The sequence below is a fragment of the Vulpes vulpes genome, chromosome 9 (assembly GCF_048418805.1).
Source record: "Vulpes vulpes isolate BD-2025 chromosome 9, VulVul3, whole genome shotgun sequence".
In the NCBI taxonomy this organism is placed as follows: Eukaryota; Metazoa; Chordata; class Mammalia; order Carnivora; family Canidae; genus Vulpes; species Vulpes vulpes.
The window spans coordinates 107,218,200-107,438,046 of NC_132788.1; the positions used below are offsets into that span (position 1 = coordinate 107,218,200).

A 219,847-nucleotide genomic window follows, 5' to 3' on the forward strand; every position below is an offset into this window, starting at 1 on the left:
AATAAAATAAAATAACAGGACCTAATGCCTTAATAGCTGTGGCCTGCTCCGGGTTCCAGTTCAGCTCAGGAAACTGAAAAATTTCTGACATCAGCCCAGCTCAAAAGAACAAACACTTGCCAAAGTTTGTATTTGTTCCGCCAGCGTTGCTCAAATTGAGTAATGAACGCATGGACCCCTTTTAAGGGGAAAATATTTCTCCAGGATTCCCAACTGGAGAAACGCTGCTTTGAAAGTAAGATCCCATCCGTGAGCAGGCCGCCGGAAGCCCAGTTTCATCCTGATGCAGAACAGCACAGCTCACTTAGAACCTGGACATGCCGATGAGCTGCAGCATGTTTACTGTCACGTCCAGAGACTATTCGCGTACTCTCATGATGCATCTGCATTTTGAGAATCACAGGGTCCTTTGGGTTTTATCCACATCCTGATAAGCTGGCTTGTTACCGAGGGTGGCGGGAGACGGTCTTCGGGAAGTCGTCTGCGCCACCCACCGCACCCAGCGCCTTGGCACGAAGCGGAGTGCAAACTAGCATTTAGGGTGACGTCATGAAGTTGTAAAGATAAACATTTGAAGAGCTGAAACTAGAACACGAAGTACCATCCTCTGGCGTGGGCTGCGGGAGCTTGGAGCAGGGACTTCGGGGTCTTCCAGCCCTACCTGCCGTGGTCCTTCCTGGGCCACCAGTCCCTCAGGGACCCCACCTAAAAACCAGCACCCCCACACACACACCCCTCTCCCTGCTCAAAGCCCTCCCGAGACTCCCCAGCACCCACAGAACAGAAGCGCACCGCCTAGTTCAGATCCCAGCTCCACATTGCCTCATCTGGGCTGGGGCGGGGCGGGGGGGGCACTACTGTTTTTTAAACTGACTTTCCATCTCTGAGCCTCAGTTTCCCCATCTTTGCGGGCGATGGAGCATGATGGTGACTCTCAAAGGTCAGCCCAGCCTCGAGGCTTTTCAGTCTCCGACCTGGAGGCCGTCAGTCTCCCCGGTGAGCAGGCTGGACTCGAACCCACGACGTCGCAGCTTGCCCGCCTGCAGGGGCCCCGAGATCTCGCGGCCACGCCCCGAGGCCGCGCCTCCGCTTGGCCACGCCCCGAGGCCACGCCCCCTCCCGGGTCCGGCCTCCCCAGGCTCCGCCCCACTCGCTGTTCCGGGTTCGCTCTGGCTCCGCCCACGGCCCCCAGGCCCGCCCACCAAGGCACGAGGACCCACACGGAGCTGCCCCTAATAGTGCCTAAAGGGCGAGTCCTCCACCCTGGAGACGGAGGCCTGGCCGGAGGCCGTCACACGGGCCACATTTGAGGGCAGTGGAGAGGCGACGGGGCGCCGGAGTCCCGGCGGGACGGGACAGCGACGCAGGTTTCCTCCCCTCGGCTCAGGCGCGCGCGGGGCAGCCTGGCGCGCGCCGCAGGGGAGGAAGGCCCCCGGCGCAGGCCCCGGATGTTGTGTCAGCGCTGCCGCCGCCGTCTCAGCTGATGGGTCGGGACACACGCTCGCGCTCGCGGTCGGCTGGTCGCAGGCGCCGCAGGCAACGGAGCGGGAGTCGGAGCCGAAGTCGAAGCGGGAGCCATGGGCGGCGAAGCCGCCGGCGCCGGGACGACGAAGTTCGGCGCAGGCGGAGGCGGCAGAGCCGGGAGCGCAGGTGGGCTCGCTGCGCGGACGGCGCCGGGGAGCCGGGGATCCCGGAATGAGTCCGTGAGGGCTTCCTGGAGAAGGAGGCGTCCGGCCGCGGGTGTCGGTTAGGCAGCGACAGCAGAGCGAGCGGCGCCCCAGGCGTCCCGGGCGTCGGGGCGGACAGTGGGAGCGCCGCGAGCAGGCGGCGCGGTCCGGCCGAGGGCCGAGAGCCCACAGCCCACCCGGCGGTCTCTGCGCCCGCTGGAGGTTCGGTCGCTATTGGGAGGGGAGCACGAAGCCAGGGAGGGATTCCGAGCAAGAGAGCGACGTGGCCTGACTTACTTTGTGGAACTTTCCTCCGGTTTTCGCGTGGGAAAGGGACGGAGGAGGCTGGCAGGAGCGACAGCGGGGAGGAAGGTGGTTCGGTCGTCCAGGCAACGGATGGGGGTGGCTTTCAGGGAGGGAGGCGGGGGGAGGCACGGCGGAGATGGGCACATTCGAGAGGGATCTCCCAGGTGGAGGTGACAGCTCTTGCCGCGGGAGTGGGCGTTAGACAGAAGAACTGCTGGCGACAGGTGGCAGGCCTGGGCCGACTTCTAGGACCTGGGTCTCAGCCTCTCCGAGGCTCACAGTCCCGTCTTTTTGGAAAGGGGACACCTGGGGCGTCTGGGTGGCTCGCTTGGTTAAGTGCTCTGCCTCCGGCTCAGGTGATCGCCGGGTCCTGGGATGGAGCCTCACACCCGCTCCCTCTGCTTGTGCTCACTTTCTCTGCCAAATGAATAAATACGAGCTTTAAAAAGCGGGTTCAGGGGGGAATGGAACACCTCTCCACTCTCCAGGCTTGGCTTCAGTCTGCTCCCGCACAAAGGGACCCCGACGGTGCCGGGGACTGACTAACCGCCTGCCTGGCTGTGACTGTTGGGCCAGTCCCTGAGCCATTGTGGCCCACGCGTGCTCCTCTCCGTACTGAAGATGTCCATGGGGCCTCTCCCAGCACGCCTTGTCTCCCATCCCTCCGGCCTGTTCACACCGTGGCAGCCACAGTGGCTGAAGTCAGAAGTGGCTGATGGCCCTCCAGCTTCGAGAAAGTTTTTCTTTTCTGAGGCTCCTAAGATCATTGCAACCGCAGGCTGCCGAGAAGTTATAAGAAGCGGAACGGAAGTAGCGCAGACAGGGTTTCAAGCAGGGTGTGCAGCCTGCCGCTTGTGAAGCGAGAATGGTTTATACGTGTCTTTTTAAAGATTTCTTTCATTTATTAGAGAGCGCGTAGGTACGTGCATGAGCAGGGGGGAGTGGAGGAGGGAGAAGCAGACTCCCCGCTGAGCAGGGAGCCCGACACGGAGCCTGATCCCAGGACCCCAGGATCATGACCTGAAGCGCAGGCAGACGTTTAACCGACGGAGCCAGCCGGGTGCCCTTGGTTTTTACGTTATTAAATGGCGAGGGGGGGAAAGAAAAGTATTTCATGAGACGTGAAAATTTTATGGGGTACTTGAATGCGTTCAAGTTTTGGGGTGCAGAAGTAAAAACTTACTGGGACCCACCCATGCCCATTAGTTCCTGTCTGTCCGAGCTACTATTTCCCTACAACAGCAGAGCAGCAGACTGTGTCCTCGACCATCTGGCCGTTCACAGAGAGAGTTTGCTGGCTCTGGTGTGAGCCCCTGGGGTTGGTGTTTTCCGCACTGGTTCACGTACAGCAGTCAGTCTTCTGTGCACCTCTCCTATTTGCTGTTTCCTCAGGAGCATCAGCCATCCTGGATACCGAGTTCAAGTTGGGTTGTTTATGAAAATCTGATCAAGGGGGAATTCCTGGGTGGCTCTGCAGTTTAGCACCTGCCTTCGGCCCAGGGCGTGACCCCAGGGTCCTGGGATCGAGTCCCACATCGGGCTCCCTGCATGGAACCTGCTTCTCCTTCTGCCCCCCCCCCCCATTTCTGTGTCTTTCATTAGTAAATAAGTAAAATCTTAAAAAAAAATCTGATCAAGTGTGTAGTTTGCCTACAGGGACTCCAAAATAATTGGTTCCCGTGGCATAGATTTTTTTTTATGTGAGCCTAACAAGTGGAGCGTTTAACAAAATGAAGAGACATGGTTGTTCCTCTGCACACTCAAAGGCCCCTGACCATTAAGGAGCCTATCCCTGCAGTAGGGCTTGTGCATTCCGTTTCGTGTCCACAGTATTCTTTGCCTGGCGCTTGGGTCCTGCCAGTCTTACTCCAGTTCACTCTAGCCCATCCTGTGAGACCTGTTTAGCCACCACTTCTCCTGTAAGCTCCCTCTTGTTACCTGGACAGATCAGATCCTCTGGTTCCTATACTTACAGCTTCTGTACCATCAAGACCCCAGCCCGCCTCCCTGTCCTCACTCCCTCCTTCACTCCCCTTTGTTCACGTTGCTCCAGCCACACAGGCTTCCTGCTGCTTTTTGAACATGCCAAGTACATTTCTGCCGCAGGGCCTTTGCTCCTGCTGTACCCTCTTCATGGATGACTCTCTCCCTGTGGCATCTTCCCCCACTTTCTCCAGAATTGCCTCCTCAGATCTCTATCTCCTAATGCCTAGTCACTCTTCTTTGGGACTTCTAGCACTGTCTAGTGTCATGTGGCGTGTTTGTTGATGGGAGCCTTCCAAAGGCTGCGACCTTTGGTCGGTATCACTGCTGGTCACGGCCGTGTCCCCAGGATCTAGAACAGCACCTGGCACAGTAGGTGCTCGGTAAACATCTGTCAAACGAGACTGACCAGCAGGCAGTGAGCGCACCTCTGTGGATTCCCTCCACAGGTCAGATTCGGAGGAAGAAAGGTGGCAGCGGCGAAGGAGGCCGAGCCCGAGCCCACTGCCACCGCGATGGCGCTCACAGGACCGGTCCTCTCAGTCCGACTCGGATGAGGAACGGCAGGAGCAGCAGCGGCGCCGATGGGCCCGCCGGCGACGGACACGCTCTTGGTCCCCGGGCTCCTCGGCATCCAGCTCGGCCTCCCCAGACCGCTCCCAGAGCCCTCGGGAGGCGGCGGCAGCCCTGAGCCAGCAGCAGAGCTTGCAGGAGCGGCTGCGGCTGCGGGAGGAGCGGAAGCAGCAGGAGGAGCTCATGAAGGCCTTCGAGACTCCCGAGGAGAAGCGGGCCCGGCGGCTGGCCAAGAAGGAGGCCAAGGAGAGGAAGAAGCGGGAGAAGATGGGCTGGGGGGAGGAGTACATGGGCTACACCAACACCGACAACCCCTTCGGCGACAACAATCTCCTGGGCACCTTCATCTGGAACAAGGTGAGCCTCTTCCCGCCCTCGGCACGTGGCGCATCCTTTGCAGGTTCTTCCTGCCTTTCTCGTGGGTTTGCTTCATGTGCCTTTTACGGTTTCTGTTTCGAAAGACGTGGTTTAGCACACGCAGCACGTGTTCCCAGCTGGTACTTTGCCGTTAAGAGTTTATTTTATCTGTGCGCATGCGCCCTGGTTTCTGCCACCTTTTACTGTGTCAATTTTTTTGCCATGTAAAATTCAGACACTTTCTCCGAGACACCAGGCTAATCTCAGACGTGACCGGGAGCAGGTTCCCTGCGTCGTGTGCCCAAGATGGGATTCCAGTTACAGGTGCTCAGTCTTGTTGTTGACATCTCATTGTCAAGATGAAAGTCACATGCGGATCACTCACCCGTCAGTCCCGGCCTTGCGCACAGGACTTAAAGCCACAGGTTTTCTCTCCTAATTCTGGAGGTCAGAAGTCGGCTCATGGCTGCTTTCCCCAACCTCTGTCATCACGGTCACGTGGCCATCTTGTGTCTTCGTGTAAGGACACTGGTCGTTGGTTTAGAGCCCAGCCTAACACCACGTGACTTGGTCTTATTTCACTACATCTGCGGTCCCTCCTCTCTGCACGTTAGTGTATGTCCCACCCGTGCAGGAGGCTGCTCTGAACACTACCCTGTTTCCATGTAAGGTCCCCTTCACAGGTTCTGGGCTTGGGAAGTGGATGTGACTTTCTGGAGGGTGCAGTTAACCCTCACACGGCACCCATCTATGGCAGGATGGGGGCGGGTGGGGGGGCCCCTGGGGTGGCAAGAGCAGGCGGGCACAGTCAGATGCCATGATATCTGCCACTCACCACGTGCACTCCAGGCCTTTGTCTAGAACACACTGAGCCCATGCCACCATGGGCCCTGCTCCTCGCCGCGCCTCTGCCTAGAGCACTTCCCACCTCTTTCTGTGGCTGCTGCTTTCTTGTTCCTTCAGATTGCAGCTGACCTGGTCCCTGTTCTGGGGCCCGCTTGTCAGCCCCCTTGGTCCCACAGGTCCTAGTGTTGCCTCTCCTCTCCTCCTAGCGCTTCACTCATGAACCTGTGCCACTCAGCTGCTGGCACCAGGGACCGTGCAGGCCCAGCATGCATCCGTGAGCTGCAGAGACAGATGCCTGTGGAGCCGGCCATCTGGGGGAGACTGTAAATAAGTAGATTAGCAAAGCACAGAGGAGAGAAGGCAGGCAGGTGTTGGTGTGCTCTGGTTGTGGTTAGAATAAGCAGGTCCAGAAAGGTCTCGTTGCAAAGCAGACATCTAAACGCGGGTTCTGATTGATAACGTGCGTGTGATTCCTGCCAGACTGTGAGCCCCACCGGGCAAGCTCTGTCCCCAGAGCCTGGCGCACGCTCGGCCCTGGGTAGGTGTGGAATGAATGAGTTCCGGGTGATGTGCACACACATGTGCTCAGGCATTTCCCCAATGGTCTTTCTTGGGCCCCATGCTGGCTTAGGGGGATTTGCCCCACAAGAGGCCTTCATTGGCCCCTCCGGTGATAAGCACGTTGGGGGTCGACCCCAGCTCAGCCTCTGAGGCCGCTCTAGACAGGCCAACAATTTGGGCAGCATCATGCGTTTTGTCCCCTTGTCCCAGGACCGCTGGCTGGCAGCATGGGCAGTCACCATGTTGATCGTTGACACACACTCCATGCTGGGCGTTGTTCACAGTGCTCTCCGCGTGTTGGCTCTCCCTGACTTGGCCTTGTCAGCTCCAGGTCACTGAGTTGGTGGCCCATGGTCTCTATGCTTCTGAACGGCAGAGCTGTGATTGGAACCAGGGCTGCCCAGCTCCTCAGTTGCTGTTCTGTGTGGCCACAGAGGTGACAAGTATGGTCACTGCTAATAGGTGTGGCGGCTGGGGAGGCCAAGGAGCAGCACGGGTGTCGCCGGGTGGTCCCTCACTGAGCTCCGTGTCCTGCTGCGGGCATATTTTCCTGGGGACTGGGGGCCTCCTTGACAGCCCTCGGAGCCAGGGGAGTGCATGTCAGTAAGTGTGGGCTCAGCGCCCGGCTCAGGCAGTAATCATGGGGGGATGTCAGGGTCGAGGGGTCTCCAGCCCCTGTGCCCCAAGCACCCTCCATTGGGTGAGGGGGCAGATAGGAAAGAAGCATTGACCATGTTGCATGGCACCCCAGGGGTCTGTGAGCCCGGGGACTGCTGTTCCTCTCATAGTGAGCCCAGCAAGTGTGCTCTCTGAGTCCTTCCATCGCTGTCCTGCCTCTGCCCACATGCAGTGGGCCTCTGACCTGCTGGGGGCTTAAACGGACTTGGCACAGCTAGGCTCCTGTGTAAACCAGGGCAGTGGGGCTCATGTTGAGGTGCTTCTGAGAGCGACCTCCGGGAGTCCCTGGGGCAGGCGGCTGCCTCCCCTCTGCACGTTAGTGTATGTCCCACCCGTGCAGGAGGCTGCTCTGAGCATTGCATTCGGCCGTGTTGGGTCTGGGAGCACTGAGGGGGCCGCATCTTTAGTGGGACTCAGGGAGGTGTGGCCGTGGACAGGTCACTTCTCTGGGCCTCACCTGCAGAGACGCTACTCAGCCAGGTGGATCTCGATCTGGGTCTCACAGAGGAGGGCATGGAAGATCCTTGGCGGGTGGTGCCTGGGAGGGAGGCGTCTCTGCTCAGTGGGCGTGTGCTTGGCCCTTCCAGGCCCTGGAAAAGAAGGGGATCAGCCACCTGGAGGAGAAGGAGCTGAAGGAGCGCAACAAGAGAATCCAGGAGGATAATCGCCTAGAGCTGCAGAAGGTGGGGTTGCCCTGGGCCTGCCTACGCGCGTCAGGAGGCCTTCCCTTGTGAGGGCCTAAACGCTGGCTGACCCTGGCTTAAGTCAAGGGAGACCTGACTGGCTTATGCAGTAAGTCCAGGGGAGGTTGGCTTCAGGCAACATGGATGGACTGGATCAAGGGGTTCAGGCCGTGTCTCAGCACACTGTCTCCCTCCATCTCTCGGTTTTGATGGGCCCTGGGCTTTACTCTCAGAAACTTCCTTCAGTGAAAGGTCTGAAATGGTCCTGGCTGCTGCAGGCTGCTCTGTTTCCAGCAGAAAGAATGTGCATCTGCCCTAGTGTCTGTCTGAAGCAGGCTTTCCTGACTAGTCCACACCCGGGCTGGTGGGCTGGGGCCAGGCCTGGGTTAGAGTCCCACCCCTGACCTCAGGGTCCCCCATGGCCTTAGAGAGTACGTCCTCCCTGTGCACCCCCAGGTGAAGCAGCTGCGACTGGAGCGGGAGCGGGAGAAGGCCATGCGGGAGCAGGAGCTGGAGATGCTGCAGCGGGAGAAGGAGGCAGAACACTTCAAGACATGGGAGGAGCAGGAGGACAACTTCCACCTCCAGCAGGCCAAGCTGCGGTACGTGGGCAGGCCTGCACGGTGCTGCCTCCACCTCCCTCTGCCCACAGCCTCTTTCTGGGCCCAAACGCACAGAGCCCTGTCTGCCCCAGGGCCTTTGTATATGCTGTTTGCACTGCCTGGAGCCTTCTGCCCTGGCTGGTCCCCCTTGCCCTTCAGGTTTCCACCCATCGCCGCCTCAGGGGGTCCCTCCCTCACCCCCTTTCTGGTGCCAACCCCTGCTGTGTGTGCCACTTCCTGTTCACTTCCTTCCCTGAGCCTGTCACTGACGAGTCCCCTTGTGTCCCCCATTGAGTCGCATGCCAAGGAGACATCTGCGTGATCTTCGCTCCATGTAGTGGTGCCACGGGAGCTGAGCAGAGTGCTAGACCCCAAGCCAGAGTGGTCACCCCTCTCTACTCCAGCCCACAGCCTGGTCCACAGACAAGGACTGTGAGGCTCTAGGGCTCACGAGCACCCCAGGCCCGGTGTGTGTGCGCCAGGAACCCACTTCTGGCCCCTCTGTCCTGAGGCCTGCTGGCCATGCCAGCCCCAGGGGCTCAGACCTACCTGGTTCTGACTCCTGTCCCCATGGGTGCAGCAGTGAGGCTTCGGATCTTCCACCCCAGCAGCCCACCCCAGGTGGTCCTCCCTGCCCTGCTCCACTCCCACCTGCTGCTCCTCAGATGCCACACTTACTTACGTCTTCCAACTCCCTTGCTCCTGTGCCTGGCACCCCCTCTTCCCGAAGACTTCTGTGACCACCAGCCCCTACAGGCCAGGCTCTCCCCCTGGCTCCCACACAAGGCACCCCTCCAGAGTAGGGTCTTCAGGAGGGGCAGTGGGGGTCATGATGTCCTGGGCTCTGACACCACTTCCCTGCTCCTTGGCAGCTCCAAGATCCGCATCCGGGACGGGCGGGCCAAGCCCATTGACCTGCTGGCCAAGTACATCAGCGCCGAGGATGATGACCTGGCCGTGGAGATGCACGAGCCGTACACCTTCCTCAACGGCCTCACCGTAGCGGATATGGAGGACCTGCTGGAGGACATCCAGGTACTGCCCGGCCCTGCCCCTCACACCCGGGCCCTTGGGATAGCCCTCCGCCAACTCGCCCCTCTGCACGTCCACCTCCAGGTGTACATGGAGCTGGAGCAGGGCAAGAATGCAGACTTCTGGCGGGACATGACCACCATCACAGAGGATGAGATCGCCAAGCTGCGCAAGCTGGAGGCGTCGGGCAAGGGCCCAGGTAACCCAGCACGGGCGCCAGAGTCCCCAGAAAGCGCCCGGTGTGCTCTGAGGGACACATAGCTGGATCCGCCTTCGTCTGGGTGGCTCCCCAGGGAACCTTGGCCTCGCTGCTGCTTCAGTTTCCCCACATGGGGTCTCCATGTCCCTCTTGAGGCCTCTCTGGGAGCCACCAGGGGGCAGCAGCAGGTGCTCCTGACGCTGACTGGGTGGGGGCTCAGACCCCCCAGCGCACCCACCGGCCTCCTTGAAACACTCAGCCGCTCAGCTTCCCTGGGAGTGGCGCCAGCAGGGGCTTGTTTGTTTGGGTTTCAAGTTTTTGCCAGAGGCTTGGTGTGTTTGAACCAGAGTGGGACTCGGCTCCGCTTGTCTGGGAACCCCCTGGAGCCCTAGTCTGTTCAACCTGGTGATCTTTCTCCGTGTGCGTTCTTGCCCTGGAGGTGGCCACACACTCATGACCTCTGGGGAGTGACTCGAGCTCAGCACCACAGACGCTGGACCCTGACCCACTCGGTGTCAGAAACACTCCGTCCTGACAGCCACAGAGCTCCCTAAACATAACCTGGTGTCCCCTGGGGGCAGGATTGTCCAGGGTGAGAACCGCTGTTCTAGGAGCTTATAACCAACTGCATTCCACCCCTCGAGCCGCCCCTCAAACCGCGCCTGGCTCCTCTGCGCCTGTCCTGGGCACGTCCTCTGCTGCTGTTTCTCAGGCGTGGTGGCCTCCCCTCCCCCACGCCTGTGTTGCTCAGACAGGGCTGGGGCTGGTTTCCTCTGCTTAGGAGAAGGAGGCACGTCTTTCCTTGTCTTTGTAACTGGTGCCTTGTTTTCCTGCGTCCCCTCCGCACGTCCTGTAGTAACTTCAGGAGAAGGAAAAGGAAATGCTTTGCTGTTGGAGATGCTTGAGGAGGCATTTCCTTCGGGGGCAGTGGGGCTGGGTATAGAACTCTGGCCCGAAGGGCACTGATTGGGCAGGTGTGGCCCTGAGTGCGGATCCAGGCCACCAGGCCGCTCAGTGACCTGGGCCAGTCGGCTGCTCCTGGGAGCCTGGTTGTCCCTTTTGTCCCCTGGGGATGATAAGACATGTTTGGGAGCATCACGGGAGGAGAAATGAGTAGGTGGTTGTCACGTACCAGAAGCTGCACTGGCCAGTGTCACCGGGGGTCGTGGCATTCAGGCTCACCACTGGCCTTTGCCTCCCTCGCCCCCCACCTCCTGGGGTTCCCTTCACTCGCCCGTGTTGGAGCCCCACTGTGACCCCCCCCCACATCACCATTTTTGGCACTTTGCTCCCTCATCTTAGTGGGACGCATCCTCCAGTAATTTCTGGTGAGAATCAGGAAGTTCTGGGACGTCATGCACGTCCGGCTGGGGAAGAGTGGGGGCCGGCCCGCCCTGTGCCCCTGCGCACAGCTGCCCTGCGCCCAGTCCCCGCCCGCTCTCCCTCTCACCTGAGCCATCCTCTGAGGTGAGCTTTGCTTTTCCGTTTCTCCATTCAGCCTCATTTCCAAGCAGTGTCAGCCCCATCGTTCCTTGAGTCGAGCGCCACACGTTGTCTTTACAAGTTCAGTTGGGCTTCTTCTCTTGTTGTTCTCACGTTGGTAGCTGTGCGGTAGAAAGTGGGTGACCGCGACGGGTCCCCCACTACCGTTCCCTGTGGGTTCTCCCCGTGTGCTGCCCGCATAGTGCTCCAGTCAGCAGAGCACAGCTGCTCGGGCGCCCGCCTCCAGCCAGCCGGGCCCTGTAGCTGGGTGTTAGGGGGCATCTGGACCTGGGACCCGACTTTAACCCGTGACAAGGTGGAGCTTGGCTCGTGTGGGGCTGTGCCGGCGGACGCAGTCTGTGTGTGGTGTGAGTTCTGTGTGAGCGAGCGCGGGATGTGGCCCCAGGGGCAGCTGGGAGCTGTCTCTGAATTCACTTCTGATCCTGTAACGTTTCTGTGCCCGTCGCAGACTCAGCCGGTCAGACTAGGGTACCTGGGGCACCCAGCTGTGTGCAGAGGGGCCGAGTCTCGGTGCTGCTTCCCGGGTCCTGCGCTGGTTGGCTAGAGGAGCGTGCTTCCTTCGTGCCCCTCTCTGACCGGCTACGACTCCGACCAGCGGGAGGGTAGCAGAAGCCAGGTCTTGAGCAGGGACCACGTTCTGCTCATGTCCCTCTGCACCCAGCAGCAGCTGCACCCTAACTCCTGAGGGCCAGCACGGCGCCGCAGAAAAGCCCCACGAGGCCCCTGCCCCGGGGAAGCCACAAATCGGGCATCCGGGCCAAGGGGAGCGATCTGGGAGACAAACGGACAGGGAAGGTCACGTTGCTGGAGGAAAGGCCCTGCGACAGGGTGTGGTGTCTGTGCTGAGCAACAAGGAGGCGGGTGTGCCAGAGCGGGTGGGGCCCGCAGCACCCAACACCGCCCTCCGGGGCCGCCAGCTACCACGGATGCAGGACCGTGGGGGGGGGTGGTGAGCATGCTCCCCTCGGGGCAGCGCCAGGACTTCTTGCAAAGCCTGGGAGATGAGCAGCTCTCCTTCCTGGGGAACGGGGAGACCCAGAAGCGGCGAGCCCCCTACCCAGGATCACACGGCCGAGAGCGGGAGCAGGATCTGAGCTCCCGAGAGTTGGGCTGTCAGGCGATCCCTCCTTGTTCTTCAGATGTTTTTCGGGGTGACAGGCCAGACATGCCAGGCTGAGGTGCTCGGACGTGGCCCGGGGGTCAGACCCTCTGAAGGACCTGCCCGGCTCCCCAGGCCCACAGAGTCCGAACCATCCCAGCCAGGGTCTGTGGCCTGGTGTCCGCTTCATGTGTTAGCAGGATCCAGCCAGAGGCGGGGAGGAGGACCCCAGGAGCAGGGGAGGAGCGGGGCGGGCAGAGGGAAAGCTCAGACCCCGGCCCGTGCTGAGCGTCCCGTCCCCTGCAGGAGAGCGGCGAGAGGGGGTCAATGCCTCGGTCAGCTCTGACGTGCAGTCGGTCTTCAAGGGGAAGACGTACAGCCAGCTGCAGGTCATCTTCCAGGGCATCGAGGGCAAAATCCGGGCCGGGGGCCCCAACCTGGACATGGGCTACTGGGAGAGCCTCCTGCAGCAGCTCCGCGCCCACATGGCGCGCGCCAGGTCAGTGCTGCCCCCCGGCCTCTGTGGGGCCCAGGAGCCGGCCCCGGGGAGCGTCCGCTCACTGTCCCAGTTGGAAGGCTGTGCCCCTGGGGTCGGGGGTCGGGGTCGGGGTCCGGGGCGGCGGGCAGGGCCTCTGCGGGCCTGGCCTTCAGCCGCACCTGGCCTTCGTCTCGCCCGGGTCAGCAGGCATCTCGGCGGGCCCGGAGGCCGCCTGTCCCCCGTCTCCCGCCCACCCCACACCCTCTGTGTACAAATTCTCAGCATGTTTGGCCGCGTCGCATAAACACAGCGCCTGGCTGTCGCTAACTGCAGAGCTGCCTCTGAGTTCACTCGTCCCCTGCTGGCGTCTTGCGCCCTGTCCCGCCCGGCTCGGTGGCTGACATGCCGCATGAATCCCTTGAATGGGGACCCGCCCTTGCCAACCGCAGAATGCTGCTCCCGACAGGGTCTGTCACCCTGAGTCCCGGCCCCTGGCCCAGAGGTTCCCCCCCCCCGCAGCACCCCCACCCCGGCAGGCTCCCCCTGCCCCCCCGACCCTCTCCCCTCCACAGCCTGGAGCCTCAGGGCCTCGCCTGGGCAGGGACCCCTTGGTGCCCTCCCAGGCTCCAGGCCCTCGCCATCAAAGGGGGTCGGAAGAAAGGCCGTGGGGGAGGAGGGGGGCCCCTGTGCGGCCAGTGTCGGGGTGACCAGCAGCCTGCGTTCCAGGCTCCGAGAGCGCCACCAGGACGTGCTGCGTCAGAAGCTCTACAAGCTGAAGCAGGAGCAGGGCGTGGAGAGCGAGCCGCTGTTTCCCATTCTCAAGCAGGAGCCCCCGTCCCCTGGCCACAGGTAGGCCACCCCGTGGCCCCCACCCCACCCCTCAGCCAAGGACCTCTTGTGGGCCCCCGGGCAGCACCTTGCTTCTTGCTGCCTGGCCCAGCCCAGCCTCCTCCCTTGTGCAGCCTAGAGCCTGAGGACCCGGCACCAACCCCACCGGGGCCCTCCTCGGAGGGCGGCTCTGCGGAGCCCGAGACAGAAGGGGCGGCGCCCGTGGAGGGTGAGGCGGACGGGGAGGCCGTGCTCATGGAGGAGGACCTGATCCAGCAGAGCCTGGATGACTACGACGCCGGCAAGTACAGCCCCCGGCTGCTCACGGCGCACGAGCTGCCACTGGACGCCCACGTGCTGGAGCCTGACGAGGACCTGCAACGCCTGCAGCTGTCCCGCCAGCAGCTCCAGGTCACAGGTACGGGGGCGTGGGGACCTGCCCGGGGCTCACGTGCAGGGCTTTCACCAGCAGGCTCTCTGGCCGCACGCCTGGCCACAGGCTCTTCGGTGCCCACCCAGGAGGATGCGCAGAGATGACCCAGACCGGGCGTCGGGGGCAGGGGGCAGCGAGGGGGGGCTTTCTGTGCACCTCTGGGTGGAGCGGGGGCCCAGGGCTGCCGCATCCCCGCCAACGCGCACCCCTGCCTGCAGGCGACGCCAGCGAGAGCGCGGAGGACATCTTCTTCCGGCGGGCCAAGGAGGGCATGGGCCAGGACGAGGCGCAGTTCAGCGTGGAGATGCCGCTGACGGGCAAGGCCTACCTGTGGGCCGACAAGTACCGGCCCCGCAAGCCGCGCTTCTTCAACCGCGTGCACACGGGCTTCGAGTGGAACAAGTACAACCAGACGCACTACGACTTCGATAACCCGCCGCCCAAGATCGTGCAGGGCTACAAGTTCAACATCTTCTACCCCGACCTCATCGACAAGCGCTCCACGCCTGAGTACTTCCTGGAGGCGTGCCCCGACAACAAGGACTTCGCCACGCTGCGCTTCCACGCCGGGCCGCCCTACGAGGACATCGCCTTCAAGATCGTCAACCGCGAGTGGGAGTACTCCCACCGGCACGGCTTCCGCTGCCAGTTCGCCAACGGCATCTTCCAGCTCTGGTTCCACTTCAAGCGCTACCGCTACCGGCGGTGACGGCCAGGGCCTTCCTCCCACACCACCTGCGGCCCCCCTCGGGGTCTGGTGGAGCCAGCAGCCTCCCCGGGCCGGGCGAGGGGCCCCGGGAGCTCAGGCTGGGCCTGCCGCTCCACCAGACTCAATTTCCCCAGTGGGAAGGGGGTGCGGGGGGGCTCACCACAGAGCCTGCTGGGGACAGTCAATGGAACAGGGTGCGGAACAGGGAGCGGCGCTCTCGAGGGGCAGGAAACCAAGTCCAGGGCGGCTGCAGGACTCACACCCCTGGCCCCTTCCCTGGCTGGCCTGGCTGGGCCTGCAGCACAGGGACGTGGGCCCCCGCCGGGCACGGTCCAAGAGAGCCCGCTGAGGGGCGCCTGAGCTCTGGCTCCCCAGGTGGCCCCAGTGCTGGTGTGGGCCAGTGCCCCCCTGGTGGGCGAGGAAGACCCATCACCATCTGCCATCGGGTCCAGGAGTGGGGGGGGCGGGGCCTGAGATGTTCTGTGGCTGCAGGAGCCTGGTCTCTGTGTGCGGCTGTGGCACGCCACCTGGCCTGGGGGCCCCCCATGTTGGGACAGCTGTGTCCCTGGAGAGCACCTCCCAGCCGGCTCAAAACTGGCCTCGGCGTCCCTGTGTGTGGCCTGAGCCCGGCGGCGGGGCTGACAGGTGCAGTCACCACCCGGTCACACGCTGCCCCAGAAACGTTTCTTCTGACATTTGGTTCCAGAGACGGTTCCTTCTGGCCTTAAGGGGGATGACCCCCACCCCACCAAGGGCCACCTGAGGGCTCCTCCAACGGCCCCACCCACACGCCCTGTTCCGTCTGGAAACGTTTTAGGTTGTTTCTCTACGAAGACTTTTTTTAGGTGGGGGAAAGATCTTATTTTCATTTAATTGGTCGACTCATGAAGTTGCATGTTTTTTTAATAAACGCTTTATTTTAGAATACTTCCAGACTGTCAGAAATGCTGCAGAGTGCCCCGCCCTTACCATCTCCCTGAGCCCGGCATACACGTCCCAGCCAGGGCTCAGGGCTCGCACGTCCCAGCCAGGGCTCGGGCAAGACGACCTTTTACAAAGCTGCAGAACACAGAGGCGGCGGCCCCTCAGGAACCTCCCGCTCCAGGTTTCCCGTCTCTGCCCTCCCGCCCTCACCTCCCAGTGCGTCTGACCGGCTGGAGCCTGGGTGGGGAGGGTGCTCTGGTCAGCACCCCCCACGGTGCCCAGGCCGCCTCACGACAGAAGGGTCCAGCCCAGGGTGCACGGCCTAGACTGTCCCCGGGCCACGGGTGGCCCCCAAGCCCACCGTACGCTCCCAGGAGCGCCTGGCACAGCTCACATGTGCCCACCGCAGCCGGGAGCAGCAGGAAGGGGCCCCCTCACAACCCGCGACAGACATCGCTAATCAGTGGCGCCTGCTGGAGCGATCTTCCACTGTCCCGCACGTCCCAGCAGTTGGCAGCAGTGCATCCCGGACCTGCTCCCCTGTCCGGGTGCACGCAGGCCCCTGGGTGCAGGCCTGAGTCTGGGGCTCGCCCATGGGCCGCAGGCTGGGTCCGCTGCTGCCTGTGGTCCCAGCGCGGGCTCACGGAGAGAGGCCACGTGTGCGAGCCGGGGTTGGAGTCTCCGGCTGGGAGGATCCCACCTCCCAACCGCGCCCCAGCCTGTGTCCACCTGCTCCCTCACGGGGTGCGGACCCCAAGGGCAACCTAGGGGTCAGGCTGCGGCAAGGGGGGCTTGGGGTCTGTGGCCCCCAGAAGGAACGTGGAAGGCTCCCTGGAGAAGGGGAGAAGGGGCGCTGGGCAGGGCTGTGGCTCAGGGCTCGGGGCTGCGGGGAGAGGTTGAGGCAGCAGGTGCTGGAGGTGGGGTGGGGTGGGGAGCAGTGACTGCAGGCGGGGGGTGGCCCTGGGAGCCATAGAGGGCGAATGTCTGGCGGCCTGGAGCTGGGTGTCAGTGGAGACAGCGCAGCCGCCCCCGCCCCCCTGCCCTCCCCCAGGGTCCGCCCGGTGCCTTAAGCTGCCCCAGCCCCCACCCCGTCTTCCTGCCCTTGGCCTTGGAGGCTAAGAATAGACACTGCCTGCCGGGCCCCCACCGGAAGCCCGCCACGGGGGGCGCATCCTGAGCCTGGCCTCTGTTCCCACCATCTGGTCCTCCCCAGCAGATGAGCTGAGCCTGAGCCGGCGGGCGGGGCCGGGAGGGAGGCCCGGAGGAGGCGGACGCGGCCGCGAGCTGCGTGCCCGCACGAGGCCTCTGCTGCCTCCTTCCCTCCTGTGGGCCTCAGTTTCCCCCCCCTCTTTTTTAAGACTTTTTGAGTAATCTCCACACGTGACACAGGGCTGAGCTCACGACCCGGACGTCCTACCCTCCGCCAACAGGCTGGCCGGCGCCCCTCAGTCCCCTCCCCCGCCCCCACTGCCTCGGGCGCTGCCGGGTGGCGGCGCGCAGGTCTGGCCCCTTCTGACCCGCCGCGCTGTTCCCAGAAGGGGTGCTGTCCTTGTTATCTCGCGGCAGAGGAAGTGGGGAGCAGGGTCCTTCAAGTCCCCACATCTGTAGCCCCCGCTCCACATCCTCTCGCCACCACATCTGCCTTCCTTACAATTTCCCGAAGCCTCAGTGCCCCCCCCACCCCCGTCTCCTCCTCAACGTCTTGATCATGTCATTTCTGCCACGACCGTCTCTCAGACCCGGGGGACTCCTGTTCGTCCTACAAAGCCCCAGTTCTGTCAGGATGCCTTCCTGGCTCACCTCTGGGCACCCCTACGCCCCGTCACCTCCTCTGGCCCAGCCCTGGCTCCAGGGGGCCGGACTGTCCCTCTTGCTGGGACTTTCCCCCCGCAGGAGGCATCCTCGAGGGCAGATCCAGCGCAAAACTGTGCCGGCGCAGGGATAGGACACAGACTTGCCCCTGAGGGAGGCTGGGGGTAGCAAGACGGCCTGGGAGAGCCGGGCTTTACAAAGGAGGGGCCCTGGGAGCCAGGGCTGTGCCAGACGCCTAGGAGCTGGGGACCCCTTCCCAAGGAGGAGAAGTTAGAGTTAACGGCCTCGGGGAGGGGCCGTCTGGGAGGACGCTGGGTGTGAGCTAAGGCCTGGAGGCCGGAAGGACGGGGACTCACAGGGCAGAGGAGGGCAGAGCCGACCTCCAGGTCCTTCCCAGGCGGGGGGATGGGCGGGGCGGGGTTGAGGCCAAAGCGGCCAGGCGGTTCACTTGGGGCCAGTGAGGCCCGGGTCAGGCCTCCTGCCCCCCTCGCCTCGCCTCACTTACCTGCAGCGCAGGGCACCTCTGGGGCCTTTGCTCGGCCGCGTCCAGCCTGGCCGCCCTCTGCTCTTGGGGCTGGGGGGCGGGGTCTGGGGTCTCCAAGGAAGTGCACCCTGCCTGCGGCCCGCACCCAAGCCCCGGGCCTCACCCGCACTCTCGCCTGAGCTGAGCAGCCGGGCACCCTTGCCCACCCCACGCAGGGGTGAGGGGTGGAGGGGCAAGGGGGCCGGACCTCCTCTCCCCCGCTGGGCTCTAGGGCTGTGCTCTCTCCAGCCCCATGGCCTCTCCAAGCCTCTGCCCTGCAGGACACTCCCGCAGGGAGGCGGGGACCCCCAGCACGCACCGAGGGCTCCGCCCGGTGCCCACAGAGCCTCTTAGGTACCTCTGGGTGCCAGGCCCCAGCCCTCGGGGTCACCAGCTGAGAGCCCCGGGCCCTGGGCTCAGGTCTGGGCGCCTGGGGTGGGGGAGGTCCATGCCGCCCCTCCCGGCCTGTGATCCAGGGCTGCGGGGCTGGTGAACAATGCGGGGCCACGGGGCAGCTCCGGGGGGGCCCGGGGCGAGGCTCCAGAGTGGCGGCCCCGCATCCCCACCCCTGCCCAGCCCGCCGGGGGCGCCCACCGACCCCCACCGACCCCCAGCAGCCGGGAGGCCGGAGGGGTGTGGCCAGCACAGGGGCGGGGCCGCGGAGAGACGGATGGAGGGACGGACGGACACCCGGCAGAGAGGGCGCCGGCGGCGGAGCGAGAGCCCCCGGCCTGGCTGTTCCCAGCACCCCCGGACCCGCTCCAGCCCAGAGGGCTCGTGGCCCCCCCAGCCCGGGGGGACGCGCACCCCCGCCTGCTGCGCCGCCGCGCCCTCCCTCTGTGCCCTGTGAGGCTCCTCTGAGCTGCCCGCCCCCGGCTGTGACTCTGTTTCCCCAGGGGCCCGGGAGGCCCGGCTACCCCGCTCCCCGCTCCGCCCTCCGGGCCTGGGCCCGCTCCTGGCCGCGGCGACCCCAGCGCGTCCCACCGATCACCACCTCCAGGTGAGACCCGCGCCGTCAGGGGAGGGGCCTGGGTGGGTGTGTCCCCCCACCAGCCGGCCCAGGTGTGGGTGTTGGGGGTGGTGTTGAGACCAGGTGTGCCACTGCCCCGGGGTGGCTGAGGATGTGCTCATGCGTGTCCCGGGATCCACAAGCGTGGGGCCACTTGGGGCCTCTGGTGCCGCGGGAAGGGTGCAAGGGTCTGGGTGTGGCTGTGAGCAAGTGTGTGTGTGTGTGTGCGTGTGTGTGCGCGCCCGCATGCACAGGCAGCGAGCTCTCAGCGCCCATCTGCACCATCACTAACTGTGCAGCCCTAACCTCAGCCACAGGCCCCAGGGGCCCTCATCCCGCACCTGCCCCCCTGCACAGCCCCCCTGGCCGTGGGTGGTGAGCCCTCAAGGGCACACCCATTGTACAGATGAGGAAACTGAGGCTCCCAGGGGGCCCCTGAGTCAGACCCAGGCTGGGCTGAGACCTAGTGGGCTGACTGTGGAGGCCCCACTTTGCACCCTCTGAGGTGAGGGCTAGGTCGGTGTCACAAACAGGAAAAAGTTCCCAGAAACTGAGCCTTGTGATGTGGGAGGGTGGGCAGGGGCGGCCTGGGAACCGGCAGGTGTGTCTGGGTGGGTGTCTGTGGGGGCGCCGCGCCCGGGAGCCACAGGTCTGCATCAGGCCTGGGCTGGCCGGGTCCCTGTCGTGTCACACCAAAGGGCGGTGACGGTCACTGGACAGCACTCAGGACTTAGCAAATGTGCTGGGGCCGCCGCAGGGCTGCCCCACCACCACCCCACGCGTGCACACGGCCAACAGGATAAGCTGGGAGCACCCCAGGAGCAGGAGAGGCTCGGGGGGGGGGGCGGGAGCGGGTCAGGCCTGGGGAGACCAGCCAGGATGCCAGCGGGCCACTCGGTGTCCCCCTTCTCTGCATTTCAGGGAGGGGGGATGCTGAGGCTCAGGGGCAGCGCCCCCAACGTGGCAAGGGCAGGTCAGGGGCCCCAGAGCGTGGGCTGCAGCGCAGGAGAGGGACACATGGGGGGCTGGCCAGCTCCCCAAGGCGGGAGGAGGGGTGCTGGGCCGTTGGTGACCTCGGACAGAGGAGGGGCCCAGATCACATTCCACGGGGGCCTGGGCGCAGGAGGGGCAGGACGGCAGGACGGGCGGCCTCCCCAGGTGGGCTGACCACCCCGCAGCGTCGTCCCCCAGGAGGAACCGGGAGCTGAGGCCCATGCTCTGGAACCCAGGGCCCTGCCACATGCCCGGCGAAGTGCTGGCACCTCAGCCACTGGAATTTGAGGCCTCCGGGGGTTCCAGAACCAGCTCGGGGGTGGGGGGGGTGGGGGGGGGTGGATTCCAGGTCCCTGGTCCTTCGGAGCCCACACTTCCCTGCGCCTGGGTCCTGGAAGTCTGGGTCCTGCGCCTGGGTCCTGGAAGTCCAGCAAATCCAGCCTGGGAACTTGGGGTCCATGACTCCCGGGAGGGAGCTGGAGCTGGACTCCCCCAAGGGCCACGCGGTGCTGATTCAGGACCTTGCGTGGACGAGGACAGTCCCCTGCAGGGTGAGGGCCCCGCCATCCCTCCCAGACAACTTGGGAGGGGCAGGAGGCCGTGCCCGGTGCCCCTACTGGCCTGGCCTTGGGTGCCTGGGGAACCTGAGACAGCCGCTATCACCTGAACCTGCGGGGGGACTAGAAACCACCGGCGGTGGCCAGGGGGAGTCATGCCAGTTTCCAGCCTCCCCCCGGAGGCCTCGCCAAGGGCTCTAGGTCACAGGTTTGTTCTCAGACAAGGGAGGCCGTTGGCAGTCTCGGGGTGTGCGGCCCCCCACGAATGGCTGGTGCACGAGTCCCCACACCCGGTTGGGGCCGCGAGACCCAGGACACAGAGGCGCAGCCCGAGTCCCCGGGAATGTTCAGAAACGGTGCAGAGCAGCTCCCGAGGCAGAGGGTGCCCCGGCCCGAGAGGGCGCAAAGGAGGCCTCGCTGCAGGAGCAGAGGGCAAAGCCCTGCCCTGCGGGAGGCTAAGACCCCGTGGGTCTCAAGCCTCGGTTTCCCACCCCACCCCCCTCACCCCCCCACCCCCGCCCAGGAGGCCCTGCCCCGCCAGCGCCCCCGGCCTTGGCTCACGGCCTGGGAGGGAAGCTCAGGGCCTGGGTGATTTATGAGGAGCGATAAGGAGCCGCGCAGAGGGGCCCGACCAACGCAGCGATGAGCAGGGGAGCTGGGGGGCGAGGGCTGGCGGCCGCAGGGGCCCCCCCACCCCAGGGCCGGCGCCACGGCAGCACCCACGGGCGCCCGCAGGCCCTGCGCTCGCCTGGCTCCTTCCCACCGTCCCTGCTTACAGGAAGGGGAGCTGAAGCTCAGCAGGGCCGTGAGGGGGCTCATGGCCAAGCCTGGGTGCAGATCTGGTCGGATCCCGCTGTAGAAAATTCTACCCCTCAAAGAAGAATCCGACAATGGGGGGGCCCACATCCACGCCCCCAGACCCCCCAGGCCCAGGCCTGCGAATCATTCACACGGGCTGGGCTTACGCATAACAAGGCCTGAATTTACATCTCAGGTCAACTGGAGCCAGTGGGACAGAGGAGGCCTGACCCCTGTGTCTCCCCCTCCGGCTCTGCAAAGTGGGGATCCTCCAGGCGCTGCCTGGCTCTGCCCCCCGGGCGCCTGCGTGCTTAGCGCCCACGCCTGCCCACCCAAGCCTGGTGCATGGACCAGGGCAGGAGGCTGGGGACCCGCCAGCTGCCGCCAGGAGTCCCCGGAAGGCCCCCCCGGCCTGTCCTTCTCGGGCACCGGGAGCGGTTTCCAGAATGGTCCCTCGTTTTCTTTCTCCTGGACATCCCCCCTTCCCCTGCCACCCCGGCCGGTCCAGCCGTCCACACCCGTCCACACTCGCGGCGGGGCCCGGGCGTCTCCGCCTTGTCTCGCAGCCCCGGAGGGTGACAGGTCCCTCTCGCTGCCATTTATAGCTCGTCCCTGGGGAGTCTGTTGCTCCGAGTGAGCCAGGGTTTTTTGCTGCTGTTCCCAGAATGGAACTGGATTTCTGGGTTTATTTATTATAAAAACGGGGGCGGACGGGGGAAGAACCCACATGACCCCAACATGTGTGAGGCAGCGGCTTCCGAAGAGCCGGAGGGGTGGCCGCGAGCCGCGAGCCCGGACGGGGCCCAGGGCCGCCTGGAGCGCGTGAGAGCCGGCGACCTCCTCACCTCGGCCCAACGGCTCCGCTTGGCGGTGCACGGCGGCTCGGGTCCTGGGGTCACGTGGGGGGGGGGGGGCCGGGGCTGCGCTTCTAACCCAGACCATCAATGACGGCGGCGCTGCCAGGGGCGTCAGGGCCGGGGCGTCGCAGGCCGCGGCCGAGTTCCCGGGCCGCGGCCAGGTCACCCTCTCTGTGCCCCCAGGTGCGCCGCGCCCCATGGGGTGCTGACCCCGCGCCCGGCTCGGCGCCATGTGGCCCAACGGCAGCTCCGCGGGGCCGTGTTTCCGGCCGAGCAACCTGACGGCGGAGGAGCGGCGCCTCATCGCGTCGCCCTGGTTCGCGGCCTCCTTCTGCCTGGCGGGCCTGGCGTCCAACCTGCTGGCGCTGGGCGTGCTGGCGGGCGCCAGGCAGGGCGGCTCGCACGCGCGCTCCTCCTTCCTCACGCTCCTCTGCGGCCTGGTCCTCACCGACTTCATGGGGCTGCTGGTGACCGGCGCCATCGTGGTGGCCCAGCACGCCGCGCTGCTCGACTGGCGCGCCGCCGACCCCGGCTGCCGCCTGTGCCAGTTCATGGGCGTCGTCATGGTCTTCTTCGGCCTCTGCCCGCTGCTGCTGGGCGCCGCCATGGCCTCGGAGCGCCACCTGGGCATCACGCGGCCCTTCTCGCGGCCCGCGGCCTCCTCGCGCCGCCGGGCCTGGGCCACCGTGGCGCTGGTGTGGGCCGCGGCGCTGGCGCTGGGCCTGCTGCCGCTGCTGGGCGTGGGCCGCTACACCGTGCAGTACCCCGGCTCCTGGTGCTTCCTGACGCTCGGCGCCCAGCCCGGGGACGTGGCCTTCGGCCTCCTCTTCACGCTCCTCGGCAGCCTCTCGGTGGGGCTGTCCTTCCTGCTCAACACCATCAGCGTGGCCACCCTGTGCCACGTGTACCACGGGCAGGAGGCGGCCCAGCAGCGCCCGCGGGACTGCGAGGTGGAGATGATGGCCCAGCTCACGGGCATCATGGTGGTGGCCAGCATCTGCTGGATGCCGCTGCTGGTGAGTGCGCCCTCCCCGGGGCGGGGGCTCCATCCGCCGTGGATCTGTTGCCTTTTTGTTCAAGGTTTTATTTATTTCAGAGAGAGCGAGCCCGTGTGCGGGCACGAGCAGGGCAGGGGGCGGAGGGAGAAGCGCTGGGCAGGGAGCCCCACATGGGGCTCGACCCTAGAACCCCGGGGATCACGACCTGAGCCGAAGGCAGAGGCTCACTTAACCCACTGAGCACCCCAGGCGCCCCTCCACAGTGGATTTAGGTTCCCAGGTTCCCACCCACCCAGGAAAATTTGGCACAGACCCCCCGATGTTTGAGCATCCTTCCCAGAGGAGCTCATGGATAAGACACAGACAACCCCCCAACCGGTGGGGTCCAGGCCGGGATGCCGGGGGAGGGGCTCCAAGCTTCCATCTGGGTCATCAGAGGGCTCTCCAGAGGAGGGGCACTGGAGCTGGGGTTTTGAAGGATGCATAAGAGTTTATCTGCCAAACAAAACCAAGGAAAGCGTTCTGCGTAGTATCACCGACTCGTCAGACATTTCCTGAGGCCACTTTGTGTTGGGTTCTGGTCCGAGACCCAGCTCTGCCCCAATTTTCCCAGTCAGGGGAGCTTGGCCGACGTCCTTGGCCATTTGGGGTGGATATTTTTCCATTTCTGACTCGATCAGAATAAGTCTAAAGTCTGAAGTCAGACAGTCGGCTTCCAACCCGTGTCCTTCAAGGACTTGCTGTGTGACTCTGGCTCTGGGCTCCCCTCCTCCAGGCCTGATTACGGGGATTCAAAGGTTGCCTGCCCTTCCGAGCGCTGGTGAGGTTGAAACGAACTCGTGTATCCATCTGCTGCTTCCACAAATGTTTCACGAGTGACTGCTACGTCCCAGGCTGCGGTGTAGACACCGAGGACACAGCGGAGGATGAAAGCAACAGAGCCCCCTGGGAGCTCTTGCCAGTGGGGAGGGCCGGTCGTGCACGTGTGCGACGATGCGGGAGGCAGCAGATGGGAGTGAAAAGAGCTAGAGTGCAAACCAACCCCATGGGCGCCCGGCGGGCTCAGTCGGTCGAGCCTGCAACTCCTCATCTTGGGGTTCTGAGTTCGAGCCTCCCGTTGGGTGTAGAGAGGACTTAAAACCTTAAATGCATTTTTTAAAAAAATAATTTTATGTATTTATTTGACAGAGAGACTGCGTGCGCACAAGCAGGGGGAGCGGCAGGCAGAGGCAGAGGGAGAAGCAGGAGCCCCAGCCGGGCTCGATCCCAGGACTCTGGGATCGCGACCTGAGCCAAAGGCAGACGCTCAACCACTGAGCCACCCGGGCGCCCCCTAAAAATAAAATCTTAAAAAAAGAAAGCACTGCAAATGTAAAGATCATAATTTTTTTTTTTTTTGCTTTGTGTTTTGTTTTGCTAAGAATTTTTCACATACGTAAGTAGTCGGGGAAAAAGCACAAAGGAGCATCATATTTTGATGTTTTGTGACATGTGACAATGACATGGAATTCAAATTTCCGCATCCAGAAATAACGCTAGAGCGCAGCCACGCCCCTGTGCCTCCCTGTAGCTCCGAGGCTGCGGTGGCCCAGCTGCGACAGGGACTGCGTTTAGAATATTTATTCCATGGCCCTGTAAGAAGGAAGGTTGCCACCAAAGGGGCCCCGGGAACCGTTTCACGACTCCGTGAGATTCGATCTAGGACACCTACCTGGTTTTGATCCAGCTGTGAACCTCGCACCCATGCTCCAGAGCCCCAGAGCCCGTGGTCCTGAGCAGAGCGGGGCCCGTTCTGGGGGGTCCCGGGAGACTGCAGCAGATCCTGCTCAGGGACATCTCCGTGAAGGTGACATTTAAGCAAAGACGCGGTCCAGGGGAGGAAGCGGACTGTGTGGAGATCTGGGGGCGAAGGCATTCCAGGAAGGGGGCACAGCACGTGCAAAGGCTCTGGGGCAGGACGCTGCCTGGCATGTCGGAGGAGCAGAGTGGGCGAGACGGAGAGGGAGGGCCGGGGAGGACCGGGGAGAACCCGCCTCGGTCACCTCCCTGCCCCCTGGTCTCTCCTGGGGACACCCAGAATGGGTTCCTTGCTGCTCTGAACCATTGGAACCGGGGCTTTGAAGCATGAATAGGAGTTTCCTTGCTACACATAAGAGGGAAGCCGTCCTAGTAGGATCACTGAATCATGAGACACCCCCTGAGTCCCTTTGTGGGCAAACTGTTTCATAAAGGGCCGTGTGGTATTTTCTTTTTATTTTTTTATTTTTTTATTTTTTTATTTTTTTTTTTCCGTGTGGTATTTTCAACGCGGTCTGTCACAGGCTCAGCTGTGCTGTCCCCTCCCGGCGGGAACGCAGCCACAGGCAGCGGATGGGCCTGACTGTGCGCCAGGAGGACACGAGAATTTCATGTCATTCTCACATGTCACAAACGTGCTCCTTCCTATTTTTTTTCTCCCACTATTTGCACATGTAAAAACGTCCTTAACAAAACAATAAAATGAAACCACAAAAGCCCAAGCAAACCAAACAGGAAGAGGGGAAAAGCCCGACTTGGCCCTCGGGCCAGCTCATGCTCTAAACCCACCCTGGCTCCCCATGGGCCCAGAGGATAAGCCCCCACGCGGCCCTCAAGCTCACCTGGGGAACCCAGTTTGCCAACTGGCTCCCAGCCCCGGGTCAGCTCAGGCGCCCACGCTGGACTCCCGCAGGCCTCCCGCAGGCCTCCCACAGGCCTCCCACAGGCCTCCCGCAGGCCCCACGCATCCCCGGTCACAGCTCTGTCACCCCCGCCCCCACGCTGTGACTGCCTGGCTGCCTCCTGTTGGGGCCGCAAGCCTGTGCAGCGGGGACTGGTCCCTCGTGGCAGCGCAGTGTCCCCAGCACTGCCCAGCAGGTGCTCAGGAATCAACATTAATAAAATTTTCTTTTAAGATTTTATTTTTGGACGCCTGGGTGGCTCCGCGGTGGGCCGTCTGCCTTCAGCTCAGGGCGTGACCCCGGGGTCCCAGGATCGAGTCCCGCATCGGGGTCCCCACAGGGAGCCTGCTTCTCCCTCTGCCTGTGTCTCCGCCTCCCTCTGTGTGTCTCTCAGGAATACATAAATAAAAGCCTTTTAAAAATTAAATACTTAAGGTGCGATTGAATAGTATAGTTTTACATTATGAAACTTTTACGAATTTTCAGGTGTTTAGGAGGATAATAACGCTGGCGGTGCGGGGGATCCGCGTGCTCACACCGGCCTTGTTTTCCACCGTATTTAATTGTGGAGACAGGCAGGAAGATTGCATCGGGGCAGCTCAGAGAGGCTGGGCACCCCCCACCCAGGTCACCCAGCAAGGTGGCGACAGAAGCGGCACTGGATCGCAGGGTGGGGTGCGGGCGGCGGCTGGTCCCCCGCTAACGGCTCTGACCCCCCGCAGGTCTTCATCGCCCAGACGGTGCTGCGCAGCCCGCCCGCCATGAGCCCGACCGGACAGCTGTCCCGGGCCACCGAGCAGCAGCTGCTCATTTACCTGCGCGTGGCCACCTGGAACCAGATCCTGGACCCCTGGGTGTACATCCTGTTCCGCCGGGCGGTGATCCGTCGCCTGCACCCTCGCCTCAGCGCGCGGCCCAGGTCGCTGTCCCTGCAGCCCCAGCTCACCCAGAGGCGCCCGGTGCCGTAGGGCCCCAGCGGGACGGCCGCACACGGGGGGCCCCCCAGCCGGCCCGGAGCCCCGGGAGCCCGGAATGTCAGAAGGGCCAAGACTGTGCATGCCAGGATGGTGGGGCCCCCCCAGCAGCCCTGGGGACCCCCCAACTCCTCTCTGATCCCCTCCCCACCCAGGAAGGGTGGGCAGGCATGTTGGGGGGAGGGCGTCTGAGGAAATCGGACTTGGAAGCCTCCCCTTCCAGGAATCCCCTGAGAATGGGGGGACTCTGACCCCTGGATATGACCTGCTTCCTGGGGTACAGTTGATTCCCTTTGACTCCCCAACCCCAAGAAGGCTCTATTTAGAAAACACTGAGTGTGCACAGGCAAGACACCCGCTCTCTTGCCAAAATATATACTGGCCCCCCCAGCTTTACTTTCCTTTGGGTCCGGAAATCATCAATCTTTAAAGTTCGGGCGTCAGATTGCTGTTCCCCCGTGTTGGCCGCAGCCGGAGCCGCGCCGGGGCCGGGCAGGGCGGAGGGGGTGCGCTGGGTGCCCGCCGCTCTCCTCCGCGCCCTCGCCCTCGCCCTCGCCCTCGGCGGGCCTTCCATGGTCGCATCTCCTGGGAGCCTCCCCGCGGCCCCTGGGGTTCTGGGATTAACCCCCGGGAGGTGAGAAAGAGACAAGACACGGGATCCTGGAGGGAGCACCTGCCTCCCCCTCCATCAGGGCTCGTGCCTTTACCTGCTTGTTCGCTCAACACTTCAGACCCGCCGGGCCTGGAACACACAGCCCCTGGCCCACAGCAGGTGTGAACACGGCCCGACCGGCCGGACGACGAGCCTTACACAGCATCAGGCGCGCACAGGCACACGGGCACACGCGCACTTAGTAAAGGGCTGGGCACAGAGCCGCGTGTGGTCACATGAGCCCCCTGGACCTCACGCCTGCCCCTTCCCCCGCCTTCCCATGAACGTCCCCCAAAAACGACGCGCCCAGCTGCAGGGGTGGGAGATGCCTTTATTCCCCGCCAGCCCTCGAGGTACATGAGGACAAAACTGTCTCCTGCCCCCCACATCTCCACCTCCGGCCCACATGCCCCCCTCCGCCATACGCCTGGCTTTCCACTCCACAGACCTGGGATCTGCTTACACCTCTCAGAGCCAGGCTGAGTGAAACTAAAGCCCCTGTTTCCACTCTCCCCACTCCCCCCCTCCCCACCTGCTGGGGGAATGAGGTCACCTGCTGTCTCCAGGGGACCCAGGCTGGGAGGGAGGGGCAGGAGACAGGATGGGGGAACCATGGAAGCCAACATTATGTTACCCTCAAGCTACAGCTCCCCTTGGTGGGGCAGGGGCTCGGACCCCCAAGGAGCAGACCTCGACTCCTTGAGTGTAGGGGAGGGGACAAGTCTCTGGGCTAGAGGTTCAGGGGGCTGGGAATGCAGGACGGCTGCCCTGGGGGCAGAACTAGAGATGTCAGATATGGTGGGTGGGGTGGGCTTCTGGGGTCCTAGCTGGGTCTTGGGGAAGAGCGCCGGTTTCTGGGGTGCTGAGGGGCTCTGTGGCTGTGGGGCCAGGTGGGAAGTTGGTGGGCTTCTGGCCAGGCCGGTATTGGCCTGTGTTCCATGTACCAGATCATGGGGCTGCGGCTGAGGCTGAGAGACTGTGCTCGGGGCCAGAGTCAGGGCTCTGGGTTGTGGGCCTGAGGGCTGATTTTGGATGGGGGGAGTGAGATCAGCCTGGGTTCTAGGGTCAAGGCCAGGGGTCTGTAGGTGGCGTCTATTGCTAGAGCTGAGCTGGATCTTTGAGTTGGTCTGGGTTCTAGAGCTGAATTGGGTTCCAGAAACAGGCTGGGACCTGGAAGTAAGGTAAGTTCCAGAGCTGGGCTGAGTTCTTGAACTGCTCTGGGTTTCCGAGGTGGGATGGTTCTCAGGACTGAGCTGAATCCTGGAGCTGGGCTGGGTCTCTGAGGTAGGCTGGATTTCAGAGCTGAGCTGGGTTCCAGAACTGATCAGGGTTCTAGAGCTGGGCTGGGTTTCAGAGCTGAGCCAGGTCTCAGAGGTAAACTGGGTTCTAGGACTAAGCTGGGCTCCAGAGCTGGGTGGAATATTTATACTGCTCTGGGCCCCAGAGCTTGGTTGGGTTCCAGAAAGAGGCTGGATCCTGGAACTGACATGACTTCCAGAGCTGAGTTGAATTCTTACACTGTTCTTGGTCCCAGAGCTGGGCTGGGTCTTAGAGCTGAGCTGGGTTCCAAAACTGGTCTGGGTCCCAGAGCTGGACTGGGTTCCAGAAACAGTCTGGGTTCTAGAACTAAGGCAAGTTCCAGAGCTGGCCTGAGTTCTTGAACTGCTCTGGGTTCCAGAGTTGGGCTGAGTCTCAGGGCTGAGCTGAATCCTGGAACTGGTCTGGGTTCCGGAGCTGGACTGGGTTCCAGAAACAGTCTGGGTTCTAGAACTAAGGTAAGTTCCAGAGCTGGCCTGAGTTCTTGAACTGCTCTGGGTTCCAGAGTTGGGCTGAGTCTCAGGGCTGAGCTGAATCCTGGAACTGGTCTGGGTCCCGGAGCTGGACTGGGTTCCAGAAACAGTCTGGGTTCTAGAACTAAGGTAAGTTCCAGAGCTGGCCTGAGTTCTTGAACTGCTCTGGGTTCCAGAGTTGGGCTGAGTCTCAGGGCTGAGCTGAATCCTGGAACTGGTCTGGGTCCCGGAGCCGGACTGGGTTCCAGAAACAGTCTGGGTTCTAGAACTAAGGTAAGTTCCAGAGCTGGCCTGAGTTCTTGAACTGCTCTGGGATCCAGAGTTGGGCTGAGTCTCAGGGCTGAGCTGAATCCTGGAACTGGTCTGGGTCCCGGAGCTGGACTGGGTTCCAGAAACAGTCTGGGTTCTAGAACTAAGGTAAGTTCCAGAGCTGGCCTGAGTTCTTGAACTGCTCTGGGTTCCAGAGTTGGGCTGAGTCTCAGGGCTGAGCTGAATCCTGGAACTGGTCTGGGTCCCGGAGCTGGACTGGGTTCCAGAAACAGTCTGGGTTCTAGAACTAAGGTAAGTTCCAGAGCTGGCCTGAGTTCTTGAACTGCTCTGGGTTCCAGAGTTGGGCTGAGTCTCAGGGCTGAGCTGAATCCTGGAACTGGTCTGGGTCCTGGAGCTGGACTGGGTTCCAGAAACAGTCTGGGTTCTAGAACTAGGGTAACTTCCGGAGCTGGCCTGAGTTCTTGAACTGCTCTGGGATCCAGAGTTGGGCTGAGTCTCAGGGCTGAGCTGAATCCTGGAACTGGTCTGGGTCCCGGAGCCGGACTGGGTTCCAGAAACAGTCTGGGTTCTAGAACTAAGGTAAGTTCCAGAGCTGGCCTGCGTTCTTGAACTGCTCTGGGTTCCAGAGTTGGGCTGAGTCTCAGGGCTGAGCTGAATCCTGGAACTGAGCTGGGTTCCGGAGCTAAGTTGAGCTCCAGGGCTGGGCTGAATTCTTGCACTGGGCTGGGTCTCAGAGCTGAGCTGGGTTCCAGAACTGATCAGGGTTCTAGAGCTGGGTTGGGCTTCAGAAATAGTCTGGGTTCTGGAATTGCTCTGGGTTTCCAAGTTGGGCCAGGTCTCAGGGCCAAAGTGAATCCTGGGGCTGGGCTGGGTACTGGAACTGGGCTGAATTCTTGAACTTATCTGGGCCCCATAGCTCGGCTGGGCTCTAGAGATGAGCTGAGTTCCAGAGCTGGTCTGCTTCCCAAAGTCTGGCTCGACTCCAGAGCTGCCCTGGGCTGCAGCCTGGAGCTGGTATCTAGAAGTTGACAGGGTTTCCAAGATTATCTGACTTCCAGAAGTTGACTGAGTTCCTGGGCCAGTCTGGGTCCTGGAGCTGGGCCTGCCTTCAGAGTGAGGCAGATTTGTGGAGCATAAATCTGCTGCTGCATTGATCTGGGTCCCAGGGCTAGAGTGGATTCCAGAGTTTAACTGGATTCTGGAACTCAGTGAGGTCCCAACAACCGACTGTGTTTGGGAGCTGGAAGGGATTTCAGACCCAGTCTGTGCTTCAGAATTGAGCTGCGTTCTGGAGCTGGGTGGCATCCCTGGGCTGGACTGAGCTCTGGAAAGTGCCCAGGCCTTAACGTTGGTCTGGGTCCCAGAGTTAGCTGGTATTCTAGAGCGGGTCTGTGTTCTACAGTGAGAACCAGGCTCGGCATCAAGCTGAGCTCCGGAGGCCGGGCTGGCCTCAGAGGTGGATGGGGCTTCAGAGCTTGTCTGACTTCTGGTGATGGGCCCGGTAGTAGCACTAGGGTGGGGTCTAAAACCAGACTCATTCTCTGAGCTGGACTCATCGCTGGAACTGGACCAGGCACCAGGATGGGGGTGGGTAGTTGAGTGCAGTTGGGTTTTAGAGCAGGGCTGGGGTCTGGGTCTGGACTGAGCTGTAGCATGCATCTGGGCTCGTGAGCAGGGTTGGGTTTGGGAGCCATCTTCCAATCCTGAGCTGGTGTGGCTACTGTTGCTGGGCTGTTTCTTGAGTCTGACTTGGGCTCTAGAACTAATGGGAGGTCCTGAGCTAGACTGGATGTCTTCGTACGGCTGAGTCATGGGATTGTCTTGAGCTCCAGTGTCAGATTGAGTTGGGCGGCGGGTCTTGGTCATAGATCTGGGCTGGGTTCCAGAACTGGGATTGGTCTCAGAGCTGGGCTGTGTCTTAACACTTCTCTGGGATCCAGACCTTAACTTGATTTCAGAGCTTGGTTTAGCTTCAGAGCTGTCTTGGGTTCTAGGAAAGGGCTGGGTTTTGGAGCTGGGTTGGTTCTCGGAACCGAACTGCATTCTAGCAATGACCTCAGTCTCGGGGTTGGCCTGGGGTCTAGAACAGGGCTTGGTCTCAGAACTGAGCGTGGTTCTAGAGCAAGACTTGACCTCAGAGCTGGGCTTGGTCTGAGAATTGGAAGGGGTTCTAGAGACGAACTTGGTCTCGGAGCTGGCCTGGGCTCTGGAAGGGGGCTGAGTCTCTGAGCTGGGTTGGGTCTCAGGAGCGGTTTGGGTTCTAGAGATGAACTCGGCCTCAGGGCTGGCCTGGAGTCTGGAGCAGGGCTTGGCCTCAGAGCTGGGACTGGTGTCGACACTGTTGTGGGTTCTAGAGGTAAACTCAGCCCCAGGGCTGGCCTGGGCTCTGCAGCGGGGCTGGGTCTCAGATGGGGCCCGGGCTGTGGTGCAGAGCCGGGCTTCGGGAACCGGCCGGGAGGTGTGGGGCAGGGGGCTGGGCTCCGGGCTGGGGCCGCGCTCAGCGCCGGGGCAAACTAGCCACAGGCCTCCCTGGCCTCGCCGATGGCGGCCCACACCTCCACCACAAACTCGTCCGGGAAGGCGAACTCGCCCAAGACGGAGTCTAAACGGTGCGCAAACTCCTGGACGCTCACTGTCTTCTTGGAGGTGTCCACCATGGTGGACGCTGCAGGCCGAGCAGGAGGAAGGCCGGTGAGGGTGCTCCCCGGGCCCCGGCCTCCCCGTGGGCCTCGGCGCCCTCCCCGTGGGCTGTCCTCCCCCCAGGGTCCGCCCGGCTTACCCTGGCCCCTTACCCAGCTCTGGGTCCCGAATGCCCATGTAACTCTCCAGCAGGTCGTCCACCCTCCGGGACGCCTCCTCCTCAAATTCGCTGGGCTGGGGAAGGAGCACCGACCGCAGGGTCAGAAACTGGCTCCCTCCCGCTCCGCCACGCGGCCCCGCCCCACCGAGGCCCCGCCCCACCGAGGCCCCGCCCCCTACAAGGCCCCGCCCCTCCGCGGCCCGCCGCACGCCCCCCGCAGGTCCCGCCCGAGGCCCCGCCCCGCCGAGGCCCCGCCCCCTACAAGGCCCGCCGCACGCCCCCGCAGGTCCCGCCCCGCCCCGCCGAGGCCCCGCCCCGCCCCGCCGAGGCCCCGCCCCTTAGGTGTGAGCAGAGGCAGAGCTCAGAGCCCCCGCCGCTGCCCCGCCTCGCAAGGAGGACCCACTTGGCAGGGAGGGGAGCAGGCGGGAAGAAGGAGAAGGTCTTACCCGAGGTCCCACGGCCTCAGCCGAGTGCTCAGTGCAAGAGCCCCAGGAGACTCCCTCCCCCTTCACTCACCACTTCCTCCACGGTGGCAGCCCCCCCAGAACGAAGACGCAGGGTCTCCCTCCCACTGGTCACTTTTGCTTCCACGGGGCATTTGCTGCTCCTGCTCCTCTGGCCGATCATGTCTGCAGGGGACAGAGTGGGGAGGGGCGTGCGTTCTGGGCAGACCCGCATCTGTGTAAGCCCTCCAGCCTTTCTAGACCCTTCTAAGCCTTCAAAGCCCTCCTTAGGTCCACGGGTGAGTCTTCAGAGACCTCCCTTGAGAATCCTTTCTTCCCCTGAATCTCCCTCCTCTTCTTATTTTTTTACGTTTTTTAAGTAATCTCTAAGCCCAGCATGGGGCTCGAATTCACGACGGTGAGATCAAGAGGCACATGCTCCGGGGCGCCTGGTGGTTCAGCTGTTGAGTGTCTGCCTTTGGCTCAGGGCGTGACCCTGGGGTCCTGGGGTCCTGGGGTCCTGGGATCGAGTCCCCGCATCAGGCTCCCAGCAGGGAGCCTGCTTCTCCCTCTGCCTCTGTGTGTGTCTCATGAATAAATAAATAAAATCTTTTTTAAAAATCTAAAAAAAAAAAAAAAGAAAAGAAAAGCATCACATGCTCCACTCACTGAGCCAGACAGGCGCCCCATCCCTCCTCTTTTTAAAACAACTCTCTCAAAAAAAAAAAAAAAAAAAAAAAAAAAAAAAAACAAATAAATAAATAAAATAATAAAATAAATTAAATAAAATAAAACAACTCTCTCTAGAAGGAATGCTTGAGACCCTCCCATAGCCAGAGGGTCAACCTAGAGAAGACTTTGTGTAGAACTCAGTCCTCCTAATGTTGGGGCCTGTCTCTCAGGGTCCCCTGCTGTGCTACAGGGCAGGTCTGGAACCCCATCCTGTCCCATTCTCCCTGGGACCTCCCTCCAGATGCATCAGGGCGCTTCTAGAACCTCTTGCTGGAGAATGGTGCTACTCAAAGGCCAATCCGTAAAGAAATAGGAAAATGGGGCTGGAATGGGAAGCAACACGCTGGTTCCTTCCTTGAGAAAGTCTTGCTATTAAAAAAAAAAAAATTACCTGCTGGAGCGCCTGTGGGGGTACCCAGTCAAGTTAAGCATCTGCCTTCAGCTCAGGTCATGATCTCGGGGTCCCGGGAGTGAGCCTCACATAGGGCTCCCTGGCCCAATGGGAGCCTGCTTCTCCCTCTGCCCGCTGCTCCCCCTCCTTGTGCTCGCTTTCTCTCTTTCTCTCTCTCTCAAATAAATAATTAAAATCTTTAAAAAAAAAAAAAAAAAAGGCACCATTCTAGAACTCACTTGGGAAAACATTCTCAGGACCGTAGCCTGACCACAGTACTTTAAAACCTCCTCCCAGGTTACCAGACAGGTCCAGACACCTCCTCACCCGCCACCCGCATGCTGGACTGACCATAACAATCTAGAGACTGCCGACCTCTTCCTGACACGGTGCCAGAAGGCTCTCTGTCATGCCACCAGAGACAGCTAGAACCTTCCATCCTGTCCCGTCCCCCCATCGTCCACTGTGCTGGGCATCCAGAGAACCCGCTTCTGGAAGGGCTGGTGGCCAGCACCCCACCTGCCCCCTGGGCCCCAGGCGGCCCTCACCGAAGGCTCTCTTGGGCTGCACCAGGCGCAGGGTGAAGGGCTGGGACTTGGGCAGCTCCCGGAGCATCTTGGCCACCTCGTAGTGGCGGCAGCCGACGATGGAGTGATCGTTGATGGCCTCAATGCTGTCGCCCACGCACACAGCCTGGATCCGGTTGATAATGCTGCCCTCCTTGATCCTCTGCAGGGACCCAGAGTCACTCAGGGGGCCACCCCAGCCACCACCCCCGGGCTTCCCAGAGCCCAGGTAGTGGCTCATCCCAGGGCCCTGAGCCCCCAGGAAGAGGCCGCCCGCCCTCCGTGGGCACCTTGATGAAGGCGTAACCGGCCCCGTTGTCCGTGATGGTCAGTCCCAGGGCGTCCTCGGTCTTGGTGACCTCGACCTCCTTGGTCTCTCCGCGCACGTGCGCAAAGATGAAGTCCTCCAACCCGATCTGGCCGCCCAGGAGTTTCTGCATGTCCACTTTGTGGCTGTTTAGGGTACAGAATAAGATCTGTCCCAAGGGGAGGGGGAGCCCAGAGTTAATGACAGCGCTCTTCGCCCTCTGTCTGTGCAGAACAACCAGGGTGATGGGCTCAGGAGCCTGGGAGGGAAACTGAGGCAGAAAGGGGCATGAAACTGGCCTGGTCACCCAGCCCCTGGGGATCCCAGTCCAAGGTGGGGTGTGGGGCTCTCCGAATGTGGAGGGGCAAGAAGGAGTCTGAGACCTTGAGAATGGGGAGCAGGGTGATAAGGGGGCTGTGGGCAGGAAGAGAGCCCCCCCACCCCGTCACCCCTAGATTTTCAGTTTTGATACACTGGCGCCCTGACACCCCAGACCGACTTTTTGGGTCGATTCTGGATCTGCTGGCGCCCCCTGGGGGCCACGAGCCGCACCGCCCTGGAGCCGGGCCCCTACCCGGGCGACTTCGCACCTGGAACCCCGGCCCCCGCCGCGCCCTGGAACCGCAGAGGCGCCTCCCCGCCGGCGGGGTCCGCTCTTAGCTGGCCCAGCGCAGGGGGTCCGGGGAGGCTAGGGACCCGCTGACCCCGACGCAGGCCCTCTGCGCAGGGCGAGCCAAGAGGGGGTCTGGGGTACGGGGCCCCCAGGATGTGAGCGGCGCGTCTCTGAGACCCGCTGGTGGGAGCCCGTCCACCCGGGAGGGGAGGTCCGGGCCCCCAGCCCCGCGCCCCGGGCTCCACCCCTCTCCCCGCTCAGACGACGTGGGGGGGGGCTCTGGCGCGGGGAGGGGGGCCTCGGGGGTCCTCACCTCTGTGGGCGCGATCCCGAAGGCCTCGGCGATCTTGGCGTAGAGCTCGCGGACGTTGGTGAAGCCCTCGATCTTGCCCGTGGGGCTGCCGTGCGCCAGCTGCGTGCGGAAGACCAGGCGCGGACGCGCGCGGGGCGCGGCGGGGGGCTCCGCGGGCGCGGGCGAGGGCGCGGGCGCGGGCGAGGGCGGGGGCGCGGGCGGGCGCGGGGCCTCGGCGCCCCGGGGCTCGTGGGCCGCTGCGCTCTCCATGGCGGGAGGAGCTGGGCCACCGCGGCCACCGCCACCGCCGCCGCCGCCGCCGGATCCGCCGCTTCCTGCAGCCTCCCCTCCCCCGGCCCAGGGCGCGACAGCCGAGCCGCTGGGTAAGGGGATCCGGGAACCCGAGCCTCCCGGGAAGGCGACACCGCGGGCCGCGGAGGGGGGTCTGGCCCAGGTGCGCGGGCCCTGCTAGGCCAGCTGCGCGCTCCCGGGGGACGCTGGGCAGGCCGCGGGGCCTGAGCAGCACACGGGGCGGAAACGGGGGTCCCCAGTGAGGACCAGGGCGGTGAGCGTGCCCAGCGCACCCCGTGTGCGAGGCGCGCCCCTGTACTCCTTGCAAGGACCCTAGAAGGGGCAGGACCCTAGAAGAGGCAGGAGATCACCGCAGCTACGCCCTGTCCCTGCCCGCCACCCCCTTCGGGGGCTCCGTCCTCCCTGAGGCCCCCCAAGCTCTGCACGACCAGCCCGGCGCCCTCCCTGCCCTCCCTTCCTCCCCATCTCGCCCTGGCACACGCTGCTCCAGCCATACCGGCCTCCTTGCCTTTCCTCTAATGCCAGGTTGGGTCCTGCCCCAGGGCCTTTGCACGTGCTGTTCCTTCTGCCTGGAAGGCCATCTCCCAGTCATGCGCTGGGGTCCCTGCCTCACCTCAGCTACTTGCTCAAATGTTGTCCGCTCCTTCCACCTCTCAATCCCTTTTCCTAGGTTTTTCTCCCTGGTATTGAGCCCTACCTGATAGATATCAACTGTTCTACTTAATCGTCCTGTATCCCGGCTGTCCCCACAACCGCAGTGTCAGCCCCAGGAGGGCAGGGGCTCTGGCCTCTTCTCCCCACTGGCACATCCTGGGGCCTGGTGCCCAGAGACAGCAGGCACCCCGGCGATCTGCGGTGAGGAAAGGCATGGACACCCAGGTCACAGGAGGGAAGGAGGCGCTGGCCCCCGGGAGGCACCTGTCGGAATCCCCTGGGACGCAACACCGAGGCGTCCAACAATGAGAATCTTGGCTCTTACAGTCAGCGGCCCTGGAATGCCACGGGGTGGCCCGAAGAGGGGCCTCCCGCCCTGGGAGAATCTCAGAAACCAAGCGTTGATGGAAAAAGGCAAGTCCCAGAAGGCTTTGGACAATGTAAGAAAATGTAATGTCAAGTTTACAAGCCTGCAAAACACGCCGTGTGTTACCATGGACGAGCCTTGAAAACATGACGCTTGGCGGGGCCGAGGGCTGGGAGTGGGGGACCAGACACAGGAGGCCCCCCCCCCCCGGCGTGTGAGCCGACGCTTGTGACAGGTCCGGGCCAGGCTTGTCCAGGGACAGGCAGGGGGGCTCGTGTCCCCGAGGGGCTGATGGAGGTGGGGGTGGCGGTGGCTGAGAGGGGTACGGGCTTTCTCCTTGGGGCGACAGAAATGTTCTGGAATTCGATTGTGCCGATGATTGCACAACTTTGTAAATACGCTAGAAACCACAGACTTGTACACTTTCAAACCTTTGAAAACTGAATGAAAAAAACCAAACCCCATCAAAGCGGTACTCTCCGAGGAAGACATACTTGTGTGCTCACAGTATATAAAGAGCCGCCTGCTATATACTCCGAACTCGGGGGGGGGGGGGGGGGTACCTGTGCCGTTGGTGGGGCGGTGTGTGGGGCAGACAAGGGACCTCGGGTCGGGGAGGTGGCGACGTCTGCCTGTGTGAGTCTCTCCGGGCTGAGGGGGGCTTAAAACCACAGGGACTTGCTGTCTCTCGGTTCCAGGGGCCCGAAGTGTGACGTCAGCCTGTCAGCAAGGCCCCGCTCCCGCCGAGCCTAGAGCCCTCGGTAGAGCCCTCCCCAGCCTGTCGTAGCTGCCGGGGCGGCGGGCGCTCCTCGGCGCTCTCTGGCAGCTTGCGTTATTCCCATTTCTGCTCTCGGTCACGTGGCTGTCCACATCTTCATCTTCTTATAAGGACACCAGTTATATTGGATCAGGGGCCCACCCCACTGCAAGATGACCTCATCCTGACTAATTATATCTGCAATGACCCTATTTCCAAATAAGGTCACATTCTGAGAGCTGGGGTTTAGGGCTTCAGTGTCTTTTGAGGGGACATGATTCAACCGATGATACAGACGTTTGTCAAGTTGTTCTCCAAAAATTTTGGGATGTCTTCAATAGCGCAGCGAGGCTTCCTCAGTAAGTCAAGCACAGAATCCCACGCCTGGGAGAGAGCCTGCCGAATTGGAAGCAGGTGTTCAAGCGCCTGTCCACGCGTGTTCACACAGCCCGACTCGCGGCAGCCAAGAGGTGGAAACAACCAAAATGTTCATCAGCGAGTGAAGGGATCAACAGAATGTGGTCCATCCACGCGCTGGAATATTATTCAGCCACGAAAAAGAGCGAGGTGCCGACAGGTGCCGCCCTGGGGATGGACCCTGAGCCCATGGTGGAGGCCACACGTGTGTGAGTCCAACATCCAGGACAAGTTCATCCAGACAGAAAGGGGGTTAGTGGCTGCCAGGCACTAGGGGTGGGCAGGCCTGGGACACCCAGCAGGGGTGTCTTGGGAGCTCTTGGCACATCTTCTGGCCCACTTCCCCCCCCCCCCCCCGAAAAAAACATTCACAAGCTTGGAATTCAAATTCCACTTTTTTTATTTAAAAAGTCCAGATTGAGCAAAGGCAGAGGCTGCCTCCACAAAGGTCCCTCGGCTGAATGAGGGAGGGGTGGTCAGTACCAGCCCCCTCAATTCTGGGGTGCAGGAATCTGAGGTCACAAGCAGAGGGCCCCGCCCCGGGTACGAGAGCGTGTCCCTGCAGTGTGCCTGTTGTGTGGGGGCACCTGTGGTGAGCACCTGCTGGGGGTCCCAGCGTGTCAGGGGTGGGCTTTCTCTACCCTGTCCCTGGCCCGGTCCTGGAGATCCGGTGCAGTAGGTGTAACCCTCCCCACACTGGGCGAGCCAGCTGCCGCAGGTCCCCTTGTGTCCCGGGTTACACAGCCCTGTGGTGCTCCCCTGTCCCTGTAGTGTCATGTGCAAGGCGAGCAGGCCTTGCCGGGCCTCGGGGCTATGGGTTCTAGGTATATCGTGTACAGCAGGTGATTTTTCTGGGTTCAGGAGGCTGGGGAAATTGAAAGCTAGAGGGATGCTGTAGAAATTTAATCTTAGGGGGGCTGGAGCCCCCAAGGTGCAGGATTGGGCATGGCCCCAAAAGGTGGACCCCCAATCCTCCTCCATGGGGGTAGAGAAGGGGCCATGACCAAAGCTTGGTCTTCTCTGGATCTGTGGGGCTGCAGACACCCTCATAGATGCTCACTGTGACAGGAAAGAAGACAGGTGATGGGGAACCCCCATCATTTATCGCCCTGGGTCTCGGGCAGCTGGAAGCCACCCAGACAAACCCACGGAGCAGCTGTGGGGACGTTCTAGCCTCCCAGGGGATCCCACTGGCCAAGGGGGACTAGCACACCCCACGGGCAGCAGTAAAGTACCCGATCTGATCAGCGCCACCCAGGGGTCTGGCCTCCGGCCGCGGGCGTCAAACAGGCCCCACCTGGCAGGTCCCGGGTGGCGTCGGCCTCATGTCCGCGGGGCCCCAGGCAGCCCCCCACCGCCCGCACAGGGCGGCCCCACCGCCCCCGGCACACACCTGGCGACCTGGGCCAGGATCTCCTTGATGCGGACGATGAGCTTCTCGTGCTGGGCGGGGTCGCGCTCGATGGCGCCGTGCAGCCGAGCCATGTAGAAGTCCAGGGTGCCGAGAGTGGGCGTCTCGCCCGTGCCTGGAGAGGGCAGGGACCGGTCACCGGAGCCCAGCGGAGGAGGGGGGCCGACGCAGCCGGGTTCCACAGGAGCAGAGGTCAGGGGGTGGGGGTCTGCAGGGGTAGGGTCCCGGGGCCGGGGGCCAGAGGCGCGGCGCGTCGGTGGGGTCAGGTGGGAGATCAGGACGTCTAGACCCGGAAAAACCAAGGTCAGCTGTGCGGCAGGGGGCAGAGGGTGCTAAGTGGTGAGGGGCAGCCCCGGGGGGGGGGGTTCCGGGGGATCCAAACCCGGGAGGAGGAAGTAGCCGCTGTCAGCTGCGGCCTCAGCGCGGAAGGCCAGGGAGGGGGCGGGGCAGGGGTCAGCGAGGGCGGGCGCGTGCTCTGCTCTCGACGCGACGGTCCTTCGGAGCTGGAGTCGCACGGCCGGGGCGGGGGCCAGGAGGTGGAGCCGGCGGGGCCCGGGCGCGGAGGGGGCGGGGCGTGGGCGGGGCCCGGGCGCGGGGGGCGGGCGGGGCGGGGCCTCCGCACCCGGCACCGGCAGCGAGGCGAAGCTGGCGGTGAGCGCCTGGCGCACGGCCTGGAGCTGCTGCTGCAGCGCCAGCGTCCGCCGCTCCTCCAGCGCCAGCTCCTGCTCCAGGCGCTCCCGCGCGCTGCTCATGCTCTGCGTGTGCCTCTGCAGCACCGCGTTCTGCTCCTCGAAGGCCACGTTCATCTTGCGCAGGCGCCGCAGCTCTGCCTCCCGCGCTGCGGCGTGGGGGAGCCGGGTCAGAGCCTGCGCTTCCTCCCTGCCCTCCCTGCCCTCCGAGGGGCCTTTGCCTTGGCTGGGCCTCCCTGCCAGGCCGGCTGTCCTGCTCTGCCTGCAGCCCCACGCGGGGCGGGGGAGGTGGGCGCCGCAGCTTGTTGGGAGTGCTAAATGCTCCCCACCACCGCCACCCCCGCCCCCTGCGGCCTTGGCACCCTTTTGGCCCGCGCACCCTCCCCAAGAACCCCTGGTCAGCGCTCACCTTTGTTTTGGTCCAAGAACTCTTCAGTGAAGATGGGGACATCGAAGGTGGAGAAGCCATCACAGTCCCCACCCTGGGATGACAGGACAAGGTGATGATGGGGGCGTGGGGCAGCTACAACTGGGACGTGTCCCTCAAGCTTGAGAGGGATTCCTCTGGCCGTCTGCATCGACGTCCTTTTAACAACATTCCCACGATGTGGCTGCCCCACGTTGGCTGGCACACTTGGAGGCCCGGCACTGCTTCCTCCCATGAGAGCTGGCTCTGGCTCACCCAGGGGTCTAAAGGCCTCCAGACCTTTCTCGCCCAGGCATGGTCCTGGGAGGAGGGGTACTTACCTTGTGTCCATTCAAGAGCGTATTCATGAGCCCAGAGCCCGAGTCCTCTGGTGGGGGAGGGAGGAGGGCAGGATCAGCCTGGCAGGGGCCCACACATTGCTTTGCGATGCAAGTGCCGTCCCCCCTGCCTGGGACCCCCCCCCAGGTTAGCCCTACTTGTCCTGGGGCAGGCTCCTGTGAGGACCCCCAGTGTCTGTGTGCCCCCGCGTTGGCACTGCTCAGCCCTGTTCACCCAGAGCTGTCTTGTCTTCATGGGACTGAGTCCCATGGAGGAGGGCGGGTCGGCCTGCCTGGGTCACCTGTCTCAGAGCCCGCACCCAGCTGCCTGGGGGCTGGGGCCCTTCCCACCTTTCTTGATCTTCTTTTCCTGGATCTTCTCCGTGCACATCTTGTAGGCTTCCGACTGCTGGTAGGCGCGCAGCTCCTTCATGTACTGCTGCTTCTCCCGCTCGGCCTCATCCAGGTACCGCTGGTGGGGGCAGCGGAAGGCTTGTCCCAGCCCAGGGGCAGGGGCTGCCGGCCTCCAAGGCCAACACCGCACCTTCCCACAGCTCCCTCCTTGGAGGTGAACCCGGCTCCTCGGCTTGCTGTGCAGGGCACCTTCCTCCCCCACACTCTTGCCTTTAAAAGCCTCTCCCAGTTGTCTGAGGGCAGGCTCCCATCTCCAGGCTGGACTGGGCTCCCACACCCATTTTGCTTGGTGAAATCCCACTTAGAGGGTGCAAACTGGTGGTGTGTTTTGTTTCCTATATTTTTGCAACTTTAATTAGCAGGATTTGAAAACCAAGAGGTATCACATAAAAATCCGGCCCCCACTCCTACTTCTTTAGACCTCTCCGTGTTGGTTATCAAGCTTTCCGTGGATTCTTGCTTATTGCGACCCTCCCCTCCTTCCGCCTGCTGGGGAGGGCTCAAGGGTGGTCAGTGCTCCCCGCGGAAGCCCTTTGGGGGATGTGGCCGCAGGGCAGTGTCCGAGTGGGTGGGGCAAGGTCAGTGGTCCCCACCTGCTTCTCCGCCGGCTGCAGCTTGCTCCACTCGGCACCCAGCATCTTGGTGATCTCGGGAAAGGGCAGATCCGGGTGGCGCGTGCGAATCTGCTCGCGCCGCTCGTTCAGGAAGCGCACGTAGCCGGTGACCGGTGCCTTGGGCCCATTTGGCAGGATCTTCTTCCGCTTCTTGCCCTTGGGCCAGCCGCGCTTCTTCACGGGCTGCAGAACAGTACCCACTCCGCGCCGTTGGGAGGGGCCTGGAGGGTTGGGGCGGGGCTAGAGGGCTGGGCGGGGCCTATCCTGGAAACCTGCAGGTATGGCTTGATCAAGGGCCAGAACTGGGAGAGGGCGGGTTTCGGGGAACGCTGGCCGCGTGGGTGACGGATCGGAGGTCCGGATCTGAGGTCCCGGGCGCGGGGCATAAGGACCCCGGTTGGGCCCAGCGACGGCGAGTGGGCGTGGCATCTGGCGTGGGCGTGGCTTCCCGCCGCAGGAAAGCCCCGCGGGACGACGGGAAGGTGCCTCCCACCGGACCTTTGGCGGTGGGCGGGGCCTGGCCTCCGAGGCCGCGGACCTCCGGGGGCGTGGCGTGCGGCACGGGGCGGGGCCTCAGCGCCGGGAGGAAAATCAGGACTGCGGGCGGGGCCGCAGCTAATTCAAATCTAGCCCGGGGTGGAGCTTCCAGGCGAGGGGCGAGCCCCAGGGCTGCCCCCACCGCGGCGCAGGGACTCACCTCCTCCTCGTGGGACCCCTTCTCGCCGGCCCGGGGGCCCTCGCCGCGCTCCTGCTTGACGGCCACCACGAAGCCCCCGTGCGGTCCCGGAGCCTTGCCGCCCGCCGGCCTGGAGCCACGGGACGCCAGGGTCACCGCCGCCCTCACGTCCATCCCGACCGCGGAGCTGGCACAGAGGGGCCTGGGGCCCGGGAGCAGGGCTCTGCGGGGGTCACTATCCGCGGGCCGGGACGGAAGCGCGGGGGTGGGGGGGGCGGGAGAGACCCCCGGGAGGAACCGGGGCGGGGAGCTGGGGGCGTGCGGGAGGTCCTGCCCGGCAGTGGGGAGAGTCAAGACCCGGGGGCGAGGGGCGAGGGGCGACGAGCTCCGACAGGGAGGGCGGGGGCGGGGCTGCAGACCCGAGTGGGCTGGGGGAGGGGAGTCGCACTCACGCGGCGGCCGCGCCGGGCTGCTTGGAGCCGTGGGACATGGCCGCTCCCGGCCCCACCTGGAAGGCAGACGCGTGGCCGGGTGAGCGGCGCCCGAGCCGCCGACGGGCCGGGCCGGCGGGGATCCCGGAATGCCGGGCCCGGGGTGTTTGGGGGGGCCGGATCCAGGGGCGGGGAGGCCCTCGAGGGCGGGCGCCCCAGGGATCCTTTGTTGGGCGATCGCCCCCCGGAAGGGCCGGGCCCACTCTCCCCCGGTCCGGGAGGGGCCCCTCCCCGGTCCCGGGACCCCCGCGCCCCCGCCCCCTCGCAGGGCCCCGAGTTCCGCGGCTGTTTTCACCTCCAAAGAAACTTTCCCGGACCTCTCGGCTGCTGCGACGCTCCAACCAACCGCCCCGAGCCCGCCCCTGCCGCTCGCCCCGCCCCCGGCATGCTAATACGGCCTCCGCGAGCCGTCCGATTGGGTGCAGGCTTGCCCTGGGGCGTGGCCATGCAGATGAGGGGTGGCGCGCCGGCCGGCGATTGGCTGGGGCAGCCGCTGGGCCGCGTGGGAGGTGGACGGGGAAGGCCGCGGGCGGGTGCGTCAAGTTCGGCTGCGCTCGGCCGCTCTCGGGGCCAATCGGGGCGCCTTGGGGCCGCGCCGGGCGGAGCCCCTTAAAGGGCCAGTAGGCGCGGCGCGGACTCCTCCTCTCCGGGCGAAGGCGAGACTCCCCGCCCCAGCGGGATCCCGGGACCTGCGGGGCGAGATCGCGCCCCTCCCTGGTTGCCATGGAGACGGCGGCCGGTTGCTAGGGAAGGGGGTTAAGGTCCTTCCCCGCAGCGTGGCGGTCTCCCCCATCCCCCGCCCCAGGACGAGGTGGGACCTGTCTTCGGATCTCGCAAACCGGGCGGGGAAGTTACCCCACTAGTCCCTGAAGTTAGGGCCCCCGGCGTCCCGCTGTGCCCAGCCCCGCAGTGCGCGGGCGGGGGCTGCTGTTCCCCCGGAGGCTCCGCTTTCCCCCACCCCGTGCAATGGGGACCTTGCACGATGTGCGGGACCAGGAGGCTGGGATGCCCGAAGCTGAGGTCCGAGGCTGGGACCCCGTGGAGATGGAGGGGCCGGAGGCTCTGCTCTGGGATCTGGGGGAGCCCCAGGCGGCAGCGTGGTCCTGTGGCCTGGGCTGGGACTTCCCCGACTCCCAGGATGACAGCTGTGGCCGCTAGATGCTCACGATGTCCCGTTAGTCCCCAAACAACTCTCCCACATCACCGCCCTGCCCTCCTCTGCCTTCTCCACCCCCTGATGTCCCTCACATACAAATAGGTCCCTTTCTCTCACTCCCGCCTTCAGGCTTTTGCACCTGGTGTGCCCTTTCCTCCAGGTTATCCGCCTGGCTCATGGCTTGATCTCCTTCAGGTCTTTGCTGAAATGTCAACTTCTCAATGAGGTTTCCCCCATACACCTTGTCTTATTTGTTCCCCATGTGATTGTTTCCTCTGCTACATAACAGTTTTGTTTTCAGTTTTATTTTAAGTAAGCTCTCCCCCCAACGTGGGCCCACCCAGAAATCAAGAGTCACATGCTCTATGACTGAGCCGGCCAGGCGTCCCCCAAAGAACAAAATTTTAACGGAATAAATTTGAAAATCTAAGTGGCTTTGTTGAGGGATTCATGGGTGGAGCAGTATCCCACCTAGCAAGTAGAAGGGCGCTCCAAAGAGGTGAACAAAGTGGAAGGTTAGGGATGCCTGGGCTGCTCAGTCGTTGGCTCAGGTCATGATCCTGGGGTTCTGGGATCGAGTCCCGCATCCGGCTCCCTGCATGGAGCCTGCTTCCCCCTCTGCCTGTGTCCCGGTCTCTCTCTCTCTCTCTCTCTCTCTGTATCTTCATGAATGAATGAATGAATGAATGAATGAATAAATAAATAAATAAATAAATAAATAAATATAAATTTTAAAGGGAAGTTATAGAGAAAGGAAAAAGGGGAGAAGATGTTCTTAGCAAGAGAAAAGAATTGTTCCTCCTTGCAAGGTGACTTTCCCTTAGCAGGGCAAGAGCTGGCGGTCTTACTATGCTGATTCTCTCATTTTCCTTTGGGGTGAGGAGGGAAAGTTCCTGGCTGACCCAGTAAGACCTAACATTTCTGGGGGAGGCTGAAGCTGTAGTTGGCTTAGGCATTAAGCCCCACTTTGATGACTTGCCCCAAGAGGCTCTTTTATGGGCGAGTGGTTTTTAACACTTCCAGCACCTAGAACAGTGCCCCAGGAGCTGCTCAATCCGCATTTGCCGAATAAGCAAATGTGTGAAATACAGTAAATTTCTCAGAGGCAAGTGCTTTGGAAAACAGCCTAGCAGTTCCTCAAAACATTAAACATGAAGTTACCAGGTGATCCAGAAAACCCCTTCCTAGAGGTGAATTCAAGAGAATGGACAACACATGTCTACGCAGGAACTTGTCCACAAATGTTCACAGCAACATGATTCAGAATGGCCGAAAAGTAGAAATAACTCCAATGCCCATCAGTTGATTAACAAACAAAATGTGGTCCATTCATCTAATAGAATATCACTGGCCATAAAAAAGAAACAAATAAGGGGATAAGGGGCGCCTGGCTGGCTCAGTCAGAGGAGCCTGTGACTCTTGATCTCCGGGTCATGAGTTCAAGCCCCACGTTAGATGTAGAGATCACGAAGATAAACTTAAAAAAAAAAAAGGAATAAATTGCTGATTCATGCTACAACGGGGGGTGAACTTTGAAAACATGATGCTCAGTGAAAGACGCCAGTCACAAAAGACCACAAGTGTGTGGCTCCATTCATACAAAATGTCCAGAACAGGCAAATAAATCCGCAGAGATGGAAAGTTAGTGGATGCCTGGGGCTGGGGAATTCACGGGGACAGGCAATGGGGGAGAAGCTGCTAATGGGCATGGAGTTCCTTTTTGAGTGATCAAAATGTTCTAAAATTAGACCGCGGTGATGGTTGCATAACTCTAAATATACTAAAAACCTCAGAATGCCACACTTTAAATGGGTGCATTGTATGGTATGTGAATCAAAGCCCCGCACAACCTGCTTCCCTAAGAGGCAGCCCTGGGCCGAGTGGGATGAGCGTGCCCTGGAATTTTGACGGATCCAGATTCCAGACCCTGCTCTACTGCTTCTTGGGACACACCACCCTCGCCTCCCTCCCTCCGCTGCCTTAAACAAAAACCTAGGTGAGAAGTCCAGGCAGGAAGATGGGGAACCCCGCCTCTTTGGCTTGATTGACAAGGGGTTGCCTTAGAAACTGTCCTCCCCGCCCCCCAAGGTACCACCCAAGGAATTCAGGGTCATCCTGCAGGTCAGAAAGAAATGATATCTTTTGAGGTTGGTTTTCTTTTTTAAAGATTTTATTTATTTATTTGTTTGTTTATTTATTTATTTATTTATTTATTTATTTATTTATGAAAGACACAGAGAGAGAGGCAGAGGCACAGCAGAGGGAGAATCAGGCCCCATGCAGGGAGCCCTACGCGGGACTCGATCCTGGGACTCCAGGATCATGCCCTGGGCGGAAGGCAGGGGCTAAACCGCTGAGTCACCCAGGGATTCCCCCCCCCCCTTTTTTTTTAAGAATATTTATTTATTTTACAGAGAGAGCAAGCAGGGAGGGAGCAGAGGGAGAGGGAGATGATTTCCAGCGGACTCCGCGCAGAGCCTGCTGCCAGAAGAGGGGCTCTGTCCCGGCAGCCCGGGATCATGACCTGAGCCAAAACCAAGAGTCCCACGTCTAATGGACTGAGCCACCCAGGCGCCCCTGAGGTTGATTTTGAAAGCAATTTGCAGCTCCTGGGGATCAAGAAAAAGATCTTGCTGCATGGATATTCTCTAGAAAAAATAAGGGTTTCCAGTCCAAACTGCATTGGATTCCGTCCAATTCATGCAGCCCGTACACACCCACACCCCCAAACAAGCGACACACAAGCAGCAGTGTTCGTACTATAATTTGACTTTACATCCTTCGTGATTTATTTGACAGCAGGTCCTTTCTGCCCTGAAATTATAAATCATTTTTTCTTTCTTCTTTTTCAGTAGGCTTCACGCTCGAACTCATGACCCCAAGATCAAGAGTCGTGTGTCCAATAACTGAAGCAGCGAGGCACCCCTTATTTTTTCTTAGCTACAGAAAGGTCTCTCAGTACTTAGGCCTCGGTAGGGGCGCCGGGGTGGTTCAGCTGGGTCAACCACCCACTCTTGGTTTAGGTCAGGCCATGATCTCAGGTCATGATCTCAGGGTCACAAGACTGAGCCCCATGAAGGGCTGTGCAGTCAGCATCGAGTCACTTGGGATACTCTCTCTCCCCACTTGCGCTCTCTTTCTCTAAAATAAATAAATAAAGTCTTAAAAAAAAAACAGCCCACCTAGCTCTCCTTAAAAGCAGGAACCACAGCTGTCTAAAGTCATAAATTTCGTGTTAGTTTCTTTCTTTTCCTTTCTTTTTTTTTCAGATTTATTTATTCATGATAGAGAGGGAGAGAGAGGGATCCCTGGGTGGCGCAGTGGTTTAGCGCCTGCCTTTGGCCCAGGGCACAATCCTGGAGACCCAGGATCGAGTCCCACGTCGGGCTCCCGGTGCATGGAGCCTGCTTCTCCCTCTGCCTATGTCTCTGCCTCTCTCTCTCTGTGACTATCATAAATAAATAAAAATAAAAATAAAAGATTAAAAAAAAAAGAGAGAGAGAGGCAGAGACACAGGCAGAGGGAGGAGCAGGCTCCATGCAGGGAGCCCGACGCAGGACTCGATCCGGGGGGATCAGGCCCTGGGCCCAAGGCAGGTGCCCAACCGGTGAGCCATCCGGGCGTCCCAACCTGTTACACTTAATAGAGCATTTCCTACCCACACGCGTGCACACATGCGCACACACTGCTGGAGCCGCAGAAACAAAGCACCGCAAACCCGGGCCTTACACAACAGACAGGTACTGGGCCGGGGGCCAGGGCCTGGAGGTGCACCTGCAGGGCTTGGGCAGAGCTGGTCCCCGCTGCGGCCCCAGGGACACTGTCCCCGGCTCTTCCCGCTTCCCCGCGTCTGCTCGCTGGCCGTCCAGGGTGCTCCGCGGCCTGTCCAAGCAGCGCCCAGACCTCCCTGCCTTCATGGTCACTTGGCTTCTCCCCGTGTGTCGGTGTCCATCCTTCCCTTGTGACCGGGTCCACTCGGGACCCTGCAGAGTGACATCATCTTAACTCACTACATCTGCAATCGTCCTATTTCCAAACAAGGGTGTATTTCCAGATCCTGGGGATTGGGACTTCCAGATGGAAATCTGGGGTGGAGGGTAGGGAGGTGGCAGGGGAGAGGACGCAACGGGAAACACAAGTCACGCACACACACGTGTTTCTGTACAGATGAGAGGCCATCCTTTGTGTTTGTGATCAGACTATCCTCGTGCTGTAAACACCAGGCCTGGGTTGCAGTGTCCCCCACTGAAATGTTTAATGCTTATTTGCCAACACGGGGTAGGATCAGGATGCAGGGGCGTCTGGGGGGCTCCGTGGTGGAGCGTCTGCCTTGGGCCCAGGACATGATCCCCGGGTCCTGGGATCGAGTCTTGCATCAGGCTCCCCGCAGGGAGTCTGCTTCTCCCCCTGCCTGTGTCTCTCCCTCTCTCTGTGTCTCTCATGAATAATTAAAATATCTTTTAAAAGAAAAAAATGAATCAGGGTGTAGTTAGCGCTGCTGGGACACCTGGGCCACCCTCGGGATTTTTGAGGGACACCTTTAGCACGAGGGGCTGCTGTGATGGACAATGGAGGGCTGAGGTCCCAGCCACCAGAAAGAAGGGGTGGGGGGCGGGGGACCCTCGGAAGGTCAGGGAGGTGGCCCTGAGCCCTTGGTGTGTGACTCGAGCTGTTTACCGAAGCCGCCTGCGCCTCGGTCCAGCGCTCCCAGAGCGGGACGGTGACTGTGTCAGGACGTCGAGGGGTTAAGGAGCTTAATTCATGTTCTGCCTTAGAACTGGGCCTGGCGCTCAGCCTCCAGGCCCAGTGGACTGAACGTGTTCGCTGGTTTGGTCCCCGTTGTCTGTGCAGCTGCAGAACCCCTCCCCCCTCCCCCCCTTCCCGCCCCCCCCCCCCCCCCCCCCCCCCCCCGGCAACGGAGAATTTTCTAGTAGGGTGGTTGCCACCCAGGGTGACTCAGGGCACCCTGCACGATGCCTAGAAACATCTTTGGCTGTGACGATCTGTGGTGGGGGGTGCCCCTGGCGTCTACTGGGTGGGGGCCAGCGATGCTGGGATGCACAGGACAGCCCCCCGCAGCCCCACAGGATGATCTGGAGCCATGTGTCATTGTGCCCGGGCTGGCGAACCCCAATCTCCAGGCTGAACACCAACCCTGTGACCCTATCCCGCAGTGCTACAGTCGTGCCCACTTTACAGAAAGGAAAACTGAGGCTTGGGAGCTTCCCTGAGACTTTGATCTTGGCTGTGGGCCCCACCCCCACAGCCACCCTGGGATCTTATGGAAGTTGGCCAAGGTCCCAGGCGGCTTCTAGCAACCTCCACCGGTCCCCTTCCCACCCCCCCATCCTCCCCTACCCCCGCTCCTAGTCACGGGGTGGGGGCTGGTCTGGGAGAGGATCAAAGCAAACCCCCCTCCCTACCTGCAGCTGGACCGTGGCCAGGAGGACATCCGATCTCCAGCAGGGGCGGGGCGGGGGGCGCTGGACGCTCTGGGCACGTCCGAGCCCGTCCGGATCTCTCTGGACCCTGAGCCTGTCTCCGTCCTGTCCCGAGGGCCTGCTTTCTCACATCCTCCTTGAGGCAGGACCTTCTCTGATCTTCCCCTGCCAGCCTCACCCCTGCCTCAACCCCAGCAGCCAAAGGCCTGCTTAGGAGCAGACGCCCTCGTCCCCACCCAGACTCTATATGGGACCCCCCTCCCCCCCAGGTCCTCTCAAAACCCCGCCGTGGCTCCCCAGTGCCCCGGAGGAACGCCCAGACTCGGGCTGCCACTCAGTGTCTGAGCCTCCAGCACCAGCACCGGCCACAGGGGGGCCGACTGGGGGCCTCAGTCTTTGGGGCTCAGCGTGACGCCAGATCCAGCAGATGAATGAGTCCGGGAAGGAAGGTTGGAGGGAAGGAAGGACACAGCTAGGGGCTGCCTTGTTCTTGCCGCACCCCCACACCCCCGCCCCGTCCCCACCAAGGTCCAGGCCCAGGAATAGCCTGCGGCTCCCCTGGGAGGAAAACCCAGAGATGTGTTGGTGCTTCTGCCAAACGCCCCCTGCTCTGCTCCTCGTGCTGCACCTGCTCCAGGGGGTGCGGGCTGAGCCCTGTGCGTTCCTGACCCGCAGGGGAGGCCGGTCAGAGCGGACTCCAGGCACCTTTCTCTCCAGGTGGGGCCCCACCAGCAAATAAAGAGCTCAAAGACGCTGCGGACGCTGCGGATCACGCGGGGAGCCGAGCTTGGGTCCTGAATCTGCCTCTTGTTAGCCGCGTGCCCTCTGGCCAGGGACTTCTGTAAGAGCCTGTTCTCTCTGTAAAATGGGTAAGAAGGAGTGTAGGATCCCCCAGGGATGTGGGATGAAAGGAGATGAGAAGCTGTAAATACAAAGCTTAGGTGAGGGGCGCCTGGCTGGCTCAGAAACAGAGCGTGTGACTCTGGATCTCGTGTGACTCTTGATCTCAGGGTCGTGAGTTCGAGCCCCACGTTGGGGGTGGAGGGGCCTTAAATCAACAAATAACTTTTTATTTATTTATATTTAAGATTTTATTTATTTATTCATGAGAGACAGACAGAGAGAGAGAGAGAGGCAGAGACACAGGCAGAGGGAGAAGCAGGCTCCATGCAGGGAGCCCGACGTGGGACTTGATCCCGGGTCTCTAGGATCAGGCCCTGGGCTGAAGGCGGCGCTAAACCGCTGGGCCACCAGGGCTGCCCCCAACAAATAACTTTTTAAAAGCATTTTAAAGAAGTGTAGGCAAGTATTTTTTTAAAAGTAGTGTAAAGCTGAGGCTGAGAATGTCTTTTTTTTTTTTTTTAGAATGTCTTTAAGTCATCTCTCATTCCCCTGGAGAACCGGGCGGGAGCATGGCCTCTGGGGAGGAAAGAATTTAGATTCTTGTCTCTCCTTATCGGTTTATCTCCTCCAAATCGGTGACCCCTTATCTCCCCGCTGCCCCCTCCACCACTAGGTTATCTTGAGTCCCTATTACCCCATCCACACCCATTTTGGGGGCTCCTTTTCATAAAACAGTGGGTACTGTGGTGGGTGGCCTGCGTCAGTGTGGGGGTCTGGACTGGGACACCCCCCTTTCGTGGGCTGCCTGGGCCCCTGGTTGGTCAGCGGGTTCCTGTCTGTTTCTGAACTTCGGAATCTCTGCCTCCGGGTCCAGCATACGGTCATTCGACAGATGTTTCTTGAGCTCCTACTATGTGCCAGGCGTCGCTGGAGACAGCAGTGACCGACAGGGCTCTGGCCCCTGCCTTCACGGTCATAGTTCAGTGGGGGACACAGCTACAGCTGGGGTGGCCAGACGGGAGCAGATGTCAGGGTTATGATGGGGAGGGGCGGCCCAGAGTACTGTAGAGGTGACCGGGGAGAGGGGGGGTGGCTGAGAAACCTTTCTGCCTAAGACTATTAAGAGCTAACAATTATGTCACTTAACAAAAAAAAGATTTTATTTTATTTTTTTAAAAAGTAATCTCTAGGCCATTGTGGGGCTGAGATCAAGGGTGGTTCCCTGTATGGGCCGAGCCAGCCAGGCGCCCCTGTAGGACTTGTGTGCATGACGCCCAGCCCAGATCTGGGGAGACGAGACCCGCAGAGTTGCAGGGCGTGTCCGAGCTGGAACAGCGGGTGGGAGCGGGGCTGGGTTTGGCCCCAAGCGTCTGGCTCCGGGGTGCAGGTGTCAAACCGCTGCTGGAGGAGGCCCGGGGTGGGGTGGGGTGACGACTGGGTGCTCCGCTGGGAGGAACTTGCCCCTCCGGGAGGCCCGTCGGAGGAGTGGGGAGGAGCTCGGAGCGCAGGCCCGGGGGCGCCGCGTGCACCTGACTCGCTGAGCCCCGCGCGCCCTCCCCGCGCTCCGGCGCCCGCTTCCCTCCGGGCCTGGGGAGAGGACCCACGTGGGGCATCTGGCTCACAGTCAGCGCTCATTAAACGCCAGCTGGTGTTATTATGATGATTACCCCCATTATTATCCTTAATAAACTAATTAATTAGAACTAATGCGCCCTCTCCGCGTCCGACTGGGCCTCTCCGGGAAGTCACTGGACCGAGGAGGGGCAGCTCCACGCAGAATCCGCCGGCAGCCCCCCGCCCACCCTCCACGCCCCCGGCCCCCCCGCCCCCGGCCCCACTCATTAGGCCTCGTGAAGCAGCGGGCGGGCTAGGGCGGCGCGGGCCCGAAGGCCGGAGTGTGGGTGTGGGCACCCCCTGCGCCGTCCCCCGCCCCTGGGGGCCCGCGAGCCCCACGGTGAGCCGTCGGGCGCTAGGACCGCCCCGCCCCGTCGGCGCAGGGCGTGGAGGCCGCGCTGGCCCCCCGAGGCCACGCCCCCTCTCCGGTGATTGGCTGCCGGGCTCCGGCGCGCCGCCCCGATTGGCGGAGGCGGCCGCCAGCATCCCCCGCCCCGCCCCGCCCCGCCCCGCCCGGGCCTTAATACGGGGTTCGGGGCCCGGCGGCCGCAGGCGCGCTCGGAAGGGCGGGCTTGGGCTTGGGCTTGGGCTTGGGCTTGGGCGGCGGCGCGGGGAGAGCCGGGCGGGGACGGTGCGCCCCGGGGGTCGCGTCTGCCGCTCGCCAGACCGCCGGGCCCGGGTGCGGAGCGCGGCCATGGGCCCGGGGCCCCCGGCGGCCGGAGCGGCGGCGCCCCCGCGGCCACTGTCGCTGGCGGCGCGGCTGAGCTACGCGGTGGGCCACTTCCTCAATGACCTGTGCGCGTCCATGTGGTTCACCTACCTGCTGCTCTACCTGCACTCGGTGCGCGCCTACAGCTCGCGCGGCGCCGGCCTGCTGCTGCTGCTCGGCCAGGTGGCCGACGGGCTGTGCACGCCCCTCGTGGGCTACGAGGCCGACCGCGCCGCCGGCCGCTGCGTGCGCTGCGGGCCCCGGAAGGCCTGGCACCTGGTTGGTAAGTCGCGGCCGAGCCCCCCCCGCCCCGGGCCTGCGCCTCCCCCCTCCGACTGCCTCCCCGGAGGCCCGAGGCCCGAGCCTCCCCCGCCTGCCTACCCCGGGGCCTGAGCCTCCCCCCTCCGCCTGCCCCGGGGCCTGAGCCTCCCCCCTCCGCCTGTCCCAGGGCCTGAGCCTACACCCCCCCCTGCCTCCCCCCTCTGCCTGCTCCGGGGCCTCAGCCTGACACCCCCCTCCCTGCCTGCCCCCTCTGCCTGCCAGCCTACCCCAGGGCCTGAGCCTCCCCCCTCCGCCTGCCCCGGGGCCTGAGCCTCCTCCCTCCACCTGTCCCAGGGCCTGAGCCTACACACCCCCCTGCCTCCCCCCTCTGCCTGCTCCGGGGCCTCAGCCTGACACCCCCCTCCCTGCCTGCCCCCTCTGCCTGCCAGCCTACCCCAGGGCCTGAGCCTCCCCCCTCCGTCTGCCCCAGGGCCTGAGCCTCCCCTCTCCGCCTGCCCCGGGGCCTGAGCCTGACACCCCGCCCCCTGCCTGCCCCCTCTGCCTGCCAGCCTACCCCAGGGCCTGAGCCTCCTCCCTCCGCCTGTCCCAGGGCCTGAGCGTCCCTCTCTGCCTACCCCCTCCGCCTGTCCCAGGGCCTGAGCCTCCTCCCTCCAGCTGCTCAGAAGCCCTCTTGCCCCATCCGTGACCTCCTCCGTCTGTCTGCCTAACTGCTCTGTGCTCCTTCTGTCTGTCACCTGACCGCTCATGTGACCCTCCAGTGGCACTTCCCTTTGTCTTTCTGTCTGACCCCGGTGGGCACCCTGAGCCCTCTCTGGATGCGGCCTGCCTAGAGCCCCCTCCGTCAGTCTGCCTGGCCCAGCTTGACTCTTCCATCTGTCTGTCGGGTGACTGCTCAGGGCAACTCCGTCTCCATGAGGGGCAGGCTGCCTAGAGCCCCGTCCATCAGTCTGTCCGTTTGTCTAGAGCACTGCTGCCCATGTCCTCTGCCCCATCGCAGGGAGGTTTAGGGGTGCTGCCCTGGGGAGCCAAGGCTTGGGGGCCAGGGGAGACCAGAGACGTGGGGGTCAGTCTGGCCGCGGGGCGCACGGTGGTCCGGGGGAGCGGTCAGACCACCTCTGGTGGCGAGGGAGGCGGCAGGTCCCCCGGCAGCTGGCTGTCCTGCCTGGGGCGCACCCTTGATAAGGCCTGGCCCCCGCGTCCCACCTCTGCCGCCGGGATGCTGGGCCTTGAGATTAGCCCCAGCCGCGGTCTCTGCTGTTCTTTCCCGGCGTCCCGGCGTTTGGGGCCACTGGCATCAGGGGGCAGGACGCCTGCACGGTCCTGTGAATCCTGGGCGGCAGCTTCCAGAGTCCGGAGGGGCTGGCTGGTGGCTCCCTGGCCTTGGAGCGGTGACAGTGGCGGCGATCACCCCGGGTCCTCGTGAGCGCTACTTCTGCGGGGTGCAGCGCACCTCGGATCTCGGGGGTTGCGGCACGAAGGACACCAGGCTGCGCTGGGCGCTTGCGGCTGTAGCACTGGGAGGGAAGCAGGGGAGGCGGGGGACTCAGATGGGTGATCGCCTCCACCGAAAAAGGTGCCCCCCTTTGGGCTGATGTTGGGATTGTCTGCGGAGCTGAGCCCAGAGTCTCCAGTGACATTTGTTTGTTTTTTTTTTTTTTTTAAGATTTTATTTATTTATTCATGAGAGACACAGAGAGAGGGGGGACACAGGCCGAGGGAGAAGCAGGCTCCCTGCGGGGAGCCCCATGCGGGACTCGATCCTGGGACCCCGGGGTCTCGCCCTGGGCCCAAGGCAGATGCTCCACTGCCAAGCCCCTGGGCGCCCCTCCAGTGAGGTTTTGTTCCCGGTTGGTGAACTTGGGCGGGCGGATGGTGGGAGGCGGGGGTCTCTGCCGGGGGGAGTGGGGGGCAAGGCACAGAGCCCGCTGTGGGAGGGCAGCCCTGGCAGCGAGTGTCGCGTGTGCTCCAGGCCTGATTGTGGGCTCCTTTGTGGGGGGCGTGGGGTTCAGTGACGGACCCCCGACCCCCCAGGAGGCATCGGAGCCCCCAGCAGAGGCAGAGGTTAGGCACCTTGGTAAATAAAGAAGCGAAGGCTTTGTGTTCATGTCCAACGGGCCCGGGGGATGGGGGCCCCAGCGGGCTCCAGGGCCCCCACTTGCGCCCCTTCTCCGCCTCAGGGGGAGCATGTGGGAGCCCCGGGAGGATCTGTGGGCAGAGGAAGCTGGGGCAGCCCCTCCTGATGCCTGATAAGGTGGCTTGAGTGAAAGTCACCTCGGAAACCGTGCCCGCTTCTTTCTTTTGGCCCCTGAGCCTCTGGGTGACGGGTTCTCTTCCCCTTCGCCAGCTCCCTGGGCGCCCCCGCTCTAGCCCAGAGAGGACCCTCAGAGCCACACGTGGCTTCTCCCGTGGGGTCCCGGCTGGGGCATGTGGGTGGACAGTTTCCTAAGGGAGAGGTGTTGCTGTGAAGGATGAATAGGAGTGGGGGGGCGGGGGCTGAGACACCATGGCCTCGAGGCCGCAGAGCTCCTGCCTCCAGAGTCAACGCCGGGTTCCTGCCACCCCCCCCCCCCAGCCTCCTCCCGGCAATGGTTAACCCGGCCCGGCCAGTGTCGGGGCGGATTCCAGCCAGGGCAGCACATTCTTCTGACCAGAGTCTACGCAGTCTGTGTACGCCCCCCCCCCCCACCGCGTGAGCTCAGGGTGCCCCTCCCGGGCCCCACTTCCAAGGAAATAGCAAGGAAGGGTGCTTTTGCTTTCATTTCCTCCTCCCGGGCGCAGAGGCGGCCCCAGGCCCGGGGCGTGAGGTCCAGGGCCAGCTGGCAGGGCGGGCAGGGGATGGGGAGAGGGTGCTGGGTGGGGAGGGGCGGGCCCGGAGCGGGGAGGATGGGAGGCCACCTCTGGGTGCTCTAAGTACCTACTTACTCATCCTGGAGATGCGCGCCAGGCTCCGTGCCGGTGGCCTGGGCCCCAGCAGGGACCTGGAGAGACCTAGTGCCCACGCTCCCGGAGCCTGGCCCCGTGGGGGAGGCGGCCAGGAAACAAGCAGAGACAAAAGCGCCCCTGTGTGCGCTAAGCCACGAGAGAAGCGAGCGACGAGCAGCGTCTAGAGGGATTGGCGGGGAGGGGACAGCTGGTGACCGCGTTGGTGGGGGCCAGCTTTGAGGAGGTGGCATTGGAGTTGAGTCCCGAGACGGGAAGACTCAGCCTCCCTAGGATGTGAGGGGAATGAGGGGCACAGCTATGCAAAGGCCCTGGGGCAGGACGGAGCCTGGCCTGGGGGATGGCGGGGTGGGCGGGTCCCGCAGGGCCTGTTGGCTGCGCCTGTGGACTTGGGCTTCCGAGGTCCTGGGTTTTCCGGGGAAGAGACCTCCTTATGAGCTGGTGGCGACCCTGGGGCGCAGGGAGGGCAGGGTTAGGCGTCACCCCGCCTGGCTGCACCTGGCCGCCTGACTGCTGGGAACGCGGCGGGACGCTGGGCGGGACCTGGGGAAAGGCCCCATGGGGCCGGGGATGGGGGCTTGTGGGCGAAGAGGGTGTGTGCGGCCTCCGGGGACCCCGCGTGCCCTTTCAACCTGGTACGTGGCCGTGGGCACCCTGCTCCGTGTGGCCACGGGCACCCTGCTCCGTTTCCCCACCTGTCACCCTCCTGTTTCCTTCCTGCTGGGGGGCCCGAGGCTGGCAGGGGAGGCCCCGTTTTGTCCTTCCCTATCGCTCGGCGTATGTCCCGGCCCTGTCCTTTGTCTGGCGGCAGCGCACGACCTGGGACCAGGACACCGTTGTGTGCCTCGATTTCCCCGGCAGACACTGGGGGCACGTAGCAGGTGGAGGCCGGGCCCTGCGGGGTGACCTGCCCGCTCTCTGCTCATCCACAGGCACCGTCTGTGTCCTGCTGTCCTTCCCCTTCATCTTCAGCCCGTGCCTGGGCTGCGGGCCAGCCACCCCCGAGTGGGCCGCCCTCCTCTACTACGGGCCTTTCATTGTCATCTTCCAGTTCGGCTGGGCCGCCACGCAGATCGCCCACCTCAGCCTCATCCCGGAGCTCGCCACCAATGACCACGAGAAGGTGGAGCTCACGGCCCTCAGGTACGCGCCAGGCCGGGCCGCTTAGCCGTGTTTTTCTTTAAGGTTGATTTATTAGAGAGCGTGGGGGGAGGGGGAGAGGGAGGGAATCTCACAGCCTCGACCCCGTCCTTGTGACTCGAGCTGAGCCGGTATCACCAGTGGACGCTCGACCGAGGTGCCCCACCACTTAGCTGGGGTGGTGGTCTGTCCGGAGGCTTCCGTCAGGGCCCTGGCTGGGGCTGGGGCCTCCGCCGAGGCTTAGGGTCTTCTGAGGATCTCCTGATTAGGTCTGGCTCACCCAGGATAACCTCCCTTCGTTATATCCATAGACTCCCTTTACCTTTGTCACCAAACGCTGCTTCATTGTGGGAGCGACGTCCCATATTCACAGGCCCCCTCCCCAAGGGGAGGGACTAGGTGGGGTGGGACAGGGCCATCTTGGCATCCTGGCTGCCACACGTGCATACAGCTGCTCATCTGTTGACTTGCTTGGGGCATTAATGGAAGTTCTCCTGGATACGGTGCTAAAAGGAGCATTTATGGAGCGCTTGCTGTGTGCAGGCACAGATCCAGGCCCTTCACCTGCATTATCTTTAATCTTCCTAGAGGGTCACGTGCCCCCGTGAGGGTGTGGGCAGAGCATGCCCCTGGGGGAGGGCCGCAGCAGGAGAGGCTGGCAAGGATGGAGTTGCAGGGAGAGGGCCGGCACCGGGGGCGGCGGCCGGTGTGGCTGGAGCTCAGGGAAGGGCTGGCCGCCTCGAGGGCACCTGCTATGTGGTAGCGTCTTCGAGGGCCTCGCTCTGCCACCTCGGCCCGTTTGGCCCCCAGCGCTGCCAGCCTGGCTTCCTCCCAACCCCGCCGTTGAGTTCCGCATTTGGGGTTGCCCAATGCCCAGTCCCCGAGGGCCCCAGCCGGCAGGACGGGTGGTGCTGAGACCGGGCTCTGGGGCGCCTCCTACCTGCAGGCGCTTTCCTACCAGCCTTGCAGCCTCTTCACTTCGATCCCTGGGGTATTCTTGTTCTCACTTTCAGAAAGGGAAACTGAGTCCTGGTGTGAGATCCGGGGGCTCTGCCCCCACACCCCCAGCCCTCAGAGGGATGCTGCTCTATGGCTATAGGCAGGAGGGGCCCCACATGCTCCGAGACCACGGAGCCCCGGCCCCGTCCAGGCCCAGGATCTGGGAACCCATCCCAGTCCCCTTCTGAGCATCTCCGGTCTTGGCCGCATCAGTCCCGGCCTGGGCAGCGGGACGCACAGCAGAGTCGTGCGTCCAATGTCCGTCATCAGATGGTGTGGGGCCAAGGCCTTCCCGGCCACGTGCTGAAGCGTCGCCCGCCTCCGCAGGTATGCCTTCACCGTGGTGGCCAACATCACCGTGTACGCTGCCGCCTGGTTCCTGCTCCACCTGCAGGGCTCTCCGAACGTGGAGATGGCCCGGGATGCCAGTGACCAGCTGGGGATCCAGGACGTGCAGGTGTTCCAGGTGAGCCGGGCCCGGGAGGGACGCCCCGGTGGCCCCGAGCCTGGGGCCCGGGCTGAGAGCGCTGCCGCTGACCCCTCTCCCGCCTGGCCTCCAGAACCTCTCCCTGTTGGTGATAGGAGTTGGAGCCGTCTTCTCGCTGCTGTTCCACCTGGGCACCAGGGAGGGGCGCCGGCCTCAGGCGGAGGAGCCGGACGAGAACCGCCCGCTGCTGGCGCCCACTACTGCCCGGCCCCTGCTGCTCTGGAGACACTGGCTGCGGGAGCCCGCCTTCTATCAGGTGCGCTGGGGGGGCACGGGGCCCACCGTCCCTCCGCCGTCCTCCGCCGCCACGGCGCTCCCGGAGGCCCCTCGTCCCCGGCCGCGGGGGACAGAGGCGGCCCGACCCGAGCCCTCGCCCGCCCGCCCGCAGGTGGGCCTGCTGTACATGAGCACGAGGCTCATCGTGAACCTGTCGCAGACGTACATAGCCATGTACCTCACCTACTCGCTCAGCCTGCCCAAGGTGAGCGGGGCGGGGCGGGGCGGGGGGCCGGGTGCACAGGGCGGGGGCCCCCGCTGATGAGCCCACGCTCGCTCTGCCCCCGCAGAAGTTCATCGCCACCATCCCGCTGGTGATGTACCTCAGTGGCTTCTGCTCGTCCTTCCTCATGAAGCCCGTCAACAAGTGCATCGGGAGGAACGTGAGTGGGCAGGGCTGCGGGCGGGGGCCGGGAGGACCCCACAGCCGAGCGCCGGCACCCCGAGGGAGCTCGAGCACCCGTGCCACGTGGGGCGCCGCCGGTGGGGCGGGGAGACCTGAGCCCCGGCCAGCGCGGTTCGGGACCTCGACGTTGCGCCGCGTGTGGCTGCAGCCAGCTCCGGCCCAGGGCCGGCTCCGTGGCGCCTGGCAGCCCCCGGCCTCGCGGCCCTCCGACTCCGAGCCACGGGTGCTCGCAGACGGGCGGGCTGGCGCCCCGGGTGAGGGGCTCTGACGCGGCGCTCCCCCGCAGCTGACCTACTTTACGGGCCTCCTGGTGGTCCTGGCTTTCGCGGCCTGGGTGGCGCTGGCGGACAGGCTGGGCATGGCCGTGTACGCGGCGGCGGTGCTGCTCGGCGCGGGCTGCGCCACCATCCTCGTCACCTCGCTGGCCATGACGGCCGACCTCATCGGCCCCCACACGGTGAGGCTGATGGTGTGGGCGGGGGGCGGGGGGCCGCGGCCGGGGCGGGGGGGCTGACCTCCCTGCTCGTGTACCCCAGCACAGCGGAGCCTTCGTGTACGGCGCCATGAGCTTCTCGGATAAAGTGGCCAACGGGCTGGCGGTCATGGCCATCCAGAGCCTGTATCCCTGCTCGTGAGTGCCACCCGCTCGTCTGTTCACTTAGGAAGAGTGTGCTGCGCGCGCTGGCGCCAGGCCCGCTCCAGGTCTGCGGGTTCGGCCCCGGCGAAACACCTGCTCGCTCCTTACCTGTGGCACCTGGCTGGCCTGCTCGGCAAGCGCTGTGTCTGTCGTGTGCCGGGGACACAGCGTACGCCCGCACTGGGGGAGTGGGGGTGGGCAGGGCTGGGCAAAGCCAGAGCCTGTGTTCAGACCCTCAGAACCTACCTAGGGTTCCAGACCTAGATGGTTCTAGACTCCTGAGTTGGAGCCTCGTAGGAGTCTAGGATCTGGGAACACAAACCCATCCCTCAGTCCTCATAGACCTGGGGCAACGCCAGCCGCTTTAATAAGCATATAACTGTTATCTAAACCGGTGGCACGGGGGTGTAGAAAACATCACTTATGGAGGCCTGCCTGGGGCAAGAGGTCAGGGAGGGCTCCCTTGAGGAGGTGACATTGGACCTGAGACCAGTCAGGGAGTGCCAGGCAAACGCGCAGGAGCCACCAGTGCAAAGGTCCCGGGGCAGGACTGGGCTTGGCATTGGCAGGGAGGCCTCCGTGGCTAAAGGGGACAGGGCAGGTGTGCAAGGCCTGGGGGAGGGGGGCTGAGGGGGATGGGAGCCCTCTGGTGGCCACTGTGGGGAGAACCCAGAGGAGGGGACTGGTGGTCTAGGCGGGCGATGATGGGGCTGGACCTGCGGGAGGCGGACGCTGGGAGAGGACTGGGCAGGAGGCCCAGGCTGGAGGCCAGACAGCTGGCAACTCACCTGCGTCTGCCCTCCCCGCCCCCTCCCCCTCCCCCTAGCTTGGAGATTTGCTGCAGGGCCTGCATGGGCTTCTACCGCTGGGTGATGGTGGCCGCCACCGGCGGTGTGGGCGTGGCCGCCACCCTCTGTCTGTGCAGTCTCCTCATCTGGCCCATCCGCCTGCGGAGCTGTGAGTCCTCCCCGCCGTGCCCCCACTGGCCACGGGCTGCAGGGCTGGGCCAGGGGCAGGCCCCGCCCTCCCTGACCACCCCCACCCCATTCTCTTGCAGGGGACCCTGGAGCCCAGCCCTGATACCCCACGGTCCCTGTCCTGTGCACATGCACGGTGCCCAGCTGAGGCCAGGAGCAGCCCCGTGCCACCCCGGCTGCCATCCCTGCTCCTCCATCCTTGCCTGGGCCTAACGGCACCAGGGCAGGCGGTCAGGATCCCACTGAGCTCGGCCCTCTGGAACCCGGGGCTGTGCCCAGCTCACCCCTCACCATGGGGTGTCCCACATGCTGCCAGGTCCCTCGATAACGGCGTGGTCACGGAGCTGGACTGGAGCCTCAGGCAGAGGTGGGAGGAGCAGGTCCCCTGCCCTGTGCCCAGGCCGCTGCTGACCACGAATAAAGAGCCACCCGTGGGTGAGGACTGTGGCCTCAGCTGTCTGCCTGGAGCCCAGAGTGGGGAGAGGGCAGCTGGTGGGTCCCAGAGTCTTGGTCACCAGGGTCTTGGTTAGTAGCTCCCTTTATCTGGCTGCCACTGGACACCCCCCCCCAGTCCTCCCCACCACCCCAGTCCCCAGGGGGCAGATGCACAGGAGCGGGCTGGGGAGGGCTAGAGGCGCTGGGGTCCCTGTAGAGGGTGGCATCAGGCAGCATGAACTTTATCAGTGGATGGGTGTGTAGATGGGCGGGGGCCGCTGGTTGGTCGAGGGGCAGTAAGGCTCCAGGTCCCACTGCCGGTAGTTCTGGGTGGTGTAGCGCGGGCGCTGAGGCACCGACAGGTACGGCACATAGTCAGAGGCCGGCCCCGGTGGCTCCACCCCGTACCGGTGTCTGTTGAGCACTGTGGGGCCAGGACCCAGGTCACCTCCTGTCCCCTGGGCCGTGTGAACCCAGCCCCGGTGGCCCAGCTCCCTCCGGCTGCCCCCACCCCCTCCTCACCGTACTCCTTGCCCCGGATGGGCCTGTCTTTCCAGAGCATGCTCCCCCACTGCGTGCTGGGGGCCCTGTACTGGGCAGGGATGATGGGGTCATGCCACGCGGTCTCCCGGAGGCACTGGGTATAGGCTGTGGGGGGAGGGGGCGGGAGGTCGTCTCTGGCCCTTGCCCCCGTCCCCCCCCCCCCCCCCCGTCCCCCCTTCCCCGGGGCTGGCCTGGGGCTGGGGGCAGGCAGGGCTGAGCACTCACCCGAGGGCATGCTTCGCTCCCGGTGGCTGTGACATCCGTGCCAGCGGGCATAGGCCTCCCGGTACGGGCTGTCCGGGGCCCGTGGGAGCGTGTACCAGGCCTCGCGGGAGTCCGAGTTGGTTAGGCCCGTGTACCACAGCTGGCCGGCCGCGTCACGTCCCAGGGGTGTGTACTTCCAGCGTGTTGCCTGCTTGATGGCCGGTGCCCAGCGGGGCCCCTCCAGGGACAGGTAGTCCTCACTAGGGGGTGAAGGCAGGGGGCAGGAGATAGAGGCTGAGCCTGTGGCCCTCCCCTGCATTGTAGGCACGCACACCGGGCTGGGGGGGCGGTGCTGAGCCCTGCAGCCCCCTCTCCTCTCCAGCCCTCCAGGACCCTCCCTAAACCTTTTCCTATTTTAGTGTTTTTGGCCTGTCCTCCCCACCCCATCCCGGGGACACGGGGTGGCAGGGGGAGCCCCTGTGCCAGGCGGCCTCCCGGACGAGGGGGATGTACAGAGGCCCTGGGAACAGGGAACGGTGTAAGGAACAGGGACACAGGCCAGAGCTGAACTGTAAAGGTTGAGGGCCCCCCCTGCTGGTGCAGTTGGGGTGCGGTGGGGTGGGGAGCTTGTGACTCCTCATCTCGGGGGTTGTGAGGTCAAGCCCTGTGTTGGGTGTAAAAATGACTTAAAAATAAAATAACTAAAAATCGAATTTCAATGTGGTAACATTAAAAACAAAAGCAGACGAAACCCAAAAAGTGGAAAAGAAAACCACAAAGCGAAAGACCCCTTCAAAGCTGCTGAGGCTGCAGGGAATCTCGTCCGGCAGCACCGCCGCCCAGGCCCAGGGCGAGGACGAGCCGGGCCTTGGCCCCGGGAGCTGCGGGCCAGGGGCTTCTCCCTGCATCCTGTTCTCGCCCCTCGGGACGGGGTCACATCACGGACTAGAAACCCCCTGGTGGGCTTGGGGACCTGATGGAGACAGGGTTTGCTGCTCAAAGGGCAGCTTCAGGGTCGCCTCGGGAACCCTGCCCCGTGAGCTCAACACTTCACAACTGAGGTGCAGTAAAACACGGTGACAGCCAGCAGGTCTCTGTCAAATGTCGATGTAACAGATGAAGAGCACGTTGGAGCTGGGGAGAACCTCAAGCGAATGTCACCCTGGCCCACAACCCAGAGCCTTCCTGCCACTGGAAAGAGGTGACGGAACAGCCTGCCCTCGCTAACCCTACCCCTTGCCGCGGCCCCAGCTCCCGGGCTTCCGGCGAGTTCTGTGCCTGCTCTCCAGTGGGCGCCCCCGTCTGCACAGGCGCACAGTGGGGCGGCCTAGGGGCACTACCCCCTCCCCTGGGTGGGAAGGGCCCCCCAAGTCCACATCCGGCTGGTGTCTCAGAGCCACCCCGCTGGGAAGCAGGGTCCCAGCAGACACCATTGCTAAGCTGCGGGCACCTGGGGCTGGCCCCACCCGTGTGCAGGGCCTGGTGTCCTTGGATGGGGGAGCTTGGACACTGGGGACTGTGTCGCCAGGGCAGAGACTGGGGGGGATGCATCCCCGGGGGGCACCGAGGACTGCCAGGGAGGCACAGTGGAGCTGCTGCACTAGGCCCTAGAGGAACTGGCCTGCGGACCAGCTGGTCTCGGACTGCTGGCTTCCAGAACCAGGAGAGAACGCCTCTGGCTTCAGCCCCCAGCCTGGCGGTGTGTGCAGGCCGCTGCAGGAGACTCCCGGAGAGCCAGTCCATTCTGCCAGCCCTGCCTGTACCCCCAGGGAGCGGCCAGGCTAGGACAGGGCAAGGGCACAGCACCGATGGGCCTTGACTGGAGTCAGTGACACTCAAGAACATCAGGCCTGACACACGGCGGTGGCGCATAGGGCCGTGCGGCCACTCACCTGGACAGCGGTGCTGGGAAGTCGGCTTCGAGGGTCCCCCGGGGGACGTAGGGCCGGGCTGCCTCCCGCCGTAGGGTCTGCATGTCTGCCTCTGGGTCCCCAGGGGCTCAAGCCTGCAAGGCCTGTAGGGCCATTGTTGACAGTGATAAAGGCCACCCTCGGTGTCCTGGCAACGCTACTGGCCAGCACTGGCCCCCATCCAGCCTGCTCCTCCCTCCCCCAGTGGACGGGGCTGGGCCGGGAGGGCCAGGTGAGCGGAGGCGCATGCCTGGGGGGTGGGGGGTCTGTCCAGGAGCGAGCTGCTGGCCGTGAGGCCCTGGCTCCCTGTGCGCGACCCTGGGCTCCCACCTCCTCGGCTCCCGGCTGTGCCCCAGGTGCACCCTTCCAGAGCTCCCGCTGGGACCCCAGCTTCCGGCCCCCCTTCCTTGGGCCCTGTCCCTCATCTGCTTCTGAGACACTCAGCAAGATCCCCGGGCAGGCACGCACAGCAGCCCCATGCACAGTCCTCAACTGCATGACGACACAGACCATGTGTCCACCCACACGCACTGCTCGAGGGACGGACCCTGAGCCCACGACGCTTGGGGAGGGAACCAGACACGAGGCCACATGGTGTATGAGTCCATTTATGTGACACATCCAGGATGGGCTCCTCCACGGATGGAAAGGGGGCTAGGGGCGGGGACAGGGATGCTTCTGGAGTGGTGGAATGTTCTGGAGCTAGAGATGGGGGCAGCACAACTTCATGAATGTAGTGAAAACCACGGAATTATACACTTTCAGATGGTAAACTGTATGTTACGCATATTTACCACAGTAATGAAAAATAGAACGAGAACCGCAAGACCGGCCTGCCCCCCTCCCCCCTGCTCCTGGCTGCCTGCATAGCGCCTCCTGCTGGCCCACGCCGGCCCTGCTGTCCGAGGGGTGGAAGCCCACACCCTCCCCATGGCCTGGTCCCCACTGCCCCCGACAGGGCTCCTCACCTAGAGGGAAGGGGCTCTGGGTGCTGTGCCACATGTGGGCAGCTGCTCACTGTAGGGGGCTCATCCCTCTTCCCAAGACCCCCCGAGGCTCCCTGACCTGCCAGGTCCTACCCGGAGTCACCTCCCCTCTGGCCTGGGCTGGCTTTCCTCCAGAGACACAAAACCTGTTGCTTCCTCCCCTCCCCTCGACCACATCCAAATCCCTCTTCTATGATCCTCTCGTCAGCCCCCGCACTGGCCGCTCCATGCCGCCCCCCCATGGCCTGTGCCTCACCCCCTACTACTACTAAATCCCACTCCCTTCACTGCAAAAGCTACATTCATGGATCAACAGAAACCAACCTTGCCCGTTGCCCCCAGCCTCCTCCCCTGTGGGAGATGCTGGGCCAGGGAGATGCCACACTGACTGGCCTCCGTTTCCCTGTGTAGGGTGGAGGTGGTCGGAGCACCTGTCTCACCTGAGAGCTGCTGTGCGGCCCCCTCACCCCGTCCTCATCTGCTCCTTCGCCCCAGCCCTCCCTCCACCCCACCGTGACCAGCCCCTGCACACACAGGCCACTACTCTGGCCCATTCTCCTTCCAGATGGTAACCAGGGCTGAGTGCCTCTTCCCCACGGCGGGGCTGCACCCTGGCTGGGCCACACCCACGTCCTCAGCCCCCGGGGACCCTGAATTCGGGGTCACCAGCACCTCTTACAGACTACAGGTGAGTCTTCTCTATGGCCGGCTCACCCGGGGTAAGCTGCCTGCGCTGTCTGTGACATCTAGACACCCCGGCCGAGAACCAGACAGACAAGACAGATGGACAGCCAGCCCTAGCAGTGCATGAACCCACGACTGGTTTAATGACAACGATGCTGCACTTCACAAGAACAAGGCTAGCTCTGCACCAGGCGCCCCTCCGTCCCCAGCCCCTGCACTTAGCCCCACGCACACTTGCGGCTGCAGACACACTTTGCGCCCCTCTCTCTATCCCAAGGCCCAGGCCCAGTCCACAGGCTGGGGGACACACAGTCACGAGCACGGCCAGCTCCAGGGCTCTGGCAACTGCACGAGGTGAGGGTGTGGCAGAGTCAGGATTATTTTCTTAAAAAAAAAAAAAAAAACACTCAAAGAACGACCAATCAAAATACACACATCTATGTACACTGTCCCTTGTCGTCCCTGCGGCAGGCAGATCAGGGCTGGGGAGGAGGGGTCCCTTCCCCAAGTTCAGGCAGGTTTGGCTGATCGGGAGCTGTGAGCGCTGTCCCCCCCGACCCCCCAGTGGGTAGTGGGTGAGCCACCGCTCCTGCCCCACCAGGCTTAAATTTTCTGGGACTGATCTACAAACAAACAAACAAACCCAAAGAAAAATCACAAGTACATATATACACGTGCACACACATGGCCACAGGGACCTGGAGGGGCTCCGTGCAGGCCTCCCTGGCTCTGCAGGACCCACCTCGCCCAGGCCTGCTCCACCCCGTCCGCTCCATCAGCACCCCTTGATCAGAGGCACGGCGGGGGGGGGGGGGGGCGGGGGGGATGCTCACAACCTTGGCCACGCCCAGGCTCTCCCTTCCTCCATTTCTCCTGGTCTGGAGACAAGGCAGGAGTGGATGGGCCCATGGGGCAGCTGGACAGAGCAGAGGGCCATGAGGCAGGCTGGGGGAAGCTCAGGAAGTATCTGGAAGGACCTATAGGTACCTCCTCCCCTGGCTGCCCCAAGGCCAATGGCACCAATGGCAGGACCCAACCAGGGGGCCTAGGGTGTGGCCAGGGGCTAGGGAGGAGGGCCAGATGCCCACAGGAACCCTCTTAGGGTCGAGTCTGCCCTTGGGTTACCCTGACTGGCTGTCCAGCAAGCCGCGAGAACCCGAGTCCTGCTTGGGGACAAAACAGGGCTGTGACCCCCGTTAGTAACAAGGACAGTGCAGGGTCAGGGTAAACACAAGACAGCCGATGGACCTGACTCGTTTTCCTCAGACAAGTCCATCTCAAGATGTCGTCCTTCGGCACGGAGACTGCCCAGGGCCTGCTCCTGACGTGGTGCCTCTGGAAGAGTCAACGGCGTGGCTGCCGGGGCAAGGACAGCAGGACCAGCCGCAGAGAAACCTATCAGGTGGCTCTGTCCCTTCGATCCATGTGCTGACCTCGGCAGTCCGCCCAGCCCCAGGGGTCTGTCCTGTAGGCATGAGTGGTGGTGGCGGTGGCGGCGGCAGTGGCAGTGAGCACGTGCTTCTGGGAAGAGCATGCAGCCCCGACGATGCAGCGGCGGACGCAGATGGAAGCAGGCTGGGTCCCAGGAAGTGTCCATCGTGCTCCGAGCACAGCAGCCAGATGGTCCCTGCTGGGGCCACCCAGGATGGAGGGAGCCGGGCCCCCTCCTGCTGGTGCCCGGCCACGTCCCCGCCCCAAACACCGGCTGCCAGGGTTCGCAATCAGGCTTTAATGAGAATCTTCGGGGTCTCTCCAGGCCCGACTCCCCGCCCGCCCCCTCTGGGGACCGTGAGCTGGGGAGGGGAGGGTCCATGCACGCCGACGAGAGGTGGTACTCTTCCGACCCGGATGGAGGCCCGAGGGTTTACCGGATCCTGGTGAAGAGGTTGAGCACTGACACGGATTCCTGCGGGGCACAAAGGAGGCACCGCTGAGCCTGCGGCCTTGGGCGGCCTCCCTGTAATCGCGGGCCACTCAGCCAGGCCACCCGGGCTAGGTGCCAGGCAGCAGGGGGGTGGGAAAAACCTCTGCCTGGAAGGCATGCGGGGCTTTGGGCACAGGGGCCTGTGGGCACCGTTCCCAGGACCCCGAGGTGTGTGGGGAGCCAGGCTCCGAGCACCTGGTACCACGTGGCTGGGGCTGCTCGGCGATGGGGAGCAGAGAGAGAGGGGACCCTGGGGAGAGTGTAGCTGACAGGGTAAACAGGGCTGGTCAGGCGGCGGGGTGAGGGGGAGCCCCCAGGACTGAGGCTGAGGGGACGCGCGTGGGGGAACATCTGGCACTGATACCGACCCACTTTACCTTTGTCGAACGGGTTTTGCTAAAGACGTTCCAGAACCTCAGTGTTTCGTCCCCAGCACCAGTGACTATGGCCTCTCCATCGGGGGACATGGCCTGTGGAAGGAGACAGACCCTTCCTCATCCTTTTGTCCTGCAGACACCCCTCCTTGGACAAAGCTACCGGAATGGAGCAGAGGGGCAGAAGGGTGCAGGGGGAGTTGGGGGCTCAAGGGGGTGGGCCCCACCGAGGCTGCATGACAGAGCGAGGTTAGAGCATCCTGGTAAAAATGCAAGGCCGTCCCCCACCCACCGCAAGGAGACACAGTCTGTTCTGTACAATTGGACAAATGATATGTGGGCTTAAACACAAAACATTTTCTTCTGAGAAGAAAAAAACAACGGGGCACATCTGGAGAGAGTGGTCCTTTCTCCAAGCCCGATCAAATGGTGGTCTGGTGAAATGTCCAGAGAGCAGCTGAGCACTCGGACCCGGGTTATCCACAGAGACTCCTTCCATGCGTGTGCACACACACAGATGAGTGGAGGAAGGCAGGGGCGGAAAACAGATTCCAGGTGGTGGGACAACCTGGCCTTTACAGATGTCCCCTACTGCAGTCCTGGAGGCCGCCCAGGCCGGGTGACGCTGAGGCAGGGGCTGCACAATGCCTCTCAGGCGCATGGGGCAGTGCTGTTCTTCCAGAACCCGGTCAGGGCAGACTCACCAGGTACAGGACCCTGTACGAGTGCCCGGTCAGCTTTGCCACCTGGGTCAGGGACGGGTACTTCCAGACCAGGATCTGGTTCTGTGAGTAGCCGTGCGTGCTCACCTGGGGGCAGAGAAGGCACTGTCAGAACCCAGGCCCCCCTTCGGTGGCCCCGGGGCTCAGATGCAAGCAGTGTGATGCTCCCACCCAGGCAGCGAGGCTGCCGGAGCCTGTGTCTTAGGCTCGCCAAGCAAGAGGCCACAGGGGACAGCCCTTGCTCCCTGTACTCTGGCTGACGGCTGGATTTGACCAGAGCCACACAGCGCCTGAGAGCTCTGTGAACCTCTCCAGTGCGCGCTGGGCGGGAGGGCCTGCGTCCAGAATGGGCACAACCAGACATTCCAGTCTTCCAAGACATGGGTGGCAGGCGCCCGGCCAAACCTCAGGACCCTAGGGGAAGCCTTGACTGGGCCAGGGCTCCCGGGCAGCCCCCACACCTGCACACCCAGGCTCCTTTGCCCCTGCCTCTTCACTGAGGGACCCTGACTGCTTTCTACCGAGGTGGGACGCATGCATGCTCCTGCCCGCAGGCCCTACCCAGCCCCGGACTCACCAGCTCGTTGGCGTGCTTTGACCAGGCGAGGTTGCACACCTGGGAGCCTGTGTCGATGCACTGCAGTGGCTGCCCTGTGAGTGTGTTCCAGAAGCGGATGCAGCGGTCAGCTGTGCCGCCGCCAGATGCCAGCAGCCCATGCTGGTGTGGGGACCAGGCAATGGCCTTCACAGCCGCCAGATGCTCCGTGTACTGCTGCACGGGGCTCAGGCTGGAGTGGTTCCAGACCAGCAGCTGCGGGGGCAGTGGCAGTGAGACCTCTGAGCTTGTCTCAGCGCCCCCGCACCCTGAAACACCTGTGGTGGAAGGGACTGGCCTCAGGCCAGGATGGCAGGGGGCCTGCGGTGCCTACCTTGTTGTCGTTGCCCCCTGAGGCGAGGAGCTGGTGGTCCGTGGACCACTTGAGTCCGCACACCTCCTGCCGGTGGCCCTGCAGTCGCCGCTCTGACTGCAGGGGCGGGGTCCGGATGTCCCTCTGCAAAATCATGCGGTCCCGGCTCCCAGATGAGAGCTGGTCAGCGTTCCAGGCCAGTGCCCCTAGAGGCCAGACAGAGGGCAAGGGAGGCTGAGGCTTTGCCCCCCAGAATCACACCTGTCCCCTGGGAACCGAGCGGCTCCTCACCAACGCGCGCCGTGTGGCCTTCCAGCATGGACAGCTTCTTCCCTGCAGCTGCATCCCAGATCTGCACGAAACCCTTGTGCGTGCCCACGGCCACCAGGTTCCCCTAAGACCAATCACATGGGGAGGGAGCAGACATCAGGCCCCACATGGGGACCTCTCCCTCACCCTCCTTGCTGCAGGCCATTTCTTTGCAAGATCCTTTGGGCCAAAAGGCTACCTCTCCTTGGAAACCTCTAGGAAGATGGTCACACCAATACACAGGTTTGTTAAAATCCAGCTAACAGACACACTAATCACCTGCGCTTCAATGTGCGGCTGCCACACCAGCTGTGGAGGCGAGGGGGAGCTGCCTGCAGGGGATCGAGTGTGACCCAGGGTCTCTGTGGAGGAGCCCTATAACTGTAACCATCTTTCTCAGGCTGGGGACAGGCAGGGGTGCCGATGCCACTCTTGGAGCTTAGATGAGTGACCTCCAGCCTGGGTTCTGGCTCCTGTGGGTCTCTGAAGCCCTCCCAGCACTGTGAAGGGCCCCTGCCAGCGAGACCAGGTCAGATCTCCCCTGTGCCAGCCCTGCCCAGCCGGGGGACGGGGCCTGTGTACTTACCCGTTCAGACCAGCCCACAGATGTCACTGAGTCCCCTTCCACTGAGAGGTCACAGAGCCGGGTCACCTGGGGAAAGGGGACATGGTCAGTGTGAGTGGACATACTGCCCACTGGGCCTCCGGGAACCCCCTTACCATCTGTTCAACCACCCCCCCGTCCATCCCCCAAACACCCATTAATTTGCTCAGGCCTGTGGGCCCTGGTGTCAGCGCTGAGACGCAGGGTAATGCAGCTGGAGTGCTCAGGAGGCTGCACGCTGGGAGGGGACACACAGCAGCACAGACCTAGGGGAGGGGCGCCCGGGTGACAAGGCACCATGTCATGGGTGCAGGGCACCAGCTGCTGTGGGCAGAGGAAGGGTGGTCCTCTCTTTGGGGCGGCTTCACTTGCCTCCTTGGAGCCCACTTGCATTCAGTTTTACTCCTGACAACAGCCCACTCCGAAGAGCAGTGGCCTTAAACCCCAGCTGCCACTCGGAGAGACCCGCTGCCAGGGTAGGTGGGTGGACCGCCACCAGGAACATGGCCCCCTCGGCGGTCCCCAGGCTGCGCCTCTCCCGCTGACACAGGCGGAGGCCGACTGAGACCCCCACTGCCCCCCCAGCACATGCTCCCCGAGCAGGGCCACCTGGCTGGTGCAAGCGCTCCACAGGTACACGCAGGTCCCCAGCCCCACGCTGAGCACATTGAGGGATGACCAGTCCACCAGGTTCAGGTAGAAGTCGTCCTGCAGCTCCGGGGCATCCAGGACCTTGAAGGGGATCTTGGAGATCTTGCGTGTAGGTTTCCGTGGCGACCGCAGTAGCTTCTGACTACAGAGAGATAGAGGCCCCCTCGTGGGTCTATGCTGGTGTAACCTAAGGCAACCACGGTCTCCTCCCCATTCTGCAGCCCTAGAAGCCGTAGGCTCCCTCTCAGGGTCTCCTACTCACCGGGCCCTGACTCCAGCCGCCCACGCGATCCCAGGCTATGGGTGACCCAGTGGCCACCAACCTCTCCACCATCAGATGTTTGGCCGCCTGGAGCTCTTTTTTTTTTTTTTTTAAGATTTTATTTATTTATTCATAGAGACACAGCTAGAGAGAGGCAGAGACACAGGCAGAGGGAGGAGCAGGCTCCATGCAGGGAGCCTGATGTGGGACTCAATCCCGGGTCTCCAGGATCACGCCCGGAGCTGCAGGCGGCGCTAAACCGCTGCGCCACCGGCGCTGCCCTCGCCTGGAGCTCTGACAGCCACATCATGCCCTTCTGCCTGGCACGTCCTCTGGGGACCCCTCCCTGACTCCTGTGCAGGGTGCAATGCCACGGAGTCTGTGCTGCATCCTCAATGTGGGAGGTGCCCCGGGCCACCGCTGTACCCTGAGCCCAGTTCTAGAACCAATCTTGGCTCCTAAGCACCACTTGGCCACCCGCCCCGTCCCATCCTGGCCCATGCAGGCCCAGACTCACCTTTTGTTGCTGACTGGGGACAAGGAGTAGGGAGACACATCGTTGCCATCGTCAGGGCTGGAGCGCTTGGTGCTGAGGGAATACTGGGGGCAGGGGAGGGCAGACAACAGCTGAGTGGAGCCTCAGCCTGAGCTCAGGGACCTCCCACTCAGAGCCCTGGTGCCCCTGCCCAGCTGGCGGCTGGGCAGGAGTGTGGGGTGCACACTGACCCCGGGGGGAAGCACTGGCCAGAGGCATGGCCTGGGCTCTGGGGATCCAGAGAAGCAAACCAGGCCTCATGCCCGAGGCCTCTGGACTGTGACTTGCCAGTGTCCACTTCTCCACCCCCCCAGCCACCAGCACCCCAGCCATCTCTCAGGAGACCCAAACAGGCTCCGACACTGCCCCGGGGCTGCCCCAAGGCTCTGGACCATGCACGTGAGACCTGTTCCAGGGCTGCCTTCGTGGCAGTAGGAGAGCAAACTCTTGGCTGGAGGCATGGGGTTAAGCGGCTCCCACGGGGAGCTCGGGAGGAACAAGTGGGGAGGGCAAGCCGAGTGGCCTGGAGCGGTGCAGGCTGCCAGCGGGGAGGCAGCAGGCTCACCGTAAACAGACCCTTCTTCTCGGGAGTGGAAGGCTGCAGCCGGCGGTCCTCTGTCTGTGGGTCCTGCACCTTCTCGATGCCGGCTCCCAGCAGTTCGTTCTTCAGCAAGGCAGAGTAGGCCAGGCCGTCTGCGGGCAGGGGCTCCATGAGGCCAGGGAGGGGCTGGGGGGGGCGGTGGCTGGGGCAGGGGGACCGGACTCCTGACCTTTGCCGTTGTCTGACGTGGCATCCTTGGCTTTCCGATTTTGGCTGGGGGACTTCTCATTCTCCTGTGGGAGGGAGGGAAAGGAGGCAGGGCCAGCTGGAGCAACCTGCCCAGCCCACCCCCCCAGACCCCCTGCCCTCTGGAAAGCCCCTCACATTGATCCTGTGGAAATTCACGCTCCAGTTGGCACCAGCTCTGGAGGGGATGAAGCGGTCTCCATGCTTGCTGGGGGAGGACACGGGAGAGTTGGCAGGCGTCAGGGTTCGCCGCATCTCCGCAACCTGCAATGACGGCAGGGCTGGTGCCTCAGAGCCCCCCAGCATGAAGTGCCAAGGCCAGCCTCTCCTCTCACACCCAGAGGCCGGGCCTAGCCTGGCTCCTTGCACTCAGTCTCTGGCCACCGAACCAGGGGATTGATTTCGAGGTCCAGGAGGAGAGGTGAAATGGTAGGTGAGCCATGCGCTCGGTTTGGCGTGACAGGGCTTTTATTTCCCAGCCATCACAAACAGCTGGAGAGGGAACAGTACAGACCTAAGGCCCCTGACTCCCTGGGCACTGAGAGCTGCTGCCCCATCTCCATCAAACAAGGACGGTCCCTCCACAGAACCTCGACTCAGCAGAACCAGGAAGTGGGCGCGGGGGTATAGCTCCCAGCCAAGCAGCCCACCCCTCTCAACTGTTGTAGGAATGTCCTTTCTCTCTTTTTTTCTTATACTTTATTTACTTATTTGAGAGAGAGCGAGCACAGTGGGGGGTGGGGGGCACAACTCTCCACTGAGCAGGAAGCCCAATGGGGCTCAATCCCAGGACCCTGAGATCCTGACCTGAGCCAAAAGCAGATGCTAAGACCCAGGCACCCCTGGAAGGTCCTTTTTCTATAAGGGATCTGCTGTGGGTTCAACTGTGTCTCCCAGAAGGACATGAAGTTCTATCCCCCAGCACCTGGGAAGTGACTTTATTCAGACACAGAGTCTTTGCAGGTGTAATTCAGTTAAGACAAGACCATCCTGGGGGCGTCTGGGTGGCTCAGTGGTGGAGCATCTGCCTTGGGCCCAGGGCGTGACCCCGGGGTCCTGGGATCCAGTCCTGCATCGGGCTCCCTATAAGGATTCTGCTTCTCCCTCTGCTTGTGTGTCTGCCTCTCTCTGGGTCTCTCATGAGCAAATAAATAAAATCTTAAAAAAAAAAAAGACCATCCTGGAGTGGGATGGGCCCCAAATCCACACCTTGTGTCCTAAGAGTCAGAGACGCCAACACAGAGAAGGGGACATGATGATAAGGCAGAGATGGGAGCGATGGCTCTGAAGCCAAGGACTGCTGGCCACATCAGGAGCTGAGAGAGGCAAAGGATGCCCCCACGGGGCCCCCAGAAGGAGCATGGCTCTGGGATACCTCGGGTGGAGCCTGACCGCCAGGCGCCGAGCTTAGAGAGTGCTGAGGGGAGCAGCAGGTACAGCCTGGGGCAGGTCAGGAGCCCAGGACACAGGTGGCATGGCTGAGAGGGGTGGGGCACAGGAAAGAGGCACCTCCAACTCTGCTGGGTTCCTGCAGATAAGGACAGGGCCACCTCAGGCCACCATCACACCTCTGTCCGGTCAGGCGAGCCCCACAGCTCTGAGCCCCTGGGCCCTTCACCTCCTTCTCTGGAGACTGGGAGGGCAGCTCATGTCCCCTGGCCCCCTAGGCAGTCCCGAGCATGTCCCCACAGGAACAGAGGGGAAGCCGATGGTCCATGAGGGCTCCAGCAGCAGAAGGCACACTGGCAGCCCGAGGACTCCCTGGTGTGTGGCTGTGCCTCTCACCTGCCCAGCACCCCATCCCCTGCAGGCTGAAGCCCAGTGGCTCACTGCACCCCTCCAGCCCCCAACCGCGTGGAGCCAGGACTGCACCAGTGGGGCTGCGGTGCCAGGTACTCACGCAGGGCATCGTGTTCTCATTCTGGACAACAATCTGCCGCAGGAGGCGCCGCTCATACTCCTGGTCCATGGCGCCGCAGGGCAGGCACAGCCCGCCGGCCAAGGTCAGCAGGCCAAGGTCAGCCTGGAGCAGGAAGGACGGAAGAGGTCAGCACCAGTGAGGAGCAGCTCCCTCCACTGCCTGGTGACCACAGGAAACCCCGTGGTGACGGCCGAGTCCTTCTACCATGTGTAGGGCCTTCCTCCCAGGAGCCCAGGGTGCACCCCACAGGCCAGAGAGGCCCCAGGGGGATGGGACAGGGAGGACTGGGACTCCTCTGAGGGACCGTCTGCCAGACCTCCTGGCTTTGTCCTGGTTAGTGCAAGTCTCTCATCTATTCCCGGGCCACGGGGCTCACGCTGGGACCACCCCTCCAACCCATGCACCCCATCGCGCTGCCTTCCTGCTTCAGATCCTCGGAGGCCACAAGCTGCCCCCAGACCATGTCCAGCCCTGAGGTGGGGGCTGGATAAGAGCTACCGTCTCAGCATGGATTCCTCCCTGAATGGGGCAGCCTCTGGGTCCTAATGCAAGAACTGGACCACAGTCCTCAACCTACAGGCACTTGTGTGTGCACAAGCGGGGTGGGATTCAGCAGCTCCACTCTGCTCCTGGCCAGTTTGCAGAGCTCACACCCACCTCCCACTGAGTTCATCCCAGCTCAGAACGCTTCTCTGAAGAGGAGTAAGAAGAGGGGGAGGCAGAGAAGAGTGTTCTAGAAGGAGGAACACATGGAGGCAAGAAAGGGCTGTGCACAAAAGGGAGGCAGTAGCCACCTCTGAGAGGATGCTCTTTGCCATGAGGCCGGACACCAGGCCCACTGCCAGCAGTTGCTTCCAGAAGCCAACATGAAACATTTGCCAGCCCTACCTCCCCAAGAGCCTCTGGAGGCTGATGTAAGACTTTGCAGGGACAGAGCCTGGCACAGAGGGGGCTCGGAGGACTGCAGCTTCCCCAATGCACCTGCTCTCTGGCCCAGACCCTCTGTGCACCCACAGTCACCATCGCTGGTCTACTCTGGCTGGAGCCTGGGTCCATGACAGGAAAACATCAAGTTAAAAGACAAAGGCTGGTCAAAAATTGTTAGTTTATGAATTCCAAGGTGTAACACCCTGGAGACGTCAATACTCGCCTTTAAAAAAACTGTGGCAAAAGACACATAAAATGAACCATCATAACCACTGTAAGTGCATAGCTCAGCAGCACGATCACACTGTCCTGCAACCACCCCCAGCATCCGTCTCCAGAACTTTCTCATCTTCCCCAAACTGAGACTCTGTCCCCAGGAAGCACGGACTCCCCGCTCCCATCTCCACGAGCTTCCGGAGAAGCCACACACACACAGCCACGTGCCCCATGATTCCACTTGTAGGCACACACCCAGGAGGGAGGAAGGCAGAAGCACGCCGGAACTAGTACTAACGCCCTGACTAGCATTACTCCTAGTAGCCACTCAGAAAAAGACTCCCCAGTGTCCGTCCACAGATGAAGGACAAACAGTGGGGGCCACCCACGCACTGGATGTTACTCAACCTTAAAAAGAAAGGACGTTCTGATGCCTGAGGACACTGCTCTCAGCGAGAGAAGCCAGACACAGGAGGACACCTCCTGTATGACCCCACTCATAGGGGGTCCCCAGAGGGTACTGTCCACTTTTCCTGAGAAAAGTACTAGCTTCACCTCACCCGGAAGGGAACAAACCTGGGTGTATACCACTCGGCCCTCTCCAGGTGTGGCCACACCAGGATTACTGAGGCCAATCCAAGTCCCCAAACGGCCTCTCTGATGGGTTCCGGAACTGGTGGCTGAAGGGCAGGCACAAGCCAGTTCAGTCTTTGACCCTCACCTGCTATCATGGGACACAGAGGCCGGGCCTGACGTGGTCCAGGCCCAGAGCCGGACACTCAGCCAAAGCCAAGCCAACTGGACTCAAATCGGAGGCAAAAGAACGTGGCCACCAGCCACCACGGTGTGTCCCACAGCTTGTACCATGTTAGCAGGCTCGCACATCTTAGCTGAGGCTCCCAGTGCGTGGCCTCACAAACTGCGTGCTTGCACTACCACCTCGTGCACGTGGACATGTGATGGCTGAGCGAGGGGCAGCAACACCTCAGGGTCACGTGGGGGCAGGGAAAGGGGCGCCTGCCCAAAGGCCTGACTGTCCATGGCCACCAGCCCCCAGGGTCCTCCCTCCACTGGGCCTGGCATTCCTCTGAGCTCCCCCGGCCTCCGTCCTCCCCACAGGGGGGCCACAGAGTGGGCCTCCTGCTTGGTGAGCAAAGTGGGGCTGAGGCCCTCTGGCTGGGGTAAACCTGTGGGAACAGCCATCCCCTTCTTGGCCACCACCCCCCTTGCATGTACCCTGAATGCCCCAGCAGGGGTCCCCAGACTGGTTCAGCCCATTTGTCACTGAGTTCAGAAGTGAGTGATGGCTGTGTCCCTCACTTCTCTGGGGGTGAGACCCCTTTTCTCACCTTCCCCTTCCAGGCCAGCTCCATGTCGACCTACTGGTCTGCCCCAGGAACAAACCCCAACCACCGTGACCACTCCTGGGGCGGCATGCCCATACGAATTTCTGTCCAGGCCAGAGATGCCCATTCAGAAGACAGCCCTGAGAGTGAGGCTGGGCCACATGCACACCAAGGCTGAGCTCCAGGAGGCCAGCAGCCACTTTGAGGACTGAGAATTCCTTCCCAAGCAGGAGGAAGAGGGACCGGAAGAGAAGCAACCATGGCTCCATTCTGGTAAGTTCTACCATTGAGGGGTACTTTCCCAGAGTTGGGCCAATCAGCTGTCTGCTCCCCTTTGCAGACAAGGAAACGAGGGTTAGAGAGGAAGCTATCTCCCTTGGCCACTGTGTGCAGAGTGAAGCCCAGCTGGCCCGCCAGGCAGTGAGCCCTGGGGGGACCAGGTGAAGGCCATGTGCAGTCCCTACGCTCAGGGGACGCCCCTCTCCGGCTCTCCCCAGGCAGGGCTGCTCAGGGCCAGGGGGGCTTAGGGGAATGAGGAGCCTCAGCACGGGGAACAGTCACACTGTGCACTACGGGGCTCTAAACCTCTCAGCCCAGGTAGGCTCACTTCCAATGGAAACCAGACCCCCTGCTCACAGAGCAAGGCCACCACGCTTATGTCCTCAGGTGACTCCCTGAGGACAGCAGGGCCCAGGAGAAACGAAGTGTCCAAAAGGCAAGACAAACCACAAATGGTTTTATTTAAAAGATGACACAACCGGGAGAAATATGTGCCAGGCGCGGGAGACACAGAGAGGTGCAGGGTGGGAGCGTGGCCTTCCTGAGAAAAGATGCCCACCCTCGCCAGCAGCTGGAGGGCAGCAGGTGCCCACCTCCGGCGCCCCCTCGGGCCGCCCAGCCGCAGGGAGAAGGCAGGCTCACGCGCTCCCCGGCAGGAGCTGAGACCCAACTTCTAAGGACAGCAACTTGGCAGCTGCTTCCTAATTTTCAAACGCACATCCTTTCTGATGCAGTAGCTCTGCTTCTAAGAATTTGCCCGTAGTAGCTGTGTGTGCAAAACCACGTGTCCAAGGACAGCGTCGGCAGGCTCGTTCCCCGCCAGGGGACAGGGCAGCCAGCGTGGCGCCAGCTCCCTCCGGGGGCCCGGGGCACATTGGGCAGCCCAGGTCGGCTGTGGGAGACACCGAGGGGGCAGGGGCCCGGAGCAGAGGGAGCCTGGTTTCCTCAGGTGCGTCAGCTTGTATTTCTTGGATTCTGTGTCCCGTGAACATGTTCACCAAAGAAACAGGCCGGTAGGGGAAACGGAGCTGCAGGGCCCAGGGCCGGGGTGCGGCCAGCAGGGCACCCCAGCCTCTGCCCCTCAGACAGAAGGTCCTCCTGATACAATACCCAACAGCGTGCGGTGATGCTTCTGTGAACGAGCTGTCATCTGCTTCCCTGCCCCCGCCCCCAGGGCTGAGCCCGAGCTGGAAGGCAGCAGGGGATCTGGTGTCCAGGTCAGGTGAGAGGGGCCAGAGCCCTCGGCCACTTGCTGCCACTGTCCCCTCCACGGGGTACGGTCACTGGGGGACCAGTGAACCTAGCAAGCCAACCCTTAAGAAGGGGGTCTCCTGGGGCAGCCCCGGTGGCGCAGCGGTTTGGCACTGCCTGCAGCCTGGGCTGTGATCCTGGAGACCCGGGATCGAGTCCCACATCGGGCTCCCTGCATGGAGCCTGCTTCCCTCTCTCTCTCTCTGTCTCTATGAATAAATAAATAAAATCTTAAAAAAAAAAAAAAAAAGAAGGGGGTCTCCCCTTCTCTCGCAGTGGCCCCCGGAATGAAGAGCCAGGAGGCCCACCTTCTGCCCCTGCCTCAGACGAGCTTCCAACCTGCACGCCTGTTCTTCTGGGAGATGGCCAGCACCCCAGTCACCTCACAGGATGAGGAGGTTCCCACAGAGCAGAAGCTAGAGTTTGCACAGGTCAGGGACTGCCCAGGCCCCCCGGGCTCTGGGCATGTTCCTCACCCATCCGGGGCCTGAGAGCAGGCCCGTTCCCACCGGCAGCAATGGAGCGCAGCCTCCGCAGCTCCCCGCTAGCCCCGACCTCGCCCAGCCCCGGAAGCGGTGCTCATGTGGCTTCCACCGACTGGGAACTCAGCAAGGATGGCTTACTCTAGGCGTGACCCAGTGGTTCTTGCTGGGACCATCCTCCTTCCCCAACCCCTAGGGGACACTGGGTGGTGTCTGGGGACATGTGTGGTCGTCGCGACTAGGGTAGTCCTGGCATGGAGGGGTGGGGCCAGGGACACCCTCTCAGAGAGTGGTCCGGCTGGAATGTTCACAGTGCCCGGCAGACCTGCTCTGGGGCCAGGCCAGGGAGACCAGCAAATAAGGGAGATGATGAGACACGTGGCTGTGCCTGGCATCAGCAAGGACCAATGACACAACATGTGGCACTTCCACCTGCCTCCCAGCCTCCCGGAGCAGGGTGCAGTCATGGAGGGTATCGCAGGGGCACTGGCCTGGACACGTAGCAGTCCCCTCTCCAGGCCTGGGTGCAGCACAGGCCACATCTCCTCCCAAGTTCGTGCTGGGCCCAGGACGGAGCACTCTGCTTCCAGAAGCAGCTCACCAAATTTCAAGTTCTTGAAGGTCCTGTTTATCTCGAAAAACCGGTCCCTCCTGGGTTAGAAGTTGTAAGGCTCTTCAATAAGCCAAAAGAAATGAAATGTCCCCACAACAGGGCTTTCACGACTTGGTGTTTGAGGATGACCTTGGCCTGGGTGTGGCTACCTATGAAATGGAGTACACCAGAGGCTCTTCCCATTGCGGCGACCACATGTCCTTGACACCACCCGGCGTCCCCTGGCAAACTGTCCTGGGTGAGGGTAACTCCAGTTTCTGTGGGAGAAGCCATCTGCAAACAGGTCGAGGTCAAGCGGCACCTGGTATTACCCACACGGGTATGAAGGAGCCTGTGGACACACACCCTGCCACGTTCCATGTGGGCACAGGGCTCCAAATGAACAGGATACCACTCTTGGCCCCTGTCACAATGACAGCAGCAGATCCTGCCCCCACCCTTCCTCGGGCCAGCATAGCTCCAGGTCCTCTACTTAATTCCTCCCCCAGGTGCAATGCTATCTCCCTTCCACAAAGGAGGAACCAGCTGGGAGCACCCGTAGCTGCTCAGATCATGCTGCTGCACCAGCGGGAAGAGTCCCCAGGCCCAGCACCAGAGCCAGCTGCTTGAAGATCAAAGGCCTGCTCTGGATTGGGGCATCACATCATACCACATGTGAATATTCGCTGGTGGTTCTTGCAGGAACCATCCACCAATAAGGAATATACTGGTAAATGGCTGTGGGTTCCCTGGGAACTGCCACCACAGGGCATAGCCCATCACAGGACCCCTGAACTCTCCAGAGGAACGTGCACCTGAGAGATCCACAGGCAGAGGCTGCCAGAGACCCGGGGGCAGCTCTGGATGTTCCCACACTACCGACTAGCAGCCCTTTCCTCCTGAGAAGACCGGAGCGTCTTGCCGGGGGCCCAGGAGGTGGTCATATTCTTCTCAGCTGGTCTCTGAGAGGTTGGGGAAGTAGCACATGAGAAAGATTCAACGAGAAAAAGGGGGAGTTGTTCCATCTTCTGCTCACATGGGAGCCTCTGGCTTTGTTGCTTCTGTCTCCACTCAGGCAGACTTGTAAGCAGCCCTCACAGCAGCCCCCCAACACACACACACACACACACACACACACACACACACACACACAAAACCAACACCATACAGTCCTAGAAAGGTCTATCAGATAAAGATAAAGGAGAGCTTCAGAAAAGGGCAGACCTAGCTTTGAGTCCTGGCTTCAACTCCTACTGGCCCAGCAGCTTCTCTCTGAAGTGGGTTAAAGGGATATGGCCACCTACGTTGCTATAAAACTGGGCGGGACTTCTGTGAAGCAGCCAGCAGTGTGCCTGACCCAGAGGAGAAGCTAGGAAGTGGTGGCTGATCCCAGGGGCTCGGTGACAGGAGCACAACAGACCCCAGATATGCCTGCCTCCTGCTCCTCTGTCAGCAGTGTGTGCGGTCTGTGGCACGGGAAGGTTCCCCGGCAGCCACGGCTGCTGCTGTCCACTGAGGAGCTGGCCCCAGCTGCAGGCTGTGTGGCCAGGTGGAACCCCTTCTCCTCCCTCACTGCCCCTGCAGGGGAGAAGAATGGATCTCTCACAAGAGGGAAGACTATGGTCAGTAAGAGACGTAGAGCCATGTGATGGAGGGCTGGCTGTGGCCTCCAGACCTCAACTAGAATGCCAGCTTCTAAGAGCCCAATAGTTGCTGCACAGAATGGGATTTTTGAAGAGGGAGGTCCCCCTGGCAGAGGGAACGTGATGAGCTCGTGGTCCCTCACCTCTCACTATAGCAAAAGGCAAGGCCTGGAAGAGCTGGCATCTAAATGGCACCTAACACAGGTGCTCCTGACACAGGTGACAATGTGCCTCCCCTGGGGGGCTGATGTGAATCACCATGAGAGGCAAGTTGTTTCTGGGGAGGCCAGAAGGGGCCGGTGCCTGAGAAGCAAGTTCTAGCATGCATTCACTCAGCGAATGCTGACCCCCCCCCCCCCCACTCTGTGTGGGCAGGCCCTGGGCTGATCAAGGAGTCCTGTCCCCCAGGGCTGGCAGTCTAGAAGTTGTGGCTTTCTGGAGCAAAGGCTCTCCCTTTTTACTCTATGACAAGGGTCGTGAGAGCACACACCTGGCTCCCCAGATGAGCACTGCTGCTCTAAGCCTCAGAAACGGGCCCAAGGTCAAGCCACTCATCTCCCAGCTCTCGGCACTGCAAGGTACCCATTCCCCAGTGTGACGTGGTGAGACATCTGGGCCGCAAGGGCGTAGGGTCCACAGCAGCCCAGAGGATGCAAACCCCCACGCAAAGGAAAGAAAACTTGGCGACGGCACCTGAACGACGTATGCTCACTTATGTGACTGCAGCTGTGGTTTACGTCAGAGGGCCAGATCTCAAGGCTGGACAGGCCTTAAAGGCTTCAGAGTGAGCCCCCTCACGACTGCATCTGCTTGCACACCTGCAGGACAGGGAGCTGACCCCCTCAGGGAGCCCTGAGCATCAGAAAGTGCCTCCTCAATAGGTCTCACCATGGATCCCACTTCCAGGTCCCAGGTAAGGACAGAAGGAAACCCTAAAACCTAGTATGCTTTGGGCAGGGAACCCCAACCACCCCTGCTGACACTGCGGCCCCATCCTTCTCTGTGGGCAGCCATCATGGGCACCACAGGGGGCTGAGCAGCATCCCTGGCCCCCACCCACTTGATGCCAGAACACCCCCAGTACGATAATCATAAGCATCGCCAGACGTTGCCTCCAGGAGAGAAACCCTGCTTTACAGGAATCCTTAAGGGGAGAGTGGCTTCCCTCAGGCTCAGTAGACCAGCGCGGACCTTTCTCTTGCTGTTCAGCCTTAAGTGCAGACAGACAAGCTCCAAGAAGCAGTCAGACCCTCTCTTGCTCACTCCATCCTCTCCCCACCCCACCTCCCGCCCAGCCAGCATCTCCTTTTTTCCCCTTATCATAGGACACTATGCAAACACATGTCTGTCCCATGTAAATCAGTGGTTCCTTCCTCTGGAAAGAGAATATGCAAAAAGGCACCGGAATCTGGAAGGAATGGTCTGCTGCTCTAGAGAACTGCACATGTCTAGGGAGGCTGGGTGTAAGGAGCACGCTGGAGGCAGGAAGAGGGAAAGGGAACGCCGGAAGCACAGTCTACCAGGCCGGGCCATGTCCTGGGGCCAGTGGCAGGGAGGTGGGGCAGGACGGGGAGCCGGGAGTAGCAAGAGATGTGCCTCTATGGACCAAAGGTGGGGTCATATGGAAGGGAGCACTGGGGAGCAGGGGGACCAGACTGTGCCTGCCCAGTCCAGGTGAGGAAGCAGGTGAGCCTGAGAGGAGGGGGGCAGAGAGGATGGCCCCAAGTGAGGCTGGGGTGGGGAAGGTGCAAGGAAAGAGTGGCCTCTTCCGGGCTAACTCAACCCGGGTGCCTGCAGGACAACCAAACAACGACTGGCACCGGCCACATGGGCCTGGAGTTCTGGAGCCAGCCTCAGGCACCAGCAGCAAATGAGGACAGGAAGCTAAGTGTGCCCGCCAAGAAAGCATGTGGAGAGCAGACAAGCATCTGGGTTCAAATCAGAAATAAGGGTCGCCACACGAGAACCTGTACTCAACTGTTCGTAGAAGCTGTATCTGTAACAGGTAATAGGTGGAAACAGCCCAAGTGTCCAGCAACTGGCGAGTGGAGAAGCATAATGTGTCCCCCCACACAGGGGCAGATCACTGGGCCACGAACAGGGGCAAGGTGCCCACACACTGTCCCAGGGACGGGCCCTGGGTCCATGACACTCAGGGAGGGAACCAGACACAGGAGGCCCCACAGTGTGTGAGTCCACGTGTGTGACACATCCAGGACAGGCTAATCCACGGACGGGGAGGGGGCTCGTGGGGGCCGGAGGCTGGGGAGGGTATAGAACTGATGCATAATGGAAAGGTTTGTTCGGAATGATGAGAATGCTTTGGAATTAGTGGGGATAGATGCAAAAGCTGAAGACCACTGGCCTATGTACTTTAAATCGGTGAACCCTATGGTGCGGGAATTATATCTGAATAGATCTATTACCAACAAAAATTCAGCAAATAACGAAAAGAAGAGCCAGTGAAGGAGTCTGCTCACTGGCAGGCAGGTACACGAAGCCAGAGAGTGGAGTCCACAGTCCACTTCTGGGGGGCAGGGGTCATTTATTAGGCACGATGGTTGAGGACTGAACCACTGGTGGGACGCACCATGTGCTCCTGTACCAGTCTCAAGCGAGGAACCCATAGCAGGAGAAATTAGTCACTTGCCAAGGATGCATGGCTGCTGGGGACACGAATGTCCTCCATCCAGAACGCCAATGCCACATGAGAAGGAGCTCTGGTTGTATGTGGAGTCCCAGTGCTCAGCAGAAGGAGCTGCAGGACACATCTGGCTCAACACGCCCCCCACCCCCACCACGACACACACACCTGTGGCTGCTCTGCACACACCAAATCTCAGGCAGGTGCAGTGAGAGGTAGCCAGGGCGGTGACCAGTGGACTTGACAAGCAGGAGGCTACTAGGGCCTGTGAGGGACCAGAAGCTGGATGGTGGGAAGCAGCGGGGCAGAAGAGGGGCAGCCTAGTAGTCCTTTCCCAGCTCTTGAGGCCTCTGGCTCCCTGTGCCAACTCCCAGAAGGGGCCAAACGCACCCTATCCTCAGGCCACTCCCGCCCTTGAGCACCCACTCAGGCAGTGCTCTGGAGCTCCAGCCTTACCAGGCACTATGCAGGCCCTGGGGAGAGTCCCTGCCCTCAGAGGGCTCTCGGTCTCAACCCAGGCCCAAGTCTCCCCCCCCTCCCTGACACTGTGGATATTTGGGGCCATCCTGAGCACTGGGCGGGGAAGGGGGGCAGCATCCCTGACCCCACCCACTCGACACCATGAGCACCCACAGTCGTGATCACCACAGATATCCCAGACAGCACCAATGTCTCGGCTTGAGAACCTCTGCTCCAGGAGAGTTACGATGGCACTGCCATTCTGCTGGTTCCTAAAAGACCACGTCCCTTGATCTTGACACCTGACATGGGTCCCCAGGATCAGCCCTCCAAAAGAATGATCTGGGATCCTCGCCTGGCTCGGTGCTACCAGGCAAAAGGTCCCCACCGCCAGTCCCACTCTGGTCCTCACACCCACCAGGCCAGAGGCCCCAACCGAATAGCACGGGGAGATCTGCTGAAAGAGAGGACCTGGTGTGAGAACGAGGCAGACTGGCTTTTGAAGACTCACCACCTCCCCAGCTGCTTCCCAGCACTTCTCCCCTGGCCCCAAACAGCCACCACCACCGGCTGGGCCCCGGGGTCTGAGATTTCCCCAGAGAAACAGTCATGGGAGCCTGAAGAGCCAGCCCGGCTAGCTCCCCGGACACTGCCCACCACCCAGCAAAGCAACTGTCCTTTGAACCGAGAGCCATCCACGGGCCAGAAGCCTGGTGTGCAGAGCGGGAGAGCCCATCACCCTCCCTAAAACGCTCCTGGAGCAGTGGGACCCCGCTCACTCGGCACTCGGCGCAGCACCCTGGGCTCGCACGGCAGCCAGCCAGTCTAGTACTCCTGAGACGGAAGGGACCCTTGACCTCAGAGGCCAGGACGGCCCACGGGGAATTCTGGATGAACAACAGCCTAGGATGCGTTCTAGGGGACAATGCCCCGCTCTGAGGATTGTCCCCAGATCCCATCAGCCTCTAGTGTGCAGATCCCCGCCCTCCCCGGGAGGGTGGGGGGGACCACCCGACCTCCTTCATTTCAAAGATCCTCTCACCTGTCCCCGATTTGGGGTAAGGGAAACACCTGTGTATGTTGCGGTGGCCTGTTTCTCCTTTGGGTAAATCCTCCCCCACTGAAGGTGCGGGAAGAAGTTGGGGGGCGGGGGGAGGCGAAGGGGGAGGGTGCAGCCTCACCCACGGGAGGCATGAGGTCATCACTCCGCGGACTGGAGTGAGAGCAGGAGGGCCAGTTCCCAGTAGGCCGGGCAGCTGGAAGAGGGGATGATTTCTCGGGGACGACGACGCAGGTGCACAGGGCAGGGCCTCCCGCTTCGGGCTGGACTGGGGGAGCAGGGCCAACGGGTGGGGGTGGGGGGCAGGCTGTGATGGGAGCGGCACTCCACACTGGGGGCTCCCGGGAAGGGCCCTGGGATGACAGGGCGGCTGGGCAGCGGTGGGGGTCCGGGCCCCCACGGAGAGCTGGACTCGGGCGGGCTGGCGGCGCGGGGGGCGCACGGGGGGCGCCTCGGGGTCTCGGGGCCGCAGGGCGGGGGGAGGGGACGAGCCCGGCTGGGCCGTGACAGCCCCGGGGCAGCCTCGGTCGGGGCAGGGCTGGAGGAGGCCCGGGCTGGGCGCTTCTCGGGGACAGCTCGGCCGCGCCCTCACGAGCGGGGCTCGGGGGCTGCCGGCGGGGAGCTCGGCCGCGGGGGGCTCGGGGGGGCGACGCCGGCGGGGCGATGCGGAGGTCACCCGGGCCCGGCGCGGCCTGGGGGGCGGCGTCCGGGGCCGCCGGCTCGGAGTCAGGGGCCCCGGGTGGGCCCGCGCCGCCGTCCGGCCCTGCCCGGCTCGGGGTGGGGGGTCGCGGCCCGGGCCCGGGGGGCGGGTCCCCGCCCCCGCCCCGCGGCCGCCTCACCTGGCTCGCTCCGGTCGCCCGCTGGCTCCGCCGACCCCGCCTCTCCCGGCGCCGCGCCGGCCTCCGCCGCCCACAGCTGCACCGGCCGGGCCGCGACCGCCGCCGACGGGACCCCGGGCTCCGCGCTCCTTAATATGGCGGCGGTCGCTGTTCCGCGGCCTCCCGGAGCCCTCCTCCGCCGCGCGCGCTCCCGCGGCCGGCCACGCCCCCGCGCCGGCGCGCTGCGTGCGGCCGCCACGCCCCGCCCACCCGCGCGCCCGCGCCGCGCGCCCCGCCCCGCCCCCCGCGCGACTGCGCCTGCGCGCGGCGGGCATCTCGGGAGGACGTGACGTAGCCCGCGATTCGAATCAATACAGGAAGCGCGGCGCCAAGCGTTGCCACGGGCGACCGGGGCGGGCGGGGTCCCCGGGGCACGGCTGTGCTTCCTTTAGGTGGTGGGTCTGAGCGGGGGACGGGCTCGGGCGCGGGCACTGAAGGGCAGACCCTCCCCCCCGGGCGGGCGCGCTCCACAGCAGGGGCACGTCTGGGTCGGGCCGACCCCGCTGCCCCCGCGGGACGGTGGTTCAGTCCGCGGACTGCGCTCGCACCCAGCGCTGGCCCAGGGGAGGGACAAAAATCCCTGCCCCCCACATGGGCAGAGCATCCAGACACTTTGCAAACAAAATAGGTGGTCGATGACGGGCACCGAGGGGGGGGCACTTGACGGGAAGAGCACTGGGTGTTATTCTGTATGTTGGTAAATTGAACACCAATAAAAAATAAATTTATTATTAAAAAAATAGGTGGTCGAGAAGCTCGGAGAAGTTGCTCACCAGCGTGAGTCATCAGGGAAATGCAATCAAAATCACAGGCGGGGCGCCTGGGTGGCTCAGTGGGTTAAGGGTCGTCGGCCTGCTTCTCCCTTTCCCTCTGCCCGCCCCCCCCAACCTGTGGGCTTTCTCAAGTAAATAAATAAAAAACAAAACAAAACAAAACAGGCACCTGGGTGGTTGGTTCAGTGGTTGAGCATCTGCCCTAGGCCCAGGTCGTGACCCCGCCTAGGGCTCCCCCGCAGGGAGCCTGCTTCTCCTGCCTGTGTCTCTCTGCTTCCCTGTGTCCCTCACTAATAAAATATTTAAAAAGTAAAAAAGACAACCACAGTTTCACTCCTGACAGGGCAGCTCTGACAGAAGACAACACCAGGAAAAATAACAAGTGTGGGTGAAGCTGCAGAGCAAATGAACCCTCCCCGCATTGCCGGTGGGGTGGAAATTGGGGCAGCCACCTGGAAGGCGGTCAGGCAGCTCCTCCGCGTTGCAGGTTGAATTACCAGATGACCCGGCGATTGATTCCTCTCCTAGGAACCCAGGAGGATTGAAGATGTGTCCACGTGAACATGTCTACCTGGACGTTCTTAGCGTCATTCACAATAAATGAAAAACACAAACCACCCAGATGCCTATAAGGATGATTGGGTGGGGGATCCCTGGGTGGCGCAGTGGTTTGGCGCCTGCCTTTGGCCCAGGGCGCGATCCTGGAGACCCGGGATCGAATCCCACGTCGGGCTCCCGGTGCATGGAGCCTGCTTCTCCCTCTGCCTGTGTCTCTGCCTCTCTCTCTCTCACTGTGTGCCTATCATAAATAAATAAAAATTATTTAAGAAAAAAAAAAAAAAAGGATGATTGGGTGGACAAAATGTGGCATAACCACGTGCAGGTGTATCGTTTGGCGGTAAAAAGCAGCGAAACGCTGACGCTACCATGTGGATGAGCCCCTGGGACAGAGGCCAGACACAAAAGGCCACTGTATTGTTTCTATAGATACAGAAAGTAAATTGGTGGTCCCCAGGGGCTTCGGGTGGAGGGGGGGAGAGGACTTGGAAGTGACTGCTAGGAACTTTCTTGCTGGGGTGATGGAATGTTCTAAAATTGAATGTGATGACAGTTGCATCACTCTGAATACACTAAAACCAGATGAATCATACGCTTTGAGTGAATTTTATACTATGAGGATTGTTATCTCAATAAAGTCACCATAAAAAGATTCCTGTGTGCCAGGAGCTGAAGGATGAAGAATAATGAATGAAACAAGGGAGGATAGGGTGAGGGGCTGGAGTCTCAAACATGGTGGATGAGGGATATTCAGGCAAAGGTTTGAAGGAAAAGAATATACCACGGCACGCGGTTTCTGTTGGTTTGTTTATTTAATGTGAAATGATGTATGTCACACGTGTGCGCCTTTATCTGATTTCAGTGACTCGGCAAACACCATAGGATCTAGAGCGGCAGGATCTAGTAGAAACATGAGCCACATGAGTAATTGCAAATTTTCTTCTAGCCACATTTAAAAAATACAAAGGGGGACACCTGGGGGGCTCAGCGGTGGACCGTCTGCCTTTGGCTCAGGGCGTGATCCCGAGGTCCTGGGATCGAGTCTCGCATCAGGCTGCCCACAGGGAGCCTGCTTCTCCCTCTGCCTGTGTCTGCCTCTCTCTGTGTCTTTCATGAATAAGTAAACAAAATCTTAAAAAAAAAAGGCGTGGGTTTTTTTTTTGCACATTAATTTTGATTTTTAAAAATATCTCATCAGGGGGTTCCCTGGGTTGTTCAGTGGTTTATCTCCTGCCTTCGGCCCAGGGCGTGATCCTGGAGTCCCGGGATCAAGTCCAACATCGGGCTTCGTGCATGGAGCCTGCTTCTCCCTCCTCCTGTGTCTCTGCCTCTCTCTCTCTCTCTCTCTCTGTGTGTCTCTCATGAATAAATAAAATCTTAAAAAAAAAATCTCATCAATGAGGGAGGAATGTGGGGGTTTATAAAAGGACAGCAGGGGAGGTCACCCAGTGTGGTTTCCCACTGCTGTTGCAACGAGTCGCCCCAAACTTACTGTGAGCTGAGCACAGCATAACTGTTATTTTGCCATGCTGGAGGTCAGAAATCTGGCATGAGCCTCCCTGGTAAAACCCAGGCATGGGCAGGACTGGTCCTCCTGCACCCCTCCAGGGCCCCAGGGAGTCCCATCTTCAGCCTTCTCCCACTTCCAGAGGCGCCCCCCTCCCCGTCCCTCCTCCGTCCTCACCGCCAGCAGCACAGCGTCTGCACATCTCTGGACGCCCACCCTTTGCCTCCTTCTCGGGAGGACCTGGTGAGGATGCTGGGGCCCCCGGGAACCCAGGGTCACCCCCACCTCAAGATTCATAACTTACCGCTATCTGTAGAGTTCCTTTCATAGCGCACAGTCACCGGTTCTGGGGGTCAGGGAGCAGTGTTTTTGGGGGCCGGTCATCACTTGTGCTGTGCGCCCCGTTCTGTGTCACTAGGTGAAGGTTGCACTGGGCCTTCTGGATTATTTCTTAGAACTGCAATGGGATCTAGTGATCTCAACATACATGTCCGTTTCATTTATTTATTTATTTAAAACAATTTTATTTATTTGAGACAGAGCAGGTGCACATAAGTGGGAGGGGGAGAGGCAGAGGGAGAAGCAGACTCCCCGCTGAGCAGGGAGCTGGACATAGGGCTCCACCTCAGGCCCCCAGGATCGCGACCTGAACCGAAGGCAGACGCCTGAGACCCCGGCCGTCCCTACGTGTCAACTTTTAAAAAGAAAAAAAAAAAAAAAGCATTAAGATGTTACTGATTTACTTACTGAGATTTTGGCACCCCTTCGACCTGGGCTCACCCGCCACAGTGCTGAACAAACCCTCTCCTCTCTCTCGTTCTGCTCCTAGAGAGAGAGCATCGCTGAATTCCTACTTAACTCTTTTTTTTTTTTTTTTTTTTTTAAAGCAGAGGTTCTGGTTTTGGACAAATTAGAAGTCCAGAGGGGCGGGGATCCCTGGGTGGCTCAGCGGTTTGGTGCCTGCCTTTGGCTCAGGGTACGATCCTGGAAACCCCAGATCGAGTCCCACATCGGGCTCCCGGCGTGGAGCCTGCTTTTCCCTCCGCCTGTGTCTCTGCCTCTCTCTCTCTCTCTGTGGGTCTATCGTAAATAAATAAATTAAAAAAAAAAAAAAAGAACTCCAGAGGGGTGACGCAGCCTGGTAAACATTCCAGAAGTCACCCCTGAGCTCTGGCCTGGGCGCTGAGAGGGAACCAGCGGTGCAGGAGCCCAGATGGGTTGGGGCAGGGTCCTGGGTTGGGGCAGGGGCCGGGCCGACACCTGACCCGACCTCAGAACCATAACAAAGGGTGATGGTTTCACTGTGTCCCCAGAAAGGCTGGTTGAGGTCCTAACCCCCCAGTACCTGGGAAGGGACCCTTCCTTATAGGGTCTCTGCAGTGAGTTAGGGCGAGGTTAGACCAGAGCGGGGTGGGCCCCACATCCCGCAGGTGGCGTGCTTACAAGAAGAGGGGAATCTGGACACAGAGAGAGGGGCCGAGGCACAGGCCGGAGAGCTGTGTCCCCAGGCCAAGGAAGGCCTAGGCCGGCCGGCGTTGCTGACGCTTTGAGCTTGGACTTGCTCGGGTGCGAAGGAGCCGCAGACCGGAAGGCGGGGGATGTCTGGTTAGCACAGATGTCTCTTGCTATCGGGGTGTCGTGGGTCTGTAGGTTCAAGATTCCAAGTTCTCTGCCGCACACAGGTCTTGCGTTGGGGTGTGGCGTCCCATATCTGCTTCCTGCACCCCTGGGCCTACCTCCTCCCAATCACACCTGGCGCGCTGCCTCGGAGCCTTCCAGTCAGCACAGCGCCCGGCCTCCCGGGGAAGCCCCGTGTGAACATCGGCCTGAGCCACACAACACGGTCGAGACGGTGTCCCTGCAAGGCAGCCAAGGGCCCCGCGACCACCTCAACCTGGAGTCAGCCTTCAAAGGCAGGGAAGACAATATCTAAGAATATAGGGGGCGCCTGCTGGCCTGGTCTGTAGAGCAGAGCCCGTGATGCTTGAGCTCGAGGTTGTGAGTGCAAGCCCCACATTTGGTGTGGAAATCACTTAAAAAAAAAAAAAGTATCAGGATGTCAGCTCCATGAGACCAGAGACCATCTCGTTCTGTACCCCCCACCCCGCACCCCGTGCCTGGACTGCCTGCTGCACGGTAGGTGTTCAATAAATATTTGTGAAATGAATGCCTGGATGTTTAAGCCAACAGTGAGCTTGTCAAAGTGCCTTTTTTGTTATGCATGGCATTTTGGTGTTTTTAATTAACTGCCCACATTTTTTTTTTTTTTTGAAGATTTATTTGAGAGAGGAAGCAAGAGAAAGCCAAGAACAGAACCTCAGTGACCAGACGATTCTGGCCCCAGGGGAAAGCAGCTGCCTAGTGCTGGCTGTTTGCTCACTCTGAAGGGCCCACCGCCAATCCTTCCTGACAAATGTCAAAGTAAATATCACAGTAAAAAAATTTCAAGTAGCACAGGGAGCTACAGGATTTAGGGGCACCTGGGTGGCTTGGGGCACCCAGGTGGCTCAGTCAGTTGAGCGTTGGCCTTCGGCTCAGGGCGTGACCCCAGGGTCCTGGGATCGAGCCCCCGTGTCCCAGGTCCGTGTCCCAGGTCCAGCTCCCTGCTCAGTGGAGAGTCGGCTTCTCCCCCTCCCTCTGCCCCTCCCCCTGCTTGTGCTCATTTTCTTTCTCAAAGAAATAAAATCTTTGGGAACAACAACAAAAAAGATTTAAAGTACTTCGGGCAAATGCTTGGGTATTTTTCAAAAATGTTATCGATGTGTAATTTACACATATGACTCATAACATATAACATATAATTCCACTTATGCAAACGAGATGGCAGGATGCTGCTGCTGGGACTGCTTTTCCTGTCACACGGGGATCCTGGCCTCCTTCGGAAGGTCTGATCCTTAACGTTCGCGTGCACCACCGTGTAACCGGCACCGCTGTGGGTGAGTAGCCCTCAATACTGACCTGGCACCTACTACAAGCCACGCATGTCATGGGTGCTAGGGATCCACTTAGTGATGTGCTGGAGCCCGTGGGTGTTGACTACAGAAGTCATGATCGGGAACTGCGTGCGCGCACCATGGTGGGAATATTTATTTTTAAAAGATTGTATTTATTTATTCATGAGAGACAGAGAGGGGATACCTGGGTGGCGCAGCGGTTTGGCGCCTGCCTTTGGCCCAGGGCGCGATCCTGGAGACCCGGGATCGAGTCCCACATCGGGCTCCCGGTGCATGGAGCCTGCTTCTCCCTCTGCCTGTGTCTCTGCCTCTCTCTCTCTCTCTCCCTCTGTGTGACTATCATAAATAAATAAAAATTGAAAGTTGCTAAGAGAGTAGAGCTTAAAAGTTCTCATCACAAGAAAAAGAATTCTGTAACTGTGTATGGTGACAGATGTTAATTAGATGTATTGTGGTGATCATTTCGTTAAATGTAATATCAAATCATTATGTTGTACACCGGAAAATAATACAATGCTATATATCAATAAAAAAAAAAAAAAAGAGAGACAGAGAGAGGCAGAGACACAGGCAGAGGGAGAAGCAGGCTCCCTGCAGGGGGCCCGATGTGGGACTCGATCCCGGGACCCCGAGATCACGCCCTGAGCTGAATGCAGATGCTCAAGCGCTGAGCTGCCCAGGAGCCCCACAGTGGGAATATTTAAACTACGAGAACCCTCATCCGCTTACAAACTAGAGCTTTATTTTTATTTTCCAGGTGGCTGCTTAACCACTACACCGCTGTCACGTCACAGAAAACAAAGCAGACAAAATCTCTGCTCCCGTGGTGCTTATTCTAATGCAGAAAACGGGCAATAAGCAAAATAATTACGAAAAGCGAACAGGACAATATCGATGCCCTGGAGAAAAATAAGACAGGGGACAGGATAAAAGGAACATTTATTTTTTATTTTTTTAAAGGAACATTTAGAGTGAGGTTATGACTTTAACGGGAGGAGGAGCACGTGATTTTAACGTGCTCTTAGAACAAAGGAGCAAACATTTCAGTGAGTAAACAGACACCTGAGGGAGAGAGGTTCCAGGTAAACAGCGCGTGCAAAAGTCCTGGGGCAGGACTGGGCCTGGCCTGTCAGAAGCACATTGAGTCGTGATTGGCTGGAGCAGGGAGGGTGGCAGAGAGGAGGGGGCAGGGGAAGGTCGTGCAGGGCCTTGCAGGCCAAGGACTTGGGCTTTACCCACCCCCCCCACCCCCCCCCACCCCCCGCAGGACCTGACGCGGGTGCTCAGGGGAGCCCTCCATTGGCTGCCACGGGAGGGGCTGGAGCAGGTCCAGGCAGATGATGATGGGGGGGGCACAGACCTGGGAGAGATTTTAAACTGATTCAACCCCGACGTTTTTAGGCTGAGCTCCTGGAACGAGAGTTCCCCCGCTAAGTTTGGGGCACCTCACCAGTGTCTAAGTGGAGATGGGGCGGGGCAGCCGGACCCCAAGTCTGCAGCTGGGACCAGCCTGCCTGGGGTGGGGGGGAGCCGGGTCTCTGATGAGTTCCCAGAACAGGGCTGGGCTGTCAGACCCTGAGGGGAGGGGGAAGACAGACACTATGACAGGTCTGGGGACAGGAGAGGCTGAGCCGCCGGCACAGGAGGGACAGGCGAGTTGCGGGAGGCTGTTGCTGGAAAGAGCAGCAGAAAGTGGGCGGGAGACAGAACCTGGGGGTGCCGTGACCCCACGAAGGCTGAGGGTTTTTTTCCCTTTTCTTTTTTTAATTTTTATTTATTTATGATAGAGAGAGAGAGAGAGAGAGAGAGAGGGGGGCAGAGACACAGGCAGAGGGAGAAGCAGGCTCCATGCACCAGGAGCCCGACGTGGGACTCGATCCTGGGTCTCCAGGATCGCACCCTGGGCCAAAGGCAGGCGCCAAACCGCTGCGCCACCCAGGGATCCCTTTTCCCTTGTTTTCAAGGAATGTGTGTCGGGGGCCTGGGCCCTTTGAAAAGTCTGTAACTTCCCGGGGCGCCCGGGTGGCTCACTGGGCTGGATGACAGACTCTTAGACTCAAGTCATGATCCCAGGGTCGTGGGATCGAGCCCCACGTCAGGCCGCACACCTAGTGAGCAGTCAGCTTGGGACTTGCTCTCCCTCTGTCCTTCCCCTTGCTCCGTGGCTCTGTCTCTCTCAAGTAAATAAATCTTAAAATAAAACAAAAGCCTGTAACTTCCTGAGGGCCAAGGGCCAGAGGAAGGCCCTCCCACACTCAGGCTCCATGGTTGGCTGCTGGATTGGGCTGGGGGCCGCGGGGGTGGGGGGGGAAGGACTTTCGGCCACACCCCCGCCCCCTGGGGAGAGTCCCCAACCTCGCCTGCACCCAGAGCTTCCACAAGACCCCAACCGGAGGGCACTGAGCTCCTGGGCAGGTGAACGCATCCAGGTGTGGGAGGGGGTTGTGCCCCGAACTCCACCAGGAAGCAGCCCCTGCACCCAGGACCCCTTGTCCGGCGGCTCCTGACAGGCAGAGGGAGAAGCAGGCTCCATGCACCAGGAGCCCGACGTGGGACTCGATCCTGGTCTCCAGGATCGCGCCCTGGGCCAAAGGCAGGCGCCAAACCGCTGCGCCACCCAGGGATCCCTCCTGACACCATTTACAAGACACGGGCAGGTCGAGCGCTTTCTGGAATTCTGTGAGCTCTGCTAGCAATACATCACAAGTGAGGAGGGGGTGGGAACCCTGAGTGGGGGACCCAGGGGTCTGTTTGCATTTGGGCAGTCAGCCTCAGAACTGGATGGAGTCGTAGGACACCCGCAGACAAATGACTTGCTTGGGACAGAGACCCCACACAGGCCTGGTGTGCCAGGTGTCAGAAGGGCTGGGGACAGAAGGCATGTGCACGGGAGAACCAGCTCACAACCCCCGTCTGGGCATCCCCGGCCTCATGTGACCCCTCCACTTGTGTCAGGGTCGCTGCTGGCTGGTGGAGAGCAGCAGGTGGAACGTGTTCCACGTGAGATTAGGTTCTAGGGTTACGCCCACTTTACGGCTGTAAAGCAGGTTGTTCAGGCTGGACTTGGACAACGTGAGGGCGGGTAGCTGGGATGAGAAGCCATGGCCTGGGCTCTTAGCCATACCACTAAACCCCTGCCCCACTGCCCCCAGTAGAGCCAGGGAGAACAAGGGCCTGGGGAGGGCCAGGCCGGAGGGCTGACTCCCCCAAGCCCCTTGGAGAGGGCTGGCTGGAGATGAAACCAGGGCACCTGTGGCGGGGGGCAGATCTCAGAGCTGAGCTCCTCCAACACCCCAGCCCCCTGCGCCCCACCCCGATGTTCCTAGAGAGCAGCCCTGTGGAGCCCCCAACACACTCTGAGACTCACAGCTTGGCAAAAATAATTTAATAATCCATTTGGACACTGGGGTCTCCATGCCCACCCACCCAGCCAGTCCCAGGCTGGAGAGCCAGAGGCCCCAGGAACAGCCCTTGGCAGCCCCAGCCCCTGCCCAGGCCCAAGGGGGGCGGGTTTGCCCGCAGCGCCTTTCCCGGCACCCCTAGTTCCTCGAAAAGCTGGGCCAAGGCAACCCCACTCCCCTGAGCACAGCCCTGGCCTGCACCCTCAGACCCCCGCGCCCACCCCCGTGACCCGAAACCCGGGAGCTACAGCCCTGCGCCATGCCACTGGGTAGGGGTCACATGACACCTCAGCCTGGCCCTGGGGGAGGCAAGATGCAAAAGCAGCCAGATAGGGCCAAGCGGACAGCCCCGCGAGGTCAGATCCCACCCGCACGCTCGGTGTATGGGCAGCTTGTGCGCTGGGCCCCGCCGGGGAGGCCGCGGGCGGCTCTAGGAGGGGGCGTGCAGCTGCTCCAGCCCGTCGGCGTACTGGAAGGCTGGCCCCGTCTCGTACTCGTACATGTCCAGGGCCACCTCGCAGCTCTCCCGCACCACGCGCTCGGGGTCGGCCGCGTGGGCCCGCAGGGCGGCCAGGCAGGCGGGCCGGGCGATGGCTCCCAGGGCCTCAGCGCACTCGTGCCGCACCATGGGGCTCTCGGCCCGCTGGGCCAGGGTGGCTGCCAGCTGGGGCACGGCCGCCTCGTGCTGCAGCTGGCCCAGGACGTAGCCGATCTCGTGGCGGAAGAGGGCGCTGCCACAGCGCAGGCCTGCAGGCGGGAGGGCGACTGGTCACTGGCTGGGCGGTGCCATTGGGGCAGGCGGGGGACCAGGAGAGGTGGAAAGGGGGCTCCTTGTTTCAAGGACAGCCGCCCCAGCCCCGGTGGTCAGTGCTGCTCAGAGGGAGGGGTCTGCAGCCGGTGGGGGGGGGCCCTGGGGTCACAGCTCTGCCCTCCCAAAGGCCAGACAGGGCAGGCGTGGCCCTCCTGCACGCAGGGTCCCCTTCCAGCTGCTCCCGCCCCTCCGCAGTGATTAATAAGGGACAGTCACGGGCACCTGGTCCCCACTCCACACACAGCTCAGGCTTTATACTGACGGCGCAACCACAGCCAGGAGACGTGCGGTGACCGCCCAGAACCAGAGGCCCCCAAGGCCGAGCCAGGACTCAAGGCCACCCAGCCCTGTGCTCCTGCCCGGCATCGCCTGGGACCCCCACCCTGTGACCCAGGTCCCAGCGATGGCCAGACAGGAAGTGCCGGAGGGCAGCAGGGACCACAGGCCGCCCAGGGAGAGGCCTGCAGAGAGCGCCCTGGGGGCCGGGGCGGGAGTGACTCAAGTCACGGAGCTACACTCCCAGGGACCGGATCCCAGCTCTGCGGCTGCCAGGCTGCCAACCGCTGTCCGCTCAGGCAACTCTCTCCGCCTTTCTGGCCTCGGCTTCCCCACGGGAAGTGGGGGCAAGTGTGCCCACCCGCCTCCGGGAAAGCCCGTGGGGGAGTCCGGGCACCGGGGCAGGACGCACGTTCCCTGGTCACTCTGTTCCTCCATTTCCGGGTGCGGCCACGGAGCCTGAGCGAGGCGCACGGACCGTGACCCCGACCCCCACTCACCCTCCGCCAGCGCCAAGGCCGCCTCTTCGCCGCCCGCATCGCGCAGGGCGAACATGGCTCGGTAGCGCTCGAAGAGCGGCCGGGCTTCGTCCAGCAGCACCTCCCGCAGCCGCCCCACGTCCCGCTCCTCGGCCGGAGGGGCCGGGTCCACGGACAGGTAGGGCCCTGCCGCCACCGCCGGCTCCCTGCTGTGCTCCTGCAGCCACTCCAGCCGCCTGACGGCCAGCTGGCACGTCTCTGCCACCTGCGGGGACAGCGGTGCATGGGCGGCCACTGAGGACCTGACAGTGGACACGATGGACCCCCTGCCCCACCCCCGGGGGCTCGAGGGACTCGGGAGCTAACCAGTCATTCTAGGTGGAAACAGCCTGGTGGGGGCTTGAGTGGTTAGGGAGGGAGGAGGAAGAGGAGGAAGGAGAGGGGAGGAGGGAGAGGGAGGAGGAGTGCCCGGAGGGGCTGGGGATGAGGGGGCACAGGCGCCAGAGCTCATGGGGAGGGGTGACAGTGCGGAGCCCTCCCTCACGCAGGGCCTGGAGCTGCAGCGAGAACTTGGGGTTCCATCCTAAAGGTCACTGTCACGAGCACAGGAGAGCCTTCGCCACAAGAGGTTAGGAGACCTAGCTCTGCCTTGACCTCCAGCTGCCGAGAGGGGCTGGGGCGGAGCTTCCGGAGGTGAGAAGCAGCAGGTGAGAAACACACGTCCACGCGGACACCTGCACGGGTTCCGATGGCCAAAGTGGAAGCGGCCCACGTGTCCAGGGACAGAGGAGTGGATAAATACAGCGTGTCCCCCACGTGCAGGCACGTCCCCCGGTCATGGACAGGAGCGAGGAGCCCACACGCACCACCCCGGGGACGGACCCCGAGCCCACGACGCTCAGGGAGGGAACCAGAGATAGGAGGCCCCATGGGGTGTGAGTCCACGTGTGTGACACATCCAGGACGGGCTTGTCCATGCATGGGGAGGGGCTCGTGGGGGCCGAGGGCTGACTACTGATGAGGCGGGGCTCCTTCTGGGATGATGGAATGTTCTGGAATTAGGAGAATGTCGCACCCATCTGTGGATGCTCTAGAAACCCCTGAAGTGTTGAACCCTGTGGTATGTGACTAACATCTCAATAAAGCTGTTCCCTGAAGAACGGAGGCAGGCAGGTGCTGGGAGAGCCTGGAAGAGGTCAGGCGGGCTGGGGCGGGTGGGCTCCAGGGGATCCTGGCGCAAGGGCTGGATGGGGCTGGAGGGGACAGGCTGGGTGGGAGGGGAGAGGTGAGGCGGGTTAGCCGGGTGGGGTTTAGTGGGGGAGTCAGTCGGTTTTTTTTTTTTTTTTTTTGGAGTCAGTCGGTTTTAACGACAGGGCAGCACCCAGACACAGGGGACGCTGGCCCAGGCTGGGGGGCGGGGAGGGGGTCAGGCCACGGTACCTCGATGACGGGGTCGGTGCAGTACTGCTTCAGGACGTCCAGAACTTCCGGGTTCCCGATGGCCCCCAGGGCCTCCCCTGGAAGAACCACGCAGGAGGCTCAGTGTGGTTAGGGAACGCCACGGACACCGGGCGGGGGGCGCCCACCTGCACCACCCCCTCCTGTGCTCTGCTCCCCCCCCAAGCTCGCGGTCTGGATGGGGACACATCACAACGTGGGGCCCTTGGTGAGCACTGAGCTTCCCAGGGCACCCGGATGAGTAGAGCCCGTCGGGTGAGCCCCAGAGGAAGAGGTTTTCCACCGTGATATGAGGGAGGAGGGTGAGCAGAGGAAGGCAGGGCCTGATGGAGGGGCCTGGGCTGCCCCAGGCCACACAGGCGCTGAGCGGGGAGACCGCAGCCGGCAGGTACTCGCTCCCCACTCAACCCCTCCTCTGCCTCGCAGGCTGGCAGGGTACGCTGCTGCCCACCATCAACAACATCCTAATGGAAGGGAGTCCGGGCCAGGACCTGCCCCTGCCCTCCTCCCTCTCTCGCGGTCACTCACTCCGCTCCAGCCAGAGGGGCTTCCTTGCCACTCTTCCAAGGAGCTCGCAGGGAACTGCCCCAGGACCTTTGCACGGGCTGCATCCTCTGCCTGAAGTACCTTCCTCCAGGTAACTGCCTTCACCCACATCCCTGTCCACTGATTACAAAAGGCAACACCTCTGGCACCCTCGTCCTACGCCCTGCCTCGTTTCTCCTCAACACTTACGCGTTCCCACCATCTCAGTAGGCGTTCTGTGATCACACACGCTCAAAATAGCAGAACTTCCGGAGAGGTGAGGTTAGGGAGAACATTCTCGGTAAGGAGAGCTCTGACAAAACCAGTGACTGGCACGCTGAGAGTTACTGGGGCAGCCTGGGGTGAGGGCGGCTCGTGGGGCTGGACATCGGGGAACATGAGACACAGAGCAGGATGGACACCAGCTCCCCCTCCCAGCGGGGAGGTGGTGGTGAGAGGCACAGCCTCAGCAGCCCGGGCTGGCCACGGGTTTTACACATTTCTCCTTTCCGGTGTCCCTCGAGATAACAGGGCCTGGTACGCGGCAGGTGCTCAGTAAACACTGGCCCAGCACATTACACGAACGAACGGAAGAGGAGACGTCAGGGGTCGGCGAGCTCGCCGCCTGGTTTTGTGTGAACAAGAACGGTTTTCAGTTTTCACGTGTCTTTTTTTTTTTAGAGGCCCCTGGCCGGCTCCACCAGTAGAGCACATGACTCTGATCTCGGGGTTGAGAAGTCTGAGCCCACACTGGGTGCAGAGATAACTTAAAAATTGAGTCTTTGGCGACGCCTGGATGGCTCAGCAGTTGAGCATCTGCCTTTGGCTCGGGTTGTGACCCCGGGGTCCCGGGATCGAGTCCTACATCGGGCGCCCCGCAGGGAGCCTGCTTCTCCCTCTGCCTGTGTCTCTGCCTCTCTCTGTCTCTCGTGAATAAATAATAAAATCTTTTTAAAAGATGGTCTTTTAAAAAATAATTATCATTATTATTTTTAAATCAAAGGAGTGATATTTCCCAACGTGTGAAACTCGGGTGGACTCCCAATCTGAGCGCCCTCAAGGGGCCCGGGCCCGTGGCCGCGCCTCTCGAGCACAAGGACAGAGGGAGTCCGGGCTCCGGAGGCTGCCGGGCCCACGGGGCTGAAGGTTCGACGGCCTGCCCCGTACAGAAGAGGCCTGCCCGGGGTCGCGCGGGGAGGAGGGCCGGCGCCCTGGCCACTCACCCGCCTCGTGGCGCACCATGGGCTCCTGGCGGGCGTCACGCAGCACGTCCACCAGCACCGGGATGGCCCGGGAGTCCTGCATCTGGCCCAGGCAGTAGGCCAGCTCGTGCTTGAGCAGGGCGGAGTCGTCGCCGAAGGCCCGGCTGATCCAGGCGATGGCCCCGGGGCCGCCGAGGCCGCGCAGCGTGAAGAGCGCCCGGAAGCGGGCCTGCAGGGGCTGCCGGGCGTCCACCAGCATCCGCCCAATCGCCTCCACCTCCTGCTCCGTCACCATGGTGCCGCCCGCTGCCGTCGGGCCCAGGCCTTCCGCAGCCCCACCTGGGCTGAAACGGGGTGGGGGGCTCCTGGGCACGAGGACCTACAGGTGGAAAACCCAGAGCCCAGGTGAGAGGCGCTTCTCATCCATCTGGGGATTAGTTCCCTGAAGAATCAGGACCTGGGGGGGGGGGTGTGGGGGGTCCTCCTACCTGCTCCCCTGCCGGGCATGGGGGGAAGGCCAGGGTCGGCCCCGTGTACCCGCGGGGTCATCTACGTTACCTGCCCTGCCTGACCTCTCGCCTGTACATCAGCAGTGACTTCTGCTGGTCCCCTCCGCACGGAAGCCAGAGGGGCCAACACAGTCCCTGGGGACCCCCACTCTGCGTGCGGCCCTCCCACACTGAGTAGCCCCAATCGAGCAGTGTGAGCAGCAGGATGTGGAAGGAATGACACCGAGGGCAGGTCCTAAGAGACCCCGGGGCTCCTCCTCGCTGCTCCAGGACTACGAGGAGGCTCCCCCGGCCCTAGAGCGGCCCACTGGCCGGGGAACTGAGGCCTCCGGGCCACTGCCAGGGAGCGCGGGAGGCCGGCGGCAGCTCCCGCAGCTCCAGCGCCTTCGGCCGAAGCTACCACTGCTGCCGCCGGCCCAAACGCCACCTCACGGCGGCTCTGAGCCGGAGGCACCAGATCCCAGCCGCCCCGACCGGGAGAGCATGTGCTGCTGCTCAAAGCTGCCAAGCGTGGGGCTGTCCGTTCCATGACGGGTAACTGGGCTGCAGGTGCTCTCGGCGTGTTCACTGGGCCCTTGCACGATCCTCCCATGGCCCCTCGTTCTTCCAAACTCCTTGACGATCCCAAAGGCCCCGCGTGACCTGCCCCGACCTCTGCCAGCGCTCCCCTCCTCCTCCTCCTCCTCCACCCCTTGCACACTCTGTTCCAGCCACGCAGGCCTCCTGGCTGTTCCTCCAACACACCTGGCCTGGTCCTGCCCCAGGACCTTTGCATGGGCTCTTCTCCTCCCCAGGAACGTTCTTCCCCAAATGCCCCCCATGGCCACCCTCTTACTTCCTTGGGTCTCAAATGTCACCTCCTCACGGAAGCCCTCCCTGATCACACTCTTCACTGTTACTCTCTTCCCTTGTTCTACTTTTCTTCCGAGCACTTACCACCACGAGATATCACACAGGATGTTTATCAGTTTAGCTGCCTATGGTTGGTCTTACCCCTCACCAGGACCCTGAAGGCAGGGACCGAGTCTATGCTAATCACCACTGGACTCCCAGCACTCAGTAGGCCCTCAATAAAAACACCAGCCCTACCAGCAACAGCAGCTGATATTTACTGAGACCTGCTATGTGCCAAGCACCTCTTCGAGGCCCCTCACACTCATGAACTCATCTACCTGTCCCCATAACCTATGAGAGGGGTGCTAGGCTCGTCGCCCTTTCACAGGTGAGAAAGCAGACACACAGGGAGCTTAATAACTTGCTCAGGATTAGCGTTGAGACTATAAATCCGGGTAGCTGGGCTCTAGAGTCATTCTAAACCACAGATGCGGGGATCCCTGGGTGGTGCAGCGGTTTGGCGCCTGCCTTTGGCCCAGGGCGCGATCCTGGAGACCCGGGATCGAATCCCACGTCAGGCTCCCGGTGCATGGAGCCTGTTTCTCCCTCTGCCTGTATCTCTGCCTCTCTCTCTCTCTCTCTCTCTGTGACTATCATAAATAAATAAAAAATTTAAAAAAAAAAAAATTTTTAAACCACAGATGCCGTGTCGAGTGGGTGGACTGCGATGCAATGACACAGCCGGGCTGGGAGGCGGGGCTCCACCTCTGTCCTCCAGACCAATGAAGACCTGGTTGACGCTTCATAAAGCGAGCAGTGGCACGTCGCTGCCTCTGGCTCCCAGCAGCGTCAGCACGGCTGACTGGGCTTGATGAGGGGGGTGCAGCTGCCCGAGCGCGGTTGACCATCAGAGGAGAGGACACCTTGAAAGAGGGACCAGCAGAAGCCACAGAAGCCAAGGGCGCCTGGGTGGCTCAGCTGGTTGAGCGTCTGCATTCAGCTCAGGTCATGATCCCAGGGTCCTGGGATGGAGCCCTGCATTGCACTGGGCTCGCCGCTCAGTGGGCAGTCTGCTTCTCCCTCCCCTGACACCCTCCCCCTGCTCTGCTCTTTCTCAAATGAATGAATGAATAAATAAATAAATAAATCTAAAAACAAAAAGAGGGATCCCTGGGTGGCGCAGCGGTTTGGCGCCTGCCTTTGGCCCAGGGCGCGATCCTGGAGACCCGGGATCGAATCCCACATCGGGCTCCCGGTGCATGGAGCTTGCTTCTCCCTCTGCCTGTGTCTCTGCCTCTCTCTCTTTCTCTCTCTGTGACTATCATAAATAAATTAAAAAAATAAAAATAAAAAAAAAAAATAAAAACAAAAAGAAAAAGAAACCAGAAAAGCCTGGAGTGAGTGAGCTGCCAAGGCATCAGGGGCCATGAAATTGGTGTGGGGGTCACACAGCAAGCCAAGGGCAAACAGGACCCAAGACTCCTGACTCCCAGCTGTGCAGAGGTTGCCCTGAGGCACGTGGAAAAGGCCCTTCATTGCCCACACATCCCCGGGAGTCCTTAGATACCCAGGAATGAGGGGGAATGTGGCCAACAGGGCAGCTCCAGCTGTGGGAGAGGAGGGGGAGGGGGAAATACGCCGCAGGGCTCTAGGGCAAGGCCTGAACTGCAGCAAAAGTCTCTACATTTGGAATAAAGACTAGTAACAGCTCACAAATCAGGTTTCCTTCCAGTCTCTGTTCAGATATTCAGTTATGCAGGCAGGAAGGAACTCTCGGAGCACCCGAGGTTAGCGACGCAAACCCTCCCTGCTCTGCACTCCTCACCTGCCGGGGCTTCAGGATCCCCCACAGCACCTAACGGCACCTGGTGTCCAGTGTGCATCACAGATCAGGTTTTTACCAGACGACTTAGTGCCCCGAAGACAGGACTTCATATCATACATATACACACATGCACACTTGTACACGTAAATAAAAATAAATCTGTAGCGCGGGGTGGGCACCTGGGTGGCTCAGGGGCTGAGCATCTGCCTTCAGCCCAGGGTGTGACCCTGGGGGGTCCTGGGATCGAGTCCCGCGTCGGGCTCCCTGCATGGAGCCTGCTTCTCCCTCTGCCCGTGTCTCTGCCTCTCTCATGAGTAAATAAAATCCTAAAAAAAATCTTAAAAAAGGAGGAGGAGGAGTGCTCACAGAGCGCCTCGTACAACTGCTGGCACCTAGTATGCGGCATCAAATGCTCCTGCGGGGAGCCCCGAACCCACCACCCTGGGCTCAGGAGGGCACACCTCCTGGAAGCCCACAATTCAAGCCTTCGCCCGTTTTCCAGCGGGAGGCCGGGTGAGGGGGTGGGCGCGGGGTGCAGGGGAGCAGCCCCCACCCAAGCCGAATCTGGGGATCCGCTGGCCCTGTGAAAGCCTCTTGATGGACGGTCAGCAATGGAGAGAGGAGAGCAGGGTCCTGGGCCTCCCGTCTACACCGAGACTCATCTATTTTTTATTTTTAAGACTTTTTTTTTTTTTTTTACTTATTCATGATAGACATAGAGAGAGAGAGAGGCAGAGACACAGGCAGAGGGAGAGGCAGGCTCCACGCAGGGAGCCCGACGCGGGACTCGATCCCGTGACCCCGGGGTCACGCCCTGGGCCAAAGGCAGGCGCCGAACCGCTGAGCCCCCCAGGGATCCCCCCACCCCCGAGACTCACCCAAACCAAGAATTCCCATCAACACGTCTGGTAACCGACGGCCCCCCAGAAAGGGGTCGTCCCAATACGGGATCCGTCCCCCTGGAGGACACCCCGAGGAACCGGATGCTTCAAGACCCGTCTACGCGGATCCCCAAGTACCGGGTGCTTCACACCGTTGGTTCTCCCGGGAACTCGAGAAACGGGTGGCCCGGTAAGCAACCCATGCGCCGCCCCCAGCGAAGAGACCCCCGGCGACAGGGTCCCCAGAACCCATCAGGAGGCCCTCGACCCCCCCTGCCCCCCCACCCCCACCCCACGAATCCTAGAGACGGGACCTCCCCCCGAGGCGTCCTCCCCGTGCCAGCCCGCCAGGCCCGGGCCACGCACCGCGCTCCCTGCCGCCGAGACGCCCAAACGAGCTCCCGGAAGTCGAGGTCTCCGAGCTCACCCGCCCCCTCCGCGGCCACCAGCGTCTCACCAACCGCGACGCTCGCGGCACTCTCTGGGGGCCGCCATCTTCTGGCCCACGTGACCGGGTCGGACGGCACCAACGCAGCAGCGGGGGGGGTTCCCGTCAAAGCCTCCGCGGCACGAGACCGGTCTGGAAGCCTGAGTCTGCATCGGTGCCATAGCCCACACTGCCACACCAGAGGAGTCTGAAGGCATCCCTCAGCGGAGGGAAGGGCAACGCTCACGGTTTCCGTGGAAGACATGCTCTCCGGCTCCCCACCCACTTCGATGGGTGGAAATGGTTTGTGCCGATTTAGCGACGCGGGGCCGGCTAGCGACGGAGCATGCGCCGCGTTCCTGGGCGTGGCCAAAGCCCGGGGGCGTGGCCGATGGCTGCAGGGGGCGTGGCCTATGGCTGCAGGTGGCCGGACTCGAGCTCTGGGCAGGCGGGGGCGGGGCGCATCTCGTGCTTTTTTTCGGACCCGAGCGAGTCCGAGTTTGTCGTTTACTTAACAAATAGTGAGGGCCGAGGGCTAGACAGCCTGGTGGCCTGGGGCAGACAGACGGGAAATAAGTGAGTGAAATACACGCGAGGCGGTGACCCAGGTGAAGGAGTGTAGGGCGCGGGCGGGGCGCGTGGTCCCGGGGGGCGGGGCCGGGGCCCGCGGCAGGTGCGGGAAGGAGCGCCCGGGCCTGGGTCGGACTTGGCTTTACTCCGCCGCACTGGGAAGCCCGGCGGGTTCTAATCAGGGCAACACGTGCGAAAAGTGTTTCCACTTTGCGATGTGGGAAAGAAGCATGCGTGGCCACGTTAGTATGTGTAATGGCGAGGAAAAAATGATTTGGGAAAAAACATCATCGCTCATCTGGGCTACCACAGCTCCTCCCCACCTGCCTTCCTGGGCCCCAGGTCTGTCCTCTCTGCAGTGGCCACCAGAGGCCACCTGTGGGCACCAGCTCCGGCCCTCCTCTGCCCACAGCCCTCCAGGGCTCCCACCTCCCCCAGGGTTAAAGCTCAAGTTCTCCCCTGACCCCCAAGGCCCCGCATGACCTGCACTGGGCCCGTCCCTACCCTTCCCTCCTCCCTGTCACCCCGTTGCTCACTCTGCTCCAGCCACACGGGCCTCCTTGCTTTTTTCCAACACGCCAGACCCAGTCCTTCCTCCGGGCCTTTGCATATGCTCTGCCCTCTGCCTGGACCGCTCTTCCCCCTGGTACTCCCCTGCCTGGTTCCCTCCCTCCCCTGGGTCTCTGCTCCCGTGCATCTCCAGAGGGCAGTGGCTATCCTATTTTAAGCTTTAACTCTCCCTCCTAGTAGTCCCAACCCCTTAGACCATAGTACCTCTGCCCCAATGCCACTTTTTCTTTTTAGGTTTTATTTATGTTAGAAAAAGGGCGTGCTTGCTCACGTGCACTCACATGCATGTGCATGAGGGAGAGAGGGGCAGGAGGGGAGAAGTGGACTCCCCACTGAGCATGGAACCCAACTTCCAGCTCCATCCTACGACCCACGATCCGTGACCTGAGCCGAAACTAAGAGTCAGTTGCTCAACCGACTGAACCACCCCAAATACTGCCCTTTGCTTCCTAACCCAAATCGTCACTTCCTCTAGGGTTGTGTTCTTCTCAGAGTCTATCCTCCTATTTTGAGTGTCAGCTCAGGGATCTTCCCAGGAGAGGGAACAGCTCGAGCAAAGGCCCTGAGGTGGGGATGGATGTGCAGAGTGCCAGCTGGGCTGGCTGGAGCTGAATGAGGGCGGTGGGGGGGCCCACTGGGCGGAAGTGATTTGCGCTGTGATTAATCCTGGCAGATGGTGGCCTTGGAGGATCCCCAATCCTCTTACCCAAAGCCCCTAAATACTTCCGCCACAAGGGTCACCTCCGGGCCTCTCCTGCTCCCGGTGGCCGTCATGCCGGGGCTGGCGGTTGAGGAGGGGATGGAGGGCTGGAGCCCAACCCCGCCGCTGTATGAGGAGTACCGCCCGCCGCCTCTCGATGCCATCCGCCTGCCCAGGTACGCGCTGTACCTGCTGCTGGCAGCGCTCCTGGTGGTGGCTGTGGCCTATGCCATCGTTGGACACCTCATCAAGGACCTTGCCCACGACCTGGCCGGTGAGCTACTCCCCTCAACTGTGGGCCCTGCTTGGGGTGGCACTGGGCCACTCGGGGGTGGTGGTGGTGGTGATGCGAGGGCCCGTCCTGGCCAGGGAGGGCACCGAGGGTGGGTGAGGCCCTGGGAGGCTCCTCACCCACATCCTCCTGCAGACTGGGCCTTTGGCCCGAAGCCGGACCAGGAGGACGCCCCCCGGGAGCTGCGCTCGAGCCTGGAGGGTGAGGATCTGGAGGAGCTGGACCTGCAGCTGGCCCTGGCCTGGCGGGGTGACGAGGACCCTGGCGGGGCTGGTGACGCAGCCCCTGCAGAAGCCCCCACCCCAGCTCCCCGCCGCCCTTCCATCGCCTTCAAGGACCCACCCGGTCGGAGCTCCTTCTGGAGGCTGGCCTGAGCCGGGCCCTGCCCTCCGGCCCCGAGCCCTGGCTCTGAACCCCTTTGGCAGCTGTATAGACGACTCGTGCACACTGGACCCCTTGCTCCACTGACCTGCCCCGTCGTGGCGGAGGACGTTCTGTTTCTTGGCCGGCAGATTCCCGTGGTTGGTCACCGGTGCTTTCCGTGCTCCTTTCCCTGGTGGCCCCCGGAGCCAACCTCCACCACCAAGAAGATGTTTTATTTTTTAAATATTTTATTTATTTATTCACGAGAGACACACAGAGAGAGAAAGAGGCAGAGACACAGGCAGAGGGAGAAGCAGGCTCCACACAGGGAGCCCGACGTGGGACTCGACCCCGGGACTCCAGGATTGCACCCCGGGCTGAAGGTGGCACTAAACCGCTGAGCCACCTGGGCTGCCCCAAGAAGATGTCTTAAAATAGTAACCAGGTGGCTGGCCGTTGCCTGGTACTTAGCGTGTGCCTGCTAGCGTGCTCGGGAGCCTTCTCCTCGAATTATTTCATTGGATCCTCACAGGCCAGCTCCCCCCCACCCCGCGTAACAGATGGGAACATGGAGGCACAACGCCCAGAAATGATGTGCTTGGAGCTCAGAGAACTTTTTGTAGAAAGAGGCCAGTTGGGTGACCTGCCTTGGAAAAAGCAGGAGTCCCCAGGCGGGGTTCTGCTCCTGCTCTTAAGCCCGAATCTGCTGCACCCCCACCTCCCTGGCTCCTTCCCAGCTCCGTGGCCCCTGCAGGATCCACTGCCTCTGGGGGTCCTGACTTCCCAACTAACCCAGAAACCCCCGAAGGGCACCGCATGAGGCTTCCCCCTCCCTTCCGAGCTTTGCAAGGACAGGCGCACGCAGTAGGAGCCTCACAGGCACGGCCCGGTGGGTGACGTGGGCTCGCGCCGGCGGGGGCCTGAGCGCCTTGGCTCCCCCGGGTGCCCAGGTGCGCAGACCTCAGGAGGCAGGAGGCCCCGGGTATGCACAGGTGCCCCATAAAGGCGTGTGCAGTGACGCTGGCATCCCCCCCAACCCCTGAGGGCCCTACAGAGGCCCCCCCAGTCTGGGCTTCCTGCCACGTGCCTGGGCCGTGGCTGCCCAGTGGCAGCAGGGGTGGCACGGACGCTCCTTCTCCTGGGCAGGGCCCCCTATCTAATCAGCAGGGACCAAGGTTGATGGACAGGAGAGCCCGGAGCCTGAGTCACCCGCTGCTGTGCATCCCGCTCTCTGGCCGCAAGGGCGGGGCTGGGCCCCCGAGATGGGCGGTGGGCACGTGGCCCATCACCTCTCGCCCGTGTGCTCATCCCATGCTGGCTGTGGGCCCGCGGGGGTCTGGGAGCCAGGACGTGGAAGTTGAAGCCGGGGGTGAGGGAGATCTGGGTTCGGGTCCCAGCTCCAGCTGTTTCTGGGTGACCTCTGCGCCCCGGCCTCCTCGGGCTTCTCTGCGGAAGGGAGCGGGAGCCCTGCGTGCCGTGTCCGGAGAGGGAGCCCACGATGCCTGGAAGCCCCGACCCGGCCCATGTCAGCCTGGCCGCTGCGGCGTGGGGCCTGGGGACCTGGAGGCGGGGGCCTGGGGCAGGGCACAGGGCGAGGGCTGGACTCCCCGCGTTAATTGTTATACCAGGTCCAGAGTCTGAGCTGCGGGTCCGCCCCTAGGCCCGCCCGCCTGCATATCAGGGCCTGGGCACGGCCTCACCCAGCCGCCCCTGACTGTGCGCCGCTGGCTCTTCCACGACCATGGGGACCCTGGAGGCCCTTCTCCTGCTCAGCGCCCTGCTCCTGTCACCTGCAGAGGCCCAGCAGGGTAGGGCGCCCACCCGGGGCTGGGGGGCGGGGTGCACGGTGCAGTGGTCGGGAGGGGTCATGGCAGGGGCTCCTACGAAGGCTCACCATCTCCCCATTTTTCATGGTGAGGAACCCCTCTGAGAGGAGTAGGCGGGCAGAGGAGGAATGGGGCCGGCCCCTCTTGGAGCCCCCCAGCCCCCACGCTCCCGTGGGGCCTCCCTGCCCATCCCTGGGGACACCCCCCCAGGCCCCAGCCCCCTCCGTTCTCTAGAACTGGTGTCTGACCAGCCCTCTCTGAGACCCCACCTGCTGGAGCATCCCCGCCCCGCCCCCGGACCCTTGCCGTCTCCCCTTTCGGGGGCGCACCCCGCTCCCCGCCATCTCTGACTCCCACCTGCCCCGCCTTCGGACAGCCACGCAGTACCACCTGAAGCCCTGGCTGGTGGGCCTGGCTGCCGTCGTGGTATTCCTGTTCATCGTCTTCGTCCTCATGCTGGCCAACCGCGTCTGGTGCTCCAAAGTGAGGTGGGAGCCCCTCTCCCCACGCCCCGCACCGCTGTCCCTGTCCTCTCCCCCAGAGTGCTGGGCACCCCTCCCGCCTGCTGACTCTCTCTGGTCACTTCCCCTGTCTCCCGTCTCCCTGCTCCTGCTCACACCCCCCGCGTCATGGCCCCCCCATGCGGCCGTGCACCTTGCTCTGTGCAGCCGCGGGACGCCGTGGAGGTGACTCGCCTGTCACCCGCCCTCACCCCTCTGTCTCTCTCTCTCTCCTACAGAGCCCAGGACGAGGAGGACACCGGGCTCAGAATGTATCCCAACCCCTATCAGGACGTGGGCGTGAGGTACTACTGCCTGTGTGAGCGTGCGTGGCTGGTGCGGGGTCGGGGGGGTTTGTGTGAGCCCCTCTGGGGGTGGGGAGGGGTGAGTGTGCACCGGTGACCTCTTTCTACTCTTGAACACGTCAAGCACATTCCAGCCGGGACCTTTGCACTTAGTCTTTTCTCTGATTGGGACACTCTTTCCTGTATCTTTGAGCTGCCTCGTCCTCCAGTCCCTGCTCAGATATTTCCTCCTCCCGGAAGCCCACCCGGGCCACCAGGCCTCGGACACACTGCGTCCCACAGCTCTGCGTTCTTTGCCCTGCCCGGCAGCCGAAATTATCTTAGCCATTTACTGCTCTGTCGTCGCTGGACGGTGGCTCCCAGTAGATGGAAGGAGCTTAGCTCTGGCCCGGCTGTGTCCCCGGGGGGCCTGGCGCACAGTGGGCACTGAGCAGATCCCCGTTGAACGACACTGTGCTGTGGGGTCGTGTAGGTGTCTGCACACGAGCATGGGTACTGGCGCGGGTGACTCTGCTGTGGTCCCGACTGCTTCCAGACGAGATTCTGGGGGAGGCTCAGGGATGTGGCAGGGGTGGGGGCTCTTCCAGGGCAGTGTCCCCACTTGGCCAAAGTTGGGAGGCGAGAGTAGGAGATAGGAGGAGGCCAGCCTGACTGGAACATTCTCAGTCGAGCTCGAGACGTACGTGAGGGAGAGAGCTGTAGGCCTCATTGTTTGCTTTGTCTGAGACTCAGTGCCGCTCCAGCAAAGTGTGATTCCCGCTCCCAGGGTGTGCTGGAGGTTCTCGAACCCACCTGAACTCCTGTGTTGGTAGTTTTCTCCTTGTTCATTCCTCCATCCACCCTCCATCCCCCATCCTCCTACCTCCCATCCATCCATCCACCCATCTACCCATTCATCCCCTCATCCATCCCTCCCTCCATCCCTCCATCCCTCCATCCCTCCATCCTTCCATCCATACATCCATTCACCCAACCATTCATCCATCCCCCATCCATCCATCCCCTATCCATCCATCCATCCATCCATCCACCCCCCATTCCCCTACCCATCCATCCTCCAATCCGTTCATCCATCCCTCCATCCATCTATCCATTCACCCAACCATCCATCCCCCATCCATCTATCCCCATCCATCCATGCCCCCATCCATCCATCCACCCATCTGTCCATCCATCCATCCACCCATCCACCCAACATTCAACCATCCATCCATCCATCCATCCATCCATCCATCCCCCCACATCCATCTATCCACCCATCTACTCACCCATCCACCCACCCACCCATCCACCCCCGCATCCATCCATCCATCCCTCATCCATCCATTTACCCATCCATCCATCCATCCACCCATCCAACCAATCATCCATCCATCCCCCATCCATCCATCCATCCATCCATCTATCCATCCATCCATCCATCCCCCCACATCCATCTATCCACCTATCTACACCCATCCCCCATCCATCCCCAGATCCATCCATCCATCCAACCATCCATCCCCCCATCCATCCATCCAACCATCCATCCATCCTCCTACCCACACTTCCCTTTCCAACCATCCATCATTCATCCATTGATCTTCCTACCCAGTAAACCATTGATCCATTCATCCATCCACATGTCTACACTGCCATCTCTCCACCCATTTATACTCCCATCCATTGATCTGTCATGCTCTTCTTTGGCCTGGTCATTCACTCATCTTCCTATTCTTTTTTTTTTAAGGTTTTTTTTGTTTGTTTGTTTATTTATTTATGAGAGACAGAGAGCGAGAGGCAGAGACAGAGGTAGAGAGAGAAGCAGACTCCATGAAGGGAGCCCGGTGTGGGACTCGATCCCAGGACCCCAGGATCATGACCCGAGCTGAAGGCAGACACTTAACCACTGAACCACCCAGGCGTCCCTCATCTTCCTATTCGTTTATTCATCTCTCCGTGCAGCTATCCGTTCACCTAACCACTTACCTGCCCATCACCTATCTATCGATCCACCCACCCACCCACCCACCCACCTCTCCATCTATCCATTCATCCATTCATTCCCCTAACCTACCCATCTATCTACTCACCCACCCATCCACCCACCCACCCATTTCTCCCACTCATCAGCCCAGTGATCTCTCCACCCATCCACCCATCTGCACTCCTACCCATCCATCCATTGACCCATCATTCTTTCCTTTCTGTAATTAATCTACTCACCTATCATGCTGTCTGTCTGTTCATCCCTCCATGCAACCTTCCATTCACTTCTCTACTCATCTTCCTATTCATCCGTCCTCCCATGCGTCCATCCTTCCATACATCCACACATCCATCCATTCTCCATCCACTTGTCCATCCATGGGACAGTTGAGTCATACTTTCTGCCTTTGTGAAATGAAAATAGCAAGGCTTCCTCCCAAGGACTGTTTTGAGGATTCAACAAAGAAACTTTTTGTAAAACACCTGTCACAAGGCCTGGCACAGGCCCATGTCTGTCCAATGGGAGCGACTGTTTCTCATTGTGTCTGGGGCCTTTGTATCCCTACAGTGAAGAAGGCAAGAGGGAGAAGATAGAGGAGATAAAGGACATGAAGGGCAGGAAGGCTGAGAAAGAAGGAGAGAGGAACTTGGGGCTGGAGCTGGAGGAGCAAGAGGAGCCCAGAGTTGAAGGGAAAGTCACGAACACAGCCATGTGAAGACGCGACACCGCTTCCTCCAGGCAGCCACCCAGAGATGCTCCCTCCACACCGTGTAAGCGATGACCTGGATGTGAAGCCACCATAGTGACTCCATGCAGAGTGGAGAATACTGGCCCCCGAATGAAGAGGCCTGGGACTTGCCCTGCCCCTTGGGGGGGGGGTGCTCTCTGTGTGCTGCATGCCTGGGCTTTGTGCACCCTCCTTCCCGATTTGTCTGCCTAGTGATTCCTCTCGCACTTGGAGCGCATTCTGGGTTATGGAGAAACCCCCGAGCTCCCGCCATGTCACGGCTCCCCCACTTCTACCCACGGCCTGATTTCTTTTCCCTCTCCCTAGTATCTGTTGGCCAGAAGCTCCTCCGTCCTACTCAGACTCGGGACCAACGTGGGGCAGGGGCTGCCTTTTGAAGACCTGCATTAAAGAATTAATAAGAGACCTTCAGAAGGGCTCCTGTTGTCTCTTGAGACTCAGTTTCCCCCTGGGGGAGGCAGTGGTTGGGGCCGATGCCCGAGCAGGGATGGGAGGGCAGGCTGCCCAGTGCCCAGATGCCCCCGACAATCTTGATCCTGCTGCGGAGCTCTGGACTTTGAGCCCCGTATCCTGGGAAATCCTTGCTACCCCACCCCTTGTCTGGGGCCACGTGACTGTTCCAGGGACCTGGGTCCGGGAGGCTGTGTCCCAGGGCTCTGTGCTCCCCTGGGAAGGGACGAGTGCTTTCTTCTCCCAGTTTCCAGCCTCCCCTTTCACCTCACTTTCTCTGGGCCCTGGCCCTTGCCCTGGATGTTAACTATTTCTTAATAAGGACCCTGATAAAGGTCAGCGTTCAGGCCCCAGCGGCGGGGGGGGCCGGGGGGGGCGGGCGGGGGGGATGAGACCCAGAGGCAGGGAGCGGCTGTGCGGGACTTCCAGGATCGTCCGCCAGAGGGTGGAAAAAACATAAACGAAATGAAGCTAATAAGCGCCCTCACGGATGCTCCCGGTGAGCGCCTGGCATCTGGTCAGTACACGGTTAGCCCCGTTTTCCAGCTGGAAACACTGAGGCCTGGCAGGAGAGACGTCACGGGCCGGTCTCGCGGGTGGTTGTTGGCAGAGCCCACGTGGAAGCCCAGGCTGCCCGAATGCTGAGGGGGTTTGTAGGATGATCCGAGAGGGTCGGGGTGGGGGGTGTTCATTCCCGCTGCGGTTCCTGGCGGCGAGAGCTGTGTCCCTCTGGGATGCCGTGTGTCCCCCCCCCCCCGCCCAAGGGGGCGGTAACCCCTCATCTGCAACCTGAGGACCAGAGTTACGAGGCTCGAAACAGGTGCTGGGGCTTAAGAACCATTGCAGGGCCCGGCGCATAGTAGGTGCTCAGGAAACGCGTTCCGCACCTTTCCTGGCCTCTCTCTCCCGTGGCTGTGGCTGTGGGGAGCGGAGGGCGGGGGGCCTCAGGGGGACAGGGTGCTGGACGCCTGGGCCTCTGGACCCCCTCCCCGGCACACCCGGGATCCAGGGAAGGGGGCCCCACTCCTCACTTCCTGCAGGGTGTTGGCCACACCCTGCGCTGGGGTGTCCGGGGCGGCCACTTCCTCCTCTGATGGGGTGGCACCCCAGAACCTGCTGGAGGGACGCGAAGACAGACGGACAGGGATGGACCGATTCTGGACGACTGCTGGCCGGGCCTCCCTTCTGGCAGCTCTGGTCCCGGGGCCGGTTTGGGCCCAACCCCGTAAGGCCTCGGGAGGGACAGGAGGGGGAAGGGAGTCCCCACCTGGTGGCCCAGCCGCTGACCCCGCCCCGCCCCGTCCGCAGTGGCCCAGAGGAAGCCGTGGCTGGTGGGGCTGGGGGCCATGCTGGCCGCCCTCTTCCTCCTCTTCGTCCTCACCCTGCTCTACGCCATCTGGTGCAGCCAGTCCCGCGACAGGTGGGCACCCCCCCCCCCCCCCCGTCCTGCGTGAGCTCCCCCCGCCCCCCGCAGCACCACTGGTGCTCAGAATCCCTCCCCTCCCCGCTCCTCTCTGAGCCTCCACAGGCCAGGGGGTAATTCTTTGACTCAGAACCGCTGGGACCTCATGCAACACGCACCCCCCTTCCCTCCCCTTGCTATGAACCTGAAAAATGAGATGGCTTCCCTGAGACCCCAACCCTAAGACACGTCCCAGCGGGGAATCTGGGAGGTCTTTACCACTCCCCTGGGCCCTGAGACCCCAACCCTAAGACACGTCCCAGGGGGGAATCTGGGAGGTCTTTACCACTCCCCTGGGCCCTGAGACCTCAACCCTAAGACACGTCCCGGGGGGAATCTGTGATGTCTTTATCACCTTCTCTGGGCCCTGAGACCCCAACCCTAAGATGAGTCCCAGGGGGGATCTGTGAGGTCTTTACCACTCCCCTGGGCCCCACGCATCTATCCATCCCTCTCCCCCCCCCAAGTCCTCTGCGCGTAACCGTCCCGCCGTCTGTGGCTCTGTCCACCTTCCCACCACCCGTCCCCATGTCCGTCGAGGCGTCTGTCCACATCCACTCATTAACCTACCACCATCCATGGGTCCGTCGCCCTGTCCCCCTGCCCGTTCACTCACCCACAGTCCCGAGACCCAGGGAGCGGGCAGGCCAGGCGCCGGCCCTCCTGTCAGGTTGACACGGGGCAAGTGTCCTAACCTGTCTGGGCCTCAGGACCGCTTCTGTCGGGGTGGGGACAACGAGAGCACGGGGCGCAGAGGTTCTGGGAAAATCGCCCAAGCCTGGGCCCCGTAATTCCTTAATTAAGTGAGGTGTTCTGGATCCTTCTTGTCTCCACAGCCATAAGGAGGAGGAAGTGGGCGCCGTGAGAGAGGAGGAGAAAGGAGAGGGCGACTGTGAGCTGGCCCTGGAGGAGAAGGAGGGGCCTCCAAGCCACGAAACAGGGGCGAGCTCCTCTGAATGAAGACTTCCCGCCTGCCGCCTCCAGGGAGGCCCCCAGGGACGCCCCGTGCCCACTCTGCACCCGACTAGACTAGCGCAGACCTGGGCCTGGGGCCAGCGAAATTATCCCATGTGGGGCTCAGATGAGGAGCCCTCGGGACCCGCCCCCATCCCCCCTTTGCTTTTATTTCCCCGGGCGTTCATACACCTCCTTCCCAAGCACACCCTGCGCAGGCCCTGCTGAAGGGTAAGAGCCACGGTGGAGGGGGAACCCGTGCAAAGGCCCTGCGGTTGCGGCCCCAGAGCAGGTCCAACCCCCCAGCCACCTTGCCTTCGTGGCTCCTGGGCCCGAGCTTTGAGCGGACTCAGGGGCACACATGGCCCTTTCCTGGGAGACCGGGGCCCCCCGCCGTGAGCCGAGTTTCCCGTCACTGTCTGCAAGCTGCGCGGGTGCGGGTGGCGGGGGCGGGAGGAGACGGTCATCACGCCCCGTCCTGTGCTGCCCTCCCGCTGGTCCCCTCGGGAGGGCTGAACCCCCGGTGCCTCCTTGCCGTGTGGCCCTAAGCACGTACCTTAACGTCTGTGCCTGTGTCCCGTCCTGTCAGAGGGGGAGGAGGGGGAGGAAGATAACTTGATCCTTAGGTTGTCATGAGGATTCGATGAAATAACGTCCACAAAAATCGCGAGCACCGGACCCGGAACCCAAAAGGTGTCTAATAAACGTCAGCTGTTGGTTATGCTGAAATGATGTGGGCAGGGGCCAGGGGCATGGGCGTCCCCCCCAGGTTTGGGGGATTTAGAAGGGCCCAGAGTGAGCGTTCACACTGCGGCTCTGGCTCTGGCTGGCGTCCTCTGCCTCCAGGTCATGCCAGGTCGGGGGGTAGGGGGATGCAGGGGGGCTCCCAGAGCATCCCTGTTGTGTGGACTCCTCCTTTTCCGAAGGGGATGGACTTCTCCCCCCAGGGTGTCTGGAAATTGGTGTGGGGGGGCCTTTTGTGGCTGTGACAAGCCCTGCCCCCTTTTATGGGGAGGCCCAGCCCGTAGTCTTGGGACAGCCCCCCAAAGCCAACAACTGCATCACTTCAGGCGCCCATAGTGGGACCCAGGGCCAGATTGCCCTCATCCTGGCCCAGCATAGCCCCGACCTCCAGTGTGAGGACCCCAACCCGGGCTGACACCCCCACACTGGCAGAGCCCGTCAACCCTGACACCTCCAGGCCACTTTGGTTGAACCCCAGGCCTGGCTGACCCCACCCCCACTCCAGCCAAGCCCCCCCACCCGCACCCCAGGTTGAGCCCCTCATGGCTGGCTGACCGCTCACCCCTACTGAACCCCTCAACCAGGGGCTGAGCCCCCATCCAACCTGAGCCCCTCCCCCTGCTGAGTCTTCACCCTGCAAAAGAAGCTCCTATGAGCGCCCTGTTTCCCGCTGTGGGGAGGGGCAGGACCCTGGGGGGTTCGGGTGCAGGTGGCTGGGGGCCCCCAAAACTCAGCTTCTGGGTCCAGATCTCGTCCCGCCCACAAGGGGGCGCCGGAACCTCGCTGCTGGGGGCAGAAGCACCCAACCCGGCTGGGGATGTGCGGGGAGGGAACATGTGGTCTGGGGGGCCCTCGGACCCCCACCTCCGACTGTGGTCTGTTCCCGGCTGGGTGGGGCATAGGGCCGCACACCTGTGTGCACTGCAGGGCACTGTGCCTGGGTCTCTGTGTGCGCCTGTCGTTGTGCCTCAGTGTCCCCATCAGTGAGCCGGCTGTAATGGTCCCTCCTGGGTGGGTCTGTTGTACGACGGCAGGAGCCTGCGCAGCCCAGAGCTTTGCTTGCCCATTGTGGGGTTCCCCCCCAGGGGGGCTCGAGATGCCGGGGCAGGGTGACGGGCAAGGGCTCAAGGATCCCAGCCCCCCGCCCCCCGAGAAGGGGAAGTGACAGCCCCTCACTCCTGTGATGCTCCCGAGCACCACAGCCTCCCTCCCATTGGACTCCAATGGCTGAGAAGCCCCCATGGCTGCCGGGGGTGGGTGGGGGTGGGGGGAAGAACTGGACGCGGCGCTTGACACCCCTGCTCGACACCCCTGCGTGTCATCAGGGCCCAGGTGGGAGGGGTTCGGGGCCGGGAGCTGGGGCGGGAATAGAGGCTCTGCCCAGACAAGTGGGGAAGGCCTCCTGGATGAGTGGTGGTTAGAATGAAGTCATGTCCCCCCTCTGCCCACAGCCCTCCAGGACTCCCAGCTCCTGGGGTGAAAGCCCGAGTCCTTCCTGAGGCCCATGAAACCCTGCAGGACCCGCCCCATCCCCTCCCTGCCCTCCCTTCCTCTCCTGGTCCCTCATTCTTCTCCAGCCACACAGGCCTCCTGGCTGTTCCTTCAACATGCCAGGTGGGGGCCTAACCCCAGGGCCTTTGCACAGACCATGCCCTTGCCTGAAACACTCATCTTTCAGATGTTTCCCTCCTTCTATTCATCTCTGGTTAAATGTTACCTCCTCCTGGGAGACCCACTCTCTTATCCTTTACTTTGCTTCACTTCTTTGGCACTTACCTCCTCTGATATATATTTTACAATTTTGAAATTTTATTTATTTTATTTTTTAAAAAGATTTTATTTATTTATTAATGAGAGACAGAGAGAGAGGCAGAGACACAGGCAGAGGGAGAAGCAGGCTCCATGCAGGGAGCCTGATGCGGGACTCGATTCCTGGACTGCAGGATCATGCCCTGGGCCGAAGGCAGGTGCTAAACCGCTGAGCCCCCCGGGCTGCCCTGTTTTACACTTTTTAAAAAGAAAATATTGTATTTATTCCTGAGAGACACACAGAGAGAGGCAGAGACACAGGCAGAGGGAGAAGCAGGCTCCTCACAAGGAGCCTGATACAGGACTCGATCCCAGGACCCTGGGATCATGGCCTGAGTCAATGGCAGATGCTCAGTCGCTGAGCCACCCAGGCGCCCCTGATATATATTTTAGTTATTTCTACCGTTGACTATGCATCTCCCCAACTTGGGACTGTAAGCGCTATGAACGCGGTTATTTGGGGCGTTTTATGTTCCTCGCTGGGTCCCCAGTACTTGGTAGTGTGCAGATGCTCAGGAAATCTTTGCTGAATCGGAGTTTGCTAGGTGGAAAAGGAGAGGGAGAGCATTCTGTACATTTATGGGGCACCGGAGAGCATTCTGTACATTTATGGGGCACCGGCTGTGTGCCAGGCTCTGTCCTTGGAGCCAGGGGTGAGGCGTGGCGGGAGAAGTGGAAGTTACCATGGGGTTTGTTGATTGAAGTCCCTGCAGAGATCCTAAGCGGCTGGTGGGGGTGGAAGCTACTGGGGAAAGGTGGGGTGGCCACCTGGAGGAAGAGGATGTTGTTGTGGGGCCTCAAGGGTCTGCGGAGATTGGGGAGCCAGCGATGAGCAGCAGAATAGCAGGAGCCAAGGCTCAGGGGTGTGAAACAGCCCCTCGTGGGGTGGGCAGAGCACTGGAGCCACCGGGGGCACTGCAGGTGGGACCAGGCGGGACCCAGAGCTCACCGAGGTCAGTGTGTAAAGCAGGTCCCTCCCGTGGGCTCAGTGGATGTGGACATGGGGCCAGACCGCTATGTGTGTGGGGTCCCTGAGTGCCATGGGGGGCTACGCAGCACCCCTGACCCCAGCCCTCAATGCCAGGAGCACCCCATCAACAGATGTCTCCCGGGGACCCCGGAATCTCAGAGCACCTGCCTGCTCGCCCAGCAGCCGCCCCTCCCCTTCACTCAGGCACAGAACCACCCAAACAGCACAGAAAGGAGGACCCAGGACAGTCAGCGAGAGTCGAAGCATAGCTTGTTTAATTTTTATACATTTTTTTCTTCCTTCTTTTGTCCTTTTTTTTTTTTTTTTTGCTTTTTATTGAATCTTGTATGGAACCCCCCCTTGTTTCATTTTTTCTTTCTTTTTTTTTTTTTTTTTGCATAGGGAAACAAACAAACAAAATAATAACAGCCAGAGTCACTTTTCTGTAAATGGTAGGCGCATCTGCAAAAACCGAAATGACTGCATAATATACAAGGTTATGACCAGAGTATGCTGTGAGGGGGGTAGGCGGGCGAGCTGGGCGAGGGAGGAGTCCGGCTGGTCTACCACATGTCCCCTGTCCCTGTCCCGGAGGGGGAAGGGGGAGGGCGTGGGCAGCAGACCCAGCCTAGGCCTTCTCCCAACCTGGGTTCATGAGCATGGGTGTATGTGTGTGTATGTGTGTGTGATCCGGTGTGCGTGGCAAGCAGGAAGCAAGAGACAGAGTAAACTATTCTGGTAATATTAGTAAAATACAAAATAGAGGGGGACCTCAAAAAATATCTTGGAGGGAAAAGAAAATGAAGAGCAACATCACCAAAAAGTTTAGGAAGGAAGGAAGGAAGGAAGGAAGGAAGGAAGGAAGGAAGGAAGGAAGGAAGGAAAAAAGGAAAAAAGGAAAAAAGAGAAAAGAAACTCAAGAGTCAAGTGGGTCTCTCTCCTTCCTCCTGGCTGCCCCCTGCACTGGGCTCCATCCCTCAGACTCTCTCCTCTTCCCCCGCGTAGGGTCCTGGGGGTAGGAGGGCAGGAAGCTGGGGGCAGAGGCCAGGACCCCCGGATTTGAAGGGACTTTGGTTTTGGAGGCCTGGCTGGGACCCAAGATGGGAGGATGGGGTGTTGATGCATTTGGGAAATGGACTTTTGGGGTTTCCAACAGGAGGGGGCTGGGATAGCTCCCATTCCCCTTCTGTGGGTCCCCTTCTGGCCAGGAGGTGTGAATGGAGGGCCGTGGGGAGGGCAGCAGCTTGGGGGTGCATGACTTCCTCTCTGAGCCCTGACTCCTGTTAGATCCCACCTTCTCTTTCCTGAGGCCTGGGGGGGGCCCTGGGGAACAGGGGAGGAGAACCCCAAAGCCACACCAGCAGACGTGTGGAGGCACTGCTTGGGAAAAGTCTGTTTTGGTATCGCTGGCAACAAGTCCCGCTGGTACAGCTTTGGGTCTGTCTCCCTGCCTCACCTGGAGGGGGGTGTGGTGGGGGGGGTGGGCCAGCGCCGGGGGCCCCATGCACTCTGAAACACTTAGGGATGGATGGATGAGTGGGGGAGGCTGTCAGTTTAAGGTGGGACTCTCAGGTTCCAAAGGGGCAGAAACGGGGAAAGATGGGAGGATGCAGAGGAAGCCGGATTTGAGGATGGATCTCTGGAACCTCTCTGCCAACACCCTCCAAAAAGAAAGTAGAAACCAGGGTCTCAGAGAGGGAATCCAGGTCAAAATAAAAAAGTAGCCACTGTATAACCTGTATTATGAGAAAAAACTCCAAAATTATATATATATATATATATGTATATATGTATGTGTGTGTGTGTGTCTGTGTGTATATAGTATAGCCCTACGTTGGAGGTCAAAGTACCGTGGGAGAAGTCAGAGTGGGGAGGGGGTCCTCAAGCTGCATCTTGCAGGGGGGCTGGAGTTCCTCCTAGCCCCAGGCTCCTAACTGGCTGCTGTCCCTGGGGACAGACAGCAGGTTCCAGAGCAGAGATGGGGGATGTGTGGGGCTGAGGCTGGAATTGTCTGCTGCTTGGGGGGTGCAGCCACCCCCCAGGTCGCCTTCGGGGTTCCTCTTGGGTCTGATTGTCTAGCTCAGGGCGGGGATGGGTCTGAGCTTGGAACTTGACAGGAGCCTGAGCTGCGAACCCAGGCCTGGGGATCCCTGACCCCCTTCTCAGTGGACAGGGCCAGGTCTTCCTGCCCCTCTGCACCTCCTTTTCCACCCTGGTCATCCCACGCCCTCGTCCAAGAGAGGAGGGAGGGCAACTTGCATATATCTGGGAAGCCTCCCCGTTCTCTTCCACAGCATGGGGTGGGTGGGGGGGCACCCAGGCTCAGGCTGGGAGGGGGGCCTCCCATGGGGAAGGACGATGATGGATGGCGGGTGGCAGCAGGCGGGAGGGGAGGAGGTTTGAGAACAAGTTAGTTTCACGGTAAAAGACAACGGGACACCCTGTGCCCCGCCTGGAGCCCAAACCGCAGACGTGGGGAAGGGGTCTGGATCCTGCTGTTTTCGCCAAATTGTGCCCGTGGCCTTTCCTCCAGGGGGAGTGGACAAGCCTAGGATGGCACTACCTACTCAGCAGCAGTGCACAGCTCGGGGCGGGCTGTGGGCAGACCACATGGTCCCCCCAAGCCCTCGGGGAGGGGTCCCGGGCAGGCTGCTCCCCAATTCTGGGCGGAAGAGAAGAAAACCCAGAAATCTGCCCCATGGAAACTGACAGGCAGGCCCTTGGGCTCTCGGACCAAAGGACAGTTCTCAGGGGCAGCGACCTGCCCCGGGGACATGCTGAGGCATCTCTTTAAAAGACATGGGATGAGCGTAGGATGGTGGATGGAAGCCGGGTGGGCCCGCGAGGCTCCTCCCTGCTCTGGGGGGCAACCGTCTGCCCTGCCCGCCCTGTCCCCACAGGAGATGAGTGGGAGGCCGAGCTTGAAGAATCCAGCCCTCTGACACCCCGCTAACCGGCTGCTACTGTCTCAGCTTTGGTCAAGTCAAAAGCAAAGGAAATTGGGGAAAAAAAAATAAAAACAAACCAACAACAAAGAAAGAAAAAAACAGAAAGGGAACATGAAATCAAGGACAAGACAACAGCGAGAGCAGCCACCAGATGGAGGCCCGTGCCCAGGGGTCCCCGTCCTGGGCCGTCCCTGTGCCCGCGGGCGCCGGCTGGGCCTACGGCGGCTGCGCTCAGTCTCCAGGGACAGACAGACAGATATTGCATATATTGGGTTTGGCTTGTTTTCTGTTTGTTTCATCCCAGATAACACCCCCCCCCCCAGTCACAGCTGGAAGACAGAAGTGGGTGCTGGCGGCACGGAGGGGGCAGGAGGGGAGTGCCGTCCCAGGCCGGTCTCCAGGGAATGGGGGGGCGGAGGCGAGTCCTTTGGCAAGAAGGAAGGGGGGCCTGGGGGAGGGCTGGAGGGGAACCTGGGGAGGGGGGGCGGCAATGTGACCCTGAGCCAGAGGGACGCCAGCCTGCAGGAAAGGTGGGGTGGGGGTCTGGCTGTAGGCAGGATGGCCACCCCGTGGGGACACCACTGGCCCGGTGGCAGGACAAACCCCTGCACTGGGGTCAGGGCTCACCCCTGAGGTCTGTCCGCCGCTGTGGGCAGGGGCCTCGGAAGTGACCCTTCTGGAGCGCAGGGGTGGGGTTGGGGGCAGCAGAGCACCAGGGCGCACCCCCACTGCAGCAGGAGGTGGAGACAGAGCCAGGGGGTGGTCGTGGGGCAGACCATGGGGCGATTGTTCTGTGGATTGCTTTTCCTAGCGTGGGATTTTTCTTTTTTTTTAATTCTTTTTTTTTTTTTTTTTTTTTTTTTTTTTACAAATAGAAATACATCCCTCTTCAATTTTTATTTTTTATTTCATGTCATTGTTTTGTCTTTTTGTTTTTTTTTTTTTAACTACACGAGCAGTGCATGCAGCTAACTGTGTGCGCTGATATTGTTTAAAGGTAATACTTATTTTCGGAAGGCAAGGCACATCATGTGGTAGAAAATTTCGTGCAAATTAGGAAACATGGAGTTTTTTTAAGGGTTTTTTTTTTTGTATCTTTTTTTTTTTTTTTTTTTTTAAAGAGGAGGGGGTAGTGTCGGAGGGTTCGGGGAGGGCTGGGAGAGGGGGATAGAGCCAGGTATAATTTGCCATGCAGTATCAGCCGCGGCGAGCTGACAACAGGAGCCAGGTCACAGGAATCCCCGACTAAGCACCATGCAAAGTTAGGTAGCTGGGGGCTGCCAGGTGCCCCTCCCCTACCCCGCCTACCCGCACCCTAAGGTTCCATGGCTGAGAAGCTTCCGGATACCCCACCTGCACGACCCACCCCCCTCCTGCCCTCCCGGAGAGCGGCCCAGGCTTTGCTCCCCAACGGCCACCCAGTGGAGGGGGCCTTGGGGACAGACGGACGGACCAAGGGTTCTTGAATGCCTCTGGACAGTGGGAGGGGGGTTGGTGGGGAAGGGTTTTTCTCTGTACGGTTGAGTGGGTTTGCCAACCCTCTCTGGGGCTGGTTTGGGAGGAAAGTCCAGTTTCTGGGGAGATGGGAGGAGGCTGGCCAGGCCTGGGGCACCGGGAGAGGGTCAGGAGGGCCAGGCTGAGAGCAGATGAGGCGGAGGCCCAGCCCAGGGCGATGGCTTTGGCCCAGGCTGGGGGTTGGGGGGTCGCGGTGGGGAAGGTCTTCCCCAGGGCCAGGCGTGGAGGAGGCCAGTTGGGACTCAGATGGATGGGATGGGAGGGGTCCCTGTGTTCGGGCCTGGTGACCCCAGAACACCTAACACCCCCTCCCAGGGCCCCCACCCAAGATGGCCATCCTGGGGTGGGGGTGGGGATGGGGATGGGGCCAGGGAGCCGGGGTTGGGGGGCACCCGGTGTCCCCAGCTTAGTGTTTTTGGAGCGGCTCAACGGAAAACATTTAGCAGACGGGAGGTCCCCCACATGGCCACAGGGGACACCCCAAGGCGCCAACCCCCCCCTCCCCCGGCCAGAACCCCCCCCAACCCTCATCCGGGAGTGCACGGCTGCGGCCGCCCGGCTTTCTTTCCTGGTGGGGGCCCAGCTGCGATGCACCTCCCTGGCTGCGCCCCACTTCAGCGGGGGAAGATGAAAGTGCAAACCGTGGTCCCCCTTTGGGCTGGGAAGCACCAGGGAGGGGGTGCCGCTCCAGGATGTAAGGCACTGGCAGAGGAGACGAGGGAGGGCCTGCTGGCTTCCCCAGATCCCACCCCCGTGCCCGAGCGCAGCAGGGCCCGAGGGAGCCCAGCTCTGCCCCTTGGGCCAACTGCAGGTGGGGGGGTGTTCCCATCTCTCTAGCTCTGAGGGGAGCACAGCAATGAGGGTCGGCGACTGGAGGTGGCCGGGTTGTGGGAGGGAATGGAAGGGGCCCGCGGCCACTTCCCATTCCAGCTGGACAAAGGGGGGCGGGCGGTGGGAATCAGGCACTTAAACCACTCGCTCTCACCTCCCACCTCCGTGGGCTTCAGCGGGGGGGTCCTCCCCTCCCAGGGCGCAGGCGGACGGAGGCTCGGGCAGCTGTCCCCACCTGGGGAGCTCCGAGTCTCTCCACCCCCCCAGCCCCTTCCTCGGAAAGTGCATTTCTTACAGTGTGTGCAACGTGGGTCCCTCCCCGGGGTGGGGTGTGGAGCAGGGCCAGCGGGGTGCGGTGTGGGGTGGCCTCCTGTGCCGCGGGGTGGAGCTGGGGGGTCAATTGCATAGAGACTTCTCCTCCCAAACAGGGCAGGCATGGGGCGGAAAGACCGAGTCCCGAGCAAGCCCAGCCGAGCGCGCACGCTTTGGGGCAGGCGGAGGTCCCGCGACCGCAGGACGCTCCTGAGAAAGTTCCTGCCACGCGTCCCAGTCCCCCTGGCGACACCCAGGGTCTCCCCACAACCCTCTTCTGCCCTCGTCGCTTCCCTGCCCACTCGGGCCTCCAGCGGCGGCGGCCTCGGCTGTCCTCACCAGGCCCCCCCACCGTCCCCACGGCACCTGCCTCCCTGCACGGTGGACACCGTGGCGGAGGCCTGGCTGACATCCCGGCAGTGGGGACCCAGGGAGAGGTGGCCGTGCTGGGTGTCCTGCCCCGTGAGGCCCGGGCAGGGGCACCGGGCCGCGCTCACCTGGTCCTGGGCGGAGGCGGGAGTGGGCGCCTGCCCTTCCAGAGCAGCAGCCAGAGATGAGTAACAGGACGGCGCCCTGACCCTCGCGCGGCCTCGGAGCGGTGGCGGGGCCTGGCCTCTGGTCCGGCCCGGCGACCCCACAGTCTGGGGGCTGCCGTCTTTACCTTTTGTCTTCTTGGTTGGGTGGGTTTGTTTTTATGGTGGTTTTTTTTTTTTTTCCGTTTGTCTTTTTTTTTTTTCTTTTTTTTTTTGCCTTTTTTTTTTTTCTTTTCTCTTTTTGCTTGTTTCCCTCCTGTGTGTATGTGTCTGTTTTGTCTTTTCGGCCAGGCTGGGAGTCGGCGGGGTGTTCTTGCTCGCTCTAACTTTCCACCGAAAACGTGGGCCGGGGGCCGGCTGGGCGACCCCCTGGGATTCCCGCGACGAAGGAGCAGGGCGTGGGACGAAATCTTTCTTATCCCAGATACCAGGACTGGGTGCCCGACGGGGACACACGGAGCGGGGTGGGGGGGGAGAGAGAGAGAGACACACGGGGGTCAGGCTCCACCACTGACCACGCTGGCCACTGCCCACACCCGCCTCCCTGGGACCCGTCTCCCCCGTCCCCCCCAGCCCCAGGCGTGTCCGGACCTGCGAGAGGCCCCTGGCCCAGGCTGCCCTGGATGAAACTCGGGGTGCCCACGGACACCCGAGTTCTGGAGAAGCCGCGGGGAAACCTGTATACCGCGCAACTTCTGGTATATACTTATGCTAAAACAGGTATTTTTCAGACTTATTTTTATCTCTCCTTTATCTGGAACTTAAATCTGGTGGAGCATCCTTTGTTTACGACCAGCTCTCGGGGCCCTGAGTCTAAAAAGGGGGAGAGGATGTGGCTCCGCCCTGGGCTTCCCTCCACGTGCTGAAGCTCTAGGGAGCGCCGCCTCGGCCAGGCGCTGTGACCAGGGTCACAGGGTGACCAGGGCTGTCTGCTGTCATTCTTCAAACAAATGTTTTCCCGTTTAATGACCCCCCCAATTCTCCATAAAGGAGGGATGACGCCCCCCACCACCCCGTTTCAAAGTGAAGAAAACATGGGCCCAGAGAAGTCAAGTAATTGGCCTGAGTCCACCAGCGAAGGGGCGCCCCGGCAGATTCCCAGCTGGCAGCTGGTTCCAGCCCTTGTTCCCTGCCTGGGTCTGACCCCGGCCTGGCCCTCCAGGGGTCGCAACCTCCACTTCACCCGGGGGTCCCGGGGCTCAGCCTCAGGGTCAGCTCCAGCCTGGGTCTCCACGGGGAAGCCGGACAGGGCCTTCCCCTGGAAATGCATCTAACGGTCCACCTGTGTGGGGCCGGCCTGGGGACCGCCCCCCCTGCCTTGCTGTAGGTCAGTTGTGCCCCTCCACCCAGGCTGCCGTGTGGGCCATCCCCACGGACTGGCGCCCTGCCTCCCAGCCCCCCACCTCCAGCCAAGTTCAAGTTCATCTTGGCCATTACCTCATGTCTGGTTTCTGTTGGCAACCAGACAGACTCTGGGCGTGACCCTCCCCCATGGTGGCCTCCCCTCGGCCCTTCCTCCCTCCTCCCTCCCAGGCCTCTGGTCTCAGTAACTTAACATCCTCCCCTTTGGCTGAGGGGGAGCCTCAGGCGCTGGGGTGGGGGTGGGGCACAAGGTCGGGCTCTGGACTCCCCCTGGCCTGGCTGGAGCCACCAGTGTGGCGGTGGCAGGCGGCTTAACCCCTCTGGTCCTTAGCTCGAGTCACTCATCTGCTGGATGGGGGTCACGCGCCTCTGGCAGAAAGGATCCTGGTGTAAAATGCTCAGCCGGGGGGCTCCCATCACATGGGACGGGGCAGAGGTGTCAGCGCCCTCGGAGCCCATGCTGGGGGCCAAAGCGATGGGTGGCTGAGGACTGGGGGGGTGCATGGGGAGATGGAGGTGGGTAATGGATGGGGGGAGGGGCACGGAGGGGGGATGGGCATGGAGTGGGTCGGGGCAGGGCACTGATGGTGGGGAGGGATGATGGAGAGGATGTTGGTGGGAGGGGCACTGCTGGGGAACAGGGGGGGGTATTGATGGGGGAGGTTTTTTTTTTAAGATTTTATTTATTTATTCTTGAGAGACACAGAGAGAAAGAGAAGCAGAGACACAGGCAGAGGGAGAAGCAGGCTCCTTGCGGGGAGCCCGATATGGGACTCGATCCCAGGACCCCCGGGTCACGCCCTGAGGTGAAGGCAGATGCTCAACTGCTGAGCCACCAGTGTCCCTGTCCCTGGGGGAGGAGATAGTGGTGGGGGAGGGGCACTGACATGAGGTGCGGCAGGTGGAGGGTGTGGGGAGGGCAAGCAACTGTAGGCTGGGGGGCAGTTGAGGGGTGGGGGGCCAGAGGAAGGCAAACCTCCCAGGAATAATGGAGGCAGAGAGGCTCCAGGAGGGGGGGCAGGGGTCTCATAGTGTCCTTCCCTTTAGGGTCTGCAGGGGGCTCTGACCCCACCAGGGAACCGGGGGGCATTAGCCCAGCCGACCGCAGCGCTGCCAGGGGCATCCCCAAGAGCCGCCCTCCCCGCTCACGCAGGCTGGGGCCTCCCCACTCCCGCAACCCAGCCATCTCCCTTCCACGTCCATGTCCCCCACCAACACCAGGCCCAGAAAGTTCTTTCTCGTTTCCAGATCTGGCTGTGCCCCTCCCTCACGTCGAAGCCATCCATGGCTCCCCATGGCCCTCAGGACACAGCCCACATTCCAGCTATTTCTCTAGCATTTCCAGCCTCTGTCAGGGCAGAGCCCCCTGCCTGGGCACCCTTACCCTGCTCCTCTGTCCGGCAGCCTCTGTACCAGCTCCAGCCTCTCCCAACCCGGGCAGGGGGCTCGGTGCCCCTCCCTGAGCTGCCTCCACACCCGCCTGGGGCTCGCTGGCCAAGAGGGGGCATGAGAAGCGTGCAGAATCAAAGTTCTGCCCTGGCCTGCCTCAGTTTCCTTCCTCTCCCAGGACACCTGCTGTGGGGGGAGGGGGGCCCCATGGAGGGGTCAATAATGGGGAGGTGAGGCAGGGGCAGGGCCTCCTCCAGGTCACTGCGTGTCACCTCTGGGCTCTGGAGCAGTGAGGGCATTCCCAGCCTCCCGCTGGGGGCGGGCTGGGGGGCGGGCGCAGGAGAAGAAATGGATGGCTCCAGAGCACTGGGCAGTGGGCGCGTCCACGCTGGGACCCACAGAGGGTGCCATGGGGTACCCCAGACCCAGAGTGGGGAGTCCTGGAGTCGCCCCAGCTTGCTGGGGGAGCCTGACCAAGCGACTCCTGTCTGGGCCCCGGCCGGAGCGCGGCCACGCACACCTCCTCCCCGGGGTTTGCAAGGGCACGTGGGCAGCCGCTCTGCCTTTTGGTGCCTTTCAGCTAAACTGGTCCCTGCAGGAGCACCCCCGGGAGGCGTCCAAGGCCAGAAGACGAGACGGGCATTCCGTGGGTGAAGCAGCCCGGTACAGGCCAGGCCTCCCCAGAGCCCGCAGCCCCGTGAGCTGCCAGCAGCAAGCTGGACCCCGGAGGGCCCCCAGCTGACTGGGTTTTAGCTGACGATGGGTGACGATGGGGGACGATGGGGGACGTGGCCAGCTCCTCAGCTCCTCCCCATCCCTGCCCACGGCCTCGGCTGCAAAAAACCTGCCCGCAGCTACGGGGGGGGGGGGCCGGCTGCAGCCCATGGGTCCCACAAACCCGCACTACAACCCCCCTCCCCAACACGCACCGCAGTGGGGAGCAGGGACTCCGGGCCCCAGCCCCCGGCTGCCAACACGCTCCCAGGGCCAGCGTGCGGCCTGGACTCAGACCCCGACCCTGCGGGAAGCTGGCAGCCCCGAGTCTTAGTTCTGGACCATCGGGGCTCTGCCCTCCGCTGCTGTGCGACCTCAGGCAACCGCTCCTCCTCTCTGGGCCTCCTGCTCTTGTCCTTGGCCGCTCCCCCCCTCACCCCAGTGCTCAGCTGCAGTTCCCCAGCCGTGCCTCTGCTGCTCTGCTCTCCAGCATGGGGGAGATGCACATGCTCCACTGGGAGGCCCCTCCCACCCCGGGGGGCGGGGGGGGGCCCAGGGGCTGCCTCAGTTTCCCCACCTGCCCCTGGAGTCCTAGAGTCCACTGCTACCCTCTGCCCCTTTCTGGGCGACGGGGGGGGGGGGGGGCCAGGGGCTGCCTCAGTTTCCCTCCTGCCCCTGGAGTCCTAGAGTCCACCGCTACCCTCTGCCCCCTTTCTGGGGACGAAGGCTGGGGGCTGTAAGCTCGGGCTGACGTGCTGTGTGATCCTGGGCAAACCCCCTCGCCTCGGCGGGCCTCAGTCTTCCCATTGGTACAAATGGGCCTGGCGTGGTAACAGGCCCGGCCTGGCAGCCGCTCTGCCCGGCCCGGAGCGCCTCCCGCTGGGAAGCGGCAGGCAGGGTTGGCGGCCGTACCACCTCCCCGGCGCGGGCTCGAGGCCCTGGAAGGGTATGGGAAGCTGGACCCCTGCCACACTCAGCGGCCACTGTGCCAGGGGTGCGGCTGGAGGGGTGGCACGGGACCGGCAGGCCGGCCTCTCCCTGCGCACCCAGGCGGGCCCCTCTGCCCTGCCCCCCTCCCCCCCAGCCGGCCTCTCGGCCCCTACCTGTGCCTGATAAATGCCCGCTGGATCCCTTGGTCCTAATCCCACAAAGGAACGGTTTGCAGGGGACGTGCCGGGCGTAGAGTAGGCTGCAGGGATGAGAGAGACCGAGAGCCCGTTAGCGAGGGGGTGCGCGGGAGCACCCAGAGAGGGTGGCCGCTGCCCAGGGTCACACAGCCGGGCCTTTGCACCCAGCGCCCGACGCCTCCAAGCTTGCTGCGCCCCCCCGTCCCCCGCCGATCCGGGCACCCCGGAAAGCCCACAGTGCCGGGCCCTGGGGTCACACAGGCGGGGCATCTGCTGAGAGGGAAGGCACGAGATGAAAGATTCATAACCAGAAACCGCCTGTGAATTATTCAGGAAGCTCCGCTGCCTGCCCCGTCCTGCTCCGCGGCCCGCATCCCGCGCGGGCACCATGAATTATTGAGGGCGCGTTATTTATTAATTTTCCTCTCGCAGCTGCACGGGAGGGCCGGGTGTTCGCAGACACGCACGCGCAGGCACACACGCGTTCATCTTTATGTTTACGTTTACGGTTAGGTCGTCGGCCCGCCAGTTCCGTCTTGTGGGCCAGTGAGGGATCCGCGGCCCGGGGCTGCCGGGGGTGGTGGGGAGGCCTCAGGAAGGCCGGGGGCGGCATCAGCCGGGGGGGGGGGTGCGTGGGGGGCGCGGGGGCCCTGGTAGGGGCGGGCAGTATGTGCTGTCATAACCTGGGCGTGGGGGGGCTTCACGGGCCCCGACCCCACCAGCCTGCACAGGCCTCCATCTAGCAGACGTGAGGACTCTTCCCATTTTACAGCCCAGCGAGCAGTGGCGGTGCCCCGTCCAGCGTCCTGGCTCCCTACCCTGCGCCTGGCGCGGCGCCCGTGTCCCCCCCACCCCGATCTAGCTCCTCGCCTGCTCCCCACCACCCGGCGCTCGGGGACCTGTGACCGTCCCATTCTACAGCTGAGAATCCGCAGGGACAGGATTCAAACCCAGTACCTCGTGCCACAGAGAAAGCTCGTGTGCTCGTGCAGCTGCCGCCCTGCGTCCTGGCTGGTCCGGGATGCGGGGGGCAGGGGGTGCGCCTGCGGGGCAGGGGGCAGGCTGCCAGCACCCCTGCTCAGGTGCGGTGAGGAACCGCATTTGGGACAAAGGGAGAGGGAAACCCAGCATGTGAGGGGCAGACTGAGAGCCCAGGGTGGGGGGGGGGTCCCTGAGATCATCCACTTGGGGAGGCACCAACTGAGATGGCCTTGGGGGACACCTGGAGGCCGGCGGCCCGGAGTGAGGCGGCCTGGAGGAGCGGGGACAGCCCACCCGAGCCTGCACCGGGTCCAGGGAGAGGCTGGAGCACCTGGGAGCCAAGTCCCAGACTGCAGGGGGCCCGCGAGCTGTCCTCTGGAAACCATGTATCCAGCGGGTGGAAAGTTCTAGAAGGCGAGGCAGTCAACTCAAGGCCTTCTAGGGTCAGGTGGGCAGGTGGGGACTGTCCCATTGAGAGGCGTGGCCCAGCCGGGCTCACCAGCAGGAACACGGCCGTCGTGCTTGCCTTTTTGCCAAGAACCCAGAACCCCGGGATTTTCACATGACCTGTCCTGACTCTAAGACAACAGATTCTCATCTTCTACAGACAAAAGGCATCTGGGGGCTGCGCCTGCCCCCACGGCCACCAGTTTGAGGTCTTGACCTACTGCCACCTGCCTTTTGCACGGAGGAGGCTTGGAGGCTGGGAGCGGATGCACGGTGACCCCAGACGCCCCCCTGGCCCTCGCCTGCCACTCCCTAAGGCTGCCTTGGCCCCACGTGGGCCCGACCACGTGGCCCCCCAGGCTTCTGTCTGGGGACCCACCAAACTCACCGGTACCAGGCAGGCCAGGCCTGAGCCCCTGACCCCAGCAGTCGGGGAGGGGAGGGGAGGGGGCCCCTCAGGGACGCCCGCCCTGCCACGGGCACCGCTTCCCGAGTGCTTACAGGGCGAGGTCGGCGACGTGCTTCCTCCCTCGGAGGTGGGTTTGGTGGCAGGGGGGAGCGCCAGCCGCGGCAGCCCAGGGGGCGGGGGTGCCAGCATCTGAGCGGAAAGGCAGTGACTGGACATTTTGAGCTGACCACTTCCATTTAACTGGGAGGAACAGAGAGACAGGTGGTTAAGGCGGCGGGCGCCCTCTGCCTCGGGCTGCCGTCCGCGTCCTGCGGGGGACGGCGGGCTTGGCGGGACCAGGGCGAGTCGGTGGGGCCGCTGACGCCCGCCCGCCTGTGGCAGCATCCCGGGGACCCTGCGTCTCCTCCTGAGGCCACTCTCTACCCGTCTGCTTTCCTTCCAGAGCTGTCACCTCATCCGAAACCGCAGCCGACCCCGGGGCGGGTCTGCACCCCCCTCACTCGCGACGGGGACGCGGCGTCCACCACCTCGCCCGCGGCTCCAAGACGCAACAAGCTCCTCGCACCCAGAGGGCCAAGCTGCGGCCACAGGGCCACGTGTGATGCGGGGGAAGACGTGTGCTGTCAATTCCGACGCCCGGAAGGGCCTGACTTCTGACCCGGCTCCGAGCACTCGGGGCTCAGGGCGCGGACCTGCCGTCTAGAAACCGCGTGAGACGGAGGCTGCCTGGCGGAGCGCCGCCCGGGGACGGCCGAGGGACGCGCCGGGGCCCCCGCGAGGTCACCCAGAGCCGCGCGTGGGCCAAGAGGGGAGGCCCCAGCCCCCCAGACTCACCGGTCCAGGCTGCTGGCTGGCCGGGTCACAGGCCAGCGACACGAGATCTTTGAGCGGGTCCTGGGGGTTGAGGTGAGGCGGGTAGCGGATGGCCGTGTGCGGGAAGTAGGTGGAGGCCGTCTGGGGCAGGATGGACGTGGTGGGGAAGTGCAGCGCCGAGGAGGGGTGAGGGCTCCGGGCAATCCCTGCGGAGACGGGAGCGGCGGTGAGCTGAGCGGCTCAGTCCCGATGGCACAGCGAGACCCAGCAGTCCCGTCACCGGGGCCCGGCTGTCCCCCGTTCACCAAGCGGGCTTACCTGCACCGTGAGCCCGCCGGGGTGCCATAGCACCCTCTTATTTTTTTGTTCTTTGTTTCTTAAGTAGACTCCACACCCAGCGTGGAGCCCAACGGAGGGCTTGAACTCACGACCCCGAGATGGAGACCTGAGCTGAGATCAAGAGTCAGACGCTCAATGGATGAGCCCCCCGGGGGACCCGGGTTTTGTTTTTGGTTTTGAAAACAGGGTGACTCGGTGGCTCTCAGAGGTCATGTCGCCCGCCCCAGGCCACACAGCAAGGTGGTGGCAGAACTGGGGACAGTCTGGCCCCACAGCCCAACCCCAACCCGGGGCTCGGCTGGCTCTCTTTCCGGAGACAATGCACACGTCCCGTAGGCAATTCTAGCACATTCTTGGGACTGTGCAACCTCCACTAGTGTTTTTCAGGACATTCTTATCATCCCGAAGAGCAACCCCATCCCCAGCAGCTGTCACCCCCCACCCCGAGCCCCCTTCCTGCCCATGGATGAGCCTGTCCTGCATGTGTCACACACATGGACTCACACCCCGTGGGGCGTCCTGTGTCTGGCTCCCCCCTGAGTGTCGTGGGCTCGGCATCCGTCCCCGGGGGGCGGAGTGTGGGCGCCTCGCCCCAGTTTGCAGGTGAGTGACCTGCCCGGGTACTATTTGCTTTTTTTCTTTTCTCTAAACAATCTAGTGACTTTTAATATATTCGCTTTGTAATTCTAGAACATTTCCATCACCCCCAAAGGCAGTCCTGCTTCTGTTCTACTCTCCCGCTCACTCCCCTCCCCCTCTCTCTAGCTCCTGGCCAAATAGTAAGTATTTTTGGCTTTTCAGGCCCCAGGGTCTCTTGCAAGCACCTGACTTTGCCACCGCAGCCTCAAAGCCGCACAGGCGATGTGTAAACGGATGGACACGGCCACGCACCCGCGACACCTTATTTATAACAACGGGCGCCACGGGCTGGTCCAAACCTCTGCACTGCTCTGATTTTTGCCGGCCTCCGGTACGTGTGTCTGCCCTCGTGCGGGACTAAACCGTTATCGCCATAACAACGGGGTGACCAGCGACATTCCCTGGATTTAGCTCATGCGGTCCTGAAGTCAGTCCTGGGGGTGGTGTGTGTGGGGGGACACGTCTATGTACCCCAACCGACAGGCAAACAAACGGAGTGCCAGGGGCACCGTGATCAGCTCAGTGCATGCCCTGCGGTTGCTGGAGACGCCCCCCCCGCCCCCCCCAGCTACGTATGCAGCCTCCTGTCCACATGGTAGCCCTGTGTGGCCTTGTGTGTGTCCCCAGCCCTGCGTTGGGAGTGTCGCCCTCCTTCTGGGGCCTCCCAACCCTGTGGGAGGTGGAGTGTGAGATAAAGGGAGCTGGCTGGGGACAAGCCCAGACTGTACCTCCTTCCTGTACAGAAGGGGAAACCGAGGCCCAAGAGACTGAGTCAGGGCCAGGTGCTCTGCACAGGGACGCCTCCAGGTTTTGCTGCCTGGCGGGGGGCGACAGCAAGGACCGTCTGTTGGATGGCGTATGGGGCTTCCCCGGCCGAGGGCGGCCTGCTGAGAGGGCCCGGCCTGCCTCCCTGCCTGGGGCCCAGGGCTCACCGCTGTGCACAGCAATGACAGGCCGGTGGTGCTGCGTGAAGCTGGAGAGGCGAGGTGAGTCCTGGGGAGACGGGCTGTGGAAAGGTGACTTGTCCATCTCTGTCTTCTTCACTGGGGACGAGATGCCTGCGTGGGAGGAGCCAGAGGGTCACCCGGCTGCAGGCAGAGCCTCGCCTTCCCCTCTCCCAGCCACCGTGGGCACGAAGGGAGATAGAGCCCTGGGGCCCTGAGACCAGGGCGCGGGGATGCCCTGCAGAGGGGCCTCCAGCCCGGCCCCTGGCACCGTCCCCCACGAATGCACGCTGTGAAATGGGCGCGCACGGACGCAGCAGACACCGGGGCACGGACGGGGACAGATCACGCTGCAGCTGGCCACATGGGGACCCTCCACACACAGGCGAGCCCCCTGCACCCCACCCCTGCTGAGCCCCAGATGTGAGGGCGGAGGATGGCTAGTGCAGAGCCCAGGAGCGGGATCTCAGGGCCGTGGCGCCTGCAGGTGGACGTGCTTAGAGATCACTTACGTAAAAATAATATGTATCTTAGGGAGAAACGCACCCACTGAGACCCACAGAGGAACATGAGGGGGGTGTGCTTCCTTCCGACCAGCACCGCTGACATCAGGGCGGGTCATCCCCATGTGTGGGGGGGATGTTCCATGCAGGCTGGGAAGCATATTGCCCGCATCCTCTCCCCATCCCAGGAGCCCCCCAGGGTGACAACCGCGGGTGTCCCAGGGCAGAGTTGCTCTGCTGAGAGCGGCTGCCGTCCTCCGAGGCTGGGGTCTCCTGTGGCGCGAGCCCCCCCAGCCCAGTCCTGCACCATGTTCCCCCAACCACCCTGCTGGGTCCTGCCTCTCGGGGTCCCTCCCAAGCCGCACTGGTGGTGAGCCAGACCCGGGAGCCCTATGCCCCCCGACGGCCCCTGGGGCAGTCGGATGGTTTTGCTACTACGAACCCTGGCTGGTGGCCCCGATCACGCGCTGTGGGTGAGTGTATGAGGGGACCTGGGTCAGCAGGGTCAACAGGGTCAGCAGGACCAACAGGCCCGGGGGCCAAGCTCTCCAGGAACAAGGAGCTGGTGGGCCGGGGGGCGGGGGGGGGGGGCGGCGGGCAGGGAAGGAGGCCAGCCCTGGAGGCTGTGGGCACGTGTGGGGGGGGGGCCACAGGCTCCCTGCTCCCATGGGGCTGTGGTGGGAAGGAGGTTAGGGCCGGCAGACGCTCACTTTGGAGGATTTCCTAGAACAGCCTGTCCTGGATGGAAACAGCCTGGCTGGACCCTGGCCCACCGCCTCTCTACAGGTGTTCTAGAGCTTCCTGAGATGGGGCCTGGGGGAGGGAGGGGGGAGCCTGGCCCCCGCAAGAAAGAACAGCCCCGCGTGCTCCCCACGAGGCCCTGGGTGTGAGCCCCGCACCTGCATATCCCTTGCTGGTTCGACCCACGTGCCTACCACGCGCCCGTGTGAGCAGCTGCCATTGGGTTAGGATGACGTCCACGTATCCTCCACCCCGGGATCCGAGCAGCCATGGTTCTGCTCGACACACATGCCCGTGTCCCCATCCGAGCACCAGGCCTGCCTCCCATGTGAGGATACCCCCCACCCCGCCTGAGCACGCAACCTGCTGTGGCGTGTGCAAGTGCATGAAGCACACATGATGCCCCCGCAGTCCTGGGGACGTGGGACCCGGTCACTGTCCACAGGGGCGCCCAGGGCACGGTGGGGGCTGAGCAGCATGCCCAGCCCCACCCCTCCCCTGAGCTGTGACACGCAGATGTCCTGATGTTGGCCTGGCCCCGGAAGGCTGTCCTGCTCACAGCTGCCCCAAGCTGGGCTTACAGGAGTCACCCCACTTCACGGATGGGGGCACTGGGGCCTGATGGGAGGTCACCAGCCCAGGATGCTGGAGCAGACACCCCACGCTTGGGCCCCCTCCCACGCCCCGAGTTCTACCAGAAGCCCCCCGGGTGAGAGAAGGGAGCTGCCTGCTTCAGCCCAGATATACCTGCATGGGAGGGTGGGGGGCGCAGAAGCAGCAAGAACCAAGCACTCTGGCGGCTGAGCAGAGGGTGCCCTCTCCCTGGCTCCCGTGGGGGGTAATCAGGGAAGCCTTCGGGAGGGGGTGGCCAGCAGGAGAAAAGGAGCTCCTCATGGGGCACAGAGGGCCAGGGCCTGAGAGCCGTGGCTGCGGGATGCTGCCTGGGGGGGGCCCTCCCACGACCCCCACCCCCAGGCCTCCGCCCTTCCCAGGGAGGGGAGTGTGGATGCTGAGGGGGGTGGTTAGCTGAGCACTGCCCTTGTGGCCAGAGCAGAGGAAGGGAGAGAGTGCTCTAATCAGCTTAACCCCATTAATGAGCAGCTAATTGGGGGCTGTCTAGACAGGAAGCTGGAGGGAGCCAGGAGGAGGGGAAAGTGGGGGGAGGGAGGAGGAGACCGGAGGGGGAGGGGAGGGAGGAGGGAAAGGAAGAGGAGGGGGAGCATCCACGTCCATCTTCCCCCAGGCTGCGAGCACCTGCAGGGCGTAGACAGACACAGGGCTGGGGTGCAGGCGGAGAGCCCCCGCCAGCGGAAGCGAGCTTGCCATCACCAGAGGCAACCAATGGACGCGAGAGGGGACAGATCCCCCCTGAAGTTTCCTCCCGAGGAGGCTGGGTGGTTCCCCTTGGCGCACCAGAAGCGGGGCGTGGGCTTCCTCCTTGTCCTCCCCCCGCCCCCCCCCAGGCTGCTGCCACTTCATGCTCGAGGCAGGAAGTTCAGACAGAGCTCCGGAGCTCCGCTGACTCTCTCGAACATTTCCTTCCTTTTAATTTTTTTTCTTTCTGAGCTTCCTGCATTGAAAGCTAGGTTTTTTTACTTCCACTCCTCCCTCCTCTTTTTCTTATCCACAAACCCAGGGCTATAACTTTTCCTCTCGGGGCTGCTGTGGCCACCTCACCGGGGCTGTCCCCCACCTCCAAAGAGCATCCGCTCTATACGCAGATGTAGCCCCGTCGATCACAGAGCTGAGGACACATGCTTTTGGGGTCCCCGATGGTAAACGCTGGGGCAGAAGGTAACGGTCTCCCAACATCTGCTCTACCCTTCCTCCTTAGTCACAGAGCCTTTCCCCTTGAGCTGGGCACACGCTTGCCGAAAATAAGGCCACATTTCTCAGAGTCCCTTGTGGCAGAGTGTGGCCATATGACCAACTCGGGGGCAGGGAGCGGTGGGCACAGAAATAAGCAGAAGAGGTAAGCGGTGCATCTTCCGAGAATTATTATTATTTTTTTCCCGAGAATTATTCTATACTTAGAGGGCGAGGACATGCTCAGACTTGACCCTTCTTTCCCGCTGGCTGGAAAGCAGACGTGATGGCTGGAGCTCCAACAGTTTTCTTGGACCACAAGATGGGAACGAAAACCACATTCACTGGAGCCTAAGCCAGGAGCCTAAGTCCCGCACACCACACACGTTCAGGGTTGCTGATGGTGGAACATTTACTTTTGAGAGAAATACCCTGTCCTCTTGGGTTTTCTGTTTCTCACAATTAAGCGTAAAGCTTATTAAATATAGGATCTTTACACAGGCAAACCTGACAAATGGGGAACCCACAGAGACAGAACCACAGAGACACTCTGACTCATAAATTAGAGCCTATAATAGACAGATCCTCCCAAAATTGGGTACCTGCTCTGGACGCCAACACAATGGAAGGAGGAGGGCCCCTCGGGCGTGAATGTCACAACCAGATGTCTTAGAGACCAACTCATAGAGACGGTAATTTTATAAAGACACAAACAATGAACTCTCCTGTGTCCTGGGCACGTATCATGAGCCAGAGAGTTGCTTTAGGCACGTTGTACCATTGCCTCCTTCCAGCTCCGGGACAGAAGAGTCAGTTCATCCATCCCATCTTGGACTTAAGGAAATTGAGCCCCAGAAAAGTGGAGCCACCTACCCAAAGTTACGCAGCCCACACAGCGAGCCAATGGCAGCGCTGGATTTCGAACCCACGTCTCTCTGGCATCCAAACCTGCCTTCTTAACTGTAATCTTACGCTGCTTTCCAGGAATCCTGTAGGCAGGGCACTCTGTATAGACAGCTTTATAAGAAAGCTGGCTCTTGGGGGATATGGAGGGAGGACAAAGGGGGAGGGAACAAGTAAACAAATCCTAAGGTTTACTGGGTATGTATCACGTGCCAGACCTGTTTTAGGGACACCAAATGCACTAACTCGCTTAGTCCCCACGACCTTAGATGGGTCCTGCAGGTACTGAGAGGAAACAGGCTCAGAGCAGTGGGCGAGCGCCCCAGAGTCCAGGTTGGCAACCCCTGGCCCATCAGTAGGGCGACCCCTTGACAAGGGGTCATCTGCACACAGTGATGCTTCTGAAATGTGGGGACGGGTCCCGCTGAGGATCTGGGCGTCTCCAGGGACTCTGTGCCCTGGGTCAGGCGGGGGGGGGGGGGGGGGGGTCGGGGGGGGTGAGGGGCGCGCCCCGTGCACCAGGTCCCGAGCATCCCTGAGGCCGCCCCGCTGCAGAGCAGAGCCTCGGGCTCTTGGAGGACACGCGCGGTGGAGACGGGCCCCCACGGGAGGGAAGTCTCTGGGGCGGGGGGGGGGGTGTTCCTGGGGAGCCAGCGCCGCCCCAAGAGAGCCCACGGAAACGGATAGGGCCCCGATCGGCAGCGGGAAGACGCAACTTTCCCGGGAAGGGCGCCGACAGAGAAGCGGGGGCTCGGCCGGGAGATGGGAACCCGCAGGAACACGAGCACGCAGGCAGAGGGGACCCGCTAGAGGAGGGTCTGGGCCGACCCCGGGGCTCAGCGCCCTGCTGACCCGAGGCCACCCGAGTCCGCGCTGCAGCCCGCGGAGACGAACCACACCGCGACGACTCTGCGCCCTCCCTGCACGCAGCCAAACCCGACCGCTCGGGAACCCCAGCTCGGACTTGCAGCGGGGAGCCGCCCGCGCGACTACAACTCCCAGGAGGCTCCGCGGCTCCAGCCCCCGGGCTTCCGGCTCCCCGGCGCCCGCGCAGTGCCTGCCGGAACACGTAGTCCCCGCCGCGGTCACCCGGCTCCGCCCCCCGCCCCCCGCCAGCCCCACCTCCTTCCATGTCCTCAGTCCAGTTGCGGCTGCTACTCGTGGGAGAGCTGGGCGAGGTGTAGTAATCGCCGCCGGGGCTCGTGTCCACGTCCTCCTCCATCGAGCCCGATTTGTGCCGCTTGCTCCTGAAGGGAGGGGGAAGGAGAGCGCGGGCCGGTTACCACGGAGACGCGAGGGCGTGGGGCAGGCTGCGCTAACTTCCGGTCCCTAGAGGGCAGGGCGCTATCGCGAGACGTCGCGGGAGCCCCGAGCTTCCAGCGGGAGGCGTGAGCGCCTGCCTCCGCCTGCCTCCACCTGCCCATTGCTCGGATGGGACGCGCGAGGCCCGAGGCAGCGGGGGGCCCAGCGTCAGCGGGCTGCGGACTATAACGCTGGGGGCCTGGCTAGTCACCGGGCCCACCGTCAACCTCGGGACCACGGTCCCATTTCACAGATGGGGAAGCCCACGCCAGCACAGCGCATCTCCGCGGGAACCAGTGTCCGCGTTCTCTTGGGGTCTCGGGGGACCGTGGACGGGGACTCTGACCGGGGTGTCGGGTCGGGGGAAAGCAGGCCTCGGGGCTGGGTTTTGAAGGATAAGTAGGAGTTTACCACGTGGGCCTTGCAAGCAGGCAAGGAGGGGAATGAACCAGGGGGCTGGGACGGCCGGGGGGGGGGGGGGGGGAGGGGGGGGTGGGGGGGGCTGGTGGTAAATGCTCAGAGGGCGACCAGGCCACGTACCCGCTGGAGGAGGTGCTGGGTAGCGTTCTTCTCATGCCTGTGCTGGCTGGATTCAGATCGTAGGCCAGGTGTCCCTGCAGCTCGCCCAGGGAGAAGTTGGGTCCTGTTCCAGTCACCACGGGTGCTGCGGGGGGCGAGAGAGAGCAGGGTGAGCAGGGCGCAAGGCCCAGGGCTGCACTCTGCCCGGGACGGTGGGGAGAGCCATCCGGGGGCTGGCCAGTCCGAAAGGGAACCCCTTCCCTAACTGGCCTGGTTCCTAATTTGGCTGAAACTGTCCTTAGTCTATGGATCAGGAGACCGAAGGCAGCCAGAGAGGCCCGGCTCTGCTGACGCAGACTGGGAGGCTGACGGTCGGGGTTGAGGCAGGACGGTGCCCACAACTCCCTGGGGTGGAGCTTGGACGGGGGTGTCAGGGCCTGCTAGGAAGGTAAGGGGACAGGAGGCAGAGACGGGGGGGCCCTTTGGGGTCTCCTGGGGGTGTGGGGGAGGCCCCGGGAGGGGATACAGGGGCAGAGGGTTTTCCAGCACCCTCCAGGCAGCATGTGGAGTCTGTTTCCTGGGGAGGAGTGTGCTGCCCTGACCTTGGGCTCCAGGGAGGGCCTGGATGCTGCCCTTGCTAGGAACCTTGGCTTGGTGACAGAGGGGAGTGGGGCAGGGGGATGGGCAGGGGCTCCTCCCCTCTCCCGGGGGGCCCCTTCTCTCTCAGAGTCCCCCTCCCCCTCTGGCGCCCCTCCCCTGCGTGAGTCCCTCCCCTCTTCCCATCCCAGCACAGGGCAGGCAGGGACACTCACTCCGGGACACTTGGATGAGCTCAGTGACACTGAACACACCGGAGGTGACAAAGCTCTCCTGGAAGTCGGTGGTGTCTGCAACAGGGAGAAGACAGGGGTCACCGGGTCTGTTTCCTTCCTTGACACCATGGGCTACCCAGACTCTGGGGGTTTGGGGGTCACCCTGTCCACCCTCTGCAGCCCTGCGGCGAAATGGAGGAAGAGGCCGGACCCAGGTGCGAATCTTGCCTCCGCTGCCACTGGGGATATAATCCTGGGCAAGTCCCTTCTCATCCCTGAGCCTCGTGCTCTCTCATCTTGGAAATGCCACCTGGGCAGCTGGGAGATAAGAGCCTACAGCCCAGGAGGGGCTGGCTTGCCTGCTTCCCGTCACTTATTATGCCATCAGCAGTGCAGCCTGTTATCTATCCCTCTCCAGACAGGGAGCTCCGTGAGGCTGGGGTTCTGCGTGCCCAGGTCCCCGGGTGTCCCCTAGTGCCCAGCCCGGAGCCTGGCCCGACAGCGGGGGCTGAAGGGAGGGTCCACCTGCAGCCATTAAAGTCCCCAGGGTCCCTAGAACCGCTCCTGCCTATAATGCAAAGGAAGACGGACCCTCCTCTCTGGCCTGGGGTGGCTGGGACCCGTTTTGTGGATGTGGATGTGGGTTCGCTCCAAGAGGGCGGGAGCCCTGGCTGACCTCAGCCCGGAGCAGGCCTCTTGTGTCCCCTGAGGCCCCCACAGACACGATTCACTTACTCAACAATCATTAACCAAGGGCCTCCAGTGTCTAGTTCTGAGCTGGGCCCTGCGGACACCGTGGGAACGAGACAGACGCAAGTGGCTGCCCTCCTGGGACGTATGGTCCGTATGGGCAGTGGGCACCATGTGATATGAATAAGGCAAACAAACAAACAAACAAACAAAAAAAAAACAAAAACAAAAAAACTCTTGTGCGTGAATGCATGGTGGCTTGGTCCTGGTCTACAACAGCCCAAACTGGGAACAGCTCATCAGCAAATGAGCCGATACCCAAAATGCCGTCCATCCACACGCGGGCACATCCCTTGGCCGCGAGCAGGTGCAAGGTGCCCACATGCACCACCCTGGGGACGGACCCCGAGCCCATGATGCTCAGGGAGGGGACCAGACACAGGAGGCCCCACGGGGTGTGAGTCCATGTGGGTGACATGTCCAGGATGGTCTCGTCCACGGACCTGAAAGGGGCTGGGGGGCCGGGGGAGGGGTGGAGGTGACCACTAATGGTGATGGGGCTTCTTTTTAGGGCAACAGAAATGTTCTACATGGACAGGTTGCACGACAGAGTGAACGTACTTAATGCCACTAACTGTACATTTGACGTTCTGTGAATTTAACCACAATTAAAAAATTAAGCTCGGGATCCCTGGGTGGCGCACAGGTTTAGCGCCTGCCTTTGGCCCAGGGCGCGATCCTGGAGACCCGGGATCGAATCCCACGTTGGGCTCCCGGTGCATGGAGCCTGCTTCTCCTTCTGCCTATGTCTCTGCCTCTCTCTCTCTGTCTCTCTGTGTGACTATCATAAATAAATAAAAATTAAAAAAAATAAAATAAAAAATTAAGCTCATGAAGTCAAAGGCGCCGTGTGTCGGCCGGCGGGCAGGGTGAGGGGAGCCCGCTGGTGAGGGGACCTAGTGTATGCAAGGGACCCTCAGAAGGCCTTGCAGTGGGCGACATTATACCAAGACCTCAAGGTGCGGGTGGACCAGAGGAGCAGACACGTTCAAATTTGGGAAACGGCAAGGACAGCACCTGGCGCTGGGTGACCGCCACGCCAGCGAGCGTTGGCTGCCGCTTTCGGGGTGATCTCAAATGTGGTGTTTTGCCGCCTCCCCGAGGGCCTCGATGTTTCCAGGGATGGCCCATGCAGAAGCCCTGGGGTCGGAGGCCACCAGGGCTGTAGTGACGGGAGCCAGGGAGGACGGGACCAGCAGGTGGGCAGCTCTGGGCTTCCGGGGCAGCGAGAGCAGTTCTTCTCCAGGCCCCCAGGGGGCAGCATGGGCCACGGGGAGCTGACCTCGAGCCCAGGTCCCCAGCTGTGGGACACCCACGCCCCCACCGCCAGTCCAGAGACTCCAGCCTCCCGGGTTGCAAGCTTTGTGAACACCATTTATTGAGCAATTATTATATGCCCAGCCCCGTGCTGGGAGGCCCAGGGCCACAACATCCCTGGGAGGACCGGGCGATGGCCTCCCAGCATCCAGGGGAAGTGGCCACGGCCGTTTCCTGCCACCCGGCTGGCCAGCTGGTGTCAGCAAGCCCCTCCGCCTTCCCCCCACCGGGGTTTCCTGTTTGTGCAGCACTCGCCCAGCTCCATCTCCAGGGGACTCCCTGGCGGGTGGGAGGAAGTGCTTTCCTCCGCCAGACACTGGAGCTCCCCATGGGACCAGGCCAAGCGCCGCTGCCCCCGCCTGCCTCGAACATCTGGCTCGGAGGCAGGCGCCTGGAGATCACAGGAGGCCAAGGAGGACTCAGGTCACAGACGGCCAGTGGTGAGCAGCCTGGGGGCCTTGAACCTCCTGGAACCAGCCTCCCCGTGCTGGTCCTTCCAACGGGGATGTCCTCACCCATTTGCTTCTCCTTCCATTCTTCCTTCCTTTTCATCTCTCCTCCCTCCTCACCCCTGGTATACCAGCTCTCTAGTTTCTCTTTTTCTCTCTGCTCCATCCCTCACTCTCTCTTTTTTTCTTCTCCTTTCTGCAAATATTTATTGAGCACCTATTGTGTATCCTATTCTAGGCACCGAGGACATAATAGCAATCAGGACAGACAAAAGCCTCTGCTCTCAAGGAGGTGATGCTGCATTAGGGGAGATACGCAAATGTGTGTGCAGTCACTAAGCAACTAAGCAAATACATATGCAATCACTAACTTCCTCACAAGGAAATAAAACAGAAGGCAGCCATCGAGAGTGGCTAAGGCTGCTTGAGAACAGATCTCTCTGAGAGGGGAGCATGTCACCTGAGACCTGAGTGATCCGGAGAGAGGGGGGCAGAGAGAGAGAGAGAGAGAGAGAGAGAGAGAGAGAGAGAGCAGTTAGCTATCCAAATAGAGAGCAAAGCATGTGCAAAGGCCCTGAGGCAGTGACTGGACCTAGACTGTTGGAGGAATAGTTAGGAGGCCCATGTGGCTGGAGCAGAGAGAGTGAGGAGGAGACAGGAGGGGAAGGCAGGGAGGACACAGGGACAGGTTGTGCAGGGCCTTGGGGTTCAGGGGAGGATTTTTACCCCAAGGGAGGTGGGAATCCTGGAGGGCTGCGAGCAGAGGAAGGCAGGACCTGACTCAGGTGTTCACAGGCGCCCCCCCTGGCTACATTAGGGAGGACACACTGGGAAGGGTGAAGGCAGAAGCCAGGGAACCAAGGTGCAGGGGACTCCTCTGGTCAGGAGGGTAATTATGGGAGCAGACCAGGGCAGAAGCTTCCTGGGTGCCCCTGGGAAGGGCCCGTAACCTCTCTGAGCCTCGGTGTTCTCCCACAGCAGCACCTGCCCACGCCACGGCTGTGATGAACAAATCTACCAGTATCTGAGAGATGCCTGTGGGGCCACGCAGAGCACACAGAGTGGCTCAGATTCCTAAACAGGAGCTGGCAGTGGGGCCGGGCACCCTCTCCCGTCGCCATCCCCAGACTCACCCAGTGTGATGGGCTTGCTGTCCTCCTGGTCCGAGCCCATCCCTGCCCGGGGACTGCCGCTCTGCTCTGCGTCTGCAGAGAGAAGGAGGAAGAGGTGGTGACATTGCAGGGAACCCCACCCCAGGGAGAGAGGAGACCCCCACCCCTGTGCAGTGCCGTGGAGAGGTGGTCCCGAAGGCGCCCAGGCCCCACGGTCTCCGCTTCGCCCCCTCCCTTGGCTGCTGCCCTACAGGGTCACGGGGGCCTGGCAGGGCACCCACTTGCCAGAACCCATGTACAGGTGCCGGCTCAGTCACAAGCTGGAGATCTTCCCCTCCTCGAGCCCGTTTATTCAGTAACTGGCTCAACCCTGTGCGGCGGGAGCTCTCGTTATGCCCATTTTACAGATGGGGAAACTGATGGCCAAAGAGATGAGTCATTGAGCCCTCAGGCCCCCTCCGCTCAGCCTTTGCCCCTGACGTCCTGGGGGTCCAGCCCTTGGTCCTTGGGTTGTCGCTCGCAGCCCCCAGGAGGGGGCGGAGGGGCGTCCCCCTGCAGCTGCTACGCCGCCACCCACCCGCCTGGCTTGGGGGCTCCCTCCCACCCCGGCGCCCGCCTCTCCATCTTATCTAAAAATAATCAGGCTCCTTGGCAGACGGGCGAAGCAGACAGACGCTGAGCTCAGCATTATCAGCTCTGGCGGCCTGGATGGAGGGCGAGTAGCGCCAACCCCCCGCGGCAGCCCCCACCACGTCCACCCAGGACCGATGCTGGGGCGGGCGGTGGGGGGCGCACGCGGCCAAGCCCAGCCAGACGGAACCCCCGGCCCTACCCGGCTGTCCGCCAGGTCAAAGACCAAGGTGGCGAGAGGCATCACCATCAGAGGCCAAAGAAAGAGCATCAGCCCCTTCCACCTGCCACCCCCCGAAGCCAGGCATCCTCGCGGTGTGACCTCGGGCCAGCAGCTGAGCTGTTCTGAGCGGCCGTTCTCTCTCTCAGGTGCGTGTAAGCATCACCAAGAGACGATGCCGACGAAGCACCCAGGGCACGCCAAGGACCGGATACCCGGTGACGTCCATCCCGGTGTCCCTGGCGGTGGGGTTATGTTTGAACCCCTAAGACGACCGTAAATGGGGCGCTTCACTTGAAGTTCCCATTGTAGACGTTCCCCTGAATCCTCTGGAGAGCCACAGCGTTAGCGCACCCCCTTTACAGGCGAGGACAACTGAGGCTGACACCGCGAACAAGTGCTCCTCCCTTATGAGGGTGATATGCTGCATTTGTTTGCACGGGTGCGTCCAGGCGCCCAGCGCTGTGCTCAGACACCCAAGTGCCACCCCAGTCCCGGGAGCCTCAGCAACCCCGGAGTGCCATGGACGTGACATGTGGGTGCTGCCCCAAAACAGCCACGGGCCCTCACCCTTTGCCCTGTGGCCTCACCCACTCCATGTGTGGGGCACCTCCTGCCTGCCAAGATTGAGGATGCCCGAAACCACACCGGAGCCGGAACCCGTGCCTCAGTTTCCCCACCCCCGACAGGTGCGGACGGGAGCAGCCCCAGGCGTGACCCACTGGGCCGGGCACGGCTGGGCAGCAGCCGAGGGGAGTGTGCCCGGCTCGGCCCCGCGCCCTGCGGTCGCTCCCAGGCTGGGCAGCCAGCGGCCCCTTGGCGCGGGCCACCTCTGCTTGGACGACCAGGCGGCTGGGCACGGGTGGCCCCTGCGTTGGGAAGAGCCCAGCCCGGGCAGCCGGCCGTCGGGCTGCGGGCCGCGGGCACAGGACCCTCCCGAGGAACCGGCGCCCACACGGACTCAGCAGGCAGCAGTGCCCGGCTGGCACCCGGGTGCTGCCCCGGGGGGGGGGGGAGTAGTGCCCGAACACCGGCCACCTGCTGGCTTGGGGATCAGGGCAGCGGGGCTGTGGGCCTCCCCTCCCCTGTACCTCACTCTCCTCATCCGGGAAGTGGGCACAACTACAGCATGCCTCGCACACGCCGTTCCGGATCAACAGGGGGACAGTGAATGCACCCCAGTACCCCAGCGGGTGGGGGGCTCACGGGAAGCCCGTCATCAATCGGACAGGGGGCTTTACTGCTGTTAGTGCGATGTCCCTCGTTTCCGTCCTGAGTGCTGGTCCTTCGTGTGCCTTGGCACCAGCCGAGAGTGATGGCCCTGGGTGGCGGCAGGCTCCAGCTGGGAGCCCTCGTCCCCTTGCTCATTGACTCTGTGACCAGGCCGGCCGGCCACCCCACCTCTCTGAGCCTTCGCTTCCTGAGAGTCCCACGGGGAAGATGGTCAGAGCCACCTCCAGGCGTTGTTAGGGCGCCAAGGCAGCTAATAATACGTGTGAGAGGGTTGGCACCCGCCGGCTGACATTCACAGAAATGGCAGGCTTGGGGAGCGGCCGAAAGTGACACTGTGCTCTCAATTTCCGTTTCTGATTGTTTGTTGCCAGCACGGGGATCTACGGCCGGTCTTTGTGGGTTGATCTCGTACTCGGCGAGCCCTCCGGAGCTCCCCTGATGGTTCTAGATGTTCGCGTTTGCATAGACTCCTTGGAATTTCCTCAGCAGACCATCCTGAGCTCTCATCTGTGTGCCTCGGATTTCCTTTTCTTGCCTTATCGCTCTGGCGAGGACCTCCGGCACAACGCTGAGCGCCAGTGCGGAGAGCGAGTGTCCCTTCCCGCTTCTGCTCTTGGGGCGGAGTCACTCAGGATCTCACCTCCTCGGTGCGGTGGTCACGTGGCTGGCTCTCTGCTGACCCCTGCAATGGGCCGAAGGGGTTCTCTTCTCTTTCCATGGTCCCGGGAGCATTTTTGTAAAATTAAATAAGTGTAGTTTCTCAAAAATGATACTGTAATTGTATGCTATCTTATCAGAATTTGTTAAATTTAGTTTTTAGAATGTGCTTAAATATACATACCATAAAATTTACCGTTTAGCCATCTCTAACTGCAAAGCACAGCAGCACAAAGCACACTCGCCCCACCACACCCCCACCCCCGTCTCCAGAACCTTCCATCTCCCCACACTGACCCCTCACCCCCTGCCCCACCCCCGGCTCCCACCACCTCCTCTGTCTCTGTGGACGGGCCTCCTCTGGGGACCTCCTGGGAGTGGGGTCCTGCAGGAGGTGTCCTTCTGGGTCTGGGTCCCCTCCCTGAGCCCGGTGTCCTCAGGGTCCGTCCACGTGGGGACATAGGCGTAGGATGTCCTTCCTTTTAATTATGCCATCGTATTTTTTTTTTGCCATCGTATTTTTAATTATCTCTCACCCTTGAAATATTTCTCATCCATCTGCCAACCATTTGCCTGTCATTTGGCTCCAGAAAACCCCGCCTTCTAGAGCTGTCCCCTATGGGAGCCACTTGCCACGTGAGACTTTCTTTTTATTTTTTTAGGATTTTATTTATTTATACGTGAGAGACACACAGAGAGAGGCAAAGACACAGGCAGAGACAGAAGCAGGCTCCATGCAGGGAGCCGGACGCAGGACTCGATCCCGGGTCTCCAGGATCACGCCCTGGGCTGAAGGCGGTGCTAAACCGCTGAGCCACCTGGGCTGCCCCACGTGAGACTTTAAATTTAAATCTGCTAAATCGAAATTAAGTCAGAATTTCAGGGCCTCAGTGGTACTGGCCACTTATCCATACTCAATAGCCCACAAGACTGATGGGGACTGAACTGGACGGTGCCAAATATCACTATCACCACAGAAGGGGCTGAGGGCCTGTGGATGTTTCCATGAAAACTCAGGAGCAAAGGGGCACAATAATCCCTCCTCCTTGCATCTACTCCGGCGGCCCTAAAACACACCTTTCTCTGGCCCGAACAGAGGTACCTGGAGTGGATAACGTCTCAGGGACGGCTACCGTCCGATGCCCCAGGATGCCCCAGGCCCCGAGCCAGCAGCCCTCATTTGCTGAGTTTCACTGTGCAAAGAGCTTCACGGCACCATCTGATTCAACCCACCCAAGTGATGAGTTTGGTAAACTGAGGCCAGCCTCAGAGAGTCTATTTCCCAAAACCGATGTCAAGTCAAAGAAGTTGTGTGCCTAGCACAGAAGCACCTCCGCTGGGGTGAGCCTGCCCCTCGGGACGGTATCCAGGGACATCTGTGGTCATCACGATGGGGGGGGGTGCTCCTGGCATGGGGGGGCAGGGGTGCAGGGACGCCCCCACAGGCACGACCTGGCCCAGTGTCTGCAGTGCCAAGTGGGGAGACCCTGGTCTGGATCCATCCATTTTCAGTGGGGGTGAAAACCGGTTCGTGCGGGGATGGAGGAGCTGAGGGGTTTTGCTCTTTTGTGTGTAAAACATTGATACGTCCATCTAGACACGGCACGTGAATAAATGTGCAATATTCCTGTGATATGAAAACTTCACGGAGGGGGTGTCTGGGGGGCTCAGCGGTTGAGCATCTGCCTTCGGCTCAGGTCGCGACCCCGGGGTCCCAGGATTGAGTCCCACATCGTCTCCCCGCAGGGAGCCTGCTTCTCCCTCTGCCTGTGTCTCTGCCTCTCTCTCGGTCTCTCATGAACAAATAAATAAAAATCTTAGGAAAAAAACCAAACAAACAAACCCAGCTTCATGGAGTGGAGAGATTATAGAAAAATGTCTAAAAAGGAATATGTCGGGGAAGCAATAATAAAAAAGAGCGGTACGTGTTGTACCCTAGTACATTTTTTTAAGGGATTGTAAAAGGAGAAAGGAGACCATGAGGCAGAAACTGTACGAGACCTGCCAGGTCTTAAATATTCGCCCTCTGGGCCCTTTACCATGAGTGTGGCCTCCCGGCTGCGTGTCACCGGGCACGTCCTCTGACGTCTCTGGGTACCCTTCCGTCATCCGTCATCCATAAACCAGATGTGAACTGCACTAACGTCACCTTGTTCTTTTGAAAGGAATTGCTTGCTGAGCACCTCCTAGGTGTCAGCTGCCCCAGGGGGACACAGCAGCGACCAGGATGCACAGAAGTCCCTGCCCTCGCGGCCCTGCTGTCCTAACGGGGTAGCGACAGGCAACAAACCAACGGGTAAGCAAATAAACGAGGAGGAGAGAGAGCCTCAGGCTGTGCCAAGTGCCAGGGAGGCCAAACCAAGCGGGAGATGGGGGTGGCAGCCCCTGGAGGGAGAGGGGCTGCGGCGGAGCCTCCGGGAGGGTGGATGAGGCCGCTGTGCGCGGAATGGGACATTCCAAGAGTTAATACTTAGTGAGTCACTTCTTTGACTGGGCTGCAACTTTCACCTCCACTGACTTCTTTGATCTTCGAAAACTGTCCCCAGGAGGACAGACAACACGGTTGGAGACGGAGAGTGTAAGGCCGAGTGAAGTAAGTCGGTCAGAGAAAGACCAGCACCGCCCGGTGTCACCCAAATGCGGAATTGAAGAAACAAACAAGCAAAGGGGGGCGGGGAAGGGCAGAGCAATGAACCAGAAATCAGACTCTTGACAACAACCACAGAACAAACAGGTGGTCCCCAGAGGGGAGGCAGGTGGCGGTTGGGCAGGCGGAGGGGATTAGGGAGCGCGCGCTCCCAGGTAGGACTGCGGAATCCCCGTATCCCACGCCTGAGACTCATGTGACATGGGACAGTAACTAGATAGGAATTAAGATTAAAAAAAAAAGATTAAAAATTTATTTAAAAAAAATCAACCCTGATTAAGACAAAAAACAAACAAACAAAAAATCAAAAACCTTCCGCAGGAGGGACATTGCCATTTTCGTCCCCATTTGCTAGATGGGGAAACTGAGGCCCAGATAGGCAGCAGCAGATTCAAAGGTGTGGAGCACTGGCTGGAGGCCACGGGCCCGGAGTGGAGGCCGCACTTCTGTTTCCTGCGCTCCTGACCAGGTGAGGCCCCGCCACCCTCGGCCCCGCGCAGGGCGGCAAACACCCCAGGGCGACAGGGCCCCCCCGAGCCCACCGCGTGGGCCAACGACACCTGCCACGCACCCACGGCGCGCTGCACCCGGGCCGGCCGGCGGCCGTGCACCTGATGGAGGCCGCAGCTCCCGGGTTACCCAGAGAGGGAGAGCGGGCTACCCGCGGCCCCAAGCAGCCGGCCGATGGGCCCACCGCGTTTCTCCGCTCCCCTCTTAAAAACGAACACGCGTAAGCGAACACCCCGTTGGACGTGGTCCCACGGCCGCCGCCAGCCTTGCGGCGTTGCTTGCTTGTGAGCTCTCCGTGACCTGGTGGCGCATGCTCCCCGGCCCTGAACACGCAGCCCCCGCGGGGCGGGCGCGCCACCGGCCGCTGGGCTCCCCACGAGGAAAACACGACGTGTCTCCCGTGGAAAAGCTGCCGGACGTGGCCGCTGGGGAGCCGGGCGTGTGGTTCCAGACGCGACCGAGCCGCGCCAGCCTCGCTGGGTCTGCGAGCAGCTGCGGGACTTTCCAGGGCCTTTTTTTTTTTTTTAATTAAAAAATATTTTTTTTAATATTTATTCATGAGAGACACAGAGAGAGAGGCAGAGACACAGGCAGAGGGAGAAGCAGGCTCCCTGCGGGGAGACGATGCGGGACTCGATCCCGGGACCCTGGGGTCATGCCCTGAGCTGCCCAGGCGCCCCTGTAGGGCCTTTAAAACGCCCTGGGGTCTCAAAGGGGCAGCGGCTCCCAGCCTTGTCCATCCCTCCGTCCACCCATCCATCTGCCAGCCCTGACCTTGAGTCCCCGCCCCGCTCCCAGACTCGGTTTCCCCATCCCTCAAGCGAACGTTCTCAATCGCTGCCTCCCTTTCCGGGTCAGGCAGAAATCGCAGGAGCTCCGGAACAGGAAGGGCCAATGGCAGATAAGGGGACAAATACAGCTTCGGTGACGGCGTTTTTCCAAACTCTGATTTTAGTTGAACTCGCCGTCCTTCCTCCGCCAAGTGCCCTGCAGGGCTCCCCTCTCCCGCGGCCCCCGCGAGACCTGCCGTCCCCCCACCCCAGCCTCACGGGCCTCGGGCTGCTCCTCCAACAGGCCAGGCAGCTACTGCCCCCAGGACCTTTGCACCGGCTGTGCCTTCCACCTGGAACGCTGTTCCCCCAGCATCTGCACGGCTGACCCTGCCCCCCCGTCACCCGGGGCCCCCCTCACACGTCTCCTTCTCTGACACACACAGAAGGCCCTTCAGCACCCGCGCGGCGCACAGTCACCCACGCTCGCGCGAGGATCAGAGAGACCCCGGCCCGACAGCAGCTGCCCTGCAGGTGACTCCCTGCCCTGGCACGGGCCCAGCTCCCTCGACTTTGCAGGTCCCTGGGGTGTTTATGCACAGCGGGGACGTCACCACCTCCTGTGGCCGTTTGCTCAAACGAGCACATGACCGTGGTGACAATAGAAATGTAAACTGGATCCCACTGACGAGCGTACAAACTGTTCTTTCCTGTCCGTGGCCACGAGCCCAAATTTGGTTCGTCCCAGCCCACGACAAAGGCGCCGTCGGGCCTCCGGTCCCGCCCTTCCTGCCCCTCCCTCACGGGAGCTCCCACCCCCGTGCAGTGACAGCTCCCGTCATCTGGGTCGGAGCTGGGAGACCACGCACCACCAGACAGTTGACGGTCGTCCTGTCCCGCCATCCCGCAGGCGGTTAGCAGTTAGCGATCACGGAGGCCCGCCAGGCGTCGGGGGCAGGGGACACCCTGGGGCGGGGGAGAGAGGGTGGGACGCGAGCCCACACCCCAGACCCCAGACCATTGTGCACGGCTCTACGTTCCTGCGAGGCCATGAACCTGGGTGAGGGGACAGAGATTGGGTCTGGGGGTGCCGTCAGGCGGCGGAGGAGGCCACGTGGGCACAGAGGCCTGTGCAACGGGGTCGGGGGAGCTGGATGGAGGCGCGACCAGGGCCAAAGCCCTGGGGCAGGAATAAAGTGCGGACGTCTGAGGGCTGGGCCACGCGGCATCGGCACCGCATGCTGAGACAAGGGGACAGGACTGAGCCCCCGGGTCACGTGACCGCAGAGGGAAGCTCGGCCGGACCCTCAAGCGCCACATGGGGCGCCGTGACTCCAGCTCTGGGGGACTCAACCGCGTGGCTGGCCTCGAGGCTGCGCAGGACCTGGAAGCGTGGTGCAGGGTGGTGGACGCCAGCCTGGCACTTCCGCTTCCACGGGAACTTAAACGTGGGGTTCCCACATGACCCAACAACTCCAGGCCCGTGGATCTTCCCCAAAGAGGCGAAAGCAGAGGCTCCCCACAGATGCACCCCACCCGCACAGCAGCGGGGTCAACGGTCACCACAGAGGGAGGCTGCCCCGGTGCCCATCAGCGTGACACGGCCCATCCACACCCGGAACACGACCCAGCCCCAGGAACGAAGGGGCCTGACACCTGCCTCCACATTGACGGACCCTGAGGACGCTGGGCTCAGGGAGGGGACCCAGACCCAGAAGGTCACCTCCTGCAGGACCCCACTCCCAGGAGGTCCCCAGAGGAGGCCCATCCACAGAGACAGAGAGGAGGTGGTGGGAGTTGGGGGTGGGGCGGGGGGCGGGGGTCAGTGCTTCCTGGGGACGGGGTCTCTGAGTGGGGAGATGGAAGGTTCTGGAGACAGCGGTGGGGGCAGGTGTGCGGCGGGTGAGGGTGCCTTGTGCCCTGAGATGTGTGTTCAGAAATGGTTAAAATGGTGAATTTTATATTCCATGTCTTTCAACCACAATAACACACACACACACACACACACACACACACACACGTGTCTCAGGGAATTCCAGGATCCCGGGGGCAGGTGTCCCCGCGGACGGCCAGGGCGTGGACAGAGGGTCTTCGTTCGTGGATCCTCGGGATGCAGAACAGACAGGACTCAATGGCACCGTCGTCGTGCCCCTTCCTTGAAACCCGGCGGGAGGCGGGTGGCCTGGGCCGCGGCACGTCTGCGGGACCCGCAGCGCCTGCACGGGGACCCATCGCCGGGTCCACGTTCCAACCTCTGCGGTGTCCAAGTGCAGCTGGCTCCACGGGCTGCCACGTCTGCCTCCCGCCGCCGCCAGCCAGAGAGGAAACCAAAGCCAGGCCCTGGAATTCCCAGCTCCCGGGTGTCACCAGCCATTTTTAAACATTAGCCAGCCGAGGTTCAACTTTCCGTGTCCTGGAAGGGCCGTGCTGTACCCGCGACCCTGGCCTATGACCTCCACGCTGCCGCCGTGCCCCCTTCCTGCCCTCTGCCCCCCTGCTCGCTCCAGTGCAGCCTCACACGCCCCCCCGCTGTTCCTCCAGCACACGCCAGGCCGCGGGCCGCCCCAGGGCCTTTGCACAGGCCGTGCCAGCTGCGGAATGCCTTTCCTGTCAATGCCTGCCTGGCTCAAGCCCTCACTTGGTATCACGTCTCTGCTCAAACGCGGTTCATGCGTTCACGGCCCCGGGCGCAGGATCCAGGCTCTGAGCGGGTCGGCTGGGGACCTCAGCTGCTCGCGGCTCGCCCGAGAAGTGCGACCACGTGCCCGCGTGCGTCCGGCTACGGGACGACCCGCTGCGCGTCCCCGGGCCTCGGCCCCGCAGCCCGCTGCTGCCGTCTGCGCAGGTGCCGCACAGGCCGGGCCGGGGCTCTCATCCCGCCACGGCCGCGGGGCCCGCCGGGCTCGGCCGCAGGAGGAGGCCCCGCACGCAGCCACGCCGTGGGGCGCCGCGGGGCCGCTCTGCTCCGGGGGTCGGTGCGGGCCGGGTCGGGCGGGAGCCGCCGGAGGCCACAGGCCGCGGTGGCCGGTGACCCTTGCGGCGGCCTCGGTTGCTCCCGGCCCGCGTGCCCCTGAGTCTGGCCCGCACTTTCCCTCTTCCTCTGCCGCCGCCGCTGGGCCCGAGCCAACCTGCCCGGAGTCACTTTCAAAGAAAAGTTTCTGTTTCCCTCCCGCGGCCGCTCCGGGCTCCGCCGCTCGAGGCCCCCGCCTCCCCCGGCGGCAGGCAGGGTCCCGGCCCGGCCCTCCTGGCTCCCGGCGGCCAGGCCGCCCGATGACATCAGTGCTGCGCGGCCATTTTCTCCCCGCTCCCCGCCGCCTTCCAGATGCTTCTGCGGGCCCGGGCGGCCATTTTGTCGGCGCAGGAGGCGAGGCTGGCACGGGGCTGGGGCGCGGGCGGGGCGCGGGGGGCTCGCGGGCTCGGGGCTGCCGGCGGCTCCGCTCCGGGTGCCACCGGGGCCGCGAAAAACAGGTTAAAAATACCCACACGCGCGTCCCCCCCGCGGTCCCCTCCAATGTCAAATGTGTCAACGCCACCGGGGAGGGGGCAGACTTAAAATAACTTGCTGTTTACATTTGGAGCAAATTCTTGGCTTCTCCGGCAGCCGAGCCAGGGCCTCCTCCCGCCTCCCTGGCAGGCCCGGCGGCGGCCGCGGGGGGGGGGGGACCGGGGGCGCAGGGGCCGCATGTCCCCGGGCTGAGCACACGTGGGCGGCCCGGGAGGGGACGGCGGCCCCCGACCCCACGAGGCCGCGCGGCGGACGGAGCCCCGCGGGAACGCGTGAGGACACCGGCTGCCCAAGGCGGGCAAGAGGCGGGGGGGGGCCACGACCCCCCCAGCTCACCCCTGCTTTCTGAGGTCTCTAGGGCCCCCCAACCCCCCTGCCCCCCCTCTGCCCCCCCGCTCGGCCGCCAAGGCAGGCCCCGGGCCTCGGGCCTGCCGGGAGTTGTGTGGCCTCGGGCCTTGGGGGGGGCACCCCTAGCCCCGCAGTGGGGTCAGTAGAATGGTCCCCCCCCCAGCCCTGCTTGCGGGGACACAGGGGCCCCAGGCCCCCCTCACGCTTGTCTCCCTTTCTGCACCGAGCAGGTGTCAACGTGCACACCCTTCAGGTGCTGGGCAGCCCGTTTTGCAGGGGGGGCAAAGCGAGGGCCGCGGGCGGGCGGGGGCCCGGGTCCCACCGCCAGCGAGTGGGCCAGCACGTCGGAGCCCAGTTACTCTAAACCCACCGCCTCGGCGCCGGAGGAGGAGGCCGCGGGAGACTTTGCTGCTGCCCTGGCCTTCCTGAGAACCTCTCTTCGGGGAGCCTGCACACAGTCAGTGCTCAATAAATGCTCACATGTAGCCGGCACTCGATGGATGCTTGTAGGCAGGTGATGACGATCCCACTGGGGGCCACACGCAGTAGGCGCCCAATATATACGTGCTTGTTGAGCGACTGGCTGGCATGATCCTGATGGGGCCTGGCACGCAACAGGTGCACAATAAACGCTTGTGCAAGGAACTGGAGGAATGGGGGGGAAATCGGGGAATATTCCAAGGGAAAGACCTGGCCGAGGACGATACAGACTCCAGTCACTGGTGACGCAGGGGGTCACCTGCTCTGAGAGCAGGCCCGGGGCAGAGTGTGGAACGTCACCCCAACACTGCCCACCTCGGTCCCCTTGGGCCCTCGAGGATCAGCAGAAATCCTCTCTCGAGTAGGTCCCCCCGATGGCTCCAGGTCCTGAATGTCTCAGAGGGTAGAGAAGCCCGAGGAATTAACTGGAGTCTGTCCTGGGGGCCCAGGACAGCTTCCTGGGGGAGCGGATATTGGAGCTGGGGCTTTGATGTGTGAGTAGGAGTTTGCCAGGCACCGAAGGGGCTCGTGGGGGGTGAGAAGAGTGCACAAAAGTAATAACCACCACTTCCACATATTGCGTGTTTGTACGGCAGGGGCTGCGGGGCCTGGGTCCGGGGGCTCAGCTACAGCTGCACCCCCTCCGTCACCCAAGAACCCCGAGCTGACCCCAGAGCCACCTGCACTCTGCTCTCACCTCTCCAGTTAGCACCCGAAGGGACCTGGGTGTGCAGGGGGGGTTGCTGTGCATCCCCCACGAGTCTCCCCAACATCCCAGGAGGACGTGCCCAGAACCTCAGGCTGGCCAGGTGAACCCCTGCAGCCTCTTCCCCAGGCATCCAGTAATTCCTACTGGCCCCAGCAGTGTGCCCATTTCACAGATCTGGAAACTGAGGCACGGCGAGTGGCCCGGAGTCAGGACCCCTGTTCCAGAGGCATCTTCGTGTTCCTGGGGCATCAGAGCCATGGCGTGAGGTGACCGCCCACCCCCCCGGCCTTGCCCCCAGATGGGCAGCAGGACACCAGCCTCTGTACCTTGTGCTGGAACCTGTGCAGGCACCTGGTGCCTTCCGTGTCCGCGCTCCCATTTTCCCGGAACAAAGCCGGGCCTCCGAGGTGGCAGGTGGGCTCCCCGCCCGGGGCCCGTCCAGGTGAGCATGTGTGCTTCCCCCTGCACACCGCCGTGCCGGCGGGCTCCCTCCCGTGCCGGCCTCCGACCTCCTTGCGGCCCATCCCTGAGAAGGCGCCTACTGCGTGCTAGGTGCTCCTGGAACCCGCTGGACACTCACGGATTATCGCTCCCATTTCACAGACGAGGAAACAAGGCACAGAGCAGGGCAGGCGCTGGCCTATAAAGCTCCCCTGGTGAGATTGGGGATAAAATGGGCAAGACGCTGCCGTGCAGCAGCCTGCGGGGACCCCCCAGGCCCCAGGGCCTCCCGGGTTGCACCCAGCTAGCCTGACAGCAGCACCCCATTCCCAGAGGGTGTCTCTGGGCAGGTCTGGGGTGCCCTGCCCTGACTTCAGCACCCCTCCCCTGCCTATCTATGCCCAGGCAGGTGCCCTGCGGCAGGGGGGTGGGGACACAGGAGGCCAGTGTCAGGAGGGGCACACAATCCGGGCGGTCAGCCTGCAGGCTCCACACCGACAAGGGAACCGACCGGGAGAGGGTCCCCCGTCCCTCTCCTGAACCCCCATGGTGGCCTGGGCCCATTGACTCCCTCCAGCCCCCTTCCTGCCGGTGTCTGTGCTCCACACGGTGGCCAGAGGGCGCCTGTGAGCCCTCCAGGGCCCCCATCTCCCCAGGGTCAAGGCCCAAGTGCTTCCAGCAGGGCCCCCAAGGCCCTGCACACCTGCCCCGTCCCCTCCTCCCTCTCTCGCCTTCACCCACTCCGCTGCAGCTGCACGAGCCTCCCTGCTGCTCCTCCAAACCACCAGGCCCAGGGCTGCCCCAGGGCCTTTGCACAGGCTGTTCCTCCCACCTGCAATGCTCTCCTGCCATTCGTTTGCACAGCCGGCTCCTCAACCCTCAGGTCCCAGCTCAAACAGTGCCCCCTGTAGCCCCCATCTCTATTCCTGAGTCATCCACTGACTACACCATGGTTCTAGCTGGGTGGGTGCCGGGTGGGTGCGCTCTACGCCGCCCCAGACCACTCGCCGGTGCTCACACACTTCCCCCCACCACCACCCCGGCAACCCCACGGGGTGAGCATATTTTACAGATGGGGAAACTGAGGCTAGGGTCAGAAGCCGAGCAGGCCCAAGCCAGGGATCGCTGCACCCCAGCGGCTGACCTGCGGCCAACAACACAGTTGATCGTCAACAACGTCAACGACAGTAATAGTAACGACACCGAGGAGGCACTGACCCGCACAGAATCCGCCCGTGGATCCAGTTCCCCGGTGTGGGTGGGGGCGGGGGGGCGGGGGGAGGACCCGGGGGGCCGCCGGCCCCTTTAAGAGCTTCCCCCTCCCCAGCTGGGCGCTGGCCCGGCCTCTCCTTATGTAAGCAGCCCAGCCGCCCTTGCATAACCTGGTTACATAAGGAAGCAGGGAACAGGCTTGTCCATCCGGCAGCAACCTGTCCCGGGCCGTCTGCGGGGCCGGCCTGGGGCGCAGGAGCGCCGGGCCACCCAGAGTGGCCACCGGGTGCAGCCCCGGCCTCGAGCCTCGGGGTCGGCTCCGGCGGGGGGCGCGCACAGGGCATCCTCGGCGGGGAGGCGGCGGGCTTCTGGTCCGCGGGTGGACGGGCCGCTCCCATTGCTCGGAAGGTGAGACTGAGCCCCAGAGAGGGCGAGCGAGCAGCCCGGCGCGGCCCAGCCCAGAGCGCAGCACAGACGTGGACGGTGCGGCCTCAGCGGAGCCTCAGCGGAGCCCCAACGTCCCCACCCCTCTGCACAGCGGGGCTGCGGCAGCAGCTTTCTCGCCGCGCCTAGTGTACAGCTGGCGCTCAATAAATGCAGCAGCACTCAACTCCGCGGGGCCTGCTCGAAGAGCCTTTTTTTTTTTTTTTTTCGAAGAGCCTTTTAATTCTATCAACCGCTTGCCCCTGGGCGGCTCGCGTGGCCACTGCCCTGTGCCACCCTGAAGCCGCAGGGACAGAGGGGAATGCGTGAGGGTGACCCCCTCCCCCCAGCCGGGAAGAGTGCCGACTGTATACCGGCCTCTGGCCCAGATACTGTCGGGACACCGAGCCCCGGGGTGGACTCGGGAGCCCGAGAGACAGACCAGGAAACCAACCGAGGCACGGAGAGCCCAGATTTGTCCAAGGCCCAATCCAAGCCCTACCCCGCGTGCACCATCTCCGTCCCCAGCGGGTCTCCCCAGCCCCGGACCCTCCGTCTGCCCCCCAGGGAGCTTGGGGGTGTCTGGGGATGGCAGCCCCCCACCCCAGTCCGTTCCCCATCTTTGGCAGGGGTGTGGCTCGGGAGGGGAGGCGGCCCCCTCCTTCCCCTTCTCTGTGGGCACTGGCCCTTTAAGGCAGCAGGCGGCCAGGGCTTGTCCCGGGGTTACCCCAAGGGGCGGGTGTGGTCGGGAACAAGGGGCCCATTCAGCTGCTGCTGCCACCTCCGGGCAGCCCACGGGCTGGTCTGGGTGGGAGGCAGGGAGGAGGCTGGCAAAGGCAGGGACAGTGAGGGGCGAGCAGAGGCAGAGACAGGCGCTGGGAGGGAGGCAGAGACACAGAGACGGACAGAGAGACACGGAGAGACACGCCCGGCCTCTCGGCAGCACCTCCTGCTCCCCTGGGTCCCCTGAACTGAGAGTGTGAGGCTGGCCCAACCCCCAGCTGGGGTGCAGCCCCCCAAGAGGCCCCTTGATCCAGCCAAACCTGGTGCCAACCGGCTAGCACCGACGTCCTGTAGGCCCAAGGAGGTGGGATGGTGGTCCTGGGCCACTCTGGGGAGGTCCCTGACACATCTCCAACTGCCCCTTCCCAGGGGACCCCTGTGGGCCTGGGTTCCAGTCCTGATGCTGCCTCTTAGCTACCTGGCCTCGGGCCAGTGGCTTCTCCTCTCGGGGCCTCCATTTCCTCGACTCTGACATGCAGGTCACGCCCATCTCTACCTCGCTGACGTGAGGATAAAATGAAATGGTGCTAATAGGACCTGACATCTACTGAGGGTCCAGCTGGGGGCGTCCCCGGGATGCCCGCAAGCGCACCCCCGTACATGCATGCCAACGCCCAGACAAACTCGTGTGCACTCTGCCTCCCTCCAGGTGTCAGAGTCTCCAGGAAAGCCATTGCCTTCAACTGAGGACCTACTAAACACCCCTCCTGGTGTCCCTGGGCCCCACAGCAGCCTCTGGAACCGCCCCCCACCCCTGGGGTTCTGCGTCCCCACATCCAGTAAGCGTCAGATCCAACAAAGTCTCGATTCTTGTTCCCAGGACTACCGGGTTGCAGGTTCTTGCAGTCATGTAACCCCCATGAAATGCCCCCAGACATCTCACGCCAAAACTGGGGTCCCAGTCCAGCCAGCTGCCCGCCCCCCACCCCCAAGAAGGCAGCCCCTGCCTCCTGAGAACCTGTGTGGGATATGTCAGATCTGTCCCCAGCTGCTGAAAAGAAACCCTCCTCGAAGAAGGCGAGGACCTGCATGTTCTGGAACCCAACCTGCGGGTCCCTGGAGCTCGGCCCTCAGTGGAGCAAAAACCCAGGGTGACACGTTTTCGTAAAGCATCCTGGACGCTGCGTCGAGACCCTCGGCGACCCAGCTGGGGAAATTCTTGGTTCGACTCCCGGGTGCTCCAGAGTACCCTCGAGGAATTCTAGATCGAGGGACCGGCTTGCCCATCCAGGTTCCAGAGCAAGGCCCTAGAGCCGTTACCTGGATCCTTAAATCGGCCAACCTCAAAGAATTCGAAGGCTGCCCCGAGCACAGCGGCTCTCAGCCGGGGTGACTCCGTCCCCGGGGACACCTGTCGACGTCTGGAGACACTTCTGGTGGTCACAGTTAAGTGGGTGGGGGTCACAGTAGACACCAGGGTAGATGCCCGAGGGGTCAGAACACAGTCTCCCCAGGGGGCTCGGGGGGCTCAGCATGGGGCTTCTGCCCTCAGGGGACACTAGGGCCATGTCTGGGCACATCTGTGGCCGCACAATTGGGGTGCTCCTGCATCCCAGGGGGGTGCAGGCCGGGGATGCTGCTCTGCCCTCCTCAGCGCCCTGGATGCCAACCAGACATTGGCCGAGCCCCGAGGTCAGCGGTGCCAAAGGGGAGAGACCTGCCTTTCTACATTCAAAAGCGCCAAGGTGAGGCCTTCTAGAACCTACTCCCTGGATTTCCAAGAAGCCAAGTGGGGAATTCTAGGACGCCCTCTTCACGTTCTCTGTGATCCAGCCGGGGGCCGACCTAAGACGGGCCTTGAAATCACCTGGACTTCACATGCTCCAGCGCGGAGCTGCCCGGGTCCCCGTGTGGCTCTGCGCCCCGCAACGTGGCTGCTCAGAATCGGGGGGGGTTGTGAGTGTAAAATACACACTGACGTCAGAGACTGAGAACAAATAAAATAACGTAAAACACCCCAATAACCCGTTCAGGCCGATGACGCGTCAAAAGGACGAGACTGCGGACGTCCCGGGTGAAGCACCACGTTGTTAATTAACCCAACTTCCCCTGGGTACGTACGTACGCGCTTCAGAGTGCGGACACCTGAAAGACGGCAACGTTCAACTGTCTATGTGGCTCGCCGGGTATCGCACCCAAGCCCGCCGGGGAGACCCACACGGAGCCCATCGCGGGGCTTGAACTCAGGACCCTGGGCTGTGATGGAGCATCAGAGGCCGTAGCCTCGGAGCCACCCCGGCGCCCCCCGCCTGGGAGAACTGCAGAGCCGCGTGGACGGTGAGGACGGTGAGGGTTCCCGAACTCAGGCCTGGGGAGATCCAGAACCGGCCTCCTGCAGGAGTTGGGAGCCTCCTCAGCTTCGGCGCTCTAGAATCATCCCCCACTCCCCGCCCCAGGCTTGGAGCCTGCCCACCACACGCGTGTCATCTTCCCTGAGGCACCAGGGTCCCCGTCCACCTGCGCCTCCCAACACCCCTGCAAGCCGGCCCGGAGGCCAAGATGGTGCAGAAGGGACCAGAGGCAGGGCCCTCCCGGGGCGGGGGCCCGGGACAACGCCCCACCCCTCCCTGGGCCTCGGTCTCCCCGTCTGGACCAGACATGCAGTGTCCCCGTGTGCCCCCTCCCTCACCCTTCGCCACATCTGACCATCTGTGACTTCCTGCCCACACCCAGCTGGAGGAAGAGGGGCTGGCCTGGCAGCTGGCAGGGGGGCGGGGGGTGCCAGAGATGTCCCTAGCTGCCCTCGGCGTCCCCTCGGCTCCCTGGGCAGAGGGCCAAGGTGGCAAGTGCAGCCCCCCCCACGCCGGGGTGGCCGCCACAGGTGCAGCAGGCTGCCTCCCCTCCTGCCGGCTCCTGGGAGAGCCCGGCCCGGCCCTGCCCTCCCTCACCCTCGGGCGGCCCCCGGAGCCCCCGCACCCCTGCCATGGCGGCATCACGGCCGCAGGGGTGCGGAGGGCCGCAGCGCAGCACCTACTGGCGGACTCGCTGGCCGCGCCCTCTGCTCCTTCTGCAGACACAGCAGCACAGAGATGGGCGCTGCGCTGCCCAAGAGCGCCCAGCGGGCCAGAGGGCACAGCCGACCGGAGCCCCCGGCGCCTTGAGGGTGACGCTCTCTCACTGCGTCCCCAGAGCCGATATCTCTACGAATTATTCACCCGCACCGATACCTACAGAACACGGTACGATCAACGCGGACGGCAACAATCGCATCAGTGGGAGCAAGATACACACGACGTAGATTCACCGCCGTAACCCCCTGCAGCTCAGGGCACCGAGCACCCTCACCCCGCCGCGCCCCCTCCCCGACCACAGTCTCCAGAACCTTCCATCTCCCCACACGGAGACCCCGTCCCCAGGAACCACTTACCCCCTGCACCCCCCACCCCTGGCTCCCACCACCTCCTCTCTGTCTCTGTGGATGGGCCTCCTCTGGGGACCTCCTGGGAGTGGGGTCCTGCGGGAGGCGTCCTTCTGGGTCTGGGTCCCCTCCCTGAGCCCGGTGTCCTCGGGGTCTGTCCACGCGGGGCAGGTGGCAGGGCCCCTTCCTTCCTGGGATGACAAATGGCTTTCGAGTGCTGGCTTACCCTGTACCCCGCATTCTACACTCCCCACGTGTTCCCTACTTTCACCCTACGGGGCGCGGCGAGGTGCGCACAGGTGTTCTCACCCTGCCCACGTGAGACGGAAGGAAACCGAATGCAGGCAGTGACGTCACTTACCAAAGGCCACGAATCTCAGGAGCCGTGAGATTTGAGCCAGGGTGGTCTGGCCACAGATTGTGCCCCAACTCTCCCCAAAACACGGCCAGCGCCCCCGCCCCCGGCTCCTGGCCTCTGCTCCGTGAGCACAACCCTCACCTGTCGCTGTCTTTGCCGCTGACCGTGAGCCTGGAGGCCTGCCATGGCTATAAATACACCGTCAGCTGGCGTCTGGGCCTCACAGCCGTGCAGCCACCTTCCTGCACAGACAGACGGCGTACACCTGGCTGCCCGGCCCTGGGGGCGCTCCGGCCGCCAGCAGCCCCTCACCCCTCCGCCGCCCAGACACCTGGAGAGGGCGGCCGGCCGGCTGCCAGTGGACGAGCCCTTCCCGGGTCACAGGTGTCCCTGTGGGTTCACTGGGCGGGAAGAAGGCCCGAGGTCTCAGAGCGCCACTGAGGCGCCCTCCCACTGTCGCCTCCGGCTGGGGAGAGCATCCAGGAAGGGACTGGGTATTTATTTAGCGCTTCCTGTATGCGTTCTGGGGATCGCTGACTCCGGTCCTCAGTGCGGTGGACACAGTTCTCACGCTCCCCATTTACAGATGGGAAAACCAAGGCTTCACAGGGGAATGCATCTCACGGACACACTCTGTCCGTCACGCAGATAAACGGGTGACCTCACACCCTCCTGCCCACCCCTTGTCTCCCAAGGGCCCAGTGCTGGGATGGAGATTAACGGGGTTGGAGGAAGGGGGACCCTCAGTCATGAGCCCACTTGCTCCTCTCTGTGCCCCACAAGCTCCTACCTTCCTGCCCTCAGCTCTGCCCGCTTACCCCGCAGACCAGAGAGGGCAGGGCTCTGCCCTCGGTCACACAGCTGACCCGGGCCCCCTTGCTCCACACTGAGGCCCCTTCTCCTGCACCCGAACCCAGGGTGTGCTTTATGGTGACCCTGGCCCCCAGGCTTGGTCACACTGGGCTCTTCAACGCGGCTCACCGCTACTCATTCATTTATTCACCCTGTACCCAGCGCCTCCTCTTTTTATCGGCTGCACAAACCAGGAGGGGATAACCTCCAAAGCGCTTTCCAGTTTTCCGCCTTTTCCGGCTTCAGAAGACTCAGGATCCTGCGGCTTCTAACTCTGCTCCGCCTCTCCCGGGCTGTGTGGCCCTGGGCCGGCGGCTGGCGCTCTCTGTGCCCTTTCCTTACCCGAGCCCGGGGACAAGGTAGCAGTCCCCCCCTTTCGGGGTGGTGGAGAGGGGTCCACGAGCGAGAACATGGGGTGAGCCCAGGAGCAGGCACCCGGTGTTGGGCCCACATGACACGTGTTCGCCGTTACTAATACCCGTCGCTTCCCGCTCCCGTGGGGGGGTGGGGACCCTCCAGGGGCGCCCGGGGAGCCCCTCCAGCAGCTGCAAGCCTCCCAAGCCCGGCCCCGGCCCGCAGCGCCACCCCGGGAGGTTGGCACCGCACAAGGCGGGAACGGGAGGCCGGCCCGCGGCAGCGTCAGCAGATGGGCACCATCTGGGCTGGCGGCTCGGGGCGGGCTGGCAGCTGCCGGGGCGGGCGGGCCTGGCACCCCTCCCCCGCCCGGCCCTGGCACGGCGCCCGCCCGCGCCTCGGGTTTCTCGGGCCGCCAGAGGGGGCGGGGAGGCCTGGCCGGGCTTCAGGGCTGGGCCGGCGGCTTCCCTCTCTGGGCCCCGGTTCCTGCAGGCTCCCTCCCAAGTGCCGGGCAGGTGGAGGAGTGGCGGGCTCCCCGCTCAGGCCTCCCCGGAAGCCACGCGGCGCAGCCGGCCTGGCCTCCCCGCCACGGTCCCCGGGGCCTTCCTGCCCTGCTCCTCAGGCTCCGGGACGCTGGCCTCTGGGCCTTTGCACTGGCTGTGCCCCCCCCCCCCCGCCCCAGCCATGCACTCACACAAATCCCTCTGTGGCTCCCAAACTTCCTTCAGGCGCATCCCTGGGCGCCCCCCCCCCCCCCCCCCCCCCGCCAACTCCTGGGTCTGGAGTGCCCCACACCCTGCCCCTGCTTTCTTTTCCTGCCCTTGTTCTTATTCACTGAACTGTGACCTGGCGGTTTCCGGGTCCCCCCCTCAGTTGCACCCCACCCAACACAGCCGTTCAGCAGACAGCCCCCCCATAGCCCCAAAGTAGAGCTCGTGTTGCCCCCTCCTCACGGTCCCCCCAGCTGTGCCCTAGGTGGCCCCCAGGGCAACACCGAGTGCTGCCCCTGGAATCAGGGCCCTCTGGTCCCAGAGGGACGCCCAGAAGCACCAGATTTAGTCCCAGGAGGCACCCCCGGCTCTGACCGGGCCGCAGTGCAGCTGCAGTGGTGAGGGCACCTTCTCAGAGCTCACCCCCCCCCCCACTCAAATAAACCTGAGGATGGAGGGCGGGGGCACCCCTGTCCAGCAGAGACGCACGGGCTGGGGCTGCCAGGTCGGAGGTGGTGCCCTTGCAGCTGCAGGGGGGCCCCACCCCAACATCCACCTGCACCCTCTCCCAGAGGCCTGTCCCCTGCCTCCCCATCCAGTCCATGGCTCCTGGCAGGGCTGGGTGAAGGGGGCGCCGTGCTGTGGTCAGGAGGCTGCCAGCTCTCTCCACTGTCGAACAGACACCTGCCTCACCAAGAACAGAGACTTCACTGGGCCTGGAACGAGGTTGGGGGGTCCTGGAGGGTGGCCCCAGGGCCTCGGGAGCCTAGAACCTGGCCCCAACCCCAACGTGCCAAACACGCTGCCCAGGTAGCGGCTTTGGAGCGCACGATTTACCTCCATCCTCTCCCACCGTTCGGGGCGGAGGGCTGGGGGCCGTCCTCCACAGCAGCTGCCTGCACCCACATCCCCCTCTGCCCCCCACCCTCCCCAGCAGTGGGGCCTTGGGCAGCCAGGGCCCTGCACTGGGCCTGTTTCCTCATCTGCGGCGGGAGGAGTACGACAGTGACCCCGCCCTTGTAGGGCCGCTGAGAGAACCAGAAAGAACTGCTAGGCGCTCAGGAAAAATGCCCGGCAGAGAGAAAGGGGACTTAGGAGCTGGGGTGCTGAAGCATGCGCAGGAGCTTTCGGTGTGCTCCCGGGGGCGCAGCAAGGCAAAGGCGTGGAATTGGTAAATGGTAACTAAGCACGATGAGGAAGGTATGGAGTGGGGGGGTGATAAGAACAGCGGCCCGCGGAGCCCTCCCCGCCAGCCGGCCCCCCCACGCCCCCCTGTAGGGGCTGTCTGCGGAGCACTCACCACGAGGACCCAACCAGGTAGCTATCCTGAGCTTCCCGCCTTAAGGACAAGGAAAGGAGGCACAGAGAGGTTAGGTGACTTGTCTGGGGTGGCCCAGCGGGCAAGCACTGAGCGGGCCTTGGACGGAGCCTTAGCCTCACTCCGGGGGGCTGCAGCTGCGGCTGGGTGGGGGGGGGGGGCAGCTGGAGCAGGGCATGAGGGGCGCTGGGAGCATGGCCAGACCGCTCGGAGCTGCCCCAGCCCCGAGGCCCATCGCCCATCGGCCTGGCAGGGAAGGCAGGGCAGCCGGACACGAAGGTGTCTGGGGAAGCCTGGAGGCCGGGCCTGCCTGCTGAGCCCAGGGGGGAGGGGGCGGCTGGGGGAGGGGAGGCGCCTGCAGATTGTGCTGACACAGGCAGAAAACTCGCTTCAAAATTTTATCAGCTCAGCGCGGAGGAGGTGGGGGCAGGGCCCGGCTCAGAGGATGGATGTGGTGGGAGAGGCCTGGCCCCGCATGGCAATGCGCCCTCGGCCCCCAAGGCCACCCCCGCCCCCCGCTGGGGACAGGCGGTCACCCCCCTGGCATCCACCCCTCTGCATCCTGGGCCTCCCAGGGTGGGGGCGGGGCAGGAGGGGTCAAGGTCAAGGAGTCAAGGTCGAGACTGGGAAACTGCCCTGCGTCTCCCTCCCACACACCCCAGGGACTGGGAGCCCCGCAAGCTGGTCTGATCCTTCCAGCCTGGCCTGGCCGGGGCAGCCCGGTCGTTTCCACGCCTTCCAGAGGGGACAGGCACGGGGCAGTGATGCGTCCAAAGTCACACAGCCCACAAAGGGCAGTGGCCCCCCATCTGTCCCCGCTACATGCCCCCGCCTCTACCCCGGCCGCCTCCGTCTGTCTCTGGTGGTGCCACCTCCTCCCCAACCCCAGGCGCATGCTCCCGTGGGGTCGTGCTCCTGCGGGGTGGCTGGGGCTGGTTTGCAGCCTGAGCTACCCAGGTGTGAACTAGACTCCACGCTTCCGGGGACCTGGGGCACGCGTGACCCTTGGGTTCCACGAGCACACTTGACTGTGTCCGCATGAAGACCTTCCCAGCTGACACCTGCCACGTGGCAGGCCAGGGTTCACACGCCACATGCGTGATCCGGCCAATCCCCTGTGGCCTACTCCAGCTTCAGACTCAGGTGGCCGCCACATGACAGATGGGGGAAACTGAGGCCCAGGCTGGCCACACAGCCAGGGGCAGCAGGGCGACAGATCCCACCGCCCTCCCAGCCAGGCCCTGCCCTTGGCCACCAGCCCTGCTGACATCCGGCCTCCACATCTTTGCCCAGGCTGCTGACCCTCTGGGACACCCCCCGCCCCCACAGTCGCCCCGCAGAGCTCACGTCTGCCATAGCACTCCCTCCAGGAAGCGGCCAGGGCTCCCCGTCCCCCGGACCCTGCTGGTCCCCAGGTGGGGCGTCTGACCAGGCAGCCAGCAAACAACCTCTAGGACAGCCAGAGCCGGGGACACAGGGGACCAGGGAGGGTGGAAACCTAGCCAAAGTCACACAGCACGCAGCCTCCCCCTCAGCACAAACGTGGGACCTGTCAGGCCTCTGCTGAAGGTCTGAGAGTCAATCAACTAGCATCCACAGCGTGCAACGCGGGCGCTCTGTCAGCTTTCCCTGGTGCCATAGGGCTGCCTCTCGGTTGGTCACCGTCCTGTCCTCACCACTGTCCCAACAAGGCCTTATGCTGCCCCTTAGACGTTCTGGGACAGGGTCTCATCTCCCGAGATCTCATGGGCCTGTCTCTCACCCTCTGTGGCCCTGGACACGCCACCTCCCACGGCACCTGCCGTCCCTCCGTCCGCAGGCCTCCCCAGGGGACGACGCCAGTGGGCGGCCTCCCCCACGGGCCAGCACACACCTGCCCCCCGCCCCTGGGCGCCCACCGCCGCCCCCTCACCTCGCTCGCGCACGAAGTAGGCCAGGTAGAGGTCGAGCTCCTTGACCGCCACGCCGATGTGATGCGGCTGCACGCAGAGCACCGGGTGGCCGCACTGCGCCGCCTTGACCAGGCGCTCACCGTCGGTGCTCTCCAGCGGGATGCCCTTGAAGAGGATGACCATGACCAGGTCCAGCCGCCACACCTTGTCGGCCTGGCGCAGGCAGTCGATGCGGCGCATCTTGCCCTTCTGGTCGGGGTTGGAGAGCACGCAGCCCGGCGCCTTCTTGCCGGTGATGGCCAGCACGAAGTCCTCGCGGCACTCGGGCCGGATGTCTTTGCGCAGCTTGGCCAGCAGCCGGGATGCCCACTTCTGCTTCACCTCGGCCTTCTCGCCCAGCAGCTCGTCCTTCACCGCGCGCTCCTCGTCCTTCGACATCCGCTTCTCATGCTTCTTGAAGTATTTGCGCTTCCGCGCCTGCAGGTTGAACCAGGTGTAGGCGAAGGCGCGGACGTGAGGCAGCAGCGCCTCGATGAACGGGTGGAACTCATCCTGTGGGCACGAGAGGCCAGAGGTCAGGAGGCGCCAGGGGACCGTGGGCCCCCTGCCCCGCCCGGGAGACTGAGGCAGGGGGGCTCCAGGAAGACCCGCGGGGAGGGCCAGGCGCATGGGGGCCGCCGCTGACCTGGTCACCTCCTGGGGAAAACTCAAGGCCAGAGGGGACCCAGCAGAAGTGCCTGAGGACCGTCCTGAACCCCAACACACAGACAGGGCAAGCAGAGGGTCCCCAGAGGTCCTATGGGAGCTGACCCGCTGTACAGTCGGGGAAACCTGAGGTCGGGAGAATGGGGAGGTTACGGACCTACTATCTGCCCACCAGGACGGGGGTCTGCAAACCCCAGTCTGCAAGCGCCCTAAAGAACGAGACAGGGAGCATCCTAGTCCCTTGCAACTACCCAACTCTGCATGGTGGCCCCCAGTTAGCCCTAGACGTGACGCGCAAGCCATGGGCATGGCTGAGTGCCGATAAAACTTTATTTACAAAAACAGGTGGTGGCGGGCGCTGGGCCCCAGGCCTGTTGTCTGCAAACTCCTCAACTGCAGTCTGAGCTCCAATGTCCAGAGCAGGGCCAAGCATACAGCAGGTGCTCGACGACTGCAGCAGAAACCAGGCTTAGATAGTGTCACCATCAGCAAAGAAAGCTGACACTGGATTCGGCGGGGGGGGGGGGGGGGGGGGGGGGGTCCTCAGGGCTGCCTCTACTGGCCCCTTAAATTAAAAAACAAAACAAAACAATGAGGTCTAGGGGTCATTCGTAGAGACAGACCGGCAGAGGTCCATGGGGCGACACTAGGGCACCCGGGGCGGGAGGGCTCCTGCATGGACCCACCGTAGGGGCTGAGAGAGTGAGAGAAGGGGAGCTGGGCCACAGAGGTTCAGAGCTGGAGAGAGGGGCCCCCGGGCGCCCGTTCACCCCATGACCCTGCCCCCCACAGACCCATTCAGATGGAGAAACCGAGGCCTGACCAGACCTGTGACTTCAACACCCCCCACACATCTTGCCTAACCGGCGTTGCTGGGAGACACCAACACCTGTTTTACGGATGAAGAAACCGAGGCCCCAAGAGGCGCCCTACTCATGGGGGGCATGGACCGTTCCCCGTGAAAACAACAGCAGCGCTGGCTGGGTCGTGGGAGGCCCCTGACCCCTTCTGTCTGGTGGGATGGTGGTCCCACCCTCTCCAGGTTTCATCAAGGGAAACTGAGTCTGCAGAACCCCTGGGGCCTGGCTTCTCAGCGTCCAGGAGAAAGGAAGGCAGAGAGGAGAAACCCTGGGGCTCCCGGACTCCGCCTGTGGCCTGGGCTGTGGGCTTCCAGGGACGTGAGCCCCTCCACAGGCCGCAGCTACCCATTGAGCGAGGGGACCTGAGGCCCGGAGAGGAGCGGACACCCGCCCTGGGTCCCCCAGGGTCTCAGGGCCTCGTGAGGACCCCAGCCCAGGCCCCCAAGGCCCGTGCGGAGGCCGCCGCCGCTTTCCCAGAACAGCCTGGGGTCCCAGGGAGGCGGCTGCTCGGGGCTCTCCGTTTGCCTTCGGGTTGGACGTGGCCCGGCTCGGGCCCACCACCAGGCCAGGACTGTCCCCGGAGCCCCCAGCATGTGCCCACCCTGCTCTGTGCACCCCTGGCCGGGCCGTGGGGCGCTGGGGGGGGAGGGAGATGACCTCAGATTTCACCTATTACTGAGGCTCTGAAAATAGCCTCCCGCCCTCGCCCGGGTGGGGCGGATGGGGCTCGGCTCATGCCAGCCCGCTCCCCACTCCGATGTCCCCCAAAGCGTGAGTCACCAGAACAGCTGCGGCAGGGGCTGGACCTCAGGGCTCTCTTCGGCGGCCCACTCCCCACCCCCACCCCGGCTGACCCGCTGAGGCAGGGGGAGGGGCGGGGCGTGCATCCCGGTCCCGCTCCCTGTCCCTCGTGCTCATGGTCGTGGTCATGGTCATTGGCAGGGCTTCTGCGCCTGAGGCCCACCTGACGGCCCCAGAGTCAGGGAGTGACTCACCCAGGGTCACACTGCCGCTCAGCAGAGCTGGGACCAGAGCCCAGGCTGCCCGGCAGGAGGACCAGGGGTAGGGAATCAATAGAGGCCCAGGTCGCTGCCCCCAGCAGAGGGGAGGCCAGGGTGGCAGGAGGCCAAGCAGTGGTGTTGACATAGAACCGTGGCTGCCACCCAAACCGGCGCTTACTGGGGTAGCGATAAGAGGGAGCTGGGAAGGGGCAGCTGGAATGCGGGCCGGTGGGGCAGGCTGACAGATCCCGTGTGCCTCCCCTTTCTGGGGGCCCTACACACCCCCGGGGGGCCCACTCTCCAGAGAGGTGCCAGGGAGGCGGACAGGGGCGGGAGCCCACGTCACCAGTGACCCCAGCTGGTCCGGGAGGAAGGAAGACAAACAGTCTGTAACTGGGTCACGGACCTGCTGCCCTATCCTCCCTCGTCCTCCCCGGGGGGTCAGGTCAGGTGAGAGGCAGGCCTGTTACTCTTTGTCCCACGGGACCTGCAACATCCGAGGCATCTTTCCCAGGCACCTCCCCCTGCCCAACCCGCCCGGCTTGACAGGCAAAGGAGGCAGTCCAGGCGGGCCAGAGGCAGAGATTCCTCCCGAACTCCTACACATCCCTCAAAGCCCTGTCCCCACGTTCCTTCTCCTTCGGGCAGCCTTCCGTGCTCTCCTTAGGGATTCCCACAGACCTCGCCTGGACCACACAGGCTGGGCTTCTGAGTCCGGCTCTACTGCTACCCCCCAACCCCCGACCCCGAGACTGAGACTGGGGGCCGAAGCACACGTTTGCCAAGCAGACTCTACAAGGGGATGAGGCTGGGCAGCAAAGGGCCTCCATTTTCACCTTCCATCTGGCCCCAGAACAAACCGAGGCTCTGCTTTGGGCCTCGGTTTCTCACCCTGTACACCCGGTGGGATGGGATCCTGCAGCTGTCGGGTGTGTCCCGGGGCGGGGGGGTGGGGTTGTCTGTTCCTGGTAACCGGGGAGGCAATGTCGGGGGCAGGCCAAGCAAGGCCAGGCCTTTCCCAGAAACTCCGCTCGGCCCGCTGGGATTTCCTGGCCCAGGAGGTCAGCAGCTGGGAGGTGGACACCTGGGTCTAAGCCCTGGCTGGTGGCTGGCTGGGGCCACGACGTTCCCGTCCACCAACCACAAGATTTCCAGGAAGGAGTCTCTCTCCCTCAGTCACTCAGCGGCTCGCCAAGCGTTACTGGGCACTGCCTGAACCACCTAAATGCGGATCCCGAACTCTTATGCATCCTGCAAAGCCCTGGTTCCGACGTCTTTTCCTCTACGTTAAGGCCAGCGTTAAGGGGCGAAGGGCAGAGCTCCTGGTCAAAGCCGGGTCCACCTGGCACCAGAGGGGGTGTCCCCAACCTCGGATCATCCCTCCCCTCACGCTCAGAGCAGCACAGTGTAGGCATGACCCCAGGTCATGAGGGCGAGATCCATGTGATCGTTTGACAAACATATATGGAGTGCCTGCTGTATGCCAGCCCCGTGCATGGTGCTACGGATCCAGCAGTGACCCGGGCTCAGTCCCCGCGTGGATCCTGACCTGGGGCAGGGATGGACGTTAAGCCGGCACGATGCGTAATAAAATGTCAGTCTAGGGATCCCTGGGTGGCACAGCGGTTTAGCGCCTGCCTTTGGCCCAGGGCGTGATCCTGGAGACCCGGGATCGAATCCCACATCGGGCTCCCGGTGCATGGAGCCTGCTTCTCCCTCTGCCTGTGTCTCTGCCTCTCTCACTCTCTCTGTGTGTGACTATCATAAATAAATAAAAATTAAAAAAAAATTCTTTCTTTAAAAAAAAATATAAATAAATAAAAAATAAAATGTCAGTCTGAACAAAGTGCCCTGAAAAAATTTCAAGGTGTTTGGGGAATGCCCAGGGGGTTGTTTCTTAGCTGACAGTGGTCCCGGCGGCGGTGGAGGTGGGGTGGGATCTTTCGTGGGAGAGGACATTTGAAAAAAAGATCTAAAAAAATGCCAGGCCAGGGTAGGAGCTTTCCAGAGAGTGAGGACAGCATGTGCCAAGGCCCAGAGGCAGCGCCGTAGCGCAGGTTTGTGAGAAGAGTGAAGAGGTCGGTGTGGCTGAAACAGAGTGAACGAGGAGGGGGGTGGGGGAGGGCAGGGAGGTGCCGGGGGCTGTCTGTGTGGGGTCTTGGGGGCCTCTGGGAGGAATCTGGGCACGCAGAGTAGTGGGGGTGGAAACTTCCTGCCCCAGTGACCGGGGAGGCTGAACCCTGGATCTCCTGCCTTCCCTCTCTGTGCCTTCTGTGCCAGGGACACGGCGGGGGCTGAGCCAGGCGGCCAGGCGCGGAGGGAGGCCGGGAGCGGGGCCACCCGGCCACGGGCTGCGCGTGTCTCGAGTGATCAACCCCACAACACAGGGCCGACCTCGTACCTGCTTTCCGCAGGGAGAGACCGAGGCACTGGGCACGGAAGCCACCCAGCCAGAAGGAGCCCCGCTGGGATCGACCCCGCGTCCCCGTGACCGCAGGCCTCCTGACACCTCAGCCCCACTGCCAGGACTCCCCAGAGAGGCCCACCCTGCACCCCGTAGGCTCTGTCTGCCTCCCCAGGGCCTCCTTGCCCTGTCCAGCGCCCGGACCGCGGCCCCTCCAGGACACGGATATATCATCCCCGTCCCCAGCTGGGCTCCCAGCACCCGGATCCCCCAGGAGCAATCCATACGTCACCCCGTCCAAACGCCCCACGCATCAGCGGACGCCGGCACCCCCATGGGGTTGGCCAGACTCAGCAGGACCCCGGAGAAGGCCGCGCGGGGAGGAATGACCCTGGACAGAACCCTCCGGGGTCCCAGCTGACCCTGTCACCCAGCCCAGGGCCTGGCTCCCACTGAGCCAACTGTGACAGGGTCCAAAGCGCCCCCGAGAAGTATAACGACAGCCCAAATCACAGCCACCTTTATTTGGCACCCACTGTATACCAGGCACTGTGTTGGGGGTGAAGCCTCTGAGGACGGCAGAACAGTCTCCCCCAGGGTCTCACGTGGGCGGGAACTGAGGCTCACAGAGTGGCCGCTCTCAGCCGGGCCGTCCATCCCTTCATGCGGCAGGTACCCGTGAGCGCCTACTGCATGCCAGGCCCTGCGCTGAGCACCTCACAGGGGTCCCGCCTCCCGAATCCGCAGCTGGAGATGACCGCTGACCATCACAGTGTGGACAAGGGGACACGGACGGGCCATGTGGCCCCGAAGCCGAGACCTCCCTCCTGAGCACGGTCTGCATGGGCTCTGGGGGCCCCAGGCCTGCGCCCCGGTGACCCCCGTCGGAGCACCTGTGGGGCGGGCCGGGCTGGGCTGCGTCTTCACCGGTGCCATCAGCGAGCAGTCCGTCTGCGTGCACACCCCTGGGCGAGTGGGCAGCACACGTGTGTGCAGGGGGGTGTGAACAGTGCATCCACGTGTGAGGGCGACAGGAAGACCCGGACATGCTGAGCGGTTCCCATCCCTGTGATGTGAGGACGGAGGGAGGAGGGTTCAGGCTGAGAGAAAGAGACAGAGACAGAGGTGGGGGGAGAGGCAGAGGTGGGGGAGAGAGAGACAGAGACAGAGGTGGGGGGAGAGACAGAGGTGGGGGAGAGAGATGGGGGAGGAGGAGAGAGAAGTGGGGGGAGAGACAAAGGTGGGGGGAGAGAGACAGGAACAGAGGTGCAGGAAGAGAGAGATGGGGAGGGGGAGAGAGACAGAGACAGAGGTGGGGAGAGAGACAGAGGTGGGGGAGGGGGAGAGAGGTGGCGAAAGAGAGAGAGGTGGGGGGAGAGAGACAGAGACAGAGGTGGGGAGAGACAGATGGAGGGGGGGAGAGAGACAGAGATAGAGGGAGAGAGAGAAGGAGAGAAGGAGGGAGGAGGAGGAGGAAGAGAGAGGGAGAGAGAGGGAAAGAGGGAGAGAGAGGGAGAGAGAGGGAGAGAGGGAGAGAGAGGGAGAAAGAGGGAGAGAGGGAGAGAGGGAGAGAGGGAGAGAGGAAGAGAGAGGGAGAGAGAGGGAGAGAGAGAGAGGGAGAGGGAGAGGGAGAGGGAGAGGGAACGCTGACTCGGCCAGAATCCCAGCTTCGTGATTTACAAGGCGCCTGGCCCTGGCGCGCTCGCTGAGGCACCTCCGCGCCGCAGAGAAGGGAGGAGGGAGAGACAGACGCAGAGACAGCGACAGGGAGGTTGTGCTTTTTGCAGGAGCCGGGCAGAGGCCAGCAGACCCTGCGGGGTGGCGGGGTGGGGTGGGGGATCACCCGGGGAGCGCCAAGCGGAGTGTCCCCAACCGCCCGCAGGCCGTGCTGTGCCGCCCGGGCAGGCCCTGGCCCTCTCTGGGCTCGGCGTCTCCCAGTCCTCGGGTGCCGGGGCACCCCGACCGCCCCACAGCCCAGGCCAGGCCTAGAGCTCACTGCCCCCCCCCCAGGCGCCTCAGCGGCCGGGCGCCCTCTGGCCTCGGCCTCCCCCCTGGAGAATCGGCAGTGCCGGGGCGCCAGGCCCAGGGGGAGCCTGGGCAGAAATGAAGGGAGGAATGAATGAATGAGGGAGGGGCCCTGGCGGCCGCCGCGGCCGCGGCCTCGGCCCCGGGGAATCCTGGGCACTGCAGCCAAGAGGGATTTGGCCCCAAACCCGGAATAACTAACGTGGCGGTGCCGGGCGGAGGGAGGCAGGGAGGGAGGCCCGGAGCAGGGCCAGCGCGGGGAGGCCGCCTTCCCGCCGCCAGGATTTATGGAAGTAACGGCTGCTCCACACAGTTCCTCTTAAGAGTAAAAGTGAAAAAGCGCTTGAGTCACCACTGAAACAGGGACGGGGCTCCCAGAATCCTCCAGGGCCGCGGCCGCCGCCGCCCCCCCCCCTTGGCGGGCAGGCCCGGGGGGGCACCGGGAGCGGGCACCGGGGCGCTGCCTCCCCCCTCGGCTCCGGCTCCGACAAGGATCCGGGTCGGATCAGCTAAAAGCGAGCTATTTTAGGATGGGCTCAGGTTGTAAAATTAGTTGGGAAAAGGGGGGAGACGGAGGCCCAGAGACGAGGAGACATACTGGAGAGACTATGGACTTGGGGGCCCGGGGAGAGACACACGGAGCCGGATGGAGACACAGACAGAGACGCAGGCAGAGACGGGGAGAGACGGAGAGACACGGAGATGGAGCTGGGGGCGGTCACAGAGAAGGGGGGTGGTGGCGTGCTTAGGGACCCGAGCCGGGCAGCCAGGAGCAGAGGTCCTGCATGGGGGGGTCAGTCGGGGTGCTCCGGGGACCCCCGCCAGAGGCCCCAGGCCAGGGTGGCTCTCCCAGGAGCTCTGGGGTTGCCCTCAGGCTGCCTGACAGGGGGTCCCAGGACTCCCATCCTGGGGGGGACGCAGGAGATAGGGGAGGGAGGGGACCCCCCTGCACATGGGCCACTCTCTCTGCACTCTGGCCTGGCGGCGAGGGGGGCTCCCTGTCTCTGTCTCCCTGTCCCCAGCCCGGGGCAGGCTCAGGGAGGCGGCAGGGCCACGTCCAGCAGGGGCACAGCCCCGCCAGGCCCCGTGAGCACACGCTCACCCCAGGGCTCCGCTCCTCACCGCCACCGCCACCGCCACCGCCACCGCCTCTCGCGGCAACGTGGATGAAGGCCTGTCTCCCGAGGAGTCCTGATGGGGGAATTCCAGGGCTCGGTGACAAAAGGCGGCCTTCCAACCTCCTCCCCTGGAATAGCCTCCCTGGCTCAGCCCCCCTGTGTGGCTGGCGGGAGCTGGCAAGCGCACGGAGGGCGGAGGGGGCGGGGGCACCCACAGCCACCCAGGCCACCCTGCAAGCCCAGAGGCTGGGAGGCCCAAGGTCACACGGCAACCCAGAGGAGAACCCCAGTAGCTCCCAGTTGCTCCCGGGAGCTGCAGGACAGCGGGGAGGCAGAGGAGGGGCAGCACTGACAGCTTCCGGGGGAGACCCCCCTCCAAAGTTGTTCAGAAGGGGAAACTGAGGCCTGCACTGGGGCAGGGACTGGCCCAAGGTCACTCAGGGGATTATGGGTAAGACAAGCTCTGAGACCCCCCCCTGGGGGGGGCACCCATCCACCCATTTGCTGGGGGGAACCAGGAACTCCCTACTCCCTACCCCAGCAGGAAAGAGTCCACCACCAACGACGGGGACCCCAAGATCCTGGATTGGGGACGCTCCCCACAGAGGCTGGCGGTCCCTGAGGCCCGAGCCAGGCATCCACGTGCTCCCCACAAGGGAGGGAGGAGGGACACGGGACACGCAGCCCCCCCCCCCCCCACTCAGAGGACTCCCAGAGTCGTACACTTTGCAAGCTGGAGGCCACCCCGGCCCTGTCTCCAGAACCTGCCTTAGTCCTCAGGAGAAACTGAGGCCAGAGCCCCCCTGGCCTAAAGAGACACGAGGGTGTGGGGGAGCTGGAAGTAGACCTGGGGGTGTCCCAGAGAGAACTAGGGGAGGCCGGGCCGGGCCGGCCGCCCCCTCCCCACGCACCCCGGGCCCGTTGCACAAGGGCTCGGCCTGGGGCGGCCTGGGAGCGCGGCCAGGGGTGAGAGGCTGCGGGAGGGGGCAGGGGCAGGGCAGGTGCCGGGCCGGCGAGGCGTCCGCAGCGCCGCAGTGCCCGGCCAGACCCCGGAACGCCCGGCCTCCCGGCTCCTCCCGGCTCCTCCCGGCTCCTCCCGGCGGCGGCGGCGGCGCAACGATCCAGGATCGATGCGGCGAAAATATCAGCTCGGTGTCGGGGGGCGGAGGCCGCGCCGCGGTGTCAGCGCCCCCTCCCCCGCCCCTGGCGCCTCCAACTCCGCGCGCCCCCTCCCCCCCTCCCCGCACACGTGGGCCAGCGCGGGGGGACGGCGTCCCGGGGCCGGGTGGGGGGGCGCTGTCTGGGGAGCTCGTCCGAGGGAGCCCGTCCTCGGCAGTGCCCGGGGGGGGGCGGCCAGGACCCCTCGATTGCGCCCGGAGGCAGGCCGGGGTGGGGGGTCCCCGCAGAGGCCCGCCCTCGCCGCTGGGGGGGCGCTCCCCGGACCTTCCCGGGTGGGGGCGAGCCCCGCGCGCGCGCAGGGGGGCGGCCGGGGCGCCGGGGGCGGGGCGGGGGTCCCGGGGACGGCTCTCGCGGGGGGGGGTCCCCGGGCCGGCCCATCCCCCACCGGCCCCCGGCCCTCGGCGGGGGCGCCCTGCGGGGCGGCGGGAGGGACGCGCGCCCTTCCCGTCCCGCCTCCTCGGGCTTCCCGGCGCGGGGCCCTGGCGCGGGGGGCGCGGGGCGCGGGGCGCGGGGCGCGGGGCGTACCTGGGTCAGGCAGAGCGGGGACGAGTACATCCCGGGCGCGGCGGGAGGCGCAGGGCCGGCCGGAGCGGGCGCGCTGAACTTACTGAGTCATTTTTCCAAACCCCCCCGCGGCCGCGGCCGGCGCGCTCCTCGCCGCCTCCTCCCTGGATCTCCCTCCTCCCTCCTCCCGCGCTCGCTCGCTCTCCCTCTCTCTTCCTTTCCTGTCCCCCCTCCCTCTCTCCTCCTCCTCCGTCTCTGTCTCTCCGTGTCTCTGTCTCTCCTCCCTCCGGCAGCCTCCCCCTCCCTCCCCCCAATTCCCCTCCCCTCCCACCCGAACCTCCCACTTCTCAACATCCAACTTTCAAAGAAACGAGGGAAAAAAGAGCGCGAGCGGGGAAGCAAAGCCGCTCCCCCCCCACGCCCCGCGAACCCCTATCATCGCTATTGGTACGAATTACGAGCCGCCTGGTCCCGGGCACCGGACGGGGACCGACTGGCCGCGCGACCCGGGTCACCGCGGGTCCCCCAGGACCGCCCACCCGAGTCCAGTAGGGAGGGGGGGTGGGCTGGTGCTGGACACTTTGGGGCCGGAGGTGGATTTTTAAGACCCCCCCCCCTTACCCTCCCCGCGCTGGCCGGGAAGTTGGAGAAAAGAGCCAAGTTGGGGGGGGGGGAGGGAAAGAATGAAGAAGTGACGTGTGCAGAGGCCCGGCGCCAGCGCGCGTCTTTCCCCTTAAAGATGTACAACCCGGGGTGCAAGGCAGGAGAGGGGGCTCCGGGGGCATCTCTCCCTCTGCTCCCCCAGAGCCACACATGGGCTGCGGTTCCCTGGGCGCAGGGGTTGGCTCCAAGTGCACTCCTCCACCAGCCCAGCAGCCCCAAAGGTCCCAGCTGACCCCAGAGCCGCCAGCACTCTGCTCTCGCCTCTTCAGTTAGCACCCGAGGGGACCCGGGTGTGCAGGGAGGGGGGTTGCTGTGGCATCCCCCACGAGTCTCCCCAACATGCCAGGAGGATGTGTCCAGAGCCTCAGGCTGGCCAGGTGAACCCTTGCAGCCTTTTCCCTGAGCGTCCAGTAATTCCTACTGGCCCCAGCAGTGTGCCCATTTCACGGATCTGGAAACTGAGGCACAGCAAGTGGCTTGGAGCCAAGGCCACCTGGCCCCAGAACCCACATTCCTAAAGCTCCACTGTTCTCCCTTTAGAGAAACCGGGCATAGACCTGATACCGCCCCTCATCTGAGCCCCCAGGGTGCCTGAGGACCATGACCTCAACCCTTCCCCATTCACTCTCGGAATCCTCCCATTCCCAGCCTCCACCACGGAAGCTCCCACTCCCACCCCACAGACCAGGGCGATGTGTCGCTCTGCCCCTTGGTGTCAAGTGCACTGACGGTGCCCACCCATGGGATCCATGGGCATGAGGATAATGGCACTTAGCAGAGCCTTGACCTTCTGTCAAATGTGCACCGAGGCATTCTTAGAAAGCCTGGTGATTTTGATTTGTTCTCTCCCAGTATCCTGACGCCAAATGATACCCTCTTGCCAACTTGGGGCAGCTGCCCCATGCCCAGGGTAAAGGAAGGTGCCAGGAACCCTGCTATTCTCCCGCGCGTTACAGGGAGGAAACAGGCCCAGAGAAAGGGAGCCGCTCGCCCAGGGCCCCAGGGATGGACCAGGGGGGAGCAGGGTTCCCACAGCACACAGGTTCAGGGCCACGGTGACCCCCCACTGCATGTGGGTGTCCGTGATTCAAACAAATAGTGCTTAGCACTTCGGGAGCACTTCACGGGAATGTCTGAAAACCCCTGCCGGGTGGGAGTGTGGGGAGGGGTGCATTTCAAAACCCCAGGATGAAGGGGAAGGCAGGTGTCTAGGAATCCAAATGCCAACATAACGTCACGCAGTATTTTATTACTTTAAAAGTACAAGGAGCACAGAGAGTACAAGATCCCGAATTTACAGACATTTAAAAGTTACCCTGGGCTTCAGAGGGTTGTCCCGGCTTTGGCCCTCTGAGCCCAGCCTGCCCCCCAACCCCCAGGCTTCTGTTGGCAAAGTGAGGTTTGGAGAGTACAGACTAACCCCCTGGGAGCGTCAGTCTCCACATCTGTAAAATGGCAAAGGTGCTAGGACCCGCCTGGAGGAGGGCTGGTGAGTTGGGAGTCCTGGGGTTACCTGTGTGGACACCCTGGACACCACGAGTGGGACAGTGCGGACGAATGTGCTCTAGTCCGGGCAGGAGGGGCCCTGTGAGCTCACAGCGGGCCAGCGTTAGTGCAGGGCTGCGGCCAGGTCTGTGCCTCCTCCAGCAGCAGCTAAACTCCAGGGTGCCTCGGCTTCCCCTCAGCTTCCCCTCCGTGGGAAAGGGCAAAGGTAGTTCCAACCCCTTGGGATGTCGTGGGTGAACCAGTGACTGGACTGACGTTAGGACACTGCCTTGCACCTGGCAGTGTCTTACCAAAGCAATTGGTGGATCCGGACCTGTTTGTGCCAGGGCCCAGGAGGCGAGGGTGGGGGCACGATTTAGCCTCTGGCACCCTGGATGGAGCACCATGTAGCTCGTTGGTTTAAAAAAATCAAATAAAACACGCTCGCTCCTTTATAGCTCATTCTGTCTTCTCTCTAACTGTCCCTGGGACAGAGGGACAGACGCACAAGTGTGTTGACTACCACTCTCTAACACCAACGGCAACAATTTGGGAACAAGCCACTGCGTCCATGGGGGGAGGGCAGTCGGGGAGACTACTATGCAGCTCCATAAAAGCACAAGCAAGCTGTAGGCAGGGCTTCTCCCTGCAGGGTGCTCTGGATCATTCTCTGCCGGGAGGGGGGGGGACTGGGGGCATCCTGGACACCGTGGGGGAGGGGTGCTGAGCAGCATCCCTGGCTCCTTCCCACTGGATGCCAGGAGCACCCCCAGTCCAGACAGATGTCCCCAGACATTACCCAGTGTCTTCTGGGGCAGAACAGTCCCTGGGTGACACCCCCCACCCCACCCCACCCCACCCCGCCCACTGGAAATGCTGCAAGGAGACTCAAGCTCTCATCTGGGATTCTTTTGTTAAAAAAAAAAAAAAAAAGCAAGCGTATTTGTAAGAATATGTGCCTGTTATGTGTGCAATGGTTCAGACAAGGCTGATGGAAAGAGAGCTGCCCCGGAGTGGGGTCCTACCGGGGAGGGGTGGTGACGAAGGCGGCTTTTCACTTTGGGGACTTTTATATCTTCCTTAGATGCTCCTGGATGGTTTGTGCCATTAACAACCAACTTTTTTTAAAAAAGTGAGTGCCATTTACAGGGCAGCTGAGGCAGGGACCACAGGTGTCCACACAATAAGTCCACAGCCACCACACCCAGAGAACAGAGGACACAGCACCGTCCAGGCCCTGGGAATGTGACAGTGTCACCCCTCTTCTGCCCTTGTGTTCCCATTTTACAGAGGAGAAACTGAGGTTCTAGAAGGCGATGGTAAGGTCTTTGGTCTCCACAAGTAAAGGTAGGATGGGGCACAAGGCTGGTGCAGATACACGCACAGACACACACACCATGCCCCACAGACACTCACGTCACAAAAATGCAGACACACAGTCCTCATATGACACATACAGTCACACACACGTGACACAAACACAGAGACTCCCATGAACTCAGACTTCCCCACACCTGGCCTCAAACATCTCCTCAGAGGGGCACCCAGGGACACCGGACTCCCACAGACTCACACACGGCACACGCTCACACACACACGCCTTCAGCAGACTTGGGGAGACGCACAGATCCACTCCAGTGCACACACAACCGTGAACATAACACGTACACGCTCCTTCACCATCACCCCCTCGCACCCAAACACAACCATGCACACGCCCACAGGCAGCAGCCCTCCCAGGATCCCTACACAGGTGCGCGCCCTGCGCACCACATCCCTGCTCCTCCCCCACCCGCGCCCCCCAGAGCCCGGCCCAGGCTCAGTGCAGGGGTGGTTGGTGGTGGCGGCAGGGCCTGTCTCCCCACCCCAAATGCAGGTGCCTGTTGCGGCTGGGAGTGTGGTGAGGGTCTGTGCGCGGTGGTGCGGGCGTGCAGTGCTGACCACCTGTGTCCTGGCTGTGTGCTTGTCAATGTTCCTGCACAGATGTGTCCCACTGCACCAGGCGCCCGGCGGGAGAGGCTGTGCTGGGAAGGGCAGGCGGACCAGGTGTCCCACTGGGCGGGAGGGTGGCCGGACTGTTGTGTCTCCGCAGTGGCGGGGAGCACAGGGGAGGGGGCACACTGGCAGAGAGGGGGGCAGTTTACCAGACCTCCCGACCTCGAGGGTGGGGCGCCTGCACACCCCGGCGTCAGTGTAGGACCCCTCTTTCCCTTTCCCCAACAGCCCCCGAAAATGGGTTGCAGGTTTAAGGGGAAAAAAGCTGCTCCTCCGGCCTGGCCTTGGCGCTTTTATATTTAGAAAATTATATCAAGCGCCCGGTGTGGGGGTGGGGGTGCGGCGGGGATTCCCCCGCAGGGGAGCAAACAACACTCTGTGCCCGCCCCTCTGGCCTGGGAGGGGGCAAGCGCAGGGAAGCAGGCCTGGGGGTGGCTCCCCGCTCGGGGGTGAGGGGGTTTCCTTGGCCACCTCCCGGCCCCGACCTGGCCCCCGCGCTTCTGTAGCCAGCCGTCCCTCGGGACCTGCTCCGCCGCGGAGTGGGGGGACACCCGCCGCCCCGCCTCCCTCTGGGGCAGGTCCCCGCGCACGCGCAGCCCCGGGCGGGAGCAGGCGCCGCCGCCGAGCGATCGTGTCCCGGCGCCACCTCGCGCCCGAGCCTCAAGCCGGGACCACCTGGGGCCCCGCGGATGGGGCACCCCGAGTGGAGGGGGTGGTGTGGGGTGAGAGGAGGGGTCAGGGCTTAGAGGAAACACCCGTCCCCCACTCAGGGACCCCGGGTGCAGGAGCAAAGGAACTGGGGGGGCCCAGGAGCTGCAGACCCACCCCCAGGAGGAGTCCCTGGGCGCGACAGACACGCACACGGCGACACCCAGCCGTCCCCTGGGACGCGGCCGCTCGACACAGCCCCCGCGGCCGCACATGCCCAGGCGGGCCCCGCGGGTCACCCCGGGACGCCGCGACCCTCCACGCAGCTTCCCAGCATCTGCCCAGCGGGACCGCGGCCCCGGCACTCCCGCCGCGCGAGCCGCACGACGCTCGGACACACGCGCAACGCGACGCCCTCGGCCACGTGGGTGCGCGGACACACGCAGACACATAAAGGAGAGGGCTCGACGCCCGACCCCCGCGGCCCGGCCCGGACGGGGCCCCCGGCCGAGCAGAGCCGCCGACGCGCCCGGGCTTCCCGCGCCGACCCGCCGGGGCGCGGGCGCCCCCCACGCGCCCCCCAGCGCCGGATGCCGCCGACGCCCGCGGGCCGGGCCGGAACCCTCGGGCGCAGCCGCCGACGCCAAGCGGGCCCGGGGCGCGCGGGGCCGAGGCCCGGGGACCCCTCCCGGCGGCGGCCGGCGCGCGCGGCCGAGGGCCGAGGGCCGAGGGCCGGGGTCGGCGCGGGGGCGGCCCGGGGGCGGGGCAGCGCCGGGCGCGGGCGGGGTGCGGCCCCCGCGCGCTGCCGCCCGCCCCGCTCCAAGTTCAAGGCGCCCGGCGGCGGCCGCTGCGCGCTCTCCGCCCCTCTCCGCAGCGGCCATTTTCCGCTAGCTGGCGCGCGGCTCGCCCGGCCGGCACCCCCGGGCCCCGCCGCCCCCCGCGGCCCGCCGGGCGCCCCCGCCTCGGCCCCGCGCCCCCGCGGGCTGCGCCTCGCTCGGGGGTCGTGCGCTCCGGGCCGCGCCCTCCCGCGTCCGGCCGGGCCGGGGAGCAGGCGGGAGGCGGGAGGCGGGAGCCGGGCCCGGCGGGGGGGCCCTCTCCGGGGAGCCCCGCCCTCCCCGCCAACTCCGCGGCCCCCCACTCGGGGTCCCCCGCTGGGCCCCGCGCGCCGGCTCCGCCTCCAGCCGCGCGCGGGGGGGCGGGGGGCACCGGCGGGCGGGGGTCCGGCGGCCGCGGGCGGCGCGGGGGGGTCCCCGCCTCGAGCCCCTCCCCTGGGCGGCCCCCGCCCCCCGCCCCCCCAGGCCTCGCAACTTTCGCCGGGAGCCCACGCACCACCCCAAAAACTCCCCGGGCGAAAACGAAAGTGGGGGCGGCGACGTACCATGGCGCTGCTGCGAGGAGGCGAGGCCGGCGCCGGAGCGAGCGCGCTCGGTCCCCGGCGAGGGGGGGGCCGGAGGCGGCGGGAGGAGGCGGCGAGGGAGGGCGCGCGGGGGAGGGAGCGAGCGCGCGAGGGAGGGGGCGCGCCGCGCCCGCCCCCCCGGCCCGCAGGACCCTCCCCTCGGCCCGCCCTCCCCCCGGCCCCGCGCGCCGCCCGCGCCTCAGGCCGCTCCGCGCCCCGGCCCCGGCTGCGGCGGCCCCGGCTGCGGCTCCATCCCGGCGCGGCCCGCGCGAGGGGAGGCCGAGCGAGCGGCGGCCGCGGCGGGTCGCGGGGCCCAGGCCGGGCCGGCTGCGGAGGACGCGGACCCACCTCCGCCGCGGCGCGCGCGCGCTCGCACACACACACTCACACTCACACGCACACCCGCGCGCACGGGGCTCGGGGACACCCGCGGCCCGGGCCTCCGACCCGGCGCGGACACACGGCGCACAGCGACGCGCGCAGACCCGCACAGGCTCGGCCGCAGCGCGGAGCACACACGGCCTGCGGCGTCGCGCGGGGCGCGGGGCGCGGGGCGCGGGGCCCAGCTCGCAGCCGAGGGCTGTCTGGCCGCGCGGACACACGCCCGCCGGCCTGCGGCTGTCACCCAGGCAGACACCCGGGACCCGCACATGCTCGCAGCCTGCGGGGTGTCACACACAGCACAGCCTCACGCCGTCACACACACTCACAGCCGCGGGGTGTGCCCTGGACACGCACACGGACGGACGCCCGTGGAAAGACACTCCAGACCCCGACTGACCCGCACTCCGACCCCGGGAGGCCGCCCCCACCCGGGCCCGTGAGTGCAGGTGTCCCGGATACACGCAGTCACAACAAGCACAGCGGGGAGACGGGACAGATGGGGACACAGACAGACTCGGACACCGAGGGCGACAGACCTGGGGGGCGGGGGTCCCCTGGGGGTCCCGCAGGGGCTCCAGGGGGGCGGGGAGCGCGCGGCGGCCTCGCAGGTGGGGGTGAGCGGGCGCCCCCCCCCGGGTCACGGTTAATGGTGGAGCGTCCGCAGCGGGGGGAGGGGCGGGCGGGGAGGGTCACCCCCCGCCCCTGCCGTGGGCCGCCGTGAGCCGGGCCGCGGTGCCGCAGCGCCCCCCCACCCCCTGCGCTCTCCCGCAGTCCCCCTCCTCCGGCAGCCGCAGAGCAGGCACCGCCCCCTTCCCCCCTCCCGGGCTCTGCGTCTGGCGCAGCTGGGGGACGACGGGAGGGGTCTCGCCCGGGCCCGGTGGGCGGAGGGGAGCCTGCGAGCGTCCTGCTGCCTGGGCTCCCCTCAGCCTGCGCCCCCAGGTCCCCGCACTGGGGCGCCGGGATTCAAGGACCCCTTTGGAGAAGGGGTTCCCAGCTCTCCCAGGGGGGACGCCGGGGTTTAGGGAGGGGGCAGGCGGGGGCTCAGGACTGGGGGCTTCTGGAAGTTGATTCTGCGGCTCTGTGCGCGCTGCTGGGCATCCCAGAGGCTGGGAAATCTCGGACAAATGAGATGTGACAGCAGCCCTGCCTGCATAGTAGGTGCTCAGTAAGTCTGGGCCGCCCCAGCAGATCTCCACCAGGCCCGGAGCTCCCGCCCTGCCAGCCGAGGTCTCATGGCCTCTGCACGCTCTCCCAGTTTTTCAGGAGAGAAAACTGAGGCCCAGAGAGGAACCCCATCTTCCCCAGGTCAACCAGCATGTGGGAAGCCTGAGGACCCCAACCCTAAAGCCTCCTCCAGGGTTCTGCGGTGGTGGGAGGGGAAGGTTCTGCAGGTGGACTGCCCTCTCACAAACCTGAGGCCAAAGGAAGTAGGGGTGGCTACTCTGGCGCTGGCGAGGGAAGGGTTAAGTGGATAGAGACCCCTTCCCCCACCCTCTGCCTCTCTCACCCCCTCCCCCCCCATCTCTAATCTTCCCCTGTTAATCCCCAGCATGAATCCTCTGCCCCTCCCTCTTAGGTACCTGAGAGGAGGGGCGGGGCCTGAGTTGATAGCTGCCAGACCCCAGGGATTGGGGTCCAGCTGACGGTCAGGAGGGCACAGAAGCAGCCCCCACCCATCATTTTCCCCAGAGGCCACCCCTGGGCTGCAGGAACCGAGCTCATGTGAGCCTGCTCTGTTACCCTTCCCAGCAACCCTATGAGGTGGGTGCTATTAATTCCATCCCCATTGCATGAGTGGAGAAACTGAGGCTCAGACAGGTTTAGACATGTGCCCAAGGTCACCCAGCTGGCCTGGAGGACGCCTTCCTGACTTAACCTCCTCTCATTTTAGCTTCTTTTGTGATCTGAATAGGCTGAGAATCTCTCACATCATCAACTCCTGTTTCCTGTATAACTGTAGGACACAGCTCAGCTGAGTCTCTGCCACCACAGACCAAGGACCCCCCCTTTTCCTCCAGATGCGTTGGCCTGCAGTGCTTCTACTCTGTTACATTCCTGGGAGGCTGACTGATCAGTAGTAAACACATGAAAAGTGTCCAGCGTTACAGAGGCCAAAGAAAGGATAACAAACAGTAAGAAAAATACCATGCTCTGGCACTCATCAAAGTAGGTAAAGATTGTTAAATTGATAAAAAAAAAGCTAGTGCTGGTGAGGATGTGGTGAAACAGGCATTTTTACAAAGTGCTCGGAGGTGAATGTGTATGAGTTGGGAAAGCAGTTGGCAGGCATGGCAGGGGGCGAAGGCACGTTCAGGCCTCGCGGCCCAACTTCTGGGAGTCTGTCTCGAACTCCCATAACCTATGAATGCCCCTGAAGATGTTCCTTGCCCTATGCTTGTGAGAATTGCTACAAAACAATGTTTCTCAGCCTTTTTTTTCCCCACTAGAGTCCCTTTTGAACTGTTTGAGACTTTTTTTTCTTAAGATTTTATTTATTTATTCATGAGAGACACATAGGGAGGCAGACACACAGGCAGAGGGAGAAGCAGGCTCCCTGCAGGACTCGATCCCTGGGCCCCAGGATCACCATCTGAGCTGAAGGCAGATGCTTAACCGCTGAGCCACCCAGACGCCCCTGCTTGAGACTTTTTCTTTCCTGATCACCTCTCGTGAAATTTTAATACCACGGGTATACTGCGTGCTTGTGTTTATATTTAATGTATATCTGTGTTTTGTACATCAGAAGAGTAAGATTTTATTTACAACCCTCCCGCCACCGGACCAATTTTTGCCCTTGTCGAGAATGCATGCCACAAATAATGGCGCAGACTTCTGATGAAATGTGAAAAGGAGTGAGGTTCTAGTAAGAACAAGACAACCACTCAAAAGGAAAATAGGTCGAAAGCATGAACAGGTGTACGATGAATGATGAGACAGGAGTGGCCAACAAGTTCATGACGAGATGTCCAGCCTCTTTAAGGGCCAAGGGAGGGATGCCTGGGTGCTCAGCAGTTGAGCATTGGCCTTCAGCCCAGGGCGTGATCCTGGGGTCCCAGGATCGAGTCCCACATCAGGTTCCCCGCAGGGAGCCTGCTTCTCCCTCTGCCTGTGTCTCTGTCTCTCCCTCTCTGTGTCTCTCATGAATAAATAAATATTTTTTTTAAAAGATCGAGGGAATGCACGGGAAGGCCGTGGCAAGGCCCCATTTTCCTCATAGCCCTACATTTAAAATGTCCAGCAATACCAAATGTCACAGAGGTTGTGCGTACACAGAGCTCTTGCACGCTGCAAACACTCCGGGAAACAGACTGGCCTGAATCGCAACCCTGAACATCCATGGGCCGCGTAACATGGCCTTTCCGCTCCCGGATACACATCCACCACAAAGCTTTGCTCGTTGCTTCTGGGAGGTGCGCCCCCGCAACAGTCATCACTGCAACGTGAAGAAGCCAAAAACCCAGAAACGACCCGAATGCCCATTGCTGAGAGAATGGAGAGATGCATTGTGGGAAATTCACCTACTGGAGTATCAATCAGCAGCCCGGCCAGGGGGTGTCCCCAGCCACAGGCCAACAGTATGGAGGGACGGAGCAACGCAACATCGAGGGGGCAGGGAGCCCCCAGAAGTTACACATGGCGTGATAGCCTCCTTATGAAGTTAGAGTACTTGAAACGACATTTTACGGGGGAATAACAATTTGAGATATGCTTATTTTTGAGGGGGTGGGGAGGGAGGGAAAGGATAAATGATCCTTTCCCCAGATCAGGGAGTGTGGTTGCTTTCTAAGGGAGAACCCAGGCAGCAGGATGGGGTCATTGCTAAAATTCTCTTTATCCAGGTGGTGTTGAGTTGGTGGGTATCTATCCTATCAGCAAAACTTAAAACTTACTGATAAATGGAACAGTGATGAGAGTAAGTCATGAGTCAGCCTGGGACTGAACTCATTTCAGCATCTAAAGCCCAAACAAACTGCCGAAACCACCAGCTCAGAATAACGTGTGAGAGTAAACTGTCAGCTCCACGCCGCGAGGGCAGGGGGTACCCATCTGGTGAGTTCACAGCTGCATCCTGACACCGAGAACAGCTCCTGGTACGAAGTAGGTGCTCAATAAATATTGATTGAATGAATGCAAGTCTGAGGGACCAAAGGTCTTGTAAAAATCCCATTTTAAGAACAAATCACAGGGGTGTCTGGGTGGCTCAGTCGGTTAAGCATCTGACTCTTCATACATATATATTTGTTTGACAGAGAGAGTGAGAGAGCACAAGCAGGGGGAGCAGCAGAGGCTGAGCAGGGGGCCCAACCGTGGGACTCAATCCCAGGACCTTGAGATCATGACCTGAGCCGAAGGCAGATGCTTCAACAGACTGAGCCACCCAGGAGCCCCAAGCGTCTGACTCTTGATTTCAGCTCAGGGTCATGATCTCAGGGTCACGATCTCAGGGTCCTGAGATCAAGTCCCATGTTGGGCTCCACACTGGGCATGGAGCCTGCTTAAGGTTCTCTCTCTCCCTCTCCCTCTGCCCCTCCCGCCTCCCGCTCTAAAAAAAAAAAAAAAAAAAAGGAAGAAAAAACCCCACATCTCATATGTTTATGTATATATTGTATTGATATGTAGAATATATGTGCATATGAAACGTGTAACATACAACGTATATGCAGTATATGTATTTATTATTTATCTAGTGTATTTATATAAAACGTCTATGCTTTAAATATGCTATGGACATCACATAACATATAGTATATATACACACGTGTGTAACGTGTCACATCCAATGCACATGCACTCGAAGGCTCCAGGCATTGTTACACACTGTATAATGCATAATTGTTACCACGTGTATAAACATATTAAATATGTTTATTAGATAACGAGACACGTAAATACACATATTTAAAAGAATCACGCGGAAACAAAAAAATAACAAAAATATAAAATAAATAAAAGAATCACGCACATACCCCACCCCCCTCCCAGGGTTACTCAATCACTGGCGTGAACCGATGTCCACGATGCTTTGTCACGGAGGCAAAGCAAAGAGAAAACCCAAATCGCTGGATGAAGGAGACTTCCTTCCGGCGTCTAGGCCAGAGCACAGCCGGAGCCACGCGGCACCGCAACAGGGGGCACCCACGGCTGTGGGGTCAGGGGCCACGCCTAGGCCCCTTCCGCAGCTGCGGGACCTGAGACCCAGACAGTTACTGATTACCCAGAGCTCCTCTCTACTCAACTCTGCCCCAGTAGCACGGAAGCCACCCTGGACAATAAGTCAGCCCACAGGCACGGCCACGTGTCTGGATCCTCACGCTCAGCTTAATTATTTTGGGGTTCATCCATCTGCCATGTACACCCATGGCTCACGCCTCCTTATTGGCAGCTAGCGTGCTATGGGCCGGATAGGTCGCAGCATGCTTCTCTGGCTCACCTGCCGATGGGCACCTGCGGTGTTTCCTCAGACTGTCACAAAGAAAGTGGCTGGGACTTGCGGGTGGCACGACGCCTTATGGACGTGCCCTTTCATTCCTCCTGGTGAATGTCTGGGACTGGAATGGGTGACAGGCGGGGGGCGTCTATGTAGAAGTGCGTGCACCGCCATCAGCCTTCATTGCTCTTGGGTGAAGACACCCAGGGGGTAAAACGCTGGGTCCTGTGGCGGTGGGTGTGTATCTAACTTTTCTGGAACTTGCCAAACTGTTCTCCGAGGCGGTTGCACCATTTGACATACCTGCCAGGAGGGATGGGGAGTCCGAGCTGCCCCGCCTCTGGTGGCTGAGCCTGAACGAAGGGAAGAGCCTAGGCTTCCTTTCAGACAGGGCGGGTGAAGGGGAAAGAGGTAGCTGGGGGGGTTAGGTCGTGGCAAGATGAAGGCCTGGATTTGTGCAGAACCTGGCTGGCCACGCCCCCAGGCCCAGGTGAGCGAAGCAGCTGCAGGTTTGGGGCCCAGCCACTGCACCTGGATTGTAACCAAGGGATTGCTGCTTCCCTACCTGGCAGGGACGGCCAGTTCTCCTGGCAACACTCAGATTCTAGGACCTGCCCCTGGGAGGCCGTAGTCAGGTTTTGAGCATCAAACCTCGCATTAGCCCTAAGTGACCTCCGTATGTATACAGCAGGGGCAGTTTGCCAGAATCTTTTACTCCTGTCCCGCTTTGATACCAGGATTTGGCTTCTGGGTCTCTCTTCCTCGGAAACGAGGACCGCAGCCGAGACACAGACAGGGGCCACCCAGCCTGGGTTTGAACGCTGGCCGTGTCCCCTGGGCCAGTCATGCCAGCCATCTGAGCCTCTGCGTGCCCATCTGGAAAACGGGAGCATCACGGGAGCTGTCGCAAGGACTAAACAGGTTCACATTTGCAAACGGCCTAGGACAGGACCCGGCACGCAGCAAACGACAGCGAGGTGTCCGATACGTGAACACAAACCCAGCTGGAGGTGTGGGGGCGTTGGCCTCCGCAGCTCTACCTTAGCAAGCGGGAATAACCTGAGCACCCAATGGGAGGGGATCAGGGAGGAACTTTCACAGGATGGGGGGAGTGAGGTCAGCTTCCCAGAATCCTCAGTGGTGTGGGAAAAATATGACATTTTAAGGGGAAGAAATAGCATGTGATTTTTATACAAACCACATATTTCATAACAATGGCCAGTATGAGGATACCAAGCTCATTATGTGCCCAGCACTGTTGAAAGTTACTCAGGGGTGAGAAACTTCTGGGATGAGCCAGAGGGTAAATATTTTAAGCTCTGCCAACCAGATGGTCTCTGATGCACCTACTCAGCACCTACTGAGCCAAAAGCCAAAAAGCCAAAAGCCATTAGGGATGACGGTGTGTCAACCGATGGGCCGTGTACCAATAAAACTTTATTCACGAACGCCAAGGTGTAAATTTCACGTGATTTTCATGATTCTTTTGAGTTTTCCACCCTCTTACGATGTCACATAAAACAGTTCTTAGCTCATGGGCCGAGCACAAAAAAAATCTGGTCCCTGGTATGTGGTTTGCAGATCCTCGCATTAACTGATCACTGCAGCTCCACGCGACAGATACTAGCGTCATTCTCATTGTACAGATGAGGAAACCGAGACCCAGAGAGGTGGAGAGGGTTGCCCCAGGCCACACAGCCAATAGGTGGTAAACCTGGGATTTAAAGCTGGGCCGGGGGAATCCCTGGGTGGCTCAGCGGTTTAGCGCCTGCCTTTGGCCCAGGGCACGATCCTGGAGTCCTGGGATCGAGTCCCGCGTTGGGCTCCCGGTGCATGGAGCCTGCTTCTCCCTCTGCCTGTGTCTCTGTGTCTCTCATGAATAAATAAATAAAATCTTTAAAATAAGTAAAACTGGGCAGGCTGTCTGGCTCACACGGGCCACTGCCTAACCGCCCCCTCCCCTTACCTTCTAGCTCTGAGCTGTGAAAAGGGGAGGAAAACAGAAAGGTGGAGCCGGGAACGGACCAGGAGGAAAGAGGTCACATTTGCAACAATGGTGTTAGCTGAATTTTTTTTTTTTTTTTTTTTTTTTGCTAACCTTTTTCTCCTTGACAGTGTTGCTGTAGGAGGTGTTACTCTAATGCGGGGGGGGGGGGGGGGGGTTATGTGTTCAGACTTGGCCTCGGTCCCTACCTGCACAGAACATTCTCAGCCCTCAGATGTTCCCTCTGCCAAGTCTCATCATCCCCCGCCCCCCACCTAGAAACCTCTGGAACCCTAGAGGTTAGCCGTAGCGGGTATCATTACGCCCATTTTATAGATGAGGAAATTGAGGCCCGCAGGTGGCCAGGAAGCCCTAATAACAGCTCTCATTGTGTAGGCAGCCATTTCCAGCTATTATCCCATCGGGTGCACAAACAGCCCTGGAGGCAGGCAGGGGAGCCCCGATGAACAAGTTTGGTGGAAGAGGCATTACTGAGGCCAGAAGAAGGAAATGACTTGCCCAGGGTCACACGTGGGGACGCTGGTGTGACCAGGTCTGCCGGGCGCCTGCTGGCCGGGATAAGCTCCAGGACCAGAGGGCAGAGCACGGCTCTGATATACCCACGGGGACACCCCCTGCTGCCTGGGCCCCTTTATCAGGGTCTCACCTCCCCGTGTCTGTCTCCAGGGGCGAGGGCTGGGCTTGGGATCTGTGCATTTCTGGCCTTGTTACAGGACAAGCTAGATCCCCGGAGCCGAAAGGAGGGTGAGGCACTTATTGGGGGGCTGCACCAGGGCTGCTCTCGGTCCCTGAGGCAGCTCACCTCTTACCACAATCTTGTGAAGAATCAAACTGAACGCAGACAACCCACGGCTAACAGAGTAACCATGTTTCGGAAAAGGCAAGGTCAGCATTACAGATTTGGGGTGTTTCAGCCTCGGGCTAGCACCTGGCACCCCCACCCCAGCCCTGGAGGTCCAGGGGGATGGAAGCCCAGATCCACGGGGGCCCGGATGGGAAGGGCATCCCAGGCAGAGGGAACAGCCGGAGCAAAGGTGTGGAGGCAGCAAAGTCGGTTGAGTAACCAGTGGGAGAGGGGCTGAGGCAGTCGGGGGGGGGGGCCTTGAAGGCCGTGTCCAGTGCCCTTCGAGGAGGCTGCCTCCTTTTCTGCAAAAGGCAGGGGTGCAGTGGATGCTGAGAGCCTCCAAACTCCCCTTCCCGCCACCCCCACTCCCAGCCGCCAAGCGCGAGGCCAGGAGTGTGATTTTCAGGGTGAGCCCAGCCTAGGCTCCGTTCCAATCCCTTCTTCCTGCCAACAGCTCTCTCTCCTCCTTTTGATTCTGGTGGAAAAAAAAAAACCACCCTCTCCCTCCCCCCCAACCGCTGCCGGGAGGAATCTGACCTGGCAGAGGGCCCGGGTCTCCGCCCTCCCCAAGCCGTCCTCTGCCAAGTGCAACGTGGCCAAACCAGGGGACCCTCTGCGGACGGTACCCCCCACCCTGGGTTACAGAAGCTCGGAGGAGCTCCCTGGCTCAGTTTCCCTCCAGGAGGGCTGCAGGGCTGCTCCAGGGACCCCCGGTCCCCTCCAGGGCTCAGCTCCCCGCCCCTGCACCCCACCCCCCGACCTAAGACCATCTGTTCGTCGTTGAGAACCTCGGCACCGGGGTTCCACTGGCGGAGAGATCCTGGAGCCGAGGGGCAGGCGCTCGGGGCCCAGAGCAGAGGAGAGGGCCGGCCAGGCCGCGGCCACCCAACCCCCTGGTCGGTGCGGGCTTCTGGGCGGGTGGGTCTCGGGACCCCCTCCACTCGTCGGCTCGCACCCACGCGGCCCCGTCTCCTCTGTTCACGGGAACCGGGCCGGATGACTTCTGACACCGGCCAGAACGAGGCCCTGCCAGGCCGCAGAACCTTCCCACACACGAGTCCGGAGCCGCCTCGGTTGCTCCCCCGCCTCTCCTCCAAACAGGAATCGCGGGGACCTGCCCGGGGCATCGGCGTGACCAGGGGGCCGAAGGCGGCTGCAGGTGGCTGTTCTGCTGGCACATGGGGGCCCCCCCCGGTCCTCCTGGCCATGCCCACTCCTCCCTCTTGCGGCCCCATGAACCCCTGGGGTTCCCGTAGGGCTGGGGGAGCTGCGGGGCAGGCCAGGAAGGGGAGCACTGACTGGAACTTGAGGTGTGGGGAGGAGGATAATAATAGTCATCGTTCATGAATTCATTCATCAACATTCGCTGAGCACTTGCTATGTGCCAAGGGCTGTTCTGGGCACGGAGGATGCAGCAGAGAACAAAAAGTCAAAATTTCTGCCCTCATGGAGCTGACGATCCAGTGGGGGAGACAGATGGCGAGCAAGAGGGAGACGTGGAGTGTACTGCGCACTGCGTGGTGGTATCTCTGAGAAAAGCCATGCTGGGGGGCGGGGGAGGGAGAGTGGGGGGGTTGGGCCTGGGGGTGGGATTTAAAAAAAACTTTTTAGGGGATCCCTGGGTGGCGCAGCGGTTTGGCGCCTGCCTTTGGCCCAGGGCGCGATCCTGGAGACCCGGGATCGAATCCCACGTCGGGCTCCCCGTGCATGGAGCCTGCTTCTCCCTCTGCCTGTGTCTCTGCCTCTCTCTCTCTCTCTCTGTGACTATCATAAATAAATTTAAAAAAAAATTTTAAAAATAAAAAATAAATAAATAAATTTTTAAAATTTTATTTATTTTATGATAGTCACACACACACACACACACACACACACACACACACACACACAGAGAGAGAGGGGCAGAGGAGAAGCAGGCTCCATGCACCGGGAGCCTGACATGGGACTCAATCCGGGGTCTCCAGGATCGTGCCCTGGGCCAAAGGCAGGCGCCAAACCGCTGCGCCACCCAGGGATCCCTGGGGGTGGGATTTTAAGGAGCTAAGACAGGAGGGAGGTGGAGGAGGAGGCATGTGGGTGTCTCGGGGGAGGGGGTTCCACAGGGAACAGTCCATGCAAAGGTCCTGGGGCACGACTGGGCCCGGCGTGTTGGAGGAACAGCCAGGAAGCCGGTGTGACCGGAGTGGAGTGAGTGAGGGGGACGGGGGAGGGCGGGGGGCAGGTGGTGCAGGGTCTGGGGACCCGCGGGGAGGGTGGGAGCCCCGGAGGGCTCTGGGGGCAAGGAAGGGGGGGACCTGGGCTCGGGTGCTCACGGGCGCCCTCTGGTGGCCGCTTCCGGGAGGACGGATTGTGGTGGGCGAGGGCGGGAGCCCGGGGACCCGCGGGGCGTGGGGGGGTCCTGCAGTGCTCCGAGTGGGTGACGCTGGGCCGGAGCGGTGGCGGCTGTGCACCTGCTATGCGCCAGCCACCCCACTCGAGCCTCTCTCCACGGCGGGGACACCCCCCCAGGAGGTGCTATGATCCCCCGGCTGATGGACGAGGGGCTGCTGGCCCGCGCACGCAGAGCCCTTTGCCCCAAAACCCACTGTCTCTGGGGGGCACATCACATCGCTCCGCCGTCTGAAGCCCTCCATGGCCTCCCATGGTCGTCAGGATGACAAAGTCCTCCCCGCAGCCAGAGGCCCTGCAGGGCCCGCCCCGTCCCCTCCCTGCCTTCCCTCCTCCCTCTCCCCCTCCGTTCACTCCGCTCCGGCCGCCCAGCCGCAGGGGCCCCTGCTGCCCCAGGATCTTTGCACGGGCTGCGCCCGCCGCGCAGACCCGCGCTCCCCCTACACGCGGCGTACGAACGCCTTCCTGAACCGTCAGGCCTCATTCTGGCTCAGGGACGGCGAGCACAGCCAGGGTCCCGCCTGCGAGCGGTGCTCAGGGTGCGGAGGGCCCCCCCCAGCGCCCGCGTATTAGGAAGCACCCGCAGCTCGCCGCCGCGCTGACCGGGGGGCGGGGGGACCACCCCTCGCGCTGCCCTGCGCCAATGGGCCTCCGCGGGGGTGTGGCCGTCCTCGCTGGGGCCTCCCCATTGGCCGGCACGCACCCCGCTTCCCCGGATAGGCCGGGGCGCAGGGCGAGGCGCAGGGCGCAGGGCGCAGGCCCCACCTGGGCCGCCCCCTCCCGCCCCCGCCCCCGCCGCCCGAGCCCGCGATCCCGCCGGGGGTGCTGGTGCCCGGTTCCGAGCTGCCTGGGGGGGGCCCTGCCCGGGCACGCCGGCCTGCCGCCCTCAGATGTTGCAGCTGTGCACGCCCTGGGCTCCTCGTGCCAGTTCCTGGAACCCGGGGTGCAGGCCGCCCAGGCCCCGACCCCCCCCCAGGTGCCCGCAGGCGCTGGCGCCGCCCCTCCCCGGGCCATCCGTGGTTGTCACAACAGGGTGCCCCGGGCGGCAGCGGGAGGGGGCCGGGGTGCTGCTGCGCCCCCACGCCTGCCCGCAGCGCCCCTGCCCCGCCGGGTGGCCCCGCGCCCCCGAGGCCTAGCCATTTTGGAAACTGGAAAGCATCGCCTGCAGGAAAGGGGCTGCCTCAGTCTCCCCGGGGAGCCTTTACGGGCGGCTGCAGTAGGGGGTGGCCACGGCTTTTCTCTGCACCTACTATGTGCTGGGCGCCCCCCTCCCGGCCTCGTCTACACCCTAGGCTGCAGCCACTTCTCACCCATTTCACGGTGGTGCAAACTGTGCCGCCTGCCCCGGGGGGTCCCAGGCTGAGCCCGAAGCCAACTGAGGCTCCGTCCACCTCCAGGCCACGTCCCCTGCCTGGTGACCACTGTACCCACCTCCTCGGCTGCCCTGGGTCAAAGCCCCCACTGCCTGCACCCCCCCCCGGGGGGGAATGTCCAAACAGCTGGGAGGGGGAGCCAAGCAGCCAAACACACTACAGCTAGACACCTGGCAGCACTTCCCGGGTCTGGAGGTCAGTGGAACAGGGAATCTACCCATGTTTTCTCCCCCTTTGGACACACTTCACGCCCTCGGGAGAGGAGCAAAGAGCGGGTGAATGGTGCCACTTTTGTAAGAAATAGGGATGTCACGGCTCAGGCAGGTGTGGCCGCTTGCCCCTGGGTGGTGGGACTCCGGCTGGCCCGGGAGCTGGCGCCCGGAATCCTCTGAAATTCCCCACATGTTGTAGCTTTTTGAGTTCGGCTGAGCTGGGTTGGCGCTTGCTTGCTGCCTGACTTTGAACAAAGGTCCCGAGGTGGGACGGAGCTTGGCAGGCTTGGGGACAGCCACGAGGCCGTTGAGCGTGCAGCCGGAGTCAAGGCCAGGCCTCCACGGAGGACACGGGGAACGGACTCCGCCCAGCCCCTTCGCACCCGGGCGTGGGCACCTGGGTGTGGGCTCGGGCACCGCCTGGCAGCGTGGAGCCTGCCCGCACACGCCCGCCCTGGGCCCGTCTCCCGAGTCCCGCTCACACTTCTCTGGCCTCTCCCCCTTTGGGTGGAGAAACTGAGTCCCAAGTGTGCCAGGACCTCACAGGTGGGAGGGGCGCAGGGACCCGATGAGGCATCCCACTGTCGTGTGGGAACTGGCACAGGTCGCTTCTGTATTCCCGGCCTCAGTGTCCCCTTCTTGTCTGCTAACAAGCCAGGCAGGGTCGCCGCAGGGAAGAGACGAGGATCCGCCTCCGGGCAGAAATGTGGGGTGGGGGTTGCGGCTGTGGCTCCTGGGCCCCCAGAGCCCACCAAGGCCGCCCCGCGCCCACGCAATCAGGCCTCTGGACGTTCAGAGACCAGCTCTGCTGCTTACAGACCTCGCGGCTGGGGCAGGTGGGCAGGTGGGCAGGTGGGCAGGTGGGCAGGTGGGCAGGTGGGCAGGTAGCCCGCTCACCCCGTAAATGGGCCCATTTACGTGAAGCACGTAATGAAGCTTCACGTGAAGCACGCAGCTGTCCCTCTCGGCAGGACTGGCCTCGTGGCCCCCACGGTACTTTGTACTGCGAGGGCAGCCCCCGCCCGCCCCGCCAGCTGCCCTGGGCAGCCCTGCCACCCCGAGGCCTGCTTCCCTCCTGCTCCTCTCCATCCGCGAAGGGGGCTCCTGGCCCGTTGCCCCTTATCCTGCCGCTGCAGGATCGGGGTGGCCAGCAAGCCACCTCCCGGCCGATTGGCAGAAGGGAGCCCGGCCAGCCCACGGGCCGTCGAGGGGTGGGGGGTTGCCCCCGGGGTGGGAGCCTCAGGGCGAAGGGCTACACCTCTCTGCCACGGCGGGCCGGGGAGGGGGGCGACGCCGCGGGCACCCGAGGTGGGTCGGTAACGGCAGGAAGTGGGTTACAGAGGGAGAGAGTCGTTGGCACTGTGATTTCCGGCAGGCGGCCGGGTTGCCAAGGGGCGGGGCAGCAGGCGGGGAGGCGGGCACCCTGATGTTGCCACCCACCCAGGTCCCATCCGAAGGAGGCGGGAAATGCAGGTCCGTGCGGGCCGGCTACTGGCTGGAGGCCGCCTGGGGTTTGAATCCCGCCACCGGGGCTGGACGCCCTCCATCCGGCGCGGGCACCGTGGGCGCGGGGGTGAGGGCAGCCAACTTGGTTTCCCAAGTCCCAGGCCAACCCTGGACCTGCCGCGCGAGCCCCAGCCCCTGTTGGCCCATCTGTCCCCTGGGCCTGGCATTTTCACGACCTTACGCTTCGGTTCTAACTTTCCCCTTCTTAGCACACACACGTACACGCACGTGTAAAGCGCCTGTGCTAAGCACCTTCTGTGGACGAGTGCTTTTAACCCTCTCGGGGACCCCGGCGCAGGAGGGGGTGCTCTCACTCAGTGGATCCCCATCGAGATTTGAACCCAGACCTCCCTGTGGACGTCTGCCCTGCAGCTCGGACTAGGGGAGCTCTGTGTTGGCTTCCCCATTCCACGGATGGGAACCCCACGTCTTAGCGAGGATGCCCAGGGTCAGGTGCCCCCAGGCTGGGCATGGGCGGCATCAACGCTTCTCAGGGTGCACGATGAGAGTGAACAGCCAGCGCTAAGTGAGCACCTACTGTATACTCCTTGTATACAAGCTCCTTGCACGGCCTTTTCAACCACCCAGAGGTCGGGGCCTTTCGGACCCCCATTTTCTGGAGGAGGGAAAAACCGAGGTGCAGAGACACGGCCAGGGTCAGAGTGGGTGAGAGCCTGACCTCGGAGCCCTTGCTCTGGGCCCTTAGGCTCCCGTTTCTCAGTCACGCTCCATCAGCCCGCCCAGCGCCCGCCCTGCACGCCGGGTGGACCTGGTCTTGGGGGGGGCAGAGACCCCACTTGGATCTCTGGCCAGGGAGAGGGAATGGGGTGGCCGGGGTGCAGGGGGAGCGCGAGACGGCTGCAGACCCTCCTCCTCTAAGAGGCCAGGCCCAAAGTATCCCACCTACCCCGGCCCCGCTGACAGGACGATGGGAGCGTGACAGATGGGGTTGGGGGGAGCCTGAAAGCGTTAAACAAACAAAGGGAAAGGCGGTTTATATAATCTCTAGTACAACGTGTCCTCTTGAGCCAGGATTAGGCGTTGGCGTTCCCCAGGCAGCCCTGGGGGTGGGGGGTGGGCAGCGGGCACCCCACTCCTGTGCTGCCTCGGCCACCGCCCACCTCGACTCCGGCTTGGGGAGGCTCAGGGCACAGGGTGCCAGCTCTGCCTGGGGAGGCAGCGGGGTCCCCGAAGCATGCCCCCCCCCACCCTGGGGCAGCTCTGCTCCCAGGCCCTTGTCTGCACAACCAGCGTGGGCCCTCGCACAGACCGCGGGCCTCACTTTGTCCTCGGGGAATGGGCATGTGGGGTCATGCATCCGGAGCAACGTACACAGTCAGCGCTAAATAATCACATGCCTTGGAAGGCTGCGGACAGTGGGGCGCATTCATGGGGCATCACCAGCTGCAGTGGTGACGGTAACAAATGCGAGGTAGGTCCCGTGAGCGCCTGGTCTCTGGGCTCCTGGACGTCACACGCTTGTGTCCTCCCCCTCCCCCCGGAATGCACGGGGGCAGGTGCCTTTGTTCTGCTCACTGCAGCCTCCACCTACGCTCAGGACCACGCGGTGCCCCGGGCCACCCTACTGCACCCCAGCCTCTTGGAGCCGGGGTGGGGGGGTCTCTTAGCTCCCATTGTCCAGAGGAGAAAACCAAGCCTCAGGAAGGGGGGTCACCTGCGCAAGGTCACCCCGCCAGAAAGCAACGGCGCTCAGGTTGAAGGGCCCAGATGTCCGGGCTCCCGGCCGCGTATCCGACTCCCTCCGCCCCGACACAGGCTCTGTGGGAGCAAGGCCTGGGGGGACACGGGGGCAGCCAGGGCCCGGGAGCTCTTCCTGCACCTCCCTTCAGGCCTCCCCGGGTGCAGCGCAGGGAGCGGAGGGTGCGCGAGGAGGGGGACCCTCAGCCCGGTCACATGGCCCCCACCTCCTGCGGCCCGGCCGGGGACCTGGCCCCCCTTCCCGAGGGCACAGGGCAGCCACCCGGCTGGCGGGGTTATTTTTCCCGTCACCGTTACTCAGCTATGGGATCTGGGAGGAAGGTCACGGCCTCCCCTGTGCCCGCCGCAGGAGCCAGACCGCCCCGGCAGGTGTCCGGTGTCCCTGGAGGCTGGGGAGACCCAGGGGCTCCCTGACCCCAGCATCCATTTGGCCCCAGCTTGGCCACCTGCCTCCAGACCCGAGAACCCCCCACCCGGATAGTAGCGGAGTCGGGGGGCAGTGTCTTTGCCCACCCCCCCCCCCGCCCGGGGGCCTGCACAACCCACACAGCAGGCGTGGCAAGAGGCAGGAGAGGTTCCTGCCTTGGCCCCTTCCGTCACCAGGTCGTGCTCTGCTCTGAGGGGCCGCCGCCCGAGTCCGGCCACAGCCCAGGCCACGACCGCTTGACCCCCAGCTCAGTCCGCGTCCGACTCCGGGACCTGCACCCATGGACACCCGCCACGGGCCCTGGCTCTGCTGTGTGAGTAGGTGCCGTGGATCCCGCTTCACAGAGGAGCCGGGACGTGAAGCCGCGTGCTCAGTGGAGGCTGCTCCGGCCCCTCCCTGGCCTCCTGGGTTTCACTCCTGCCCCCACCCCGTCCTGTCCCTAAAACATACCTTTTGAATTCTCTCTGGCTCCTCATTGCCCTTTAGGTAAAATCGAACCTTCTCTTCCCGTGGCCCCCAGGGCCCAGACCACCTGCCCACCCCTCCCTGCCGTCCCCTCCTCACTGTCTCCCTGTAGCCCACTCTGCTGCAGCCGCTCGGGCCTCCTGGCTGTTCCTCTAATACACCAGGCCTGGTGCTGCCCCAGGACCTTTGCACAGGCTGTGCCCAATGCTGCCTTCTTCGCATCTTTCGGGAACATTCTCTCCTGCCCTCCTGTCCTCTCCCGCTCCCCCGTCCTCCCATCCTGTTTTATCCCACAGCCTCACACTCATCTGATGTCACCCTAACTGTTCAGTTGTCTGCACACCTGTCCTGATCACTGCTGGACCTCCAGGCCTGGAGAACAGGGCTCAGTACCCGGTAGGAGCTTGATAAACATTTAGGCGAGTGGTCAGCAAACCGTAGGCCAGACGCCAAGGCGGGCCTACCCCTTGATTTCACAAATAAAGTTTTATCGGTCCTGGGCCACACGCACGTGTTCACGTGGCATCTGTGGCCGCTCTTGTGTCACTGGACAGAGCTGACTAGTCCCAGCCGAGACCGCCCAGCGCACAGACCCCCACCGACTGAGCATCCAGCCCTTTACGGGGAAGCTTCGCGCCTCCTGCTTTAGATTAACGGCGAGAAATCACCCCGATGGAGTCACCCGACCCTGTGCCGGCTTCCAGCGCTGCCTCTACGTCCCCAGCAGCCAGCACGACTCTGGGAGCACTCGCCTTCCTGAGCCTCAGTTTCCCCGCCTGTCGCCTGCGGAGTATGGGAGGCTGGCTCCCCGCCTGATGAGCCCCCAAGGTGGGGAGCCACCTGGATTAAGTCCGCACACGGGAACGCGGGGAGGGGAGAGCTTCACGACTGGGCGGCGGGAAGGGGTTTCTTAAGCAGAACTTCCAGTGCACGCGCTGGTGTGCGACCCGTGCGTGGATTTGACAATAACTGGAAGGATTTCTGCCCCACGAAGGGCACTCGGAATGGAGCATGGGGTGGGGTGGCAGGGCCGCTTCTGGAACCCCGCCACCCGCGCCCACGAGGGGGCAGAGATGAGAAGGGCAGGAGCTGCCCAGGCTCGCAGAGCCCGCGCGTGAGCGTGTGAGTGTGCGCGTGTGCGTGTGAGCACATGTGCAGGGGCACTGGTATGAGCGCAGGCATGTGCATGAGTGTGTACATGTGAGCACGCACCTGTGCAGGCACGAGTGTGAGCACGCACATGCATGTGAGTGTGTGCATCTGAGCACTGCACCAACGTGAGCACAAGTGTGTGCATGTGTGCCTGAGCGTGTGCATGCGAGCATGTGTGCAGGCACACGTGTATGAGCGCACACATGTGAGTGTGTACATGTGCACACATGTGTGTGAGTTTGGGCAGCAGTGGCCCGGGGAGGTCATCTGTCGCCACCCGGTCACACCCACAGGCCCGCACCCGCAGGGACGCCCCCGGCAGCGGGTCTGCAAACAGCCTCCGAGCACCGCCCCCAGAACAGACGAGAAGGGCGAAGGGCGGCAGAGGGCAGCGGGGAGGCCTGCGCCGCGGAGAGCCAGCCCTCTCCATTTATACCGCGGTGGTGTGATGCGTCAGCCGTGTCCCCCCCCCCCAGACTCCTCTTTTGGGACCATAAGGGACATGGGTTGGGGCGGCCCAGTCCCACAGGCCAGGGCTCCTGGTAACCTGAACGAGGACAGGGCTGCGCACACGGGGACACCTGGGATCTGGGACAGGGTGAGCCAAGCGGACAGGCCGGGAGCGGAGCCCTCACAGCACCCACCCCGCCGCCGCCGCCTCGGCGGCAGACCTGTGGCCTTGGGGTCACCGGGCCGTTCCTGCTCCTTTAGCCGCTCAGCTCTTGTACTTCAGTCACGGCAGCGCCAGGAAAGAAGCACACGCGCGAGCTGGCCAGGTGTGGCCCCTGGACCCGAGCCAGCCTGTGATGGTTAAAGTTTATGTGTCCACCCGGCTCGGCCGTGGCGCCCCGCCGCTCGCTCAGACGCCGGTCCCGACGGCCCCGCGCACCTGTTTTGCAGATGCGATCGCGTTTACACGCACGTACAACCTGCTGACTTTAAGTGAAGGAGGCAGACAGCTGCGAGGAGGGTGGGCCTCATCTAATCAGTTGCAGGGCTTAAGAGCCAACACTGAGGCGTCCGGGGGAGGAAGGAGTTCTGCTCCATAGGCCATGACAGAAAGCCTGCCTGACTTTCCAGCTGCCACGTTTCAGGCTCGAGACCACATCTGCTCTTACCCCAATTTCCAGCGTGCTGGCCTGTCCTACACATGTTGGCCTCGCCAGCTCCTACAGCACATGGGACAGCTTCTTAAAATAAACATCTTTAGGGGGAGCCCTGGGGGGCTCAGCGGTTGAACGTCTGCCTTTGGCTCAGGGCATGACCCCGGGGGCCTGGGATCGAGTCCCGCATAGGGCTCCCTGCATGGAGCCTGCTTCTCCCTCTGCCTGGGTCTCTGCCTCTCTCTCTCTCTCTCTGTGTCTTCATGAATAAATAAATAAAAATTTTAAAAAATAAACATCCTTATGTATGCATATCCCTATCTCCATGTCTGTCTGCCTATGCCTAACCATCCACGTGGTACCTGTGCCCACACACCCACCCACCCTACAGGTCCCGTTTCTCTGGAGAACCCTGGCTACAGGGTTCAGGGTTCCAGAGAACACAGCCCACCACTGCTTTTTTTTTTTTTTTTTCGGTATTTTTTTTTAAAGATTTTATTTATTCATTAGACACAGATAGAGAGGCAGAGACACAGGCAGACACAGAAGCAGGCTCCATGCTGGGAGTCCGACAGGGGACTCGATCCCAGGACCCCGGGATCACGCCCTGAGCCAAAGGGAGATGCTCAACCGCTGAGCCCCCCAGGCTCCCCCCACTCCACTGCTGGTTTTTATAAATAAAATTTTATTGGCACGTGGCCACACCCATTCGCTCAGGTATCCCCTTCGGAAGCAAATCACCTGCGTGTGCAACCTATGGCAACAAAACGCATTTTTCAAGGACACATAGAAATAATAATTAAAAAAAAAAAAGACATTGAACACTGGAGGTGGGCAGGGAATGGGCTAAGGGATCAAAAGGAGGCGAAGGGAAAAGCGGACAGAGAGACTTAGGTAGAGGAACCAACAAAAAGGGAGGAAGAGGAGAAAACCACCAAAATTGCAAAGGGCAGAGGTGGCACGAAGGCGGGTGTCCCGGTCCTGCGCTGCCCTCTCGCGGGGACGGTGAGCACCGCAGCCTTATTACTTGGCTCGCCACGGCCGTGGTTGCGCCGCAAAGTGAAACAGCCAAGACTCGGGGTTGCTGGCAGGTGCAGCGGGCCTTCGCGTGGATGCCCGCGGTCACAGAAATTGTGGTTAAATACACATAATCTATAATTTACCGTATTGACCATTTCTAAGTGTGCAGCTCAGAGCATGAAGCACACCCTCCCCGACCACCACCTCCAGAACCTTCCATCTCCCCACACGGAGGCCCCGTCCCCAGGAAGCACTGACCCCCATCCCCGCCCACCCCTGGCTCCCACCAGGTCCTGTCTCTGTGGACGGGCCTCCTCTGGGGACCTCCTGGGAGTGGGGTCCTGCGGGAGGTGTCCTTCTGGGCCTGGGTCCCCTCCCTGAGCCCGGTGTCCTCGGGGTCCGTCCATGTGGGGGCAGGTGTCAGGTCCCCTTCCTCCCCAAGGCCAGACTCCATGGTATGGAGGGGTCGCACTTTCTTTATCCATTTACCCACCAGTGGACGCTTGCGCTGCTTCCAGCTTTGGAGGTTGTACCTAACGCTGCTGTGAACGTGGGTAAGTGTCTCTTCCAATCCTCGCTTCCGATTTTGGGGTAATAAAGACCCAGCAGTGAAATAGCCGGGTCGGACAGTAATTCCTTTTTTAAGGATTTGAGGACCTGCCACACTGCTTCCCACAGACCATGGTTCAAGCTAGTCTCTGCTTGAGGCTCATTTTGGCGATTTCCGGTCTTCGGGGACTCTGGTCGCGATGGGGTGAACCCCCTTACGTGCATATTGCTGCAGACATTTAAGACGATTTACGAGAACTGGAAGGGCGCTATGAGGTGTCCGCACTGAGCATTTTGGCAGATGTCACCAAGCCACCACCGAAAGACGTATGGTCTCACAAGTGGTCCACGGAAGAGCTTGCTTTCTCGTTGACGCTTTGGGCTGGATCATTCCCTGCTGAGGGGGCGGCCTTCTGCGCATCGTAGTGTGTTGAGGAGCATCCCTAACCTAACCCCTAACCCACTAGACGCCAGCCGTCTCCTCCCCTGAGTTATAACCACTAAAAGAATGTCTCCAGACGTCGCCGAGCATCCCCCGGGGTCGGAATCAGTCCCGGTTGACAGTCAGTGCCCCAAGCCTATAACAAGTTCACGTGCGAGAAGACTTTCACTCTTCGAAATTTGAACGGTAGCTGTCCTGTCGTAGCTTTAACGTGAATGTCTCCTCGTAGGAACAACATTACACATCTTTTCATAGATTTTGTCCGTTTTTATCCATTGTAAGTCTTTTCTGTCATGGCCTGTTCACGTCCTTTGTATTTCTGTCGTTGTTGTTGTTAATCTTTTCTTATTGATTTGTAGACACTCTTGACATATTCGTGATCCGGTAAAAATCTTCTGCAAGCATGTTTGGTTTCCTGGACTTTCTGCCACGCATAGAATTTTAAATCCTATGCAAGGAAACCTTTAAGTCTTTCTTTCATGGTCTCTGGGGCTTTGTTCTCACTTAGAAAGGCCTTCACACGTTGACCCTATAAACAGTTTCTCCTGGAATTTTCTTCTAGTATTTTACATTTTAGTTTTTTAACAGCTAAGTCTTTAACCCACATGTGATGCATATTGGGGACTGATGTCTACCATATAAGGGAAACAAGTTCATATTTTCTCCAGTGGCTAAAGAGTTGTCCTCCTCACGGGAGCCTTGTGGAACCGCCCCAGTGGCAGAACCAGAGAAGTCAGAGCAAAAAAAATCATAATTCGGTAGCGGATAGTACACTAAAGCAGAGCATTAAGAACAGTGTTCGCATCGGGGAAACCAGGCTGGAGGGAACTCTCCGAGCTGTCTTTGCCACTTTTCTCTAAATCCAAAATTATTCTAAAATAAAACATACGGGCTTCCCCCCTCCCCTGCCCTTAATGTCTTATCAAAATTCACTGAAGAACCTGTCACTTCTCCGCTAATTGGAATAAGCACCCCCCCAATGTGTCGGGGGCCTATTTCCGCCCTTTGGATCCGCCTTTTTCCATATATAACTGATTCTTAAGCCAGAAAATTAAAATAAGCAGAATGGAATCCATGATGTACTCTTTAAAAAATCATCACGAAGTCGGCCCGGGGCGGGGGAAAGGGTCCTGAGCTTGGGGAGGTGGGAGCTCCAGTAACCGAGCTCTCTCTGTCATATCAATAAATAAAATCTTTTAAAAATGAGAGAGGGGCTCCCTAGGTGGCTCAGCAGTTTGGCGCCTGCCTTTGGCCCAGGGTGCGATCCTGGAGTCCCAGGATCGAGTCTCGCGTCAGGCTCCTGGCATGCAGCCTGCTTCTCCCTCCTCCTGTGTCTCTGCCTCTCTCTCTCTCTCTCTCTCTCTCTCTCTCTCATGAATAAATAAATAAAATATTTTTTTAAAATGAGAGAGAGAGCATAATGCAGGAGGGGCCAGAGACAGACTGGCAAGAGGACCTGCTTCAGCTGAGCAGGGGGGGTTTCCTAGGTGCCATCTAAGCTCAGGACAGAGGAATGTGACAAAATCAACTTGGCCAACAGGATATGGAACAGAGGGGCATGACCTGTGCAAAGGTCCTGGGGCAGGACCTGGACCCAACTGTTGCAGGTGCAGCAAGGAGGCCTGTGCAGCTGGAGCAGAGTCAGCGAGGTGACAGGGAGGAGGGGAGGGGAGGGGGCCGGTTGCGTCATGCAGGACCTGGGGGGGGCCTCAGGGAGGATTCAAGTTTTTACCCAGAGTGAGGTGGGAGCCCGGTCGGGGGTAGGGGTGGGGGTGCTCATGGGCGCCCTCCAGTAGTCACTGCTGGGAGGTGGACGGTGGGGACCAGACCACAGCCCCAGGTGGGGGGCGGGCGGGGGGGTCGTCCACAGCAGATGATGCTCCTGGTCTCAGTGTCCCCACCCCGTAAGATGGGACTGTCAGGGCCTGGGGACCAGACCCAGGCCCCACGCAGCACAGAGTACTCGCTCAATGAGTACTGTGGGCTCTGAGTGGCCTGCCCGGCCCGCCCTGAGGAGGGACCAGCACATCGTCGCATCCCAGTTTCCAGAGGAGGAATGTGAGGCCCAGAGAGGGAAGTGGCCTGCCCGAGGACACACCGCAGGGGAGGGCAAAGCGCAGGCCCTGCTCCTCACCCCTGCATGGCTGGAGGGTAAGACGATAGAGGAAACCACAGGAGGAGCTGGCCTTGTCCGGGAGGGCTCCCCGGAGGTGGTGACATGGACCGGGGACCTAAAAGGTGAGCCGGAGCTACCCAGGCAGAGCGGGGGAAGGGGGGGCCGGCAGGAGGTGCTGCAGGGACAGACGGTGAGAGGGACCCACGGGGCTGCAGGGGGGCAGGGGTAGGTGAGTCCGCCTGGAGCCTGGGGGCATCTTCCCCCAACTACGACCTCCCCCTCCAGGGACCACCCTCCTGTCCCGGCACGTGGGGCGGCTGGGCGCTGACCCCCTCCCCCGGCACCTCCAGCTGGTAACAATCCCCAGAAAGGTCTCATTAAGTGGCCCAGCCGAGGCCCGATCTCGGGCGCACAGGCACTATTTTAATTTTCCACTGATTTGCCTGCGGTGGGCCCCCCAGAGCCGAGCCATGTGTGTGGGGGGGTGAGGGCAGAGGAGAGGGCGTGGGTGGGAGGGCCTCGCCGAGAGACGATGGTTACGGGGACCCCGTCTCCCCTCCCCTGCCTGAACTGGCGGGGGGCTTCCCGGGCCGCGCGGAGGCCTTTGCCACACACTCAGGACAAGCACTTGTCTCTAGCTTCCACCCACCCACCCACCCGGCCTCTCCCTGTCCACCCACCCGTCCGTCCCTCTCTCTATCCATCCCTCCCCATCTATCCACCCATGCCCTACCCACCCATCCACCCATCCCTCTCTCTATCCATCCACCCACCCATCCACCCACTTATCCATCCATCCATCCATCATCCCTCCCTGGATTCACTCCTCCCTCCTTCCCTGCCATTGACAAGTGATTCTGGGTCACAAAAGATGGACCAGGCGCTCTGAGGCCCCAGGAGACTTCCGCACACCTCACTCAGCATCCCCCCCACCTGAGCATCCCCCAGAGTCCCTAGACCTCCTGAACCTGCTGCCCCTGAGTGTCCCCACCTCACGGACAGTTTCCCCGCCGCTCCCGTACCTGAGGCGGGAACCGGCGCACTGGCCTGGCCCCTTCCCTGCCATGTGTTGTGTGTCCGCCCGGCTGGGGTCCCTGCACCCTGGGGTCTCCCCCGTCTGCCCGCGGTCCTGGCCTGGGCTCGGGTCTTCTTTTCTCCCACCTGGATCAGGGCTCTTCCACCCTCTCCTGGTCCCCACTGCACACCCCGCACCTGCCTTAGGTGTGGCCATGGTGCTCCCTGCTCTGATGCCCCCCAACGGCTCCCCCCTGCGCTCCCCAGCATTCGAGGTGCACAGGCTCTCACCCCGCCCACTGTCACCCGGCGCAGTCCCGCCACCACACCTGTGTGGGAGCCTGGCCTGCCATCTCGATGTGACCCCTCCAGGCCGGGCTCCGATGCCGCCTTCTCCGGGGGCCACTCCCGGCTCCCTGCGTTTCCATCCAAGGACCAGGTGCCCCCTCCCCCCTAGGCTCCCAGGCCCGTGGAGACTTGCAGGGTCACCAAGCGCAAAGGCGCCGGGAAGCGCAAAGCACCCCCACCGGGCAGTGCGGCCTCCCAGAACATCATCCACCACGGAGGTGGACGAGCCATCTCCGCTCGCTCCCCCGGGGCCACCACGGCACCCTGCTCACCTGCCCCAACCCCACGCACTGCCTGCCCTGTCCGCGCCTTGGTTTCCCCGCCCGTGAGACAGTGATCAGGTGATCATCGTGGCGGCTCCTTCCCCATGGGCTTGCGGCGGTGTGGCTGGAAGGATGTGGCACGTGGGGGCCGTCCGACCACTCTCTTGAGGTGTTGGTTCAGGGCCCTTTGCTCTGTGGCCGCGGGGCAGGTGCCGACCCTCTCTGGGCCGAGGCGGTCCCTTCTCTGATGACTCCTCTAGAACGAGCGGTGGCCCCTCCGTATCCCTCCTGGGGGGGCAGGTGCCCCCAGGGGAGGGTGTGGACACTGTGTCTGCCCTGGAGGAGAAAGGGGCCAGGAGGGTCCAGGGCGCGTCCGCGGAGGGACGCGTGGAGGGTAGGGCAGCGCTGGGACGCGGGGACAGGGGCTGACGGGCGCCGGGCGGCTGGGTGGTGCCTGCAGCCCTCATTCATTCATTTGCCTTCATTCATTCACCAGGAAAGGCTGCCCTGGCTCCATCCCTAGAGGCTGCCCGTCGAGCCCCAGCTCTGCAGCCAGGTGGGCTGGGTTCGAGTCCGCCTCTCCGCAGCTCTGTGGGCCTGCGCCTCTGTGGGCCTGCCTCAGTTTCCCCGTCCTTGAAGCCAGGGGCCTCGTGGTGGCCCATCGATGGTTGACAGCAGCCTCAGCACCGGCGCCCAGCGGTGCCGGGTCCGCCCCCCACCCCGGTCCTGCCTCCTGTGTCTCCCCGACTCTCTTCTCCGGGGCTCCCCGCCCTCTCCTCCCCGCCGCCGACATTCCCGGCCCGGGCGCTCCGGGAAACATTCCGTGGTTTGCAGCAGACTGTCCGGCTCCTCGGCGCCTCAGATGTGGGCAGAGTGGGCGGCGGCCGGGCGGGCGCGGGCTGGGGACTGGGGAGACTGCGCACCCCGACCCCCACCCCAGCGCCCGGCACACGGCGGGGGAGGTGGCGGGCTGCACTTACAGCCGGGCGGGCGGCGGAGGCCCTCCCCTGCTTAGAGCCCTCCCGGGGCTCCCTGGTGCCCTCTGCACACAGCCCACCACCCCCCGCCGGGCCCACAAGGCCTGCGCGACCTCCCCTGACCCCTCCTTGCCCTCCCCTCTCCACTCTGCTCCAGCCACACACGGGCCTCCTCGCCATCCCCCCCAGCACGCCAGGCTGGGTCGTGCCCCAGGGCCTTTGCACATGCTGTGCTCTCCACCCGTAGAGCTCTGGTCCATTGAGATCCCTCAGACTGCACTGCCGCCTCCTTGGGGAGGCCCACCCGGCCCACCCGGCTTCTATGACCCGCTTCCAAAGCCCTACGGCCTCCTCCCAGTTTGAAATAATCTCATGCATTGATTCCTTTTCTCTCTGTTTCCTGTGCTGGACTGAGAGCCCAGGAAGGAGGGGCCCGGGGGCAGGGGGATGGGGGTCGCGGGGTCCCAGGGCAGCCCGGCTGGAGCGGGCACTCCCTGAACAGGCGGCGGGGCCACGGAAGTCTTCTTGGGGTCTGACCACAATCCCTCCTGCAGTAACTGCGTATTAGCCGGTTCCCCACCTGGGCGCAGCGCTTCACAGTTTGTAAGACGCCCCTGCCCCCCCCCCCCAGCTCGGCCCCCTGCCCCCGCTGACTGGATTTCCTGCACAGCCATGTGCAGGCACAGGGACTCCGGGCCGAGGCTAGGGTCCCTACCTGCTCCCCTCCCACATTCTCAACACCGCCTGCCCCCGACCCCCAGCCATGTTGGGGTCTTTGATGTTCAGAATCGTGGAGTCCACCCTGCCTCAGAGGGTGGAATTCCCACCACTTGGGGCTTGGTTGCCTCCTGCACCAGAGGCCTCATCATCTGACACCCACTTAGGAGAAAGTGGTGTTAGCCAAGTGCAGCCAAGGCCGCGGACGCCAAGCTCCGCCCTCCAGGGCCTGTGCAGACCCTGTCCCTCCTGCCGGTCCCTCGCAGCCCCCGTGCCCATGCGTGCCAGCCTCTTCCTCTTCAGGGGCCACCTGCCTTGGCTGAGTACTGGCTCCAAGCCTCCCTGGTGTCAGGGCTACTACCTCCATTGATAAGACCTCAAGTTTGCATGGCGCCTCCTGCCGCCAGGTCCTGCGGCTGCCCCAGGACCGTGGAGGTGGGCCCCGGGGCCTCGTGCCCTCGCCGCTGACCTCCTGCCCCGCGCCCCTTCTGCCCCCGTCAGCTCGGCACCCCCCGCTTGGCTGCGGGCCTCTGAGCAAGTCGCTCCACGATTCGAGTTTTCACGTTAATTGTCAAGTTCCCGCCGTTCTTCCTCCCACCCCCAGGCCCCCATCAGCGCTTGCCCGGACGCCGCCCCAGGCTCCCCCTGGCCTCCGGCTGCCACGTCAGCCCCGGACCAGCCCTTCTCCCCACAGCAGCCCAAGGGAGCTTAAAAAATGTAAAACAGGCCTCCTCTGCCCACAGCCCTCAGGGCACCCAGCTCCCTGGGGGGGGCCAAGTCCTCCCTGCGGCCCCCAAGGCCCCCCGCACGGCCTGCCCTCTCCCCTCACTGCCCTCCCATCCTCCTTCTCTCCCCTTCATTCATGCTGCTCCAGCCACGCAGGCCTCCTCGCTGTCCCTCCATTGGGCCAGGCCCGGTGCTGCCCCAGGGCCTTTGCATGGCCTGTTCCTGCTGCCTGGAACACTGTTGCTCTTTCCCTTCTAATGAATTCTGTCTCATTCAGGCCTCAGAGCACATGTCACCTCCTCAGGGAAGCCCTTCTAGATCGCCCAGCCTTATTCAAAGCCCCCTCTCCCCCCAGGTCCATATAATCCTTTCCATGTTCATGGTTGTCTGACTCTGGGCACTGGTATTTTTATTTTCTGTCTCCCCCACCGACACATCAGCCCCAAGAGGACAGGGATTTCTGTGTGAGTCACTGCTGTGTCCCGGGCCTGCGAACAGGGCTGGAGACACGGTCGGTGTTCAGTAAATGTTGGCTGGATGAGGAACGATGACACATGAAAGCAGCGCATGAGCCTCCCCAGAAACGAGGGGAGACCTGTCCCCGTGGATCCCAAGACGGCGACACTCCGAGGAAGCAGCTCCCACTGCCCCCAGTCCCCCCCAAGTCAGAGGAACCTGAGAGGCGGTAGGGACCGGCGGTCGTGGCAGGTCATGAGATGCCTCCCTGCACCCCTGTGCCCCTTGCCGCTGACCCTAGTCACACGGCATACCCAGCTCCAAACCCGGTCTGTATGGTCTAGAACTGTTGAGAGAAGCTTCCAGAGCCTGGCTGTGGCTGACAGGCCAGCTCCCGGAGGGACGCAGGGACGGGGGACAGTCGGGCAGACAATGGTGTGTTGGCCTAGTGGCCTCGTGCTGGCTCTGAGAGCCTCAGCCTCCACGGCCCACCCTGCCTCGTTGCTGAACCCTGGCTCGGGGGCCTTGGTCACTCTCCCTGGAAGCGTCTAGAAGGGTGCTCAGTCTTAAGGGTGGATGCTGCAAGGCGTCCACTCCCTCCCCGGGGGCAGGGGGCGCAGAAACGGGCAGAGGCGCAGCCCGGGTGGCGCAGAGTCCCGGCCAGCTCGCCTGGGGGGTCCCCCGCCCCCAGCCCCCCAAGATGCCCGGGGGGCGACAGGAGTCCTGGACAGGGCCCTGCAAGGTCTCCAGCCTGGCTACTTCCCTGCCGACCTGCCAGGGGGATGCCGCCCCCACTGCCCTCCGGGACCAGGACATGCGCCTAGGACCCACTTCCAGATAGAAGACTGGGGTGCGCTGATCGTCCATCTCTGGCCTCGGTTTCCCCCCTTGTGCCCACCTCTCCCCATTTTGCAAACACCCGGGGAAGGGCGGCACGTCCGCAGCCCCACCTGACCCCGGTGCCCAGGGGTCCCCCGAGGTCCCGCGGGGCGCCCCACTCACCATCCACCACATCTTGGCCGTCACGTCGTAGCACAGCTGCCATTTGACCGAGGTCTCCCCGGGCTTGCTGGCCACGGGGGGCCCAGGCACCTCCATACTCGCGGGGCGCGGGCGTCCGGGCGCCTACTGGGAGCGCAGCGCGGGCCGGGCGGGCGGGGGGTGCGGGGCGGGGGAGCGGGCGCCCATGGCCCGGGGCTCCGGGGCGCGGAGGAGGGGTCCCCTGCCCGGCTCGGCGGCGGCTGCGGGGAGCGGCGGGGCGGGCGGGACGCGCTAGTCTGAGACCCGCCGGGCCATCCCGCGAGGGCCACCCACCGCCCCGAGTGCGCGTGCGGCGGCGCCCGGCCCGTGGGTTTGTGAATGAGCCTCTGCTCGGGAATATCCCCCCGCCCACCCCCGGAAGGAGTGTGGCTCGGCCGGGCGGCCCCCCGCCTCCCTGCCTCCCGTCGGCTCCGTCGGGGAGGGGCGCTGGGGCGCAGCGGGTCGGGGTCGCGCCCCAGGCCGGCCCACCTCCCACCTCCCGCGCCCCGGGCGCCCTGGGAACGGCCAGGGCCTTTGGAGAGGTTGGGTGCGGCGCGCGCGGGAAGAGGCTGCGCTGCAGGGGCCCGGGTCTGGGAGGAGGTGGGTGCTGAGCTGGGGCTGGTGCCACCTCCAAGTGGCTGGCACCTCCGCGGGCGCGCGCCCTGTCTGGAAAAGGGTGCAGAATCCCTGAGGATGAAGACCAGGTGGGGCCCAGGTGGGCACCCGGGTGGGGGTGGGGGTCGGAGACAAAACACCAAAGCCCAGAGCAGGGGCTCTTACCGCCCTGTGATTTCCCGTCCTCCCTTCTTTCTCCCCACCTCTGAGAAGGGGCAAGCCGGGGAGGCTCGTTGCATTTTGTAATCTAATAATTGCTGTGCCTTTATGGAGCGCCGGGTGTATGCCTCATCTCGGTACACGGGTGCCTGTTCTGTGTGGGTTGGCTGTCCGGCCCGGCATTGGTAGCAGGAGGGGCAGAAGATAGACAGCAGGAAGGACTGCCGCGTGAGGGCTGCCCACGTGCTCATCTGGCTGGAAAGCACTTGCTCCGGGTTTCCAGGTGGCCTTGCAGGCTGCCGGCCGGGAGCGGGCAGGGGAGGCAGGATTTGTGGAGCAGCACGTGCTGCTCATGGATGGAGACCAAGGCTGAGTGAAGCAGGGCGGCACAGGGGGTCCTGGCTGCGCGGGCTCTCCCTCCCTGCTCTGTCCCCGAACCACCTGGACAGTTCTTCCTCAGGGGGGCTCTGAGTGCTCCTCTCAGCTGCCTGCAACCCTCCGTGGCTCCCAGGTCCCCTCGTGAAGGCCCAAGCACTGTGCCTGGCTTCCCGGCATCCCCTCTGCCTGGTACACCCTTCATTCTTGTATCACCCGAGGACTCTTGCGCATCCCTCAAAACCCAGCCCGACATTCCCCACGTCCCTGGGACTCCCTCCTCACCCGGCTCAGAGCTGTGCATGCAGCAGGCTCGGCGATTGCTGGCGGAGGGCAAGCACGTGGACTAGACCCAATTACTTGCACCTCATTATTCACGGCAGCCATTTAGGGACCACTTACACGGGCCAGGTGCACGACCACACGCAAGCCCCCAGAGCCATGGCGGGTCGGTACTTTGAGTGTTCCTCTTTTACAGACGGGAAAACTGAGGCTCAGAGAAGTGGGTCGGAAGCCCAGGGACACACAGCAAGGAGGTCTCCCCCTGTGATGTGGGAGGGCCGCGAATCCACCCCCTCACTGCCCTCACCTCCCTCTGACCCCCCCGACCACCCCCCCCCCCGTTTAATGTGGCTCCCTTCCCAGCTTTGTCATTCTTTATCACGATTATTTATTTCTCATCTGCATCCCCTAGTGGACCGTGAGCTCCAGGAGGGCAAGGACTTCCCTGGGTCATGTTCACGGCGTTGGCCTCAGTGCCTGGAACAGCGCCTGGCACAGAGTGGACGCTCCGTAATATATTTGTTGAATGGACCAGTGAGTGAATAAATAATGGGCCAGGGTTTTGCAAAACAATGGCATTTCCTGCTGACTTTCACAAAAGGCATTTTCATCTTGCCACAAAAGATGCAGGTCTGGCAAGAGGGGCAGGGAGGGGCCAGGGGCCAGCACTGGCTCTCAGGCCCAGGCCCAGGGAGGCCCCGCCTCAGCCTCAGCCGCCTCACCCCGCCGAGGCCGGTACAGCCCAGGCCCGGCGGACGCGGTTCGCCCACATGGAGGCCCCCGCCCGTAACTATAATTTGCCTCAGTACCTTGTGGTCGTAGGAGACAATTACCCCACAGATGTGCGGTCGGAGTAAGGCATTCAGACGGCGGGTCAGAGCCCGGGCCCGGCGGAAGGCAGATGTGGGAGGCAGTCTTCAAACAAGAAGGGAGAGAGGGAGGGACACACACACACACACACACACACACACACACACTGGGAGACAGAGGGAGAGGTGGGGGACGGAGACAGATTGAGACCAGCGAGCAGAGGCACAGAGACAAACTGGAACAGAGAAACACAACACAGAGGCAGAGCAGGGAGGGCCAGGAGGAGGGCCAGGGGACCGGCCACCCCCCTGCGACAGGCCGCTGGGTCACACACCCTGCACTCCCAGCCCCGCGGGCCTGGCTGATGAGCTACCGTTTCCACTTGGGGAAACCGAGACCCCCTGAGAAAGCAGCCCAAAGCCTCAGCAGCGGCTGAGCTGGGCCAGGGCCTGGGTCTCTGTGACGCCCCCCCCCCCATCCTCCAATACCAAGGGCAGAGGGCCCAGGTGCACAGATCTTTACCCACACTGTGCCTTGGTTTCCCCAGCGGCCGAACAAGCAGGCTAGATGAGGCCCGTTCAGCCCTGTTCAGCCTTCTGCTACTCGCCTTCTCCATTCTGTCCACAGTCATTGCCCAATGTTTTTCTTTCAATCAAACTATCCATATAAAAAGACCGAGGTGTATTTAAAGAGAAAAATATAACTCGCCCCTCAGGCTGCCATGAGTCAAGGCCAGCGGTAAAGATGCATGCAGGAAACGCCTCAGTCTTATCCACCTCTGGCCAGAGATGAAGCCTAAAGTCTGCTCTCTCTCTGTTGAAAAGGTAACAAGTGTTAGGCGTAATGGACAGATTGACAGCATAGGAGCATCCAAGGGCTGTGGGACAGGATCAGATGATCTAACACACGCGTCATCGGAATCCCCAAAGAAAAAAAAGAGGCTGAATATTTTAAGAGGGACTGGCCAATAAGTTTCAGAAATTAAAGACATTAAATCACAGATCCCAAAAGCTCAGAAACTACCAAACAGAATAAATATCCCCCCACCCCACTCAACACCTACTTAGGTAAGTCATATGCAAAAAGAATACAATTAGGGGCATCTGGGTGACTCAGACGGCAAAGCATCTGCCTTTGGCTCAGGCCATGATCTCGGGGTCCTGGGATCAAGCCCCATATCAGGCTCCCTGGTCAGCAGGGAGTCTGTTTCTCCCTCTCCTTCTTGCTCTCTCTCAAATAAATAAATAAAATCTTTTTAAAAAAATTATTTATTTATTTATTAATGAGAGACACACAGAGAGAAGCAGAGACACAGGCAGAGGGAGAAGCAGGCTCCGTGCAGGGAACCTGATGTGGGACTCGATCCCAGGACCCCGGGATCACTCCCTGAGCTGAAGGCAGATGCTCAACCAGTGAGCCACCCGGGGGTCCCCATAAATAAAATCTTTTTAAAAGTAAATAAAATTAAAACTACAGAGAAAATTTTTGAAGGGGGCTGAGGAGACAAAGAGATGCATCACATACAGGAGACCCACAGTAAGAGTCACCACAGACGTCTCATTTGAACATGTACAGGCCAGACAGCAGTGGAGTGCTATCCGCGGACAGGAAAAGACTGTCAACCCAGAATTTTATACCCAGTGAAAGTATCACTTGAAAATGAAGGAGAAAGGAAGGATTTTTCAGCAAAGGAATACTGGGGGGGGGGGGATTATGATGAGCAAGACACTCACTTTATTTTTTATTTTTTAAAAGATTTTATTTATTTATTCTGATAGACATAGAAAGAGAGAGAGAGAGAGAGAGAGAGGCAGAGACACAGGCAGAGGGAGAAGTAGGCTCCATGTCGGAAGCCCAATGCGGGACTTGATCCCGGGACTCCAGGATCATGCCCTGGACCAAAGGCAGGCGCCAAACGGCTGACCACTCAGGGATCCCCGACACTCACTTTATTTTATTTTATTTTTTCCGACACTCACTTTAAATATAAAGATTAGGGATGGAGGAAATGTATGAGGGAACAGTTAAAATACACTGGGGTGAATATATTAAACACAGACAAAGCAGACACTTAGCAAGGTGTGTATACTGATGGTGGGCTCAGTCCCCGAATCTGGAATGTGTGTGCATCTAAGCACATCCGATCAGCACACTGTCTAACAACAGACAATTAAAATATAAGAAACAGGGGGATCCCTTGGTGGCTCAGCGGTTTGGTGCCTGCCTTTGGCCCAGGGCACGATCCTGGGGTCCTGGGATCAAATCCCACATCGGGCTCCCGGCATGGAGCCTGCTTCTCCCTCTGCCTGTGTCTCTGCCTCTCTCTGTGTGTCTCTCACGAATAAATAAAAGAATCTTAAAAAAATAAAAATAAAATATAAGAAACAGGGACACCTGGGTGGCTCAGTTCCATCTCAGTTTGATGGAACACGCCATCATATAACAGAATATGCCTCCTTTTCAAGTTAACATGGAACATCCCCCAAGAGAGACCATATTCTTTTGTCATATTCACCAAGACAGGCTGTGAAATGAACCATCATAAATTTAAGAGAATTCAAGCCACCCAAATTAATGTTTTCTGACCATGACAAAATGGAACTATATATCATTGGCAAAGAGACATGTGGGGAAACAAATTTCTGGATATTTGGACGTCAAGCCACCAACTTCTCTTAAGAATCCAGATCAGAGGGGGCACCTGGGGGGCTCAGCAGTTGAGCATCCACCTTTGGCTCAGGGTGTGACCCCGGGGTCCCGGGATCGAGTCCTTCATCGGGCTCCCTGCAGGGAGCCTGCTTCTCCCTCTGCCATGTCTCTGCCTCTCTCTGTGTGTCTCTCATGAATAAATAAAATCTTAAAAAAAAAAAAAAGAATCCAGATCAGAGAGGAACACGTGAAATGTGAGAAAATACTTCTAATTCAATGAAACTGAAAACACGACACATCAGAATGTATGAGCTGCAGCTAAAACGGCACTTAGGTGAAAAAATTACAGTGTCGAAGGCTTATGTTATAGATTGTATGAATGCACTTGGTGCCATTACGCTGCGTGCCTGAAAGTGGTTCAAATGATAAAGTTTACGTTACATGCACAGTATTACACATATTTTACGTTACATGCATAAATTGAAGAAAAAAACACAAGAGGGAGAAAAGTAACCTAACCATGGGAGTTGACACCATCGCCCTTGCCATACGCTCTTGGTTAGAGCAAGTGGCAGGTGCTGCCATCACTTGGGGGATGGTGTGATCCCTTGACCACAGTGCTCTTGTCTGCACGGGTCGGACTTTCCGGCTCCGGACCCGTTCCCCGACTGGGCCGCACACTATCTTGCCATTGGGTTGCCAGGTGATTCCATCCTCTGCAACCGCGTGGCTCCACCGTTGCCCCCCATGCCGCCTTCTGAGGAATGAGACCTTTCATGACCACCAGAAGCCTTTTTCGTGTCTGCCTGGGTTTGCTCGGGCCAACCACTTTCCTTCCTTGGGTCTTAATTTCCCCATCTGTGAAATGGGTCCAGTGACGTTTTTGTTTGCAGCGTTGTTGTGAGAGCCAGTGCGATGTCAGATGCCTCCTAGCTAGGGCTCCAGGCATGAGACACTTATTTGTTGATTCATCAGACTTTTATTAAGCACCTGCTGTATGCTAGGTCCTGTACCGAGCCCTGGGGAACATAACAAGACCAAGGCAGACCCCAATCCTGCCTGCTGTCGGGCAGCTCACAGTATGCCCGGGTGGGGGGTGAACATTAGATTATTTTATATATATAAAAATATTTATATATATATGAAAAAATATTTTTTTAAAATAAAGACCAGCATTGTCACCAGGTCTCCAGAGACTGTGACCGCTTTAGTCAGCCCTCTGCTAACATCTCCCACCTCCACTCCCCCAAGGCTACCCCTGTGTGTGGAAAGAAAGTGAGAATAATTTGCGGGTGAGAAGCTGGAGGAAGAGGGTTTCAGGTAGAGGACAGGACCTATTCAAAGGTCCTGGGGCAAGACCTGCCTGGAGTGTTGGAGGAACAACGAGGAGGCCGTGCGGCTGGAACAGAGTGAGTGAGGATGGGAGGGGACGGGAGCAGGTCCTGCAGGGTCTTGGGGGGCCTCGGGAAGGTCTGGGGCTCTTCCCCCCAGGGAGGTGGGAGCCCTGGAGGGCTGTGGGCAGAGGAGGGCCGCACTGACTCGGGTGCTCACGGGTGCCCTTTGGTGGACTGGGTTGGAAGGGTCCAGGCAGGGGCAGCAGCCGGGCCTGGGGGTCCAGGCGGGAGATGACGGAGGCTGGACCAAGTGGAGGCAGAGAAAGGGAGAGAAGTGGACAGACTGGGGACAAAACTTTGAAAGCATAGGTGCCAGGGGTCGCTTACTAGGCCGGATGTGGAGTGAGCAAGCCAGCGAGAAGTCAGAGGTAAGGCGCAGATATTTGGCCGCAGCCCCGGGGAGGATGGCGCTGCCTGTGCTGAGCTGGGGACGACACGGGATTCGGGACCAGGCCGTGGGGTCCGGAGGGACAGCCGCTGGGGGACGGTGTCAGGTGGATTCTTGGCTCATTGGGGGCTTTGGTGGGGGGCGGACAGGCGGACAAGCGCAGGCCCCGGCCCCTGCTGGGCTGGCTGGCGGCCTGGGCTCCTTTCCGGATCCTGCCCCGGGCCCCGTCCACGCGGCCCCCCGCCGGCGCGGCCCCTGCCCCTGTCCGTGCCCCCCGGTGCTGAAGCTAAGCTGCCTGCGGGAACCCGGGCTCGCTGGGGAGCGAGCGCTCGAGGCCTACCTACCCCCTGCTCCGGCGCCGTTGGCCTGAGCCGGCTTCTCTGCTGGGCGCCCCCCAACCTGCGGGGTCTGCACAGACCTCCAAGGCTGGACG

At 62.4% G+C, this 219,847-nt stretch overlaps 12 protein-coding genes and 2 long non-coding RNA genes across 32 annotated transcripts; 8 read left to right on the forward strand and 6 right to left on the reverse strand.

Moving 5' to 3' along the window:
* Positions 1-1,298: 1,298 nt before the first annotated feature.
* Positions 1,299-15,464, forward strand: CACTIN (cactin, spliceosome C complex subunit). The gene is made up of 10 exons (XM_026019318.2): positions 1,299-1,650; positions 4,406-4,886; positions 7,559-7,654; positions 8,111-8,256; positions 9,129-9,291; positions 9,373-9,487; positions 12,396-12,588; positions 13,294-13,416; positions 13,530-13,813; positions 14,047-15,464. Exons 1-10 carry the CDS (start codon positions 1,484-1,486, stop codon positions 14,535-14,537), a joined length of 2,259 nt encoding a protein of 752 aa, XP_025875103.1. The 5' UTR covers positions 1,299-1,483; the 3' UTR covers positions 14,538-15,464.
* A 3,151-nt stretch (positions 15,465-18,615) lies between these two features.
* On the forward strand, positions 18,616-27,082 carry TBXA2R (thromboxane A2 receptor). Of its 2 annotated transcripts, none has more exons than XM_026019400.2 (3): positions 18,616-18,796; positions 22,194-23,026; positions 26,430-27,082. In XM_026019400.2, the coding sequence occupies exons 2-3, from the start codon at positions 22,241-22,243 to the stop codon at positions 26,673-26,675; spliced, it is 1,032 nt and encodes a 343-aa protein (XP_025875185.1). In that variant the 5' UTR covers positions 18,616-18,796; positions 22,194-22,240; the 3' UTR covers positions 26,676-27,082. The 2 variants fall into 2 exon arrangements, with proteins under 2 accessions (XP_025875185.1, XP_072577895.1); XM_072721794.1 differs by lacking the exon at positions 26,430-27,082 and adding an exon at positions 24,197-24,347 and having other exon boundaries at positions 18,660-18,796.
* Positions 27,083-27,644: 562 nt separating this feature from the next.
* Positions 27,645-35,946, reverse strand: GIPC3 (GIPC PDZ domain containing family member 3). 3 transcript variants are annotated; one of them, XM_072721797.1, is made up of 7 exons: positions 35,559-35,946; positions 34,616-34,801; positions 34,308-34,488; positions 32,710-32,822; positions 32,186-32,267; positions 29,127-32,058; positions 27,645-28,982 (listed from the first exon to the last, which is right to left on the reverse strand). In XM_072721797.1, exons 1-6 carry the CDS (start codon positions 35,805-35,807, stop codon positions 31,907-31,909), a joined length of 963 nt encoding a protein of 320 aa, XP_072577898.1. In that variant the 5' UTR covers positions 35,808-35,946; the 3' UTR covers positions 27,645-28,982; positions 29,127-31,906. The 3 variants fall into 3 exon arrangements, with proteins under 3 accessions (XP_072577898.1, XP_072577897.1, XP_072577896.1); XM_072721796.1 differs by having other exon boundaries at positions 32,173-32,267; positions 35,559-35,934; XM_072721795.1 differs by having other exon boundaries at positions 27,645-32,058; positions 32,173-32,267; positions 35,559-35,933.
* Positions 35,947-38,420: 2,474 nt separating this feature from the next.
* Positions 38,421-43,441, reverse strand: HMG20B (high mobility group 20B). Of its 2 annotated transcripts, none has more exons than XM_072721798.1 (10): positions 43,379-43,441; positions 43,045-43,100; positions 42,614-42,722; positions 41,896-42,099; positions 41,240-41,360; positions 40,892-40,938; positions 40,554-40,626; positions 40,078-40,293; positions 39,438-39,570; positions 38,421-39,103 (listed from the first exon to the last, which is right to left on the reverse strand). In XM_072721798.1, exons 2-10 carry the CDS (start codon positions 43,080-43,082, stop codon positions 39,091-39,093), a joined length of 954 nt encoding a protein of 317 aa, XP_072577899.1. In that variant the 5' UTR covers positions 43,083-43,100; positions 43,379-43,441; the 3' UTR covers positions 38,421-39,090. The 2 variants fall into 2 exon arrangements, with proteins under 2 accessions (XP_072577899.1, XP_072577900.1); XM_072721799.1 differs by having other exon boundaries at positions 42,614-42,794; positions 43,379-43,425.
* Positions 43,442-52,686: 9,245 nt separating this feature from the next.
* On the forward strand, positions 52,687-62,885 carry MFSD12 (major facilitator superfamily domain containing 12). Its single transcript, XM_072721804.1, has 10 exons — positions 52,687-53,129; positions 57,001-57,211; positions 58,535-58,673; positions 58,768-58,950; positions 59,083-59,175; positions 59,261-59,353; positions 59,663-59,833; positions 59,913-60,007; positions 60,840-60,970; positions 61,071-62,885. The coding sequence occupies exons 1-10, from the start codon at positions 52,832-52,834 to the stop codon at positions 61,091-61,093; spliced, it is 1,437 nt and encodes a 478-aa protein (XP_072577905.1). The 5' UTR covers positions 52,687-52,831; the 3' UTR covers positions 61,094-62,885.
* Positions 61,652-64,606, reverse strand: TEKTIP1 (tektin bundle interacting protein 1). 4 transcript variants are annotated; one of them, XM_026019455.2, is made up of 4 exons: positions 64,065-64,606; positions 62,194-62,432; positions 61,948-62,073; positions 61,671-61,849 (listed from the first exon to the last, which is right to left on the reverse strand). In XM_026019455.2, the coding sequence occupies exons 1-4, from the start codon at positions 64,145-64,147 to the stop codon at positions 61,671-61,673; spliced, it is 627 nt and encodes a 208-aa protein (XP_025875240.2). In that variant the 5' UTR covers positions 64,148-64,606. The 4 variants fall into 4 exon arrangements, with proteins under 4 accessions (XP_072577908.1, XP_072577906.1, XP_025875240.2 ...); XM_072721807.1 differs by having other exon boundaries at positions 61,652-62,073; XM_072721806.1 differs by having other exon boundaries at positions 61,948-62,432.
* A 68-nt stretch (positions 64,607-64,674) lies between these two features.
* On the reverse strand, positions 64,675-86,688 carry FZR1 (fizzy and cell division cycle 20 related 1). 4 transcript variants are annotated; one of them, XM_072721801.1, is made up of 14 exons: positions 86,488-86,688; positions 74,729-74,851; positions 72,967-73,092; positions 72,812-72,875; positions 72,607-72,734; positions 72,024-72,106; positions 71,203-71,386; positions 70,576-70,641; positions 69,972-70,074; positions 69,702-69,886; positions 69,350-69,583; positions 68,755-68,859; positions 68,054-68,146; positions 64,675-67,658 (listed from the first exon to the last, which is right to left on the reverse strand). In XM_072721801.1, exons 2-14 carry the CDS (start codon positions 74,795-74,797, stop codon positions 67,617-67,619), a joined length of 1,482 nt encoding a protein of 493 aa, XP_072577902.1. In that variant the 5' UTR covers positions 74,798-74,851; positions 86,488-86,688; the 3' UTR covers positions 64,675-67,616. The 4 variants fall into 4 exon arrangements, with proteins under 4 accessions (XP_072577902.1, XP_072577901.1, XP_072577904.1 ...); XM_072721800.1 differs by having other exon boundaries at positions 68,045-68,146; XM_072721803.1 differs by having other exon boundaries at positions 72,967-73,036; positions 86,488-86,644.
* Positions 86,689-95,688: 9,000 nt separating this feature from the next.
* On the reverse strand, positions 95,689-105,041 carry DOHH (deoxyhypusine hydroxylase). Of its 2 annotated transcripts, none has more exons than XM_026019334.2 (5): positions 104,886-105,041; positions 100,492-100,849; positions 98,726-98,802; positions 97,307-97,550; positions 95,689-96,466 (listed from the first exon to the last, which is right to left on the reverse strand). In XM_026019334.2, the coding sequence occupies exons 2-5, from the start codon at positions 100,763-100,765 to the stop codon at positions 96,150-96,152; spliced, it is 912 nt and encodes a 303-aa protein (XP_025875119.2). In that variant the 5' UTR covers positions 100,766-100,849; positions 104,886-105,041; the 3' UTR covers positions 95,689-96,149. The 2 variants fall into 2 exon arrangements, with proteins under 2 accessions (XP_025875119.2, XP_072577909.1); XM_072721808.1 differs by lacking the exon at positions 104,886-105,041 and adding an exon at positions 104,517-104,699.
* LOC140593976 (uncharacterized) lies at positions 98,797-100,231 on the forward strand. Its single transcript, XR_011994509.1, has 2 exons — positions 98,797-99,380; positions 99,950-100,231. It is a non-coding gene; the product is annotated as an uncharacterized lncRNA (long non-coding RNA).
* A 1,535-nt stretch (positions 105,042-106,576) lies between the features above and the next one.
* On the forward strand, positions 106,577-108,973 carry SMIM44 (small integral membrane protein 44). The gene is made up of 2 exons (XM_072721809.1): positions 106,577-107,060; positions 107,214-108,973. The coding sequence occupies exons 1-2, from the start codon at positions 106,760-106,762 to the stop codon at positions 107,450-107,452; spliced, it is 540 nt and encodes a 179-aa protein (XP_072577910.1). The 5' UTR covers positions 106,577-106,759; the 3' UTR covers positions 107,453-108,973.
* Positions 108,974-109,092: 119 nt separating this feature from the next.
* LOC112935595 (small integral membrane protein 24) lies at positions 109,093-113,203 on the forward strand. 2 transcript variants are annotated; one of them, XR_003238187.2, is made up of 5 exons: positions 109,095-109,249; positions 109,644-109,755; positions 110,007-110,072; positions 112,609-112,811; positions 113,096-113,203. XR_003238187.2 is itself a non-coding variant. In XM_026019357.2 (4 exons), the coding sequence occupies exons 1-4, from the start codon at positions 109,183-109,185 to the stop codon at positions 112,754-112,756; spliced, it is 393 nt and encodes a 130-aa protein (XP_025875142.1). In that variant the 5' UTR covers positions 109,093-109,182; the 3' UTR covers positions 112,757-113,203. The 2 variants fall into 2 exon arrangements, 1 of the variants encoding a protein (XP_025875142.1); XM_026019357.2 differs by having other exon boundaries at positions 109,093-109,249; positions 112,609-113,203.
* A 1,147-nt stretch (positions 113,204-114,350) lies between these two features.
* LOC140593780 (small integral membrane protein 24-like) lies at positions 114,351-117,494 on the forward strand. Its single transcript, XM_072718866.1, has 3 exons — positions 114,351-114,464; positions 114,548-114,659; positions 115,538-117,494. The coding sequence occupies exons 1-3, from the start codon at positions 114,386-114,388 to the stop codon at positions 115,659-115,661; spliced, it is 315 nt and encodes a 104-aa protein (XP_072574967.1). The 5' UTR covers positions 114,351-114,385; the 3' UTR covers positions 115,662-117,494.
* Positions 117,495-119,431: 1,937 nt separating this feature from the next.
* NFIC (nuclear factor I C) lies at positions 119,432-184,470 on the reverse strand. Of its 7 annotated transcripts, none has more exons than XM_072721812.1 (11): positions 184,071-184,470; positions 168,126-168,657; positions 144,717-144,788; positions 141,068-141,142; positions 140,277-140,400; positions 139,557-139,681; positions 134,470-134,595; positions 132,581-132,765; positions 131,839-131,986; positions 129,886-129,971; positions 119,432-125,750 (listed from the first exon to the last, which is right to left on the reverse strand). In XM_072721812.1, exons 1-11 carry the CDS (start codon positions 184,071-184,073, stop codon positions 125,733-125,735), a joined length of 1,494 nt encoding a protein of 497 aa, XP_072577913.1. In that variant the 5' UTR covers positions 184,074-184,470; the 3' UTR covers positions 119,432-125,732. The 7 variants fall into 7 exon arrangements, with proteins under 7 accessions (XP_072577913.1, XP_025875199.1, XP_025875198.1 ...); XM_026019414.2 differs by lacking the exon at positions 184,071-184,470 and adding an exon at positions 177,923-178,113; XM_026019413.2 differs by lacking the exon at positions 184,071-184,470 and adding an exon at positions 169,148-170,145.
* On the forward strand, positions 143,157-147,630 carry LOC140593978 (uncharacterized). Its single transcript, XR_011994510.1, has 2 exons — positions 143,157-143,574; positions 144,562-147,630. It is a non-coding gene; the product is annotated as an uncharacterized lncRNA (long non-coding RNA).
* Positions 184,471-219,847: the final 35,377 nt, after the last annotated feature.

Coding starts and splice junctions, on each gene's coding strand:
- LOC112935595 (XM_026019357.2), top strand. CDS start 109,183: ATGGGGACCCTGGAGGCCCTTCTCCTGCTCAGCGCCCTGCTCCTGTCA. Junction 109,250..109,643: donor ACCTGCAGAGGCCCAGCAGG/GTAGGGCGCCCA, acceptor GCCTTCGGACAG/CCACGCAGTACCACCTGAAG. Junction 110,073..112,608: donor TATCAGGACGTGGGCGTGAG/GTACTACTGCCT, acceptor GTATCCCTACAG/TGAAGAAGGCAAGAGGGAGA.
- HMG20B (XM_072721799.1), bottom strand. CDS start 43,082: ATGTCCCACGGCTCCAAGCAGCCCGGCGCGGCCGCCGC. Junction 42,795..43,044: donor CAGCCCGGCGCGGCCGCCGC/GTGAGTGCGACT, acceptor CCCGGGCCCCAG/GCCCCTCTGTGCCAGCTCCG. Junction 40,627..40,891: donor CGCTCTTGAATGGACACAAG/GTAAGTACCCCT, acceptor CTGTCATCCCAG/GGTGGGGACTGTGATGGCTT.
- TEKTIP1 (XM_072721805.1), bottom strand. CDS start 64,147: ATGCAGACCCTACGGCGGGAGGCAGCCCGGCCCTACGTCCCCCGGGGG. Junction 62,433..64,064: donor TTCCCAGCACCGCTGTCCAG/GTGAGTGGCCGC, acceptor TTCACCCCCTAG/TGAGGACTACCTGTCCCTGG.
- CACTIN (XM_026019318.2), top strand. CDS start 1,484: ATGGGTCGGGACACACGCTCGCGCTCGCGGTCGGCTGGTCGCAGGCGC. Junction 1,651..4,405: donor CGGCAGAGCCGGGAGCGCAG/GTGGGCTCGCTG, acceptor TTCCCTCCACAG/GTCAGATTCGGAGGAAGAAA. Junction 13,814..14,046: donor CCAGCAGCTCCAGGTCACAG/GTACGGGGGCGT, acceptor CCCTGCCTGCAG/GCGACGCCAGCGAGAGCGCG.
- GIPC3 (XM_072721795.1), bottom strand. CDS start 35,807: ATGGAGAGCGCAGCGGCCCACGAGCCCCGGGGCGCCGAGGCCCCGCGC. Junction 34,802..35,558: donor TCGGGATCGCGCCCACAGAG/GTGAGGACCCCC, acceptor CCCTTGGGACAG/ATCTTATTCTGTACCCTAAA. Junction 32,823..34,307: donor GCAGCCCAAGAGAGCCTTCG/GTGAGGGCCGCC, acceptor TGTCCCCTGCAG/ACATGATCGGCCAGAGGAGC.
- DOHH (XM_026019334.2), bottom strand. CDS start 100,765: ATGGTGACGGAGCAGGAGGTGGAGGCGATTGGGCGGATGCTGGTGGAC. Junction 98,803..100,491: donor CATGGTGCGCCACGAGGCGG/GTGAGTGGCCAG, acceptor TGGTTCTTCCAG/GGGAGGCCCTGGGGGCCATC. Junction 96,467..97,306: donor GGCCTTGGCGCTGGCGGAGG/GTGAGTGGGGGT, acceptor TCCCGCCTGCAG/GCCTGCGCTGTGGCAGCGCC.
- LOC140593780 (XM_072718866.1), top strand. CDS start 114,386: ATGGACCGATTCTGGACGACTGCTGGCCGGGCCTCCCTTCTGGCAGCT. Junction 114,465..114,547: donor GCCGGTTTGGGCCCAACCCC/GTAAGGCCTCGG, acceptor CCCCGTCCGCAG/TGGCCCAGAGGAAGCCGTGG. Junction 114,660..115,537: donor TGCAGCCAGTCCCGCGACAG/GTGGGCACCCCC, acceptor TTGTCTCCACAG/CCATAAGGAGGAGGAAGTGG.
- SMIM44 (XM_072721809.1), top strand. CDS start 106,760: ATGGTGGCCTTGGAGGATCCCCAATCCTCTTACCCAAAGCCCCTAAAT. Junction 107,061..107,213: donor CCTTGCCCACGACCTGGCCG/GTGAGCTACTCC, acceptor ATCCTCCTGCAG/ACTGGGCCTTTGGCCCGAAG.
- MFSD12 (XM_072721804.1), top strand. CDS start 52,832: ATGGGCCCGGGGCCCCCGGCGGCCGGAGCGGCGGCGCCCCCGCGGCCA. Junction 57,212..58,534: donor GTGGAGCTCACGGCCCTCAG/GTACGCGCCAGG, acceptor CCGCCTCCGCAG/GTATGCCTTCACCGTGGTGG. Junction 60,008..60,839: donor CAGAGCCTGTATCCCTGCTC/GTGAGTGCCACC, acceptor CCCTCCCCCTAG/CTTGGAGATTTGCTGCAGGG.
- NFIC (XM_026019413.2), bottom strand. CDS start 169,243: ATGCTTGGCCCTGCTCTGGACATTGGAGCTCAGACTGCAGTTGAGGAG. Junction 141,143..144,716: donor CAGCAAGCCCATCACACTGG/GTGAGTCTGGGG, acceptor TCCCTGTTGCAG/ACACCACCGACTTCCAGGAG. Junction 140,401..141,067: donor GCTCATCCAAGTGTCCCGGA/GTGAGTGTCCCT, acceptor CGCCCCCCGCAG/CACCCGTGGTGACTGGAACA.
- TBXA2R (XM_026019400.2), top strand. CDS start 22,241: ATGTGGCCCAACGGCAGCTCCGCGGGGCCGTGTTTCCGGCCGAGCAAC. Junction 23,027..26,429: donor TCTGCTGGATGCCGCTGCTG/GTGAGTGCGCCC, acceptor GACCCCCCGCAG/GTCTTCATCGCCCAGACGGT.
- FZR1 (XM_072721800.1), bottom strand. CDS start 74,797: ATGGACCAGGAGTATGAGCGGCGCCTCCTGCGGCAGATTGTTGTCCAG. Junction 72,876..72,966: donor TGAATTTCCACAGGATCAAT/GTGAGGGGCTTT, acceptor TCCCTCCCACAG/GAGAATGAGAAGTCCCCCAG. Junction 70,075..70,575: donor CTGTGGGCTGGTCTGAACGG/GTAAGTACACAG, acceptor GATTGGTCTTAG/GGGAACCTGGTGGCCGTGGG.